The 288358-nt window shown below is 47.5% G+C and overlaps 1 protein-coding gene across 2 annotated transcripts; it reads right to left on the reverse strand.

Moving 5' to 3' along the window:
• Positions 1–73026: 73026 nt before the first annotated feature.
• EFS (embryonal Fyn-associated substrate) lies at positions 73027–216809 on the reverse strand. 2 transcript variants are annotated; one of them, XM_069633949.1, is made up of 7 exons: positions 215682–216809; positions 163672–163743; positions 158962–159489; positions 157712–157840; positions 99759–100901; positions 76031–76201; positions 73027–74909 (listed from the first exon to the last, which is right to left on the reverse strand). In XM_069633949.1, the coding sequence occupies exons 1-7, from the start codon at positions 215685–215687 to the stop codon at positions 74475–74477; spliced, it is 2484 nt and encodes an 827-aa protein (XP_069490050.1). In that variant the 5' UTR covers positions 215688–216809; the 3' UTR covers positions 73027–74474. The 2 variants fall into 2 exon arrangements, with proteins under 2 accessions (XP_069490050.1, XP_069490051.1); XM_069633950.1 differs by lacking the exon at positions 163672–163743 and having other exon boundaries at positions 215682–216805.
• Between the last annotated feature and the right edge of the window lie 71549 nt (positions 216810–288358).

Raw genomic sequence — 288358 nt, forward strand, 5'->3', positions numbered from 1 at the left:
GCATCAACGCACGCCAAGCATCATACGCGCTCCGTCACCGGTACATCCATCAGCTGAAACATCGTCGGACAATGTTCTCCAACATTCTAAGGGGCCGCGTATTGACACGTGCTTCAGCTGGGCCCTCGCAGTCTTTTCTCCAATGTTCTAGAACCATCACTAACATTCAAACAGGATAAAAGACTTCCAAAAAAAAAAAAACAACGTTATAGAACACCATCCCTAGAATAAAGGGAAAAGACAGTTGCATGCCTGAACTTTTCGTGTCGTCTGAAAAGACTGTAGCAGCCTTGGCAACCTGTCCTCACACACCGTGCAAGGTCCCAGGACAACCCGTGTCGACACTAGGAGCAGCAAGCACCGGTGAGTTTACCCCTATAACCACCCTCACTGAAGGTGCCATCCCATCAGAAATTTCCCAGCAACATGTCAAGCTCTGAAACTAGCCCTGTGAGGGCCAGCACGAGCTCATCCGTCAGAAAGAGCCTCACCACAGACCACCCTGACCCAGCACTAACCACGCTCATGCCGCCATTTGACCCATTCACCACGGGGGCAGCCAACAGATGGGAAATCTGGCTACAACAATTTGAAATGCACCTTGACGCCAGGGACATCACTATAGCAAAAAAAAAGCGTACTTTTCTTTTGCTCAACATCGGGGCTGCCGCCCTGCACCTATTCAACGCTACCCCAGACCGCGGAGACCACAACAACTACGACGCGGCCAAGGCTGTACTCACAAACATGTTCAAACCAGATCTTAACCCAGACTACGAACGCTTTCACTTCTGCATGGCCAGGCAGCGCGAGAAAGAAACTGTGGACAAATTTCATGCTCGCCTTTGTGAAATGGCAGTAGGCTGCGAGTTACTGGACGAAGAGTTTGCAATCCGCCTCCAAATAATCAACGGCATATCCTCAGAAAAGCTGAGAAGAGCTATACTCTCGGAGAGGAACATGCGCCTGTCCCGCATCCTAGAAATGGCGCGCCTTCGTGAGCAGACGGAAGACCAGGTAGCAGTGATTGAAGCAGCAATCCAAAGACTCCCGCTTGACAACCCTAAGCCAACAGAAGACGTCGCAGCCATATCCAAACACCAGAACACTCGCATGAAATATGGCCAGAAAACACACATGCCGCAAGAGCGAAGCAAAGCTTGCAAATGGTGTGGCGGCCCATGACACAAGGGGGAATCCTGCCCAGCATGGGGATCCACGTGCAGGAAATGCAACCGTCTCAATCATTATGCTGCAGTCTGCCTGAACCTGCCAAATCAAAACGACAAGGAAACTACATCACGACTGGCACAAGAGCGCCGGAAGAAGTTTGCACCGAGAGAGTCTTCATACCAACCTGACTGGAAAGGAAAAGCCAGGGCCGTTGACCATTCTCAAAGATCCCCAGACACGAGCGATAGCGACGACAGCGATGACAGTGTGTCCCCCGAGAGAAAAGAGAGACGGAAGAAAAGAAACAAACGGATACACCGAGTACACCTCATATCAGCCGTTGAACCGCACCGGTCACGACAAAGGAAGAGACCATCGTGCACAGTCATCTCCAATGGTGAACCACTGAAAGTAGTCATTGGCACTGGTGCAACGGTGAACGTAATGCCAGTGACGGCATTCAGCAAGCTCCGCCAGAAGCCCACGCTTCACAAGAAGAAGGTCCGACTATATGCATATGGATGTAAGAAACCCCTACCCGTGCAAGGGTCTTTCAAGTCAGATTTCGCCCACAAAAACACTAATTGCAGGGCGCGCATCTATGTTGTAGATGCCGGCTGTGAGACACTGCTCAGCTGCAGGACAGCGGAAAAACTAAAACTAATCCACTTTGCATTTGACCTCCAACACAACAAACTCGATGGTTTACTACAACAACACAAGAAACTATTCCAAGGCATAGGGTGTCTCAAAGACCGAACCATCAAGCTTCATATAGATCCTACTATAGAGCCGAAAGCCGTACGGCACCGACGGATACCATTTCATCTGAGAGGAGCAGTGGAGAAAGAACTGGCCAAGCTCGAAGAAGCAGGTATAATTGAAAGAACATCAGGACCAACCCCGTGGGTATCGCCCATGGTGGTAGCCCAAAAACCTAAGCAACCCAACGCTGTAAGAATTTGTATAGACATGAGACTTCCCAATGCAGCGATTGGAAGGGAACGCCACATAACCCCAACGATAGATGAGCTCATTGTAGATCTCACAGGAGCAACAATATTCAGCAAACTTGACCTAAGGTCCGGCTACCACCAGCTCAGATTAGCCAGAGACTCAAGATATATCACCACATTCTCCTCTCAACTTGGTCTAATGAGGTATAAACGGCTCAACTTCGGAATATCATCAGCTGCAGAGGTATTCCAACACGAAATCCGCAGGGTCATCACTGGCCTAGAAGGCACCACAAACATCAGCGACGATATTCTTGTGTACGCGTCGAATGAGAGAGCGCACCACAAACGCCTGGCAGCAGTCCTGGGCAGACTGGAAGCAGCAGGCCTAATGCTAAATGCAGAGAAATGTGAGTTTGCAAAGGAAGAACTATGTTTCTTTGGATACATTTTCAGTGCCAAAGGCGTGTCCCCTGACCCTTCCAAGGTAAATGACATAAAGAACACGAAGGCACCTCAATCTGCCACAGAGGTGAGAAGTTTTATGGGGCTGGCGACATACTGTGCGCGGTTTATTCCAGACCTCGCCAACATCTCAAGCCCACTCCGAGAATTGACCAAGAAGGACCAGAAGTGGGAATGGACATTGACCCACCAACAGGCATTCCAACAAATTAAGGACACATTGTCAGCATCCACAACCATGGCGTTCTTCAACGTAGAAAGACATACTGAACTCCTTGTGGATGCCAGCCCGGTTGGCCTGGGAGCGGTACTAACCCAAACAGACAATGAAGTAAACGTGTTCCCCATTGCATTCGCCAGTCGGGCACTCACCAGTCGGGCACTCACCAAACCAGAACAGAACTATGCCCATATAGAGAAAGAAGCCCTCGCCATCCTGTGGGGATGCCGCCATTTCAAAGTATACCTGCTAGGCAAGAAAGCAAAGGTCTTTTCGGATCACAAGCCCCTGATACCGATATTCCGAGGTTTCGCTCCTCACCCACCAGCACGCATTGAGAAATGGATGCTGCAGCTGCAGCCCTATAACATAGAAGTCGACTATCGTCCAGGGACAGATAACCCAGCGGACTACCTGTCCCGTCACCCGAGACCTGCCACTGAGGGAGAGCAACGCCACTCAAAGGAAACCGATGAACACGTATGCCACGTGGTCGCCTGCGCCCGACCACGAGCCCTGACCCTACAAGAGGTAGCATGTGAGACAGAGGTCGACACTATCCTACAACACACCACTGCTGCCGTCCAGTCAGGAAACTGGAAGACCTACCTCACGTCCATGGCTCAACGCACCACATCAGCTCAGACCAAGCTCCGAGCACTATTCGGGATACGACACGAACTCTCCGTCGCCCCCGAAGGAGTGCTCCTCAAAGGTCACCGCATCATGTTACCTGCGTCACTGGAGGACATCAGCGGACATTAGGGCATCATCAAGACAACGGCATACCTAAAGTCCAGAATGTGGATGCCCAACATACAACAAAGGGTAGTGGAGCTAGTGGAATCCTTTGCTGCTTGCCAAGCTTCCAGGAGACATGAGAACCCAGAGCCTATCAGCAGCGCTCCGAGAAGCAGCAAGCAGTGGGACGCAGTTAGCATGGATCACTGTACAATTGCCGGCGAAGGACTCGTGGTGATCGACGAGTTCAGCAGATATCCTGAAGTAGAACACGTAGCATCCACTAACGCAGAGACCACGATCCTCACACTGGAAAAGATTTTCGCGACACATGGAATCCCAAGAAAAGTGAAGAGCGACAACGGTCCATCGTTTACCAGCCAAGAATTGCGTGACTTCTTCAAAGAAATAAACGTTAAACACCAGCGAATCACCCCAAGGTGGCCCCAAGCGAATGGCGACGCAGAAAGATTCATGGGGTCGCTCAATAAAGTTATTTGCATCGCCAAAGAAAAAGGACATCCATGGCTGAAGGCCGTATATCGATTCCTAAGAACACACAGGCAAACCCCACACTCATCCACAGGCATCAGCCCTGCTGCCCTCATGCTCGGAGTACCCATACAGGCAGAGCTCCCCATACACCCTCAGTGGGTTGCTCCCGAACCTGATATCCCAGCCATAGACGCCATGCGACTGAGGCGGAATGAACAAGAAAGCATTGCCAGGCGAGCCTGCCACCGAGAGCTAACACCGGGTGATACTGTAATCGTCAAAAACCGAGCAACACCCAAGAAAATGTCCCTCAACTTTGAGCTTCAACCATGGACGGTCAGCGCGACAAACCACAGCATGGTCACTGCCACCCGAGGAAGTGAAACCGTGACAAGAAACGTGTCACACTTCAGGAGGGTACCAGCTGAACTATGGGAAGAGCACCCAGTGCCCAAGAAGCGAGGCGATAACACCTCACATGCCCCGGGACCAAACATCACCCAGGGCCCATGCCACACCAACAACCTCCGAGACACCACACCAGCAAGAAGACCCGACTGAACTCGTGACCCCAAGAGTGGCCACACCAGAGAGAAGTAGCACCGGGTACCTTTTGAGAGAAAAGCCCAGACCATCATCCCGTCCTCCAGGATACGTAGTGGACGGAATCTACCTACAGAAGACCCCGCCAAGATGAACTCAGAAACATCTGAATATGTAATACCCAGTTATGATCGTTTATGTTGAACAGTTGTGTAAACACCTCCAAGTTGGGGAGGAATGTGGTGTCACGTGCCCAGTTAGTTCGGGGTCACGTGACACAGGAGAAATAAAGGAATCACCGGAACTGACGTTAGAACGGCAGTCTGGGTTTATGCACCCAACAGAGTGGTCGCGTCTTCCTTGCCCGCGAGCCTAGCGCGCTGCACGCCATCGCTGGCCCATCAAGGTCTATACATGGATGTCGGCTCTGCATGCTGCACAGCAGACAGACATCACACAGACAGACATCACAGCAAGGTCCATTCCATTAAACAAGCCGCCAAAATGCAACAGCTCTTAGGCGGAGTGTTTCGCTTTATGAAAATGTGCAAGGTGCCATCGCTGCTGATGGCCCTCGAGGTTTACACGTCAAAATCTTAGGCTGTGGCAAAATATAGTTTTTCCACGCTCTGCATCAAATTTTGCTCCGCACTCCGAATTGAATGTACGTTTTCTCGAGAATGACTTTTCTCTGGAACATTTAAAACATTTTATCATTACTGTCCTGTTAACCAAACAACGCCATCTTGCTGTTCCATGGTTTCATTATGTAAGTACTTTTCTTTTAAAGGTAAACACAGAGTCACTTTGGTAACCCAGCCACCATTGAGAAACTCAATTTTACTATATTAAAAACGCACTTTAAACTGTTTGTTCGATCACAGCGGGAAGAAAAAGAGCTAACTAAAACATCTAATCGTGGATACATTATAAGGTCATCGAACTGCTTGCATGATTATTTAAATTGAAGCAACCGTTTGAACGATTGGTGCCTAATCACGAGGGCGAGGCTTCATTGTTTACATATAAGAATGGTAATGGGTGCTCGGTCGGGACAGGAAGGACAGAGTAGTTGCCATCTTTGACAGGCACCTAAAGGAGACCGCTTGCATTTTTTACTTTTCTGCCCTGCCTATGCACTTATTAGGTGGAAGACTCGGACAATCATTTTGTAAGAGTCTAGTCTCTGTCAAGGCCGCCTGGCCTATTATTTTTGTTAATGGTTGTCAGCAGGTATTGGATGGGCATTATTAACCTATCCATGTAATAGATAGTAGGCACAACCACATACAATTGCAGACACCTAAATTATATTTGACTCGTTATTCCGTGTGTAAGACGCTAGTAGAAACACCCGGAAGGATGTGATGGTTATTTTTTCAATTGCACATGAACTGTTCTTTTATGAGAATTGGATAGGTTACATTTGGTCTTGTGTGAATTGTTTGTATATAGAGTTGAATATGTGAACCGTCAATTTTTTGCAATGCTTTTTTATATATGTGCCCCACTTTTTATTTCACGTTTTGTGATCGTAATTTTGCAGTGAAAATAAACATATTTGATTGATTGTTATCCTCTGCTAAACATCATGTCCATATGACGATGTGTGAATGTTGTGAGAAACCGAACTGTGTGGTGTCTCCCTGGCTTGTCCCTGGGATCTGTCATCCAGGTGACCAGGAGACGGCCATCGCTATTGGATCCAGTTCCTGGGGATAGAGCAATGAGGGAGGGATCACCTGGATGGGGTTCCTTGGGGAGTGGGAGTGGGACACTGACGGGCGAGACACAGTATTCCCCTTCTTTCAACCCCTATTCCCCATTCTACCACGTAGGATATTCCAAAACACTGCCCCCCCTTTTTTGACAAGAACTCTTTCACACAACACGAAAGACAACAGACTAACACCAGAGCCGTTTACCTGACAAGTCCCAATACAAGTGTCAGGCAAAGTCAGGCAATTGATCAGAATTATACACACCCGACATCCTTTCCCTTCCCCACAGGAATGAAAGGTGGAGCACGACAGCACATTATGAGCAAGGCAGACCGCACAAAGTGAGAGCTAACTCAGCACAGCAGTTCAAGAGGAGGAGAAAAATGGTGCAGACCAAGAGGGTGACAAGGAAAGATTCGACCTTGCCTTTTCCGACCAAGGCCTGTGAAGCATCTGCAGAGGAAATAATAAGTCAGCGAACAATAGCCAATGTGTGTTGCAGCAGATGTCTATGGTGTACAAGACCCTCCTCTGCTGTTTACCAGGTTGGGGAGAGACGATTGTCTCGGTGGTACCAACCTGGACTCCAAGGAGAAAGAAAGTCAAGCAGTTCATCACAGCCAGTAAGACAAGGGGAGAACTGATGAGAAATGGAACTGTGTTGATCGAAAAGTAGCAAGTGGCTATTTGAGCTTTGAACAAACAAAGAACTGTGATAGTGAAAGAAAGGGAGATGAGTCCCGCATGGTGAAATGTAGCACATAAACTGTGTTTCGTAAAGATTGTCAAGAGTGAACCCGGTATAGGGAAGCTGACAACCAGGGACCAAGCCCGAAGAACTGTTAAAAAGGACCGAATATTGATGAAAGCAAGAAGTATTGCAAGGCAAGGGATGTTGAAGTGTCCACCTTGTCATTTGGGGTCCGAGCCCGACCGAGGGAGATCCAGGGGTGGAAGGTCACCACCCAAAGTTCACTGAGAAAATAACTGTTTTGTTAATTCAGTGAAAACTACTTGTGAGGGGTCCACACCCAGAAGAGGGGGACCCATGTGTGACGCCATGACCCAACATGTTCGTAGAACAAGAACTTTGTGTTTGTTGAAAGCATCAGGCCTCGAAGGCAAGAGCCTTTTATTGAAAGGAGATTTAACCTACAAAGAACCTGATACAAAACTACTAGCTCGTGCTGGAAAGTCTCAAGCTGTGCTGTGCTCCAAAGTCCCACCTTGTCCCTTGCTAAAAAACGAGGGAAAGGAGACATCAAGGCGATCACATCCTGGCTTATTATTTGTGAACACTTTTCCTTTATTTGAACACCCTATCCCACACTCTTTCTGTAATTAGTTGTAAGGAATTGGCAAGTTTTTTTTTTTAGTGTAGGCCTTTTCATTTTGACAAGACGCCACAAGGACTGCTTTATTTTTCCTTTGATGGGCAACGCTTGCTCCCATCTTAGATTTAGGTTTAGCTTAGGTGTTTTTCCACCCTGCATTTACAGCGCTATTAGCATGGCACTAATTGCGCTGGCGATAATAGCACCAAGAAACCCCCAATGGGAATGGGGATTTACCTCCCCACTGCAACTCCGGATCCAGTGCAAATTGCGCAGGACCGAGTTGCGGTAACACTAATAGCATTGGGCGGTATCCCGATGCAATTAGCCCATAATGAGGCCCCAAGTCTGCTCCTATTGCAAGTGCACCATAATGGCACATCACTCAGCGAAAAACTCTGCACCTGCCCTGAACTAGTGCTGCCAGAGGAAAACCCTTGCATGTGTGTACTACTTTATGTGAAGTATAGCAGATATGCAAAGATGTCTTTATCTGATGCTTGCCAAGGCGACCTTTTATTTTTGAAGAACCATATCCTTGTCTTGTTCTATTTCCATTTTATAGTAATCTTTTTAGGATCTTCTAGAATGTTCAAACATTAATTAGTTTAATGTGGGTACCCATGCCCTTAAATCCCTTCTCTTTCTTTACAGATTTGTGGTCCGTGTGACAGATATTCTCCAATCAGCTTCCCTTCCCTCCTCCGCCTCATGAGAAGAATTATTTTTTTATAAATTAGCTAGTTCATATCTCTAGGAGGTGGGAGAACTGCGCGATGGTTGTCTGGTCTAAATTGTAGCAACGTGTAGCATTGCCATAGAAACAGGAGTCTGCAACCTGTGGCTCACCAGATGAGTTGGACAACTACTATCTGCCCTAGCCAAAAAAAACAATGGAACAGGGATCAAATTGACATGCTCCAAAATATGATCGCCAGCAAAAAAGTATCCCTTGGTGTCAGAGCTTTCAATGCCTCTGCCAGGAAATCCCAAACCACTGCCCACAACTACCCTTCATTCTGCTTCAAAGTCAGGTCCGAAACGACAATAACTCAGATCATTAAAGGCCTTAAACCATCCCACTCCCAGGGTGACATTTGCCCTGCACCCTTCTTCGACACCTTCATCAATGCCTCATTCGCCTCCTGCCTAGTTCCTAAAAACCATAAGGACGCCTGGGTCTTACCTCTACTAAAAAAAACACCCTCGATCCCAACATCACTGTTTCCTTCCTACTAGAAATCCTGGACCGCGTAGCCTACTTACAGATTCAGCACCACCTGGAATCTAACAACCTACTAGGCTCACGCTAATCTGGCATCCTCCCGGGCTACAGGACTGAAACTGCACTGCTAGATCTAAAAAATAAGTTGGAAGAGCTCAAAGACTCCAGCACTACAGCCGTCCTCCTGCTGCTATATCTGTCAGCAGCCATTTACCTCATGGACCACCAAATTATTTGCAGACATCTAGCCTCAGCAGCCCCCTTTGCCCCTGACGCCATAGCCTGGATCTCGTTCTTCTTATCAAAGAGAACCACAAGTGTTCTCTGCTAATGTTATAGGAATGCCCACTTCCTTGAGTAAACTCAATCAAGAGTACAAATTCCTACATCATTGACGGCATCAGCATCCAAGTGTCCAGTAATGATAAAACCCTGGGTGTTTACTTAAACGCTACCCCGAGTCTCTCAAGGCAGGTCAATGCGATTGCCTCCTCTGCAGCCCATACAAAACTCCTGAATGCATGAAGACTCTTACTTTCTGCTGGAAGCTGCATCACCATTGCTAGAGCACTCATAGGATCAAGATTAGACTACTGCAATGCCCTATTTGCAGGGACATCCATGCGGAACATCAATAAATTGCATGTTATTCAAAAGAATGTGCTTAGAGCAGCATTTAACATCACTAAGCCTGATAGGATTACAGCTGCCAGAAGAAGCGCACACTGGCTACCCATCTACGAGTGGATTACTTTCAAATCGATTGCTATTACACACAAATGCCTCTCCATAAAGGCACCAAGGTACCTGTCGCAAAGAATTCTGCAAAGTTCAATCACTCAGAACTATCCTGTCCTCTCACTATCACCTACTCACTATCCCCATATTCAGGCGAGCCAGAGCCAAGTAGTGGAATGCCTTACCCCTGTCCCTGAGATCCGAACAATCTTATTGGGTGTTCTGAAAAAAGCTCAGTACTCTTCTCTTCAAACCTACCACTTTGAGCCAACACCGAACCTAGTACACCATGGCATTAAACTTTCGTCCACAATGACCCAAAAAAATCACCCAAACAACATTCTGAACTTCAGGCAATGTGCACCTCTGTGTAACAAGTACAGTTCTGGTCTATAAACCGTTTGATGTATGTAACATTTACAGTCCTTTTGCTATACATCTATTTAAGTATTCTTGTGCCCTATGTAATCAGCACCTTCCTGCCTCCAGGCTTAGCGTGATTTACGAATGCATAAATAAAAAAAAGAAATGGGAGTCTTTGTCCAAAACATCTCGAGAGCCAGAGGTTGCTGATCCCTGCCATAGAGGGTGCATTCATTTTCCCAGGTGAGCTGTTTATGGTCCTCTGACCCCTGCGGGCCTCTTAAAAACTTGGGATGTGTTCCTGGTCACCCCCAGGTTCCGCATGTTGCCTTGCTTCCCTGGCTCCCTTCTTCTCTCTTCCCCTCCCTCCACCCGCCTCTCAGCCCTCCCCCCACCCGTGATTGGTTAGTTCTCTGGTCTTAACAGACCCTCCCAGGGCAGCCCCTGCGGCGAAGGGCCCCAAGGCATAGGGTGACTCCAACAGAGGCGGCTCCGAATTGTATCTGCAGGTGTCAGCGCGGGAAGCCAGAGGCCAGCCAGTCAACCAGCATTGACAAACAAGGTAAGAGTGGCCAGGGTAGGGGAGTAGAGCAATCACTATACTCTGAAGCCCTGCCACATAACAAACCTACTTACACTATGATAGAACTGTGATTATTAGCTTGGGCCCTCTAGGACTGCACTGTGATTATTAGCTTGTGCCCTCTAGGACAGAACTGTGATTATTAGCTTGTGCCCTCTAGGACTGCACTGTAATTATTAGCTTGTGCCCTCTAGGACCGCACTGTGATTATTAGCTTTTTATTGTTTTTATTACTGAAACTTGACTCACTGGTGACTTTTCTAGAGTGCTGGGACCACTATCGACAATTGTTTGTACAGTTGACTTATCCATCGCACCCTAAACAGTCACTTTCAGCAGTATTTCGGCACAATGAAAGACAAAAAAGAGCATACAGCATGATAGCACCACACATTTTCGACTCTCAGTAACCCTTTCTCAGCTCCTGATGATGATCGCATTAACTTTACAGTTGCCGACAACCATTCCCACACCATCCCCATGCCCCAATCAACTTCAATTGCAAAAGAAACTATCAACATACTTAAGCAATATGCCCCGAGCTGTGTTTCGGGACAGAACAAAAACAATGTTAAAGAAAATGGGCGCCGGGAAAAGGAAAACGGAATCCTTTTTTCCCTTTCCATGGCGGCCTTCAGGAGCAGGCATGCTGAGAACAGAAGTGTTCCCAGTGCGTTTGCTCCTGAAAAAGGAGAAAACAGAAGGTAAGTGGGGCGGGGAGGGGAGTAAAGGGAGGGAAAAAAAGAAAAGAAATATATACCTGAGCCCCCAGCGGGATGCGATGGCGGCTTCTCAGCCGTGTGGAGGCTCGCAGCAGGGATAGCCCCGCTTCGAGCCTCCTCATTGGCTGAGGGGCTGCCACACCCCCCGCCGGGAACAATGGTCATGGAATCCCGGCCAAGGGATTCCACGTGGGGTATGGACCCGGCGAGGGCCAATCAGAAAGCTTCTTGCATTCTGATTCACCCTCACCGAGAACTAATTAAACATATGAACCTCTAAGATGCATTGACCGGTTGCACATCATTGACCGCTGTCTTGTGCCCTCCATCTCCATTGTGCTTCTCTAGGAAGCCAATCGGAACCCCAGGCCCTCAGGGGTTCCTGTAACAGAGCAGTGAGATTTTCCATCTAGTATATCTCTTTTGCTTTCCCTACCCACTCCCTATATGTGGGCAGCCGGGACCTTTGCCAATGTATGGTAAGGCACGCTCTTGCTGCAAGAAGTCCATTCATAGGCATGTGCGATATACCAATTAAACGGTCTCCATCTTCTGCCATCCTTGTTCCAATAACGGCTTCAGGGGACTCTCCAGCCCATCCATTTCCTTTATCCAGGCAAGCACCTCCTTCCAATATGGTTGCCCCATCAGGCAACTCCACCACATATGCCAATATGGTCCCACCCGTTTACAACTCCTCCACCAATTTCGAGTTCACCCCTGCATACATTTTGGCTAATTCTTTGGGGGCATATTGCCACCCATTACGTAGCTTATAATTGTGCACTGCATTGATAGTGAGGCTTTCCAGGCACCTCGAAATATTTGTTCCCATTCTCCATCCCCAATCTCCCTGTCAATGTCCCTCTCCCACTGCTTTTTCTGAATGCCTGTCTTCATGTTTCGAACTGCTATTTTTAAACCAATATTTGCATCTTGTCATTTGCCCGTCACCACCGACTCGATTGGGCTCAGCTTCTTGCCATAACATTAGGATTAAAGGCATCCTTGTCTTCAAATCCTTGAAATGTAATTGCTTCCCTATGTCAGAAAGGTCTTTACTTGCCAGTTTTTGTGGACAGTTTCTTCTTTTTCTCCTGGTGGCTTACATCTTCCAAACATGTGCAAATTCAGCTTTTGGTAGGATGCCACACCTTATTGCGTAAAATTTCCTGACCGTGTTGGCGTCCATGACATTATGTTGCTTACCAAATGTCCTTCAAATATTCAGGAAACAAGTGCTTGGCTTTGTCTGTTCACGCCCGTTGCCTTTTCTCTCTTCTGTATCACCCTGGACCCTTTCCCAACAGTCCAGTATTTCAACCTAAATTCATTAGAGGTAAAGGTAAGCTAACCTATCCAGCCTTATGCAAGACCCTCCCAGGCTTACATTTATAATCAGCCATTAGAAAGGAAATTAATAAATTTGCGCGTCTAGTCTGAAGCAAACCTAAGTGAAATGCCTCGCCTTGGTCCTGTCTAAATGTCATCTTCCTTAAGAGGATCTGCAGACGTCTTGAATCTCGCTAGAGAAAATCTCAAAATGATCGGGATCATATCTTAGTCGTTACAATGAAGATCCTTTCTGTACTAGTGAGGCATTCATGGCAACCCAGGAATATTGTAATGATTGATTATTTTGTGAAAGAAACAAAGTCAAAAGATATCCAATATGAGGGTCACTGCCTCCAATCTGTCCATCTTGCAACTCTTAGCCCAGATATCCCTACTTAAAAAAAAAAAAAATCTATACAACACTTCTCTGTATTTTTGGACCTGTGGCTGGGCTTCTCTGGTTGCCCTGGGTCCTGGAGAAGGTGATCGCTCCTCAACTTAAGGATATCTTGGAATCCAGAGGAGTACTAGATAACATGCCTATTGATTGGGGAAAAAAAAACAGTCGACTTATTTGCTCAAATATGTTACCACAGGATATGTGGGAGACTATCCACAAACCCACTTTCTGTCCCTCCCATACCCGTCACCAATATTGCCTGACCCCAACTCACCCATCTTGGGAGTAAATTTAGATGAAAAAAGATTTGAGCAAATAAAATTTGAACAGTTGCTATTCGAGCAAAAGACCCCTTACCTTTTCAATCTGGGTTCTGCCCAAAGCATGGCACTAAGAATGGCCTATCCATCTGGGATGAAAATCGTACCCATTTTTAAAGCCATCTTCTTCTGGGACACCTCCCTTTCGAGTCTCATAGATGAAGATATCTCCTTTGCAATATCGTTGTTCCCAAAGCTAGTGTAGATGTGCCCATCCTAACAAAAGCTGCTATGTTTGATAATAGCTAGACCTGTTGCTCTTTGGCACCCAGTATTGCTGCACAGTCAGTACCCATCTCAATTGCTTTGTTTAATTTATGTCAACACTGCATGAGCTGTTTTGGAAACATAGGTGTTGGCACATAACAAGAGGTGGGCGCCGGCATATGTCCCTGAAGGCTGGGTTGAACATCTAGTCCACTCGATCCCCAATGGCTACTTTTTCCACCACCATGGAGGATCGTCCCACCAGGCTGTAAATTATGAATTCTATCTGGACTGACTCCAACATGGCTGTCTCCCAATGGATATAGTTTGAACATAATGCAAGGCATAGCTTTATGCTCATCATTCTCTCGTGATTCTTTTCTTAATGTTAGAATGGAAGAGTAAACCAACCTTGGGGAAGCTTTCAGTTTCACTCTGGGGTCCCCAAAGGGACCAGGAGCATCATGAGTGGGAATCCCATGCCTTCCTACACATGTACCGGTACTCTAAATAGTGCAACTCTGTCATGTATTACCCTTACGGTTGCTATCTTCCTGGGAGCCGCTATAGTCACTTGACGTAGAAGAATCAGAAGAGGACGACAAATACAAGAAAAAATTAGATCTTTTCTCGCCTTTCTTTTTCTTCTTTTAGACATCTTGTGTTTAATTTTATAAGGGTAGAGGGGGAAGAGGAATCTGCATCACCCCTGGCATTAACCTCCACATTCCTTCTTTTAGCTGATGCCTTTCCCGCTACCTCTGCAACAAAGTGGCAGCTACACCACCCAGTTGTCTTTTGATCATGCTCATGTCGATCGTTCACCACATTATCGGGCTCTGCTGGCATGTCCCCAATCCAACATGGCCGGCACCATCTCACAAACTACTTCCTGCAGTGTTCCATACATACCATTCATTTCTTGCAGTAACAAATGTCTTGGGCTGCTACTTGGTGAGGTTAAGTACTTGCATTTTGTCTGCCTGAAATATGCTCTCTTAGTGCTCCCAAATCTCCAACACAGGAGAGGATCAGTTTTTCAGCCTGGTCAAGATGTTTATTTGCCTACAGATCATTTTTTTTAAATGGGAAAAAGGATTGTGGGATCAGAGGCATAGCCAGGATTAGCTAACAAGTCGGGCCTGAAGGTAAAGTATTTGGGCCCATCACATTGACATTAACATCTGTAAATGCTGTAAGGAACTAATGGTGGCAACAGTAAAGACAGACACAAGTGATCACAGTTCAAGGGTGTTTATTAAACTGTAAATGCAAGGTGGAAAAACACCTAACCTAACCCTAAATCTAAGATGGGAGCAAGCTTCAACCATCAAATGAAAAATAAGGCAGCCCTTGTGGCATCTTGTCAAAGTAAAAAGACATACAATAAAAAAACTATTGCCAAATCCTTACAACTAATTACAAAATCAGTGTGGGATAGGGTTTTCAATAAAGAAAGAAGTATTCACAAATAATATGTCAGGATGCGATTGCCTGGGGTCTCCCTTCCGCACGTTTTGAGCACGGGACAAAGTGGATATCCTGAGCATAGCACACACTCGAGCTTTCCTGAGCCGACAGTTCTGTTCCAGCTATTAGGATCTTCAATGGTTAAGTCTCTTTTCAATAGAAAGTCTCTTGCCTTCGAGGGCCTGGTATTTTCAACAAACACAAAGTTCTATTCCACGTGTACTTTGGGTGATGGCTTCACCTCTGGGTCTCCCTCTACCAGTCGCAGAACCCTCACCAGCCTTCTTCAACGGATCAACCGAACAGTTCCTTTCTCAATGAACTTTGGTTGATGGCTTTCATCCCTGTATCTACCTCTTTCAGGTTCGGGCCCCTTTTCAAACGCCAGCCTCCCTCCTTCGGGTTCACAATGGCTTTTCTTACATTTATGAGTCTTAATGTCTTTTTAAACAGTTGATCAGTGTTCACCCCTGTTTGTAGGCCTCCCTCTGTCAGGTTCACTCTTGCCACCTTTTGCAAAACAGTTCACAGTGGACATCCCTCGGTCGTGTTTACTCCTGTGAACATACTGTTCATGGGGACTTCAGGTCTCGCCCCTTTTTGTTAGCATCCCTCTGTCGGGTTCACTCTTGCAGACTTTTTAGTCTTGGCCCCTTCTCGTTAGCATGCCTCGGCCGGGTTTACTCTTGCCAACCTTTACGACACAGTTAACGCACTAGTTTCACCAAGCGAGATTCATTTACCTCTCCTTTACAATTATATGTAGGTCAAAGACTTTCGACGGTACAGAGGAATTTACAAGACCCCTGTATGACCACTTTGACCTCTTTTCACCTCTTCCCAAGGCCTTCTGGTTATGGTAGTTTCTACCATCGGGTAATCGTCCAGAGTTTCCTGTGTGAGCACCCACGTGGTGCCAGACGCCTCTGTTCCTGTGGTTTTCCCGCTCTTTCATCAATAGTTTCTTTAAACTTTTCAAAGTTCAAATTAGCCTTTTGCTACTTTTCATTCAACACAGTTCAGTTTCCTAGCGATTCTCCTCTCGACTCACCTGCTGTGGTGAACTGCTTGGCTTTCTTCCTCTTTGGAGTCAAACTTGGTACCTCTAAGACAAGCGTCTCTTCCTGGCTTGGTAATCAGCGGATGAAGGCTTTGTGTACCATTGACATCTGCTGCAACACACAATAGCTATTGTTTGCGGCCTTGTGTTTCCATCTGCAGAGGTTTCACGGGCCTTGGTGGGAAAGGGCAAGGTAGCCTCTCTCCTTGTCACCCCTTTGGTATGCAGCGTCTTTCGTCTCCTCTTGACGCTGTGCTGAGTTAGCTCTCACTTTGTGCGGTCTGCCTTGCTCGTCCTGTGCTCCACCTTTTATCCCTGTGGGGAAGAAAAAGGGCTGTCAGGTGTGTGTGTGATTTTGGTCAATTGCCTGACTTTGCCAGACCCTTAGGGTGGGACATGTCAGCTGAACAGCTCTGGAATAAGTCCATTGTTTTCCTTGGTGCAGAAAAGTGTTCGTGTCGGAAGGGGGGTTAGAGTATCCTATGGGATATAAAGATGAAGAGGTGTTCTATGGGATTATAGTTCTCATCCCAGGGGTTTGGATACATTCGTAAGAGTGAGATGGTGTAACGCTCACCTGATTCTCGCAGAGGCGCCGGTCTTGACTGGGCGACTACCGTATCTTCAATGGTGATGTGTAGCACCCGGTTGGCTCTTTGGGCTGGACCTATGTGCACTGTATGCCTGACGTGTAGAGTAAGATGTCTGCAGATAGAAAATATGGGGTTAATGAACTGGGGTTATTGGGGTGTCCCTATCTCTTTCCTCTTCTCCTCTCCTGTAGACCCCCAAAGGTTAACGCTCTCACCTTAGGTAAGTGAATGCCGAGCTCTCCATCTGCCTCGGGGCAGGGTGCTGTAACCAGTTTCTTCACTGGATAGGTAGCGCAGGCCTCTTGACTTCAGAGGACTGCTGTCCGTCGTTTACTGCACGAACGGTAAGTTTCGAGTCATTCAAATGTCTTTAAAGTCTTTAGTAATGATGTCTCTTGTTTTGCAGGGTTCCGGCGATGGCGGATGACGGGCTGAAGTGAGTTGAAGATGGAGCCCGTGTGATGAATAGAAGCGCCTGGAAGCACGTAAGTAAGCGCTTGTTGCCTGCTTCACTATGCGCTCTAACTGTCTTTTTATTTTGCAGGTACGAGTTCGGAGCGGCTGCAGGGTGCCGGAATACCCACTGGATTAGATGTGGAAAGGAGTCATGGCACGTGAGTATTAAAGTTCCCCAATGTCTTTAAACGCACCTTGTTTTGTCTTTCAGATGCGGGATGCAGCGCCGAAGAGTAGGTAAGCCTTTGCCTTTCAGATGCCGGAATGCTAACCTGTTCTTTCTTGTCTTTATAGGTGTTGCTGAAGACTGGATTCAGGATGGTAAGCCTTTGCCTTTCAGATGCCGGAATGCTAACCTGTTCTTTCTTGTCTTTATAGGTGTTGCTGAAGACTGGATTCAGGATGGTAAGCCTTTTTCCTTAGGCCCAGGACCGGATGCAGAAGACACGATGAGCGTTCTGCTGCAGAGGTTGCAGAATAACGCAAAGCAAGATTCATCCACCGGGTGTGGTTTAAATAGCCTCCTGTAGTGCTTAGGTGTCTCCTTCCACAGCCACGCCTAAGTAAGAAAAGAGTTCCTGGTAAGAAAAGAGTTCCTGCCTTCCAGAAGAGTTCCAGTGTTCTGAATCTAGGGAGTGGCTCCAGCCCCACCCAACAGGAAAAGTAGTTCCAAACAGAAGAGGATCAGAGGCTCAACTGGCAGGCAAGTAAGCAGCATGGTCTGCTGAAGGTAAGTCCACCCAAGCATTATGAGCCCGGCGCTTCCAGCGCTGGGACTGGGCATATTTATGAGCCTGGTGCCACTGGCGCCAGGACTGGGTCCAAAAGGTCCCAATTGGGACTGGTTGGCACTCGGAACCTGGGTTATGGATCTGCTTCCAAGGGAGTTGGGAAAACCCTGACCTTTTGGAAGCAGAGATCATGACAGTACCCCCCCTCAAGGCCCCTCCCAAACCGGGCTTCTCCGGGGGTTTTGGCTTGTCAGGAAATGTTCGGTGAAATCTTTTGATTAGGCGAGGAGCGTGGACATATTCAGCAGGTTCCCAGGATCTCTCTTGGGGGCCGTAGCCTTTCCAGTCAATTAGGTAGAATAGTTTAGATTTGGAGATCTTGGAGTCCAGAATGCTTTTGACTTCAAACTCGAGTTCTCCATCCACTAGGATAGGTTTTGGAGATTTGGTTAGTCGGGTTTGAGGTTGCACGGGTTTTAATAGAGAGACGTGGAAGACCGGATGTATCTTCATGTGCGGGGGCAAGTCCAACTTGACCGCTACTGGGTTTACTATGGTAGTGATGGAATAGGGACCAAGGTATCTTGGGTTGAATGTGCGTGGCCCTTTTAGAGATAGATATTTGGTGGATAACCAGACTTGATCCCCTACTTGATAGTGAGGGGCTTCCTTCCGATGTTGATCTGCTCCTTTCTTGTATTGTTCTTTAGCCCTTTGAAGGTGAGAAACAGCTTCCTTAAAGGCTTGGGTGATTGTAGAATGCAGGTAGTCTACTGCTGGTGTTTCAAGATCTTGGAGGGGATCCAACTCCGAGGTTCGAGGGTGACTGCCGTACAAAAGAAAAAACGGGGTTTTCCCAGTTCCCGAATGGACAGAGTTATTGTAGGCATACTCGGCTATCCAAAGGATATCTTTCCAAGTTTTTTCAGTTTGTTGCAGCATGCAGCGTAAATACTGTTCCAGAGTTTGATTGGTCCTCTCGGTTTGTCCGTCGGTCTGAGGGTGGTGACTGGTCGATAGTCTCACATCAATTTGAGCCGACCAACAGCAACTTCGCCAAAAATGAGAAATAAATTGACTACCTCGATCCGAAATTAGAACAGAAGGAAAACTGTGCAGTCGGACGATGTTTTCGAGAAATTCCCGGGCCAGAGTTGCTGCTGTTGGCAAGCCTTTGAGTGGAATGAAATGCGCCATCTTGGAGAATAAGTCCACGATTACTAGAATCGTATTGTATCCGGAGCATGGAGGTAGATCGGTGATGAAGTCCATAGAAAGCGTATGCCAAGGGCGAGGTGGGATGTCAATAGGGCGTAAGAGGCCTGCTGGTCTTTCCTTTTGACTCTTGTTTTGGGCGCATACTCCACAGGACATTATAAAGTCTCTGATATCTTTTTTCCAAGACGGCCACCAGAAGTAGCGCTTGATCTTTTCTGAGGTCTTGGCTATACCGGGATGACCTTCCATTAAAGAGTCGTGATAACAAGAGATTACTTTTTTCTGTAAATCTGTGCTGGGTAGGTATAATCGTTCTTGGAAATACAATAAGTTGTCCTTTACTGCAAAGTCCTTTCCCTGCAGATGCCAATTCTGTATGTCTGCTGGAGTTACAAGTTGCCTGGCTTTATCCTTAACTTCCTCTATGGATTCTGTGGCGATTACACCCAGAATTCTTTGTTCGGGAATGATTGGTACAGGTTTAGGGTTGACCAAGTGTTCTTCCACTCCCATCCGAGAAAGGGCATCGGCTTTACCGTTCTTTGTACCAGGTCGATAGGTAATTATGAAGTCAAACTCGGCAAAGAATAATGCCCAACGGAGTTGTCTAGAGGATTGGGCTTTTGCGGTCTTCAAATATTGCAGGTTTCGGTGATCCGTAATCACAGTAACGGTGTGTCGAGCCCCCAGCAGATAATGCCGTCAAGCCTTAAAGGCAGACTTGATAGCCAGAAGTTCCTTGTCAGTAATCGTGTAATTGATTTCAGGAGGCGAGAATTTGCGGGACCAAAATGCCACGGGATGCAACTGATTGGTTACCGGGTCCTTTTGTGATAGAACTGCCCCCATGGCAAGGCTTGAAGCATCAGTTTCCACGATGTAGGGGAGTTCGGGGCGAGGGTGTTTTAAGATTGGTGCAGAGATAAATTTAGTCTTCAAATCCTGGAAAGCTTGTTCCGCCTCGGTAGACCATTCAAAACGTTTGTTTTTCTTTAACAAGGCAGTGATGGGCTGGACTATTCGAGAGAATTCGGGGATAAACCTGCGGTAAAAGTTAGCGAAGCCTAACATGCTTTGCACACCTTTTACGGAGGATGGTGATGGCCATTTGAGAACTGCATCGACCTTCTTTGAATCCATACGCACTCCGCCAGGTGATAATATGAATCCCAAGAATTCAACTTCAGTCACGTTGAAAACACATTTTTCCATATTAGCGAAAAGTTTGTGTTGACGCAATCTTTTGAGGACCATTTTCACGTGTTTCCGATGTTCAGATTCCGATGAAGAATAAACGAGGATGTCGTCAATGTAAACAACAACACATACATCTATGAGCTCTCTGAGGACATCGTTCATAAAATATTGAAAGGCGGCCGGGGCATTGCAAAGTCCGAAGGGCATGACCTGATATTCAAATAGCCCATACTTGGTGCGGAAGGCCGTCTTCCATTCATCGCCCTCTTTTACTCGTACCAAGTGGTAAGCTCCTCTAAGATCCAGCTTTGTATATATGCATGCTTTTCTGACTTGGTCCAGGAGTTCAGGGATCAAAGGTAACGGATATCTATTCTTAACAGTGATCTGGTTCAGGGAGCGATAATCGATACAAGTTCTAAGGTCTCCTTCCTTTTTTGGAACGAAGAACAAAGCTGAAGAAGCAGGGGACTTGGAAGGACGAATAAACCCATTTGCCAGGTATTGATCCAGGTATTGTCGAAGGTGAAGGTTCTCAGGCTCGGTGAGGGCATAAATTCTACTACAAGGAGGAGTAGATCCAGGTATCAGGTCTATCTGGCAGTCATAAGACCTATGAGGAGGTAGAGAGTTAGCCTGATCCTTTCGGAAAACATCTTGGTATTCTAGGTATTCGGGAGGTAACTGGGGAGTCTCTGAAGAAATTGCGGCCAGTGCAACACCAGGTGGAGGGTGACAAGTAGAGACACATTCTGGAAACTGGACCGTTCTTGCTCGCCAATCGATCAGAGGATTGTGTTTCTCTAACCAAGGTATTCCTAGAATAATCTGAAACTGAGGGGCCTTGATCACATCGAACACGATCTTCTCATGGTGTCCATCTTCACTTACTAGCGTCACCTCTTGAGTGGTATGCGTTACTGGCCCGGAGGCTATCTCCGTACCATCCACCGTAGTAATGACGTCCTTTACAGCCTTGGGACAAAGAGTTAGATTCATCCTCAAAACCATTTCATGATCCACATAATTGCCGATGGCACCGCTGTCGACGTAAGCTTCAATTGCATGTAATCGATCCGGATTATCAGGGCTAATGAGGACCATAGGTATCACGAAATGCGAGGTCACGGAACTGGTTTTCACGCTCGGCAAGAGGACCTCTATTCTTGTCGGGCGAGGTCGTTTCCCTGCTCAGAGTTTGTAACTTTGGTAACTGCAGCTCCTACTGCCTTCTTGGCAGGTTTCACCGGACAGTCTCGAAGAAAGTGCCCTGAGTTTCCGCAATATAGGCATAATTGCAACTGTTTCCTCCTTTCCCGCTCCCTTTGTGTTAGAGGACCTTTCAGACCCCCTATTTGCATGGGTTCCCCGGAGTCTACTCCTTTGGAAGGAGTTGGCGGTTTGGAAAATACTCGAGCATCAAACTTGGAACGATCGGCCTTCCTGTTCTGCAGCCTGTGATCTATTTGAACGACCAAGTCTATATAATCCGAACAGTCTTGTGGGGGATTCACTACTTGGGCTAAAACGTCTTTGAGCTCTCCACGTAGACCTCTATAAAACAGCGTAATCCTTTTGTCCTCAGGCCATTGAGTTTCCACTATTAGCCTATTGAAAGATGCAATATAAGCCAAAAGGTCTTGATTACCCTGTCGCAATGAAAGAAGCTCATTGTCCAAGGCCTGCCCCTGTGAATGTCTTGCGAACAGTTTTTCCATACTAAGCTGAAAGGCTTGAAAATCATGGAGAACCGGATCATCTTGATTAACTAGAGGGATCGACCAGTCTGCCGCATTGCCACTAAGGTACGAAAGTACAAAAGCTACTTTTGCTTGATCAGTTGGAAAGGCTGCTGGCCGGCATAAGAAGTGCAACCGGCACTGATTGATAAATACTGCAAACCTCTTTGGGTCACCAGAAAATCGTTCGGGCGGAGCCAGAGGTACATTCCCAGGTAGGTTGATCTGCACTGGATTCATAGAGGATGTTGAAGGAAGATTTGCCCCTGATGCGGGTAACGGGGTCTGTCCGGCTTGTGACTGTAGCACTTGTCTAGCAAGATTGTCTGTTCTCTCCTTGGAAATAATTAGTTCCGTTCTTAGAGCATTCGTTTCCTGACGAGCTGCATGCACTTCTGCCCTTAGTTCCCCAAGTAACCGGGCTAGGGGGTCAGTATCCGAGGTTTCCATAGCGCCTGGGCGAGAGTTTTGCGGTAGGCTTTGCGTTCTGTAACGCTCACCTGATTCTCGCAGAGGCGCCGGTCTTGACTGGGCGACTACCGTATCTTCAAAGGTGATGTGTAGCACCCGGTTGGCTCTTTGGGCTGGACCTCTGTGCACTGTATGCCTGACGTGTAGAGTAAGATGTCTGCAGATAGAAAATATGGGGTTAATGAACTGGGGTTATTGGGGTGTCCCTATCTCGTTCCTCTTCTCCTCTCCTGTAGACCCCCAAAGGTTAACGCTCTCACCTTAGGTAAGTGAATGCCGAGCTCTCCATCTGCCTCGGGGCAGGGTGCTGTAACCAGTTTCTTCACTGGATAGGTAGCGCAGGCCTCTTGACTTCAGAGGACTGCTGTCCGTCGTTTACTGCACGAACGGTAAGTTTCGAGTCATTCAAATGTCTTTAAAGTCTTTAGTAATGATGTCTCTTGTTTTGCAGGGTTCCGGCGATGGCGGATGACGGGCTGAAGTGAGTTGAAGATGGAGCCTGTGTGATGAATAGAAGCGCCTGGAAGCACGTAAGTAAGCGCTTGTTGCCTGCTTCACTATGCGCTCTAACTGTCTTTTTATTTTGCAGGTACGAGTTCGGAGCGGCTGCAGGGTGCCGGAATACCCACTGGATTAGATGTGGAAAGGAGTCATGGCACGTGAGTATTAAAGTTCCCCAATGTCTTTAAACGCACCTTGTTTTGTCTTTCAGATGCGGGATGCAGCGCCGAAGAGTAGGTAAGCCTTTGCCTTTCAGATGCCGGAATGCTAACCTGTTCTTTCTTGTCTTTATAGGTGTTGCTGAAGACTGGATTCAGGATGGTAAGCCTTTGCCTTTCAGATGCCGGAATGCTAACCTGTTCTTTCTTGTCTTTATAGGTGTTGCTGAAGACTGGATTCAGGATGGTAAGCCTTTTTCCTTAGGCCCAGGACCGGATGCAGAAGACACGATAAGCGTTCTGCTGCAGAGGTTGCAGAATAACGCAAAGCAAGATTCATCCACCGGGTGTGGTTTAAATAGCCTCCTGTAGTGCTTAGGTGTCTCCTTCCACAGCCACGCCTAAGTAAGAAAAGAGTTCCTGGTAAGAAAAGAGTTCCTGCCTTCCAGAAGAGTTCCAGTGTTCTGAATCTAGGGAGTGGCTCCAGCCCCACCCAACAGGAAAAGTAGTTCCAAACAGAAGAGGATCAGAGGCTCAACTGGCAGGCAAGTAAGCAGCATGGTCTGCTGAAGGTAAGTCCACCCAAGCATTATGAGCCCGGCGCTTCCAGCGCTGGGACTGGGCATATTTATGAGCCTGGTGTCACTGGCGCCAGGACTGGGTCCAAAAGGTCCCAATTGGGACTGGTTGGCACTCGGAACCTGGGTTATGGATCTGCTTCCAAGGGGGTTGGGAAAACCCTGACCTTTTGGAAGCAGAGATCATGACAGATGGGTAGGGTTTGTGGAATGAGTAGGAGGGTTTGTGAGAACTGTAGTTGTTGGTGAAATTCGACTGGAAAGTCAGAAAATGACAACCAAAGCGAAGGGATTGGTAGGGTTTATGAAGCAAACAAGGATAGCTGGGATCGTGAACTGAACAGATGGGATTATGGGAATGGGAGTGTTGTCAGGGTAGATTGGGTGTTTGGAAATTACTTATCAGAAAAACGTGGAGAAGAAGGGTTGGGGTTGTTCTGGTGGGCAACATAAAAACAGTGATTCTGAGAGAGGTTGTTTCCTACTGAAATGGGTCTGGGTTTTTAATTTTTTTTACCAGAGTTGTATCAGTGGTGGGATTTTATTAAGGGTGTTTCAGTGGGAAGAAGGGAGATGGATGTAGTACAACCTACAAAGTTTTCAAGGATCTCATTCTCCTCTCCTTCTTCTTCGGTATAATACTGTGTCTCACCTGGAGCTTTTTTTCCAAGCACAACCCCGGGCTCCCCTACCCAGGTGATACTTCCTCACTCGTCCATCCCCAGGGTTGCGATCTGAGAGCCCCAGACCTCCCCTGGCCACCTGAATAAGGGATTCCTGAGGTCTACTTGGGCGAATACCCTCAGGTTTCTCACAATGCCCACACAGTCCTGCAGAGTGGGCATTTACCAGATTTTGGGTGGGCCTTGCTGCTCGCTCAGGCCCTACCCTGTCTACGCCTCTGTGTGGGATACTGGAGGTGTTATACCTCCAGAGGGAAAAGGGATGGACTTAAATTGAAAATGGTGTGCTGTCACATAGGTTGGTATCTCACAAGTACTGGACTGAGGAAGAGGAACCTGGTGGTAACACAAATGATTATTGTGGTTAACTTGAGTCTCATCAGAAAGGCCTTGTTCATGTGTGACGGGTAAATGCTCTTAGCACCAACAACATGGTTTTCAATTCTAGAACAAATATTTAGCAAGTGGTTTAAACTCAACTTATCTTGATTCTTTTTGTCCTGTTGTTCACACCCCCCAACCAGTTATGGATCCGTTGAGGGGGTTGATTCTGTGAAACTCCGCCACACCTTCAAAGTCTTTGGTTCCACTATTGCAGTGACAAACCCTAGATCTTCTTAATCTCCCATGCGCATTTGACCACTACCTGCTGCGCTACTCCTGCATTAGTCTCATTTCCATGCGGGTCTTCTGCACTACGTGCACGTATGATGAAACTCATGGGAACGAGGACATCATGGTCCTCGCTTGCAGACTGGGACGTTTGACGCAGTGAGAATTGTTTTGGCAACAGCATCACATTTACATTTGTCTCACTTCCATTTGAACCCCCGTTTTCTTTTATCTTAACCTTCATTCACCCACTGTTTCTGTCCTCCCCTTTTCCTTTGCACCAGAGCCTAAGGTTTGGATACCCTGTGCAAGGTCACAAAAGGACTACTTTCAGACAAACTAAAGCATTTTTATTTGTAAAATAACACAAACATCAGCCTCTTGCCACTTTTCAAGTAGTTTGTTCAAACATTCTCTTGCTTCACCCATCCTCGCCCCTTTTCCCTGGTCTGGTTACCCCTGCAGGGGCACAATCACCACTCTTTGGACACACCTTTGCACTGTAAGATCTCTATAGTAGTGAATGGCATAGCGTAAAAGCTGAGTAACATAATTTCTCAAGCTTATGAGTCTGCTTAGAATCACATGCTGTGCATATAGTCCTACATCTAATGGTAATCGTGGAGTATTGCATCTTTTTTTTCAAAGATCGAAAAGGGACAACGACCTGGGCGTGTCTGTAACACTAGCCCTACTGTGACGTGCAGTGTACCCATGATCCCTCATGCGTCGAGGTACCCCAGATAGCTTTTTTTCCATCATACTGGTCAGTAGCTTTAATGCAGAGCTCGGGTTAATGAGATGTATGGCTATATTTATTGCATCTTCGAAGCACCCTTTCAATGATTTGACTCGATGGCCGTTTCCTGTTTCCCATCTCAAGAATCTCCGGCTGATTTCTTGATGGCTGGCTGCAGCCTTCACCATCATGCTTTGGCCTTTCACACTAGTGAGAGAGGGGGCCGCCTTTGCTTTTCCCTCTTCTTTCCCTTGTCTGGGTGCTATTTTTCTACTTAATAATGGAGAGAACTCCATTTAAGTTTTACTCTTCCTCTAATTGGAAGTTTCCTTGGAGGGATACTCATAGGGAGAGTAATAACAGCTTACCTCATGACCACGACAAGCGGCACTGCAAGGCCTGTTGACTCTTTAAGCCTAAGACACTTAAAGAAAGGCGCACACAGTGGTGGGCGGCCTATGCCATGCAGGCCGAATGCCATTACCCCGCCGGCGCTGTTGCATCAGTTGAGGACCCCTTCAGAAGCCATGTCTACAGTTAGGATACATTATTGCAGAGTCTGCCGACTCCCGTGTGCCTATACCCAGCAGCACAAGGCATTCCGAACACACTGTACGGGAGACTTTCCATTTGTGACGGGGGACACATGCTCACACCACCAAGGCTCAACACACAACCCCTCAGCATTACTCAGCAGTACCCTCGATGAAGCCAATGGCACCCGCAAGCCCCTCTAAATACTAGGCGGAACATGTTGCACCTTCTGGTTCTCAACCCACTGCACCTCCCCGTTTGGCGCATGGTTCCAAGTCTTCCAGTACACAGGGTGCTTGTGCCTGTTTCGGACACTTCAAAAGATGTCCTTCAGTAAACAATAAATTAAGGGAAAAATTGCCCAAGGCTCCTTCACAGCCCGATTCACGTGGTTCAGACCTCCCAGACAACTCCTGTTTTACCTCAAGGCTATTTTCAGGCCTCTTCTCCACCGTAACAGTCTTTAAAGGGTCATAAAGCCCCTATTTGAGAAGAGTTGGCTCTATATTTGGGGACAATCTATTCCAGATTCCCTTGTGGTCACCAGGACAAGAAAGCATGCAGGCGTTCCCAACAAAGACTGTAAAAAACTCTATGCCTTAGGCAAAAGGATAACATCTTCTGTGGTTTATAGTACCACATTACCAAATACACCACCTTGCTTACCAGCTTCAGTGATGTCCAGTGGGGTCTAGTGCAGAATGCATTACAAAGTATTCCTGAACCAGCTAAATCACAGCTGCTCGCTATTGTGCAAGAGGGACGACAAACCACTCAGAATATTTTTTAAAACACACTAGACGCCACTGAGACCACAGAAAGAGTGTTAGCTGAAGGGACTCTTTTGACACACCACGCTTTATTAAAAAAGTCAGGGTTCAAACCCGCGACACAGGCCTCACTTATCAATAAGCCCATAGAAGAGTCTGCTCTTTTTGGTAAGGCGGTTGACGAGGCACTTGAAACGGCAAATAAGGAACATGAGACCCTAAAATCGCTCAACCAGATTTCCAGCAGACACACGTACAGCAAAGGGTTTTTAATACATGCCACTCCTTTCTGGGGCAATCCTCCTTTATACCCTGCACAGGGTAGTTATGCTACAGGAGGTTCGCCCTGGTACTTTGGCTACCAAAAGAGGGTATTTCGGTGGTGCAAAGGTAGGGGTAGGAATGCAGCTGCTAGAGGCTCCCCTGCCACCAAATGACTCTCTGGTCAGAGTCCCCTCCCATGCATCTCCAGTAGGAAGTCAGATAACATGCTTCACCCATGCATGGGAGGGGATCACGTCAGACAAGTGGATACTGAAGACAGTGGGCAAAGGTTATTGCATTGTTTCTTCAGACACCTCGGTACCACCCGCCAACGAACAGAAGAATGTCTCCAGACCATCTCCTTATCCATGAGGCAGAGGTACAGGCCCTGCTGCAAAAGGGAGCAATAGAACTCATCCCAGATCATCAGGTAAATGAGTATCTATTTAATATACTTCCTTATACCTAAAAAGGATGTAACCATGCACCCTGTTTTGGACCTGCACCCTGCAAACAAGTATGTCAAGCCTCAGAAATTCAGGATGACAACTGTGCAGGAGGTAATTCCTCTGTTGAAGCACAGGGATGTCATAGCCACCTTGGATATGAAAGATGCATCTTTCCATATTTCAATGTTGCCAGCGCACAGAAAACCTAAGGTTCAGGATAAAGAACATTCACTATCAATTCAAAGTACAGCCTTGAAGGTTTTTACCACAGTTCTTGCAGTAGCAGCTGCTCACTTGCGCAGACAGTCCGCTCCAGTTTACCCTTATCTAGATGACTGGCTCATAACAAGAGACACACGCATGTCTAGAGAACACCCAAGAGACTTTACTTTACTTTAATTTCTTTAATTTCTACCACACACCAGGTACCTGAAGGCTTACGGCGACTGTAGACCTACTCTTTCAAAATGGGTTCTCTATCAACAAAAAGAAATCAAGTCTTGCTCCGAGTCAAGTGAAACAATTTCTGGGAGCCCCAATTCGGACAGAAGACTAACTTGTCTTCCCCTTCAACGAGAGTGTCCAAAACATGTTGATCTGGATGCCTCAATATGTGGCCGGTCATCAGATAACCGTACAGAGAGCCATGCAGCTATTAGAAATGATGGCATCCTGCATTTTCCTGGTTGCACACGACCGCCTGCGTCCTATGCAAGGGTGGCTCTCGAGCCAAATGGTGTCAGGCAAGCAGTCAGTGGGACAATTCAGTGGTTGTCTTGAAAGTCCTCATTCGAGCACTGCAGTGCTGGATGAAGGACAACCTTCTGAAGGGGTAATCATTCACCACGCCCGCAGTAGAGGCCACTCTCACCACAGACACCTCCCTATCAGGGTGGGGAGCTCAACTTCTCCACCTGACAGCGCACCGCACGTGGTCACAATCTGTAGTGAACAAACACATCAACCTGTTAAAGCTACTAGCAGTGTTGAAAGCCTTGAAAGCTTCCCAACAACTATAGGGCAAGACCATTCTATTACTAACAGACATCACCACGGCCATGTTTTACATAGTCAAGCAGAGAGGTACTCACTCTCCAGGGCTATCCAAACTGTCACAAAGGATTTGAAAGTGACCACTCAAACACAACATGTTCTTCCTATCACAACACATTCCAGGGGAACACAACCTTCTTGCAGACGTGCTCAGCAGAGACGTTCAGCTACCCACAGAACACGAGTAGCGTTTAAATTAACACATTTTTCACGTCGTCTTTGCAGAATGGGGGCATCCAGACATCGATCTCTTTGCAACCCTGGAGAATGCCCAGATTACACCTCCAGGCATGCCTGAAAGATGTCCACAGGGAACAGTCTCTGGATCAAATGGTCAGGGAAATTTGCTTACGCTTCCTCTCCCGGCCCCCAACTCCTCTCCTCAACAGGTTAATTCACAAGATGCACCAGGAACAAGTTGCACTAATCCTGATAGCACCAATGTGGGCTTGTCAGCCGTGGTTCTTCCATCTCATGAGAATGTCACTTTGCCCTCCAGTGAAACTGCCTTGTCCCTACAACATGCTGTCCCAGGATCAGGGGGACACACATTACACCCATGCCCTCAAACTCTCAATTTAGCAGCTTGGCTCCTGAAGTTAGAGTTCAGGCACCTCCAACTGCCTCAAAGGTATATGGACATTCTTGAGGAGGCAGTAAACCCAACAGCAGACCCTCTTATTCCAGTAAATGGAGAAGTTTTGTAATTTGGTTTGGCACTCGTAACATCAACTCAATTGATTGTTCACCCACACAACTAGTCCTTTACCCAACACCTTGCTGCAGTTCCTGCTTACACCACCTCTTAAAACAAGGTTTCCTGGTGGAAAATCCCTGTAATCAAGGCTTTCGTGGAAGGGGTGAAAAGACTTCACTCACCTATTTCTAATCCAACTCCTGCATGGGACTTCAATGTTGTCCTTACTAAACCTATGGGGCCTCCTTTTGAGCCAATGCACAAAGCTAGTCTTAAGGCTCTCACCTAGAAGACTGCTTTTCTGGTGGCTATTACTTTCATTAGGACAGTAAGGGAACTGCAGGTGCTCTCAGTTCAAGATCCGTTTGTTACTGTTCATAAGGACAAAGTGGTTTTGTGCACACATCCACACCTTGCACATAAATTCAACTCCAAGTTCCATGTAAACCAGTCCATTGAACTTCCATCTTTCTTTCAGAATCCTACTAGCTCAGTTGACAAGCCTCCATACACTAGATGTTAGGACAGTGGTGGTGTATTACCTCAATAATACAAAACCACTTTGAAAGACAGATCAATTATTTTTCTCCGCTGCAACTGGTAGAGAAGGGGATCCTGTCTCTAAGTCGGCAATCTCTGAATGGATCGTTAACTGTAACTAAATGTGTTACTCTCTGTCAAGTGGAACCTTACCTTTTACGCCTAGAGCACATTCTACTCAAGAAGAATGGTTCACCACACATTGACTGCGCCACACACAAGATCCAATTTGGTTTTCCAAAAGAATTGTATTTGTGATTCAATCAAAGAAAAAGCGTGCAGTTCCATTTATAATTACAATGCCCTCTAGTTTACACGTGTTTCTGCTACCCAAGAGCCTTTTTCAAAACAAGAATGTTGGGCAGATTTTTCATATTCATGTTCCAATATGCATGTCAGAATAAATCCCAGGAAAATCCTTTCATCTCGTCAGAAAATGCTTCTCGCGTCGGCTGTGCATAATAGTGGCGCAGTCAATGTGTGGTGAACCATTCTCCTTTCTATAAACCAAGGAGGTAGGGGTACTGGTTCCTCCACCAATCACCTCACAGATGCGACACGGCCTAAAGGCATAATCAATAAGGTCACCAACAGAAGAAGTTGTACCCCGAACCTACCCCGAAAAAACGTCAATACTCACATTCTACTCAAGTCACAGGGGCTACTATAGCTTTCATTGCAAATATTCCTCTAGATTATATTTGTAAATCGGCTACCTGGAGCTCTGTTCTCACCTTTACACAACATTTCTGCTTAGATACACATTCTAAGACTGATTCTCAGGTGGGTCAGGCAGTGTTAAAACCTCTCTTTGCTGCTGTTCCTTCAAACATCCCACCACCATATCCTGGTACTAGACGCTAGTCTATGCACAGTATGTGATTCTAAGCAGATTCCCAAGCTTCAGAAGACCTACATTACTCATTGTAATCGTGTTTCTGATGCGTGTATCTGCTTAGATTCACATGAACCCACACTTCCTCCACTCTACGAGTTGAAGTAACAGAAATCTTACACCTTCTTTTCTTCTGTACTCTCTCACGCATTCTTTCAGGCTCCCTCATGGCAGAACAAAAACAACCAGGGTGATCTCAATGCGTGAGGGATCGTGGGTACACTACACGTCACAGTAGGGATAGTGTTACAGACACCTGCATCATCCAGCTGCGGGGCAGTCTATGACCAAGCCCCTCCTGTGGAGTCCTATTTGCTGATGCAGTAGGGTAATGACCCTGCTGGGCTGTGCTGGCTGGCAGAGCCGGCCTCACTCGAAGGCCGAAATCAAAGGCCTTCATCTTTCTGGGCCTATTCGGGCCAGAAGTGCCGTCCACCCGACCTCAACCAAGCATCAAGATATGTGCACATCTCGCAAACCTCATACATTATAACTCCCTTTCTGCCCAAATTTACCCCCCACCACTCTGCAATCCATCCTACCCCCTTTCTCCCTCCAGGTGCCTTTGCACTTGGGGACACGCATGTCTCAAAACTCATCTCGTCCCCAAACTGTTAGCAAGCCAGGCCCACTCGCCGAATACACTAACACAGTTTATCGAGGATAGATTTATGATTTCACCAGCATCAAGCATGGCAGTCTTCTATTGCAACTTTCAAAAGGTTGCAATAGAAGACTGCACCGCTTGAAGCTGGTGAGACCATAATTGTTTATCCTCGATAGAATGTGGATTGTCCGTAGATATAAGAGCTCCTTACCAACATATATGCAAATGTTCTGTCCACAGTAAAGTTTTCCGCCTCAAGACAGGAGAGTCATCCAATCTTGTGAGTAGAGTACCAGACCACAGAATTTAAACACCCCTAGAAGAAGTATATTCAGGCACTCAAATCAAGGTACGCCTATTACTTTGCGAAATTCTGCCTAAGGTTTTTTCGACATAGGGTCACAGCGTAAACACTAGAGAAGTGTTATTAGATACCAAGGGCCGGGATGAAGGAAAAAGATTTATACTCTGGGTAACCCTAGTTTCTTTGTTTTCATTACATAGGACAATTGGACTTTGATGGGAGTATTTTGCTCTTAATTAGAGGGATAGGCCCGAGATAGAGAGCTTCCCTGAATGCAGTAATAGACACTGTTCTCATTTATCACTCACACTATTGGATGCTCCTGAGCAATTTTGAGCATGTCTCTTAAATCTGCCACATCTCTTTGAATGTGATTCACTCATGTTGTCTAATGATAGACTGTGCTTTCTCTAAAATCTCTATGTGTTAACTGTTAGGCAAAATACTTATAGACTTTTCATTCACATTGTTGTTTTACAGTTCAATTTTGGCTCAAGAAGAAGAGATGGTCACCTCGAAATGCGTCAGCCTTTTAATTTGAACTACATATATGTATTGATGAAATTGTCTACATAATCCGTTTATTTTGGACTCTGTATCTGCATTGAAAAGAAAAGGAAAAATATTGTTGTACACATTAAATCACTGTTTTTTATCAAATGAATAACCAGTGTGCTGTTGACATTTTAAATTTATGAGAGTTAGAATTATCTTGAATATAAACATATGGTTAACTGTCGAATGACCGGATAGTAATAGTGTGCAGGGGACGGGAGGGTTCCCATTTTTTGGATCCTCTTCTCTTCTCTACCTATTATGCCCCAGACAGCACAGTCACTAGGTGTACCCTCACACCTCACCACTGCCCAGCGACCTGAACTGTGCACGCCCCACGACGCAGCAACTAGCTGCCGGACTATCAGCCCTGCATCTCCTCTGCACTGCACCATGGCGGGTGCTCCCAACCTCCTGCCCATTAACTTAGTCACCAACAGTTTGCCAAACCCACCTGCAGTCCTACCGAAAGGCACTGGAGACAGTAACTCCATCCTCCTGCATATCAGCACTGACAGCATCAGCATGCCCTCTCATTCTTCTACAGCATTGCACCATACACTGAAAGATTCCGCTAGCCACCTGTCTACTCGCATGACTATCCTCACCCCACCCAACCTCGAAAATTATCCTCTTGGGGGACCTTAACCTAGGTCTTAGTGACAAGGAAGACACCAGTGCTGCCTCCATAGCCACCTTCTTCAATGCCTTAGGATTCACCCAACGGATATTGATGCCCACTCACTCTAAAAGGTTGTATCCTAGACTGGCTAGCTGACCTCAATTGTCACGCCTATCTTCCCTCCAACCAGCCTTGCCCTTGGACAGACCACCATGTCATATCCTTTACTATCCCCATCAGCAGCATGCCTACATGCTCTGCCCCACCACTACCACCTACTATTGCCAGCAGCTCATGTAACATAGCCAAAGCCTGGATTTTGCCCTTGCTTGTTAAACTTCAACTAGCGCAACCCCCTCAGACCAACACAGACGCTTTATCTAATCTACACTCTACTACGAACTCGCACAGTGGACACTATCGCCCCCCCTTGGGCCACAAAAAACCAAACCTACAACTCATATGAACTCATGGTTCACACCAGACCTCTAAGCTCTGCTCCCAAAAAAGTGAGGACAAGGTCAAAAACGGAGGTGGTCACCATCTGTCACCCTCAAAGCCCATTTCTCCTCCTATGACAAAGAGTACAAACAGGCCATTGTACAAGATAACACCGCGACCTACAACACCAGAATCTTTCTTTACCATCCTCAGAGAGCTGAAATCTCCCTCCTCTCCCACTCTTAACCTCACCAAAGATGAGGTCTGGCGCACCAATATCCAAAACACCATCCTAGACAAAATTTCCTCTCTTCACAAAGAAATCCAACTAAAGCAAGCTACCAACAACAATGTGCAACCTCCCCTCAGCGACCTGCCGTCACTACGCTGCAAGACATACCTCCATTTCGCTTTAAGCCCGTCTCTGAAGCCGACTTCACCTCTATCCTCAAAGGCCTGAAACCGTTGAGATGCAAAGGAGACACTTGTCCAGCCGCAATCAGCATGGACTGTTCGGACACCTTAACACCATTCATCACAACGTTCATCATCTCTTCCTTCTCCACATGCCTGGTCCCCACCAGACTCAAGGAAGCATGTATTCTTCCGCTGCTCAAGAAACCCACCCTGGACCCTTCCATCCCTACCAGCTACCACTCTATCACCCTAGTTCCCTTCCTCATACAGATCTTGGATCGAGCAGGCTACCCCCAAATCCAGCAATACCTCGAGTCTAACTGCATCCCTGGTTCCCGTCAGTCAGGTTTCTGGACTCGCCATGACACAGAATGACACGCCGTGCTTTACCTAAAGAAACAGCTGGAAGACCTCAAACACGCAGAAAAGACTGCACTCCTTCAACTCACAGACCTCTCTGCAGCGTTCAACCTGCTAAACCATAAGATACTCTACCAGCACCTCACCTCCGTGGCAAACTTATCGCCAGAAGCAAGGAGCTGGATTGCTTCCTTTTTGGCCAATAGAACTATTCGAGTCTTTACAAAAAATGAAAGCTCTCCCCCTTTGCCCATTTCCTGCAGGGTTCCTAAAGGCTCCTGGAATTCCCCAACACTATATAACTTTTTCACAAAACCACACTGTTTACCAGACTATTCAGTGTGATACAGGCATGGTATCAAGAGAGATGACACAGACAACTGATGTATGTTCCTAAAGAAAACTTTATTAATGATCAGGATGGTGTAGTGCCCAACTAATCCTATGCTATGGTGGGATTGTCTCTGCCTAAATAAATCTAAGGAAAGTCTGTGTCTACAAGCATAAATCAAACGTCTGTGTCAAAACCTATGCTTGTCCCCACAACTACAGCAAAATCTAGTCGGGAAATATTCTCAACCAAATATTAGTGTTTAAGTTCAATACAGTTCCAACGTGACTTTGCTTCAAAGAGGTTTGGTCACGTTCTGAAGTTACTTTCAGTAGATTAACAGGTATCACAGTTTGCATCAAAAGAGGGTCTTGGGTTTCCCATCTCCAAGTTCAAATGTAACCAAGTTCATACAACACTGTGAGCTTGGGATTCCCTTCGCAAAGATAAACACTCTCCATCTCTTTGCTTTCACAGGGTTGCCTTCCCCAAGACTTATACTGAGCAGATGACTTGTATCCTCTGTTCATAAGTTTACGAAAGAATACACGGCCCACTTGACCTGTCCTCTGGTTAGCTTCACCAAGGACACACACTTATTTGCTGCTTTTCCGATATTTAGTGGTTTCTGGTCTAGGTGCTGTTGTCAGACCAACACGTTCCACCCAAAACAGATCACGCAACCAGCAACCACAAGCATGGTTGTAATTTGACTCTTGATATCAGTAATGCCAATGTTTAGGAAACTTCCTGATCTAGGCTCAGTTGTCAGACCACATGACCCACCCATCATAGGTCACGCAACCATAAGTCTCCCCAAGGCCGTTGTTCAATAATATTCAAGACAACTCTTCAATGTCCTTGTATGTCTGGCACATTATTCTTAAAGTGTTTTTCTGGAAGTGGATTACTCGATACACTTGATTGTCCAAAAATGCTTATGCAATCTTAACCATTTCACAGTTTGATCAAGTAACAACTTTATTTTCATTAAATTCTTCATAATTGAAGCATTCAAGGTCTCTCTGTGGCGGTTCACCAATCTTGCGATGTCCCCCAAGGGTCTGCTACCTCCCCAGTCTTTTTCAACATCTACCTTCAACCGCTGACCAAATGCATCTTCTCCCACGGCCTCTTCTGCTATTCATTTGCAGACGATATGCAGATCCTGGTCCACCTAGACCTGTCCATCCCGAGTCGGCAACCAGGTTCCAGGCATGCCTTCAGGCTGTGGGAGAATGAATGCAGAACTGACTAAAGTTGAATGGAGACAAGACTGAGGCGCTGGTGGTAGACCCTCCTATGCCCTCTTTGCTCTGGACCCCAGATTTCTGCCCCCTTTCTCTTGGTCCTTTTCCAAAACCTGTCACTATTGTTAAAGAGCTCTGAGTGAAATGCTCTTCCTCCCTGTCCATGGAATCCCAGGTCAGTGCTGTTTGTCAACAGGTTCACTTTCAACTCAAACTCCTACATTGGGTTCTGCCCTTTATTCCTATGCACCTTCACACACCTGTGGTGGCTGCTCTAGTCTCCTCCTCTACTGACTATTGCAACTCTCTCTTTTTGGTTCAACCTACTTATATTCTGCAGTGTCTTCAAGTTCTTCAAAACTCTGCTGCAGTTAGCCACAGCCACACCTCGCTGCTGCCTTAGCTCTCAGATTTTGATTCAACTCCACCTGCTCTCTGATCAAGCGCATCCATTTTAAGTCTTTATGTTTGGTTCACTACGCCTTCTATGGATGGGGCGCAGAATACCTAGAGGCCAAATTCCAGCCCTACGTCCCTACAGGGGCCTTACGATCTGCTGATGCCCGTCTGCTGCTCGCCCCTGTGGGGAAACACTGCTGCATTGGTGGCCACACCTTTTCCTTAACAGCGGCAGGCCTCTGGAATGCTCTACCCCGTTCCCTCAGAGCTACAACCAACCATCCTGCTTTTTGTGAAGCTCTGAAAACTCTACTTTTTTAGTTGGTGTTTCGTCACCCTCTTGCTAGGTTTGTGCCAAGAAGCCCTTGGGCGAACGCTGCGCTATACAAATGCCTGTCAAATCAAATCATTCACTTGGTTTCACTCAAACGACGACTTTCCTTTGGCCCAATATTTAGTAAATGTAATGTGTTTTATTTGTCAGGATAATACCTTTCCATTGATTCAGTTGTCAATAAATATAGTTTTAAGCTGTGCAGACTTGAATAGTACCTTTCATTTGGTTTGCTATTCAATAAGTGCTATTTTGCATTTCTTCATGGACTGTCACAGTTTACATGGTCCCTTGTAGTGCTTCGGAGTTCCTAGTGTCTCCCAACACTTACCGGGTCTCTGCAGCTCCACTCGAAAATTAACGTGCCAGTTCGCTGGTTGCTTCACTTCGCACATGCAGTCTTCGTGCTTGGCTCGGCCTCTGCTCCCCGGCAGCGCCTGCTGTACGCCTTCCCTCGCAAGGGTTCCCAGAGCTGCACAGTCACCTCGACAAGACTCAGGATCTCAGTCAGCGTTTTGGCTTCTCAGCACAGCAACTCCTCGGTTCCCTGTAACTTCTGTGACTGTATCTTTCATGTGCTTCGGATTTCCAACTTTTATACTGTTCTCGACTACTAACAGGCTGCTGGTGAAACAAGGTATACTCAATTGCCTTACCCTGCTTAAGCCTATTAGTGTTACATGCCTGGTCTTTATTACTACATGTCTCCAGACCACTCTTCATCGTCCCAGTACCACAGTGGCGTTTATAATAGGAACTCTGCCCTACTCCTAGTTGTTGTTTCTTCTTCTCAGTACTTACAGGAAGGATGGAATGAGATTGGCAACAGGCCATAAAAGGCTAAGGGTGGTGAGGATAGGTCACTATCAGGAAAGGAGGGATACCATGTCTCACCTTCCAGCACCCTCTCTCTAATCCCCAAGGTCCCTCCACTCGGGTGATCATCCCTCGCTTGTCCATCCCCAGGATTGGGATCCAAAAGTGATGGGCCTTCTCTGGCCACCTGAACAGAAGATCCCTGGGAAGTAGATGTGAGAGTGCCTTCAGGTTTCTCACATACCCTTCCCAAATGTGTGGTGGACCTTGAGGCTTCACAGGGTAATCTTGAGAGGTAGTCAACATTACCTTGTTCCCGACCGCCATGATGTTCCACTGAGCAGCAATATGGTTGGAGGTCCAAGAGCCACCACATGACTCTAGGGTTGGATTCATTTCTCTGGCTGATCCAGACTAGTAGAGAATAATCAGTAACTACCCTGAATTTTCATCCCAGTAGATGATATTTAAGATGGGAGTATGGCCCATTTTATAGCTACAGCTTCTAATTCAATAACTGAATAATTCCTCTCTCTAGGGACCGGTTTTCCACTAATGTACAATATTGGATGTTCCAGTCCATCATGATCTTAAGATAGAACTGCACCTAAACCTTTCAGAGAGGCATCTGTTTGAAGGAATTCTTTAGAGAAGTCTGCTACTTTCAAGAGGGGACTTTGACATAAGACTTGTTTCAGAGTGTTATAACAAATGACATCTTCTGTATCCCATTTAATCTTTTGAGGCTCAGCATTTTTCAGTTTATCTGTCAATTTTGCAGTTAGGGATGAACTGCCTATAATAGCTTATTAATCCCAAAAAGGCTTAGATCTGTCTTGGTCTTAGTATGGGAGTCAAGGACTTCTCTGACTTTTTCCTGCTGGAGCTGGACACTAGCATTACTTACAAAGGACCCCAGGTACTTAACAGCTGATTGTGCTAGCTTACATGTCTTAGGGTTGGCTGTTAATCCAGCCTTTCTAAAGGCTCTCATAAGGGTGTACAGAATAAATAAACGGTCTTCCCGTGTTTGGCTATGAGTCACAATATCATCGATATATGTCCCACAGAAGTCAAAATAAGGTCACCAGATTTTATCCATTAGCTTCTGAAATGTCGCTCGGGCACCATGGAGACCAAATAGGAAGACCTTAAAATGAAACAAACCTATGGGGGTGGCAAAAGCAGTTTTTTCCTAATCATGTCCAAACTGTGGAACCTGCCAATAACCCTTAGTGAGATCTAAAGTTTACAAATAGACAGCATTACCTCGTTTATCTATCAAATCATCAATGTGTGGCTTTGGTAGGCTTCAAAGGCAGAAATGGTATTTACTTTCCTAAAGTCTGTACAGAACCTCCAACTACCATGAGATGTCACTAACTGTATGGGAGAGGACCGGGGACAAGTCGAAGGTTCAATGGTATTTGCCTTCAACATCTGTTCTACCTCTTTAATAACAATCTCTTTACGTGATTCTGGCATTCTATTCGGTCTCAAATGTACCACATTGCCTGCTGGAGAGTGAATATGCTTATGTCCTTTACCTTGCCATGTTCCTCGGAACACATCTGGGAATTGATCAATTAAATCTAAAAGATATTGGTTTTCATTATTTGTGAGATCAGGGGCAATTAGAACATTGTTTTATATTTCACTAGATACTAAGCAAGATAATATAGTGGCATTAGACTCCGCAGGATTCTCTTTCCATTTTTTCAAAAGATATACACCCGGTCTTCTGTTAGCGATCTGGTTGTACTATCTTGTAATTACAGGGCCCCACTTGTTCTACTATCTCATAGGGTCCATGCCATTTAGAAAATAGTTTGTTGTCAGATGTAGTTAACAACACTAGTACTATCTGTCCAATGGAGAAGGACCTTAATGAGACTTTATGATTGCAAGAGGTCTTCTGTTGTTCTTGAGCTTTGGCCATATAGGATTGTACAAGTGATCGGACTGCTGCCATATGTTCTTTGAGCCTGGTCGCAGTTTGAGAAATTGGTATGGAGGCCTCCTCTCTCTCTTCCCATGTTTCCCAAAGCATATCCAATACATCTCAGGGCTCCATCCCATGAAGCAATTCAAAAGGAGAAAATCCATTAGAAGCCTGAGGCGTTTTCCGAATTGCGAACAATGCCCATCGAATCATCTGGTCTCAGTTTCTCCCATCCTGATGCACTACCTTTTGCAATATGGTTTTCAGAGTTTTATTAAACCTTTCGACAAGACCATCCGTCTGAGGATGATAAACGGATGTTTGCTGTGTGGTGATGTCTAACAACTCTTTAACCTCCCCCATAAGTTTACTCATGAAATTACAGCCCGATCTGTTAATATCTCTTTAGGAAAACTGGCTCAAGAAAAGAAGGGGAGTAGAGGTTTTAAAATGTATTGGGTGTTAGTTCTGAGAGGGAAAGTCTCTGGATAATGAGTGGCATAGTCTACAGACACTAAAATATACCTAACATTGAGGCTTCCTGGGGACCTACAATATCCATCCCAATCCTTGAAAAATAGATCTCTATTGGTAATGGATTCAATGGAGCCAGTGGTGGTATATAATGACTTGTTTTTTGGCAGAGGTCACAGGCTTCAACAACATTCTTAATATCTGCATGAATTCCTGGTCAATAGAATTTCATATTGATGTGTGCTTGGTTTTTGCATGTCCTAGCTGTCCTCCTGTTAAGTGGGAATGAGCTATTTCAAGAATTAGAACACCCAGGTGGTGTTTCTAGAAACCTGATTGGTCAATTTGCGGGCTATATGAACTGGTATAGCCCGCAGATTGAATATAGCTGCTTACCTTCACCGGTGCTGACCATTACAGCCTGGAAAATGTACTCACTGAGGAGGGTGTGCTGCTCGAGCCCCTTGTGAGGAGACAAACTGCACATTACATTGTTGAAAAATACCCTGGGCTCCTGGATTCCAACACTAATTAGTCAGGCTGCATTGTGTGATGGCTCGGTCAGATAAGAGTGGGGATTGAAGGAGGGAGCCGCATGCCAGCAGCTGAATTCAATCACAGAATGAAAGGCAAAGAGAAAGACTGACCCTACCTCTCCTCTACTGAGGGGCATCAACGGCACTTGTCAAATTGTCTGCTAATACAAAACGTTGGAGGGCTTTTCTACAGAGTTTTGTTTGTAGGAGTTGGTTGTAAGTACCAACATGCACGTTTAAATATTTCGGGAAAAGCCACAAGCGTTAAACACCCAAGCCCTCCATATCAACAAAGACATCCATGCATTTTGTCAACTAGGTTCTCAGGTTTACTTTTACCCAGAACACCAACCATGCATTCTCTCCTATCGTACTCCTTTGTGCTCAGCGAGCATGAGTCGGGATGCATCCCTAGATGAGGCCTTCCATTTCACTGCCTTCCATGTGCGAGCTAGAGTACCTGTGACAGTGAAGTGTGATTATTTTGCCTCCCTGTCTGGGCATTCCATATAGTGCTCTGTGACCCTTTACATTTCTCAGTGGATTATTTGACCAGTTTGGCTAGGTCTCCTATCTGTAAGTGACATTTTCTAACAGCAATGTTACAACCTATTGAGATATGCAGCTGCACATATATCTGTCTGCTTAGCAGGTTACTGTGAGATAGCTCATCTGGGTACGTGTTTGCTGCAAAAATGAGACATTTAATTGAAGTACAAAAAAATGTTTGCAACATTGACCATTTTGCAATTTTTGTACTTCAATTAAACATGTCTAATTTATTCAACTTTAATTAAATACTGAGGGTGTTCTAATAGCTTTATAGACCTGCAGCGAGGGCCGTACCAGGCACTATGGTCCCTCATACCTCGGGCCATTAACTCGGTCTTCGGGGCCTATAACGCCCGGTACGGCCCTTGCTGCAGGTCTATAAAGCCATAGTACTTGTGACTCCTGGGAATAACCAGCTGGGGTCTTATACCATCTATGGTATCATCTCCCCTATACAAAAGACCATGTCTAAAAAAAAAAAAAAGGTGCTACCTGGAGAAAGGTTTTGAATAATAAAGGGTCATTGCTCTGAGCAAAGGCTAAGTCGGGAATGGTGTCAAGTTCTTCTTCCTGACTCTTTGAAGAAGAGGGGATTCTAGGGGCTTCATCTGCCTCTCCAAAACATTGGCCACCTCTCTGTCTGCCCCTTCACACTTTCTTCTTTAAGTTTGGGAAGGGTTACCTTTTCAAGTATCCCTTGAGTGATTTTGTCCCTTGGTTCGATCTGAAAGATCTCTGTCGCATGATTCTGCAATATCAACTTCATGCCTCCTCTGAAATCTGGGTCGATTACCCCAGCCAGGACATGGATTCCAAATTTCCAGGGGAGTCCTGACTTTGGTGCCTTCCAGATATAAGGCCCAGTGGGCTGGTATTAAGACTAAATCCGTAGGTATCATTTTTATTTCCCCTGGAGGAATGGTCTCATGTGTACTGCTACAGATATCAAATCTTAGGGATCCTTTTGTGGTTACCCTAGGATCCAAAGCTCTGTCATTCAATTCCTCATATTTATGGGTTCCCCAATCTGTGTCAGTTTAGCTGCATCCCACGCCCGACACCATATGTGAGACGGGTGTAGAGGAGGAGCTAAATATCCCAACCAGAAGCTCTGCCCCCATGTTGACTATATGTTGGGAACCAGATGTTGCAGCACATGCAGTACCAGTGAGGCTGCCTATACCACAAAGAGTCCTTGAGACAAGGCATTGATTGAGAAAACCCTATATGCATTCACAAAGAAATAATGGTCTTCTGGACCGAGTCCCGGAAGAAGTATGAAAATGAACGAGGACTGGTGACGTCACAAAGCAGAACTGACACACCTAGAAAAGACACAAATGAACAAGGAACATAAACATTCTATAAGATCTGAAGAGGAGATGTTCAAGTTCAGCAACATTTCACGATTGAAATGAAGATGCTTGAGCAAAGAAACACTGAAGAAAATGCAAAATCATTTTACAATTGTACAGATGCTGTAACGCAAGTAGACAAAGTAATCCTGAGGCTGGCTACGTAGTGAATAGATTGCAGCGATGCACCAATGTATATACATAGGAATGTATAGGATCTGGATGTTCCACAATGCACTTTACATTGCATTTCCTGTTCTCTCCCCTTCCACCCGGCTCCCATCCCGCCCACAGGCAAGTGAATGGCTGCCGACCAGCAGTTCCTCGGCCTAGCGGTCGAGCGCTGCAACCAGCTTCATTTCTTTAGAAAGGAAGCAGTTGAGTGGAGCAGTAGTGCGCGACTCCATTTATTTAACAAAACAATGAAAAAAAAAGTGTTTGGATTCCCTGTGTGCATCTCGTGGCCCCGGCCACCATTTCCTGGTCTCTCCCCTTCCATCCGCCTCCCATCCCGCCTACAGGCAAGTGATTGGATCCTTCCCATCCCACAACCAATCCTCCCAGGGCAGCCCCTGCGGCTAAGGGCCCCAAGGCAAAGGGCGGCTCCAACAGAGGCGGCACCAGGAAGTGTCAGCAGGTGTCCGGTGGGGAGGCCAGTGGCCAGCCGTCAACCTTCAACTACATGGACCAGTAAGGTAAGAGTGGCCTGGTCATAGCAAACAAACGTGAAACAGTGTCATTATTCCCCATTCTCTCAAACTTAGCAGGGGTTCTGTGGCCAGATTGCATTGTGACCTTAGATTGCATTGATAGGTCTCTCTCCCACTATACAGGTCACTCAAATTTAGCAGGGGTTCTGTGTCCAAATTACATTGTGTGATATTCTGATTGCATTGATAGACCTCTAGACAGGTCTCTCAAATTTAATAAGGGCTCAATCTCCATATTGCACTGTGTGATATTCAGATTGCATTGATAGACCTCTCTACCACTATACAAGTCTCTCGAATTTAGCAGGGGTTACGTGTCCAGATTGCATTGTGTGATATTTAGATTGCATTAATAGGCCTCTCTCCCACTATACAGGTTATTGTTATTGTTATTTTGCATTTGTATAGCGCCTTATATACCATTGGTATGGTCTGAAGGCGCTGGTAGGTTGAACGCCCTTGGGAACCGAAGTTCAGGTCAGTGGAAAGATTAGAGAGAGTCCAAAGGTGCGTGTGCGCACCGGTATGTGTGCAGCTGGTGCGGAATTCATGTGGTAGCTGCTTCTTAGCGGTAGGTGTGGTGGTTGAAGAGATCAGGGATATGTGTTCGGTCTGGCTGGAATTATCCAGACCGAGTGTGGCGGCGTTAGGCCTGAGGAGATACGCCTGGCTGGGGGTGTGAGACCAGCCATGTTTACTTAGAGTGATGGGGGGTGAGCGGCAGATGTTGATATGAGAACAGTTATACCGAATGGTGTCATAGTATCTCTGTGTTCTAGTTGAATGGTGGTGTAAGGAGAGAGTAAGCGTGGGGTGTGATATGCAGTATGCTCTTTCAAAGATTCTTTGCATTCCAAAACAAAATAAGCACGTCGCGCAATTCTGAGCGATCAGGTCCGTTCTATCTTCACATCCGCTCTATGTACTATTCACCCATAACTCATTTGTTCTATGCCTACGTTCGTTCCATACATTCGTTCGTTCTCCACACAATCGTTCACTCTCCACACGTTTGTTTGCTCTCCACACGTTCGTTCGCTCTCCGTAGCCTCGTTCGCTCTCCACACCCTTGTTCGCACTCCACACCCTTGTTCGCTCTCCACACCCTCGTTCGCTCTCCACACCCTCGTTCGCTCTCCGTACACTCGGCCGCTCTCCGCACACCCGGCCGCTCACCGCACTAATCTGCTCTCCGCACATTCAGCCGCTCTCCGCACACTCAGCAGCTCTCCACTCTCAGCCGCTCTCCACTCTCAGCCGCTCTCCACTCTCAGCCGCTCTCCACTCTCAGCCGCACTCCACATTCAGCCGCTCCCACGCTCATTCGCTCTCCACGCTCATTCGCTCTCCACGCTCATTCGCTCTCCACGCTCATTCGCTCTCCACGCTCATTCGCTCTCCACGCGCCTCCGCTCTGCACGGTCCTCTGATCTGGACACTCTTCAGCTCTCCACGCTCCTCGCCTCTCTGCACTCAACCTCTCTCTACACTCAACCTCTCTCTACACTCACTCATGTGCTCTCCACATTCGTCTGTCTTCCACATTCATTTGCTCTTCATATTCGTCCGCTCATTACTCTCAGTTAACCTCCACACTCATCCGCGCTCCACACTCGTCCGCCGGCAGCGCTCCTCCTCCCCGCTCATCTACACTCATCTATATTCATTCGGTCTCCTATTCAGCTCTCTCATCCTCCGTACTCATCCGCCCTCCTCATTTATCTGTTCTCGACATTCATCCGCTCTCGACACTCACCCGCTCTCGACACTCACCCGCTCTCGACACTCACCCGCTCTCGACATTCACCCGCTCTCGACACTCACCCGCTCTCGACACTTATCTGCCCTCGACATTCATCCGCTCTCCATACGCATCAGCTCTCTACATTCTTCCGCTTTCTGCCCTCATCGGCTTTCTACACTCATCCGCTCTCCACACTCATCCGTTCCCCCCACTCAGTCGCTCCCCCACTTAGTCGCTCTCCCCACCGCTCTCCCCACTCAGTCGCTCTCCCCACTCAGTCGCTCCCCCCACTCAGTCGCTCCCCCCACTCAGTCGCTCCCCCCATTCAGTCGCTCTCATGCTTCTCTGCTCTCCACGCGCATCCGCTATCTACGCTCCTTCACTCTGCACGTTCCTCCGCTCTGCACGCTCTTCCGTTCTCCACGTGCCTCCGCTCTCTGCACATAGCCGCTCTCCACACTCGACTGTTCTCTACACTCGACGGCTCTCCACACTCTTCCGTCCTCCACATTGATTTGCTCTTCAAATTCATCCGCTCTCCACACTCATCCGCCAATAGTATTCATCCTCCTACACTCTTCTACAACTCATCTATGCTTATCCACAGTCATCCTTACTCATTTGCTCTCCCCACTCATCTGCTCACGTCCTCCACACTCATCCGCTCTCCACAGTCAGCCGCTCTCCACGCTTATCGGGTCTCCATGCTCATCCGGTCTCCACGCTCCTCCGCTCTCTACACTCAACCGCTCTGTACATTCATGAGCTCTCAACATTCATCCGTCTTCCACATTCATTTGCTCTTCATCTTCGTCCGCTCTTTACACTCAACCGACCTGCACACTCAGCTGCTCCCCACACTCACCCGCCGACAGCATTCATCCCCCACACTCATCTATACTCATCACAGTCATTCGTACTCCCCACTCGTCCAATCACGCCCTCCACACTCTTCTGCTCTCCACGCTCGTCCGGTCTCAACGTTCCTCCGCTCTCTGCACTTTCTACATTCCCAGTGATTTATTCCTATTGTCCACTTCGCTGTTTTCGATCTCCATTGCTCGTTTTAGTTCTGTTGTCATTGTAGGTTACAGTCTGGTTAGTTTAGCTGTATTTTATTTATTTATTTATTTATTTATTTATTTATTTTGTGGTTTGCTGGGTCGGTGTTATTGTGATGATTGGTGTTGCTGGTTTGGAACCGGTTGGTTTTAGGGAAAGAGCCAGGTTTTTAGTAGTTTGCGGAATGCCGTTAAGTCCTTAGTTGGTAGGGGTTCTATTTCTAGACTGCATAGTACGCTATTCAGATCTCATTGACAGACCTCTAGACAGGTCTCTCAAATCCTGCTGACCAACTCACCCCTAAAGTGAGACAGAACCCACCAGTGAATTACTGTGGAGTAACACCCCATAGCTGTGCCCCTCCAAATCACCCTTCAACTAGTAGATATCCTCCTTAAGCCCAAACTGCTTGTTCACTGCAGTGAACCGCGTATAGGGAGACGGACACTAAAGAGAGCCACCGATAACACCCAACTACATAACCCCTAACCACCTCCCCTACCCCTCTGAAGACAGCGACTGAACGAGTCGGCAACATTAGCCGGAAATACCACCCACAGACAGAGCCCTAACTGTTAGCGGACAGCCCTCCACACCCATTACTACACCACAAGACAACCAGACCAAAGCAGAACCAACTGGAAATCAGCAAACAAATAAAGACTAAACAACCTCTTATAATGCCGCGCAAATTACCCATTCTGAGGGAAAGAAAAAGAGAAGAAACAACAAACACTCCTGAACAGCAACAAAGAACCACAACTACAGAATGCACCCCAGCAGTCGGGAACAATAATCGAACCAACACTGAGAGAAGAGACAAATCCCTCCACTTAACTCCTTACCACGCTGACAACTGGTCACCAGAGCAAACCAACCCAATGCTAGAAGCAGCAACATCAAACTACCGAACACAAACACACAGAAGAAGGATGAACAACACAAAAAACAACAAACACACAACCGATGCGATAACTCCTTCCATCACTAAAGCAAGAAGAACTCCCAATCGACAACCACAACTCAATCACAAAAACCCCAAGACAGAACCTAAAAGAACTCTTCGAAGGCACTGACACCCCAAAACACACACCTCAGCAAGAGATCGACCAGGAAGGAAACCAACACCGATCAGAAGACAACCTCAACAAGAAAGTCCAAACCAAACAACACCTCCAAACTCCACTGCAATCTTATAAACGCAAGATCCATGTCAAAACACTCAGATCTTCGACCTACTCAATAACAACGGCATTGACATCCTGTTCATCACAGAAACATGGCTGGACGACCACTACAAAATCACACTCCAAAGCTGCAACCAACTTCAAATGCCTTCAAATAAACAGGAAAAACAAAAGGAGGCGGCATCACAATAGCATTCAAAGAACACCTGAAAATAAAAGCAGACGGACCGCTCAACATCCTCAACTACGAAACCATGGTAATGCACCTAACAGCAAGCCCAAAAACCAACGTCACATACATCCTGGTGTACAGACCACCGACATATGATACAACCTTCGTGGACAACTTCACAGAAGCCATCACCAACATAGCCATCAACCACGAACACCTAATCATCCTGGGGGACTTCAACATCTGGTTTGTTGACAGTCGCTCCAACTCCCAAAACTCATTGATTGAACAACTCACTAGCATGAAACTACGACAACTAGTCAAAGGGGCAACAAACTCCGCAGGACACACCCTCGACGCAATTTTCGCCAAGGAAAAACTAATCACCATGGTACCACCGATACAAATACTGTGGAGTGACCATCTGTTCTTCCCATTTGCGATCACTCTGCCTACTCAAGTCTGCATCAAACCCGCTAAACTCACAACCACCTCAAAAAGAAATTGGAAACACGTCAAAGAAAGCAACCTATTCGAACAACTGGAGTTAACCAAACCCTCAAGTACAGAACTAGAGCTAGCTGACCTAGATGGGAAAGCGGAGCTACTAAACAAATGGATTGCAGACGCAATTGACAAGATAGCCCCAGAAAAACCATTCACCCCATCAAAAAAAGGAGCAATGGCAAAATGATTCACCCCACTATTAAGCACCATGAAAAAGGAAAACAAAAAGATGGAACTGGAATGGAGGAAAGAATACAACGCAGACAAAAAAAACACTGTTCCAGAGACAAATCCGTGCATACAAGAAGGAAATTCAAAAAGGGAAGGCATTATGATGATTGAATCACCAATGCCACAACACACAAAAAGAAATGTTTAACATCATTAAAAGAGATGAGAAATGCACCAGGCTGCGACAACTCCCCCAACCTCCTCAGAGAAACTATGCAACGACCTGGCAGACCTCTTCAAGAAAATAAATCAATGACATCCGACAAACCATACAAAACATACCAACCGACAAAAACAACATACTACCAAGCGAACCCATCACAGAACCTCAGCACAAACTCAAAAACGTTCCTGAAATATCAGCAGAGGCATTCACAATACTGGTGAAACACAGCAAGAAAGCTGGATCACCCATGGATCCCTGTTCCCCGGACATCTACAAATCAATCCTCGCACAAGGAACGCCAGCAGAATACTACAGAAACCTTCTGAACCTTCGACTAGCAACAGGAACTGTACCAAAGACCTTGAAATCAGCATATATCAAACCACTTCTGAAAAACAAACAAGTGGCGACGTAGAAGACCTCTCCAACTACAGGCCAATTTCAAACATTCCCTACCTGGCAAAACTCCTGGAAAACTACGTATGTAAACTAACCCAAGAATACATAGAAAAACACCACCTGCTAGACCAAGCTCAAGTCGGTTTCAGACCCGCAAGAGGAACGGAAACAGCACTACTATCCATCTGGGATGACCTAAAAACGAATGCAGAACACAACCTCAGCCCTCATTCTACTCGACAGCCCTCATTCTACTCGACCTCTCTGCAGCCTTCGACACAGTTAAGTCACGACACGCTAACCAAAAGACTAGAAGACATAGGCATAACAGACACAGCACTACTCTGGACTAAATCGTTCCAAGCAGACAGAACAGAAACCGTATGGATTAAACCCTTCAAATCCATTCCAAGAGTTAACGACTGTGGAGTGCCACAAGGATCCTCACTATCACCACTGTACTTCAACATCTACCAGACTCTCGTTATCAGAATCTTCAAAAAGTACAACATTACATGCTACAACTACACAGATGATACTCAAATCATCTACAAAATCAAAGACACCCAAGCTGATCATTCAACCCCAATTGAGGGTCTAAAAGAAGTCTTCAACTGGATGACTGCCAACAACCTGAAAATCAACCCAGGAAAGAGAAATCATGATCATATCCAAAGACCAAGAGGGAACCGCACCATCACCATCTAAGGTAGTAACAGCTCTGGGAGGCATGATGGACAACACCCTCACCTTAGAACCACAAGTAAATGCAACAGTTAAGAAACGCTTTTTCCTCCTCCACACGGCAAGAAGAATCCTACCTTCCCTCTCCTTCACGCACAAAAAACTCACTATCGTCACCCTCATCATGTCAAGAATCGACTATGCAAACAGCCTCTACCTCAGAATACCAGAATACCTCCTGAAGAAACTACAACAGATCCAAAATGCAGCAGCCAGACTACTCCTCAAACTATCAAGAAGAGAACACATCACTCCTGCCCTAAAAACACTACACTGGCTCCCAGTAAAACATTGCATCACCTTCAAAACAATGTGCATAACGCACCGGGCAATCAGTGGACAAGGAGCAGAATTCCTACAAAAGAAAATGATCTACAAGCCAACAAGACTCCTCAGGTCAAGTAACGAAATCCACCTGGAACCAAAACCATACCTCATGAAAAAACTTGGAGGCACCTCCTTCTACCACTTAGCCACAAAAACCTGGAACAAAATCCCAAAAGAAATAAGAAACACCCAAAAATCATCTAAAATTTAGGAAATTACTAAAAACCTGGCTCTTCAACACCACAGACTCAAACTGAAAACCGAAACAGAAAGGAAAAGGGATGACTAAACTAGAGTGGACACGGACAACTCCCAGTACAGACTGTGGACAACACCCTATGTGGAGAAGCTCCCACGGCACCTGGACTAGGGACGCCAGTTAAAGTGGAACACAGGTGACACCCATGGAGATGGAGTCAACAACCCACCCTAATCCCACCCAACACCCGCACTCGCCCCTTAGTTGCCACCAGGCACCACAGTGTGGTGGAAATGTCAGGATATTGGCAATCACCACACTAACTGAGCTGTGGACATTGGCAGGTGCACTAGCTGTATGTGTGGGAAGGGAAGATCGGTAGCGCTGCGAGGGAGGCCGGGGGAGGAGGGGCCCAGATGTGAAAGCGACCTTGAAGGCCGGACGGACCCAGATCAGGACAGCGGCGCTGGGGTGCTCCCGAATCCAACCTAGAGAGATTACAGAAGCCCAGTGCCCTAATTCAGGATAAAGATGCCAACTAACCAATTGCATTAACAATTTCCCCTGCTGCATACACCTCTCAAACTCCAAACCAAACACAACCACAAACCTACAGCACAACAAACCGCACAAACTTCACTACATTGCAACAACAAAACAAAAACACACAGACTCGCACAACCGTACACGACTACCGGCCATAAACACCCAAGGCCGAGACAACGGACCCACCGGGCTGAGGCCGCCAACAGCACATCACTGCTCTCTTGCACTTTTCCAGCTTCCACCCACTAACCCCCCTCCCTTCCTTTTTCAGAGCCGCCAGACCGCCAGGGGACCACTCCGTTGGTGATAGTGCACAGTAATGCCCTTTAACATTAACATTAACATTTAGCAAACTTAAAACCCTGTGAAGAGAAAGGGCTCGAGTGTGGCGCATTTGGAAAATAGCCGATATCGAAGGAGACTTCAAGAAAGGCTGGCTGGCCCAGCACCAAGAGTCGAGGCCACAGTGAGCCTGTCAAAAAGCTACATGAACGTGAGAAAGAAACAAACTTCAGTTTAAAGTGGAATGGAAAAACACTGAAGGTGTCAAGAGTTCATCATTTAATAGTATTATATGCAACAAAGAGCTCGAAAACGTGGTCTCCAGTTGCATTGTCGGGTCAAAATAGACTTCAGTTCGAGCTACACCGAAACCAGAAGATATGACCATGCCACACTCCCTTTTATTCTCAGGCACAGTGAGCTTCTACAGGGCCAAGTTCAAAGCCTAATTGAATAACAGACCGCAGGATTGAGGATAGATGTTAGGCTAATTGGGTGGGGAGGCATGACAAGACCAACCCTCCCAGCATCTGCGGTAAACAGCTTGCATGCTGCTAGCAAGTGGAAAATTCCAGAAGGGTACAAGCGTGCCAACCAATTATAGAGGGCCACGTATCAAAGAGCCCTATAGTTTGTGTAACCAATAGAGTGTCAAATATTAGTATGACACGGAAGATGACTTGCATTTGGGATGGGCTTAGTTGTCCACCTGATGTTAGAGACCCAATTACAACCCCAGTCAGTATGGAACGTATACCTAGACGTTTCCGTTAAGCCTATCACATCCCCAAGTATGTTTTCTTAGTTTGCCACATACTATGCCGTCAGTAGTGACATTTTTTGTATAAGAATGTTTTTTATGCAATTAATTGAGATCATACTGTGCAACGTCCGTTGATGTCCGTTGTAATTCCTTGTTTTAGATAATTAAAACGGTACTAAGTTCTGCCAAGTTCCTGAGTCAGTTTGATTATTGATGTACGAGTAAGTTCTGCATGACCATCCATCTCGAAGTATTGCTACCTCATCTTAAAGGGCCCCAGGTCCCGCGGTTCACAGGCATGGTTATCAAGAGAAATGACACAGACAACCGATGTAGATTTCTAAACAAAACTTTATTAATGATCAGGATGGTGCAACACCTAACTAACTCCATGCTATGATGGGATTTTCCCTGTCTTAATAAATTTAAGGCAAGTCTGTGGGCATCATTACGGGTCAGGCGGTAACCGTGCCAGTAAAACCAGCAGGTTGCCACCAGATCCGTAATTAATTACTGGTGCTTGACTTCTGAGTAAAACTGGGGTTTTCCAACCCTGGCTGCCGGGAATTCAGGCACCAGTAATTTTGTAGGTCCCCATTCCCAAGGAGTTCCATGGGAATGGGGACCATGGAAGCACCGGCACCGTTAGCAACAGTGCTGATGCTTCCGTGAAACTCTGCGGCCGGGTGCCGTTCCAGATCTGACCCTGGCAGGTGGGACGGCATCCGCCCACAGAGTCGTACTGTGCCGGTCCAGAAACTCCAGTGCCGGTAGGCTTACCGGCACCACTGTTTCCAGACTAGCAGATGTAATAAGGCCCTCTGTCTACAAGTCCAAATCAAAAGTCTGTCTGTGTCAGACCCTATGTTTGTTCTCACAACTATAACAATATCTAGTGGGGAAATGTTCTCAACCAAATACAAGTATTCAAGTTCAATACAGTTCCAATGTAACTTCATTTCAAAGAGGTTTGATCATGTTCTGAGGTTACCTTCTGCAGATTCAGTTATCACAGTTTGCGTTAAATGAGGGTCTTGAGTTTCCCTATCCCAAGATCAAATGCAACCACCTTCATACAACACTGTGATCTTGGGACTTCCTTCCCCCTAAAGCACTCCAGTTCTTTGGTTTTCCGGGTTCCCTAACCCAAGACTTCTACTCAGCAGATGACGTGTATTGTCTGTTCACAAGTCCTCTAGTTAGCTCCACTGAGGACACATGTATTTGCTGCTTTTCCAATATTTAGTGGTTTCTGGTCTAAGCGCAGTTGTCCGACCACATAGTCCACCCACTACAGGTCCCACAATCAGCAACCAGAAGCATGGTTTGTAATTTGACTCTCGATATTGGCAAGGTCAATTTTTAGGAAATGTCCTTATCTAGGCACAGTTGTCAGACCACACGATCCACCCATCAGAGCTCATGCAACCATAAGTGTCCCCCCTAAGGCCGTTGCTCTGTAATATTCAAGACAACTCTTCAATGTCCTTGTATGTCTGACACATTGTATTTTTCTGACAGTGGGTCACTTGATTGTCCTAAAACGTTTATGCAGTCTTCAGAATTTCATAGTTTAATCAAGTAACAACTTTCTTTTCATTCAATTCTTCATAATTGTAGCATTCACTTGGTTTTACTCAAACCACAACTTTCCCGCCGCCCAATATTCATTAAATGTAATGTTGCATCTTATTTGTCAGGATAACACTTTTCATTTGATTCCGTTTTCAATAAATATAGTTTCAAGCTGTGTTGACTTGAATAGTACCTTTCATTTAGTTCGTTATTCAATAAGTGCTATTTTTCTTCTGTGGACTGCCACTATTTCTATGTTCCCTTGGAGCACTTCAGCGTTCCTAGTGTCTCCAGACACTTACCGGGTCTCTGCAGCTCCGTTCTTTGGACAACCAACTCCTCAGTTTGCTGGGTGCTTCACTCCGAACATGATGGTGTTCGTGCTTGGCTCCGCCTCTGCTCCCCAGCTGCACCTGCTGTAGGCCTTCCCTCGCAAGGGTTTCCCAGTCCTGCACAGTCACCTCGGCAAGACTTAGGATCTCAGTCGGTGTCTTAGCGTTTTGGCTTCTCGCTTCTCAACAGAGCAACTCCTCGGCTCTCTGTTCCTTCTGCAACTGCATCTATCATGTGCTTCCAATTTCCACCTTTCATACTGTTCTCTACTACGAACAGGCTGCAAGTGAAACGAGGTATACTCAATTGCCTGACCCTGCTTAATCCTATTACTGGGACATGCACAATGTTTATCACTACATACCTCCAGACCACTCTTTGTTCCAGTACCAGAGTGGTGTTTATAATAGGACTGTGTTGGTTGTTACATTTTTCAAAAGGTGGGGTATGGGGGGGGGAGGGGTGAGCTCCCCGATCGCAGCATGCTTATTCCCCGGATCCATTAGCCAGCGTTTTAGCTGTGCATAGCTAAATCTTTCCTCCTCCATTGCTGGAAGGTCTTAATCTCTTGGGTCTCCACCATGTCCATTATTTTCTGGCATCCCGTCTCCTCCCATCGCGCATAGGGTCCTTGCTCTCCCCCCGGTTTAAATTGGGGATTCCGGAATAGAGGTGTAATCGGGGAGGGGAACGTAGTCAGGCCAACTCGCTGAACCAAGGAGTCCCATGTGTCACCCACCAGGGACGTACATTTTGCTGCGGTACATATTGTTCGGTCTGTCCCCCCTTAGGGCACCCCAAACTTCCTTTAGGGGGCTACCCACCACTGCACTCTATCTCCTGCCACACCTCATCTCGATTACCTTAGAACCACTCGCTTACTACCATTGTTTTGGGTTGCTTGGTAATATTTATAAAAATTCGGGGCCCCCATCCCTCCGCTACACGTGGGTGTCGTTAATATTTTCCAGGCCACCCTCTTTTTTTCCCCTTTCCAAATGAAGGACCCAATATGCAATGCTTTGAAGAATTTCTGAGGAAGTGCTTTCGGTAGGGCTTGGAAGTAGTATAAAACCCTGGGGAGGATTACCATTTTGACGACATAAATCCTCCTCGTCCATATCATCGAAAGCAACGTGCATTCATCCAACCATTGCTTGACCGTCTCCAGCAACAGGGGGTAGTTGGCCTGATATAAGGAATCTAGCAAATTTGTAATCTACACTCGCAAGTAGCAGAGATGCCAGTCCGTCCTTTCATAGGGGCATAATTCAAGTGACCTAGATGGGGACGCCCTCCACCCAGCTATAATCATCAATTTGGATTCATGAGTATTGATTTTGAGGCCTGCCACTGCACCAAATTCCCGGAGACTTTTGGTTAAATGCTGGCAATGATCTGTCAGGATCTGCAATTGTGAGTAACATGTCGTTAGCGATGGCCACTACTTTATGTTCTCCGAACAGGATTCCCCTAATGTCTCCACTGTCCAGAGTGCGTGCCAATAGTGGCTCAAGATGTAACACGTACACAATCGTTGATAGTGGACATCCCTTCTTGGTGCCCCGAGAAACTTTAATTCCCTTTGATATGTGCCATTGATGGCTATCTGCAATGTGGGCGAGTGATCGTTGGCCTGGGTCAGCCTTATGAATCTCGGGCCAATCGCCATGGTTTTTATTGTAAGAAACGGAAAAGATCACTCAACCCTTTGGCATCCAGGGCAAGGGCAAGCGCAATCACAGGAATACCCAATCTTTTTCACCCATTCCATGAGGTAGCATATCTGCCGAGTATTATTGAAAGTTTACCTTCCTTTGACAAAGCCTGACTGATCAGGTTTTACCAGGTGGGGGGGGAAGTATCTTTTCCAGCCTGGTCGCTAAGATTTGGTGAAAATGTTCACTTCCAAATTAATGAGGGCTGTCGGTCGATAGGACCCACATTGCGTTTTGTCTTTATTAGATTTAGGGAACACCACCACCTTTGCTTCCTCCATTGTTTGGGTTATGCACCCCAAGGTCTCAAAGGAGTTTAAGAAGGAAGCCAACAATGGAATTAGCAATTCTTTAAATGTCTTGTTGAAGCATGCCGAAAAGAGGTCTCGTGCCAGGAATTTATTTACCGGTAGGGATAGAATTGCCATGTGTACTTCCTCCGGAGTTATTTCCCCTTCCAGTTCCCCCTTGCGCCCACTCCCTCCCGACATGAACATCGATGCTGAGAATAGCTTAAGACAGACCTCCTGATTCTCCACACTTGGGGAGTCGTAGGAGTATAGTGCGGAGTAGAATTCTGTAAAAGTTTGCACTATCTCCTGAGAGGAGGAGCTAATGGCCCCTTGTCCTGTTTTGATTTGGAGGATTGCCCTTGAGGCCTCCTTTTTACTGACTTGCCTGGCAAGCACGCAGTCTGCTTTATTTATGTTAATGTAGTATTGCAGTCACATGTACGGCTCATTTTGTCAGTCCAGAAAGAATAGACACCCCCTCGATCGTAAGGCACTATACTTTGGTGGCCGAAGACCAATCGCCTCATGTGTTTAGTAATGGAAAGGTGTAGCAAAAGCTAAACCATGGTGCGGCCATTTTAAGGTGACTGAAATCGCCATTTTGTTTTCTTTTTGTTTTCTCTAACATTGCCTTTTTGCCTCATGTAAAACTGCTCTGCTTAAATATTATTCTGCTTCACTGGTGCACAATGCAAGGTCGCGAGTGGCATGTTGAAACATAACACAGTAACCCAGACAGAAGTGCCCGGTCCCCTCCCTCGCATATCCTTGGAGAGTGAGCAGCAAGGCATTCTAATCAGTACAGCAGGTGCCAGCTAGTCTCGGTAAGCACAGTAGAAATGCTAGAGCGAACATTAATTGACTTGAATTATGCTCTTCTTTGTGGCCCCACTTTCCTGAGCCCGGCAGAGCCCTGGAGAGCAAGTTGACCCCCAATACACAAATAGAAACGAGGAGATAGCAAGGCCTGGAATGCGTCTCTCCCTACGCACAGCTTGCTTGTAGAAACAGAAGCATTGTGTTCTTTAAAACAAAGACTTCTGTCTGTGAGCTTACAAAATTGCAACCTGTTACTAAATGAAGGTTTGAAGGTGTCATACTCGTCACCATTGTCAATCATCGTGCCTAGTTCAAAAGAAATGCAGTAGGGGCGGTATAAGTTGTGACACTATTGATTACTAGATGCTTGTTTTGTATGTATGTAACTGTTGTACAAATTTCTCTCTTGCATCCCCCGAGGTCTGGTAGACACACGTCGTGGGACCAGTTGGCCAACTGAGACTATTTGCTTTGCAATAAACCCTAGATTTTGGGAATACAACCTTGTGTCTGGCGTATCAGTTTGTGTGTGGTGATTGTGTCTTGTTTCCATATGCAAGGGTCCCCGTCAATTTGGTCTGAAGTAGTTCCAACTGTCCCTTAAAACCTCTAAATTCCTTTCTAAGGGCCACCCCTGTGTCCGTTACCATTCTAGCCATCAACCCTTTTAATTGCGCTTCTAGTTGGGTCTGACGGTTCTTTAGCTGCTTATCCTGCCAGACCTTTTTCGCGATAAATTCTCCCCTCATTGTTGATTAAAGGCATCCCACATTATGTGTTCTTGCACTTCCAGGGTCCTATCTAGTTTAAAGTATTACCCAATCCTATCCCATATTTCCTCCCGTACCACTGGGTTCTTTAGCAGTTGATCCGGAAATTTCCATCGTCGGAGCCCTGACCCAATCCTCTACTGATGCATCGCGATCGTGAAGGGGGCATGATCAGATAAGGTTACTGCCCCCAACTCCATATTCTTGACCTAACCTAGTAGTGTACTCGAGACCCAGACATAACCAGTCCTTGAAAAGGAGGTGTAAGTAGGTGTAGAAAGGGAACCCGTTGATCCCACTGTGGGTTCCTTCCCGGAATCCACCAAGGTTTGGTGAGCCATTTGTGCTTTTAGTTTCACTGTAGGACCCTGTTGAACTGAGCATGTGTTCACACTCCTATCTGTGAGAGGATCCCAGGCTAAATTGAAATCATGCAACACGATTAATTGTTCCACAATTAATTGTCCCCCATTAATTATAAACTTTTCCAATTTTACCAGTACCCCTCACCCCCGTAGAAACTCATCCTGCCCAGTGTTTGTTGCATATATGGTGGCCACTGTATTGTACCCTCCCCCAAAGAAAATGGGCAAAGACTTGCCTACCTTCCCTGTCCTCTTCGGTTGCTCCAGTATGCAAACAAGCCAACTCCTTAAAGGCTATAAGGACTCCGCCTGTACTATATAGGGCTAGCCCCTGAGTCGCACTTTGTTTATCTCTCTTTCATACAAGGGTCTCCTGTAGCGTAACAATTTCAGGCTTTTTCCCTTCCCAGAAAGTAATGCACCTTTTTCCATTTGTCCAGGGATTTTAGCCCCCTAATGTGGAGCATGAGCAGCTTGAACAAGTGGTCATTCTCCATGACCACCCTGGTGCCCGACTTCGCCTGCGTCATGCTATCCCCCACCCCATGTTCCCCCCACCCCCAAGGACCGCCTCTCTCTAATGCCCCCTCCCTACTCTTCCAGTCACCCATCCCACTCCCCAACCATTATAAACCATGGGGAACTAAGTCTCGCTAGCCACCTGGAGAAAAATTGTGAGGTTCTACTAGGACCCATAACCTAGATCAGATCCCCCAAGCGCTGCTACACCACCACCACCCCACTCCCCCCAGTGCCCCCCCTGTTGCTTCCTTCCCCAGGCTAAGATTTCATAAGAACACCGTTTCCCTTCATCTTGTAGCGCAAACAAGGAACCTGGACTGGAGTGGGCTCACTCTCCCTCCAAGGAGAGGGGGGGGGGGTCTTCATCCAGGCTTTGTCAGGGCCACTCGGGGCCCACTTCTTGTAGCCGGACTCTGGGATTTGCTACTACTCAGTCCCCCTATGCCCCCCGCTGCTCCCTCTTGCCGCTCTGTCATCGGGGCAGCACTCACCACCTTGCCTTTGGGTCAACCGTGCTCTTGGGTGCACTTATGACCTTGTTTGTTCCCTCGTCTCTAAACTGGGACCCCCATTTATTGCGTCACATTGGGGCCTTGCTATGGCTCAGTAACCTACTTCGACTCCTGTGGGGGCCACTCTCCCATACCCGCCCTTTGTTTTGGACCTTGTTGTGGTCTGTTCTGGTTTTCTGGTGGGGCAGGGTTTTCCGCTGGAACCTTCAAGGGTAGCCCTACAAAATATCCCCACCAAAAATATCGCCGTACATATGGCCGTTTGTCTCGCCATAGGTGATATTTTTGGGGGGGATAATTTGTGGGGGTGTCCCCCGCACATTTTAAAATAATGCGGGGGTGTCCCCCGCAGAGCCCATGGGTCAATATCACCACAAACATAGCGATATGTTCGTATCGTGACATTTTTGCGGGGATATTAACACATGGAACACCCTTCAGGTGGGTTCTCAAATCTCGCTCCTCAGGAACCACTGTTTGAGCGCAGGCCACTCACTGACACAATATCTTTTCTTGGGGGCTGAGCCGGTCCCACCACGAGCCACCAGCCCCTGGTACCAACCGTCCTTATTGTTGCCGGTGGGGTCTTTCGAGTCCTGTGCACTTGCTTCTGCCTGGTGCCGCCTCTCTCCTCCTGGCCCCTGGGGGGGGGGGGGAGGGGTCAGTGGTTGCATACTCCGCTGCCTTGGTCCTCCCAGGAAATTTGTCCAGGTAGCCCTGCCCTCGCCGTCTCACACAACCTGTTGCTTGGAACACTCAGACCCCAGGGGCTTGGATCTCAGACCCCAGGGTTCAGCGGTTCCTCCGGGGAACGCTGGCAAGAGCACTAAAGCTGCAACTCTCTGTGTGCACTTTACCTGTGTACCACACCAACTCTCTCGGTGGGTAAAGAATGTCCTTCTCCTTGCTTCTCTTGTCTGCTTGCCGCATGGAGACGGTTGAGCATGGGTATAAGGGACCCACCATGTCGCCTCCCCTGTCGTCGCTTGGCGCCGGCTCAAGGGAGGTGCAGCTCTACTTCCGCCTGCCCCCATGGGCTCGGCCACATCTCGCCAGACAGCTCTGCTCCTGGTCACGGCCGCAGGCTCAGGGCGAGATCAATACTCTCCCCTCCAGGGACCTCCTCTGCTCCCTGAGCTTCCATGCACTGCGGCTCATTCAAGGTCCCTTGCAGGGAGCGGCCCGAGCCACTCGTTGCTGACGCCGCACCGGTTAAGGAGAGCTCATCGACTTTGCTGTGATGACCCTTTGTCCCCACTCGTTCTCGCCAACCACCATGCTTAGCTTCATGCTGCTGTTTGCCAAGTTTCCCTGCCGGGGGAAGGCAAATCTGTTATTTCTTCAATATATGGGGTGCTGAGAGCACACAGATTACGATGCACCCCTCTTGGCAGCCATTTTATAATCTACACATTACTTTTAATGATACCCTGGACTCCCTGAAGCTGGCCTTCTTTATTTAATTTTTTTTTTTTTATATAATGTGCCCAATACCATACCCGAGTTTGGTTTCCAAGAGCGGATCTGGGATTCAAACCTCTGTTGCTCTGTGTGGTCTTGCTCCCAGTCTAATACATGATCTTCTTTGGCTTGGTTGACAATGCATCTAGGATATCACTAACCACATCTTCCTCCCTTTAATCTGTCACACATCCATTTGTAACCCCTCCCGTTTGTTTCATCTTTACCTTCCTTTTCCTACAGCTCCCCCCCCCGCTTCCCTGTTCCTTTCCTCCAGAGACTACAGCATGGGAAACCAGGGTGGGGGCACAATATGCAAACGCCTAGACACGCTGAAGTGTTTTGAGACCACTATTGGGGGCACAATTGTATAAAAGCTTTCTAACCTAACATATGCCATTTATTTTTGGAGTTTAGCTTCTAATAATATCCAGAATAGGGCTTGGGCCAGATTTCTGAAGGCTGTCAGTGAAACAGTAACTAGACAGTACACTTTGTTTCTCTTGGCATTGCGGGAAATCATTTTCCATGACTGGCCAATCCTTGAGGCAGAGCTTTAAAAGCATCAGGTCACCCTCATTTCAAAGGCATTGCCAACATGATCTGCAGGATAACCTACTACAAAGCGATAATACTTTCCAATTACCCTGAATTTCACACATCTACAGTGCTTCTTGAACATGGGATATGAAAGTGTGTATCCTGGTCTATTATTACAATGTGGTGGTCTTCTTACAGTATTGCGAGTACATCTGCCATGGCGGCCATCTGTAATTGCATTATATCTTGAGGGCATAAAGGTCTAAAATGGGATTTAACATCTCATTTACAGGGCAGGGGTGGGTCTCGTTGAATGCCCTATGTTTTTCGTGATGTCAAACTATACGCAATTACTATATTGTGTTGTTTGTTGGAACCACCCCCTAAGAAAACCTTAAACAAGAACACACAACATAGTTTTATGGCTAACTACAGAGGAACCCCAATTATCCAAACAGGAAAGTGTCTGGGTTATGTTTCACCAATTTTGTGGTAATTCCTCAGTCTTTAATAACTGGGGTACTGAAGATGGGGGATGTAACAGAAGTCACTGTTCTTTTGTCCTGCTTCTTTGGGGGAGCCACTCCAGCCCCCAATTTTAGTCGGGGTGGTCCCTTATGGCTTTGAGGGGACATTTTGCCCCTTACACCTGAAAGGAAGGGCCCTGTGTATTTTCAAGATCAACCGCAATCGTCTGCAAAAAGGGCAATGTGGCCAAAAAAAAACGTTTTAGCTGTAGTCATTTATTCTTTTTGATCTTCCCAAGTGTGTGATCAGCCAGTTTCCAAATAGGTGCAGAAGCAAATTCTCACAACCTTCCACTTGAGACACGTATATGAGCGACACCTTAATCGTGGACCCGTCCTATGCCAATGTGCTGCGCATTAAGGAGACCTTTGGGCATGCATTACAGAGGACCTCTCCTTTCTGCACAATTCGTTTTCTTTCCTTCTCTTGGGAGAAATCTAAAGTCATTAGTCAATTTCCTCCCATTGGTACCCATCATTGTGGGAGATGACAGTGATGGGACGCATTCACCGTAACTTATATAGACACTTTTATAGACTTACCTTGAGGAAGGTGGTGGAAGAAGAGACCATGATGCCCATCGATTTACCAACCTTTTCATAGATTCAGCTACAATGGCAGATTCGGCTTCCGAAGGGTCACCAGTGTTTACTGGATTTATAGAACGTGGATTATAACTATTAACACATGAGCTAAACCATCTGAATCGTAATTGGTTATGTTAACAGCTATCGTGTGTTTTAGGGAGTCACGGAACATGTGTAGAATTTTGGTTTTAATATACATAAACAAAAATAAACCAAGAAATATTTCTCATCTAGTACTTTCTGCTTGCAGCTGTAAGGTGGTGCAGCTCTTTGTACAATGCAGAGGTCACCTGTGGGAGTGAAAGCCACAGAGTAGGGGCTTAGGTCCTCCTAACAATTTGTTGACATTCCGGAATGTGTGTATGCCGTTAACCACCTTATGCGTCCATCTGTTGTACAGTACCAATGCTACCTTGCTCAGCTTATCCACACCATTCGGCCTCACTGTATACTCTTATGTAGAGTATGCCAAGAAACTGACAAACCTTTCATGCGTCCACAATCGCCCACCACCTATCTGCTATGACCAACAACCTCCAATGCTGTATGAGCACCATTCACCATGGACTCGCAACATTTGTCTAAAATGACCCGAGAGGGTCTCATCACATACCACTGCCCAAACCTCTGGCCTCCTTCCATCCAGACTTCCCACCTTGGCCCTTGACCTCAACCCCGGGTGAGAAACGTGTGCTTCCATTTTGATATAGATCTTTCTCTGATCTTCCAAATCAATGCTACTTCAAACTTCTTCCACCACTATTCCTTCAAAACAGTTCTGCCACTTCTAAATGTTCCCACAAAGAGTCGTAGTGGGGAAGACCTTAATCTACCCCAAACTTTACGTAAACACATACCTTGGCTTCCCTTCTATGCTACTCTGCAGACTACGATGGGCGAGGAACACAGCTGCGTGCCTCCCTGCTGCACCTCAGGAAGGACTACTACATCACCCCTGCCTTAACATCCCTCCACAGACTTCCTGGACACAAACGCATCACATGGTATGCCTTCAAAACGATTGTTCCCCACTTCCTCTCACCGAAATGTAAACATTAGATTCATCTGCTCGCCACCTCCCACACATTCAATAAAACTCAGACGTGTGGAAGAGACTTCGCCGCTCTGGCTTCGAGAGTATGCAATTGCCTTCCCGGAAGGATTGAAGAAATCATTGAACATCTATCCTTCTGTCTAACTCTGAAAACCTGGCTCTCCTCTCTCCTTTTTGGATACTCTAGGGCCAAGAGACCGCTGTGGTGGTCAACGTTTTGTGTACCACCTGCAAAAGAGGTTATTGTATTTTTAAAGGGGTGTACCAATGGTGTCATCTTACCACAGAAAAGACACCAAAGAATTGTTTTGCTGCACTTTTTTTTTTAAACCAAATTTATGCTACAAAATGCAGGGGAGGGAGGTTGGGTGAGACAATGGGGTGTGGGGCAGAGGAGCCCACGCACATTTTGCAAGACCACTCCGTAAAAAGCATGTAGTAAAAGTGCATGGAATTGTATGAATGCCGGATTTACAGTTTTTTCTTTTTGTGTTTCAAGGAAAGAGAAAGTCATATCTTCTACCAGTCCATACTTGGAGGAAAGGTTCTCTATAGAAATGTATATTTCAAGGTTTTACGGTGTACTTTTGATGCCCACGTCAGAGCACGCTCACACCTTGTGTGTTAGTTCCACGTCATTGGACCCATTACCAAAACTCACCATCTTCAATGTGTGCTTAGAATTCGGATTTTTCTGTACCCTTGTGATGCCTCCCGGGTTTCTCAATCTTCGGTTTAGATTGCATTCCGTGTAACTTTTTCCATTATGTTTGAAACACCAGGGTGCCAGAAGCAGGGGTTATTCCAGAGGAAAATATGTGGCAAAGACAGGCCACAGCAGATATCTCAACACATCCAAGTGTGCATGGAGCCTGGAAGAGGCTGGTGTACATAAGGACAAGGAAGGAAAACTGCATAAAAGAGGAGCCATTTTATGATTGAACTAGTCATCCACCCATACCCAGGTAGGAATGAGAGTCATACATCCAAGGACAAAAAAAAAAACAACCAAGGTCAGGCAGTGCACATTTCAAGAGTGCATGAGGGTGCTAGAACCATCTAACTCAAGCCACGTTTGCAGAAAAAGGAAATGTTTTCATATTTGGAACTGATGTTTAACGAGGGTTTGGGGGCAATGGGGTTTATACATGAATTTGTGGCTTTATAAACTGTAGGAGTTACCTAATATTTTTGTAGTACTTTTTATTTCAAGCTTTCGGGGTCTACATTTCCCCTGCCATGCTCTATGGCCATGTGGCCGTAAAGGAACACTTACTATATTGCAGTTTGAAAGATGCTGTTGCCCAGTTCACAAGCAATGCAGTACTCAACTAATGTCCACGGTAGGTCAGACATAGATGGTAGCAACTATAGGCTCGTAAATGAATCAGAAGGCACATGTACTCACTGCACACATTCATACACGTAGGGAGTGTTCTCACAGTGGCAATATTGGCATAAAAGGACAGTCAGCAGGCAATATCTTTTTTACACTAGCAGAATACGAACATATACTGTGGGCACAGACATGATGAAGTGCATTTAACAGAGATAATATGGGCATACCTCATGGGTAAAGTTATGCAAAGTCAGAAAATGTTTGAGTACTGTTCATGACCTGGCTTCTAATTGAATTAATTTCATGTTACCCTACAGAACGGATTCTAAAAATTGAATAGGTTTTTATCCGATTGTTCATAAACAGTGGGCTGTAATATGCATAGTTCTAATCCAGGATTTAAATGAATAATGCTCAGACCCCATCTAGGTTGTATAAGCTCCCCTTGCTGCTCAGTTGTTAGAACTCATTAACGGGAGATATTTACAACCTCTAGTGACCATTCACCAGTCGCTGTAGCATAGAACGGTTAAAAAGTCACTTACATTGGCCAAGTCAATAGATGCAAAATGTCACAGTATGTCTGTAGGTCTTCAAACGAGGCCAGTAAGATGGCCTTGTCGGAGGGACGGTGGGATTCCCCTTATCTGGGGAAGGGAGGCCTAGCCGGTAAGAATCCAGAGCCAGTCCTACCCCTGAAGTGGACGGTGGCAGCAAGGAAGGACCCAATTTCCACCCCAGCCCCTTGTGCCAGACTGTGGATTTGTAGAGACTCATCTCCAGACATGCCTCTTGGTTCAGGTACTCATCAGTAACAGAGCAAGGTCAAAGAATAACCGAAAAGGTCACGCGAGAGAACCAACAACAGATAGCGTAGAGAAACTGAGAAGAGCGACCACAGTTCCGCAAAGACCCGGGCACAACAGCACACATACCAAGGAAACACTGTCGCTGCAGTCATGCACCAGAGCAGTGCAGAACCCCTGGCAAGCTCACACCATCAATTAAAAGGTCCCACAGATCACCAGGGACAGAGAGGAGACAAAGCGGGAGGACTTGCCTCAAACTTACCAAAATGGTTAACGGGAACTGATGCCAAAACACTAAAAGGGAAGATTGAATGTACTACACTGCCATTGTCAGAACGTAGTCCACAAGGAGCCAGTGGGTGGGGTTTAGCCCCCTTTTCATGACTTCTCTACACATACACGTCCAAAGGATGGAAGAAGGGCAAAGGGGGGGGGGGGGATATTTGAACTGTGGACAGGATACACAAAGTGTGTGTTTTTCAGGCGAGGACAACCAAGAAACCAGCAAGAGTGAGGAAGGAGTGGCAGCTTATGAATAGATTTTTGGAGCAGGTGAGGTGTTGGCTTAAGAGTGGAAGTGGTTCTGAGTGTGGGTGTGCGTGTTTGTGTGGCGAGCAAGAAAAATAAATTTGTGTAAGGAGTGAGTGTGAAGTGAATGTTTCTGGTTCAAAGGAGAGTGTTTGAGTAGTGGTAGGAGAAGAGTTGAGGGGTGGTAATATTAAGGGTAGAGGCAACGAATAGGAGGAGAGAAACATCTAAGGGACCAAGAACAGGTGGGAGGAGTAATAAGTAGAGGAGAGTGTAATGCACTATGAAAATAGAACACCAACCTTTTGGTATTTAGGGGTATGGAGAGTTAGAAAGTCCCTGATGAAGTCTAGATAGCTAGCATTTTAGGGAACCACCATTAGCAGAGACACAGTGTTAGACAGAGGGGATCAACAATCTGTAGCACTAATAAGGGGTTACGGATGCCTGGGTTAGGCAGGAGGGTTGTGGCAAGACTAGAGAGAAAGGGAGTCCCTAGGGCCCACAAAGAAAATAAAAACCCTGGGCGCAAGGCCATGAAGAGATTTTGTAGACAAGGAGTAGAAATTCAAAGATGGAGCGATATTGCAGAGAAAGCCATCTAGGATGACAATGAGGAGGGAGAGAATCTAGGAAGGTTTTAAATGGCGTGGGTAGCAAAGTTGAGGTATTTTTTGTGGGGAGTGGAAGAGCATAGCAGAAGGTCAAGCAGAAGGTCAAGAAGTAGGCTAGAGCAGTAGTCAAGTTTGCCGAACACAAAAGAGAAGAGATTAGATTTTTGCTGAGTGGTGGATGGGGTGTCTAGAAAGTAGATCCCTGCTTCAGTGGTTGCGATGAATCCAGTTTAAGGTCGCAGGCGAAGAGAAACGCCCCTCCCTCCCCCCCCCCCAGTTAGTGAGTCACGGATGATGGATTAGAGGAGGAAAAAGAGGAGGTGTGGGAAATTGGGGTTTGCATTGTAGGCTGGGATGACATGCATTTCTCACCGTAATAGCATTTCTGATGATTGTATCTGCTTAGATTCACATGCTGTGCATATGGTCCGACATCCAGTGGTAACTGCAGAGTATTGCATCTTGTCTTTCGGGGAACGAAAGGGGACGTCAGCATAGGCGTATCTGTAACACTATCCCTATCGTGACGTGTAGTGTAGTGTACCCAAAATCCCTCACGCGCCGAGGTCCCTCAGATTGTTTTTTTTCTGCCATGAGGGAGCCCCAGGCTATTGTGAGCGAGTACATGAAGAGAGAAAGTAGTAAGACATCTATGTTCCTTCCACCCCGAGCGGAATGCAGAAATGCTATTACGGTGAGTAATGCATGTCTTCTCATGCTTGTTAATCTGCTTAGAATCACATGCTGTGCATAGACTAGCGAGCAGTACCCGGAGTTGGAGGTGGGTTATGAGAAGGAACATTAGAGAAAAGAGGTCTTAATATTGCTTGTCCCACCTGAGAATCAGATAGTGTGTTGTAAAGGTGTGCACAGAACTCCAGGTTGCCACTTTGCAAATGGACTCTAGGGGAACATTTGCAATTAATGCTATGGAAGCCCCATTGCCCCGAGTAGAGTGTGCTGTAGGCTTGAAGGGCAGTTCTCTCTTAGCAAGAGTGTAACACAGTGCGACACATTTGACAATCCACCTTAGGATCCCCTTCTCTGCCAGCTGCCACCGAAACAAAAAACTGGTTTGTCTTTTTCAGTGGTTTCGTTCTTTCCAGGTAGAACATGACTGCCTGCGCACATCTAGTGTGTGTAGGCTTCTTTCGGCCATGCTAGTGGGATTCTGGAAGAAAGTGGGTAGTTCGATCGATTGGTTCACATGGAACTTCGAGGTGAATAGGCACAAATCTGGGATGAGCGCGCAGAACCACTTTATCCCTGTGGACTGTAACAAAAGGATCTAGAGAAAGGGCCAGTAGTTTGCTAACCCTTCTAATAGAAGTGATTGCCACTAGGAAGGTCGTGTTGTAAGTAAGGTCTTTTAGACTTGCTTTATGCATTGGCTCAAAGGGAGACCACATTTAGATCCCACCCAGGAGCTGGGTGAGAAATGGGGGGATGGATTCACTTAACCCCTTCCATAAAAGCCTTAATAACCAGTATTTTCCACCACAACACTTTCTGTTGTGACGTGGTGTAGGCTGAGAGGGCAGCTAGATGAACCTTTAGGGAATTGAAGACCAGTCCTGAGTCTAACAAATGGGTTAGGTACAGCACAAAGCGTGTGGGTGAGCAATCGATGGGATTGACGCCCTTGGTATTACACCAGATGACAAAGCGTTTCCATTTACTAGAATAGCAATAGCACATGTTGGGTTTCCTAGCTTCCCCGAGTATGTCCAGGCATCTCTGAGGAAGCTGAAGGGGTCCAAACTCTATGACCTCAGGAGCCAGTCTGCTAAGTTCAGAGTTTGTGGGCATGGGTGTAGGGGTCTCCCCCTGTCGTGAGACATGTACCGGCAGGATAGTTTTGCGGGGGGGGGGATGAGGGACATTTTCATTAGAGGAGCAAACCAGGGTTTGCGGGCCCACATGGGGGCCACCAGTATCATGGTAACTGGTTCCTGGTGCATTTTGTGCACTATCTTGTTGAGAAGGGGAGTCAGGGGGAAAAGCGTAGACAATTCCCTGACCATGCTATCCAGAGTCTGTTCCTCTTGGAGCGGTTCTGGGGTACCTGGAGGCGTAGTCTTGGCATTGGGCATTCTCCTGAGTAGCGAACAGATCTATCTCTGGGAAACCCCATTCTGCGAAGACATTGAAGACTATGTCTTCGTGTAGACGCCATTCGTATTCTAAGGGCAGTGGGAAATCTCCGCTGAGCATGTCTGCAAGAAGATTGAGTTCCCCTGGAACATGTTGGGACAACAGGAACATCTTGTGTTTGAGAGCCCACATCCAAATGTTTTGGCACAGCTTGGATAGCCCTGGAGAGTGTGTGCCCCCTTGTTTGTTTAGGTAGTACATGGCTGTGGTGCTGTCTGTCAGGACCAGGACTGTCTTACCGTGTAGTTGAGTCGGAAAGATTTTTAGTGCCTTGAATACGGCTAATAGCTCTAACAGATTTATATGGTCGGATGCTACTTGTGGGGACCACACTCCATGCGCTGTCTGCTGAAGTAGGTGAGCCCCCCCCCACCCAGTGAGAGATGCGTATGTCATGAGAGTAGCTTCCACTGCAGGGGTGGTGAAGGACCTCCCCTTCAAGAGGGTTTCCCTCGACCACCACTGCAGAGAGCGCACGAGGGCTGGCGAGACAACTACCAGATCTTCCCATTGTCCGCTGGCCTGACACTACTGGCTGTTTAGTCACTCTTGCATGGGACGCATGCGCAGCCGCACGTTGGGAACTAAATAAATGATGACGCCATCATATCTAGTAAGCGCATTGCCTTGTGTACCGTCATTTCCCCGACTGGCTACATATTGAGGGATCTGAGAAAGCATGTTCTGGACCCTCTCGTTGGAGGGGAAGACAGGACCCTCCTTTGTCTGAATCAGAGCCCCTAGGAGTTGTTTGGCTTGAGTGGAGTCCAAGCTGGATTTCTTCTTGTTGGAGAATCCTAGAATGAACAGGTGGTCTATTGTCTTCTGTGTATTTTTGAGGCATGCCTCCTAAGAGTCCCCCGTTATGAGCCAGTCGTCGAGGTAAGGGTAGATGGGGACGGATAGTCTGTGCAGGTGTGCTGCTGCCACTGCCAGGACTTTCGTACACCCTTGGCGCCGAGGCAATGCCGAAGGGGAGTACTTTGAACGGATAGTGCTTGTCCTCTATCATGAACCTTAAGTATTTTCTGTGCACCGGCAACATTGAAATATGAAAGTATGCATCTTTCATGTCCAATGTTGCCATGTAATCCCCCTGTTTCAACAGTGGAATTACTTCCTGCAGAGTTACCATACGAAACTTTTGAGGTTTGACAAATTTGTTCACTGGGCGCAAGTCTAGTACAGGGCACATGGTGAGGTCCTTTTTGGGTAAAAGAGTACACTGAATAAATACCCTCTTTTACCTGAAGAATAGGGACGTCTTCTATGTTGTGCTTTTCCAGAAGTGCTTCCACCTCTCGTTTCAGGATTCTCAGAGGATCTGGCGTCAGGCGTCTTGTCTTGGGCTGTCTGAACTGTGGAGGTCCGGCGAATTCCACGCAGTACCCGTGGGCGACCGTCTTTACAACCCACTGGTCTGAAGTAATCCCCTCCCATGCCAAAAGGAAAGATGTTAAGCGCCTCCCGACTGGGGTGACATGGGAGGGGACCTGGACCCGTAGGTCATTTCTGACCATAGGCTGCAGCACCCCTGGAGTTGGGGCCTCTGCCTTTCCCGCATCGCTGACCCCTAGGTGGATAGTTGGCAGGGGTGCTGGATGCTTGGTTTGAGTTCCAGTTTCCCGTGTTGCAGATGTTTAGGGCGGAACCGAATTGGCCCCGAAAGGACTGGCGGGAACCGTTTCCCCTCTGGGGATGGGTTTCTGTGTGATCTTTTTTGGCAGTCTGCAAAGCATCATCGACTGCTTTACCAAAGAGGTTTGATTCTTCAATAGGTTTGTTTATAAGAGCAGCTTAGGTTTCCGGCTTGAAGCCCGAGTTTCAGATCCAAGCGTGCTGTTTCAGCAGGGTGCCCTGCACCATGGATCTTCCCGCCGTCTCCGCAGTATACAGTTTTCTTTAAACATTCTGATTGACTTGCCTGCCCTCAGCCACGATGGCGAGCAATTTGGATCTTGCGGGTTCAGGCACCTCCTGGAGACCTTCTTGTAGAACGTTCCATTGCGCATCAGCATAACTGGCAAGCAAAGTGGTGTTTGCTATGCGCGTGGTAAAGGCAGCTGCCGTGGTAACACGTTTACCCGAGGCATATAACCTTTTAGACTCCTTATCGGGAGGTGCTTGTCCCGTAGCAAGGGGTACTCCCGCCCGTTTCCGGGTGGTGGTGACCACTGGGGAATCGGGAATGGCGAGGCCTTTAATATATTGAGGGTCCGTAGGCGATGGCCGAAATAATTTCTCCACCTTGGGATTGACTGCCCTGGTCTGGGCTGGTGTGAAAAGAGAAGGAGCCAGTCTCCTCTTAATGGAATTAAGGAGAGGGACGGCTTGACTGGAGGGGGGGGGGGGGGGGTTCCTTTAAGAATGTCCTCCACAAAATCTTGTTCAGGTATGGCTTCTTGGGTGGCGATCTGAAAGTAATCGGCTGCCTTCCTTAAGATTGCGTTAAAGTCCATCTGATCGTCTATTGGCGATACTTGGTGGGCCGGAGTGGAAGGAGGGGAGTCCACACATAGGACATCTGTTTCCTGATTGTGAGTAGAGAGTGCCCATGGCTCTGTATCAACTTGATGAGTGTCCTCCCAGTTGTTCATGGCATCCGCCTGGTCATCTGCAGCATAGTCTTGTTGGAAGGTATTCTCTTCTTCCTCATCAGAGATATCTTGGTATGTGTCCATTTGAATTTCGTCCTCAGGGTGGGTAGAAATGAAATGGACCCGAGAAGATTCTAAATTAGCAGGAAATCTTAAGGTTGGCATAGAAAGAGGATCCTCACATGGTCTCTTGGGTGTAGGATGCTCTGAGAACGACACAATCCTTTCCAGGCGGTCCCATGCACCCTTCACATTTTTTTTCCCCTGGTCCATTTAGATGAACCAGAAGGTGTAAAAAGGTGGAAAAACCTTCATTTTCTTGCCTTTGGCGCTGAAATTTATTAGCAATAGCGCTAGATAAAGGCTCCCGACTAGCCTCAGTCTTTGCGAGCATCAGGGTGCTATGGCGCGTCTTCAGACGTGCCCGCGGCACGCTCCTTGCATTTCGACGATTCCTTAGGCATCAACCCCACTGCCGAAGTGATCCTCGCAATACTCAGTGATGTCTGGCGAATCGGGGTTTGTCGTAGGCCTAGCTGTAGAAGGAGGCCTAGAGGCAGGAGGCCTAGCAGTAGTTTTTTCACCTACCGATTGACTAGAAGGCCTAACGGTAGATTTTTGTCCTACCGGGGCCTTAGGGGGCGTCAGAGTGTCGGATGAGTGTGCTTCGCCGGCCAAATGTGATTTTGAAGTAGCGCCCTTGATTTTTGAAGGCCCAGTCGCAATACGCTGCTTCGGATGCGGGGAAGACTTGATCTGCAAGATCAGAGGAACCCGTTGAAATTTTCGGCTGTCTTGTTGGCGCTTTCACCAGTTTCGACGAACCCGTCAAAATTGGGGCAGGGGTTGTGTTTTGTGAGGGTTTTATGTACGCCCCTGTCGCCGGGTGTTGTCTCTGTAGCGTGACTTTCGTCAGGCCAGGAAGGGTTGGGGGACGGGCATGGCGGACCAAGGAGGGTCTGTTGTAAGGGCAATGGCATCCGGTACGGATGCTTGATCATCACTGGTACCCCGTCACTTCCGGCGGGGGGATGGAGGGGTGAAGAAGATCCAGTCTGCGACATGCCGTAGGCGGCCCACCGCTTAACACGGCGCTCCTTAAGAGTTTTGGGTTGAAGGAGTCTACAAGCCGCGCACCGCGCTTCGTCGTGGTCAAGGGGTAGACAATTATTGCACTCATCATGCTTGGCCTTCCACAGGTATCTTATCCTGCAAGAGGGGTAAAATCTGAATGTGGCCTTTCCATAGCGAAAGGTAATAAAAAAAAGATGACCAGACCTAGAGGGTAAAGAGGGGGAAAGAGGAGAGACATAGCGAAAGATATGGTAACCCCAACCCCACTCTCCCTACTGTGTAGGCTGGCCAGAGGGCCCGGCCACGTGGATGGCTCTGCCGCCGGATCTTAGACATCGAGGTCCACTGCCGTCGAAAGTTTCCGCAGTCTTTGTCGTAATATTTTCAAGCACCGCCGAAGTGACTTTAGGGAAATAAACCTACAAAGTCGGTAAACAAGGATAAACAATGTCTCTTATGAAGTGCTCCGCAATAGGGCAACCAGTTATCTGGGAAAAAAACAATGTGAGGGACCTTGGGTACATTACACGTCACGATGGGGATAGTGTTACAGACAGGCCTATGCCGACGTCCCCTTTCAGACCCCGAAAGACAAGATGCAATACTCCGCGGTTACTACTGGATGTCGGTCAAGTGGCACAGCGAGTAGAGCGCTCGCTTTGACATACGTGCAGAGCCTGCTAACGCAGGTTCGAATCCCGGCGGGGCCAAACTCAGCCTTTCATCCTTCCGAGGTCGATAAATGAGCACCACACACCGTGGGTAATAATAAGCAGCGCTCAGATACCTGATGGTTCGTAGCGCTATATAAATGCGAAATTATTATTATATGCAACGCATGTGATTCTAAGCAGATTAACAAGCATCAGAAAAAGAGGACTTCTTTAGAGAGGTTTAGCATGAGGCATCGTAAGACTCAACATATATTGGTGCACCTTAATTGTGCTACAGAGCTACTTCAGTGTGAGGTCTTTCACATACCCAGACACATCCAGGCATTGCACTTCAACCTGGATCTGTAGCATCATTTACAGTGCAATCCGATACGACACTCAAAACGTACTATAATTTCAACTCTATCCCGAACATATTCTTAGATTGGCCCGCAAATTCAGGACTACCAATGCTCCTCTAACAGCACCCTCTGCTAAACCAGCAATGGTCCCTTATACAATGACGTACCAATGCGCCTCGATCTTTATTCGCAGCAAATCATTGTGTGCAGTTACCAACACAGGCAAACAGTAATGGCAACTTCACTTCTGCCCACTTGAATCAAGAACCCAACACACCCCTTGATATTCCATTATGAACTGCAACCTTGGTCTGCGGCACCTGCATTTCACCTCTGGCAACCGCAACTAGCTCAGACTATGCTCCTCATCACCACTTCATATTCCATACTTGGGAGCTGAGCACAGCTTGATGGATGAGCTTGATTAGAAACTGATCTCCAGAATGAAGGCCATTCATGCAGTCATAAGACGCAAACTCCCAGCACATCACGCAGTAAAAGGCACAAACTCCCAGGACATGCTTGCAGAAGGCCCATGAGGAAAAAAAAGCTGCTTTATTTTAAAAACTGTACAAATCCGTATCAACCATATAAACGCCCCACCCGCCCAGATTTGTCACATATCAAAAGTGATATTTCGTAGATTAGAATAAAAAAACTGCACACGTCATGTGCATGTTCGTTTAACCAGTCCGTCTTAGAGGCGCACAAACGCCTCCCTCACCCCCACATGTTTTGTCTGAGCATACTGTGAAAAAAAGCGGTGTTTGCATAGAACATTTGCCCCTCTTGAGGGCAGGTAGTTCACTCACATCACGGCAACAGTCCAAGATCAGCAGATTTTCAGCAATAGAGGATGACATCTCCAAAGGGCAACCGATTTACCTCCCAAATTCTGAAACACTTCAAGAGTTCACAGATCACCCTTCTTGTTGGTGTAGTTCAGGGACAGGTGGTGCACACCCACACCATGCAACAGTCTAACCTACGCCCATGGGACAGTCCAGCGGCGAATCAGTCACAACCATTCCTTAAATAGCCCAGGGTGCGCGGTTCACCCAATCTTTGGAACATGCAGCAGGCAAGTGGTTCACCCCCATCCAGACCGTGGAACATGGAGGGCGGGATGTCACCTGTTGGGGGGGTGGGGGGGGGGGGGGTGGGGTGATCTCACCCTTTGCTGATCGGCCCTGCCCATTGTGAAGATTATACTAAGGGAACGCATTCCCCCTCCCACTGTTGGAACAACTCAAGGACACATTACTTGCCACCATTTTTTTAAACAAGTTATGGACAGAGAGCCCTTGGAACAGCAGAGGGTGCACATGGATGGCTTCCATAACAAACAGTCAAGGGGCAGACCCTTCACAAACCTCAATGGACAGGTTTACCCCCACCAGTATAGGCAGTTCATTTCTGTGGTTACCCCAGCTGGAAGGCTGGGAATTCACTGCGGTGTATGGATCATTCCATGGGTTGGCGGTCTTTTCCAATAATTTGGCCAATCCGTGTCAGGCAGTTAACACCCCCTCAACCCCCCCACTCCTCCGTGGAATAGCCTCTGGGCACATAGTTCACTCCCATTATCATAATAGTCATCTCCACTACTGTACGAGCCAGAAGGAGGGAAGTTCTTGCCTGCTGTTCGCTAAGTCAAGAGCAAATGTTCACCTTTTTGGCGAGCCAGACAAAAGCAAGCAGTTTCCCTTCTATTGTCATGGAACTGGGCCCAAAGACATGATAGATGTTTTTTCTACCCTCTAGTGCCACTGGACCAGCCAAGGGCAAGCGGATAACCTCAGTCTGGAAAGAAAAACTGTTCACACCTGTCCAATGCAGCTTCACACAAGACAAGACCATCATTGTGCCAAACATGTGCGCTCCCAAAATCAATGGTCCAAATAAAACTTAAATAAAGAATAAATAAGTGATTGTGTCTCGTTTTGACTGCCCATGTGACAGGTTGTGCTGTACTGTGGAGGCGTTAGACAGTCAAACGGCTCAAGAGCGTGGCAAAGGCCAGGGCACATCCAGAGAGCTCGGTCACCCGGTCTACCATCTCTTGAACAGCTGGGATCGAGGGGTACTGCAGGGCAGCACCCTTGGTGGCCAGCACCACCACTTTAAGGGCCTGGCAGAGGGCATTGCCGCAGGTAGTCACCTGCACTCTCAACTCCTGTGATGCCAGCAGCCGGGCCAGGGTGTCGCCGATGAAAACCAGCTTGTGGGCCGTGACAATGACAAACTTGCCGTGGGAGATGAAGACTTTGGGTGGCTGGTTGCCACGTACACTGTCAAAGAAGGAGTCAATGGCGGTCAGCAAGGTGGCATAGTGGCCTTGGCACTGCCCGGCATAGAAGTGGAGCAGCTGCAGGTCTTCCAGCGATGGGTCCAGCGGTGGCAAGCCTCCAGCGGTGGTCTAAAGTATAGAAACAAGAAGGCAAGGACATTAAACTCAGCCAGTCGAGATGCCACATTTTCTATTCCCAATCCAAGTCTATCCAATACAAATACAAGGTATTCCGAATGCAGCATTCATAACAGCAGAGTGGCCCAGCTGCACCTCTAAACTGAGAGCCGAACTTGTAACTTTGCTTCGCCTGCCAGGTAAAAAGACAAACATTCCTGTTTTCCTACTCTGCCTGCCAGATAGGATCAAGCATCAAGCATTTGGTTATAGGTTTAAGATGCGAATGAAAAGTTTTGAAATACAATAGGTTCGAAACAAAAGGACCGAAAACAAAAAGGCCCCCCCACCCCTGTTTTTTATGGTAAAAAACACTTTTTTTAACCTATATGAACCCCCCCTAAACATATATAATTAAATAAATATTGAACCTTTTATTTTCGGTCCCATTGACCCGAACCTATTGCATTTGAACCTTTTGTAATCGCACCTTTAACTGGACACCCAAGCATTTTTGTTCTCAGGCTAACTGCAACTGTTTCTCAGGCAATTTATAATGTTGGCCAAGAGGCATGTACCCTCATTTCCCAAGCTAGCTCCAACAGCTAAGACCCTACATCCCTTTCTTTGTCCAAATCCACCTCTGTGCTAGCCCCATATCTAGTGGGGCGAGGGGGAGGTCTGACTCTGGGATATTATGCTTGTACTTCTTGCCTTGCTAAGTCTTTTTACAACAGCCAGCATCAAGTGTTACCCTACAACAATACAGTATACCTATTAAGTGGACACAAGTGTACATCTGTGTGGAGGGAGGAGGCAACATGCTGCCCCTCTGTGCACCGGACACCCCCTACTTTAACCTATTGTGTCTCCTTGTTTGATACATTGGAGTCCTGGGGGCAAAGGGCCTTCCTATGCACCTGCAACAATCCCTGGGATCAACACTTCCCTAAAGAGGATGCATTATTTTTGGTCACCTCTTTCAAGGTGAAGGACACTGCAACTCTTTATATCCTGTTTAACAGCAGAGATGGCTTGCATGGTGTCCTATTCTGACTACTTCACAACCGAGAGGCCATGCTGTTGGCAGGCCCTGTAAAGCCAACACAGACCTGGACACGCGGTGGTAGTACCTTAATGAGATGATCGTGGATCATCCCTTCAAGCTCTGGTGAGGTTCCTGGCGATAGTTCTTCTTGAGAGGTCGGTGGGCTCTCGGGGGCAGTCACAGGTGGACCATTCTGTTGAGGGCCATCTCCTCCTGGCAGGGTACCACTCGCCTGTGAGGCATTCCGCTCCGCGCCCTGCATAGACAGGAAACATTCCACCGTCAGTAGAGACCATGGTACAGATGAAAGACACAGGGGAGACATTGGATGGAAGGGGGTGGAGGGAAGAGACAGATAAATGAGGGAGGAGGCAGCTCAGTGTGGGGATAAGAGACAGAAAGAAGGGAGGACGGAGACAGAAAAATTAAGACAAAAGAATGACCAGCTCTGGATGATGGTGGAAGAGCACTTGGAGAATGCCTAACTGCAATAGTGCTCGAAGAACATTCTGACGTTCTAACACCCTGCACAAGAGCGCTGCTGCCAGCCGAAAGAGGGGAGCTGGCCCACAGAGCCCTCCGGGCAAGAGGGCAAATCAAACATGAAGAAACCAAAGGCCCCGAGAAAATGTACCAGTGCCAGGGAACGCATCACAACCCCTTGCATCTGTGAAAGCAACCTGTAGTAGCCTGCTTCTTCCATCTCCAGAATCCAAGCACCCTCCCAGTTATGCTGCACACAGCTGGCGGAGGGCACAGGCCCTGAAGAAATGCAGCAGGAAGGTTGGGTCCAAGTGGAGCTTTAGTCAGTGTGCTTACCCCCTCTCGATGAGGCCTACCAACCCGTGTTCGGTCTGTCCTTAGAAGAGGGTGTGAATTTTGTCAGCATACCAATCCCAGATATGAAGGCTCTTTGGAACCTGGTCATGCACCCTCCTGTAGTCCTCTCAGTGTCAACCGGACCGGTGATTATGGAAGCTGAGGATACAAATGCCCCTCTCCAGAGTCACATTTTGCCGTCACCTTGCCTCGCACTTCAAGAAGTTGATTATGGGCTATGTGTAAAAGCAACAGGGTATGTGCTGTCAGGATGCTTCTCTTCAAGGCCCATGCCCTCCCTGCTGGGTCCTGCATGACAATGGTGCAAAGCAGATGGTTTTTTGAGGGCATGAAGGACCGAATGGGACGGTTTGGGGCAACCTTGGATTATGCTAGTCTTGCCTTGTCTCCCCAAGTGCCCCCCCTACCCATTGGACTTCCAATAAACTTAACCATACCCTCCCTCACGTGTAGTTATCTCCAACCGTGCCAAGAAGTCATTTAAATTGTGAATGCTGCCTTTACAAATACTTCTCAAAATAATATAACCAAAGTCAGAGGAGTGCAAGAAAACCTAACCATTGTAGGCTGAAATCCAAGAGAGCTCAGGAACCCCTCATTGAATACACTATGTACGCCCATCTTTAATCCTACCGCAGGACTGATCTTCCCACCTTAATCATCCATCTCATTTCAAGGGCAGGTGTGGGAATAGGGAGGATTTAAAAAGGTGAGATTGGTATTTCTAGGTGCGATACCTCCACCACTGCTGGCATTGCAGATGCCCAGGAGATTAACATCCTCCAAGGCACTGGAAGATCAGCCCACAAGCTTCTATATTACGCTCTGCCTCAACAGTTTGCATCCATTTAATGCTCCAGAGTAGCAGTTGAGGTGCCCGAAATTTAGGCCATTTCTTTGTGCCAATGGGGAAACAGACTCAGATCAGAAATTGGCTGGGTGATGGTCAGTGGGCCCCACGCCACAACTAAACATTCCACAAATGGAAGTTTTTGTTTGAGGTGTTGCGCAAAAATATTTGTATATAATCTGATAACAGGATCTTGCCCTAGATTTACTAGTCCAATACACAAATTGGGGAAGGGCCAGCGGTTCTTTTTAATTCAAAGCTTTTCCAGATTCCTGCACGAGTGTTGCAAAGTCACCTGAAGTGGCCCAGCACAGGCATGCCCGCTTGTCGGCGTGAAGAGAAGAGCACACGGCTTGGTTTGACAAAAATAGGACTTTTTTCACGAAAAAAGGGCAAGAAAACATAGAATAGCTCACAGAGCAAAACTCGAGGACTCCCCCCCCCTCCCCCCCGACACTTGAACGTGCAGTAAAAATCTGAAGATGGCTGCCAGAGGAGGGGCTTAGGGAGAGGGGGGTCATTGGCTGGGGGCAGTATGACTCAGAGTACAGTGATTAGTTTAGAGGAGAAACAGTTTTTCAGTTCAATTGAAACTGGTTTTTCTTTTGCCAACGATTCCTAGCCTGACTACAGGAATATTCATGAGCATGTGAATCCATGCCGACCCCATGCTGGAGAACACACATTTTCTTTTCTTTTTTAATGAAAAAACTGCAAATCTCTTTGGGCCTCCTGCATCGGCTAGTCCTGCTAGTAACTTCCTTCACTACTGCTCCTGCCATGTCACTTCCTGACCAGGTCCTTTCCCCCTTCTTTTTCTGCTCTTTAGCCAGATAAGTACTCTTTCAGCTGCAGAGCTCGTTGTGGAAACGTTTTACCTGTTAACCCCATTTCAAAGTGGTATTATGCAAATGATAGTGACAATAGTGTATGTAGCCCAGTTTGTGCAAAATAGAAAACCGTTGCGACAATATTGCTATTAGAACGTAAGCAAGCATTTTGATTTTCGGTTTAGATATTTGTATGCCACGCATCACTGACACTATGCTCATGCCTGGCTATATAATTGAGCTTTGGAAGCTCTAGATTGGGAGAGTGTGATTGCGCTGATGTGCGCATAAGGTACTTGCGACGCGAGACAGTGACAGAAACCCTTGACAGTGGAGGCACTGATGCAGAGACGTGCAGAGTATAGGAGGCTCGCAGATTCTGCTCGCCTCACAATTAAGCGTCAAGATGCTCCTGAGCATTAGCAGCACAAGGCAGGGTGTTTCAGTAGCCGAGCTTGATACTTACCCTCATATCAGGCACATTACACCTGTATATCAACAGATGTGTACATCAGCCAGCTCGTTCAGCCACTGGCACAGCTAGCACATAATACCCCCGGCAACAGCTGCCATGGATGACTGCTAGAGCGAAGACAGCATAGAGGAGGTTAGTGCCCAGGAAAATACAGACCTGGCACTCCGTTTTAAACAAGTGCTAGGAGACTCTCTGGTACAGGTGGGTGTTATGGTAATACATGCACGAGTCTCTTTAGAACCTCGTGCATGTATATTCCATTTGAGAGTGCCTCGCCAGTTGGTGCCTCCACTGTGACTACCCCGGGGGCCTCGAATAAAGCTCTTACTCACCTCCATTTAAGTGTGCCTCTATTACAGTGGGGGCTCAGGGGATTAAACCCCTGCAAGCGAGGCAGGATGCCCTCATGGAGGGCAACAAGAAGAGTGACCAGATGCCACTTCACAACACGTCCGTGCAGCACTCAAAAAAAAGAGGAGTGCAAACAGGGGAGTGCAAAGACCTGGAAGACCAACGACTTCTGCTTCCCACATCGTGACCCGAGAAAGTTGATGTGCCCCAGAGGCTGCCGACTCTTTCAGGAACCTGCGAGATGCTTTCCAAAGGTCAGCCGTGAAACACTTGTGTATAGGCGCGTTACAAATGCCATATCATATCATATATCAAGCCTCCTACCTCCTTCCCCCGGGAGAAGACAATATGGGAGACACAGACACAGCTACGGACGGTGATGCACTTCTCAAAGAGGACATAGTGCAGGCCTCTACAATCGTACCCGAGCAAGAAATGAAAAAAGCAAGGAAATAAGACTATACAAGATCAAGCAGTTTTCGATTCTGATTGCACAATACACTACAGATCCATTTATTGGGAAGCTTCACCTAGAGTAGCTATATATCAACGATTAAGAAAGCCCCTAGAAAAGGAAACAAGACTGAGCATGAAGTCTGAATGTCCACGTCCATAGCTAGCTGGAAACATAGCAGACACTCCAGAACTGGACCCCCCCCCCTCCCCTAAAGAGGTTAACTTTTGTCACCAAGGTATCAAAGGATGTACGCAAGGGCATGAATCAAGCTTGGACGAACTGCCAAGAGAAACTACTAGACTTATCGAACCCTATTGCCAAGATCATGGACCTAGCAGAAGGTGCAAAAGATACAGGGGAGCCAGTGGCCGCAGCTACCTTGGGGTGCTGGGCTCAAAGAGCTGTATAGCTCTTGGAGAATGCCAATTGTGCCATGTCCTCGGACAGAAGGAGGAGCTTGTTGCTCAAGATTAATAAACTAGGAGACTTAGCTACTTACGAGGCAGGAGAAGCAGCAGGCGGCTTATTTGGTGAAGCCTTTGCCAAGGAGTGAAGAAGTTCATTGGGAAATACACCGGACAAGAGACAGCCCAGTCCTCAAACAAATATTTCCCAACCAGGTTTTTGCAGGGCAGTTTTAGAAGCCGATTGGCTGGTCGCTACATATCGCAACGGAGATCGCATTACCCCAGAGCCCAGTACTGGGAGAACTGTAAACAAGATACCTTTTTCCCAGCAAGAGGCAGATCTTCGAGACCTTGCAGAGGGAGAAGCTATGGTCGACATCAAGGAGCACAATCAGGTAATTTTTCTGCCTAGTATTACCTGCCAGTGGGGGGGCAGAACAAAGTTGTTTATGTGCAAGTGGCGAGAGTTGTCAAGCAATGCCTGGGTCTTAGGAACAGTATCAGGGTTCTGGTTAGAATTCTTAGTTCCTCCTCTACTGACCATACAGCAGGAGATGCGGAGGATGGAACTAGAACTCAAACTAAGAAGGAAAGGAGAACTAGAGCACAGCATAGACAAAAACCCAAACTGTCAGCAACATCATCTTAGTGCACAGAAATGAAAGTAAAACAAGCCATAAACCTAAGAGCTGAACGGGTGGATCGTGTACAGACATTTCAAAATGGATGGTATCCATCTGCTCAGAGATTATCAGAAGAGAAGATTGGCTAGCGCAGATAGACCTGAAAGATGCGTATCTCACTCTGCCTGTAGCTGCAGTCGACAGGCTATTCCAGAGTTTCAGACGGCAAGGTCAATTTTGGCAGTTCAAACCACCGCCATTCGGGCTCTCACCAGCGCCTTGGGCCTTCTCCAAGCCGATGAGGCCAGTCGCGTCGGCAATCAGAGAGGAAGAAGGGTGATAATCTACCTAGATGTCATCCCGATATTGGCGTCCCACAAGGAGTTGCTGCTAGAGCAAGTAGCGTCGGTGACAGACCTATTGATGGTTTTCAGCTTCCTCATTAATTAGAGAGAAGTCAGAATTGACACCCAAGAGAAGGATGGAATTTCTGTGTTTCGTTATCGACACCATGAAAGTGAACCTGGAACTTCTGATGCTGAAGATGAAGGCCATCAAAAAGGAGATAAGGGTATGTCTCAAGAAAACAGTAATTTCCTTACGGCCCTAGCTTGGATAGTAGGCCTGCTCACAGCCTCTATTCAAGCCATGTTTCCGGGTCCCCTGCACTACAGAGTTCTCCAGACACTGAAATGCAAACATCTGAGATATGGACTCAAATATCCCCTCGATCAACAAGGGAGGACAGGGAGTGGTGGCTCCAGATCATGGAGGCATGGATCGGGCAAGCCAAATTTTGGCAATTAGGTACATACATCATCAAGGGGCGACAAAGTCCAGAATGCTAGTGGAATTGGTGAAAGACTTCTGGCACTATTGCCTACAGAGGAGGATTTCAGTCACAGCACAGTATCTACTGGGAGAACAGAACCTAAATTGCGGACTGGAAATCCAGGTATCAGACCGATTCCAGAAACTGGATGATCGACGAGCGAATATTACAACGAGTAGAGATACTTTGGGTTCCCCTAGAGTCTGACCTGCTTGCCTCCAGATGGTACACAGATTCTCAAGATTTTCAGCTAGAGGTTAGATCTGGGTGCTCTAGGAGCAGATGCATATCTACACAGCTGGAAAAGTAGCAGTGCAATTCCCTGTTTCCCCTTTCGGAATGTTATGTTATGAATATTTCTTAAGCGCACAGTCACCCTAAGGTATCTTGGCGCTAGGGAGACAGGCGAGCATCCACGTTGAAAGAATAAACCAGAAACCTAACAAATCTAAAAGAGAAGTGTCTTGACCGCTTTTCTAAAGGCTAAATGATTAGAGAGTTTTTTTTTTATGGATAGCGGCAGCTCGTTCCACAGGATGGCAGCTGCTATGGAAAAAGCCTGACCGCCTATCCGAGTGCGCCGACTGGAAACCACGATAAGCAGGTCAGCAGTTGCAGAGCGCAACTGGCGGCTAGGGTAGTAGCGTGCAAACTTAACTCGGAGGAACTCTGCTCCCTGATTATGTAAAGCCCGGTGTACAATAAATGGAGCCTTGAACCTGATATGCTGAGTTATAGGCAGCCAATGATGGGATCGTAATACTGAGGGGATATGGACTCCATAAAGGGTGCCAGTTGCCATTCTAGCTGGCAGGTTTTGCATGCATTGTAATCTCTGAATGAGCCCCTTTGGTGGGGCCAAGGACAAAGAGTTGCAGTAGTCCAACCGGGATAGTATCAGAGTTCCTACCACCGGTGGACGAAGAATCTCAGGAATCAAAAGGGAGCACTTTTGTCAAAACTCTCAACTGAAAGTGTCCTGCTCAACACATAGCACTAACTTGGCTGTCCATAGATAATGAAGCAGATAGTGTTACACCCACTTTTTCACCTTCCCCGTAGGAACGGGGAGGAGAGCAAGAGAGGAGTAACAGAAGGAAGAAACCCAGAATGAGGGATCAGAGGGGCACCTCACCACCAAGACCTCAGTCTCGTCTCCGTTCAACTTGAGCCAGTTGTAGTTCATCCACGTACCAACAGCAGTCAGGCATCTTCGCAGGCATGACGACATCTCAGCCTGATCAAGATCTAAACGTATCAGTAATGTGGACCAGGGTAGTAGCAAAGATTTACAGGGAGAAAGCAGAGTCTGTAATCATTGCTCTGACTTGGAAAGTTGAGAGTATGGTTTCCAGTTCTGATGGAACTTTACTTGGATTTCCCGCTGACTACCTCAGAAAGCAGAGCTCCTGTCAGACCCAGCTGGGAAGCATCATCCTCGGAGGCTAGCTGGGTCGTTCTATCGAATAGCATGCAGGGCATCGGGTGCATGTTGGGCCTCCCAGGGATTTTGAGACAGGCTGCCCAGCTCATCAAGGAATCATGGGCCCCCTGCTATGCTCAGGAGCTACAATGCTGCGTGGAGTAGATGGGGGAGCTGGTGTAACCAACAAGGTCAACATCCCATTTCTGCCCCTGTAGTTCAAGTGCTCAATTTCTTGGCGTCCCTAGCCAGAGAAGGCAAAGCCTTCAGAATATTAGGAGTTTACAGATCGGCTCTCTCAGCAGGGCATGTCTTATAACCGACCGACCGGGGAACATCGAGCAGAGGTCAGACTACTTAAAGGGATTATGTTGCAGTCTCCACTTCTTCCCAAATATGCTTACCCATGGAATGTGAATGTAGTATTTGGACTACTTTCTAGTTATGCCCCCATTAGAGATTTATCGATGCCACACTTGTCTGGTAAATTGGCAATGCTGCCATGTCTGGTTTCCTGTAGGAGTTATGGACGTTAAGGCACTAGAGGTAGACAGGATAATGTTCTATCCAGAAGGAGTAGCATTGAACGTTGCGAGAAGGACAAATTCTAACTATACAGGTATGTCATACCCCTACTTATCGGATAGGCCTAAGCTATGTGTGGACTTATTAAAGAATAGCAGACAAGGACAGACAAATTAAGGCCAGCAGGTGTGACGCAGCTGTTCATAGCGTGCAGGAGGCCGTATAAAGCAGTGGCGACGGCCACGATTGCAGGCTGGGTGCGCAAGATAATGGCACAGTCAGGGATGGACATGAATACGTTTGGAGTGCATTCAGAGGAGCCATGATCTCAAAAGCTTTTGGAGCAGGAGTTAGCTTGCAAGATATACTCAAGGCACCAGATTGGTCGAATGATGAGGATGCATCATCGGTGGCAAATTTTGTACGTAGCTTTGAACAAGCAATATGCTTGCCTCCAGTCTTGATATAGAATGAAGATTACCCAAGATTACAGCACATGGAGTCTTGATTCTATTAAATACACAGAGAGGCAAGCATTATCCCGCCCCAAATATGCATAGTGTACCACAAAGAGAGATGATTGTTATGCTGTATTTATTGTGCACTGAGCGTAATCCCACCCTAATGTGGTTGTTTGGATATAGCAGGGGAAGATTAATCTTTAATTGTCGAGTCTTTATCGAAAGAGTAAGGAGTCGATACCTATCCGGAAAGTGACAAGAGTTTGTGCAGCCTCGACATTGAAGTTGTGTGCGTGTTTGGTTTCAGTTCCCCAAAGGCACAGCACAGTTGTTTCGGTTATTAAGGTTCAGAGCAGAAAAGAAGAGAAAAGGACCTTGCAAGGAAGTGACATGGCAGTAACAGGAGTGAAGAAGGTTACTAGGCGGACTACCTGATGCAGGAGGCCCATAGGGATTTGTAGTGTTTTCCCCCCCCAAAAATGTAAATGTATGTTTTTTTCACATTTAAGGAAAAGGTTTGAAACTGCTGAAGAGTGGAATTAAAAGTTGAAGCATAATGCTTGCCTCCCTGTCTTTAATATATCAAGACTGCCTGTGCTGCAAACTTGGGTAATCTTCATGCATGGGTACCTGGACCCCAGGCATCAGCATGCAAATAGACTCCCCTTTTCTGATCGAAAGGTTGGCATTTGCCAAAACGTGTTTTGAATATTTGCGCTAGTTGAAAATTGGTATTTCCATCACCCAGGTAACTTTATTCTCACGGATCAGGTTGTGCTAAAAGGAAAATGTTGATTTCCTGTTCTCAGAGCAACAATGTAAGGTAATCCTATGACTCGCAACTTCTGCGGTCTTGCGAGGAAAGACACTTAGCAGCATTTCAGGATGCAGCATGTTCATGGTATGTTCGGAGGATATCCGCTCTGTCGGCCACAGCAGACTTGAGGCCTTATCAGGTCCCACACATTTGATGGATCCACGTCCTTGGGGTTGTTAGTCCTTGCATGAAACCGTCCTATGCAATAAGGCAGGCAACATATTGCCATTCAGGAGTTCCAGTAAATCCACCCATTTCAGATAGATATGGTTGCACCATCATGCAAGGGATTGCACCACAGGTTGCTATAAAAGCTTTCGATTATCCGGATGTCTGTCACCAGGTCCATCGTTCATCCAAATATTCATGCCGTTTACCAAGCAGACCTCAAGAACAGGATTATAATGCCTCTAACCTTTCTCTAGAGAGGGGGAGAGGGGGGGGGCAATGGTTCCCTTGCAAGCCATCATGGTGGCCAAGAAGGGAATTGAAGTAGCTAATGTGTACATTTTGGGGGTTTCACTAAACCACAATCGTTGAATTGTGTGTCACCAGACATATCTGAACATAGTTTGCTTCAGATTAGGCTCCAAGTGGGCTTGTGCCCACCCACATGTAATTGGGCAATAGCCTTTCATGAAATGTTATGCTGAATGTTAACAACAAGGAGGATTTCTTTACTCATCTGTCGTAAATCTTCACACCTGTTTGTGTGTGGATTTCATAGGATGTGGAGGTGTTGAAAGGTCACCCACCTGTAACAGCAAATGTAAGGTTTCATATGAACATGCACAGCACTACCATTATTGGACGTCCAGGCGGACTGGGTCATCTCATTCCAAAATGTGCCCACGGGTGGACTGTTCCATCCGGAGCACAACTGGCATTTAAGATTTTTGGCACATTATGAAGCCACCTTCTCCTAAAAGAAAATGCCCAGTTAGTTTTCCTAATGGACAATCTGGCACAGAGGCAGAGTATAGTATAATTATGGTGCACTTTCTTTTAAAGATGCATCATTCAACAGTGTCTGGGCCTGTCTCAAAGAAGGTCCTTTCCTTAATAGCTGATCCTTTGTTGGGGCCCACGTGATTCCCAGTGTTCAACACTGGCACCACAGGTATTCTCCAAGAGCCTGGGAGAGGGTACAAGGCCACCGCAAAAGTGTGGTGCCTTCGACGGTATATAAAATGTAGGCAGTAAATGTAATCTGGGTAGTCGGAGGGGGTGTTGCGTGGGAGCTGGGGAAAGGAGTGTAATTTTCCAAAGGGATTAGATCAGCTTTGGTGAAACTCCCTTTTTATGCTGGCCTGCTGCATACTTAAGATGCAGCAGGGCCTTGCTGCTAGCCGTGTGGTTGGGACGTAGATCATTGGCTGCACACTTAAAATGACCATCTCTCCAGAATGGTCAGCCTGAAAGAAGGCATTACATTGCACTGCAGAATGGCATGTGATGCTCTAATGTGATGTTATGTGGCATTTGTATAGCACCTTATGTAATAGTTATGGTCTCAACTACGCCCTTGGAGGACCGAAGCATGAGAATTGAGAAGAGGATTTTAGATTGCATGTGTGCATTTTAGCCAATTTTTTTTTAGCTCTACGGAAGGTAGAGGCGGCCAAGTCCCTACTCGCGACACATGGAATTCTGGCTAGTGATTGGATGCTGTGATAGGGTGTCGGGAGAATATTGTGCAAAGGAGGACCGCATTTCTTCGTGGGACCCTGCTGCAGTCTAGTTGCAGAGGTGATGTGCATTATGAGGTCAAGTTGTGAGTTACTGTAGTTGTATGCGCAAGGGTGGCCGTGCCCCGGGACGGATACGGCTGTGTTCCATTGATGAGTGCTTTATTTACCAGAGCGTCATAGCTGATAACGAATTGCGATAAGGGTATGCAGATCATATACGGATCGACTGGAATCCTTTCTGTACATGCTAGGTACTGTCTTGTTGCCTCCTCAAGTGACTCATCAACACCCACAACCTACCTATCTGGTGGCGATAGTTCACCCAGGTGGTGGACTAGGTTAGTCAAGATGCAGATGGAAGAGCCAGGTCTCGAGTGCCTTGAGAAAGGCAAGGTAATCCTATATGTGTTCCGGATCTCTGGTTTCTGGTGGGTCTGTAGGGTGAGCGCTTGTGTTAGATAGTCTAGGCGTGTGCTGTTTAGAGCACAGTTGGTGATGCACATTGCCTTAAAAAGGTGGACCATCGCCCGATCAGCCGCCAGTGAAGGACGCAGAGTGCGAGTGTGAGGGTTTTCTCTGGGGCCCAGGGCAAGAAGGTGCTTTGCTTTGAACCTGTTGGAGGTTTCCTAATTGTGATGCGGGCGCCCAGTTATAGGGTGTTGGCATAGTCTAGGCGAGAGAGAACGATGGCTGTGATCGCAGCAACTGTGTGGGAAGGTCTGGTAGGGGATGATGTGTCAGAATGCGTAGGTGGAGATGGCACAATTTGACAGATATTTTACTGTGTTGGAGTAAAGGGGGGGCGGTTAGAGAGGGTGGGTTGGTGGAAGAGGGCAGTTTTCCCACATATTTCAGATTATCCAGGGTTCAGAAGGAGGTGGTTAGTAGTCATCCAATTGTCGATTTCCGTGAGGCATGATGCAAGGTCGGGAGTGGTGTTGGAAATGTTTTTTGGCATCTTAAAGATGATTTAGGTGTAATCTGCGTAGTTGTTGCAAGACAGGTCGTGTGAGCGGATGGTAGAGAGTAGGGGGCTCAGGTAGAGGTTAAAGAGGAGAGAGGGAGAGGCACGCTGTGATACTCGAGAAACAGGGCGGGAGTCGAGGAGAAGGGAGGTATTTGGAATCTGTTGGAGATGGAGGAGATCCATTTCAAGGCTGCTTCTCTGATGCCAAGAGAGTGGAGTCTGTCCATGGGAGTGAGGTGGTCAATGGTGTCGAATGCCGCCGAGAATTAGTCCAGCCCAACCCTCTGAGCCGGCGGTTCCTTTGAGATCATCCCAGATGGAGACGAGGCATAATTAGGTTCCTCGTAGGGGTCTGAATGCAGAATGGGGCAGGGGGGAGGCTGGTTTATCTGAAAAGGCATAGCTGGGTGTACGCTGTTCGGTCAATTGGTTTAGCTAATCAGTCTGTAGTTGGACGGTAGGAGGGAGTCAAGTGAGGTGTTTGAGAAGGGGTTTGATGTACGAGGTCATGAAAACTGCTAGGAAAATGGCCGAGAGAGATGAGTTAACGATCTTTGCAATGTTGAGCAGGTTGAGGATAGGATTTTTTTTTAGAAGAGAAGGCAGGCAGGGATCTCCAGGGGATACTGAGGTACGGCTGGCAGCTTTAGCGATTCTGGGTGGGAGATAGGAGAGAAGTCCTAGTTCCAGCACTACACACCCTCCAGGACACAAAGATCCAGTAACACTACAGAAAACCTAGTTCCCGCCTTCAACTGTAAACAAGGAGGATCATTACTCTCCTTCTGGCAATCAAACTCTAAAACACCCTACCCAAGCATCTGCACCCGGAAGAGAACCAACAGCCATTCAGTAACACCTCCAGACATGTTATGTTATTTGAACTTATTAAGCACATAGTCACCCGAAGGTATCATGGCGCTGGAGGAGAGGAAGATCAAATATCCACTGCGGAGCAGAATTTCACTCGAACAGATGTTTTAAGGCTCTACTAAAAGCCCAATGATTCGAAAGATTTTTCAAAGTCAGAGGAAGACTATTCCCCAGTTGAGTGGAGGCGACCGAGAAGGCCTGCCCTACAATGCGGGAGCATCGAAAAGAGGGGGGGCGAGGGGGGGGTAAGACCCATAGATCTTAATGGCTGCATGGGAGAAAAACAGGTAAACTTGTCTCGCAAATATTCCGCCCCTTGATCATGTAGGGCCTTAAAACCAATGCGCAAACCAATGCGCTGTTTGACAGACAGCCAATGTAAGGAGTGCAGAACCGGAGTGATGTGTGCCCCATAAGGAGAACCGGTAGCCACCAGCAAAGCCATATTCTGAAGGCAATGAATCCGCTGGACTAAACCCCTAGGTTGGGCAAGATATAATGAATTGCAATAGTCCAGACGACTTAATACTAGGGCTGCAACCACCAGGGTGTGGAGATGTGGAGGTATAAGCAGGAGAACCTTCTTTAGAATTTTTAGATGAAAATGAGTATAAAGTTGAATAACCCAGAAGGAGACTGCGCCCACTGTTGTTTATTTTATCAAAGTGCCTTTAAGTGATGACACGTGTTTCGGTCTCACTTGAGACCTTTTTCAAATCAGGGCTATTAGTCTTGGACTCCTCTAGTGCCCCTTATTACATTTGGCAAAAATCTTCCACAGTAATCGGGTTAGATCCCTTCCGTAACAGTTTCGCGTCTAATTGCGTGCTGCAAAGCTCTCTAGATGAAAATGGCCTGCCTGGCAAACTGCCGCAACCTGTGCCTCCATACAAAGTGACGCGGAGACTACTACTCCCAGGTTCTTCACCTTGACAGTCATACCAGAAGAAGGCCAAGAGCAGAAGGCCAGAAAGAAGACACAGAAAGAAGACACCCACAGTGAAGGATCAGGGGGAGAACCCACCACCAGCACCTCGGTCTTGTCTCCATTCAATTTCAGCCAATTTTGTTTCATCCATGCCCCCACGGTAGTCAGGAACTGAAACAAGCACAACAGCTCAGCCTGATCAAGATCTAAACGGATCAGGATCTGAGTGTTGTCAGCATAAGAATAGCACCTGATGCCGAAGGAGCAGAGAAACACAAGACGCCAGATTTAAACGTTGAAAAGAATAGGAGACTGTGGGACACCACAACAAAGAGAAAAGGAACCAGAAAGAAAAGGCGGACGTGAGAGAGTGAGTTCCGTCCGTCAGAAACGAGGTGAACCAGGTAAGAACCTGACCCAAGATGCCAGCTTTAGCCATGCGGGTAAGCAGAATAGGGTGGTCGACAGCGTCGAAAGCTGCTGAGAGATCTAATAGAATCAGGGTGCCAACCCCTACGGCTTCGACCAGCCTGGCCATGTCGTCTTGGACTGAGACCAAAACACTCAGTACCCCGACCTGGCCTAAAGCCAGGTTGGGCAGGGTCAAAGAGGTCTGTGAATGCCAGAAAGGTGGACAGCAAGGGGGAAGACAGTGACTCCAAAAGTTTCATAATAAAAGGGAAATCGGACGGTAATTAGAAGGTAACCGAGGATCAAGTGAGGGCCTCTTAAGAAGAGGAATAGCAATAGCAGCTTTGAGCTCTGGTGGAATAATGCCAGATTGGCAAGAGGGAATTGACCGCCCCTGTAATTTCACCAAACAACCCAGGGGAGATGTCCTTCATCACAGCAAGTGGAATGATATCAGAAGGAGACCCGACTTAATATGTTGAATGGCAGCAAGTACATCTACTTCCGTAAAAAAAGGAAAGGAGGCCCAGCTTTCCGGAACCGTCACGCTTATCTGGACTTGAAGTTCAGGCATGGGGACAGATGTAGTAGTCATAGCTAGCCCAATATTAGTGTGTATAGAATCGATTTATGTGGTAAAATATTGTGCCAGTGAGTCACAGAGAGCTTGTGTAGGACTGACACAGGGCGTCCGTCTGGCTGCAGAATTAAGAGATCTCACCACCGAGAAGAGGGTCTTAAGTTAACCTAGCGAGGACTCAATTTTCTGAGCATAAAAAGAACCTCTTAGCTGCCGAATAGGATTCAGCACAAGATTGACGAAGAGCGAGACAGAGCGCTTTAAGTTCCTCTGAGAACCAGGGTTCCGAAGGCAGCCTCCGGGGTTTGATACGCTGAAGAGGAGCAACCCCATCGGCTGCCTCAAGCAGTGACAGAGAGCCCCGATAGCGTAATTATTGATGCCTCGCTGCATTCATCTTTGACCAGTAAGGCAAAATCCAAAAGGTCAGCCGAACGCCAGCACCGTTGCCATCTTTTTGGAGAAACAGCCTTACTCTTTTGACCATTTTAAACAAGCAGGTCACCAAGTAGTGGTCTGACCAGAGTACTGGTTCAGCAGGAAGAGAGGTCAATAAAGCTTCATTGGCCAGGACTAGGTCAAGATTATTTCCCAACTTGTGAGTAGGTCTAGAAACTACTTGGGTGAACCCCAAATCAGCCATGCTTAAAACATTTTTTTTAAAACAAACTAAAAATAGTTTTTTAAAAACCAGGATTACGTGGGAGATAGAATTGCAAATTAAAAATCACCCTATATGACAAGACGGGAAAATTGGATCTATAAATCCGGCAGCATGAGCCAGAAGGGCGGTAGATAACCAGAAAATTACACATGAAGGACGGGGAGAGAACACAGCGAAGTAATGAGACTGCCATAGCAAGCGAATGGGAGAGCTCAAGCCTAGAGATGGTTAGGGTGGATTTAAAAATCACTCCAACCCTCCCAACCCCCCCCCCATTTGCAAGGCGGGGCGGTCAGCGTGAATGATTCCCAAGTCAGCTGGTATGGCTTGAACCAAGGCAGGTGCCGACGGCTCATGCAACCATGTCTCAGTTAACAATAAATCAGGTTGCCGATCAGATAAAAGCTGCTAGAGGTCAGTCACATGGGAAGGGAGCGAGCGGGTATTAAGAAGCAACATTGATAGGTCATGTGTCTTCAGGTGGTGGCACTAAAAGCAATTGAGGTTCAATTATCAGACGCGGTGCAGAGGAAACCTGCCACCCAGAAGGAAACTGCCTATTAGAAGGAGCAAGAGCCAGAATTTCGTTTTGTGTAAGACATATAGGCCCTGTAGCACGGACGAGCACAGACGGCCCTGCCTTAAGCACGCCTTTGGTGAGCCGACGACATGCCCGCTACGCGGGCGGGAAATCCGGCTCATATGAGGCCGTAAGTGGAGTGGGGGAGAGGCAAAGAAACGCCCCCTCCAAACAAAGAAAGAGGACAGGCGCACACAGGGCTTCCTTGAGTAAAAGTAAATCAGTCACTCAACAGCACATGGCAGTATTACATAAAATCAGCATGTACAATAAAAACAGCACAAGGTGCGCCATACAAAATGTAACCAATTTAAAAAGGAGTAAATATTAGCAACCGCAAGTGGCTTTCTAGTGGCAATCCCAGAAGGAAAGCCTTACCTCTCCTGCCGGCGCAGGCGAGAAATCCGGCACTTATGAGGCCAAAGTAGAGTGGATAAACGCCCCCTCCAAACAGACATGGCTCTTCAGCTGACCAGAGCACTGAAGCAGCAACAACCAAGTACTATACAAACCACTGTCAGCTTGGTGTTAGCTTCTGCTCGATTGGTGCTGGTGTTACGAGTATAAAGGCCTGTCCCCACTCAGCTGAATAAGTAGGTAGAATCCACAAAATTCATTGCTTAGCATTCATTTTTATTGGCTTTTGTCTTTTTCTTGATAAGTTGCTCAACTGTCCTCTGCCTCTGTACAGTTAAATGTCAAGGTGTGTTAACACTGTTGTTCATGTGGTGCCGACACGTGTTTCAACCATAAAGGTCTTTATCAAGACTGCTTAGTATAAGTCCTTCATTGGGTCGGAGTTTGGCGCAAAGAGTTCTCTTAGTGCCCAATGTTGTCCTTGGGTGTTTGGGGAGCGGAGGTTTTAGGTCAGCGCTCCTTGTAGTCATCGCAGGTTGGTGCCTGTAGTCTGGTGTACAGTTCCTGGTGGATTGGCTTTTCTGGTATAATTTTATATAATGTGTGGAACTTCTCGTTTGGTGTAATGTGTCTGTAGACTTGGTCATTTGACTATTCTTCCCAGCGACTCCTACACTTCTTTGTCTAAGAGATTGTGGGTGACAAAATGCATACCAACTACGCACTGTTTAATCTCAGACCTAAACATGCAAACTTTGATCAAACCAACAGTCAAGCTACTGTCACCATAAACCACATGCAAAGAGGTCCTAATGCAAGAGTTAGAAATAATAGTGCTTTTTCTATGTTCCTCCTCTGGCAAACTCTTCAATGTCAAAAGGGTATTTTGTACGACTTTCTGCTTCCATTGGTATTGCTTTACAGCAATGCATTCTTGTCCACAGGTGCATTAGCTGCATGCAACAGTTAATTCATTTATTTTATTTTTGCATTTATAGAAGCGCACAGCACAAAGGCGTCAGCATCTAGGCGCTAGTTACAGGGAAGCGCAGAAGGAGGCAAGGCAAAAAAGAGATTAGCAGTCAATTAAAGAGCCATGTTTTGAGGAGTTTCCTGAAGGCGTTGTAGGAAGGTTCCTATCGTAGGGAGAGAGCGAGAGAGTTCCAATGCATGGCTACTAACAGGGAAGCTAGAGTCGCCGGCTCTCTTGAGTTTTAACCTAGGAACGGCGAGTCAGTGGCGTAGGAGGATCGCAATGGTCTGGAGACGCAAGTCTCTGTGAGAGGTAGGATGGAGCTGCATTTGCAAGACAGCGGTGGGTGATGGAGAGGATTTTGAATTTGATCCTTGCTCGGACGGAGAGCCAATGGACTTTTCTTCTGGCATCTGCGACATGGCCGTGCCTGTCAAGGTTTAGGGCGGCAGAAGAGCATTGTTCTGGATGACTTGAAGCTCGTTTAAGTTTTTCAGTGGTGCCACATAGGACTGCACTGCAATAATCGCACACGCAATGGTGAGACGACTGTCAATGGAGAGGAATGGTTTGCTGGCATTGATAAGTTTGGTGGCGTGGCTGGAGTGGAAGCAATGTGGATGATCTGGCGAGAAATGCTGAGGGTAGCGTCATGCCCAACGTTTATACCACTGCGGAAGGTGTAGCCATAGATAGTGAAAGCTTTGTAGGCGGGTCAGGTTTGGCAAGGCAGGCCTGGACTCCAACGAGGAGTCCAGTGTTGTCATCATTTAGACCAAGCGATGGAACGTCATCCAGGTTTCAGTGGTTTCGTAGACAGAGTTTAGTTTGATAGTGTCTTGATGGTAGCCTCCAGAGAGAGGGGTGAGGATTTAGGTGTCGTCAACGTAATTGGTAGGAGATTCCAATTGCGTCCTGGTGGTCAAAGAGGGTTTTGTGTAGAAATTGTAGAGGGTAGGGGAAACGCAGGAATCTCATGGGGCACCACAGGAGATGGGTGCGGGAGGGGCAGAGGATTCACCGGAGAAGACTCTGGACATTCTGCCTGTTAAGAAGGATGCAATCCAACTGGTTGATTTGGTGGAGAAGTGGGTGGAAGTAGAGAGGTGGTAGCAGTGTCAGGTGGTCAACAAGGTTGAAAGCAGCTGAAAGGTCTAGGAGCAGGAATCGCAGTCGAGTTGGTTCTTACAGTCAAGTAGAGCAGATTCGGTGCCGTGTCCGGGGCGAAATCCAAATAAATCGGGGCCAGTGATGTTCCAGGAATTGTTGGATTTGGAGGCAAGCAGCTCTGTCATTTTTGAGGAGGAAGGGGGCGGTTGTGATGGGTCGGTAATTGGTAGAGTTGGTTGGGTCGAGCGCGTTTTTTTAGAAGTGGAGAAATCCAAGATTCTTAAGAGATGGGGACGGAGAAGGAGGCAAAGAATGCATAGATATAGTGGCGATTAGTGGTTCAGCGCATTATTTGATGATGGGCCAGGCAGATGTAGCCTTTGCATCATAAAGGTTTGAGGCCTCTTGCAACAGGGCAACTTCGGGTTCAGCGACAGGCTGGAAATTGAAAAGTGGGATGGAGTGGGGGTAGATGGAGTGGGGGTGGACTGATTGGGGAGTTGTGATTTGGCATGGATTGTGCCTAGTTTGGTCGTGATTTTGTTTTGCAGCGAGGTGATTTTGCCTAGGAGAGCGTCTTGTACTTTGCTGCACCGTAGGTCATTTTTGACAACTGTGGATGGCGGAATGACAGGGGGTTTCCAAATAACGTAGAATAGAAGAGAGTTCATGGGAGCGATTCTAATTGCTGTAGATGGATCTATTCGAGAAGCTGATGAATTGAGCTTTGGTGGAAATTGTTATTGTTATTTTGCACTTATATAGCGCCTTATATACCATTGGTATGGTCTGAAGGCGCTGGTAGGTTGAACGCCCTTGGGAACCGAAGTTCAGATCAGTAGAGAGAGTAGGGAGAGTCAAAAGGTGCGTGTGTGCACCGGATATGTGTGCAGCTCGTGCGGTACACATGTAATAGCTGATTCTTATTGATAGGTGTGGTGGTTGAGAGATCAGGAGAATGTGTTCGTTCTGGCAGGATTTATCCGGAACGGATGTGGCTGCGTTAGGCCTGAGGAAAACGCCTGGCTGGGGTGTGAGACCAGCAGTGTTTACATAGAATGATGTGGAGTAAGCGGTGGATGTTCGTATGGGAACAGTTATACCGAATGGTGTCATAGTATCTCTGTGTTCTAGTTGAGTGGTGATGTAAAGGAGAGAGTAAGCGTGGGGTGTGGTAAGAATGGTTATATGCTCTTTCAATGTGCAAACTTCTAAAATCACTTTCCCAGAGAGGCTACCGGGCGAACTTCTAAGTACAATTTTCCATACAGAGGCTATTGGGAACGTTTCTAAATTCAGTTTATCAGCGAGGCTACTAGGCACACTTCTAAGTGTAACACTCGCGGAGGCTATTGGGTACACTTCTAAATGCAAATTTTCACAGAGCGTCTACTGGGCTACATTTCTAAGTTCAATTTTCCAGAGAGGCTATTGGGCAAACTTCTACTTGAGACTTTCCAGGGTGTCTATTGGATACACTTCTATAGTCAACTTTCACAGATGCTATTGGTAGCACTTCTAAATGCAGCTTTCACAGCGTGGCTAATGGGCACACTTCTAGATGTAGCTTTCACAGAGGATATTGGGCCCATATCTAAATTCAATTTTCCACAGAGAGGCTACTGGGCGCACTATTAACTTCATTTTCCTGCGAGGCTATTGGGGATACTTCCAAATTCAGTTTTCCAGCGAGGCTATTAGGAACATTTCTAAATTCAATTTACCCGGGAGGCTATTGGGCACACCTCTAAATGTAACTCTCATTGCGGCTAATGGGTACACCTCTAAATTTCACAGCGAGGTTATTGGGCACACTTCTAATGGAATTTTCCAGAGTGTCTATTGGGTACATTTCTAAATGCGGCTTTCCAGAGTGTCTATTGGGCACACTACTGAATGCAATTTTCACAGAAAGGCTATTGGGCTCACTTCTAAATGCATCTTTCACAGAGGATCTTGGGCACACATCTAAATTCAATTTACCAGAGAGGCTATTGGGCACATTTCTAAGCTTGACGGAGAGGCTGTAAGGCACACTTTCTAAATGCAACTTTTACATGCTAACTTTCACAATTCCGTCTAGGAGTGGACATGCCAACTTTCATAGTTTTAGAGTGGACATGCTAACTTTCACAATTCCGTCTAGGAGTGGACATGCTAACTTTCACAGTTCTAGAGTGGACATGCTAACTTTCACAATTCCGTCTAGGAGTGGACATGCTAACTTTCACAATTCCATCAAGGAGTGGACATGCTAACTTTCACAATTCCATCAAGGAGTGGACATGCCAACTTTCACAATTCAGTCTAGGAGTGGACATGCTAACTTTCACAATTCAGTCTAGGAGTGGACATGCTAACTTTCACAATTCCGTCTAGGAGTGGACATGCTAACTTTCACAGTTCTAGAGTGGACATGCAAACTTTCACAATTCCGTTTAGGAGTGGACATGCTAACTTTCACAATTCCGTCTAGTGGGGGTTTTGGGCCAGATTGACTCAGTGGCACTTTTTTAGCGTAGCAGTTGGAGGTCAGGGGTGTACCATGAGTTTCTGCGTTTGGTGCGTTTGTGTTTATGCTGCTTAAGCAGGGAAAGAGTGTAGACTGCATTGGAGAGCAGGCCGTTGTAGTGGTCCACGAGATTGTCCGTGTTGGATGTGGAGAGCGGAGGCAGGTTGCTGAGTAGAGGCAGGAGACGGTCACTGGTGAGATTGCATGTAGAGCGAGAAATGGTGGGGGGTTAACGGGATGGGGTTTTGGTGGGCTGGTTGGTGGTGGGTATGGAGAAGGCAATAATATGGTGTCTGACCATGTGCATGGGGTGTTAAAGAAGATAATGGTATTAGTTGTGGTCTAGGAGCCAGTGTAGTGCGCACCCTAGAGTGAGTGAGGATGCTTTGGGTGCAGCCTAAGGCCGAGGTGGCATTACCAAGAGTTATGGTATCTTTGTCTCCTGGGTCGTTATAGCCAAGGCTGAAGTCGCCCACGAGAAGGAGCTTAGAGTTTGGTGGATAGGAGTTAAGTGAGGTCGATTTGGAAAGAGGCATGGGGTGGTAGATAAGGTGGCTGGGGAAGGTAGCCTGGGGTGGGGGGGAGCACAAGTTTAGCTGACAGGATTTCACTGTTGGCCAGGGGGCTAGAGGATATAGATCGGTTAGGGATTGAGTCTCTGTAGATGAGTGCAAAACCACCGCCCTGGTTGGTGAGCCTATCACAGCGGAATATGGCATAGCCAGGTGGGATGGAGAGGGCAGGGCCTGTGGCAGCATGGAGCCAGGTTTTGGTAATGGCAAGGAGATCAATGTCATCATTGGAGAGGAGGGCAAATATTTCTAGTGCATGCAACACAATTGAGAGACGGAGGGAGTGGGCTAGGTGTTGAGGGAGAGGACGCTGGGGGCATGAGTTGGTGGAAGTGGGGGCAGGAGGGTTCCAGGGAGGTGCTGGAGGTGAGCACAGGGAAGCTGCGGCAGTTAGAGGAGGGGGGAGTGGGTTGATGGTGGATAGGAGAGGGTGTAAAAGGTTGGATGGTGTGCAGGTAGGTTTAGGTGTGTGCCGTGGATCAGAAGGAACATTGAAATACACATGCTTACCTTTACCAAAGGTGATTAGGAAAGCAGAGAGGCAGGTCGGGAGCATGAAGGCAGAGAGGGTTGGTGGAAGAGCTGGGCGCTGGCTCCTCAGTCTCAGACAGGCAGAGAGAGGTCAGCCTTTGATGGGGGCCGGCGTCGCCTGCCAGCTCCCGGTTGCAGGTAGACGAAAGGTGCTCTGAACCCAATCAGGTTGCTCAGTAGGCGAATCTTCAGGGCAACGTGGGTTGGATCAAGTTGGTTGGCATGGCGGCGGCCATGCTGGAGTGGAGCGGGAGCTCCAGGGAAGGTGTTACAGGCCCAACAGGGCTTAACTTGCCTAGCGCTTCAGTGTTCGTGCAGGGAGGCAGCATGGAGGAGCAGGATCCCTGTACTGATGCTGGTGTGGCTGGCATGGTGGAGAGGCCAGAGACTGGATGTATGGTGCTCTTGCTGCATCTGGTGACTTGCCGGTGTATAAGGAGGTTTGAGTGGTGGTCAGAACCAGCAGTTCACATGTTAATGCAGCTAAATTCGGCAGAGGTAAGCTCTGGGGTGGGCGGGGGATGAGTAGTGCTTGTAGTGACCAAAGCAGTGCAGATGTAGGCTCTGGTATTTGGTCCCTCAAGTTCTCATCAGTGAAAGGTGATTTGTCGTAAGGGTTGGAATTACCTACATGTAGGTACATCTGTGGGTTGTATATGGGATAGGTAGTGCCAGAGAGGCGTTCCTCATGTAATGCTGCATACTAGTTATATTCCTTAAAGCCATGCGTGGTGGCCAGTGTAGCGCCTGCCGACAGTAAGAGTTGGTTAAGCTATGTAAGATGTGACAGTCAGGAGTATGACCCTGTCGGGGGATGCCTACCTGAGCAACCCACAGCACGACCTATCACAGCAGGTGGTGCGGGGGAGTTGAGGGAGGACTCCGGTCTCCAGCTTCTCAGTATGCCTGGAGTGGTGCATGCATATTGGGGAGGCTTTCTGCCCTGATGCTCATCAGCTTCTGTCATGGTTAGGTCTCTGTTTAATCTTTCAGATACTTCCCCAGAGGCATGGGGACCAAACAACCTGGTTTCTCACAGCAAGGCGGAGCACTACAACTACCTGCAGGTATGAGACTCCTCGGACCTATGGATCACAGGAAGCAGCACAGTTCAGGGAGCACCTGGATCCAACAGATAAAGCACGGAAGAGGAGACCAGGATCGGTTTCACCAACTGAAATGGTCTAGTATTTCCCCTTCAAGAGCCAGCTGGGCGATGAACACTAACACAACAAACCCCGGCTAGGATAAACGGGAACGACTGAGTGGTGGAGCAGGAACTGGACAGTAAAGAGTATAAGGAATAGGGGAGACCCAGGATCACTCCCCATGCATAGTTGAAACTCCTACTGGGGAGAGGAAAGAGATTAACAAACACTGTGAGAGAACAGGTAGCAAGCTTAAAGATCGAGGCTGAAAATACAGCAGGCCAAGGAAGTCCCGTCCATGAAGGGAAGGAGATGGGAGGAGTTGGGGATAGATTAGAAAGGGACTGGCCATGGGAAGCTGCAGTCTCAAGTACCCAATGGGAGTTCAGTGACTGGCCCAGGGAAATAGCTGTCCCAAGAACCTACTTGGAGTGGAGAGAAGTTTACAGACAGGAAGGGAAGAGCTATTAAAAAAGAAAAAAAATGTTTGCATGGATGTGTTCAGGTGACGGAGGAGCTGCCGGAGGACCAAGGAACCAGAGAGGAGGATGTAGCAGGAGGTGTGGGGCATGAGGAAGACTGTGATGGCAAGCTATTTGGCCCGAGAGAGACGAGAGGTGGGAGAAAGAGATTGAGGGAAAAAGATTGAGGAAAGACACACCAATGAGAACATAGTACCCTGCATGTTACTTAGAAGTCTGATATATTTGGCTATGTGCCTTTATGCCTACCCGAAGATCGGGACAGACTAGTCAGTAGGGGTACCCAGTCTCTGGGGAATCAATACTGCAACACAACATTTTGGAGAAGGAAAACTGAGCCAAGTAGGTTGGAGCCCCCTCAAGGGGGAGGGAAAGGCATGCAGGTTCCTCCAGACCAAGAGCCCCAATTGACTGTTTTTGTATAACGATTTCTCCTAATAAAAACTGAACATGCATTTGCCACATGACTCATTGAGAACATTTGCAAGCAATTTAGGCTTTGCAAAGGGGAAAGAGTGCAAAGTAAAAGGAAGGCCTACCCACCTTGAGATGAACGTAGTCGTATTCCTCTGTCAGTTTGATGCCTTCATACTCGTTAGAACCCAACTCCGCTTTGCTGGCAATGAACACAGGAGGCGGTGGTGGCAATGGACGGTCCTGAATGCTGCCCTTGCGTACAAAGGCTGGGGAGGCTGCCTCAGCCGCGAGGCGCTCTGCACTGAGCTGGGTGGGCAGGGCAGGCAGCGGTCGCCGTGACAAACTCTCACTGGACGGCAGTCGTGGCCGCTGGAAGAGCAGGTTGGCATTGGCTTGGACCAGTCCTGCCACACTAGCACTGCTCTCTGAAATCTGGCAGGTCAGAGTGGGGAGCAAAATGCTTGGCTCCCCACCCTTTACTGGCGTCTTGGGGCCCTTTACTCGTCGTCCTCCAGATGCCTCTAGCACACCACAACTACGCGGGAGGTTCCTCAAAGCATCCTCCAGCACCTCCAGATGTTTGGCTAATCGCTGGTGCAGAGTGGGGTCAGATGCCTGTGTGGACCCCATGACTGCCACCTGTGCAAAGCCAATGAAGTCCTTCAGGGCTTCCTGCAGCGGTTCTACGTCTGGCACTTCCTGTATGTTCCTGCCAACAAAACCCACTAAAAGGCCTTGCAGGGACTGGTGAAGTCGAGTAAGAGTCTCCAGGGCTGACACCACGTCCACCACCAGCTCCTTGACCAAGGGTGCTGCATCCCTGCCTGAGCCTGACTCCACAGACGACTTGGAGCGGCTGCTGCCAGCGCTGGAGATAGAGAGGCGGTGGAGAGCAACAGGGGGTGAGGCGGGCTCTTCCAAGGCCAGTGCTGGCACGTCATAGACGGAACAGTCTGCCTCAGCGCACAGGACCTCTTCAGGGACCTCGTAGAGGTTAAGCAGGGCAGAAGCTCTTTTCAGATTGGAAGGGGCTGCATACACTTCCTCGTCGTCTTCCTCTTCTAGCACCTCCTCGGTCAACTTCTGGAAAGCTGGCGGCACATCATAAATGTCCTCTGGGATCTGCTCTGGTTCAGCACAGCTTGAGGGGATGGGCTGCGGGGCCACCCGTGCCACTTTCTTTCCAAAAGATGTTGGAGTATCATAAACATCACTGGGGGACTGCAGAGCCCACAGGGGGTCTCGAAGAGGGGGAGGGTGGTCGTAAACCTATGGATAGATTAGAAAAAACAAAAACAGATTAGACCTCAACCATCCCAATCACTTTGATCCAGCCCAACCCACTGCCCTGGCCCCTTTGCTCAGGACATTCCTGGTCCCTTAGCCCTTGGGACCTCAGTGCAACTGTATTCTGCTCCAAGGTTTCCCAGCAACTCAACAAACAACCCCCTCCCAAAAAATGAAACGACCATCTGTCACCTTGCAAATCCCTCCCCATGTGCTTGCACCTCTCTTTGGAAGGCTGAATCATTAGCACACAGTGACTGATGGCAGACACTCTCGCCAACAGCAATTCCTGCAAAGGAGGGCTGCACCCAATAAGAACTGTCCAAGAGATAAGGGTCTGAAATAAAAGCATCATCTAGATTGAACGTACATGTGACCTCATGGAGTACCCATTCTTCAAGCACAAATTCCCGACAGACCACTTTGTGCGAACTGTGGCCTGTTTGGACTGCCACATTCGCTTATACCACCTAACAGCAACAACCCTCACCTGGCCCGTTGGCGTACAGATGGATTTTTTTTTAACATTTATTTGTATTCGTTTTTTGCATAATAATGATATAACAATTATAACAAACACACCCTCCCCACCATTCACCTGAGGGACCGATACATATCTTTGTCGCATTCCAGAAATAATCGCTTATTCTCAATCGGTGTGGGCACCATTGCAAAGTCGCTTTGGGAGGTATGATAGCTCTTTGTTGTCCCCAGTTCTGAACCAAGCCCCACATCCCTTGCTCCACCCTAACTTCGCATATATCTTTACTTAAGTCTCACAGAAACACCACAAATGTCTAGACCAAGTCAAAATAATACACACACACACACACACACACACACACACACACCCACCCCCCCCTCCCCCTCCTCTCCTCTCTCTCTCTCCTCGATCTGCATTTGGGCAAAGCTTCGTGAAAATAGCTTCAGAGGACCGCAATATTCCCGGGGCCCTCGCCACTGTGATGTTGATTCCACCCAAGCTCTAGAAAGTTCTGTACAGCGGGCTGTAGCCAGCCTGCGCTCACCTGGCTTCCGGGTTTGAGAAAGCGGTGCTGCTAAAAACGGGGAATCTTTATGTTAATGACTTAATGCTACTACTTCTACGCCAAGTTCCCCGGCATTAACAGGGAGAGTCAGGAATAGAATGGAGGGGCTAGGCAGAGTGGCAGAGGAGGTCAGGGAGGTGGGGTTTTAGATAGGGGGTACATATAAGGGGTACACTCGACAGAGGAGTGGAACCAGTAGTCTGGCGGCAATGAACAGGGTTTAGCGGAAAATTGAAGGCTGTGGGGGTGTCCACTGCACACAATGAAGGTCGGGGTGCTGAAGTGGGAGGGGGGTAGCGGTGGAGCGAGACTACCAAAGGTTCGCGCAGGAGCGACGCTTCCTTGTACATTCTATCAAGTAGACTTCAGGGGCCGCGCCTATAGACCATGCCTTTCAAAGTTATGGCGTTGTCAGAGATACCATTTCTTGGGGCAAGGGCAATGATTTGTCATTCACTTGCGGTTACCAGTCCATGAAAATTCCCAGCAGGCCACAGTGCCTTTGAAAGACAAGGTCAATCAGCGCAGACCCTGGACTCCACTTGACGAGAAAGTACAAAGCAGCATTGCTGCCGGGTGCCCTTGGAAAGCACGATTAAACAAAGATTAGACTAAGAATCCCCTGGTAAAACAAACACACTGCCCTAGCATCGTGGCAAAACAAAGCACTGCCCAATGAGATCGATTTGCATAGTCCACGGGTGATTTATATTCACAACAGTGCAGCCTTGACACCTAGGTGTGAGGTCCGGAAATTGCTTCGGCAATCACCACACGTCTGAGCAGACTTTGTTTGGAGGCAATCCCCTTTCCCTGTACTAGAATTCGCTAGACAGTTGCACATGTGGATTATTTGTATAGCGCCTATACACAATGTGTTTCAAAGCGCTTCAAGTCGGGAGGGAACATGGGAGAACAAAAAATACATTCTTACAAGTCCTTGAAACAATTCAGAATGTGAAATAACTATCTTAATAAGCCTGGCGACATTTCCCATAGTGCAAGTGCTGACACATTTATGGAGAAGAGGGGGAGGGAAAAGAAAATGAGAACAAACAAGCAGTAACATTACTATGCCTGAAGACAATGGATGTCTTTCATGAGTATAACAAGAGGAAGGGGAGGGGGTGGGGAGGGTGGAGTGAGGGGGAAGGGGAGGAACAAACAACTAATTACTATCCTGTTTGGTCTGGTGATGATTCAGAATAGAGCATGGTGGGGAAAGGGAGCAGAAGACAAAGGGGGGGGGGGCAGACAAGCTGCTATCAAAGGTCATGGGACAAGTGATAGGAGTAAGTGCCAATTTACATAAAGGACAAAGAGGGGGAGGGTGGCTGTGAAAGACAAGCAACTATGATTACTATGCCTGGCGACAAATGGGGTAGTGCCAAGGTGGCGGGAGGGGCAAGATGAGGGGAGGAGGGGAAGGAGAGGAGCAAGAGAGGGGGGACAAGACATGCAGCCATCAAACATGTCTATGCAAGGAATCATGAGGTAGCAGAGAGGGAGAAAGATACATGTGTATTTGTATAGCACCTCCTATATAACTCGTGGCACCGTCATGTTTTGCACCATTACCAAATGACTGGAGTCCAGACACATTCGGATCCATCCTGGTCCAACAGAAGCAGCTCAACCAAATCTGCTAGGCCACAAGCTCTCTGCCTCGAAAAGCATGCGTCCCCAGACACATTTCGGCCTCCTTGGCCTCATCATTGAGGTGCAGTTCACTTAGCCGAATTAATTAATTTAGCTGCATTACAGTAAGTCCCAGACATTTATTGATGTAGCCTAGGTTTTATCAAAACCACTTGGGAGTAAATCACTGACCCATTTTATGTAACAGACATCCGATTTGCCCATTGAGTGGGTAAAAACCATTTTCCAAATCCAGCCCCCACCCAAACTTTTACCAGTCTGCACTGATGGAGGTTCGGGGGATGGGGGGAAGGCGGGGTAGTTGGAGGTAAAGCTCTAATAAGGCAACCTAAAACAAGATTGTTGCTCTCAGCAAACCAAGCAGAGTCGAACGGTTATTCAGGTATATATAGAGGCACTTGTAGCTTGTCCGATTAATGGTTAAATGTTAAAGGTATTTGTACCGCGCACCGTCACCAACAGAATTGGTCCCCAGGCGCTCTGGCGGATCTGTAAATAAGGTGGGATGGGTTAGTAAGGTGAAGAGGGAGTAGGATAGTGAGAGGAGTGGTGTTCTGTTGGCAGCTTCAGCTCGGTATACACCAGATACTGAGCTTTGGTACAGGTATTGGATCAGTGTCAGTCCGCGTGTGCTGTTGCTCCGGCATATGTGTTATTGCAGTGTTGTGAAGTGCGTGCGGCTTGTGGTGCGAGAGATGGTTGTGTGAGTTTTGAGTGAGAAGTATGCAGAGTTTGAGGTTATATTGGTTAGTGGGTTACCGGACCTTTAGCATGCTAATATTCAGTTGTCTCTAAGTGATCACAGTCCTATCTAGAAGCGGCGCAGGCCAATGTTCACAGTTTTATCTAGGTGTGGGCATGCTAACATTCATAATGTTATCTAGGAGTGGCGCAGGCTGGTGTTCACAGTTCCAAGTGTGGCACATGCTAACATTAGAGTTTCATCTAGGCGCTGGCATGCTATCCTTCAATCAAAACCTATCTAGATGCGACGCAGGCTAATGTTCGCATTCTATCCAAGCGTGGACATGCTAGCATTCACAACTCTATCCAGACGCGACGCAGTCCAATGATCACAATACCATCCAGATGTGATGCAGGCTAATGTTCACAATTCTATCTAAGTGTGGACGTGCCAATATTCACAATTCTATCTAAGTGTGGACATGCTAATATTCACAATTCTGGCTAGGTGTGGACATGCTAATTTTCTCAATTCTAGCTAAGTGTGGACTTGCCAATATTCACAATTCTATCTAAGTGTGGACATGCTAATATTCACAATTCTAGCTAAGTGTGGAGATGCCAATATTCACAATTCTAGCTAGGTGTGGACATGCTAATATTCACAATTCTAGCTAAGTGTGGACATGCTAATATTCACAATTCTAGCTAAGTGGGGACATGCTAATATTCACAATTCTAGCTAAGTGGGGACATGTTAATATTTACAATGCTATCCAAGTGTGGACATGCAAATATTTACCAATCTGTCCAAGTGTGGACATGCTAGCATTCACAACTCTATCCAGACGCGACGCAGTCCAATGTTCACAATACCATTCAGATGCGACGCAGGCTAAGATTCACAATTCTATCTAAGTGTGGACATGCTAATATTCACAATTCTAGCTAGGTGTGGACATGCTAATATTATGGCACTCTATGTTATTGGGAGGTAATATCGAGTGGCAGTGGTTTTCTGGAGCAGAGTGATTGCTCTACTCCCCATCCATGCCAAACAGGTGTCTGTTGACTGCTGGATTCACTGGGTTCCCCTGCAAACACATCTTGGAGCCGCCGAGGTCGGAGCCAACCTTGGCCTTGGGGCCCTTAGCCGAAGGGGGCTGCCGGGCAGAGGGCTGCCCTGGAAGGGTCGCTTATGACAGCCAGATGGTCCAATCAGGGGAGGTGGGAGGGTTGGGGAGGCGGGAAGAAGCACACAAACGGGGACATGGAGGCAGGGGAGGGGGCTGGGAGATGGGCTGCACACGGACGCTGGGCCACATGGGGACATGCTATTATTCACAATTCTAGCTAAGTTTGGACATGCTAATATTCGAAATAATGGTGCAGGATTTGGTCCCTGTGATCTGTCAGATGAAACTTTAGTGCTACACGCATGGTTGGATCGGTTGTCCTAGGGTCACCGTTTTGAATTGCTACAAATCTTTTGGGGTGACTGTTGGTAGCAGAGGAGCGCATGAGTACAGTGGGGAGCCCTGAAGGATATTCTTCAACCATATTTGTAACCATGACCACAGAGCGCGTTGAAGTTTGAAAAAGGGTCTAGCAAGAAGGTCAGAGGCTTGAGGGGGAAGCTCTACACATTTTTTTTTTTTAAAACACCTGTAGATCACTGGTGAATAATCAAATTATCGTCGATGAAGAAAGGAGACTGAACAATAAAAATCTCATTCACATTGTGAGAGTGGTCAATGAAATTTAAAATATCTGCTTGATCTTTTATCATCTTGTGACAGATTACCATGCACAAGAGTGTGAAAGCCCTAGCTTTTAAAAAGGTTTATTTAAATTGAATGAGGATCCTTCAGTTTCTAAAAGAGGTCTGGTAATCAGGGCCCCTTGCACATATGTGCCTTGGTGTAATGGGTCTCCCGACAGACAGCAGCACAGAGCTGGTTTACAGGTCACAAGGGAATCACTGACAGCCGTTGGGACTCAAGCCCCTACAGGTAGAGGTGGCATTTTAATTGTTGGCACATCTGATCTAAATTTCCGATAATTGTATGCCTTAGTCAGCCTGGTAGCAACCAAATCAATATAACACAGGAAGAGTTGTGCTATGGTAAATGATATGAGCACAGAGTTATACAACCACAGCAATTTGATATCACAAAGTGCCAGCTCTGTGAACAGGGCCATGATGGCAGGAACAATTTGACTGTGTCCAGTCTCACTGTTACCACTACAACAATGTTAAACTAATAGTCTGGCTGCTTGCACTTTTATTCTTCTGAAGGATGGCAACACATTCCCGAGGGGTACAGACACTTCCAACAGGTCTCCTGTGAACGGTGCTTCAAAAGCAGGCACAGACATACCAAAAGCCTTCCTCACACCAGGGTGCTGACCACTGGAATCTCTGAAGTCGGCAGGCATGGGAAGGGGGCAGTGAAGAGTAGCCAGAGGTAGGTAGGCCTTAATAAGGGTCTCACCATCTCGATTCCTTTAGGGCCCTCTTCCTTTTTTACTGCCCCCTCCAATTCCTGCAGGGTAAGGTACTCTTGTCTTGTCTGGTCATGAGGCAAAGGGCACCAGTTAAACAGCTGGGATTGTACCACTTACAGCAGGCTTGCTTTGGTCCCATCCCCAATGCCATTGTGTCTTTAAAAGGCCCTGTGTCATTTAACATTCAAGAGAAGGAGGATACTCTTTTGGACCTCTGTTGGGAGTCTAGTCGAATCTACAGTCCTCTGCCATAGAGGTGAAGCAGAATACATCCAAGTCAGAGAAGAGCTCTGTCTGCAAACAATCCTTTAGGCTGCTCTGATGGCTGTACTGTAACCAAGCTTCTGCTCATTGGAGGTGAAAAATCTCCTGTAGGTGCCAGCCAAGCAAACTGGAGTGGGAGAGCAGTACAAAAGGACTCACCTTGCCCTGGAGTCATTGGATTGGGCCTCCCACAACCCAGAATTCAAGGAACAGCTGTGGGCACAGTACTGCGTGTGAGCTACACCAATCCAGACATTGCTTGCCTGTCCGAAGCTTCCCTCTGCCACTGCAACTTGGAACCCTCTGTCTGTTAAACCAAATCAAACAGTTCACAACCAGATGCTAAATCACCACCTCTGAATGACCCACAAAGCCTGGCTCAATGCCGTCAAGCCCCCAAAACAATAAGACACTGATAAGAGGCCTTTTCCTGCTGGTCCACTTTAGGACCATAGTGGCTTTTTAGCCCCCTTCTCTACCTTTTTCTTCCAAGAGCAGACATTGTTGCTCAATCCCATTGCCCGAACAGCTCCGCTCATCTAACCAGAGTGCCCTTCGGCAAAAGTCTGCATTGTCTGTATTTCATGCTTTTTCAGGGTGTGTTTTCCTAGCTCCGGTCTTCTAATGAGTTATTTTCATTTTATTTATTCAAATGAAGTCTATACTGTACCTTGATTGAACATGCTTTTATTTTAATACTATTGAACTAAGTGGTTTGGTTTGCTACGGTTATCAGCACACATCCTTCTTGAAGATATAGCCAGCCTTCAACCTGCGTTACCACATAAGGCGCAATAGGTATGCCTTTTGGGTAGTTCCTGTTTCACCTTTATGATGTGGGATCACTGCTGGTTTAGTAGTAATGTGGGACCGAGTAGGTGGTTTGGCCACTACTCATCCCTGTACTCCTGCAGAGCAGTAGTCATTTTGTCACACAACGACAGTGCCCTTTTCTTTTTGATAGAGTAGAACTATCAAATGGTGCTGAAAAAGAGCAATGGAATGATACAGTGGAAAAATAGGCTGCACAGTATAGAAAGAGAACCTGCACTGTATAGTCATCAGCTATCGTGAAGCAGAGACCACAAATAGAGGCAGAAGCAGCACAAGACCTTTCTCCTTCAACTAAGGAAGCACAATCATGTTGCCACAGAAAACCATTACCTGTCATTGAAGTCTTAAAGGGAATGCTTCCCCGACATTCAAAAGGCTATGCAGATTTGGCATATGATGGAAAACCGACCAACAAGGCCAAGATTCTCGGAAAGCCTCAGATGGGAACACTTTCCTGACAAGCCAAGAAGCTGGAAAGACATTAAGAAAACCAGCCTCTCACAGCCAAGAGATTGGTGGAGAGGTGCTGAAGAATATTTACCGGATGCAACCAAGAGGTTTCTAGAAGCCTCTATAGGTGTCTCAGGACAACATACTCACCCAGCCAAGAGGCCGGAATGAGAGTTTGATATGAGAAATGTGACCCTCAGAAGGTCACGAAAGAGACTAAAAAGCCAAAGCGACCACAGAACGGATTTGTTCTAGTTTAATTGCTACATTATAAATACATATATGTGAAGTTTCCCTATTTTAGTTGTCTTGACTTGGATTTGCCACACAAACCAGAAATCGCCATTTTGAAGCCCGAGAAAGGTTATGGCTTGAGGCAGAAATTGAGTCAAAACCGGTTGTGCCGCGTTGAAGCAAAACACGTCATCCTGCATATCCAACGAGTAGAGACAGTCATTCTGAATCACAGGCTGCAACCGACTTAATGTCAGCTTACTGAACTTATGCAGAGGCAGTGTCACATGGCAGAGGGAACACACAACTACTGACACCGGACTATTGTTAAAGGGTTTAATTTTGCAACAGTAAACACAATATTATTGCAAGGAAATTTGTTCAGGATGGTTAGAACATTAAATGTTCCTTGGCAAATGCAATTGCTGAACTCGGAATATATTTGAAGGACAGAAAACAGAGCCATACAGAAAGTTCCAGGCAGGGACGGTCTCCTGCTTACTTCATTCTAGTGCTCAATCCTTATCCCTTCTTCTAGGGACCATAAGGCTTCTACGCCTCTTGATATTTGGAGCTTCCGTACCCTTGGCAAGTGTCCCAAAAGTCCTCCCCTTCAACGGGGCACCCTTCATCCAGGACCAATGGCTTTAACCCTTCAGTTACACTCCCCCCCCCTCTTCTGGGATCACAGTCACTCTTCACTAGCACGCCCCTTTTCTGGGGTACAAATGAGTTCTCATTCTGTTACATATCGCCTCTTCTGGGGATCACCGTCACTTTCACCCCACAACCCACTTCTCAAGTCAAGGGCCTCTAGGGTATTTCTTTCTTCTAGTCTCGGAGGGTTCTCCTGCCCCTCACAGGAGCACAACCTTCTTCTGAGGTTCCAGGGGCTGTGATTCTTAGCTTCAGGATTAAAGACATCTCCATCCTCCCACTGGCTGAGGCAAACTTTCAAATTGATTGGATAATTGGTTTCCTAGTCAAACTAGGGGAAGGCATTCTTTAAAAGACTAGATGTAATTTTAGATTTCCTTCACTCTGGCTTCACTGCAGGTCTGATCCTCCTTGCCTCATGGCTGTTCCCTTGCAAGGAAAACCTCTAGTAAGTTTCCCACCTTTTGTCTTTTTTTTTTTAATGGGAGAATGAAAGACTTCCTTACATACATTTTGCAGCCGCAGGAAAGAGGGAAAGGCTTTATTATTTACAAACACTGCTGTAAGGAAGGAGATGGGGTGGTTGGAAGGAGTATGGCGTCTTACCCTTAAAGGATCTGCATCTTTTGTCGAAGGGGTCTCAGTGAATGTGCTAGAGTTTTCCCATAGAGGATCTTCATCTGAATCCCTGGTAGCTATTCTGGAATCTGCTCTGGGTTTGGAGCTTTAAATTGGATTCATCCTGGGACATGCAGTCCCGAGATCTTTAGGACCTCGTAGTTACCAACCAGTTGTTCTCTCAGGGATTTCAGGAATAGTTCAGCGATGGCCACCCAGTGCCCGACAAGAAAAGAAAAAGAAGGACTCATGGTTGGGTCTTTGGAGAATCCTGGAAGGTTAGTCTTCGCATTAATTATTCTTCCTGAAACACCAGTGTACAAGCGTGATACAAATAAAATATAAATATATCGTTCCTGCACCGGATAACACTTGTTTAACTGGTCGGGTTGGGGTTTATACCATGCTCCAGTTAGTCTTACTCTCAGGCAGACAGCGAGCAGATAAGAAGTTGGCCCTGTGACAGTCGGAGCAGGAATTGGTGGAGGTTGCAAAAGTTTAAAATTGGATATAGAATTTGCCAATTTCCCACTGAATCAAACAATGTTCTCCTTAGTCTTCTGCTTTAAACTGGAATATTTGAACCATACCTGCCCCTCCCACTGTCAGTATTCATCGTACACAAGTATGCTTTTAAGAGATCACTGAATATGAAGAGTTTGTGTTTTGGAGCCTCTTTGCCCAGGCAAGGCATGCACATGTATTTTTCTTGGCACTTGCGAGTAAGAAAAGATGAGCATTGCTCTAATGATGCCACACTCCGAGACCATTGCTTGCAACAATGGCATTGGCTTGCCTTAAGAAGAGACAGTCAAACTGAAATAGGTTTTCTGGCCATAGCTTTCTTTCGAAGATCTTAGATTCAATGGTGGTTTGACGACTTTGCTTTAATAAAGGCTCCTTCACCTGTACTGCTTTTTGTATGGAGGAATTCTGAAAATGCCTGGTTACTCAGAGTTTGGTACCAGCCAGATGCCAGTTTCTTTTCTTAGAACATCTTGAGCATGGTGAATTGACAGGATGGAGGACAACAAAGGGATACTAAACCTTTGATCCAGGGATGAGGAGCATCAGCCTATATTGAAAAGAGCCTGAAGAACTTTGACCCAAACTGAAGAGTTCTTTTTTGTGGGGGCGAGAGCTGTATCCCCAAATCATTTTCCCCAGTATTAGAGTCTGATTATTGATCTGGGTAATACCGGTAGAGGCTATGCTGGGGCAAGTTCAGACTGCAGATCGGAGCTCGTACTGGCTTCCCTTTCTCACCTTCAGCTTACTAAAGTATTAAGAGGAAGAAGGCTCACATCCAGAGGTGATTGACTATTGGCCCGGCCTGTGCTTTGACCTAGTGGGTCCACTACTAGGATCAGGTAAACAGTCTCTGGCCCAATCTTACCTGAAGTGGAGGCAAACAACTGAGGCAGTTTTACCAATGTGTGCAAACATGGAGGAAGACGTTCAGGAACAGACAACAGGGGGTTACAAGTGACATTGGAGCTAAATAGCAGGGAGGAAATGCCTTGTGGGAATAAATCACAGTGGAGTAAATGACCGTGGAAGACATTCAGCAGCAGACAACGGTAGGGATCCTCGGTACCAAATCAAAATGCACGAAAAAGGAGTGGAGAATATTCCTGAGTGGATTAACGGCGGGGGCATCCTGTAGGAGAGCCACAGTGGGCACATTACAGCGTGCACAATCCCAGAACAAAAAGCAGTGGGGCGTTAGGTATGGTGGGGCAACTACGAAACTAGCAGCGGTGGAGAACCTAGAGTGGCAGCCAAAATAGGAGCGTCTTGAAGCACATTTTAGGGGAAATACTGGGCCAATTACAGTGGGCAACAACTGGATCAACCTCTTGCAGAAAGTTTGAAAAGGTGCCACCCTTTCACAGTCGCTCCACAACCTAGGCAACCGGTGTCAGCAGGTCTGCTACAAGAATGGCAGCTTCATAATACGATTGGGGAAAACGCAGTGGTGCATATAGTGCAGTGATGAGTTGATCGGAAGAGCCTTAGATGAGCTGTCCGGATGCCTCAAAATGACATCCACTCGAGGGGCTGCCACGAGAGGTTGGAATCAGAAGGCAATTCTTTGGCAGATTCTCAGTGGTTGCCCTGCGCAGAGACAAGATTCCAGCCATCCCTGGGTTAACTTTGTTATGTGTGATCAGGGCTGAATAGCGCAGTGTTGCTTTAAATTTGGTGCAGCTCCACCTGGAAGGGGTCAGGGCTTTGGGTGGAGAGTTGGTTATTTTGGGTTTATTGAACAACCATTGGTTTACCGTTGAATGGGAGATCATGTTTTTCCCGAATTGTGCAAATTCACCTTAGAAGTGAGTTCCAAAATGTGTTTAATGTTGGAGAAGGCTATACCTCTTTCTGACAGAACAAGGAATTGTTCACGAGTACATCACTGCTGACTCTTAAACTGGCTCCTCAGTGGGAAGGGATGCGTTTCACTTGGGTGAAAATTGGCCCCCCTGCCCTGACAGATATGAGGGATGATTTAACATTTATATACTGCTACAAACCCTCAGGTATCTGAGCGCTGCTTATTATTACCCATATTATTACCCACGGTGTGTGGTGCTCATTTATCGACCTCGGAAGGATGCCTGCCGGGATTCGAACCTGCATCAACAGGCTCTGCACAGATACCAAAGCGAGCGCTCTACTCGCTGTGCTATTTGACCGGATGATACAAGGTGCTCTTAAGTGTGATCTTTTATTGGCCAGTAGCATGTTCTGAGTGCTGGTGTGATGTTAGCTCTGCAGTCGAGTCTCAGTAGCAGCCCTATTGTGCTGTTGATTTAGTGTAGAAACTTCTAATCATTGTTAATTTATTGCTCCAAGCTTAGTCCGTTGTCCAACAGACTTCCTATGTTCTTGAACGCTTTCAATGTCTCCGGCCCATCTCTGTAGGCCATGGGATTGTTGTTGGAGGTGTGGTGTTAGGGCAGATCTTAATTTCCATCTTCTGTGGGTTGTTTATAGTGTTTCTGGTCATCGGAGTTCACTTGTATGAGGGACCTTGTGAGTTGTGTCTCTCTTGGCTAAGAGTTTGAAGAGGACTTTTGGGTCGTCTGTGAAGAATTTTGCAGCCAAGTGAGGCCTCATATCTTGAGGAGTCTCACAAATGCGCCAATTTATATGTTGAAAAGCAGGAGAGATGCATTTGACCCTTGCAGTTCCACACGTGATGAAGTGCGTTTACTGTGCACAAGGGTAGCCAGGCAGTTGGTTTGATTGATAAGGAAGGAGGTCACCCATCGCAGTATGGGGTTGCACAGTCCTGCTTCTGGGAGCATTGAGGAGTACCAAGTGGGTTCTCTGTGTCTAACACTGCAGGGATGTTTAGAAGTACTGAAGCCATGTTGGCGCCCGTGTTGGTCTTTAGGTCATTCCATATGACTAAGCGCACCAATTTCGTTCAGATAAGGGGCCTTAAGCGTACGCAGGCGTGGTACACGGATGCTTTTTCTCTTGGCGTGTTCCAGGTTTGATTTATACATGGCGCTCACCACATTTTCTGCCACAAATGGTATATTGGAGGTACTGTAGCTTATAGGGTCTTGCTAATCTCATGCTCTGCAAGACTACCGCCATTTCATGAGTTCCCATAGAGGTGAATGGCTTTTCATTCCAAATAATGCATTTGTCTGGGGGAAAGGAAGCACTCTGCGAGTCGCTTTGTTGCTTTTCTCCCCGCAACCCCCACCCAACCCAAAACACATATGTCAATTGTGAAAAGGTCAATTGTGACCCTTTAAAATCGGTCAACTGTTCATTCGAACAATTGTAAACGAACAATTTGGTGTATACCTGTTCCGGTACCTATAAAAGTGGGCTAGGCCCTATTCCTGAAAGATAAACTAGGCTCCATAGATTTGGAGCAGAAAATGAGCTGTGGGGGGGGTAGGTTTGGAGCAGAAAATGAGTTGTGGGGGGGGGGGGGCATGTCCGTGGGTGGGGATTACAATAGTGAGCTGGGCCTTAAACCACTGCAATTATGGCAAAGAAGCATGCAGGGCACTACGACCAAAACTGCGTCCAGAGGGAGACCAGTATACCCATTAGTAAACGAACCCCAACAACTTACATTTTATCTTGACATAATCCCAACCCTATTCTGAGAAGAAATAAGTGTTAAATGCATGCTTGTGTGTCATTTTGTGTTGGTCTGCTGATTTCCCCCCCCCCATGAAAACCCAGAGGCAGGGTCGGACTGGGCCATACAATTGTCTCTCAGCACCAATGAAAAAGTGGCCCACCGTTGAAAATGGCAATTCATTCCTTTTTTGACAGACTGAATAGTGCCCAAGGGGGAGTTTTTTGGATAAAATGTGATGGAAATTGTGCATTTTAAATAATGTGTATTCAGCAACACTCGTCAAAATTACTAGCCACACAGTGAAGTAACTCATCAAACTGGGCAAAAAAGTGGCCCGCTTTGACCACAAACAAAAAAAATGGCCCACGCTGGCATTTTGCGCGTTTGGTTCCGGCACTGCTGCAGTGCCCTATAGGCCAGTGCGGCCCTGCACAGAGGCACCACAAAGCCCACCTGCATCAGATACAGAAGCAACACCCATATAGCGCAACAAACACTGAAGCACAAAACTCCCCCACAGAAACACCAACCTGCACCCCTACCCAACAATGGAACTGCTGCAGCAGCTTTTCAGTATGGTTCATGAGGGTTTCCAGTAAAGCTTTTGATACCAAAACTGCACCACTGCGCTTTATGGTGCACATGGGGATGGGCGGTATCCGGCGAGTTACCGTTAAAACAACCCGGTCCAGCTAGAATCCTCCATGTCTTCGGGGAGAAACACTGGGAAAGAGGGGGCCGTGTGCGCAGCTCGCCCAGATCCTCTTGTAAAAGTTGGGCACGAGCGTTCAGCGAGAATACGTCTGGAGTGGTTGGGGGTCAACTTTACAATCCCCCCTGCAAAAGGCAGCTGCTTTTATTAACAACCAAGCAGGCCTACAACGAACACGGCCCACATTTCCTCACCGGGAGAATGAAGGCGCAACACCTTCTGGCAGGATCCCATGAAATGCTTCTGGGAAAGGGCGGTGTGGCGGAGCTGTGGCGCACTGAGGCTGACTGACACCAACTAATGGACTGTTTGAACTCCAGCCAGGTGCTTGGGGGAGGGGGGGAGGGGGGGGAGGGGGGGGGGCATCGGCACGCGGTATATATAACTTGGTAAAGGAGTGAACGGTTAAGAGGGTGTGGTAGGGGTGCAGGTAGTACCCGCCTCACCTCTGCCCTGAGGCGGGCTAGTAGCCTATGGGGAAATTAGGGGTCTGACTCGACAGGCTGGTGACGGAGGAAGCTTGGGAAGGCTGAGACAGTCAGTAACACACAGGACCTGCTGCCAATGTCACCTTTAGTCCAGGAACACCCCTGTCCCCCCTTCTGTTACAATGGGAGGAGTGTCAGGGCTCCCCATTTTAGAAGTTAACAGACAAGAATGGCGTATACAACTTCCCCATCCCCCTCTCTGGCTACAGAGGGCAAGATTGAAGCTTTTGCAGACAGTTGGCCGTCAACCAAATGGGCGGCTCATACGAGCATGTCGTCAGCCCAGCTGGAACCGAAAAGGGATGAGCGAGGAGCTCCAGCCCAGTCATGTGGCCAAAAAACAGCATGTATTGCTATGGTTTCCGGCCCCAAAGGCAGGGGCCGGACCCTGCAAAGATCTGAGGAATGACAATGAGGTCATCAAGGCAGCCCCTGCATGAAGAGCGAAGGAACTTTTCCCCTTCATTTCGTAACCCTTTCCACACAAGTGTCGCCACCCCACCTTTTCCCTGCGCATTCTCCTGCCCATCTGCTGAGGCGTGGGGGAGGAACGTTCCTTCTTGCCCAGGAGAACACTGGGAGCCTGGGGCAAGCATGTATGACGTAAGGAGTGCGCCTTTTTATGACCCTTTAGGGTAACATTTGACTGAGCAAATGGATCCTTAAGAGACCAGGACCATAAAACATACTGACGCAAACCCAGATTTATAATGTGTAATTTCTCTGTTAGGCATGTATGCCGGTCAGTGTTCTGCATGTGGACTTCTTGCATACATGGGCAAGGTAGTTCGAATATGTAACCCCAGGAATCATGTGCACATACTCCAGTGTCAGGATTTAATGCTCAGATTACTTATTGGTAAACTTCATTACTCCTAGTCCTACTGTTCACACATCCCCCAAATGGTTCACCCCCCACCTGAAGACTTACAAAACCCATAATCGCTCCCACGAGCGCGAATGGCGAACGTCCCAAACCCATCTTAGCAAATCCAGGTGTGTCCACTAACTAAAAATCCAAAAGCCAAAAAAAAACATACAATAAAAGAATCCCGAAGTGCCACAGCAGTACAAGAGAGCTCCACAGGATCATCTCGGAATTCTTGAAGCCTCCCCTACGCCATTGCTGCCACCATGTCCACGCAAACGCTAATCGACTCCCTCTCCCAACACTTGCACAGCACCGTACTGAACAGGACGGCCTCCATTAATGCAAAACTTTCCAACCTCATCCCGCACCCATCACCAACTCTTCAAGATAGCTACTGCCCCGCCCCCGTAGCGCCATCCTTCAACCCCATCTCGAGTGAGGAGTTCTCAAACTACTGTCCAGCAGCAGACCCTCCAGGTCACCCTCTTGACCCTTGCCCCGCCACCCTCCTCAAAGAAATCTTCACCGCCACCTGTGTAGGAACACAGGCTAGCACGGCCCTCCTACTAGTGATTCCAGCCAACAAATTCAGCCATGTTTGGAGGATACAAACCTATCCGCGGACCCTACGCACCACCATATTCCCGGAACACAATAGCTCCACGCACAACAAAGTGCGACTAGACCCTCTCCTGCCAACCTTTACCCATTTGGGAACTAACATGCAAAGCAATCACAGGCACCCCTCCCACCCGCCAGCCAAATAAATCTGACCCAGTTACCGGTTAACCCAGGTCAAGCCCTACCCATTTGAGTATCAAATCAGAGAGTCAGCAATGCAGAGTCTCATAGAACTTATGGTTTAAACATTATGGTTGGGTCATATCATGGCACCAATCTGGCACACAAGGTGGTATATGATCAGATGAGGCAACCCTGGCCTACCAAGGTCTAAGGCCAAGAACTCCTACACCGGAGGCGCAATAACAACTAAGCCTGGCTGGGCTCTCCGGAGAATCATACGATAACCACAAATATGTCAGGAACCACCCAAGCCCCCCCCCCCCCCCATAAACTATGACTAGGGAGCCAAAACATAAATCGGCCCCCTCTCTACAACATAGCCTCTGGAAAATGGACAGTCTAACCGGGCTAACACAACATATGCCGTAGCAGCCAGAGTATCTCTTGGAAATCCACTACCGCAAACCACCAGGACAGACACGGCCTGCTCATCGAGCCCCAAAACTAACCAGGAATGGGGGGCCTCCTACAGGTAATCACATACACTTTTTCCTACCGATAGGCTCACCCTCCACTTTACACCAACAATAGAACACAGCTATACCCCAAGAAAAAAAAAGAATAAATAAAAACAGAAGAAAAAAGAAAATCGGCCTAGCTGCACACATTATCTCTTACACAGGCCCCAGTGCAGCCAGAATGCAGACTCGCAGACCACCCACCCTGCTGCACACATTACACTAATCTCTCACAACCAATGCACCGCACCTAGCATTAGAACGCAGCATATCTGTGCAAACCACTCTGGCTGCACACATACCAAGTGCACCCAAGCACTATATGCTACCCTACTTTCTCCACTGACCTAGACTACAGCGGTCCCCCAAGGGCGTTCAACCCACAGCGCTTTGAGCTCATACCAATGGTATATAAGGTGCTATACAAATGCACTATAACATAACATTCCTCTATGAAGGGGACCTGTTTTACCCATATAAAATCCTTATTTTGTCTGCAGCCCCACTCCCTGCACTCCTTCTGCCCTGAAAAGAGGCAGAACTGCACATACAATACTGAAGTACCAAGCACCAGAAGTGCCTTGGGCCGGGACAAGAAAGATCGGGGCTAGGAGTAATTAAGATTACCGTAAAGTAATCGGAGCATTAACTCCACATCCCTCGTCCCAGTACTTACATTACTCTATAAAGAATACCAACTGCTGGAAACAATGCTCATACATATAACATCCAGTAATTACCAGGTTACTCACTGTAGTGACCACCTTACTCCTAGTCCATAGTCTCCTTTCCTCCATACTTCTGGGACATCTCTCCGTCCTGTGGGACGGGACCGGAGGACTTTGTAAAAAGCATCCAACATTTTTTCCAAAAATGTGTCCCTCCTCTATTTCCTGCGCGGGGCCCGGTACGCGGCCGTAACCCCGCCCACCTTGGCTCCGCCCCGCGCATCGCCCATCAGTCCTTTTCTATCGCAGGGTCAAAGACCCGTTAGCAATAACAGAGCAACCTTATTAGAGGGGACAGCGTGCGGGCGTATGGAGGAAAGGGGACTATGGACTAGGAGTAAGGTGGTCACTACAGTGAGTAACCTGGTAATACTCCTACGTCCCATCCCCTTTCCTCCATACTTATGGGAGATTCCCAAGCACTCCTTACAGGATCTATGGGTGGATGGAAATACCCCTTACTGAAACAGGTTCTTCAGCACAGCCTAGCCGAACTGAGCGTCAGCTCTAGAGCTCATATCGAGGCAGTAATGCTTACAGAAAGCAGATGGGGAGGCCCAAGTAGCCGCTTTAGCGATGGACTCCCAGGGAACATACTTCTGAAAAGCAACCGCGGCTGCCTTGCCTCGCACCTGGTGTGCATGGATACCTTTAGGTGGTTTCAGCTTTTGAACAGTGAAAGATCCATCTGGAAATAGATGCCTTAGACGCCCGCCTGCCCCGAGGGTTACCGAAGGTCACAAAAAGTTGGGAAGAACTCCGAAACTCTGAAGTCCTGTCCAGGTAGAACTTAAGAGCTCTTCGGGCATCCAGGCAGAGTAGAACCCTTTCCGCCTATGAGGCAGGGTTCGGAAAAAAGACCGGAAGGGAAATCGACTGGTTCAGATGGAATTCGGTCACTACCTTTGGTAGGAAAGCTGGGTTTGTCCGAAGGACTACCTTGTCCTTGTGAAAGACCAAGAAAGGATGCTCCACCGACAATGCCTGGAGCTCACTCACTCTCCTCGCTGATAACGGCGACCAGAAAGGACACTTTCCAGGACACGTACTTAAGGTCAACTGTAGCCATTGGCTCAAAGTGTTTATGGCACAGTGCCGTCAGGACTACATTTAGGTCCCAAGGCGGGTGCGGGCTACGAACCGGAGGGAAGATGCGTGTCAAGCCAGCAAAATGTCTCTTCACCACCGGGTTAAAGAATAAGAACACCGGTCTGTAGAGTGGTAAGCGGAAACCACTGAGAGATAAGTCCTGCAAGACAGAACATGAACCCCTGACACTGCTAGGGAGGATACGAAGGACAGCACTGTGTCAATCGTTGCCACCCTCGGGTCCAATTCTTTCTCCAAACACCAATGACAGAACCTGAGCCATTTACTCTTGTATTGGGATCTGGTTGAGGGTTTCCTGGCTGCCTGGATAATGCGCATGTTATCCGCAGACAAACCCAAACGCTCTAGAGACGTGAACTCGGGCACCATGCCTGATCGACAGACACACTGACAGGTGTTGAAGTTCTGAAAACCAAAACCTGGCCGGCCACCACGGAGCTATCAGTAGAAGAGAACAGTTGACCGAGCTCTTCTACTACCAAATTGCTCGAACTAGGGGAAGAGGCGGGAAGGCGTAAGCTCTCATGTCGTGCCATGGAATCTCGAGCGCATCCCCCAGAGAGGTGGCTCCCAGCCCCCCTCTGGAGGCGTACTGAGGAAGCTTCTTGTTTACCGCTGCAGCGAAGAGGTCCACCTCCGGTATGCCCCAACGCGAGAAAATCCATGAGAGGATCTCCGCCTTCAATTCCCACTCGTAGCTGACTACTGTCCGCCGGCTGAAGGCATCCGCAGTGACATTCAGCTGGCCCGGGATGTGCACTGCAAGCAGCCAGACCCCATGAAGCACGGCCCACTCCCAAATCTGGATGGACAGGTCCACGAGAGGAGGAGACTTTGTTCCCCCTTGCTTGTTTATGTAATACATCGATACCACATTGTCCGTTCTTATGCGGACCACCTTGTTGACGATGAGCGGTCTGAGCGCCAGAAAAATCGCCAGAAGCTCCAAATGATGTATGTGCAGGAGCTTGTCCTGAGGCGACCAGAGGTCCGAGACCTGAAGAAGATCTAACGTCGCACCCCACCCCAAAAGGGAGGAGTCTGTCGTGATCGTCACCATGGGGGCTGGGTCCTGGAACCCAGCGCCCACTGAAAGGTTGCTGAGAGATGACCACTAGTCCAGGTCCACTCTCATGGAATCCGGAATCATTATCCGCTTGGAATCCGGGTCCACAGCCTGACGCCAGGAACTCCGAAGAGCCATCTGGGTCCGTCTCATTTTGAGACGGGCAAGAGGAAGAGCCCGTAGACACGAGGCCATGAGGCCCAGAAGTCTCTGGAACCACAAGGCCGACGTGCTCTCTGACTGCGCAAACATCTGACACGTGGCCAACAGATTCGCCATTCTGTCCCTGGTCAAATACACTCGGCAGTCGATCGTGTTCCAACGAAAACCCAGGAAAGTCAGGTCCTGTGAGACCGTCATGGAGGATTTCCGCCAGTTCACCGACAGCCCAAGATGGAACAGGAGCTGAAGGAGAGACTGGAGGTTGTCCGCTGCTGCCAACGGACAAGGGCTGCGTAGGAGCCAGTCGTCCAAATAGGGATACACATGGATACCCTGGACGCGAAGATAGGCCGCAATCACTGACATCTTCGTGAACACACGCAGCGCCGAACTGAGGCCAAAAGGAAGCACCCGAAACTGGAAGTGCTCCTCTCCCAAAGAGAAGCGGAGATACCTCCTGTGTGGATTCCAAATCAGGATATGCATGTACGCATCCTGAAGGTCCACCACGCTGAGCCAATCGCCCATCTGCAAAGAGGAGCGAATCTGGCCGGGCGTGATCATCTTGAATTTCTCTTGGGGTAGGAAAAGATTGAACTGGGAAAGGTCTAGGATGGTGCGCAGGCCAGCCTGGTTGGGTTTGGGCACTGTAAACCCTCCCCTCGCTCCCCAAGGGGAACGGGTTCCACAGCTCTGAGGTGCAGACGTTTATGAACCTCGGCCTTGAGGGAGGGTGAGCCTGACAGCTGAAAAGGAGGGTTGAGGGGTGGGGTAGGGGGTAAAGGTAAGCGGAAGCACGCTCGAGCGACTGACAAGACCCATCTGTCTTCTGTGATGGCCTGCCACGCCTCCCAATGAGACGCAATGCGTCCTCCCACGTGGTCTCGTGCAAGCGCGGAAAACCCTCATTTTGCAGGCTTATCGGTGGCGGTGCCACCTGAACCTGATGAGAAGGCTGAGGAGCGGGAGAAAAACCACGTACGCTGTTGTCTACGGCGGTTATTCCCCGCAGGAGTATCCACTCTGCGAGATTTGCGGTCGAGGAAGCCCCTAAAACCAGAGGAAGGTCGACTTTGCGACAACGGCCTTTGAGTCTTGAAGGGAGGTTTAACCAGAACAGACAATGATTTAGCCATCTGAGTGCTATCTTTGGTTTTGGTGAGCTCTACATCAGTAGAAGAGTGAAAAAGCTCCTTACCATCAAATGGAAGGTCCAGAACCTTGTCTTGCACCTCCTTCGAGAACTTAGTGGCATGGAGCCACAGCTTGCCGCGAGGTATCAACCCCGAGCATCAGACCCTGAGCCGAGGTGTCTACGTGATGAGCCGCAGCCTCCAGGAGATCCTGGGCCAAGACCCTGGCATCGGAAAGGCCCCCTCTGAAATCCTCCAACTTCTCGACCAGAATGTGCTCCTCAAACTCCGACAGACCTCTCCACACCCGCATGTTAGCTCCCGCCAAAATCAATTCTGCATTGGCCTGCCTGAGCTGTAAGGCCGAATTGGCAAAGATTTTCCTCCCTAGGGAGTCCAGGAGCTTGTCCTCCTTTCCCAAGACCTGAGTAGCTGTCGCGGAGGAGGATGCTGCAGGCCTGGATTGCAACGTAGCCGTAGCCACCACTGTGGAGGAGGGAGGCGGACAAGACAAGGCCACTTATTCCGAAGAATGCAGCCTGTACCTCGCGTCAATCTTTTTATTTACAAAAAGTCCCGAGTGTGGCTTTTCCCAAACTCTTCGGACCTCGGCCAGAACGTCCTTCTGCAAGAACAGGCCGGTACGCTCCAAAGGAGACAAGGTGAACGCCCTGCTGCAGAGCAGGTGCCTCGGGCACCGGAACATCTAAGAAACTCATGTCCAGCACCCGGTCATGGAAAGCTCTGATAGAGCGGGGAAGGTCCTTGCTGTCCTGATCGCCTTGAGGGTCATCTGACAGGTCAGGATCCTGCTGAGCCGTGTCAGGCACTGCCTTGTCCACTGGGGACAATGGTGGCAAAGGCGGAAGTGCAGGGGAAGGCACCACTGGCAAGGACGGCGCCGGCGGGACCACCAGCGGAACGGGTGGAGCCGGCGGTGCGGGTGGACATATCTCCTTGAAAAGCCCTTTGAAATATTCCCTCATGGGGTCGGTGCGCAAAAGCGCTTAAAATTTACCGAAAAAAGGCGTCCTCAGGAGATTGTTTCGGAACCTGAGGAGGCCTCTCATGAGGTGGACAAATCCAGGGACGTAACGGGGAAGGGTGCCACACCGGTCCCTCCGCCGACGTATTCAAATAAATCAAGGGAGCCGCCCCCGCAGGCAACGAAACATTGTGCGGAAGAGGCATCCGGGCGTTCCAATCATAAACCGGCCGGTAGGATGCGCACAAGGGACCTTCGGTTCACCCGAAGGACCGAACCCTACACCAGGGGCCGATGGCGTAGTTGTAGGCGGTAGAACCTAAAATGGCCGCCGTGGCAGGAACAGCCGCCATTTTGTCCTCATCTGAGGGGAACTGTGGCACGTGAGGAAGTGAGGCAGGGGTCCCCGTCGATGGGTCAGGGGTCTTAATTCAGAGCCGGTACTATGAGGCCTGGAATGTTTCTGCGACATACCAACCGCCAACTGAGCCTTCGAAGGAAGGGCCTCGGCGCTGTCGGTAAGAAGAAACTTTCTTCTTTACCCCCTCAACAGATCTGGTGTCACCATAAGAGCGGGAACAGTGAGCAACCGCTTTCACCGACAGGGCCTTGCCCGGCCCCTCAGAACTGTTGGTAGCCTTAGCCTCTGTACGAGGTACCTTCGACCTAGGCCCGGTAGAAGCCTTATCGGCACGGGCCTCGAACATCCGTTCGGTAACCTCAAGCCCAGCCAAGACCTCGGGGTGCACCCCGGTTTTGTCTTTGAGGGAAGCCGAAAGAGTGGCCTCAGAGCAAGCTCCGGTACCCCACGACTCAGTAGAACTGTGTCTACAAACAGCCCCCACAGGAGGGGCCTCGGAGAGTACTCCGGTGAACACAGGCCCCTTACTGAGACCCTCGGAGAAAACTCTGGTAGAATTATTAGGCCCGACAGGCACCTCAGGGCGAACCCCGGTAACAGAGCGATCAACGCCCCTCCCGGCCCGAGAGGAACCCGGGTATCCCCCAGACGGGCTGCTCTGAAAAGTAAAGAACTTACCGGGCCTTTTTTCTTCTCGTCGATGAACGCCTGAAAATGTGAAGGAGGAGTTCGTCCGAACACCTCCTCCCACCGCTCCAACAGACGTTGAAGTGCCCGGACCGAAAGGGCGTCACAGTAAAAACAGGAGTCCCAATGGTGTTCCAGACCCAAACACTCTAAACAAAGAGGACGGGGATCCGCCCTCGCGAAGCGATGGTGACACGATGAACCGTCTGGAAAATCTAGTTTAAAAGACAGACTAGTAAACGAACGCTAGCGAGAGCCAGAGAGGAAAACAGAGAAGAAAGTCTTCCGAGGATGCAAGTGCATCCGGCCCCGATCGTGCGGAGAAAAGGACTGATGGGCGGTGCGGAGCCAAGGTGGGCGGGGTTACGGCCGCGTGCCAGGCCCCGCGCAGGAAAGAGGAGGGACACATTTTTGGAAAACATTTTGGATGCTTTTTACAAAGTGCTCCGGTCCCGTCCCACAGGACGGAGAGATGTCCCATAAATATGGAGGAAAGGGGACGGGACGTAGGAGTAAGAATGCCTCTGCACGCAATACTGGATTCATTCAATGACCCATTTCAAAATGCAACTGCCGCCAGCACAGCATGAGCAAAAGAGAGATCCTCCTGCTCAGAAATTATCAGTTAAGGTGTGCGCAGAAGCCCACGTTGCTGCCCTACAAATGTCCAATGCAGATGCTCCCTTGGGCACATCCCTCAGGTGGACCGACTCAAAACCCCCGTAGCACAATGAGCCCCACTCAAAGTAGGCCAGGAACTAGGCAACACAACCTTTCCTAGAACCAGATGACGAAAAGGGTCCTTCAGAAAATACCCTTTAACCCAAGATCACCCCACAGACTATTGGCCTACGGTAGTCCCAGGCATTGGAAAGGGGGAACAAAATGGCTTCACAAAAAGTTGTGTGGGTCCAAAAGTGTCAACTGAGCACCAGGGCATGCACCAACCCCCAAAATGAGTCTGGGGCACCCAAGACCCTCACAAAAAGGAACGATGGTCACCGGAGAGAAGAAGTCCGCCGTACAAGGGGGTTTCGCTGAAGACGACCAACCCAAAGGCCACAGCCTCAAAAATAAACACCAATTAATCCTGCTCTCTAGCCTGCAACCCCTAGAACCACATCTCAGGGGGTCTGAAAAATGGGATAGCTCAAGGGGAAGAACCAGGTGCCAAAAGTACACCGGTTTGGACCCACATCCACTACATCCAACATGTCATATAAGTATATTCTACTTGCTACAGCAGACCCAAAAAGTTCTGATGTTTGGAGGAAAAGGACGATATGGGTTAATTTAGAGAACAGGCACCTTAAACACAAACTCCAGACACCTTTGAGAAACGCCCCATGTGTCTATACATTGCCCCCACGCACAATTGGTCCAGCTGTTCACATTGACACAGCACCCACCCTCGCACCTTTGCAATAAGGTCTGCTGTTAAAGACCAAGTCATTCTTTGCCCACGTTCGATCTGGCTAGAAATGCAAACAGGCATTCTACCACTCTTTTCATTACTTTTCAACACAGAGTACAGTCTTCTGAAGGGCCTTCATCCTCACAGCGCTTCGAGGCAATGGCAATGCCTGCAGGCGCTATACAAATACCACCCAACACAACAATCCTCTAGCATACTTTACATGAGATTAGGTGCCCATTAAATGCCCCAGAACAACCAAATAGTATTATAGTGCAAGGGAGGACCCTTTCAACCACCTTCCCAGGTTCTACCCATCACACAATTACAATAGGTCAAATTCCTTCAGCAGATAGATGGTAGGAACCAGCAAGGGTAATCAGCCCCCCCCCCTTTTTATCACCATGGATTGGCGAAGATGGCATGGGAGAATTCACAGCATTCTGCTCACCGATTACAGACCCAGAACCCAACATAAACCATAAAGTACTGAGGACACAAACCTCAGCCCATCCTTAACAGGCCTACTAAAAACTGCTGACCTGTACCCGCTCCATCAAACATCTGAGGCAAAGCAAGGACCTGGCTAAACCACCAAGGCCACCTCTACATATGCCACAGACACCAAGACCCCCTCCCACTACCTCCAGACAGCTTGGGTGCAACTATGAATGAAGTTTGTTAAAGAAAGCCACTATGACTCACAAGCAGAACCTTGTGATGCACGTAGGACCGATGCTGCGGTACAGGCAACAAGTCCTTACTCTTATAGATTTGACAGGAGGCAACTTCTATCATTCCACAGGTCATCCCCCAGACCAACAAGGAAGGGGAGCACCGTCCCCACCAACGACTGGACCGCAAGTGTAGAAAGGCAGGAAGTGGGAATCATGCAGAAACTCACAATGCCAGGGGACCCAACCTGCTAGGGCCACCAAAGAGCAGCTAATCTGCAGGTCAGCTGACAGAGAAGGCGCCAAAACCTGGCGACAGCCGAAATGATAGGAAAATGGTATTTCAGCACCTACAATGGCCTGCATAAGTCTTTTGCAGTGCACCTCAAACCACACCCCAAGGTCTAGGCGGATAAGCGCACTACTGAACTATCGAGTTCACCAAACCAAACTCCCCAAATCCGCCCTTGGGGTTTGGGGACCCAGAGCCACACTTCTGACCATCCAAAAATAGAACCAATCTGCAAGACCTGTCACCACAGAGGAGCAACCTACAGTAGCCAACACGAGAAGACTGTCCTACCAGACCTCCCTGGCACTGTGTCATCTCAGTGCCCTCAAGGAGATACTGCCATTTATAAGCTGGAGCTAAAGTACCTCCAGAAGCACTGTGGCCTTGAAGTAAAGTCATCCCTGCATTCCTCACATGACAGGTATGGATGAAACACTACGTAAAATGTTGTCATGTTTGTGCTTAAAGGGATTCAAAGAAGTAAGATGCACAGTTTCAAGATTCAGCCCTGTGTGGGGACTGAGCTCCCACATGTGGGGGATAAGTCCAATGCTCTAATCATTGTGCTATGCAGACTTCACCAAACAGCAGCCCACAAGTGACCTATATGCAAATTCTGCCATGTTATTTTCTACATGAATAAAACCTGTGTTCCAGATTCATCCTTGTACTAGGTTCATTTTTCCGCATATCAACAATCATAGCAGACAATCAAATCTGATTGAACTCAAACAGATTTCTGTAAGAAGGAAAAAGGAAACGCCAAAAAGGTTGGTCACCCCACACCTGGATTCCCTTTAAGCAGCTGAACTGCCTGCAAGGCAGCTTGATCATAAACCACTGGCTGTAAAGAATTCAGTAGGGGAGCATGGGTGAGATAGAGGGAAGGCTTTAGCTCAGACTGCTTGCCAGAGCACTAAAAGCCCCATTTGAATTTAGGGGGAATTAGGGGTGGGGGTTCACAGCAGCTGCTCCAGTTGCCATTGCCGCAATAGAGATCAGTGCCCAGACTCTTACTTACACCAGGAAGCCCAGACCCCATATGCAGATTATTGGCAACATACACGAGACACAGAATAACAGTGACTACAGCCCTATACTCCTCCATTCACGGTCTCCTCGAGGCTCCTTGCAGAACCATCTGCTATCCACACATCCACGTGCAGCACCACTTCCTTAAATCTGAGAGGCAGGAGTTGGCAGCACTGGCAGACTTTCCACCGTGTTGTGGGAGGATACACAGCCCAAAATGTAGTTCACTCCCTATGAGCTAAACAGTGCTCGTGTAACCACTGCCGCAACAAAGGGTAGCACCCAGAGCCGTACCCCCACCAAGAGACTGGCAAACCCAGAAGAACCTGCAAAAAGCCTGGTCAGTTGCAAAACCACACAAAAAACAGCAGCAACGTACATGAGACAGACTGACCTCAAAGCTCCTCTGAGGGGTGTCTTCCGTTCACACACCCTGCCTACAGTGCTCCTTTAAGTCATGGCCAAAGTCTGGGCCCCCTCGGCGCAGTTGTTGTCGGTTGCCCAATTTGCACTATGTAGGCCCAGGGCGAGCCATCCCAAACCACCCGCAAGCTTCAGCTCAGCAGAAACTCACAGAATGTCCCATACTCAAGGGTCAAGTCCCAATAACCAAATGTTTTAAGAACCGCTGTTCGCCCAGCTCGTTTTCCCAGTTTGAACATTTGTGAACTATCTGTGGCCGCCTCTCAGCCACTTGTGTTGTAGTCCCGAGAAATCAGGCGGCTGCTGGTGAGCTGCCGGTCATAGAGGATGTGAGACTTGCCTACAGTGTGGAAGTTTCGGCTCAGAGGTTACAAGTTGGAGATGCGCAGCATTCTGGAACTTCTGGGTCTAAAAGATAGAGAACATTTCCACTAGAGACGAGGCTGCGATAGACAGCCATACCAAGGTCACAGGCATGTCTGTCTGGCACAATTATGGGGTACATGGGTTGGGGCCCTCCTAGATGCCTCACTCTGCCTCTGGTGTAGGACTGGTTCTGGCACATGCCCTGGATGGCTGCCTACCCCGGTATAGGAGGGTTCCCATGACAGGGTCAAGTCCCTGACCCCGTCACACAGGGCTTCAGATTCACAGGAAAGACTGGGATGGGGTTGGCACCATCTTAGTTAGGTCTCTTGCTTCCTTGCCTGGAAATCACAAGGTCAGTAATGCAAGTTCTCTAACGGAAGTAGTGGGAGATTGCATAGACTTGCTCTCATCAACACACAACTCTTTCCCTTTTCCCAAAGGGTCAGTAAAGAATAAGGTAACAGGGAGGTTTTGTGAAAACGGTTGTTGCAATGAGGTGTACGTGAGACTCTAAGGAAAGTTTATAAAAGGACAATGTTAGTGGGCTTAGCATGGGCAGAGAAATATATGTCTCTTGTAGTGTTCGATAAACACTCCCCACAAGAGAGGGACCAAAGAGGATGTTCCGGGTCTAAGAAGTTAGACACTGTAAATGTGGAGCTTAATTATTGCAAGATTGTGGGAATTGTAGTGGTGTAATGCTCTTAACAAGGGATTTTTCATGGTCTGTAAAAGTTCCATTGACTTAATAAACGTCTTCTTTCTGAATACCACCAGTGTCAAGGCTCCAGAAGGGGCGGGAGTTCACAGCAGCTGCAGATTTGCACGACGGCTCCATTCTCAGAGTTGCCATGAGAAGGCGGTGTCAAGATAGCGTGCCAATATGGGGAGGCTGACCATGGAGCCAACCGGTACTCCCCCAAGAAAGCCCCGAGATAGGGTCCCTGAAAAGTTCATTACCTGGTTATATGGGAACAGCTGCCTACAGTTCAGGCTAAGTCGATGGGTTGACCAGAGGATCCTGTATGGTCCAATATCTTGCTTCTCTGATGGGGTCTATCTTGACTTGGGATTATGGGGGACCTATCATTTGCATTGTGTCCATTGAACTTTGCAGAGGAGGGGCTAACAGTTACCTGCGCCCCCATCTTAAAGAGAAATCTAGAGACCTATTTTTATCCAAATCTAGGTTTTTTGCTTGCAAGAAGAAAAAAAAAAGAGAAATCGTATAAGCATGTATGCAGAAACTGTCTGCAAGATTGTATATGAGAGCGTGCTTTGTGTCAGAAGAGCTGCTCACTGCAATGCCTCACAATAGGCCTTTGTCTGTCCAGGCATGAGATTGGTGCCCAAATTCCCATATACTCTTTTGCAGCTGAGAACAAAGACTCCTGCAATGTACTCACCCCCCCCCCCCCCCAGCCCAAGATGCCATCTACACATGCAATGCTCTTACATTCTTCTGCCATGCATTGCTCCCCAGGAGCGCTTATTTGCCCTCCGTTCCCTTCCATACGTGGCGCTGGATCATTCAATGTACACTGTACTCAACATGCAATGGCTTTCGCCAAACGCAGAATGAATTCTAGCAGAAAGAGGCACAACTGAGATAGGGGCAGAGCACAAGCAGGAAGGTGTGACGTAGTACCTTGCCTAGAACGTGGTCTGCCGGCCATGAGCCAGGTAACTCCGTGTACCTAGTCAAGTCAGTAAGAGAAAAAAACCAAGCCAGTTAGAGAAAAATACATTTCCCGTAATGCCCTTGTTATTATGGAACGTGGAGAGGGTAAACCTGGCAAATTCCTTGGGGCCCAGACATCGAAATTGTACAGGCAAACCACACTCCGATAAAATACAACCACAATGCCCTCTCTCCCAACCGGAAAACCTTGAATGGATCAATCCAGTATAATGACTGACAGTAGCAGGTGGCCCCGGTTTGAAGAAGGCTGGAGAGAGAAGACTGTTGTAGATGAGCAGTGCTGCAGACGCTCTGGAGAAGGCTGGATACAGAAGGGACCCAGAGAATTGGCAGCAGTTAGGAGATGGGGATCTCTAGAGAAGACAAGAAGGTGATGAGAGTAAAATGAGGAAGTATAACCAGAAATTAAGTGACAGATGACAAGAGCAGAAGCAGGGGCCGAGGAACTACAACGTGGAGTGGAGTTTAAGGAAGGATTAACGGTAGAAGACCGGAAAGGGAAGAATTACCGGAGTAGAGAGGAAAGTGGCGAGAATAGGCAAAGGTGGTAGTAAAGAGACAATGAAAGGTCAGGAGGAGGAGGTAGATCAGAGAGGAAGGAGATGAAGAATTATTTCGTCTTCAGATGAGAGTGAAGCAGACTGCCTATGGGTTGATGAGGAATAGACAAGAAAAAAAAGAAAAGCACTTGAAAAAATACTTTATTAAAAAAGGTATTGAAAAGAGGCAAAGAGATGGAAGCAGGTTTCTCAGCTAGAGGGCGGAGATTCTAGGAGGCCAGGTTCTAACAGGGGAGGGAGGTTCCAGTGAGGGTCAGGAAGTCTAGTGACAGTTTAGAGGAAGTAGGGAGAACAGAGTCATGAAGGAAGGCTAGCAGGGATCGGTCCTTCTGCCCCTCTGGCTGACCCAACCACCATCTGCTAGGTAACCCGGAGCGTACTGCTAAACATAAAAGACTGGCTTAGTCTTGGGGTGTGTGGCCCTGGAAAGCTGGAACCTATGCTCAAAGGAGCAGAGGAATGACTTGCTTCATCCTGGAGTCTGTATAATTCGGAGAAGAGTGGGGCAACTCGTCTGAGAATTTGAACAGTGATGTCTAGGACTCAAAAGCCTGACCACTCAGCCCACGATTGGGAAAGCCGTCTGAAGACATTTGTGGAGGCAGGCCATCTAGGTTTTGTTATTTTGGGGGGGGGGGAGGGGGTGTGGGGAGATTCTATTAATATTTAAGTTTCTCCATACCTGTGCACAGCCCTGAATAAATCTATGAGCAACTGGTCTTGGCGTACCTATTGGTCCCAAATGTCCAATCTGAGACCGAGGCCTGCCTGTTCAGAACCAAACACGCAGCAGCATTTTGGATCACCTGTCCCAGGTAAAGGGCATTTCCATAATCCAGCCTGTATGCCACTAATGAGCAAAGAGCAGGAAGATGTATAAAAAGGAGGGGGAGGGAGGGGGGGAAATCTTGCAAAGAATCTTGTAGTTATTGGCAACTTCACAATCAAAATAAATACTCCAGTTGTGCACACAGATGACAGGGCTGCATTGAATTCAGGGAACGAAAGGTCCACAAGGCTTGCCACCTTCTCTACCGATCTGAGTGGACTTGCAGGAAGCCCTCGACACCTGCTGGCTGAATCCAACTGGGGCGAGTGTGTTTATTAGTGCTTTGCACGGCCCGCTGCAATTTAAAACAAAATCCTAATAGTGGGCACTCGCTGCATCGCGGCTCTTGGACCTTACCTTTCCTTCTACCTTGTTCCCGCCCGCCTCCCAGCCCGTCTCAACCCAGGATTGGTTGCTCTTCCCCACTTATCTGCACACTGTACAGCAGTCCAACTGCCCATTGCAGCCCCCTGCGGCAAAGGACCCAGTGGCAAAGGAAAGCTCCCGAAGAAGCAGCTCCAGATCGTGTTGGCCTGTGTAGCCAGCAGCCGTTAACCAGCAGCAACTGACAAGGTAGGCAAGGCCTGGACGGGGGGACCAAAAATGACTGCTCCCCTTTAAACTGTCCAACCCATCTTATTAGCCCATTATCATCTAAAAGCCTGTAGTTTATTGCACATTCGTATGTTAGCCATATCCGGCATTTAGTCCAACTGTGCTAGTCAGCCATATCTGGCATCTAGGCCAATCGTGTTAGTTAGCCATATCAGGCACTTAATCCACTATTCAGGCAACTCAAAGCTCTGTGTTTGCATCTGCTGTTGTGCCTGAAACAGGTTTTCTCCCTCTATCCAGAAAATTCGAATCTGGGAGTCTTGCATTCGATGCAGTGTTGTGAAATGTAGGTGTTTTCCCCCTCTATCTGGCAAACTCTCGTCTGAGAGCTTTTCATTTGCTGCTGTGTTTTGAAAGCTTTTAGGCCCCTCCACCCTACTCTATCCAGGAAGCTGAACGAAACAGCTGAACTAATTTGCCCACACAGTAAGGGAGCCCAAACCTAGGTGCTCCACCATCCCCCACAACTCATAATCTAGGGATAGCTAGGGATATTTAACCGAAGGATAACGAACACCTAGGGCGAGCACCCAGGAAGCATAATCCACTCTGCCAATAACTCACCTCCGTACGCAATCTATACCAGACACCAAGACCTCCCCACTCCCGATCACGCCCCTCTTCCATAACCACAGGCCTCCAAAAAAACCCACAAAGAACCAGAAGGAACACTACAAGCAAAACAAAACTCAGAAAAGCGTTGCAGGCGGGCAAATGCCCCGGCAACAAACTCAATAACTCAAATTCACTAAACTAGTAGACTCCAAAATACCACGTCACAGAATGGGACAAGGCGAGAGAAAATTAGGAAAAACAACAAAATCAAATGGAACCACACCACGGCACCTCGCCAACAAACACAAACACGGCAACGGAGCACACCCATAAGCACAAAAGAAAAACAGAACAAACTCCAAAAGAAGGGAAACATCTCTATACCCAACACCATACCTCGCTACAGACCACCCACTAGAACAGTTCACAACCACCAACGCGCCTAGACGCTCCAGCAAGCAAACGGAACGGCACAGGAAAAGACCAGAAACATCCAGAATGAACAAGAGGGAAAATGACACCCTCACGACATACATCATCAAAACTCTAAGGCACCTACAGCAACGCGACACAGAAGAAGCCAGGAACCCAATACGAAATGTAGCAGATTTACAACATCGAAACAGACCCTACTGAACACACGTCGCATCCGGAGACAAACAAGAAAACCCACCACCATAAGACGTAACTGTTATATAGTGACTGTCTGTGTTGATCTGCCATATGTGAGTGTGTGATGTCATATGGAATGTTGTTGGGTGAATGATGGAATGCTGATCTGAGGGTTCCGTACTGAGGCAGGCAGTTAGAGCTCCCCTGCCGGGTGATGGGGCCAGTGCTGATAATACTCCATACTCCTGTATTTACTTCCATGTAACTGTAACTGAAGTGTCTTGAATAAACCTAATATATAACCTAAGTTAAGCCTGCAAGTCACTTCGCAACATTGGCAACGAGTTGGTCTACATAGAAGAACCTGTGCACGAAAAGAAGGAGCTGAAGTTGAAGGAGCCTGCTGCGGGGGGTGCAGTAGACAGGAGGACACATCGGAGTTCAGCACTGCCCCCCACATTACAAGTAAGAGACCCATCACCCAGGGTTCAGGCGGGGGAAGAGCAAGGAAGCCCCACTTCTTCAGGCATCAACAAAAGTAAGTTGATACTTTTAGAAGAGGACCAGTGATGGCAGTTGGCAGTCCAGTGATGTGATGGCGCCCTGTGGTGAAGCAGAAATTATGAAAAGTGCCCACAGATGTGAAGCTGGTGAGGGCAGCTGTGGAAATGATGCCCTGAACTCGACGTGGCATAAGTCCTGTTGGGGATAGGAAGACACATTCGCCCTTGCAGGCAGCCAAAGAAGTGGTGAGCTGAAAATGCATGCCTCCCCCTTACTTTCACAAGGAATATAAGGTACTGTAAGTGTTGTGAAAGAATGACTGAAAAGAGCAAATGTGAAGAGTAGAGGAAAGTCATAAGCAGAATTAAGGGGGCAGCTAGTGCAGTGCAGTACAGGAAGAAGCTGTTTAAAGTACTGTAAAATATGGTGTGCATTACTGCTATGATGAATGGCAGCCAAGAAAATGCAGCAAGTTTTTTTCCTGCTACCAGTTTACAGTGAAATGAAGTACGGCAGAGCACTGTAAAATGGGTACTTTAAAAAAAGAAATGAAATTATTCTGCATTAATGAGACTTTTAAATGGTGAAATCGCCTTGTGCTGTTTAGCCTAATGATCTTTGCCTAGTTATGGCGTTTTGGAAATGTGCGCGCTCGTTTTGCGAGTGTTGAACTGCTGAGGGTCTGAAGTGCAGTTCACTGGAGCTTCGTGTGACCGTTGGGAAAATGCCCCTGTGAGGAGTTCTGTGTGGATCAGGAGTGGAGAAGCTAATGATGACGTAATGGAATTCTGCACGGGTTTGATGAAGATACGAATGTTAAATGCAGAATGTTCTTACCTGCATTGGAACGCAGAGCAACGTTTTTTCTTCTCTCTTGCCGTGTTACAAGCGAATACATTAGAGGAGTGGCTCTATCGGCGTGCCCCAACGTGATGACGTTCCCGGAAGAGTTTATCCTCACATATTGGATGCAGTGATTGCAATGGTCTGCGGTTGCAATGAGGAGTTCATTGCGTGCAACAATGGAATGGAAGCGTTATCGCTTACACGCCGGTAATGAAAGAGAAAGCATCATATGCTGATGTGTGGATTGTGGGCGGCAATGAAAAAAAAAAGGGATGTTTTCAGTAAACAGGTACTGTTTTTTTTTATTCCGGTATGGCAGCAGTAGGAGCAGCTGCAACGTTTTTAAAGGGAATGCCATTAAAGCATCTACACAGAATCTTTGCCATTAAAGCTTCAACAAGGAATGGGTGATCCCAGTGATGTACTTTAATGACTATGGTAAAAGTAAAACAGAAAGCTACGTGTAATTTATGGACTTTGGCGATGACTTTGTTTAACATGTTCAATGGCAACAAATGGCATACGGTATTTGTTAAAAAAAAAAAATAATATGTATTGTGCTAGGGTTTACTGTGGCTATAATATTACTCTGGTTCAAATATGTTGATGTTTGACGGTAGTGAGAAATGATATTTCAGTATGTTGTGATGAGTGAGTGGGGAGTATGTCTCTGCCCGGCTGGGAAGGTGCAGAATGAGAGGTGGTGAATGAAAATAGTGTGCAGGACATCACGAAGCTGCATGATATGTATCCTTTTTATTAAGTGTGGAAGATTGAGCTAACATAACCTGTTGAGGATTTTCAGGTGTAGGTTGCTAACAAGCAACATGGACTTTTAGGAGCAGTGTATTTAGCTTAAGGTCAAGAGATGACCATGGACTTCTAGGACAAAAATGTTGGTTAACTTAATAACACTGCAGTTATAACATGGTGAATTGTAAAATGTTTTAGCCTGATTCAGTTAAAGTTGGAAGTAAAATAGATGCAAAATAATGGGCATGTAGATGGTATGGATCAGGCAGTAACTGATGAAGTAGTGCTTCTGATGTGAATGGCATTTTTGTAAGGAATGAGAGGTAGCGACTCTGATGTGTATGTGTCTCCATCAGTTTTAGTAAGGGGTAGCGCCTCTGAGATGAATGACACTGTGGTAGTATTTAGAGGTAGCGCCTCTGATATGTGGGTCACGTTTGATGGGGGTAGCGCCTCTGATGAGTGTGGCCCAATGGGTATTTTAGGGAGGTAGCGCCTCCAGTTAGAGTGACAATAGGTTTTATTTGAGAGGTAGCGCCTCTGAGGTGAGTGTCACTAGGGTATGTTAGGGAGGTAGCGCCTCCAGGTTTATGCGAAGTATAGTATTAGAGAGAGGTAGCGCCTCTGATGTGCATGGACGTAAGTGCATATAAGGGAGGTAGCGCCTCCGGTAGGTGTCTCTATTAGTGTTAGCAAGAAAAGCGCCTCTGATGTGAATGGACACAAGTGTATATGAGGGAGATAGCGCCTCTGGTTTGTGGAACATAGTGATGTGCGTGAGGTAGCGCCTCAGCCCGTGTAGAGTAGGACAGGTACCTCAGTGGATGAGTACCATGTCATATTGTTCCCGCAATTGTTTAAAGGAGGTAGCCCCTCTGTAGTGATATTTTCTTATGTGTAGTTGTGTCAGAGCCTGTGTTTCATCCAAATTAGTGGGGTGTGGCATGTCAGTTTCTATCAATTCTGCATTGGGTTGACTGCGGTCATTCACCGGGTACGCAGATGGGTTTGGGATGCCTGGCCAGTGTCTCAGCTTCTTCAGTATTTGAATGTATTGGCTAATTAGGTCACACCCAACAGGCTGAGTATATTTGATGTTTGAATGGGTAAGTGGTGTTGTGTCGCTGTGAATGTGTCTGTTTCGGTTTGGTATTAGATGCGTGTTTGAGACGGGTTTAGAGAAATTTCTTGTTGTGTCTGATTTGTACATGTGTGGTCTGGTAAAGGAAGGAGATGTGTTACGTTCTGACTTTCTGTGTGTGTGTGGCTTTGGAAAAGGAGGGAGATGTGTTATATAGTGACTGTCTGTGTTGATCTGCCATATGTGAGTGTGTGATGTCATATGGAATGTTGTTGGGTGAATGATGGAATGCTGATCTGAGGGTTCCGTACTGAGGCAGGCAGTTAGAGCTCCCCTGCCTGGGTGATGGGGCCAGTGCTGATAATACTCCATACTCCTGTATTTACTTCCATGTAACTGAAGTGTCTTGAATAAACCTAATATATAACCTAAGTTAAGCCTGCAAGTCACTTCGCAACAGAAACCATGAACAAAACAAAGCACTGTTAAAAAAAATAAAAAATAAAATAAAAAAATAAAACTAAACAGATCTGCTGATCATCAGGAACTGCGAACCCCTAGTCCTTCATAAGCAAACACAAAAACAAACCTAACATTTATACTCATCTATAGACCACGGACCTACGATGCAACCTTCGTAGATGCCTTCATAGAAGCCATTACAAATCTCGCCAAAAATGATCACATGATAATCCTCTGGGATTTATGGTTTGACGAAGAGAACGCAAACTCACAAAAATCACTAATCAAGCAACTTGAGGCAATGAAACTACGCCTGATGGTTAAATGTGCGACACAGCAGGACAATGCAATCTTCGCCAACAAAAAACCATCAACTGTGCCACCAATACAAATGCTAAGGAGTGACCACCTCATCATACCATTCATGATCCAACTACCAGCCAAGGCGCCCACTCAGCCCCAAAAGCTTAGTGCGATCTGGAAAATAAACTGGAATACCATCAAAAAGAAGTAACTTAAAAGATCAATTGGAATCCTCAAAACCATCGACCACAAATCTGGACGGAACTGACCTAGACGAAAAAGCAGACCCAACCCAGAAATGGATTGCTGAAACAATAAACAGCATCCCCGCGGAAAAACCCTTCACAAAAGAAAGCAGTCGCAAGATCGTTTAAACCCCCACCTCAATACAATGGAGAAAAAAACTGAACGAGAACGGAGGAAAAGCAATGACCATGCAAAATGAACTATCAAAAACGAATCCGAGCATCCATAATCAACAAAATGAGAAATCCACCTGGATGCAACACATCGGTAACCTCACAAAAACTATGCAACGACATGTCAGACCACTTAAAAAATAAAAAATCACTGACATACATTGGATCACATACAGAGCAGACCAATCAAGCAGACTGCACCATGCCCCGACTCCTATGGAACCAAGGAACAAGCTGCAAAGCTTCACCCAAATAGCTTCACCCAAATATCAAGAGAGATTCATCAAGCTTGTGAAACATACAAATAAATCTGGCTGCCCAATTAACCCCTGCCTTCCAGACATATATAAAAATCAATCCTTATGCAAGGATCGCCATTGGAATGCCACAGAAACCTCCTCAACCAAAGCTCTCAATGGGGAGAGCACCGCAATCTTTCAAAACAGCGTACACCAAACCACTCCTCAAACATACTATAAGCGGTGTGGAAGACCTCTCCAACTACAGACAGGTATCAAACATTCCCTACTCAGCAAAACTGCTACAGACAGATTTATACGAACACACACTGGAACATGTAGAAAAGCAACTACTATTGGACCAGGCATAAATCTGCTTCTAACCAATGATAGGGACAGTCGGCACTTCTATTTATCTGGGATGATCTGAAGACCAATGTAGATTCCAACACAAGCTCGGCACTGATCCTACTGGACCTCTCTGCAGCATTCGACACAGTCAACCACAACATCCTCATCAACAGACTGGAAGAAATGGGGCTTAGCGACACAGTGCTGCTCTCGATTAAATCCTTCCTATCTGAAAGAACAGAAACATTATGGATGAAACCATTCAAATCCACGCCGCTGGACAACACCTGTGGAATACCACAAGGATCCCCTCCTAATCCCAACTACTCTTCAACATCTACCCGACTCCACTAATCAACCGCATCAAAAGGCACTGCTTCACCTGCTACAACTACGCAGATGACACCCTAATATACAAAATTGGGTTATCAGGTAATATTATCCCCTTAAATAATGTCGCCATACATATAGTCGCCGGGTAACGGGAGTAGGAGACATTTAGTGGGGTAATATATGGGGTAAATGGGCACAGGGGGTGCCCCCCCGCTCCATTTAAAAAAAAATGTGGGGTTGCACAAAACACTAGCCATCATCTCCCTCATCAGGTCCAGGATAAACTACGCCAACAGCCTATACCTCGGAAGGCTGGAGTATCTTCTGAAAGAATTGCAACACATACAGAACGCAGCAGCCACCCTTCTCCTCAAACTCCCAAGCAGGGACCACACATTGGCCAGTCAAAAAACGAATCCCATTCAAAACAATGTGCATAACGCACAGAGCAATCCACGGCCAAGGAGCAGAATTCTTACAAAAGAAAATCACCATTTCCCTGCCGACCAGAACACTCAGATCCAGCAACGACATCCACCTGGAACCTAAACCAAACAAAAGGAAAAAACTTGGTGGATCAGCAGTCTCCTGCCTAGCCGCAAAAATGTGAAACTCCCTCTGGAGAGAAATACGTAACATGAAGGACCACCTAAAATTCAGAAAAATCCTGAAAACCTGGCTCTTCAAAAGAGAACTCTACGAACACGAATGAGCAACAACCCCCGCACCCGCTCGGACTGATCACAAATAAGGCAAGACGGGGGGACCAGACACTACCACGACAAAGTGTGGGGAGGTGGAGTGAAGTCGGGAGTGGGAGGGATTCACAGGAAGATCCACTCACTAGAAGGGAATGGACGTGAGACGAGGGAGAGAGAGAGATAGGAGCATCCTAGGTTGAACCGCAGACAGGGGTCATTAGAGCTGAAGGGCAAAGAGTAGCAACCGATAAAATAAATCACGGGGGCCAGGGAGCTCAAAGACTGTTAGGAAGAATTCTCTGTTTAGGCTGAATTTCCTAACCCAGTGAGTCCCCCAGCAGCTTTGCTGGATTTTTTGGGGTTTATTTTTTTTTCTCCTGCCAAGAGTGAGACTCTTTTACCCTCACTCTTGGACATGACTTGAGAGTGTTTCTGTGACTTGCTATGTGCTTATGGGCTAGGGGGTAATTTTCCCCATAGGCCATCATTGGTTTTTGAATGTGTGTTACACAGCACCCTCAGTGCAGTAGCACAGGGGTGTCCTAGAGACCCCCAAACATAGACTCCACACCCTGGGACTGACTACTGTCTCCCTGGGTCTGTAAAGTTACCATTGACTTTACTAGTCTTAACTTAGGAACTTAACGAGTACAAACCATCTTACTGTGGAAGTCCTGGTAGGGGCAATTAGATTGCCCCTGGGTCTGTTGTCGAGGGGGTACTGTCCCGTCCCCCCTCGCCGAGTTCTGGCTGGTGGCAGTGGATACCACGGAAATATTCCACCGGAATATTTCCCAATGGGATTTCCCATTGTTTTTGATGCACCACTTTTTGGTGCAATGTTAATAAATTCACCGGTTGGGATTTTTTGCCGGAACTCGCCGCCAAAATGGCGTCTAGGTTCACTTCAGTAACCCTGAACCCGAGTCGAGCCTTTGTTCCACTTTTGGCGGGCTTCTGCACAGAAGCCCTCCAAAGTGGTGCCATTCTGTCTGGGTACCACAGGAGGTGTGGGAGGGGGTTTAGGCACCCTGGACTGAGTTGCCTTGCCAACTCATGTCGCACTCTAGTGCGATTGGCCCAAGTGGTGAGCCACCCCGCTCACCACTTAGCATGTTTGAGTGACAGCTAGGCTGTATGAATGGGGGTTTGCTGCATAAAAGCAGGGTTTTTGGGACTGGTTCTTCAGAAGTCGCCACAGGACCCAAGAAGCCGAAGAGGGAGAAGCCGAGCCGACCTGCCAAGACGACACCACCGGTGAAGCCCTGCAGAACCGTCTCACCACTTTTCCCGACGACAGAGGAGATCTCCCGCCGGAGAGTCTTCTTCCCTTAACTGGTGGGGACAACCAGTTGCTGCCTTCTTTTCGCCGTCCCGAAGCATCTTGTGGCCGCCTTGCCTGTGCCAAGCACCCTGGCAACCGGGATACCACTTTTTACCTCAACCGCGAAAGAGGGGAAAAATCCTTTGTGACCGGAAAACTCCACGGCTGGCCTCATCCCTGGTAGTGCAACGACCTGCAGCTTTCCTCTACGTCGAGATCACCTCTTCCTCGGGACGACGCCGCGACTTGCACCCACTACCAGGAACGACTACCACAGCTGGAGGAATCTTTCCACTTTTAAAGGTACTGTGTTCCGCCCGGCCTCCCTTGCCACCGATTGTACGGGGTAGATTTAGCCCTCGGCTCTCGAACCTGGGTAGGTCTGGGACACCCTAACTAAACTTTTCAGAACGGTAGTAAAACCTTTTTTTTCTCACCTGCAAAGACTTGTGACATTGTGTGATTTTGGGCACATTTTTCGCCTGGCTCCCTCTAAAGCGGGCCCCGAACTAATTCTCCTTGTTCCACCATTGACTGTCGTTGCTAACCTTATGTGAAAAGTGTTTTACCTTACTGCTCTCTTTATTTCTGCCTTTTTTCCCTCCCTTTTTGGTAATACTTGTTGGAGTACCATCTAACGTTAAGCGCTCACCTCTGGTTGGAAATAAGTGGGGTTAACTTAGAATTGTCCAACAAATGATTAGGGATGTACATATGAGTAATAGTAACTGTGTTTGACTTTCTTACCTTTTCTAATGTGCTAGTGTAATTTATGAGTGTACCTTTAATAAATAAGTTTATACTTTTACACCTAGCTCTGGTCAGTGTTTGCTTGTGCTACTGTGCCTCTGTACCTATTGTGTATCCTCTGTATACTGCCCAACTCTTCTTGAGGGAAGTCTGACTGCTCAGCCACAGCTACCACAGTGAATCTGTGCGGTGCGGACTGCTACCAAGTGGGTTTACTGCCAACACCTGTAGTCTTAAATCTTTTGCAGTGGTCCCAGAGGGAACTGCACAGGTTTCTGCCTAACAAAGACACAGGGAAGAGGTCCACTGCACCCCCATCAAGGGGCCCAGAGAGGCCTCAGCTGCTACACACCAAGGTACACCAGGGCCAAAAGCAGTTCAGACATCCATGGGGAGTGGAGGAGGCTTCACCATTGTTGGTAAGGAAATGATCCTCTCCCACCCCCCAGGCGCTTTAGAGTGAGGCGAGTCCCATAGACGTGCAATGTGTCAGGAGGGGAAGAGGGCCGTGCTAAGAAACCAGACACAAGGGAATAGTTTCTTACCTGTAACTCCATTTCTCCAGCATTGGTATCTTAAATGGATTCACATGCTTAGAATATTCCCAGTCTGTCGACCGGGAATATTCTAAGCATGTGAATCCATGAAAGATCCAATGCTGGAGAAACACAATATCACAGGAAATATAGATGCATAGACTTAGTGCATGCATAAAAAGAGACGCCATTTTATAGTTATGGTAGACACATTACATCCTGCATGGCTGTGCAGAAAACATAGGCCCGGTGGAGAAACCTGAACAGGCCCAAAACGCTGAGGGCAGATGAACCCGCACTGCTAATTCCAATAGAAACTTCCCTGTGTTCCTTAACTGTTGTAATTACTTGTTATCCCAGAGAGGAATGTGTCCTGCAAGGCCAAGGGACAGCGCCAGGCTCCTTGCGGCACACATGCATCACAGCCAGGCCAACAGCAGACCTCCAACCCCCACCCAGCCCACCAGGGCTAATGGCACCCCCCCACTGATCTAAACAAGCACAACCATTTCACCTTATTCCATAAATGCACCCTTTGTTGTACAAGGAGGAATAAATTATAGTTCAAAACGAGGGTGGAAGCCTTGGGTGCAGATAGTGCGTTATGAACTGAGAAAAGAATGTGTGGGTCAGCATGATCGTGTTCCTCCCCCTGTGACAGTCCCCAAGTTCCCCAGGTGCATGCCATAATGATGTAGTATTATCTTGCATTAACAACTCTAATAGCAACATGTAAAGCACATGACCTTCAGTCCCTGGAGAGATGAACCCAGCTGAACCCAAGTCAAAGAAGACAGACGGGCGAGACTGGAACCAATCGCAGCCTGGCATCCCCTATGGAGGCGGCCCACATATAGTGTCTCACCAACCAGCCATGTAGATTTTCACTATATAGCAATGACGCAGTGATTATAAGCTTATGTTTGTATCACTTGAGGCCAGAACGTTCGAGCAGCAGAGTTTTTTGCTTGCACCTTTACCTTTTGTACGATTAAAACTGGTTATGCTTGCAAGAAATCTCTTGGCTTTTTTCCCCCTAGAGGGTTGTATTTTTTCTGCTGTGAGCATATGGGGACATGCCTTCATTGCTGAAGAGGCCTGCATATGATCCACAAATCTGCACAGAACACAGGAGACGCGTTCCTAGTGCACCACAATGGGCGACGCTGGCAGGGTCGCATACCATGGTGGCCAAAGTGGACGGGGTACAATGGAGCGACACCACCAACCCACTAAAAAAAAAAACATTTAAAAAAAAAAAAAAAAACACTTTCTGCTTAACCTCTCAATCTCTATACAAAACACAACCATACCTATACAGCACAACAAACTGCATGCACTTTACTACACAGCAACAATGAAACGAACCACACATAGCCTCACAACAGCACACGACGAAATCAAAGCAAATCCTTTTTTAAAAATCAAAAAAATTCCCCCAAAAATATATTTAAAAAAAACAAAAAAAAGCACACGTACGCTCAGCGAACGGTGTAAACCGAAGTGAAGCTGCTAACAGCACATCACAGCACTCTTGCGCTAGAACGTACCCTATCCTCTTAATTTTCAGATCCACCAGAGCGCCAGGGGACCTCTGGCGGGGACAGTATGCAATAAAAATGTCCTTTAACATAACCTGCCCATTAGCTCCCTCCCAGTGGCCACAGGGATTTTCGACTGTGGACCACCATCACCTTCTTGGCTATTTCCTCCTCCTTTCTCTAGATTATATTTCTCCATCTCCTACAAGTGAGTGGAACCTGGCAGCCTGTCAAACGTTGGGTAAAAGGGGGATTGGGGCAATAAGGCTCCGATTGGCTGGCCAGACCTTTCACACACAAAAAAATGAAGTTGGAAGCAACAAGACTGGCTGAATCAATTATGAAGCAGCGAGACCAGGGCACCATCACAACTGCCGGAGAAACCAAACCCGATCAACTAACACCAGGAGACAAAAAGACTGTCCAGATCGGAATCCAATAATTGAAAGAAGGAAAAAGATTAGAAAGCAAATATTCACCTGCCACAGCCACATTCTGGAACGGGATAGCCACAAAAATCACGCCGGCTCCATCATGTACTTGGAAAGTAGCTAAAACTCTGGTCTTTCCAAGTAACACTGCACACACCAATGAAGACCGCTCACTGGGTGGAGTCAAAGACACAGTTACCTCCAACTCCGCTTTTTCCTTCACTCTAAACTGTGCTCTCGTGTTTTCTAGCTAGCCTTGCACTATTTAAAAATCACCCATGTACAATTACTAACTCAAAAGGGACAGAAATCCGAAGGTTTCCAACAGTGTCTGTGCTGGGAACCATTCCACGTTAAATGGAAAGATTACACTATCAGGGACAACGGCTGGACTTGCCTCTTAAAGAGCGAGCAGGCTGTGATTACGCAATTTCCTATTAGTAGGCTTTGTAGCACGCTCAGAGGGCAGGCCACCGATGCCACCGCTTCAGTGTGGCAGTACGAGCAAGCAAGCAGCCAAAGAGCAATGTCTGTGGGAGGAGTCATTTGCAGATTGCAACAGGTATTTGTCTGAACTAAGCCAATAAACTTTCAGGTGGCTTAAGAGGGCACGGGTCCATCATCAGAAACTAGGTTTTAATAGCGGCAGGTTGGAATTCAGCAGGTTTAGGAAAGCCAGCCTTGAGGGTCCGATGTTGCAGGGAGGGCAGTGTATAGGGGAGGATGAGGAACGCTGGAGGCGGGCACTAAGTGACAGTAAGCTAGACCAGTCGTGTCAATTTAAGCGCCCGAGAGATTTAGACTCATTGAAAAAAGGCCTAGAATTTCAAACAGACTCGTCTAAACTGATGCTAAACTGTACAATTCTGCTCTTATCTCTAGGCCTCCTAATGTACTGCACAGTTTGTGTCCTGCTACAACTAGCTATTGCTGGCATTATTCAAATATACTAGATAAAGGCTGTTCCTGTACCCAATATTCTCTTGTACCTGCTCAAGCACCGCTACCGTCAGTATCCGAAACATAGCTTTCAGGTAGAATCCAAAGGTTTCCTAAAACACCCCTGGTCTTCCTCCTTCTCACTCTCTCAACAATCAGGATCTGTAAGTCAGCTCCCTCTCCTCACACTTACATGCTCTCGGGCTTTGAAGCATAGTACAGATCACCAATCAATAAGTGAAAGCAATGCATACCCAAAGATCAATAGGATAGCAACCCCAAAACCCAAAGAGATGATCCATTGCATAGCATTAAACGGGAAACTACCTCCATAATAACGCATGCTGATATAGTGGATCAAGAACATAAATCCACAACTACTCTAGAAGGGACCCATAATGAAGCATTATGGCAAAGCAAAGATCCAAAGCAAACCAGAGAAGGGACCCATAGTAAGGCGCAACCTCAGAAAAGAGCCCAAAATAAAAAGAGAACCAAACGCTAACCAAGAAAGAGGACCCAAACCACAGACAGCGCTACCCCACCACAATGCCAAAGAAAAGGCCCAAAACACAGCGCTACCCATGAACGTGGACCGACACTACAAGTAAACCCAGATCGAGAACCTAAACTAAAGCACTAACTCCATAATATTAAAGTACCACCACACAACGACTACCCATAGCAAACACTACCAGAGAACGAGACCCTGAAGACTTAGATACAAGATCCAACCACTATTACTTCAGAAACTAGACCAATAGCAAAGTAACATCACAAGGAGCCCCCAAAGAAAACACTAGCTAAGTGTGCCTGCCACAAACATGCCCTATAAGAAAGAACTGCCACAGAAAGTGCTCATAACAAAGGCACCACTTGAGAACGGACCAATAGCAAAGTGCTGCCACAGAGACCACCCAGAGCAGAGGAGATCTAGGCAAAACGGCCCCTAATCAGAGAGAGCACAACCAGAAAGGAGAGACCAATAAGGAACAAGTTACTTACCTGTAACTGTTGTTCTCCAGCATGGGTCTGGCATGGATTCACATGCTCATGAATATTCCCCGTCGTCAGGCTGGGAATCCTCGGTAAAGAAAAAATCAGTATCAGTTTTGTTTCTGATCTGTCTTTCCTAGTAGTAACCAATCACTGATCTCTGCGTCATACTGACCACAGCCAATGACTGCCCTCTACCTAAGCCCCGCCTCTGGCAGCCATCTTCAGATTTGGTAGCACGTGAAGTGGCAGTATGAGCAAGTGAAGAGCCGCAGAGGGGTAGGCGGGAGGGTTCGCATGTGAATCCATGCCAGACCTATGCTGGAGAACAACAGTTACAGGTAAGTAACTTGTTCCTTCTCCAGCATGGGGTCTGGCATGGATTCACATGCTCATGAATATAAGATTAAATAGCAGTACACACATGCACAACCACAGGGGGTGGTAAAAGGCTCAACATTAAGCAATACAAAAACTCAACATTAAGCATCTCTTACCTCCTCACCAGGCTCACCTTAAGCGAACAGGTTGCGCAGCACTGCTTGGCCGACCCTGGACTCCTCCCTGGAATCCCGATCGACGCAGTAGAATCTCGTGAAGATGTGCGTCGACCTCCACGTAGCAGCCCTGCAGATGTCCAGCAGGGGCACACCAGATAAGAACGCCGTAGTAGCAGCGATCGCTCTGGTCGAATGGGCTCTCGGACGGCCTGGCAGCGGTCGGTTAGCCAACCGGTGACAGTGCATGATACAGCCGGAGAGCCATCTGGAAATAGAAGACTTCGAGAGAGCCTTCCCTTGATTCACAGGTCCAAAGTTCAGGAACAGCTGTGATGTCCTCCGGAAACTCTTCGTGCGGTCCACGTAGAACTTCAGCGCTCTAGCCACATCCAGCGAGTGCAAAGTCCTCTCGGCCGGCGACGAAGGAGACGGGAAGAAAACAGGTAACACCAAGGGCTCGTTAAGATGGAAGTCCGACGGCACCTTGGGCATAAAGGAGGGGTGCGTCCCAAGCACCACCCTGGAGGCATGGAAAGTCAAGTACGGTGCTTTGCAGGATAGGGCCTGGATCTCTCCCACTCGTCGTGCGGCGGTAATGGCCACCAGGATTGCCGTCTTCCACGACACAAACTTCATAGGTGCGGAGTGCATCAGCTCGAATGGGGGCCCCCCATGAGCCTGGTCAGCACCACGGTAAGTTCCCACGCCGGGGCCTTCACCGGTGGGAACGACCAGAACAGTCCTTTCATAAACTCTTTTACCAGTTGATGGGACCACAGGGACGTCCGTCCTGTGGTTCTGGTATATCTGGAGATCGCCGCCAGATGAATCTTAATGGAGGCATGGGCTAGCACAGCCTTTGGCAGCGATAGCAGGTACGGCAGAACTTGAGGGGCCGTAATCCGTAGGGGGTTGATCTGTGCTTGGCACCAGATAGAGAACCTCTTCTATTTATGACCGTAGCATTTGAGAGTCGAGGACGCTCTGGCCTTTGCAAGAACCTCTCTGCAATCGGCCGGTATATCGTAGCCTCCAAACTCTAGCGCTGCAGGAGCCAAGCCTGCAGGTTCAGCGACGCCGGGTCGTGGTGGAAGATGGCGCCTCCTTCTCTGGAGAGAAGGTCCGCGTCTGCCGACAGCTTAATGGGAGGGGACGTTGACAAGTCCAGAAGGTCCAGGAACCAGATCTGCCTCGGCCATGGCGGTGCGACGAGGATCATCCTGCACCGGGACCTCTTGAGCTGGCTGATGAGTCGAAGCAGCAACGGCGGGAACGCATACAGGTATAGGCCGTCCCAGGGGAACGAGAACGCATCGCCCATGCTTCTCGGCTGGGGAAACCTGCTGGCGAACCTCTTGCACTTCGAGTTCGTCGCTGTTGGGAACAGGTCGATTTGGGGTTTGCCCCATCGTCGAAAGAGTTGATCCACCTGATCCTGGCGCAGTTCCCACTCGTTACATGCGCCCAGCTTCCTTGTGAGTGATTCAGCGATGGTGTTGCTTTCTCCTGCCAGGTGGAAGGGAACCAGGAACATCCCCTGGGCCACCGCCCAGTGCCGCAGATCCTGTGCCTCCTTGGATAGGGCTGGGGATCTGGTGCCTCCCTGCTTCCGTATGTAAAACATTGTCGTGGTGTTGTCCGTGAAGATCCGCACCACCTTGCCCTTGAGCGACGGGAGGAACGATTTGAGAGCCCAGAACACGGCTCGGAGTTCCAGGACGTTGATGTGCAGGAGCCTCTCCTCCGGGAGCCAGAGGCCTCTCGCGTGGAGATCTCCGGTGTGGGCGCCCCAACCTTCCAGTCACCGTCTCCTGGTACGCCGAGACGTCACCGTCTCCTGGTACGCCGGCGTCTGAAAGTCCTTGCCCGCCGTGAGGTGCGCTCGAACGCCCCATCACTGAATCGCCCGCCGGAACACCTCGTTGAGGGGGACCCTGTCTTCGAAGGTGCCCGTCGCCTGTATCCAACGGGCGTCGAGAAATTCTTGAAGGGGGCGCATCCATAGTCTGCAGAGGCGCACCAGGTAGATGCAAGAGGACATCATCCCCAGGAGGGACTTGATGGACCTCACCCTGGCCACGTCTGTGGCTAGCAGGCGCTGCACTTTGCCTAGAATGGTCTTCGTCCGTTCTTTTGACGGGGCCGCCAGGCGCCTCAATGTATCGAGCTTCGCTCCCAGAAACAGGGCCACCTACGACGGCACCAGGTGGGACTTCGGGTAGTTTATGGCGAATCCCAGGTGAGTAGCTGGACGGTCCTCGCAGTGTGTTCGACGGCGAGTTCCCTAGTCCTTGAGCGGATGAGCCAGTCGTCCAGGTAGGGGTAGACGTGAATCCCCTGTAGGCGCAGCTGCGCCGCCACTGGTGCTAGGCACTTGGTAAAGACCCTGGGGGCCGACTTTAATCCGAACGGCAGTGCTCTGAATTGGTAGTGGCGTCCCTGGACGACGAACCCGAGGAACTTTCGGTGACTTGAGGATGGGAAAGTGGAAGTAAGCATCCTCCAGGTCCAACGACGATAGAAAGTCGCCTTCCTCCAGCTGTCCCAGTACGTGCTGGAGGGTGACCATCCTGAACTTTTGTGATCTGATGTATTTGTTCAAACGACGAAGGTCCAGGATGGGGCGCCAGCCGCCCGTCTTCTTCCTGACGAGGAAGTATCTTGAAAACACCCCGGAGCCTCTTCGGGACAAGCTCGATGGCGCCTTTCCTGAGCATCGCCCGTACTTCTAACAGCAGTTGCGGGACGTGATTTTCCTTCCTGGCCACGGGTGGAACGTGAGGGCACTTCTTCAGGAATTCGATAGAGTGTCCTCTTGCCAGGGTATCCAGCACCCAACGGTCGGTGGAGATGGACTGCCACACGCCGACGAAATTCATCAGCCGGCCTCCCACCGGGGTGCTTCGGTGGGGGCCCGAGACCACGGCCGGTTCAGTCCTGCTTGGAGGTGGTGGCCTTGCCGCCCTGGCCACCTTGCCGACGGCGGCGAGGCGCTCCCTGCTTGCTGCGACCCCTTTAGGCCTCCTGAGACGAGGAGCGTGCCGCCTGGCGGTAGGACGACGAGCCACCGCCGGATCCCTTGGAGGCACCCTGTCTGCCTCCAGAGCTCCGAAAGGGCCGTCGTTGCTGAAGGGCTCCTAGGGTGCGGGCCGTCTCCGTGTCCGTTTTTATGGCTTGGAGGGACTCGCCGTTTTTACTGCCTTCCCGAACAAGTTGCTGCCGTCGAACGGCATGTCCAACACCCTGGTCTGGACGTCCGGACGGAAGTCGGTCGCCCGGAGCCAACCCCGTCGTCGTAGGCAAACACCGTTGCCCAGCTGGCGGAACCCGGTATCGGCAATATCGGTTGCCAACGTTATGGCGTGGTCCGACGCCACCTCGCCCTCTTGCAGTATTTCCAGGGCCTTGGACCTCTTGTCTGGCAGGAAGTCCAATATGGGGGCCAGCTTAAACCAGAACTCCCTGTCGTAACGGGCCACGATCACCAGGGCGTTGGCCGCTTTAATCGTCGTCGCCGCCGACGAAATGACCCGCCGCCCCATGGCGTCCAACTTCTTTCCCTCGCCGTCCACCGGGGAATTCGACGTCGAGGCTCCTGACCCCGCTGCTTTCTTCTTCTTTGCCGCCGAGACGACCGAGTCTGGCGTTGGCTGGGCCCTGAGGCACAGGGGAGCGGTTTCGGGGACCCGGTACTTCTTCTCGTACCGGTCCCGTTTGGCTGGTGCCGTGGAGGGGTTTTTGAGAACCGACAGGCCTTCCTCCCAGATGTCATCGATTAGGGGCACCGCGATGACCGTCTTCCTCTTGGCCTCCCGGCGCTGATAGAGGAAACCTTCCTTTTTCTGCTCCTCCGAGCAGAGCTGGAACAATTCGGATGCCCTGGCGATCATGGCGTGGAATGAGCCAATCTCGGCGGGCGGCGAGGCCCGTGCGACGGGAGACCCGTTCCGTCGTCGTCGCCCTCAGAACCCGTCGTCGAGCCCAACGCACCGTCATCACCCGACTCGTGGGAGGATGAGGAGGGAACTGTAGGCCTTACGGGGGCGAGCGGAGGAGAGGGTTGGGTCCTCCATCGTTTGTTCTGAGGACTTCCCGACGGACCAGGTTGCGGGTCCTCCGGCCTGGGCCGCGGGAATCTCGTCCTTATCTCAGAGCATAAGGACTGGATGGCAGACAAAATTGCCGCCGAGCCATCCTGAGGCCTAGGATCTGACTCCGCCGGAAGGGAAGGCCGCTCTTCCTCACCATCGTCGTCTTCCTCGGTTATCTCCCGAGGATCTTCCGGACGGGATCGAACCTTCTCGAAAGCCGCCCGTTGGACTTCGAGGTTCCTCACGGCCTCGGTCAGTTCCTCCTCCGAGGCTGACTGGGAGCTCGAGGAGGGCACCGTGCCCCCCCCCCTCGCTTCTTCCATCATGGCGGCCACGACGATGGGCTGAAAAGAGGATTCCCTCCTTGGCGGCAGGGAAACTCTAGTCCCGGAGGCAGTCTCCGCTGGCGGTGTCTCTGCCGGCTTGGCAAGAGTCGCCGCGATAGCCTCGATAGAGGCCTTCGCCTGCTGGGTAGGGGCCTTCACCACCTTAGGTGCGTCCCGGGCCTTCTCCTTCTGGGGAGGGGCGACGCCTCGCTCCCCCTCTTCCGAGATCGGACGGGACTTCTCCCGAAGCTTACCCGGGGTCTCGGACTTTCTCTTCCCCGAACCGGAGCGTTGGCTCGTGGTTGACGGTGCCGGGGAAGGTGCGCCCTGCCTGGCGACTGAAGAGCCCGACCTTTCGGCGCTCCCGGAGCCAGCGGACTCGCGGCGCTTGGCCTGGTGTTGGGCCCCCGTCGTGGGGGGCCCGCACAGGACTTAGAAGCCCGCTCGGACCCTTTCTTCTTCTCACCCGTCGAGCCCTTCTCCAACCAGCTTGCGAGACGGGATCGACGGTCCCTCATGGTCCGCTCCGACAAGTTCTTGCAGAACTGGCAGTCCTTCTCTACATGAGTCTTGTCCCCATGAAGACAGTAGAGGCATCGCAAATGTTCGTCTTCCTTAAACACATTCTGCAGCCCGCATCCAGGGCAGCTACGAAACAGCTTGGGTCCGGGCGACGAACTCGCATCCTGGGCCATCTCGAAGTAGGCCGCGAATCTTCTGGAATCCTCCAAGAAGTTGATTCGACGAAATCGTAACCCTTGAGGGGCGTAGGAAAATCCCGCAACGGGTAGCCGTTAACGGGAGTAGAAACGGTGGAGCTTGAGGCTCGATTAACCGAAAAAATGTGAAAATTCACCTGAAAAAGCGCGAAAAACGCAGTAAAAGCTCGAGAGCTAAGCACGAGGACTCCCAACACTTGAACGTGCGGTAAAAATCTGAAGATGGCTGCCAGAGGCGGGGCTTAGGTAGAGGGCAGTCATTGGCTGTGGTCAGTATGACGCAGAGATCAGTGATTGGTTACTACTAGGAAAGACAGATCAGAAACGAAACTGATACTGATTTTTTCTTTACCGAGGATTCCCAGCCTGACGACGGGGAATATTCATGACCATGTGAATCCATGCCAGACCCCATGCTGGAGAAGAAACCCCTACGACGATAAAGACTTGACCCAAAGCAACACCCTAGAGGGCACAAAAAAAAAAAAAAATACATCCAAGAGGGCCTATAAAAGTCTTACAACAGAGCAGACACAAACCACTACTCAGAGGGTTGAGTGCTTTTTAAAAAATTAAAAAAAAAAAAAAAAACACCACAGCAATACCCCAGAGAGGGGACACACACAAGAACACAGAGAAAATTAAGATTAAAGACGAACACAAAGCAGAGGCAAGTGAGGGGTGGTATTCATACCATAACAGTGCCTCAGAGACCCATGCAGTCTAGGTCACTGGAAAGTGTCTACATTTGTAGCTTCCCACGACTATGCATTATCGACAACCAACCTTCCATTCCCTTCCCTTCGGCGAACCACTCCTCGTTAAACAATCCCTCTACCCGTCTTTCTCACACAGCTTCCTGATAATCTACAGACCCCCTGGCTACGATAGACAATTCTCAAACAACCTCTGCGACTCTAATGCCACCCTTCAACTAAACCATCCCAACCTCACCCTTCTTGGAGACTTCAACATATGGCTCGATATCCCCACCAACCCTATGACACACTCTCTGGTTGACGGTCTAGACGCAATTAACCTCCAACCCCACATAAACGGCCCGACTCACTATAAAGGACACTCTTGATGCCATCTTTAGCTCCCACAACCGGATTCATTTAAATCCCCCCCACCCCTATCATCTGGTCCGATCACTTCATTGTTTCCTTCGCCATTCGCTCACCCGACCCCTTTCCCTTACTCTAATCTACCTCCGAATCTACGTAAATGCTGGAAAAAACTAATAGTCGTTACGGACCTAGCCGACGCACTCCTCTAGTCCCCACCACCTACCTGCCAACTCAATTAACTAACCCCCGACGCCTTTGACTCATGGCTCAACGCCTCACTAGTGCAGCTCACACCCTCTTGCAAACCATCAACCCGCCGTTGCCTGTTCCCCAAATGGTTCACTCCTGAGTTGAAGGCCACTAAACAGCTATATAAATATCTAGAACACAAATGGCACAAAGACAAAACCCAGGAGAGCAGGGACACCTTGGCCCGACACCTTCATCAGTATAAGGCCGAAATCCGGAAAGCAAAAAAAAGCCCACTACAACTCCGGAATCCTATACTGCAAAAATCCCAGCAAAGAACTTCACAAAATTATCTCCGAATTCACCAAACCGGCATGCACCACGACCGTCCCGACCCCCTCACAATCACTGTGCGACTCACTCTCCCTCCACTTTTACACCACGGCTCTCGAAAGAACAAGTGCTCTAGCCACCAAACTGGCTCTCTTACATCAACCAGGCAAGATTCCGCCCCCCCACCCATTCCCCCCCAAACCGGCCAACCCACCGCCTGTGACCACCACGCAACCGACGTTCAAATCTTTTAGTCCAATATCACCAGACCAATTTCTCAAACTTTTATCTGCCTGCAAACCATCCGGCTCTCCGCTGGACCCTTGACCGGCCACAACCCTCAAAGAAATTTTCACTTCCACCTGTGCAGGAGAACACGCAAGATCCATCTTAAATGACTCCCTTTCTTCTGGTATCTTTCCCGACGCATTCAAAACAGTTCATGTCAAACCTCTAATGAAAAAACCTTCCCTCGACCCTCTCGAGCCCAAAAACTAGCGCCCAATCTCAAACACGAGGTTCCTTGCCAAACTCATTGACCGAACCGCCTACTCCCAACTAAATGCCTTTGTCGAAGCCAACAATCTCCTAGACCCCGCACAATCGGGTTTCAGAGCCTGTCACGGAACTGAAACCACCCTAACCTCAATCTGGGATGACCTTAAAATGATAGTAGACTCCGCGGGATGCGCCGCATTAATCCTTCTTGCTCTATCCGCCGCCTTCGACACAATCAATCAATCCTCCTGGATCGCCTCCACTCCCTAGGAATTTGTGGAACCGCTCTTAAACGGAGAACTTGATTCCTCAAAGATAGGTACCAAATAACGAAACTCTCCACCTATTCCTCCCATGCCCGAACAGTCGACACGGGAGTCCCAAAAGGAGCATGCCCATCTGCCCTCCTGTTAAATCTCTACTTTATCACCCTTCCACCAATAATTCGTTCACACAACATCCTGTGTCACAACTACACTGACGACAACTAATTCTAAGACTCCTGAACGCAAAACCCAACACCCGACCTGACCTGGCCTCCTGCCTCCTTGACAGAGCTCTGGATGACCCAAAGCCACCTCTTGTTAAACCCCTCCAAAACGGAAATCATGGTATGTGGCCACTCCGAACTTCTTCCTCACCCACTACCCTGGCCATCCGCCATGGGCAACGCCCCGAACCCCTCCAACTCAGTGAAAAATCTTGGATGCACCCTTGACTCTGACCTAACACTCTCACGCCAAGTCAACAATGTCTCAAAGTCCTTCCACTACCACCTTAAACCCCTTAGGCGCATCTTTCCATATCTCTCCTTCCCCCAACAGACTCTCTGCGGTCCAATCAATCGTTATATCAAGGCTGGACTACGCAAACCTCCTATACCTCAGAGTCCACGCTTGCCAAACTCCAAAGGGCACAAAACGCTGCAGCCAAACTGCTACTTGCGCTCGGCCCAAGAGACCGCATCTCCCCAGCCCTCAAGACGCTGCACTGGCTTCCAGTGGCCCGAAGGGTGACTTTCAAAACCTTATGCATCTCCCATAGAGTATTGCATAAAACCGGACCCCAATATATTCAAGACAAGCTAAAACCTTATCACCCTCCACGCACCCTAAGATCAAGCTCAGTCGGCCTCCTAGTCATACCTAAAGCAAACTCAGTCAGGTTAGGCGGATCATCATTCTCAGCCTTGGCCCCCACGCTGTGGAACTCACTCCCAGCTCACATCCGCCTAACTGAAGATTTAACGTCTTTCCGCAAACTACTGAAAATCTGGCTCTTCCCCTAAAACCAACCCGTACGCAAACTAACCCAAACAGACTAACAGCATCTCTACGACACCAAACCAACATACTACCTGATGCGAAAATCGACAGCTAATAATACCCAATATAAACTAAAAGGACAAACAGAATTAAACAAGTAAAGTAGATCAAAGCAGTGAAGTGGATAATAAGAATAAATCACACGGAAACAGTAAGGAGATTAAAAACAAATGAAATGGATGTAATGTATGATGAATGAACGAAGTGAATGGCGTCGATGAAATAGTTAGAATGGATGAAGCGTGTGGAACGGATGAATGCGCCGAGTGGAAGAATGCGTTGAACAGATGAGTATGTAGATCGGATGAGTGTGTTGAGCGGTTTGGGTGCGTAGAGCGGACGAGCGTGTAGAGCGGATGGGTGCGTAAATACAGAGAACGGAGTAGAACGCAGGAGTCCGTAGAACAAATGAACGTGCAGAACGGACGAGCGTAAACCAGATGAGTATGAAGAGCGGAAGAGTGATGATAGCGGATGAGTACGGAAGTGCGGAGAGTGTGTAGATCGCTTGACCAGATGAATGTACAGACAAGACGAACGTATAGAACGGATAACTGCGTATGAACGAACAACTTTATAGGGCTGATGAGTGCATATAGCAGTTGAATGCGTGGAAAGAACGGATGAGTGCGGGGAGCGGATGGATGAGCAGACCGGGATAGATGTGCAGAGCGGAAGAATGTGTAGAGTGAATGATTGTATAGAGCAGACGAGTGCATATGAGCGAATGAGTGCATACGAAAAGAGGTGCGGGGAGCGGACGAGTGCGTAGAGCAGATGGAACGAGTGAAGTATGCAGACGGAACAGGTGTCATATATGGATAGAATGAGTGATATATGTGAATAGAATTGATCACATATATCAATGGAATGGTTGCCGTATGTGGATGGAACGGGTGCCGTATGTGGACGAAACGTGAAATATGTGGATGGAAATGATGAAGGATGAAGTGCATAAAACAACTTATAATTCACGGAATGGTACGGGCGAAATATGTGGATGGAGTGCATAAAACAACCTAGAATACACGGAACGGATCAGAGTAAATAGAGCGGATTTGAGTGCGCGGGGCAGACAGGGGTGCGTGGGGCAGACAGGGGTGCGCGGGACAGACAGGGGTGCAGGAGTGCGTCAAGCGGACCAGAGTGTGTGGAACAGACTGGGGTGCATGGAGTGGACTGGCGTGCATAGAATTGCGTGACGTATATAGTATGGTCTGGAGTGCAGGGAACGTTTGAAAGAGCATACAACCCATCATATCACACCACCATGCTTACTCTACTCTTATGATATGATATGATATGGTATTTGTAACGCGCCTATACACAAGTGTTTCAAGGCGCGACGAGGCAGGGAGGGAGGGAAACAAGGGGAAGACAGACAAACGATCCTACTAGGCCAGGTGTCATTCAGAACGTGCAAGTGCAGAGGTAAGGGGAAAAGGAGAAAGTGCAGGGGGAGGAGGTGGGGGGGGGGGAAGTGCAGTACAAGGTAAGTAGCGTAATAAAATAATAAATAATAAATAAAAGGGCCAGCTGGTGGCAAGTGCGAGGTAAGTGCAGAGCAAGTGCTGGGAAGGGGGCTGTAGGGATTCAGTGACAGTCCCACAGTGCAGGAGGAGCCAGGGAGGCAGTGCAAGTGGAGAGTGGCTGGGCCCTGGACCGAGGTCACAGAGTGGCCCAGATGCAGGTTTAGTGCAGACTTCAGTGGGGAGTTTAGCAGGTTTAGCAAGGGAGAGGGAGAGAGAAGGCAGAAGCGAAGAGGAAGGTTTTGAGGTGCTTCCGGAACCGGAGATGGTTCTCCTCAAGTTTCAGGGAGGCAGGAAGGCTGTTCCAGAGGGAGGCCCCTGCTGCGGAGAGAGATCTACCCCCAGCTCGTTGCTTCGAGAAGCGGCTGACCATGAGGGAGTTGGAGACGGATGAGCGAAGGGCTCGTGAAGGCAGATATTTAGGAAGAGAGAGATGAAGGTATTTAGGCCCCAGGCCCCAGAAGGCCTTGTGGACAATGCAGAGGGTTTTGAACTTAATCCTCGCAGCCACTGGGAGCCAGTGAAGAGATTTCAGTCCTGGAGAGATACGGTCCCTGGGCTTGAGGCCAAGGACAAGTCTCGCTGTTCTGTTCTGGATAAGTTGCAGAGGGCGGAGAGTGGAGGCAGGCAGATTAAGGTAGAGGCTGTTACAGTAGTCCAGCCTTGAGAGAACCAGGGCTCGGGAGACAGTGAGCTTCTGGGGGAAGGAGAGGAAGGGAAGAATACCTCTGAGGAGGTGCAGCTGGTAGTGTGACTTCTTAGAGACGTCAGATATATGAGGAGAGAAGGAGAGTGTGGAGTCGAAGATGACCCCGAGGTTTTTAGCTTTGCAGGTAGGGGCAGGAAGGGGGCCAAGGGAGGCCGGCCAGAGAGCTGCAGGAAAGGAGGGAGTGGGTGTGCCGATGAGTAGAATCTCAGTCTTACTGGCGTTAAGGCAGAGGTCGTTGGCGGCACACCATTCCTGGATAGCAGACAGACAGTCGGAGATGAGGGAAGGAGAGGAGGAGGCCGAGGGTAGCCTGAAAATGAGCTGGGTATCGTCCGCATAGCACTGAAAGTGGGGGCAGAGAGCGGCGATGTGGTGGGCAAGGAGTGCCAGATACTGGTTGAAAAGCCAGGGAGAGAGGTTGGATCCCTGGGGGACACCACAGGTGGAGTAAAAGATGTCAGAGAGGAAGGAGCCCATTTGGACCTGGGAGGGTCGACCGGAAAGGAAAGAGGTCAGCCATGCCAGAGCCTGACCAGTGATACCCAGGTTATCACGGAGACGGTTGAGCAGGATGGCATGGTTGACAGTGTCAAAGGCAGAGGAGAGATCGAGCAGAATGAGAACACAGGGAGTGTTGGATTCGAGGTTCAGGAGCAGGTCCTCACGGATGTTCAGGAGAGCAGTTTCCGTGCTTCTGGCCGCTCTGAAGCCGGATTGATGGTCATGAAGATTACCAACATATTCAGCATGGAGGTTAAGCTGGGAGATGGCCAGTTTCTCCAGGAGCTTGCCCAGGAAGGGAGTAATGGAGATTTACACCACCACTCAACTAGAACACAGAGATACTATGACACCATTCGCTATAACTGTTCTCATACTAACATCTGCCGCACACTCCCCATCTTTCTAAGTAAACACTGCTGGTTACACACCCCCCCAGCCAGGCGTTCTCCAAAGGCGTAACGCAGCCACAATCGGTCTGGATAAATCCTGCCAGAACGAAAAACATACTCCTGATCTCACAACCACCACACTTACCGCTAAGACGCAGCTATTACACGAATACCGCACCAGCTGCACACATATCGGTGCTCACACGCACATTTGCCTCACTCTACTGATCTGAACCTCGGTTCCTAAGGGCGTTCAACCTACCAGCGCCTTCAGACCACACCAATGGTATATAAGGCGCTATATAAATGCAAAATAACATAACATAAAATTTGCATAAGAACAGAGAGCAACCACAGTGAACTCATTTACTGGCAACAGAGCACTCACCTCCTGGTGGTCTGCATCGCAACAGGTGAGAGTCCGAGGCACTTTGTAGATCTCCTCCTGAAGAGGTGGGATAGCTGTAGGTGGAGGGGGTGAGAGACAGAGCCTGGCACCTGGGGGCACAACATACACCTGCAGGGTAAAGGAAATAGGAGTGAGACAACACTTGAGGGAGTTGTGTGGAAAGAGGGTTGTGTCACACACACACACAAGTGGGGGAGGAAGGAAAATTCCCATACAGGGACACATGAGACCAGCTCAAACAACCGACAGGGGGAAGTGGGGGGGGTGCTTGGGTACCCAGCTCAACACAGGCCCAGTGGCCACCATGCAAAACAAGGCAGAAAGAGGAGGGATTCTGGGAGTGGGTGTGATCCGGGGGTACATATTAAAAGACTAGCCTCGAACCAGGGAGTACAGTGTCCCCTCCAGTGAAAGATAGGCCGGGCTAGAACGAGGCAGTTAAAGGGCTCTTCCTGGAGAAACAAATAGTGACCAATCCAGAAGGAAGAGACTCCTCCAGAGATACAGGATGGGACTGGCCCAAAAAGGTACGAGAAAATGCCCCTTCCCTTCCCTGCCCTAGCGAGCGATCAACAATAGGAGACCATTCCAGCGGAAAGAAGTGTAGTGCCCCAAACGCAGTTAGTAGCACAGTGATCAAGGAGGCCCAGGAGCAGTGTGGGATCACCTCCTACTGCCTGCCCCAAAAGAAAGGCCCCGAATGAGTCGGTAGAAGCCTTTTTAGGTACAGGTCATGAGGCAGGGTGGTAGGGAAGGGATCCCCTCTAAGGGGTCACAACACAAAGAAAATCCAGGGGCTGGAGAGGAGACTGTATCAAGGAGAAGAGCAGGTGTCAAAGAGAGACCGACCCTAGAGCTACATAGAACATCAAAACGAACACATACACGCACGCCAGAAGTAGGGGTAAAGAGGGCAGAGTTGGTTTAAGGGGCACAGAATTGATCAGAACACGATAGGACTCCCCCCCCCCCCCCCCTGCCCTCACAACCCCAACAAGGGCAAAGCACAGGACTTGCATGTGGGCGGGGAACGAAAAGCCTCCCACATGGACACCAAACAATGGCAGGGAGACTGGGATTTACCCAGAAACTTTCTTGGACTTAAGAACTGGGAGTAGCAGCCCAATGCTGGGCTACGAACGACAAATTAACATCTTTCAGGTACAACTGCCAACACCCACACCGAACACCTGGGAACTGTGCACTTGTAGCACAGCACCCTCACTCACCTCATTCTCCTCCTCCGCTAGCGTTTTCGTCTTGCCCTTAGGTGTCCGTATCACATCAGGGACGAGGTAATCATTCTGGGTCCTAGCAGGTGATCCACCCTGCACCAGGGGCTTGGGGCAAGAGCGGGCCAGGGGGACCTGGTATACCTCCTGTGCCTCCACTGATGTCTGAGGGCCCCGGAGGGGCCCTTCACACCTAGGGGGCACTTGGTAGACCCCCCAGGAATCCTTCCCCTGTGTCTGGTAGCCATTTTCACCCCGGCTGGGGCGCAGAGGGGGAGGTGGTGAGCGTGGCTGGCTCAGGGTACTGGAGTCCCGTCTGGACGCCAGCTGATAGCTGATCCCTGCCTCAAGCAGTCGGACACGGTTTCCTGGCACAATACCCTGGCGGCCGTGCAGCGAGCAGAGCCACCATCCCTGCAGGCCTGCCGTGTCGGGCTCCAGGACCACCATGATGTCCCCCTTGCGGAAGGAAAGCTCGTCCACCGTCTCAGCCACATTATCGTAGAGGGCCTTCGCCAGCAGGGTCTGTGGGAGAGGAGAAGGCAAGAGTTACAATTTGCCATGCCTAGAGCCCCAAGCCCCACTTCACTGCATCGCCCAAAGAACCAAATCTGCCGCTCGTTGTGGTCTTTGTATTAATGCAACCCAACTCGATCTACACCTGGTTGACACCCCTTCGGTAACGTCACAGCAGGCTGAAATGAATGAAACAGGAGGCTTCGCCCCCCACCCCCCAGTCCCCTTTCCCTCTTCAGTGTGGTGGGCAGTGATAGAAGTGTATCAAAAAAGTAGTGGAACTGTGACTCCAGTAGGGGACAGAGTAGGAAGGAAGGGGGCAACGTGCAACACATTTTTCGAGGGTTGTAGTCATGCAGCCAGGTTGACAGCCAATTGAGTTGAAATAAATTTCAGTTTAGCTGTAACTGCTATCCCGTGGTAAAGTGGAGAAGTGTGCTTTAACTTCATAAAGAGAACAGTTCTGGAATGGTAAAAATGCTTACAAAAAGTAGGCGAACTGTTTACAGGAAAACATAAAAGTAGTGGAACAGCGCTCCCGACCGTTCCCGCTCACTTCGGTCACTGGCGGTTGGCCTTTAACACCATTGTTGGCTGTGAGCTACAGATCCACTTCAGTCGTGCCCTGGGCATAGCTGTACCAGTGCAACCAACACATGACCAAGGGTTCTGTTTCTCAGGGTTCGTCACACGATACAACAAACTTTATGTCCGTTCAACCAGCTTGCAGTGCAGCCACACATCTCTAGAGGAGAGCTGCACTAGCAGCAGCAAGCACTTTGAAGAGCAAGACATCACAAAGTAGTCAAAAGCCAACAGCAGCAAGCAGCCAGAGAGGCGAACGGGAGCTCTGCCTTTCTTAAGACATGGAGGGGTGCAAGACCACCTATAGCCTTCACTGCAGCCAAAGTCGGAGTAGCCTACAAAAACGTTTTTCCGCACACTATGAAGGTACCCGGTAAATAATATGAGGATTTCTGGTCTACACACGATAGATAATATTGAATAAAAGTGCACTGAAGAATAGCTTTTCTTTTGGAAGAATGTGTTCACTAATTGGTTAGTTGACTGAAACGGTATTTCCCTGCTACAAGAGGGCCCATGCCCAACGTAGGTAATACTTTATATAAATCAACCAATCGCGGTTCACAATGGGTTAAGCTGATGAGTTAATCGATGTAAATACATGGTGAATGGGAAGTGACAAGAGACGTGCCTAGTAATACAACATGGTATTCAGAGGTGTCGTCGAATTCTACAAACATTTACATTTTGGTGTCCAAGTCTGTATTTAACAGGCGACTCTCGGAGTATGACTTAAGCGATCACGCTTTCTTAGTTTTTCATGGAGATAACCGGGCCAGCCTTAATCCTGATGCAGTGGGGCTCTTGAACCCCTCTGGTAATACAAGAACTTGGGTTTGCTTGAACATTAATAAGCTTAACTGGGGAATCTATGCACATTGGAAAGTATGGTCGCACGGGCAGAGAAGGCACCTAGTTTTCCCCTCAGCAGTTTCATATCCCCCCCCCCCCCACCAGTAGCACTACATTAAAATTGCAAAACTTTGATCCCGCAACTTTGGGCCTCATTCCGAGTGCGGCGGTAAGGGGTTAACGGCACCGGTATTTGAGGGCCCGTTATTAGCTCCTTCCTCATTCCCATTGAGCCCTATGGGGGCTCGAATGGGAATGGGGAATAGTTTTCGGAGTGGGGACTTACGGTAAGTCCCCATTCCGACAACACGGACCCGGACACAGGTTTGGAGGCAGCCATGGTGCTATTAGCACCATGGCTGCCTCCAAACTCGTAATGACCCCCTTTATCTTTTGGTAAAAGTAGTACTTGTGACAGAAAAGACCATCAAAGGATCTTTTACCATCTCCTGGCGATTCTGTGTCTCAGAAAAGAACCTTAATGTAACAATCCAAGAATTGGCTAGTTTAATACAGACCCATTATGGTAGGTCATGATAGTCAACGCAGGTTACGGTTGAAGAGAAAATTTCTTGCACGTTTTGGTAATTGCCAAATCAGGCACATGAGCAAGTTCATTTACAATTGAATAGGATTCCGGCCCTCACTTACGAGTGGAAGCTTTATGCTCGCCTTAAGGATAGTACAAGGTCCCTCGGATGGGATGAGTGGGAGAATTGGAAATTCTGCTTCACAAATGACAATGATCTAGGGCCGCCGCCCGGATGGGGTTTCAAACTAAACAATAAAAAGGTAATCCCGAGACATAGGGACAGACCTTATTCATCTTGTATGAATAGATAATTCGAACATCTAACATTCCAAATTCTTGGGACTGCTCTAATGATGTGCCAGTTTACCTAAAAGGGCCCAGGTTAGATCTCCGAAATGATCACCCAATCGCTTTGCTTGAAGTGAACAGTAAAATTGTGTTCGTTAGTCCTACAGCACCTGGAACCTTTATCAGTTGAGACCAATCTACTGTAAAAATGTCCGATTGGTTTTCAACATAACCTGGGTACATCGTTGCACGATTTAGTCACCAGCATGTTAGAGTCAGGTCAGTTCAAGGGGTTCAATGCCAGTCTACTTTGCTAGTTTAGACCCCTTATGTGCATTTGACCCTGTGAATCGATCCAGCCTGTGGAATAAATTGGAGAATAACCCATGGTACATTGGCAATGTGAATTTTTTTGCATACGAACATGTTGATTAGAGTCAGACTAAACGGAAGAGATAAGCATACAGTTGCCATCCCAGCCCACCATGGCTTTAAACAAGTGTGCCATTAGCCCCCTAATTGTTCAACATCTACTGGTCTGACCAGGATGAGTTCTTCAAGTCAGTAAAGATAATTTCCTCAGAGGCTGGGCGAAGTGAAGATTAAATGGTTGGCTTATGCCGACCATATTAACATTTTTGATTCAACTCCCGCTGGATTGCAGCGCTGACTGGATACGTTTCAGCTTCAGGCTAATGTCGTTCTGGTCAAAAAATTTTTCCAATCCTGGGAAGGGCACCAATTCTAAATGGAGATTGAATAATTGTGCCTAAGAAGTGAGGCAACTGCTTGCCTCTTAAGGCTTCCTTGGAGCAAACAGTCCCGATTCATTTGTTTTATTCTCAAGGATAAGACTTAAAGCAACACCTTATATGGCACACAAACACAATTTGGAATCATTATTCTTTTGTACAGTTGATCACCTTCTATAAAACGCTAGTAGTGCCCCGACTTATGTATTAATTAGAATGTAAATGTAATAGAATTCAATGTACAAAACAGATTGGCAATGTTTAACTAGTTTCGAAGGAATCATGGCGACCTGCTTTGTCGCTAGCACCGTGCCCGACTACCGCAGCGATACGTCACAAGTTAGGATTATTGTCACTTCAAGCCAGTTTCCTAAAATTCATTTGCTTATTTACTATAAAATGCGGCAATCTGCAGGCAGCTCTCTGAGGACCAAAAATGTACTGTATGTGTCAGGACCTCAATGCTTGCAATCAATTTGTAGAATACTGTAAAGGTTACACAGGACTGCTTGCCTCCGTCTGTTAAACGGAAGGTTGAGTATTGCGATAAATCCTGTGGAGTCATCACTGATCCTCAGCCCAAAATCTCCTCCCATGTGGCCCGGGCACAGCAGCCGCAACCTGATCCCGAACCTGGGGGTTGTATTATGAGGTAGGATCACACGGTGGGAGATGGCCGTCGGGGAGAAAAGGCATTATTCCCCTTCCACATGAAGAAAAACCTATGATTCCGAGATTGCTTGTCACCTTAAAATTCCCTCTCGTTAGAAGTCCCAAAAACCCCTGCCTGCAAAAGCATCTGAGCAGAATACCATTCATACTTCATCTACACATAATGTTCACATAACATCTCATGTCTCTCTCTAATGGTTTCGATTTAAATAATAATTCAGACCAATAGACCAAAGTCTAAAACTCCTGTGGACTCCAAATCCCATAAAGCCTCAAGTATTGAGAGGAGGAAGGAGTCAATGTGGATTGAAGGGAAAACCAAGTGGAACGCATGGACTAGTATCACCTGCATGGGACATTTAAACATGCTGAACACCTTCAATTAAGGAGTGAAGGCAGAGAAGAGAGATGCAGAGCGGGTGAAGCAGGAAGCAGAACCCGAGGCAGCAGCAGACGCATGGAAGCTAAGAGAGAAAGGCAATTCCAAGCAACCACGTGCGAGTTTCTTACCGTAGAGACGCAAGAACGAAGCACAGCAGGTGCCCTGGAGGAACCATGGAAAGGACGGCAGCAGCTGCGAGGCTGTTGGAGACGGAAACACCCAAAAAGACAGAGGTCAAAAAGACTTTGTACCAAATATCCGACCCCAGTTATTTGCATAGGTATATGTGGAGGGGGTGGGGGGTAATGTTAATAGAAAATGTATAGGCATAAGGTGGGGGGGGGTCTCCCCATATATGTGCAAAACAATGGGAAAAACAAAAAAAAAAACTAAATTCGGGCTTTTGAGGCTTTTTTACCCTGTCATAAAACAGATCCGTTGGAGATGCGGTCTTGAGGAACAGTGGCAGTTCTACCGACAACAGAGCTGGCGATAGAACTGAATGGGTGTGGGGGGGGGAAGGAGGGGGAGGGGTCTGCGAAGCAGAGGGAGCCTTCCAAGAGTAAAAACGTTGCCGCATGAATCTGCCACGATTCGGAAACGCCATCAAACACCAGTGAGTCTGCCCATAGGTCTTGGGAGCCCCAGGGCATGCCGAAAGGCAAACAGTTAAAAACCTGTTTTGAATACCGACCAAGTGAATTGGAAAAGCAGAATTTGCACATGTCCCAACACAAAAGAAGTTAATATGGGTAAGGTTGACGTAAATACTATCTGCAGCAAATTAACAAGGGCAAAATCTGTACAAGACTCCCTAGTTGAGATGCCAATTTGGGGAAAGTTGGAACAAGCATGGTCTAAAGTAAATCAAGTATAAACAGTGAAGGAGTTATACTGAAAGATGACAATGCAAGAAGTCCGGGTGAGAGAAGCACATCAGACACTGACCCTTTGGGTAGAAGATTCCTGGCTGGGAAGTAACAAGGTTATCCATTTAAGATATAAGAAAGAGAACAATGTAAGAGGTCCTGGTGAGAGAAGCACACCGGGCAATGAACTGGAGAGAGGAAAGGCACTTGGCAAGAGAATATACCAGGGAGTCTGCAAAACCTAAAAGGTTTCCTGTCAGGGGAGTATACCACCCTCCTGAAAAGAGTATTGTGCAATGAGACTTTATACTATTCTTGAAGAATTATTTGGAAGAGACACTTTTTTATTATCCTCAGGAAAGAGTTGTGTGAGAGACATTTATACCGTTCTTGAGGAATCATTGTTTGAAAAGAATTTTGGCCATCCTATAAAGAGAAACTTTAGCTATTCCTCAAACACTTACCATCCTGAAGAAAGTGTTGTGTGGAAGAGACATTTCTGCTACGCTTAAGGAATCATTGTTTGAAAGACACTTGCGCTGTTCTACCTGAAACAATCCAGGGGAAGGGTACCATTGCCTGGATTCAGGGTTGTTTGTTGCATTTTTAGGTTTGTGTTTTGCACACTTGATTTGCCAAACAAGACACTTGCCTTACAACTTGAATTGTACAGTTTTAGTGTGAGGGTCTGATACATTTTGGACACAAGGACAGTTTGCATGATTTTGACGATAAGACAGATTGAACTTCAATTTTAGTTACCAGGGCTTCAGGATAGGGACAGAAAGGCCTTTTTCCAATCCCCTTTCTTGTAAGAAAAAAAACAAATAGTGTTGAAAACATTGGAACTTTGTGTTCGCCTCTCATTTCTAACCCGTCAGTTTCTTGACTGGTGTCTGACCAAACACACACAAGCTTAAGGAACAAGTTACTTACCTGTAACTGTTCTCCAGCATGGGTCTGGCATGGATTCACATGCTCATGAATATTCCCGGTCGTCAGGCTGGGAATCCTCGGTAAAGAAAAAATCAGTTTCGTTTCTGAACTGTCTTTCCACTAGTAACCAATCACTGGTCTCTGGGTCATACTACCCCCAGCAAATGACTGCCCCAGGCAGCCATCTTCAGATTTGGTAGCACGTAAAGTGGCAGTAGGACCAAGAGAAGAGCCGCAGAGGGGTAGGCAGGAAGGTGCGCATGTGAATCCATGCCAGACCCATGCTGGAGAACAGTTACAGGCAAGTAACTTGTTCCTTCTCCAGCATGGCATCTGGCATGGATTCACATGCTCATGAATACAAGAATACATAGCAGTAAACACATGCACAACCATGGGAGGTGGCAAGGCTCAACATTAAGCATCTCTTACCTCCTCACCAGGCTTACCTTCAGGCGAACAGGTTGTGCAGCACAGCCTGGCCGACTCTGGATTCCTCCCTGGAATCCCGGTCGATGCAGTAGAATCGTGTCACGTGTGCGTCAACCTCCACGTAGCAGCCCTGCAGATGTCCAGCAGGGGCACACCGGACAGGAACGCCGTGGTAGCAGCGATCGCTCTGGTTGAATGGGTTCTCGGACGGCTGGGCAACAGTCAGTTTGCCAACCGGTGATAGTGCATGATGCAGCCGGAGAGCCATCTGGAAATGGAAGCCTTCGAGAGGGCCTTCCCTTGGTTCACAGGTCCAAAGTTCACAAATAGCGGTGACGTATTCTGAAAACTCTTGTGCGGTCCACGTAAAACTTCAGCGCTCTAGCCACATCCAGCGAGTGGAAAAGTCCTCTCAGCCGGCGACAAAGGCAACGGGAAGAAAACAGGTAACACCAAGGGCTCGTTCAGATGGAAGTCTGACGGCACCTTGGGCATGAAGGAGGGGTGCATCCTCAGCACCACCCTCGTCTTGTGGAATGTCAGTTATGGAGGTTTGGAATGTCAGTTATGGAGGTTTACAGGAGAGGGCCTGGATCTCTCCCACTCGTCGTTCGGAGGTGATGGCCACAAGAAACATCGTCTTCCATGACAGGAACTTCAACGGTGCTGAATGCAGAGGCTCGAATGGCGGCCCCATGAGTCTGGTCAGCACCACGTTGAGCTCCCACGCCGGGGCCGGAGCTTTCACCGGCGGGAACGATCGGAACAGTCCTTTCATGAACTCCTTCACCAGGCGAAGAGACAATAGAGATGACCGCCCCAGAGTTCTGGTGTAGCCGGAGATAGCCGCCAATTGTATCTTGATGGAGGCATGCGCCAGCCCCGCCTTGGCCAGCGATAGCAAGTACAGCAGCACTTGAGGGGCCGTAATCCGCAGAGGGCTAATCTTCTGTGCACGGCACCAGACAGACAACCTCTTCCATTTGCGTCAATAGCACTTGAGAGTCGAGGACTCCCTGGCCTTTGCAGGCACCTCCTTGCAGTCTGCCGGGATATTGTACCCTCCGGCATCTAGTGCTGCAGGAGCCAGGCCTGCAGGTTCAGTGATCCTGGGTCGTGATGGAGGATGGCGCCTCCTTCCCTGGTGAGAAGTAGAGGTGTAACAGTATACCGTTATAGATACAGTGAACAGCTTAATTGAACTATAAAAACCGTCACATTGTTTATACCGGTATACCGTTTTAGGGACTGCAGCTATTAAGTAAGCCTCTCAATCTGATTTGGAAAGGCTGCAGTAAGCAAGTGCTGCGCGTTTTGGTTCTTGCACTGTGGGATGTGGCGTTTGGCAGACAAGGGCATAGGGAAAGTGAGGCCACATTAGTAAATGCAGCTTTGATGCTCTGACCGCTCTTTCTCTGTGATCAGTAGAGTGGAGTTAAAGATCAGCCGATTTGTAGTTTTCCCACCAATTTGAAAGATGGGGGAAATACACATCCCAGAATTCAAAGGGGGGGAATGAACTTCCCTTCCGATGCACATTTCCACCATTTTTTTTTTAGCTCTGTAGACTGTATGAACACTGGGCCTATCAATGCTTTGTGCTAGCATATAAACTGTCATCCCCCACCCTGTTGTCCATGTAGATTTACACATTGGCACTAGAGTTGTTGCTTTCGCTTGATCCTTCACCTGCCTTCTGCATATGGCACTGGACTCAAGCAGGCAGGACAGATTCTACATTCAATTTGAAGTATCCAGAGCAATGGGGGTGAGATATTGCTCAGGTCCATCCGCGATTTGTGACACCACCCATGAAAGCATTCCTCTGTCTCAACTCACATGACAAGGGTCCTAATGTGCTCAGACCTGGGGAAAATGGTAATGATGGGGCAGTGGTGATGTGGTGGTCTAGGCCATATTTGTGCCGATATGCATTTTAACTTTGTCATTTTCAAAACGTTTTTGTGCCACTATCTTTAAGAAGGTAAATTAACATGTATTGCACGAATCAAGAAAGTATTCAACAGCGCCCACTGTACGCTGTCCTGTTAGGATTACATGGTCAGTGGTGACTCCAACATCAGACCTTTATAATACGCCAGGCAGATGGTAAACAAGCTATAGTGATTTGATCAATATGCAACCTTTTGTTGAGTGTGTGTTGGCTATGATATTTTGACAAAAGAAACACAATGACATGGGCTTTCAGACCTCACATGAATGACTTTGCTCCTTTTAATGGGAAAAAGCGTCATCAAAACAAACTTTTATGACTGATCGCAGTGAGGGGTCATGATGCCCATCCCATGTGGTTCGAAAATAATGCAGGACGAGGCAGATTTTCAAAGCGATGACCTGTGACTGAGCAGCAAGCTCATTGCTCAAAATGTGCATTAACACTTCCACTAGTCACTCTTTCATTCAAGGCGATCAACGAGTGAGCGCCATGAAAGACAAATCTGCATCCTGGAGGATCAGCTAAAAATGTGCAGAGACAAGTTTCAAAATGCTGACAATTTATTACCTTTAAGAAAATATTTCTTAAGATTAGTTGACTCCACCTGCTATACCGCGATACCCATGATATACCGTAATTTGGCAAGAAGGTTTATCATGCTGCCTTAAAACCAATACCGTGACACCCCTAGTGAGAAGATCCGCATCTGTCGGTAGTTTGACCGGGTGGGGGGGGGGGGCGTTAGTTGACCGGATGAATCGCAGCAGCAACGGCAACAGGGGGGGGGGGGGGCGCATACAGAATAGGCCGTCCCAGGGGAATGAGAAGGCATCGCCTATGCTCCCCGGCTGGGGAAACCTGCTGGCGAATCTCCAGCACTTGGCGTTAGTCACCGTCGCAAATAGGTCGATCTGGGGATTGTCCCATCGTCAGAATAGGAGATCCACTTGATCCTGCCATAGTTCCCACTCGTGGCACGAGCGCAGCTCCCTGCTGAGTGAGTCGGCGATGGTGTTCTTTATTCCTGCCAGATGGAAGGGTACCAGGAACATCCCTTGGGCGACGCCCTAGTGCCACAGATCCTACGCTTCCCTGGATAGGGCTGGGGATCTGGTGCCCCCCCCTGCTTCCGGATGTAGAACATTGTGGTGGTGTTGTCGGTGAAGACCCTTACCATTTTTCCCTTGAGGGACAGAAGGAACGACCTGAGGGGCCCAGAACGCTGCTCGGAGCTCCAGGACATTGATGTGTAGTGACCTCTACTCCGGGAGCCAAAGGCCTCTTGCGTGGAGATCTCCGATGTGCGCCCCCCCATCCCTCCAGGGAGGCGTCCGTCGTCACAGTCTCCTGATGTGCCGGGGTCTGGAAGTCCATGCCCGCCACTAGATGCGCACGGGGGCCCCACCACCGGATCGCTTGGCAGAAAGTCTGGTTGAGTGAGATCCTGTCTTCGAAGCTGCCCGCCACCTGCATCCAACAGGCATCGAGGAACTCCTGCAGTGGTCACATCCGTAGCCTGCATAGGCGCACAAGGTAGATGCACAAGGACATCATTCCGAGTAGGGACTTGATGGATCTCACCCTGGCCACGTCCATGGTCAACAGCCGTTGTACCTTGCCCAGGATGGCCTTTGTCCTTTCCTCCGACGACGACGAAGCCAATCGCGCCACTGTGTCGAGTCTGACTCCCAGGAACAGGGTGTCTTGCGACGGTACCAAGTGGGATTCGTGAAGCTGATCGAGAATCCCAGATCCGTGAGCAGTTGGACGGTCTTCGCTGTGTGATCGACGACGAGTTCCCTCGGCTTTGCTCGGATGAGCCAATCGTCCAGGTAGGGGTAGACGTGGATCCCCTGCAGGCGCAGCCGCGCCACCACTGGTGCTAGGCACTTGGTGAACACCCTGGGCGCCAACTTCAATCCGAAGGGAAGGGCCTTGAACTGATAGCGTCACCCTTGGACCACAAATCGTAGGAATTTGCGAGGTCCTTTCAGAATGGGAATGTGGAAGAAGGCATCCTTCAAGTCCAGCGACTATAGGAAGCCGCCTTCCTCCAGCTGTCCAGCTGTCCCAGCACGTGCTGAAGGGTGACCATCCAGAATTTCTGGGACTTCACTTACTTGTTTAGACGACGAAGGTCCAGGATGGGTTGCCAACCGCCGGTATTCTTCCGGACGAGGAAGTACCGCGAGTACACCGGAGCCTCTTTGGGACGAGTTTGATGGCTCCGTTTCTTAGCATCGCTCGTACCTCCAGTAGCAGTTGAGGGACATAGTTTTCCTTCCTGGCCACAGGTGGAATACAGGGACACCTTTTTTTGCGATTCCAGAGTGTGCCCGCTGGCCAGGGCATCCAGCACCCAGCGTCGGTGGAGATGTACTCCCACACGCTGAATAATTCACCAGCCGGCCTCCTACCGGGGTGCTCGGGTGGGGGCCCGACGCCACGGCCGGTTCAATCCTGTTTCGTCGCGCCCTTGCCGCCTTGGCGACGATGACAGGATCCTCCTGTCTTGCAGCATCCTCTGTAGGCTTCCTGCGATGCAGAGCGGGCCGCTTGGCGGTACGACGAGGAACCGCCGCCGAATCCTTTGGAGGCACCTTGCTTGCCTCCGGAGTTTCGAAAGGACGGCCATCGTTGTTGAAGAACGCCCAAGGCCGAGCCGTCTCGGTGTCCGCCTTGAAGGCCCTGCAGTGACTCATCCAATGTCTTGCCGTACAGGTTGTTCCCATCGAAGGGCATGTCCAGAAACCCGGGTCTGCACGTCCTAGCGGAAATCGGTGGCCTTGAGCCGACTGCGCCGGCGAAGGCAAGCGCGGTTGCCCATCTGGCGAAAACCGGTGTCAGCGATGTCGTGGCCACCGTTATGGCGTGGTGCAAAGACACCTCGCCTTCCTGTAGGATTTCCAGGGCTTCAGCCCTCTTGTCGTCTGGGAGGAAGTTCAGGAGCGGAGCGATCTTGAACCACAGCTCCCTGTCGTAGCGTGCCACGATCGCGGGGGCCGCTTTAATCGTCGCCGCCGCTGCCGACGAGATGACCCGTCGTCCCATGGCGTCCAGCTTCTTCCCCTCGCCGTCGTTGGTAGAGGAAGCCCTCCTTCTGTTATTCAGGGCAGAGCTGGAAGAGCTCATGGTGTGAAGGAGCCAATTTCGTCGGGGGGATGAGGGGGGGGAGGCCCGGGGAGGTGGTGATGGGAGGTCCATCCCATCATCACCACCATCGTCCATCCCTGCCGTCTCCGTTCCCATCTCATCCCTCGGAAGAGGGGATGTGGGTGAAGGCTGGGGGGGAGGAGGATGGACTCGTCTTTGCTTGTTAGGTGGGCTCCCGACAGTCCAGGAGCTGCTGGGTCATTGCTGGGAGGGTAAGGGCATCCTTGTCCTCATCTCCGTACACAGGGCCTGTATAGCCATCAGGATAGCTCCTGAATTGTCCCCCGGTACGGGCTGCAACAGAGCCGACGGCTGGGGCATGGGGCCCTCCGCGGCCCCATCTTCCTCGTCGGCTCCTCCATTGCTCTCTTCGTCGGCATCCTTTCCGTGGGCCCTGGATTCGTCAGACTTCCTGTCCAGGATCCTTTGGACGCTAGCCAACTCATCCTCAGGAGGTGGTATCCGTGTCTATTATGGCTATCGTGCCCCCCCCTCTTTCTCCTGCTGGGGTTTCACGGAGGTCTTCTCGATAGGCAGAAAAGAAGATTCCCTCAGAGGTGGCAGGGAAACTCTAGCCCCTGGAGCCGTCGCCACTGGGGAAGCCTCCGTAGGTTTCGCCAGGGCTGCCACGACACCTTCAATTGAGGGCTTAGCCGGGTGAATCAGGGCCTTCACGACCTTGGGCGTGCCTGAAGCCCTCACCTTGGGGGTAGGGTCACCGCCTCGCTCCCCCTCGGCTGTCTCCGTCGGGATCGACCGGGGCTTCTCCCGAAGCTTACCCGGGTTCTCAGACTTCCTCTTCACCGAGCCAGGGCGTTGGCTCGTGGTTGATGGCGTCAGTGATAATGCGCCCTGCCTGGCACCCGAGGAGCCCGACTGATCGGCGCTCCCGGTGCCCGCGGACTCGTAGTGCTTTGCCTTTTGTTGGGCCCCCGTCGCTGGAGCACCCTCAAAGGTCTTAGAAGACCGCTCTGACTTCTTCCTCTTCTCACCTGCTGCTGGGCTCTTCCCCTCCAGCCAGTTGGTGTGCCGAGTACGACGATCCTTCATTGTCCGTTCGGATGGGTTCTTACAAAACGCACAGTCCTTCTCCACGTGCGATTTGTCGTCATGAAGGCAGTAGAGGCACCAAGAGTGCTCATCCTCAAAGACGTTCTGTAGTCCGCATCCAGGGCAGCTCCTGAACAGCTTGGATCCAACAGGCGTCATGCTTCATTTGTCCTGGGCCATGTCCACGCTGGTTAGGCCTCAAAGATCTTCTGGAATCCTCTGAGAAGTGGAAACTCGACAAAAAGATGCCATTGAGGGGCATTGAAAATTCCAAAAACGAGTCTCCGTTGATCGGAAGTAGAGTCGGTGGAGGCTCGATTGACCGAAAATATAAAAGAGTAAACTCTTCGAAAAAATGCAAAACGCAGTAAAAGCTCAAGAGCTACAGCACGAGGACTCCCAACTCTTCAACCTGCGGTAAAAATCTGAAGATGGCTGCCCGAGGAGGGGCTTAAGTAGAGGGCAGTCATTGGCTGGGGGCAGTATGACCCAGAGACCAGTGATTTACTAGTGGCAAGACAATTCAGAAATGAAAATGAAACTGATTTTTTCTTTACCAAGGATTGCCAGCCTGACGGGAATTATTCATGAGCATGTGAATCCATGCCAGACCCCATGCTGGAGAATCATTATTTAGCTCTAGGTGGAACAACAAAACAATTGGGTGGGGAGGGATTTACCAGATTCTTTAGTTAAATTACCTTCTATGGGAGTGCATGATCTTTTTTTATGAGATTTTACCTTAATTTGTTGCCAACCTTGGATGTTTTGGGTCCCAGGAAGAAGTTTTAATGTAACATTGTTCTAACTTCGCAAGACAATTGATCAGCTGGAAACTCTCAAACATTTAGCCTTGCATTGCAAAAGTCTGGCCTCTGAGAGATGTTAATTTCAGGTGATTTGTTTACGATACTTCAACAGAATCAACGGTTTAAGTTTTGGTACAGCCCCCATCTTGGGTACAAGTCTTTTTGGTATTGGCAACAAAAAAGTTTCCTTTGTGGAACATTTCTATTCTTGGTGTTTTAATAGAGCGATGTGTGCAGTAGTAAGCTGGGTAATGCTTTATTTTTGTATAAATCATATCACAATTAAAAAATACAGCAAACAAATTTTTTTTAAAAAAATACTGCAGTCTTCCCGTTACGTACTTATGTACATGGAAGGATGAATGGTTTAGCCTGCCTGCGGTCATTCAAAAACTCATCTGAAGGTTTACACAGCGAAACATTCACAGAACTGAAAATGTGCGCTAGGCTGGCACAGCCGAGCATTCCCTCAGCACAGCGGGGAAGAGAGATCTTTTATTTAAAGCAGACGACACAGTGCACCACAGATGCGTTACGATGAATAGAGCGTTCGTGTGGGATTTCTCAACTGGAATCAAATTAGAACATGACGGTACTATAATTTAAGGGCACAAATCCTAGATGTCGCAGGATTTATCAAATCTTGTGGCAAAAAAATAAAAATAAAAAAAAGAATGTGCACATAGTTCAGACATTTTATTGAGGCAAAAGGGTTGGTCAGGCGGCTCACTCTTCGCCTGGGTTTCCCATAATTTCCTTCAAGGTCTCTGGGAACTTGCTGATAAATGCGGAATGTGTCGCACATGGAAGTGAGGGTGTGTATACCTCTTCAGACCAGAGCTAAAGTCACTTACTTTTGACATAAAGATATCAACCTTCAGCAAAACAACCGTTTTATAACAATCAATTGCAATTTTTTGACAAACTAACACAACGATATTTGTATCTAGTGCGACTATCTAGGGTCTATATTTTAAACGGCTCATGTTAAATGACACCATCTGATATAGCGCTAGTCACTCGTATGGAGCATTTCACGTCACGTCATTTAATTGCTTAAAGAATTTCTCCAGTGGAAACATATCGTATCGATTATTCTTCTTCCTAAACAAATTCATTTGTTTAGCAAGGTAAGAAGCACACATTCATTTAGCTAGGAAGAAGCACACAAATTCAGATGAGAATACTAAAAAAGGAGAAGGAAGCACAGTAGGGTTGATATCAGATAAAGCGGATGAGTGACAAAGCTAGAAAAAGAGAATAAGTCTAAAGGAGGTAGAAGCGAGAACTAAGGATTGAGGAGAAAAAATAGAAAAAAAAAAACGAGGAATCCGTGGAGGAGTGACGAGGAGAGAAAAGGTCCACTGTTGGTAGAGGGGATGCTGAAGATACACACACGTAGACAGTGGAGTCCCTGGGAAGCACAGGGCCAGCTTCAGACAGGGTAACAGTCAACCCATTGGCTGGAGAGGTTGTGAGGTGAACGAGATTGTGGCATGAACAGCAAGGTGGCTATCCGGCAGAAAGCTTTAGACAGAGACAGAGACGAAGTCCCAGTTACAAGTGAACATTGGCTCAGGAGGAGGAATAATGTTCATGGATAAGTGCTTTGCTAATATTATCAGGCCCCCGACACAGGGAATAACTAGCCAAGCACCAGAAGCCTCCTAAAACTACCGTACATCCAGGGAGTACTCGGGATCTTGCTGCCACAAAGCTTGAAACGGCAACGGCAGGGTTTGAATTTAGTACACAACCATGGGTCAGAGGGAGGGATCCCCCTCCCCCTCTTCATATATCAAGAGGCATCCAGCCAAGAAGATCTGTGCTCAAGAGAAGGAGGGTCACTCGGAGAGACCATTTGTGAGAAGGTCTTTGGTGGTAGTCTTCTTTGTGGAACCATAGAAAAATAGTTTGATGAATCTCTTATTTTCAATCTCGGTCACATATGGGCGAGGAAGGAGAGAAGTGGCGTAGGGATCCTTTTGCCTGGAGGGTGGGCTGAGCATAAAGAGGTCAAGGAAACTGGCATGCCGTTTACTCTTGAATTTCCCTGCGAGAAACTGGTCTATTACCAAGAAAATAAACAAAGACTTGACTAAATCCAACTAGAGGGTTCCTAGGGAAAGTGACCCCCAAGATTTTTAGTGGATTACCCCTCACAAAACGTCACACAGTATTTTATCAAGACTCCCTTTGTTGTGAAACCATAAATGAAGACCCAAATTCTAAAACGTGACTCTTGTCTGGTCTCCCAGGTCCCCAAACCCATGGCTATGTGACGAGCAGTTCTCCGGTTGCCCACTTTCTAAATGTGCTCTTGGAACTCCTACTCAAGTCCCAGCATGAAGCAGTTCTTTTAAGGTTTACCTTTTCAATGGTTCGCCCTGTCAGTTTGACTTTGGACGGTTTTCCTCTGCCTTGTGGTCTTCATCACGGTCTCCACTTTTCAATACTGTGTCCAGTCAGAAACCCTTTCGTCAGTTGCCCTCGCTCCCATCTCTCCTCATCAGTGCTGCTTATTAAGACAATCTCCAGTCGCTCGGCTTGGCCCCAGCATATAAGATCTCTCCTGCACTGCTCGCTGTCGCCTCTTCCTTGCATCATCTCAGGCTCCTGGTGACTGACTGGGGTGTTTATCGTCACAGTTGCATTTGACCTGCATTTCAATCGCTGTGCTTCACTCTACATTCTTTTGCTCACCAAATACACAACACAGTGCATTTCAGATCTTGCAAATGGCAGTTTAAAGTGAGCAGCCATGGCAGACAAGAGGACAACTAGCAGAGGGGGCAGGGGTGTGTGTGTGTGTGTGTGTGTGTTTTTGGAGGATTGTAGCACAGCACGGACATGCAAGGAGCTGTGAACACTCCTAAAGCAGCCCCTCCACCCCCCCCCCCAATGCCACAAACTGACTCGAGACAGGAGTGAGAGGAGATGAACAGACAAGGTAGACGTGGCCAGAGAGCACATCATGCAAGCGGAGCTGCTGAGGATAAAAAGAGGAAGGCTGTGGCAGGCAGAGGACTGCAATCTAGGTAGCGGCGGTGACGTCTGAGGGGTTAACAGACACTAGAAGGCAGTATGGCGGAAGGGTGCCAATTTTACACACTAGAATATGAAGCATTAGTGTTAACTGATGTCACAGCGTGGGTTAGGCAGTAAAATGCAACAGCTAGTTAGGCCTCCACCCCACTCACAGTCATTCGTTTTTATTTTTTTTTAAAACAAATTTTAAACTTTTATTTTTGTTGGCAGAGGCATACACATACATCAGAACAGCCAGTGGATTTGATACATATATAAATGAGTACAGTAGTATACAAAGGCAATGATAAAACAGGTGGGGAATGATGCACCCTGGAGTATCACAATGCTTCAACACTCCAATGAGAGATCTGGGAGGAATTGTCCAGAGGGCTCGTCCAGGCCATGCAGGTAGCTAATGAAGGCAGTCCAAATGTTTAGGACGGGAGTGAGCTGGGGTCATATTAAGGAACTCTTCTTCACAATTACGGGACCAGGTGAGTAGGTTTAACCATTTCTGGAATGAGGGGGGAGGGGAAGAGCTCTTCCAGTTCTGTAAAACACATTTCTTAGCCACTATGCACCTCACACTCAGGAATTTGGCCATACTTTTAGACCCCTCAGCCTGCCACAACCCAAACAGGACTCCCATCGGGTCCGGGTCAATAACAGTGTCACCTATTTCGGATAGTGTTTCCAGGATCTTGCCCCAGAATTCGGCCAGCCTCGGGCACTCCCAGAACATGTGTAAATGGTCTGCGCCCTCTGCACCACAATGAGGGCAGGACGGTGGATTGGTGCGAGTGAGCCTGGAAATTCTGTGCAGGGTATAATACAGCCTGTTTAATAACTGGTACTGTATGGTTCGGTAGCAGAAGCTTAAGGAGACTCTGCTGGTGTGTGTGAGCACATCTTCTCCCACAGGTGGTCAGTGATCTCCAACTCCAGCTCGGTCGCCCAGTTGTCCCGGGCCCTGGAGGGCTGGGGTGGAGCACCAGCCAGCAGAAGTCTGTACAATGAAGGGAACACCCCACGGGCCCCGCCTGAATTAGCGATGTAGGCAATCCCAGGGGAGTCTGGGGGTTCGTTGGGGGAAGTCAGGCCAGGCAGTTCGGAAGGCTGCACGGAGTATAGTACTGCAGAAGTTCCAGTGCTGAACCTGAGTGGCCCGGCCTCCACGTCTGAAGTTATGAACTGCCAATCTGGGTAGAAATCAGTTAAAGCAAGGTACCCCAAGGTCTCCCAGTGTCATGCCAAGGCTGTGTCACGTGTGGGTTCCAGCCTGGGAAATCTCCAGGCGGTGAGCCACTTTTAGTATGGGTGCTGTTCCGCACACGTCTTGAATATCCGACCCCAAGCCTGCACAGTGGCCAGGACCGGGTTAATGGGCAAGTCCGGTTCATACTGCTGGTGTAGTATTAATGACATTACGTTGGTACCCGATGCCGCAAGAGTTTCCAGCAGTTTCCAACTTGACATGGGGGCGAGGAGGGGGCTCAGAATACCAGTAGGAAGCAAACTGCGCCTGTGCCGCGATCCAGTACCGCAGAAGGTCAGGGGGCGGTGAACCCCCCCTCCATCGGAGGAAGTGTCATGTCGGACCATTATTTGCGCACAGCACCAGAATGCCATAAGAACTGAGCGCACAGCTTGTGCAGTCTTGTAAAGTATTTCTTTCCAGGCCAAATGAGTACATTGGTGAATATGTACAGCAGCTTGGGGAGCAGTATCATCTTAATAAGTGAGAGTCTCCCGGCAAGTGATAGTGGGAGGAAGCGCCAGCCCGCCATTTTGGCTTCAGCCTGCTGTGCCGCGGCCTGGTAGTTGGCTGTTAACAGTGTATCTTTGGTAAGGGACACCTGGACTCCCAGGTACTTAATCCCGTCAGGGGACCAGCGGAGCGGGTACTCAGTGGCCCGTTGTAGAGTGGAGCTGGTGAAGGAGGAGGGGGGGGGGGGGGGGGGGGGAAGAGCTTGGATTTGGTGTAATTTATTGTGAATCCAGAGTGTGTGCCTATGCAGGTGATGTCACGTAAAATTGGATCAAGGTGGATAGCAGGGTCTCTGATGAACAATAGCACGTCATCCGCATAGAGTGAAATATTTTCAGGAGTGTCTTGCAGCCGTATCCCTTTGCGCGAGTGGCGAGCCCGGATGTTTTCCGCCATTGGGTCTATTGCCAGGGCGAAAAGGATTGGGGAGAACGGGCAGCCCTGCCGGGTGCCTCTGAAGAGTGGGATCAGGCCCGACATCCGGGAGTTAACTCGAACTCTGGCCACTGGGGAAGTATATAATAACTTGATGTACCCCAACATGTTAGGCCCAATGCCCATAGTTTCCAATACCAGCCACATGTACTTCCAGGACACCATATCGAACGCCTTCTGGGCATCAAGTTTGACCGCAACTGCATTTGCGGCCTGATCTATTCGCGACAAGACATTGAGCAGCCTTCTAATGTTATGGGATGTAGATGTCCCAGGTTCAAAGCCTGATTGGTCGTCATGGATCATATATGTCATGACTGGAAGAAAGCGGTTGGCAATTACTGTGGCGAAGATTTTAGTGCCTATATGATCCGCACTCATCACTGGGTTTACCAGGTTTGAGTAGGACCGTTATGACGGCCTCGCGTATTGTTGGGGGAAGGGTCCCTAGGCGGAGCGACTCGTGTCACACTTCAAGTAGTTTGGGGGCCAGTATAGCTACGTGCTCCTGGTAGAATTCTGCCGTAAGCCCGTCGGGGCCCGGCACCTTGCCCTTAGGGAGAATGGATATGGCTTCAACTATTTTGTCTAGTAGGATTGGGGAATCCAGTTAGTCTCTGGTTGCGGGAGAGATACAGGTCGTGGGTATCTGCTCGAGGAGGTCTTGCATATGGGATTCACTGTGTTCGGGGGGTTGGGAGTATAATTCAGTGTAGAAGTCCGTAAAGACCTCTAAGATCTGCTGGTCGGACCATTGTACTGTACACCGACAGTCCTTGACACAAGTGATCTGTGTTTGGCCCCACTCTCCTTGTCAAAGCGGCCAATGGTTTGCCGGGTCTGTCACCCTCTCCATACTTCCGCGCGGCTTGTGGACGGCTAACGTATTGGACTTCCCTAGTAGCATGTTCATTGAATAGTTAGAGTTCTTCGCTAATTTGGGAGAGGTCAGCAGGGTCAACTGATGTCGGGTGTGCCCACTCTAGTTCGCGTAGTCTGGCTTCGAAGTGGCCAAGGGCTGCTCTTATAGTTTTGAGGACTCCCGCCTTCCTAGATATGGACATTCCTCTGATAAAGGCTTTGAAAGCATTCCAACGGACTCCCAGGATGGTGGAATGGGGTGTATTATGCTCGAAGTAGGACTGGATGTCGGCCAGGATGTCAGCCTCGAATACGATATCCTGCAGAGCGGCAGGCTTGAATCGCCATGTGTTGATGGTAGGGATAGCGTCCCCAGCTCCATGGACATCAAAATCGGTGCATGGTCCGATAGAGTGTGGGCAAGTATTTGTGTTTCAACCACACTTCCCAGCATGCCGCTTGACAGTAGGAACATGTCAATTCTGGAGGAACTATTGTGTACTGAGGAGTAATGAGTGTACTCATGTGTTTGTGGATGCAGTGCCCTCCATACATCTCGAATATCAAGCGTTGTGCTGTGTGCTAGTAGTTTACGTGCCGCACTAGACAGTGGTCTGGGAGCTGTGCCTGTTGTGTCCTGCGCCGGATCCAATATGAAATTGTTATCCCCCGCCCCCAAATAATCTGCACCCCCACATAGCCCAGCAGTATGGATACCACCTGGTCTACCAAGTCGGGAGAGTCTATATTGGGGCCATAAGTGTTCACCAACAGATATTCTCTATTGGCTATAGAACAATGTAATATAATGCATCTTCCCTCTGGGTCAATGTAGCTCCTGTGGAGTACAAACTTGAGTGATTTTGTGAATCATTGTCAAAACCCCTCTGGCACGTGTGGAGTATGAGGTGGAATAACTGTTGGATCCCCAAGATGGTGCCATACACTTAGTCAAAGGGCCCGTGGAGTGTGTTTCCTGCAAAAAGTAATATCTTGCAGCCATGTCTATTAGCGTAGGCCATGATCTTACGAGCCTTAGTGTAGTTACTCAAGCCCCGAATGTTCCAGGACATCAATGTTGTAGGCATTCTAGGTGTCTAGTGAACATCCCACCACCGTTGTCGTAGAGCACGTTTGATGCAGGATCCACCCCTTTGCGCCCCCCCCCGATGTCTTGTGGTCTGCCAGTCTGCCTCTGCCTTTTCCAATAACATTTCCCAACCCAAACCCACCCTCCTCCCACACCGCCTCTTCCCATCAGGCAGTATGCCCAGCCTCTCCCCTCCCTACAAACCCAAAATCCCCCATGAAAGAGGGGTCTGCGGGCAAGACCCAACATGGTCTGGCTCGCTGAGGGCCCAACTGGGGCCAATATCAAACTTCAATTGAACCAAAGCAAACGCAGTGGGGTGCGCGGTTGCCGTGTGGTGGACCTTAGGCAAATGCAAATGACATGAAATATTAAACGGTACAATAAACAATGGGATGCATAGTTGTCACATATTTCCCAAACCACCAGGCTTAAACAGGGGGCAGAGCGTCCTCAACATGACTGGTAAGTACCCTGGGTTATGGGAGCAGTTGAATGAACACAAAAGCATATATAAGCAAGTGCCGACAGGTAGGCAGAGCCCAGTGAGGAACAGTTAATGACCTCTGGTGAGGCGCCTACAATTGTGATTGTTCTCAAGTGACAAATACATACGCATGGTTGAACCAGTAAGATGTCGTTACCATCAGCACATTGGAGAATAAACAATATTGACCAGACTATACCAATTCTAGGTAACTGAGGCTTAGTCATCGACCAGGGGGCCCCCCATTTGGGTTAGGGAGTGGTATCTGAGACTCTATAAATTTCACAGCTTCATCTGGGGCGGTGAAAACGTACAGTTTTTCCTTGAAGGTGATCTTGAGCCGGGCCGGGAAAAGAATTGCGTAAGGGAAGTTGCGCTCGCGTAACAACTTTTTGACTCCAAGGAACTGGCGCCTCTCTTGTACCCCAACAGAAAAAAAAAAAAAAGAAGGGAATATACAGGTGGTATGCGAGTCCAGGCGCAGGTCACCTTTCTCGCGGGACAGGCGAAGAATAAGGTCCCTACCTCTGTAGTTGAGAATTCTAGCGATGATGGGCCTGGGAAAGTCTCCTGGTTTAGGTTCGGTGATAGTGCCCGGTGAGCTCGCTCGACCGTGAAGTATGGGGAAAGGGCAGGGTCACCTAGTAGTTCTTTAAGTAATTTCTCCACAGCCATTTCCATGCGCCCCTTAAGGGCATTTTCAGGGACCCCAACAATGCGAAGGTTGTTCCTGCGCGAGCGGGATTCAAGGTCATCACACTTCGCCTTCACCATTTTCATATCTCAAGTTAGTCTGGCCACAGTGTCTTGCAAGATGTGCAGCCCATCCTCATTTGCCCCAATTTGAGTTTCTGCCTCAGTGATTCTAGTGCCTGCCTCATCAACCCGCGACTTGAGGGATGCAACATTGGTGTTGATATCGTCCACTTTTTCATGGAGAGGCTAAATTTGTGGCCATAGATTCCATCATCGCGGTGAGGACGGGGAGGGTTAGGATCAGTGCACTGGAGGGGGGGCTCAGGGTCCTCATGGGCAGATGTTGCGGATTCCGAGTTCGCTCGCGGGGTGGTCCTTGCAAATTTGTCCATGGCGCCCACCTTGCCGGTCCCTCTGGATCTGTTAGGCATTACAATAAGGTTGGGGGTGCCAAGCGAATCGGGCCCGGTGCAGCGTAGGGAGCAGGAGCGTAGCACCAGGTCCCGGAGCCCAGTGGAGAGGGCAGGGATAGCCGGTGGGTCAACAGTTATATTCGTGGTCAAGTGACGATGAGGCTGCAATGTGGAGTCGATGGGGTCAGTTGTTCATGCAGACCTCCAACATTAGGGATGTCTGGGCACTGGGAGGCCACGTCGTCAAGCTACCAAGGGGGAAAGAGACCAGCCTCCCCCCCTTCTCCTCACCTGCCCCGCGGGCGCAGCCTCCAGCCCGCGGGATGCGTTGTTGGGTCTCGCGGCCACCGGTGTCCAGAAGTGGGGCCCCAGGCAGTTCCAGACGCAGAGGGCCCCCCGCAGGAGTCGCCAATCGTCACACAGCCGGCGAGCGGCAGCATGAAGTGGAGGGGCGGCCGCAGGCACCAGCAGGCGCAGCCCCAGCCCCCGGTGCGGCGCAGTCAGTTGGCCAGGGAGCCGCAACACTCGGGGGCAGTCCCCAGCCGGGTCTCTGGTAGCGCCGGGGTCGGCCCGCACGGCCAGGCCTAAAACTTTAATGCTGCACAGCAGGGCCCCCAGAGGCCGAATCTCAGCTGGAATTTCACCGGCACAGACAGCGCGATATGGGCAGTGGTCTGGGCGAGTATCGGGCGATGGGAGCAGCTCAGACCGAAGATGTAGCCAGATTAGGGTCCAGTCTCCACGGAGCTCCGTGGCTAAGCAGCCATTTTCGGGCTGCTCAACAGCGCCCCCCGTCCCCCAGTCATTCGTGTTTTTAAGTGCCCCACACTTGTTTCTCGGCTAAATGGGAGTTCTTCCTTGCCAGGATGTTGCTAGTCTGCCACCTCGTGGACATCTGGCACCACCACCCCAAGTACCTGTCATTTGACCATGGACCAGGCAGCAGACACTTGTACTTCTGTTGGGCACTGGGGTCCTTGGGCTTAACCTCTCCTGCAGATTGTCAGGCCCTGCCATGGGTGCTGCTTCTGCCCCACTATAGGAACCTCTCCAAGAACTTAGGCCTCAACTATTCCTTAGCCTCTTCCGCCAACTCCTCTTTTCCCTTTCTTGTGCTCTCCACCCGACCACAACGTTACACCACACTACAAGCTCTTTGACATCTTCCTTCTTTTTAGCTTTTTCTCCTTTGTCTTGATCTTGTTCTTCACTACTCTTTTCTCCTTCCCTTCCTCCTCCTGACTACGTCTTTTCAGCTACCCTCTACTCCCAATGCCCCCCACTCCTCTTAACATCCTCTACTGATAAACTTCTGTTGCTGAACCTTTCCTACTCACCTCTCCTGCATACAGGTATCCCTCCAGCTCTGTACTCCCCACTCTCACATGGTCCCGCCCTCACAAAGGTTCAATTATTCGCATGTAGGAGTGTGTTGGTGAGCTTATACCAGGGAACCACAATTCTCCCAGGTGTCATAATTTGTGAGCGGGCCAGTGCGGCTGTTATCATAGAGTTCACTTGATGCCAGGGTGCTTTCTTGGATTGAGATGGTCCCCTGAAGTTTGTCAGCACTCAGAATGGTTATCACTCAGAATGGTCATGTCATCCAATTTCTCCCAGTTCAGTAAATGCCCAGTTTCTTGATGCACATTGGAATTCAGGATCTCTGCCAGTTAGAGCTTGCGAGCAGGAGTGTGAACGGCTGTTGCTGACTTGTACCCTATAGCAAAGCAATCCTCTGCACTCCGCGGATGTATGCATTCTTGGGTCTATGGTGTGCCATGGTTAGAACACCCAAATATCCCCGATATTTAAAACAGGCAATTCCTCCAAGTGGTCTTAAGGATGGCTGGCTCCCTTGCTGTTAAAATCTATTAGCATAACTACAGGGGCTCATAAATTACTGGTAACATTTTTCAGGCACAAAATGAGTGCCTCCTGCATATGGTCCAATGCACCTTGGTAGCCCTAATGCCCCTTTAGGCTTGGTCCTGTAACTGCTCTGGGAGCTAATGTCCCGATTTGTATTTTCTATAGCGGTCACAGCTTTGTTCTGGTCAGTCCCAGGATGTTTGAAGTCTATTGATGGGGAAACATGAGAGTGGAGATGAATTGGGGACCATGGTGTGGTTGGCAGCTCCTGCCCCCCAGGGTCACCTCAGTCCCATTTCCCAGCCGTCAGTATTGGATGTAGTCATACGCCATAGAGGTGCTAGAAGAGCTGGGGAGCAGTTAGTGGCAAGAAGATGTTGCTTAAAGCGTGGGGTGCCATAGGATGTATTGGGGGGGCAGGGGTGTAGGCCGGGACAGCCCATCAAAAAAAAGTCAAGGCAGCATGCACATATTAAAACAGCCATTGGCACACATCACATTCCTTGATCGAAAACAAATTAGATCGCCATCGTCTGCAAATGTGAATCTGCGAAAGCAAATTCGCCAAGGCAATGCCTACGTCACAAAAATCCTTCCACGCGGTGCCCTCTTCCAGTCCATAGGCATTTTCCTCCAGCCGTGGAGCCGTAGGCCGGGTCGCTTTACCAAGGTCGGGAAAGAAGAACTCTTTGCCCTGCTTGATGTTATAGAGGACACTAAATCACACTTGCAAAGTAGCATTCAGAATGCCCACTGAAACTACCTCCACAGAACAATCCAAACTGGACAGCATAGTAATTACAGAACTATTGTTTTAGTCACTTGGTAGATGTATGAATAGTTGAATGTAGCTGCCCTTAAATAGCAATTTACACCCTCTTACAGTCGTTTTAATGTTGGTTATCGGTGACTTCAGCAACCGCTGTTGTAGAGCATTCCATAGAAACAGCCACAAATACCTCCTTGAAAAGCTTTAAAGCTGCCTCACTTCCCACCCATTAGTTCAACCTTAACCGAATTCCCGGGATCTACACGGGTGCTAATGGTGAACTGGCCGGAGATGGAGGCCGACCCTATAGGTAACGGCCACCACTCTCGTTAAGGGACCCTCACTGTGCTCGGGCCCTTAACTTGGGCAGCAGACCGTTACCTACAGGATCGGCACGACGCCTCAGGGCATATCGCCTCAGTATGCCCTTCATTTAACGCTTCACTTGATTGAATCCATCAAATAATGCTACACTAGACCGGTTACTGCACAGAACGCTTCTCTAGACTTGGACTTTTAGGTTATACATGTTAACATTCTTTTCTACTGCGTAGTCGTTTCAAAGCACTGCATCCTTGTTTGAGGCAGAGATGGAAGTGTAATATAAATCATTGGTAGGCTGTAGAGACCCCTGGGCCCTGCCTGCACCCTTCTCTCGCCCCGTGCTCGGTGTTTCGCCTTCCCACCCTCCTCCAAGGCCATGATTGGCTTGTTCGCTCCTTTTAACTGACCTCCCCACGACAGCCCTCTGCCCGTGCAGCCAATACGGCTAAGGGCCCCAAGGCAAAGGGCGGCTCCTACAAGAGGCGGCTCCATATCATGTCTGCAGATGTCAGGAGGGGAAGCCAGTGGCCAGTCGTCAACCAGCAGCAACTAGTACGGTAGGAGTGGCCTGGAAGCCTGACCACTTACCAAACTTAACTACACCTGTACAACACTGCGATTACTTTCCACTGCCCCGCTCTCTCCCACTATCTAATCTAGCTGTGTTTGTCTTGTATTCAATTTGCATTGTTAGACATAGGCCTCTCTCCCACTGTACAGGACTCTCAGATCTAGCCGTGTTTTGACAGGAACCTCAAATATAGCTGCGCTTGTCTTGTATTCAATTTGCATCATGGGCCTCTCCCCCACTATACAGGACTCCCAAATCTAGCTGTGTTCGTCTTGTACACAAAAGGTAGTACGGTCCCACCTTGTACTCAAACTGTATTGTGAAACCTAGGCCTCAACCACGTAAAACCATGCAACACAGTCAACTAGGTGCCATGTCACTCACAGGCCACAAAAGTGCAGCTCCCCGACGCACCTCTAGCCCCAACGAGACCCACCGAGGTCTTTCACTACCCCCGCTATCACACAGCGCACCCCCCTTCCAAAGAGCACCTCTACCTCTCATTCCTCACCCCCACCTTTTCCCCCTGCCCTCACACCTACCCGCCTCAAACTGTCTCTCCCCCACCCGCAGATCCTGCTCAACCACGCGAGCAACCAACCCCTGACACTTCCCACTTGCATTCCCCCAATCAACTTCACACCACCCCCAACTCCCACTTCCCCACCCTTCGTGCAGCAGGCGAAGCGCTAGCCAATACCCCATTCGCCATAGAAACACCCATCCTTTCCCACACATCCATGACCGCTCATAATACAAGGAAAGGGAGAGACCACAGGCCCCTAATGCCCCCTGTAGCATCACCCATTCTCAGATAGTTCGCAACCGCTGCAATATAGGAGTGATACCTCACCTCACACATGCAACCCAGTCCTACCGGTCTTCCCGTGTCCCCCCAACCCACCTGCTCCCTCATCCCCACTCCACCTCCTCCCTTCTCACACCCCCCACATCAGGTCCCGATCACTCCCAACCCTACCCACCCTCTACCCACAAAGACATCCCACTGAATATCTTGCACTCTCATCAACGCCAGGTCAGTTTCCAAAAATAAACTCCACATCTATGACCTCATCGCAGAAGAAACCCCAGACAGCCTATTCATTACTGAGACCTGCTTCTCGGATGACTACGAACCCCTAGCGCATGAGACCTTTCCACCTGGTTACATTCTCAGCATCAGGAACAGATCACGAAGGGGAGGAGGGCTTGCAATATTACACAAAGACCAATTCAAGCTAATAGCCAATGACACCTCCACCAGCACCACAGACTACGAATCCCTCCAGGTAAAACTCCAACTCGCACCATCCGCCTACTCATCTACAGACCCCCCCTCCCCCCCGGCTATAACAAAAACGTTGCGAACACATCTAGTGAAGCACTGGCCGCCAACCTCTTCCTACAACAAACCCTCACCATCCTTAGGAGATTTCAACATATGGTTCGACTCCCCATCAAACCCTATGACCAGGTCACACAGAGTTTAGATCCACTAACACCACCCCTCCACTCCCACCCACACCCACAAGAGGCCACACCATCAATGCAATTTTCAGCACCGCAAACTTTTCTACCCAGCCCCCCACACCCCTTGTCATGGTTCAATCACTCAGCACTCTGTTTCACCATACCAAATCAACACTGGTCAGCGGCCAACGCCCCACACGCTCACCACCAACCATCCCCTCCACTTTCTCACTATGGAACAAAGCAGTAATCACCCCAGATCTTGAATTCTCACTAAACTCCCTCTTCCATGCGGAAGGACCCCCCAGCAATAGATTCCTTCAGCTGCTGGCCTACCAATGCCCTCAAAGCCCTCACCCTGTCAAAACATACCTGGCAGAGATCTGGACCAACGTCAAGGTGCTTCACCGCCAACCTCAAACCTCAAACCTCTCAAAACTCTCAAGCACCGTCTGCGAGCATGGAGATCCAACCCTTCATCCCAAAACAAAACCACGCTAGCAAGGACAAACAATCTTTACAGATCGGAAATCAGAAAAAGCAAGAAATCATTCTATGGGAACGCAATCCAAAATGCTCACAACCCAAGTAAGGAACTACATAAAATCATAGCAGAATTGAAATCCCCCCCCACAAGCGCCTGCCTGTCCACTCCTAGCTCCCAAGCCTTATGCGAAACCCTCTTGCTCCACTTCTACAATGCCGCCAACGAAAGACAACGCCATCATCGTAAAATTAAAAAAAACCTACCGCCACTGCCCACCGCCCCCCCACCCAACCCCCCCCCAAAATCACAACTTTCTTTTTGTTTCTTTCTCTCCCACCACACACCAAGAATTCCTCTCGCTGGTAGCAGTCAGCCGCTCGTCAGGCTCTCTGGAAGATCCTTGCCCACCCTCAATGCTAAAAAAAATACTAACCTCCATCTGTGCAGGTAACGTTGCATGCGCAATCCTTAATCACTCACATCAGGATCCTTCCCCAAAGCCCTAAAAACATCCTACAGCAAACCCACTCAAAAAACCAACTCTTGACCCCACTCCTCCCCAAAACTACTGACCCATCGCCAATACACGTTTGATCGCCAAACTGATTGACCGCGCGGTCCACAAACAGCTCGGCCAATTTGCCCAAGCCAACAACCTCCTAGACCCAGAGCAATCAGGTTGCAGACCACCAAGGGAACAGCATCCTGCCTAGTCTCCATCTTGGACCACCTAAAAAGATCAGCCAACGCAGACAGCTGTGCGGTACTCATCCTGCTAGATCTTTCTGCAGCCTTCAATACCATCAATCACTCGATTCTACTAGTCCGACTACAAAAACTAGGACTCAAAAGCACAGCCCTTTCGTGGGTCTCTTTATCTCCAACTGGTTGCAAATCATGCACCGCAGCCAGGTGACATCCATATCATGTTCAGTTTGTAAAGGTGTCTCCCAAGGAGCGTCCACGTCACCGCTAATCTTCAACTTCTACATACAACCCATTCACACAATCATCCGCTCGTACAACCTTACCTGCTACAACTATGCAGATGACACCAAGATCATCCTCAAAATCCAAAACTCCAAAGGTTCTGGCAGCCAGGACCTGTCATCGTGCCCGTCTGCCATTGATCACAGGATGACAACCAACCACCTCATCCTAAACCCTGGGAAAACCGAAATCCTAGTCCGCAGGAAAACATCACTCACCCCCTCCACCCCCCTCAAACCAATCCTGTGCCCTGAATCACTAGGACAAGCACCTTTGAATGTGGTTAAAAACCTTGGATGCAAATTTTACTCAGATTTATCCCTCACCCAACACACCACCAGCGTATCCAAAACCTGTTTCTTCCACCTACGTATCCTCAGGTGGATTTTCCCCTAATTCACCTATCCTCACTGTTTCTCAATCATCAGCTCCATCATCCGTTCCCGCCTAGGCTACGTAAACTACCTCTACACCTAGGAGACCCTGCATCCCAAGTAAGGAAACTCCAAAGAATCCAAAATGCGGCAGCACGCCTGGTCATTAACCTGCCCGCCAGAGAACACATCAGCCCTACCCTGAGAGTCCTCCACGGGCTCCCTATTGCACGACACACAACCATCAAAGCCATGTGTATCACCCATTGCGCAATCCACAACACTGGCCCTGAATTCCTCCGAGACAAAAATTGTCCCGTACCAACCTTCCAGGAACCTCAGATCTCACGCTGCATTTCACCTAGTGATCCCACCCCACACCTCCACAAGACTTGGCGATTCCTCCATCTCCGTCCAAGCGCAAATCATCTGGAATTCCCTTCCCTTACACATCCGCATCACTGAAAAGCACTTAAAATTCAGGAAGGCTCTTAAAACCTGGCTCCTCCCAATACTCTCCTAATCCACTGCACCCTGTGAATACACCACTAATAAACTCCCCCGCATCAATCACAACTCAGGGGCGGACAGCTCTCACAGAGGTTTCACCTGACACACCACCACATATTGGTCAACAACTCAGCCAGCCGACTAGTACTCCAGGTAAGCCAGCAGCTTCTCGCAACATTCTCACCGCACCCCCAGGCCGCCGGTCCACAGGAGAGATGATGAACAATGAGATAAGTAGCCCAGGGCAACACACGCTCATCACTAAGTAATCACTGCCACCGTTAACCTGCATTGCTCAGTCAGGGAAGCACTCAACACTAGCAATCTCCCACTACAAATGTATTCCCAAATCTTGGTACAACAAACCATAGATGACTGTTAAATCACGGAAAACTAATGTACTACAGACAAAAACCTACGGCCTGAGAAGCCAATCCCCCCCAACATACAGCATTCTCAAATCTAGGTGTAGCCTCCTTTTGTTTACGGCAGGATGAGGTCTACTGCACTTTGAAACCTGGGCCTCCCGCCCACTATACGGACTCTCAACTCTCTCCACAATAGCAATCTATCTCTAACTCCCAAAGGCACCCACCTGTGTGTCTAACCGCTCCTGCGTTGCTTATTCGACCCTTGACAGCCACACAAGTCTTAGAACGGCAACATGCACACATGCATCGCCTAAACTAAACTCCCTAGAATTTCAAACCACATAGACTACAGTCACTAAGGGCATTCCAACCAAGGAAAAAAAGTGCATGGAGCCACACAAGTGGGGAAAGAGCACTATATAAATAACAAAATACAATGCAATACTAGTTCTTTTAATTTTTACAGAGCGTACCTTTAGTTCAAAGGCTCAAGAAACGCGTCCTTGATGTTTTGTCCTACTCCTGAGCCAAATATAGAATAGGCTCAGGCTGGACATTCAAGCACCGTCACTCTCCCCAAGTCACAGCTAGGCAGACACACACCACACAGCATCTGTGGCTCTGCAAGTCGTTAAGGTGCTCAGGTTGCAAACACTATAAAGACTTACATACGGTCATGTGGCTTTAATACGCCATTTGTTTTTTGTATAAGACATTACTCAAGACCTTGAAATCCAACTAGTTGAGCCAAGGTTTGTGATCCTGGTCACCACCCCCTCCCACATCCCCCTCCACCCGCCATCCTGGCCATCTGTCCAACCATCCCACGCCCTCCTTTTTGGACGCAGCCACAGTACCACTAGTTCCTCCCCCCCCCCCCCCAACTTCCACCCCTGGTTCGAGATGTATTCTTATCCTCACCTGAACAAGTACGATATAAGAGGGAAAGGAGTCGCAAACAGGCAGAGTTAAGGCGGCCAAAATGATTGCATTAGCATGCATACATGTTTGTTCATTATACTAACTATCTTGTATCAGAAGTCTTGAGCCAACACAATCTCTAGGATTCCAGGGCAGCAATTCAGGAGTACTACAAGATCGAGATGCAGTAGTGTTGGGTACACAAGAGGCTTGAGAGCATGCGCCGTTATTCCTAGTCGAGATGTAGCCTTAAAATACCTTCCAATTCTACGCATCAGGTAAATATCGGAATAATACTGGGGCTGCCAAGCTACCTCGGTAGGCAGCCTAAGCCAAGAGTAGGACAACTGAGAAGTTAAAGTAAAGGATTAGAATTGATAGAATTATTAAAGTAAAATCGGTCATGACTGGACCTACATGTGAAACAAACGTTTTGGTTAGCGGTTTATGCCACATTAAGGCCCCCTTGTAGCACTGATGAATGGAGAGAGAAGGCTTTCAGGCTTCAAGCCAGCAATGGGAGCACCAGTGTGTCTCAAGAGCAGTTCTATAGTAGGGATAAGACGGTAAGCCTAAAGACACGTCCAGGTAAAGGGTGGCTTGTACCAAGCAGGTTCCCTGCTGAGGATACAGCCCTGCGGCTGCTACCCCAGCAGTCATGCCATGCCTGGAGCCTTTGAGGGTCGTTATGGAGACGGGGCATCTCTAAGGCGAATGCCAGGGTCCTCTGGCTAGAATCTGCATATAAACCACTCTTCTCCCAACTCTTCCCTGAGGTGCAGTGGCCTGGTTCATTCAACCGGTGGCTACAGGAAAAAAAAAACAAGATAGCTTCGAGACAAAGGCTCAGTTACTGTACAACCTACTCTTTTTACAGTACTGAACAGCCTTCGGGCATAGACTGGACAGCATGGGCCTGGAACAAAATTAATTGGCTACAAAAAAAAAAAAAAAAACTACTTTGAGGCAAGAGAATTGATCATCTAGGAGTTTATACACTTCAACACCGGGGTTTACATTATAACATGCAACAGTTTAATCTGCTGCAAAGTGTAACTATGAGACCTATGCACTTTGCCTGCAGTGGGATAAATATTTGTTTGAGAGGTAGATAAGCTGAGGAATCCTTCAAAAACCTCCTTCTAAACCAGGCAAGTTTACATTTAGAACCTGTGGAAACGCACATTAGTTTGCACCAATACCGACCACCCCCACACTAAAATTTTGCAGAAGCAAAGATAAGTGTGCACTTTAGTTCAGCCAAACATTTTGAAATATCGGTTTGCTTTAAATGGTTTTCGGAGGGAAGGGGGTAGTGGAGGGGAGTGTGCCGTCTTCCATGTCGTAGGATGTTAACCCCCGTTATGCATCGTTAGTAGAAGCTTTTTAAGCAACTCTTTGCGACCGGCCACTCCTGCTTCTAAACTGTAATAATAGTTATTACTCAAATAATGGTACCCAGTTTTATCAACGACGAAGGGTGACTTGGTTCTGCCTGTATTCCAACTTGCGAAGTCCAGCCTGCTCCGATTCTATTGTGCACTTCTGTGGGACGATTTACCATATGTAAGATTTTCTGGACACTTGATCTACACGAGATGGGTTCTCTACCAAGTTAGTAGGACTAGGAACGAGAAGAGCAGGGTGGCTCTTGCTGCACTGCTGATGCATACAAAGCGAAGAAATAAGGCTGTGCACGTGTTTTGCAGTGTGATAATACAGGGTTTGTGGCAAGGGAGGTTAACCACACGCCCTCAGGGTAGGGAGGAGAGCGGCGATGGAAAGGCCCTAGGACAAACTCGGCCGCAGAATCTAGAATAACTTCACAGCAGAAGCCACCTGCCAAAAGGACTCCTCCTCCTGGTAAGCCCCTTATAGCGCCTTGGAGGGGGTGGGGCAGCCATTATCTCGAAGGCCTACACGCCCTTGAAACATTGCTACACTTGATCAAGAGCAAATCCAGCACACAGCTACAAAGCCAATGTCGGACTTTATCCAGCCGAAATGTCCACCTACAACCATCAAATGCCCAAGGACAACCTGGCAAGCACAGGTCCTAGTATATTTATGCGAGACACAACTGTGGTACCCTCTACAACCGCCTACCCATATACAGTGATCTCACACAGAAATACAGGCTCCCAGGCCCATGTACTTGCATTAAAAATGCATGCTCCTTCACTCCCCCACAGGCCCCACATAACTACACCTCCCAGAAAGCAGTCTTCCCCACTCAGTAGCAAGGCCATTTAAAAAAAATCAAATAAAATAAAAATACATTTTAAAAAAACAGGTACAACAATACAGACTACCTAACCGAGAGCAGAGGCCACCGAATACTGCATGTGCCGGAATACCTCTGTACCACTATGAGAGGACGGCATATAAACTGCAGACTACCATAGTTAGTACATAGATCTCACTTACACACGGCCACATTAATGACGTTACAATATAAACTCATTGCAGATAACCACACCAGACTATTTGTGCTAGAATGGACAATTTCCCTCTATGCCTGGGAGGCCGCCCTCATTCCTCTCTCCCCACCCCCTTCACCCTCCCCACAAAAGGTGCACACCCCAAGATGCACGGTTCCATCTCTCCAAGGAGGAGAGATGGAAACTGTTTTAAAGCTGTGCACCAAGCTACAAAACCATTATATTAAAAAAAGACAGTCACAAGGGGGCACCCTTATGGTGTCAGAAAGGAATGAGTTAACAAAACAAAAATATAAAACATTCTCCACCACTTGAACTCCGGAAAGGGGCCTGCCTGACTCAACAGCTACAGAATTCCATGCTCCGGAATACAGTCTCGTTCAGCCTGGATGCAGACTACAGGGAGCACCACTCCACCTCGCTAAGCTGAGTTACCAGCCCCACAGTGATGCGTCCCTTGACTGAGGGCAGGCTGGTTGGCATAGTTAAGGGAGGGACAGAGGCGGCAGGGGGGAGACGGCCATTAATTGTGGAGACCCACATGACGGGCCAAACCTTCAAAGGATCCTATAGAAACGGCAAGCCAGGCAGAGGCACCCACCAATCAAATAACAAGTCGGAGGGGTGCGCCCTGGGATGTAGTGGCCCAGACTTCATTTGGTTCTCATTCTATATAAAGTCAAACACACAAATACAACCGTGGCCTTTCCAACTATAGACATAACACAACACAAATGTGTAACAATGACAAAGGCTACGTTTATCCAATGATGCCTTGAACCCAAAAATGCCTTGCCGGGGAAACGGATCCAGCTGACAGGAGACTAGACCTTCAACGAAGCCACCGAGCTTGCCTCCATTAATACAAGCTACTTTTTAATTGTTTGCTGGAGGCTACGTCCCTAAACTGCATCAAGACCTTGGCAAACCTTCGAGAAAGGAGAACCAGCTCAGCAATGACATATCAGAGTTGCAAGCCATGTAGGGCTCGGTCTCTCGCCACAGAGTGGATCATCATGGACCAAGCTCACACACTATTGCCCAAGCCCACTCCTACTCTGAACTGGCACCCACCCGGATCTCTTGGCCCTGCCCCACCCTCACTGAATGCTGCAGTATCATGTGCCTGAAACCTGTGCAGAGCACAGACTTCCGCTGCCAGCATCTCGCCGGGGTCCTCCAGCTATACAGCTTCTCATAAGGACCCTTTACGGGGACACAGCTTTCACACTACCGGACAGCACCTACTGCTCGGGTCATGTATAACATAATGAGGACTTAACAGCAAAACCCGAGCTATTCTGGTGGCCTTTTGGGGCATGGTTGAGGCAGGCGTGAATCGAGGTGTTGATGGATATAAGCCAACGTACCAGATTCCTGTGACCTGGTATATTCGGTAGTTTATGGGTCAAAGATGGACAGTGGAGATATCCGTAGAACCCCATTTCACAACCATCTTCTTTCTTGTCAATGCAGACAATAGTGCCGCTGTCCCTAGCCAGAACTCCATGCACCTTAACTCAGTCGCTCACCTTTACGCACTTTGAGACCACTAGGATGGCGAGCTGGCTCAGTATAAAAGCACCCAACAATATACAGAAGCCAGCTCAGTTGGATCTTCAACCAGTGCATCTGTACCAGGAAAGTCACTGGTCCGGAAGAGGAGGGGGCGATGCCCCTGTCTAGGGGGCGATGCCCCTGTCTAGGTGGCGAGGGGTACAGCTGCAAAACTACCATGAGCGGTATGCGAATTAGGCCTGGATTTGGGATCGAATTAGTACGAATTGCTCAAAAGTGGCTCTTGCTATGGTAATCTGGGTCCTGCAACCTCCTGGCCCTTAGGACAGACACAAGATTATGAGGAAATCAGAACATACTTCTGGGGAAGCCACAAAAACAAATCAAAAGCCAAGGGAAGCTCGGCTTACCAGTCACTCTGCTTGTAGGTATATGACGTGGGCCCACAGTTTCTGCAGACCTTAACACTCCTTGGATTAATGGACAGCCCCTACGCTATCAGACACGACTCCTTCAAGGAATTAGATGCACTTAACTGCCCACATACGCTGGCACACCCAACATGGCATCATGCAGCACACTAACTCCAAAGGCCTTTCTGACACCCTTTCAGATGGATTGGCTCTGGCTGAGAGCCAAGATTCACTTCCACCAGACAAGGGATCTTCCCGCAATTATGTGATCCCGAATTTGTCCAATTCTCAAAAGTGTGCGTTGATGGGCGATTTAGAGGTCATCATAATCAGGTCCATTCGGAAGGGGAGTTTTGGCGGGCGTTCTTGGACCATGTGTAGCAATTCTTTCCATTTTAGGGAGAATAAAAAGTTCCAAACCCAATGCTATAAAACGCTCAGATTTCTATTTAAAAGGTTTCAGTTCAGGAGTTTGTGTTCCAGAGATTTGATGCCTTTCAGAGACAGACACTGAGCCACCAACAGGGGGCATTATCTCAGCGACGAGACCATTACCTCATCCATTCTCCCCACAATGCATCGCTTCTCAGTCTTTACCTATATCTGAACAGTTAAGGGTTCTGAGGTCATTTTAACAGTGCAGCAAAGGACAAAATCTGTCACTCAAGCACGGGGACGGGGGGGGGGGGGGGTTGGCCTCACGCAATCTTCAGGGTCGGAGTTCGATATATTCCCCTGGGGTCTGCAATGTAAAAACACAGCGCTAAGAAACAAGTAGACTGCAACACGGAGCGCTACATTTGATGCACACTCCAAGCCTGCAAAATTGGTTGCAGGTAAAAGGGAGTCTAAATTCACACAATTTTCTCTATCCAGTAAGCCTCACTTGCTTTGCATTGGTTTTCGAGATCATTCGACCAATTTAGTTCGAATTTGAATGCATTTTAGCGAGCTGCAACATCACTCTAACCATTGCAGAGAAATAAAGGGCGGGTTATCATCTCCCCTTAGTTTGGGGGAGGGAGGGCGCGCGCTCCATGTATACCCTCGCGAGATAAAAACGCAGGCTGACAGGGCCGGACCCTTCCTTAAATGTAGCAGTTCTGCCCACAGACAAGTACCGGCACGATTGACTCATCGGAGTCCGGGGGGGCTTGGGTTTACGCACATACCGACCAGGGAGAGTCCCTGGTGTCCAGGCCTGGAGAAACAGGCTGGCCAAACCACGCAGAAAGGCAGCGCTGTTGCACTGTTCATACTGTATGGGGCCAACAGCAGGAAGGTCACGTTCCAAAAGCTATTTTAGGTACATTTTTGGGAAAACAAGCCTGGCGAGGTTCCAACGACAGGTGGAAATCCCCATCCCCCTACGAGCAGAAGAGCGGCTAAAAATATCGATTTTTAACTAACTATAAACATGTCTGTGCTGTTCGAGAGTGCGTCGGGCACTGAGGGCAAATGGGCCTTTTAAGTTGCTACTAGCTACTTTAGTCCGGATACTGGTGGGGAGAAGGGTATGCCTGCGACGCCTTTCACTCTGGGGAAAACTGCCTTTCCAACAGAAGCTTAACGAATGAAGAACGTAGTCCCTTTATTCTACAGAAAGGGTCAGAACTGTTTTTTGTAGCTCTTCGCCTCAGTGCATGATAACATTGCGTGATGGGATGTTGTACCCCGAGCGCATTCCCATCATCCTTCTGGTTCTGGCAGCCCCGACGACCACTTCCACCTACCCACCCAGTTGTAAAGTACTATGCCTGACCACACAGTCCATGGCCATTTGCTGCTTTTTTCGCCGATCAAGACCTAGCCAGCTCTCTGTAGGGGCGTCACACCACCAACAATAATACAGGGAATCGTCAATGCCCAGTCGGGGCTCTCTTAAGCAAAAAGTATAATCTTGTTTAGGCCTACAAAAAGGGGGGGGGGCGTTAAGGCTGAATCAGAAGGGGCGGGAGCTAGACGCACGCCTGGGACCTTCACAGTAGAAGGGTGGTGTGCAGAAACAAAGTAAAAACACAATAAGGTCTTACAATCTTCAGTGGCGTTCAGATGCACAAGCCTGCATTCATGGCCTGGGGGAACTATGGGAGAGTGACAAGTTACAAGCCCAAGCGGCTCCGCCAGGAAAAGCCCCCAGACCAACAGCTTACTGCAGCACTACGCCAGGCTACATGGATTCAGAATTGCCGCCGAAACCAGAGCGACTGCAGAACAGAGGAGCACCCAGAAAGTCCATTTGACTTCATGGGAGGAGCAGATGAAGGACAGTTGGAGCTTACCAGGTCTACCCAACACGGGTGAGCGGCGCGCCAGGCACTCAAAAAGGGAGTAGAATGACTGCTTTTAGTAGAAAATATAAGCAGATATGGCCTCAGGTGGGGCCCAGCAACAATAGATTTACTCAAGAGGAGAGGGCAGCTGGTAACAATGTTAATTAAGTGGGGGGCACTGAAAACCACTTGTCTAGCAATGGGGCAGGTCGGATGGGCTTCTGCCTCCGGGGGAAGAACAGGGGCATAATCCTGAACACTTCTGCGGCAGCTGGTGTGGTAGTGGCACATAGCAAGGTGCCAAGGGTTTATCACCCCCTACCTCCCCTGCCAACAGCAGACTAGACCCCGACTCACCTTTTCTGGGCGTTTGCTTTGCTACAAAAAAAAGCAGACCAAGCGGCCCCTTTTCAGCTACTGAACTTGGCTCTGACCCTCTGTTTTTTCTCTCTCTAGATTTTAGTTTACTCAAGTCTAATAGCCTGATCAAATCCTTGCTTAGGATTCCTGCTGTATAGATACCCAGTGCTGCTCCCTCGGAATAAGTCTGTGCATTCCACACCAATCTTATTTGCCTGGGCCACGACCTGCTTGGTCGGATGCATGATCTGTACTTCCGTCCGAAATCAAGCATTTTACACAGGGCGCTACACAGATTTCTGTAGTCCTGGAAGGTACCCGGCAGTCCACACTTCTGACAACCGTCCTGACTTGTTTTTCAGAAGTTAGAGCTGGCAGAGGAGTTCACATGTGTGGCAATACCCAGCAAGGTCCAAGGATGCCTACCCATGGGTGTTAATGTATGTAGGCTGCCAGTCAAGGATCACTTGGGCACTTTAAAAGAAGAGACTTCAGTTTTCCTGAAACACTACTGAGCTTTGCCTCACCAGCAGCCTCGATGGTGAGATCAGCTTGGCCTCGCTAGACCTACCAGAGATGGATTTGGTTGACTTACAGCTGCACAGAAGACAGCTACTTGGTTGACTGTTTGGATCAATGATAACCTGTTTACTAGTCTAGAACATTGGCAGGTGCATCCTTTAAAGCAAGGGCATGGCCAATACCATTTTCTCTAGGACAGCTTTAATCACTGTAACCAATTGCTCCATCCCATCTACCCTCAAAGAAACCTGGATTGCCCCACTGCCCAAAATATATATATAAATAAAACCACCCTTGACACAGAAATCCTAATTAACTACCAGCTCACAACTACTGTCCCCGTCCCCTTTAAAATCATTGACAGTGTCATACCTCCAAATTCAGAACTTCATTGAATCCCATCACATTCTGGGCACTCAGCAATCAAGTTTCCGCCCAAAACATGCGACTGAACAGCCCTTTTGCACCTTAAGAATCAATTAGATGACACCAACGACCCCAGCAACCTCTCCCTCTTCCTTCTTGATGGCCTTCGACCTCGTCAATCACCAGGCTCTTTGCCACCACCTCACCTCCTCAGCCCACTTCTCCGCAGATGCTGTCAAAATTGATTGCCTCATTCTTGGCCGATAGATCCTCAAGTCTTTGCCAGAGATGCGGTCGCAACTTATGCCGATATCTTGTAGAGTGACCCAAGGTTCTTGTGTCTCTCCTACATTGTACAATGTTTATAAAACCCTTGTTCGACCATAACGACTCGCTAGGCATCTCATATACTAACTAGGCTGATGACACGCAAATCCTTATCCTCCCCCTCTCTCCGACGAGCATACGCAAGATACTCTCACAGTGAACATCTTTGAAGCTATCCAGTCCTGTATGGCCACAGTCTGTCTCAACGATGAAAAAAGTGAGCTACTCTTGATCAGGCCGCGGCTCTTCCGATTAAACCAGCCCTACAAGGCCCTTATCATCAATGGCCATAAAATCCCTGTCACCATGTCCGTAAAGACTTGGGGGGGGGGGGGGGATTTACCTAGACTCATAAAAACATGGCACAACAGATCAACCACATTGCCTCCTCATCAGGCTAGGTCAAGAAGTTCCTCAATGCCAGCAAACCATTACTGACCACCAAGAATCGGCTTAAAGCTGCACGTGCCCTCATTGGCTCTAAATTAGACTACTGTAACTCTCCACTGTGCAGCACGTCTGAAAAAAAACCAACAGGCCACAAAAAGTGCAGAAAAATGCCCTCTTGGCCACACTGGACATCAGCAAGCAGGACTAACATCTCGGAGGCCAGAAAGTCCATCCTCTGGCTCCAAGCTAAAGACAAAATTAAATTCAAGATCTTATCCATCGCCCCACATAACCTGAAAACACACCCTGGCAAGGCCACCAAGATCGGCCCACAAGCATTGGTTCATCAAACCCAGATTTAACCAGAAAAGAGCAGGGGAAGAGAGGGTCCAGCTTCCCTGTCCGTGCTGCCATTCTCTGGAATGCCCCGCCCCCCCCACTCCACCATGTATAAATATTTAAATAAATAATCTACCAGTAATCACAGGCCAGTTCAAATGTGTACCGTGACTGAACAGAGCCTCACATTTAGATGGTCAGGTGGTGGCAGCTGAGGGCACCTCTTCATAATAGCATCGAGTACTTTCTAATCCATATAAAACCGAATGCCGGACTTATCCTTGTTCAGTGGCTAATGCTATGGCGGGAAATCAGGGACTTTGTGAGTGCAATTACTCAAGAATGTTATCAGCGCCACAAGGTCATCTAAACGGTAAAGGTGCACTCACGTAGCTAACTAAAAATATCCATGCTTAATGATGCCTAGCTGTTTTCTTGGGTTACCAGTCAAATGGTCAAAAACATTTGGTCGACAGACAATTTGGTCGACACCATTGGGTCGAATGCCAAATGGTCGAATTTTTTTTTTTTTACCCCATTTTTGGGTTTTTTTTGGGGGGGGGTCCCCCCCCCCAACCCCCTTTTTTTTCTTTATTTTTTTTCCCCACACGAAAACCCACAAAACACACATATATATATATATATATATATAAAAAAAAAAATTCGACCATTTGGCATTCGACCAAATGGTGTCGACCAAATTGCAGTCGACCAGTTTGTCGTCGACCAGTTGACTGGACACCGTTTTCTTGGTAATTACAGCCTTGGTGTGTTACTGGGCCTGATCTAGTGCCCTATGGGTTTTGCACAGACTGCCACGATCATATGAAGTTAACTCGGGTGACAGAATAAAGAGAAATCATCTAGCAAAGTAAAGCAGTCTTCATGATGTTTGGTAGTCAGCATGGAGAAGAACTCCTGCCACTAAATCATCAGTCTAAGCACCACGAAGCAGAGTTCTCTGCTGATCACCCGCCTCGGAAACCAAGGGAGCATTGCAATGATAAACCCATTAAATTACATTTTAATGGTTTTATATAGTGCTTTGTGACAGATTACTCCCATTTTTTTGTGCTGTGCTATAAGAATAGGTTTCATTATCCAATTCAATGGTACTCGATCTATCCATCTAAGAAAAAAAAAGGGATGAGTGTGCCCTGTTGGGATGAAAACCCATGACTGCAGGCTGCGTACAGATCTTTGACGAGAGCGCATAAATGGCTGAAGTGTATCGTCATCTAACGTGAACTATCTGCATAGCACCGACAGAGCCAAGCACTCTGGCATGGTTGAGGGCAGTTAAAGGAGAAGAGGTGGATTAATGAACTGATAGGGCAAGAACGGGACAGAAAGAGTAGGAGAGGCAGGGGTTCTTTTACATTAGGATAGTTGTTTATATAGAGAATCATAGATGGGTAGTAATCAACTAGAGGCATATATTACATCGAGGGATTCCAGGTGACAGCTGAGAGATCATGAGATAAGGGATCCAGTGGTCCACCTGTAGGTTACCCGTCTACAATTTTATATTGTGTATGGTGGTGCCTTCCCTCCGTCCTACCCGCACTTTTATGGACCAGCACTACAGTGGGTGTAATGCAGAGGCATAATCGGACAACAAAAAAAAAAATACCATGCTCATTCACCCAACAACCACCAACAAAGGAAAGAAAGGTTCACTCGTCCTTGCTTTATTGGCTCAACGTCAAAACGTTTGGGTCCACATGGAAACCTACGCAGGCCATCTTCTCCTAGAAACGCCACCCATAGAGAACCACATCATTAACAGGGGATCTGGTATTTCCTTCACAATTCCCCTTCATTAAGGCAGGTGTATTACTCACTGGGTGTCCAATTGGTGGTGGTGGGGGGTGGGGGGAGCTCTGTTAAACATCCTTGTTGAAAGAAGTCATCCCAGGGAGGAGGGTCTCACTCTTCCTGGGCTGCAAGGGAATACACATCCTCCTCTTCAAGGTCTCCTGAACATCAGCCCAGAAGTGGTGTATAGGTGAGAATACATATCCCAAAATAGATTTCTTACAAATAGTATTGCTATCTGCAGACAAGATTTTTGCCATGGTCTAAAACGGTATGACGTGTTTACAAACAACCCCCATTTGGTAGTTGTAACTTGGTGGACAGTTTTTGGCGTGGCAACCAAATATACATTAGGTTTTACAGCTAAGGGTTGGGGAACCCCAGGTAAAGAAAAAAAGAAAAATTGTGGACGACCATGGTCGAAAATTGCAACAACAAAAACCCCAGAGGTGGTTGTAAACACATAGTTCCGCATGGATGTTTCAGACAGTTTTTAAGTAAGGAACATTCAACAGGCAATGGGCGACCAATGGGGTGTGGGGCTCTGGAAGGGGACTGCCACTGGGTGATAGGTAGCACAGTACCAACAAGGATGTACTGGTTGCAAAAGTGGAGGGCCTAAAAGTTAAATTATATCCATTGCCAATTTGTTGATGAGGGCAAACCCGCCCATCTCCAGCAATGAAAGCAGTGAGCTTTTGTCGGACTTCCGGCATTCCCGCTCTTAATGGTAGGGTTTGGCCAACATGCATAATGTCTGATGTAAGAGTAGGGGAAGACAGTATTCTTGTTTACACCCATAGGTAGGCAGCAAGTGATGTAGCTTAGGTGCTACCCGTAAAAGGGATCCAAGACTGGGAAGGCCCAGCTTTCTGCCAGCATCATCTTAGGATTCACCAGCATCCATGGGCTCACTATGTAGCAGCTCACCTTTACAAAAGACATTGCCCCCCCACCCCCCTCAAAGTTCAAATAGTCTTCTAGAGCTGCACTTTGCTTATGGAGACCTTCCAGAATGCGACACCACGCATGCATTGCAAAGCTCTGCCTTGCCCGGACCTACAAAGTCAAGCAATCCATAAGTTACAACGGATTACCAACACTAAACGCTGAGGGATTCTCCACCAAGAGCAGCTACAGACCTGCACGAGTGGTAAGCTCAGAAAAACGTCTCCATTAAGGCTGTTGCTTCCCAAGTTTGACTTCTCTTAGTAGAAGATGTGTCAGGATGTGTCTTCTTCGACCACTCCCTGGCAGAAGATCCAGACGAGACCTCCAGCTAAAACTATTGGTTCAAGAAACTCCAGACCTTCGAGGTTTAGGACTTCCCTCAGGCCCTTAAGATCAGCCCAAACCCAAAGTTGCCAACAGAACCCATGCCATTTCTCTTTTTTTCCCCATTCCAGGTGTTGTACAGTATCCAGCTTCATAATTTGTCACAGTGAAGAGGGGTTGCATCAAACACCAGCATTTTATCCAAGAGCACTTCCAAGAAGTCACCCATAAACCCAATCAAGCAAACTGCAGTTGGCCAAATAGAGAAAGCTGGACAAAGACGATGAGGATGAGGATGACATGAGCCCAATTAGCAAGCCGGCAACCTTGACTTGTTGAGTTAAATCTAGAAATATGGCACCCTCATTCACAAATATGTGAACAGGCCTACTCTTTAGATCATTCTCCCTGTGCAGGGAGAGATTTTTCAGCCCGTGCAGAGGTAAGATTTTAAGATCCTCACGATTGTGAAGGTTGAATTTCTAGCATGTGGCATGGTGTTCAGGGTACTTTCTTCAGGCGCCATTGATTTACTCTGGCTATCACAAGAGGGGGCACCTGTGCCATTTTGTTTGGCGGTTCAGTGCATCTGCTTTCAGAAAGCAGATTTGGCCAGTAATTCAGCTCTTCCTTCCCAGCCTCTAAACTCAATGGAATTTTATGGACAAATACATTGCAATACGTAACCACATGGTATGTCTACAGAGCGAGCCAGATACATTTGGAGACCTGTAGTGCTCTGTAAGGCAAAATGCATTCTAGCAAATCCTGCATGGCTTCTACTACGTGGGAAGCAGTGTGCATTCTAGGACATTGGATCATGAAGTCCTCTGGCAGACACTATACCGAGCATGGAATATTGTGTGCTCAAGAGACATAGCTACTGAAAAACAAAGTGCTTTGTGGAACATGTAGTCTGCCTTCTGGCTGGGGACGGGAGCTCTGTACTGTTTAGGCAAAATGCCAGTTGGGTCACAGCCTTGCTATGCCATAAGCCATCTGTTTTTCTGTGTTGATGAAGAACATTTCAGGACATGTAACCCCAGGAATGCTGACAAGTACACTTTGGGACGTCTTGTTGGAGCAGCTATACGGTAGGAGGAAGAGTTTCTTCCAAGAGAGTCGCATTACTGCGGTGGCAACTGTACTGGTAAAAGCAAGTGCATGTTGGGCGTGGCACCCAGAATTGTAAGCAGGGGTGGCAACCCACCATACATTCTGGACGAGCCAAGCCAGTCCAGAGAAAAACACTGAACACTCCCTCAGAAGCAGCAAGAAGCTGAGGGGAGCGATCCCAGGCTGGCTTTGATGTCAAATGGAAATGTGGTTTCCCTGCGACAGCTTGGTTCCCCAGCGTGTATGCCCCAGAAGCAATGCAAGGCCGGGGGCGTTTTGCTTGCCCAGCCTTGCATGGCCCATTGCGAATGCAAGCTTGGTGGGTGGGGGGGGGGGCGTGGCAGGCCTGAAAGTGCATAGGAGCACTCCTGCACCTCTGTGCACAGACAGCCTGGGGCAGCCATTAAGCGCAGAGTGCTTTGGCGTCTCCACGCACGTGCAGGAACCTCTCACTGCTTACTGGTTCCCGTTTTGTGCTGTGCGGAGCTAGAATGCCTTTATGGCAGATTGCTTAAGAATAAGAAGTGTTCGGATTGGGGCTGAAAAAAAAAAATTGATTAAAAAAAAAAAAGTGCGTGTGTGAATGGAACAGTGCGTGGGAGGGTGTGCATGTGAATGAACGAGCGTATGCATGTGTGAATGAGGGGGATGTATGCTGTATGAATGGGCCCGCTTGTGTTTGTGCCAGTATGTGGCTAGACTTGCCTACATTGGGGCTGCCAGTCTGGATATATTTTCTTACTGGACATCAGTAGTAAAGCCAGCATGAGACGCGATGGTACACGACTAGACTCCTCTACATGGTACAGTTAGTCTGGACAGGTTTTCCTACTCGCGCCCCAGAAGCATGTTCTCACGTGCAGATAAAAATACTGTCATTTATTGACAGAGCCAGCATGGATAGGTTTTCTTAAAGTATCATTATGTGCAAAGCAAACGTGTATGTTCTCATATGGGAATACTAACATGTACTGGTGCAGGCCATAAGGAAAATATTGTTATACTGGCATCATGAAAACACTCCTGCGCACTGTTGCTGACTTGAGTTAGAAACCCAAACGGAAACTGGCTTTTTACCCAATATTTCACAGAAAGTGTGCTGGAAAAAAAAAGCTCTATTGTAATCTATTATTTTAAAAAAGTTCTCAGAGTGGGAACCACACTTTCCCCCAAACTTCTTTTGGTTGACTTGGGAACTAGTGCTATGAACTGCCAAGCCCACATATTTGAGGGGAAATGTCCGCCCATCCAATACATTTTTTTATAAAGTGACCAGCCTCCACTGATGTTAGGGAGTTCTTTGGACAGGTATAGGTAGGGTGCATCCTGGGGCATGAAGTCTTGTAGATAGGTCTTCATCCTTACTGACGCAGAGTGCATTCTGTCGTATGGAGGCATACGAGGCAACTGTACAGAATGTTGGGATGGAAATGAGTATATCTCCATGACCCTAAGCGCTTTCTGGTGAGGCGAATCCCCTATGAGGTAGTGTAGTGTAGTGTATAAGGAGGGCGAGCGGGGGGGGTGGGGGGGGGGGAGCAACCGCACTACGAAACTCAGGGCGAAAGCAATATAGCACGAACAGCAGATGCATGGCATTAGGACACACAAAAAGAAATGCCATTTTGTAGTTATGGCGAAAGCACCGGCTTGCAGGACCGCGCTGCACCAGCAGAGTTCCATGGAAAGATATATTTCACTAGACCCAACATCATTAGGGCAGAATGAATGCACACTGCCAGTTCCCACACAAGTCCACTCAAAGCCCTCCCTCCTCCTCCACCCCCCCTCCCATGTCCCTTCATGGTTGCAAACATTTAGTATCTTTCAGAGGAATGCGCCCTGCAAGAGTGTGAGACAACACCAGGCTCCACAGCACCCATTCATCACCACCAAGCTGCCAGCAGGGCTCTAACCCACATCCAGCCAACCCCACATCAGTGACCCGACCCCCACAGCCCTGCATTTCATGATAAGCGAGCTGCCCCACCCCCTGTCCTAGCACAAATCAAGTGTCCATAAAAGATCTAAGCATGCGCGACTGTTCACCCCCAGCATAAAATACATCCTTTGTAACACAAGGTAAAGGGAGGGACACATTTAAGATCAAACCCATGGTTGAGACCATGACTGCATTTCATCCTCCCTTCCCCCTGGCACCACTCCCCGCGCCACACAGGTGTATGCCAGAGTGATATAGTAAATAGGCTTAGCATGCTAGTTTAGAAGCAACACTATATTTTATGAGTGACCTGACCTTCACCAGACTACAAGATGAGCCCAGCAGACCCACATGGAACATGACCGACGGTGGAAGAACCAACCAATTGTAGCCTGGCATCTCATATGGAGCAGGATCATGTATACTGCCCGCCCAATGAAAAGTGCAAACTTGGACTCTATATGAGATTTCATCAGTTGGGCCCTTCCAATGCACCGTTATATCTTGTGGAACCACAACGTTCTCATGCAGCAGAGTCCTTTGCTGATATTTGTATTCTGTAATATTAAACCTTGCAAAGCTAACTCCTGGCTTATTTCCCTAGAGGGTTGGATTTACTTTGGAATGTGCATAAAAAGGGACTTGCATTGAGTGAAATAGAATGCTTTCTGGGACATTTGGTGTCATTGGGAGCTATACACTGGGCGAAGGGCATGTCTTACATTGCTGCAGTGCCATGTTTTGATTGGCATCTGTACTCCATTGGGGGGTGTTTTGCAACCTGTGGCTCACCAGTTGTTTTGTACTTCAACACCAGATCATTCACCATTGATATGCTGGCTAGGACTGATGGTAGTTGTAATCCAAAACAGCCAAACGGTTACCTTCCCCTTCCCACCTACACACACACACACCCCCACCATGCATTGGGCAACAAGATGTCTGTAATGATAAGTAAATTGCATAGTGTCGAATGTCCTCCCCATCTGCCCCCCCACCTTCGCCCTTTGGTAGTGTCTGCCCTCATGGCTGGCTCTCTTGATTATTGCAACGGTCTTACCTGGCTGAGCCAGCTTACCTTCTCCAATGCTTGCAGATCCTGAAGAATAGTACTGCCAAGGTAACCCTGGGCGCCCCATCTGCCTCCCGTCTCCTTACCTTGCTTCATTGGCTTCTGGTGGCCAAGCAGAGTGATTTTTTTTTAAGGCCCTGTGCATTGTTTGCCGGGCCCTTCACCAGTCTTGGCCAGAGTACCTGTTAAGACGGATTTCTGAACTCTGTCCTGGCGGCGCAGAAGTTCAGAAGGCCAACCTAATTACTTGGAACAGGGTAACCTCTGGACAAGCCAGACCAATCAGGGTAGCGATCGCGGCGGTCAAGACTAGGTCTCAAGAGGGGTGAGGGTGACTGAAAGCCCGCAATGAGCAGACAAAGCAAGGACACTTACAAACTACTCCAAACAGGTGTTATATTAAAAATATATACACATTTATTCCAAGGCCTTTAAAACAATGACCGTAGCGAGAAATCACAATACAACTCTAGTAAACCAACACATACCAAACCAATACAATATATATACAAATACAAACGAGTCTAAAGCGTTAGATGCACGAAATGTGTAGTCCACCTAGAAGGGAAGGAAAACAGGCAGTGCGAAATAATGCTTAGACCCAGTCCGCCTTCAAAGGCACCTAACTAAAAGGAAGTCCGAGCCCTACGAAGAGTGGAGCCTTGTGCTCAAAAGTACCTGCACACGCTGGTGCCAAGGGGCAAAAAGGGGAGTCTCTTCGAGGCAATCGGGCAGTTCAGTCTAGTGCACAAATGAAGAAGAACAGAGTTCCGCGACTCAAGCGCAGCCTCCACTGTGGGCAGAAGCAGATCGCGAGTATGGAAAGGTGTGCTGTTTTGACACAGCGGGGACAAGCTATGGGCTCCTGCAGGAGGGCGACCAGTTCCTAGCTATGCTACTCACCGGTCCCCGATGCAAGCAGACCCAGGCTTCTCTGCGTCAGTTTCAGTGCTAGCAGGTTCAGGAGAGCAGGGGACGTCTCGTCGTCGTGTAGATTCTGCAGCAGCAGAGTTGAGATAAAGATGTCCCAAACGAAGTGAACCCGCACAGTTTGTTACCACAGCAAGGCAACGGAGCGGCCGTGTGTATCTCAGCCAAATGTACACTACTCACTTCAGACCTGGGAACGCCAAGTGTACGAATCGTGTGAGAGTGACAAGGACTCGAAATACAACACAACCTGGCGGCGGTTACAGAGCAAGACTCCTGTGTCTGCTGGATGGCCCAGAGACACTTCCGAAGGCTTACGCGCAGGAGATGGTGAAGATGCCGAGAATAGCTGTCCCCGCTATTCCAAGGGTCGAAGTACCAGTACAGGCCTTCTGGTTCGATCAGAGGTAAAAGGGGTTTCACAAAGTGACAGCAGTGCAGAGGAGCAGTCCTTCAGCGGGTCACCAGCGATTCCTCGGTTCAGCCTCTTGGTTGCAGGATACTTGGCTCCTGTATTCATTCGTTCGTGAGAACTCAGGAGATCGACATGGTAGTGGCGTTTCCAGCCCCCTCTTATCCACGGTTCCCTTCGCGCCAAAACGGAGGGGACCCAATGGGAGATCCGCTCATCAACACTCACACCATACGTGGACCTATCACGGACCACGGTGGTCCCAGGCATTTACACCACCCTAGACTCTCTGGCACCCAGGATGTGTATTGGGACCAGACATCCCAGCCCACATCCTGGAGGCACACACAAGGCCCGTAGAAGCCTGCGAAAGCATCTGTGTTTTGCGGGAAAATACATGCCCAAATAAGGAAGGCCCCGGGTCGGCTCGACCTGGGGAAGGTGAAGGGAGCAAGACGGTCAGCGGACAGGACAAAGGAGCCTCGTGGTCTGGCCATTTTGGGAGCCAGGCCACCATTTTGGGCTAAGCGCGAGAAAGGCGCTTAAAACGCCAAAAGGAGCTCAAAAACACAAGAAACGATCGCTGCCACCATTCCCGTCCGTGAATCACTTGCACCGATCAGTTACAATCCAAAAAGAGTATCTAGGGCCTGTAGAAGGCTAGAGACCCAAGAGAGCAGTAACTTAGCTTACAGTGCCCTCTTGTGTCATGTTGCACGAAAGCCGCAACATGATAAAGAAACTACGGAAAACAGCGTTTCCCGGTACTGACTGTCTTAAGGGCATGTCAGTTTCCCCGTAAGAATGGAGCGAAAGCCCAGAGGAGTGCGGCAGAAGGCTGCACTTCTCTGGCAAAGTCTAGATCATGGTGAAAACAGCAAAAAGTTTAGGGGTTGCCACATGGAAGGAAAATTACCCACAATTACGAAATCTTTCCTAACAGTACCTACAGGTCACATTTTTCCCCTACGTCCCCTCACGCAGTCTCCACTTCTCTTTGGCCTTTCTGATCTCTGTTGCTCGATTTAAGCACTCCCGTGTTGGTCGGCACTCCTTTTCAGTGGCCGCTGCTTGACTCTGAAAGGCCCTTGCTCTATCCCTTCATGAGCTGCGTGATATTCTGCCATTTTGGCGTACCCTTAAAACACTCTTTTTCTAGCTTCCCTGTCTTCCTCGTGCAACTAGTCTGTACAGCACCAAGATGCCCTAGTTGGTGAACGTGTGCATCATAAGTGTTTTAACTCTGTGCAGATGGATCAAGACGTAATCTTGAGAAGCCATTTTTATTGAGTTGTGTATTCTGGTACACCTAGTCCTGCGGGTACGTGATTAATAAGATTCAATGCATTCTGGGCATATGTTTTAATCAAGACAGGCACCATTATGGGACATTTACTTCTGTTGCTGCATCAACACCGATATACATACTATTCTTAGACTACATTGGGTTATACAAAGCACATTGATGGTACACATGTAATTAGGGGGTAGGACTTTAAGGGATGGGTGCTGCTAGAGTGAGGTAAACTTCAGGTAAGTGTGGTATGTTTTGTGTACTAAGAAAAGTAAAGGAACAAGCAATCTGGCATGTTCAGGGCAATCGGCTCACGAGTTTACGTGCTCGCCCCAGAAATGTTAAGCTTCAGATACTGGTAGCAGCGACTCAGCCCTTTAACCTTCGGGGCGGGGGAGGGGGGGGGGGTCAATAAATGAAATATTAGAAGGAGGAGCACTATATTAACATATAGGTGATATGAGTACACATTGGATGGGCAGGTTCGAAAATGAGGGGAGCCGTTTTGCTCCTGCTTGCGGCCTACAAGAACCTAGTTAACTGATACCACCAACTACTAGGAGCTACTTTTGGCTCCCCGGGCCGACTGATGCCAAACAATCTATGTGAATTTAACCCTGTGTGTTTGGGACAATTTATAAATAGACATTGTTATGTCCTGTGTTTATGTTCATGGGCGGCAAGGAAACGTGCGCGACCTTTGTTATGTTGTAGGACCAAAATGATGCTGGGCCACGTATGTGGGTGGGGCGACCACCAAGATTTCAGTCTCAAGCTGAGATTAAAGAGATGAGGTTCATACCTCAAACCTGTCTCCGTATGTTAATGTGCAGCCGCGTTTTATTGGAATTGGACCACCGGCCCAAATAACAATGGCAACGAAGATTTAAGCACCCGTGCGTGCCGCAGTACGGGCTGTTTCTACTGCCTATGTTCCCTCACATTTCTGCCTCGACCGATGTCGTGTGACTGCCGGCTGTGACGTGTGATTGTCCCGCCCCCCAGCCCCAGTTATATCCTGCAACCCTGTTCGTCGAGCAGGCACCAGCCGCCACTTATCTGCGCTCCAGGGCGCTGTGTACTCCGAACCAGGCAAGATTTGCAAATATTGCGCTTGTGGCCTGAAATACGTGTCTGCAGAGGCCGGTCAGATCCAGTCCAGGGCACATGTATTGGAACCATAATTCACCAGACAACACATTCATACACAGCGTGAGGACTTGAGCATGCTACCACACAAAAGGTAAGAGCGTGCACACGCTACCAGTTTACATGCACAGCCTCAGAATTGTACCTGCAACGCCACAAGTGTTTTCTTTCCTTCCCCTCTATTGATTTTTAAAATGTCGGATCATGACAGTGTTAGCAGCACCTCGGCCCAGACGCCGCCCTCCCCTGCACCAGCACTACCCACTAGTGAGGAAGAGGACCACAGTTTGCTAGAACTAAAGAAAGTCCCGCCTTTCGATACTCTGATACCAACAGCCTGGTACCACGCTGGAACAGATGGCTCAAGGAGCTTAACATGTACATCGACGCCACTGGAGTGCGGGTGGAGCATCGCCTCAGGGGCATATTGATGCACTCCCTGGGCCCAGTTGTACGCAATATTGTGTTTGAAATGCCTGAAACCACCACCTACTCATTCCATGGCATTATTGATGCACTAAATGCCTATTTTGCTACACTAAGAAACGTGGATTATGAGCATCACATTTTCCACCCAGGAGAAAGGTAAAACCTTACATAATTTCGTCATGCAGCTACTCAAATGTGTAAAATACTGCGATCTGGACTACTTAAACAAGGAAGCATTGAAATCACAAACGATCGGTGGCTGCGAATCAGCTGAATTTCGCAAGAAATTATTACAAAAGACCAGATCAATGGATGAAATATTGCAACTTGCCAGGGCTGACATGGCGCTCTCCTTACAAACAGGATCTCTGACAACATCAAAATCACACAAGGTGTGCTTACTGCGCCCATTTGTCAAACACTGTTATCGCTGTGGTTGTAATTTCCCGCATCTGGGCCCCTGTCCAGCCACTGGACACACTTGTGACGGATGTGGTGGGGACCATCACTTTCAGTCAATCTGCAAAAATGTCAAATATCTTCAAAAAAAACCGCATATCAAAACACCCATAGTTGGAAGAGGAAAAAGTCTCTAAGACAGTCAAAGGAGATCGCCCACCAACAGACGAAACCGATCGTCTAACAGACAGCGAGAATCCCTGCACAGTCAGGCATCAGCGAGACAGAAGGGGTGAATCCCGCCAGAAGTTCCACACCGGAAGACACAAAAAGGAAGTCAACTCGTCAGAAGGTGAGATACATAGAAGTCTCACTGCAACACCTCTACAATTCTGATTCATCATCCTCCAGCGGAGACCGCAAGAGCAGATATGTGCACGCAAAAAGCAACAAACAGCCACTGAATATAGTCCAACACTACAAATAAATGGAAAGGTCCAGGAATTCCTAAAATCAACACTAGTGTCACTGTCAATGTGGTGAAAGATACATATCACGGACTAGAGAATAAGAGCACCGAAAACAGCAGACATCTATCCCTATGGAGCAAACACACCTCTGGAATGCAAAGGCATGTTCAAAGCCACATGCACCTACAAAGACAAGACAGCAAAATTAAACATGTATGTAGTGAAAGGTGAGGTACCAGGTGGCAGCATTCTCAGTTTCAAATTGGCCATACAAATGGGACTGGTACACATAATGTACCAAATTATGACCGCCTATAGAACAAGCCCGAATTACATGATATATGATAGTCAAGATGTTCCCTGCATTATTCAGTGGTTTGGGACGTCTCAAAGGAAAACAAATCAAACTGCATATCAACACAGATCAATCCGATGGCACAGCACTACCGAGGGATCCTTTTGAACATACAAAAGCAAGTACAAGATGAACTCCAAACACTCACACAAGATATCATCAAACATGCAACTGAACCCATGCCTTGGGTCTCACTCACTGTTCCAGTGCCCAAGAAAGAAAGTGATGGACGTATTTGCATATGTGTGGACATGTGGGCACCAAACGTGGCAATCGAAAGATAAAGACATGTATCCCAGAGATTTACTGACATGATGCACCTGCTGCAAAGGGCAAAAGTCTTCGTCAAACTAGACTGAACGGCTATCCCCAACTTGAACTACACCCAGATTCCCGCTAAATTACTAAATTTTCCATCCATCTTGGACTCTTTCGCTACAAACAGGTCAGTTTCAGGGTGTCCCCCGCAGCTGAGATTTTCCAAAACGAGATACATCAAATCATTAAGCACATTTCTGCAAGTTCTAAATTACAGCAACAACATTATCAGTCTTCAGAGCGGCTCAAGGAGCACATGACAATGCACTACGCCGAGTGTGCATGACACTAGAAGAGGCCAATCTTACCCCGAATGCACCAAAATGTGCACTTAGCAAATCCACACTAAAATTCGTCAGACGCATTCTTGCAAGACGGTCTAAAATCCAACCCTGACAAGGTGAGAGCACTGTTTGAGACACCAACACCCATGTCAACATCTGCTGTATGGTTGTTTCTGGGCATGGCCAGCTATTGCACAAGATATATACAGGATTGAGACACCAAGACCCACGTCAACATCTGCCGTATGGTTGTTTCTGGGCATGGCCAGCTATTGCACAAGATATATACAGGATTTCGCCTCTGTCAGCACACCCATACGGCTCCTCAGAGGAAAAGGACAGAAATTCGGGTGGTCAAAAGACTGAATAAGCATTCCAAGTGATCAAAACACGCATGTCCTCTGCCTCATGCATGGCATACTATGATCCGGACATGGAAACAAGAGTTGACAGTGGACACAAGCCTGGTGGGTCTAGGGGCCATCCGAGCACAATTCAGACCGGATTCATCCTCCCGACACATCTACAAGTCGCAGCCTATCTTCGGCGGAATGCGCATACTCCCAACCAGAAAAAGAAAGCCTGGCAGTCGTATGGGCCTGCAAGCATCATCATTTATTCCTATATGGCAAGAAATTCACCATCGTCGCGGACCAGGCGCTCACAACAATATATGGAAAATCAAATGCAAAGATGCCACCTTGCATTGCATGCTGGGGACTCCACTTATAAGAATACTCAGTAGATCGACCAAGAAAGGACAATAATCGAGCAGACTTCTTATTCCGATACCCCCTACCCACAAAGGAAAAGACTCAATCCACCAAAGTGGACCAATATATCAATGACATTGTAATCAATGCTCTCCCCAAGTCACTCACTATGCAAGAAATTCTCTACAGCATGTGTCAGGACCCAATACTCATGCAAGTAATGGACAGCTTAACCTCAGGAAGATGGCACAAATCTGACTCCGGGGGAGCGTGTACCCCCGAAACAGACCGAAAACTACTCAAAACATTTCACCTCCTAAGGCATGTTCTATCCATCTCGCCAAACAGACTACTGCTAAAAGAGAACCTGATCGTAATACCAGAAACACTGCATGACAGAGTAATCAGCATGGCTCACACAAGAAACAGGGGAATTGTATCTACCAAAAGGCAACACTGTACAAAAAGGTGTGGTTCCACACATGGATGCAAATAACGAAAAAGCGCTTGGAAACTGCATCACTTGCAAGGCGGTAGCACCGCGCACATTCCCAGAGCCATTAAAGATGACACTCATGCCCCTTGCAACGGAAAATATGCCCTCGTCGTCCTGAATGAAACGTCGAGACTCCCAGAAATACATCTAATACACTCTACAGCATTCCATGCTGCCATCTCAGCAGTAGTTAAGACATTTGCGGACTATGGCACCCCAAACATCGTGAAATCTGACAATGGCCCACAGTTTAGTGTTTTGCAATGTTTGCACAACACCTAGGATTTCATCCTCAGAAAAAAATACACCTCTATGCCCGCAACGAAAGGTACTGTCGAAAGATTCATGGCCAACCTGAAAAGAGCTCTACAAATATGATCCATTACAAAGGGTTGTTATTATGATATGATATGGTATTTGTAACGCGCCTATTGCAAGCCATATGCACCCTTCGCCACACAGATCCACTGTGTGTGACCATCCGAACTGACATTTAGCAGAACCACGCTACCACAAAGCTCCAAAGAGGTAGTGCCGGACACTGAGGTACAAGCTCGTAACAGAGATGAAGCAAGCAAGACAAAAATGAAGGCATATGCCGACACCAGGAGGAAAGCCAGAGAACTAATTATTACAGATAGGAGACCAGGTACTAGTACGACAAGAATCCAAGGAATCGCCTGCATTCAGTTCAGAAACCTTGACGTGACGCACATTAAAGGCTCCATGGTAACTGCGGTGAGCCCATCGCCAGAAACTCGTTACCAAAAAAAACTCAAAAAGGAAACGCAACGAGACGAACAGCACACCGCACCAGTGGAACAACCCGTCCTTACTGAAAGCTCGTCAGACAGTTGCATGTCATGGATGGAGACACAGACACCAATGACAGTGAACGAGAAGAATGCAACCCAATAGCCAGCAGCACTTCGAAAAGAACAATTTCTAGACCAATGAGATGGATTGAAGAAATGGGCTAGAAAGGGGAGATCATCCTCTAAGTGGGGGACGGGAGGGGGGGATGCAATGTTGTCCTGTGTCTTCGTTCATGGACGGCAAGTAAACTTGCTTGTCATTTGTTACTGTGGTAGGACCCAACAACGATGGCTCACGTGTGTGGGGAGAGTGACTGCCAAGATTTCAGTCTGAAGCTGAGATTAAAGAGATATGGTTCATACCTCAAACTGGTCTCTATATTTTATTACACTGCTGCACTTTATTGGAATTGGCCCAGCATAACAGACATTAGTACACATCTATACAACATTTAAAGCACAAGGGGACATAAATAATAGTAAAAACGTAATGTTTACATTGTATGTGGAAGTTCGATTTGCAGAACGCTATGCACTAGTTCCTCGTTCCCCATTGGCAGCTCGTGGTGACCATTTAATACTGGATACCCAAGAGCTGCTTGTAGCTTTCGCTATTGCAATCTTAAATTCGACCCCTGGATAGGAGTATCCAGGCAAACAAAGATGTGCCTAGCATGCCAGGCAACATTGGACATGGCCAGCAATACATACATATGTTTCCACATGGCACGTGATGGCAGTACCTGGATATGCGAGCCTGGAGGGGAAGTCAGGCCTACAGGCATTGTCAACGCTTGTTTAGCACCTCTGCACAGTGCATGATGGGATTACCCTGTCTGTGTACAAGCTTGCTTTTCAGCCATTTGAATCAGAGAACGACGACGCATCGTGATTGTTCACCCAATGCGTCATGGCATTACCCAGCCTTGGAGAAAACCAATTTCCAGTGTGCACTCTGAAGCAGGTTTACACATTTGGACATGTATTTTTTAAGAAACACGTTGGTGGTTCAAAGGGGGGGGGGGACATTCTCCAATAGAACTGTCGGGTTACTGCGTTATATAAAAAACCCTAACATAGCACTGCGCCCACTGTGGTCCCTCGTCGTCTTCTCACCCTGTTAAATGCAAAAAGCATACAACCCTCGCCACGCACCCAGTGGGGCATGATGGTAAACAATGGCTCCAATTGGTCGAAACACAAAAGAGAATAAAAGTAATACACACTATTTAAAATAAATGTTGACGCAGCACTTACCGTCATGGCCCTGAGCTCCCAGCTGGGGACGGGGGAGGAGGCTGGGCGCGGGGCCCTCAGCGTTCATCGTCAGAGAGGTGGGGTAGGCCGGCTGCCAGTCCCATCCTCTAGTCTAACCACTCCTGCGGTTGGTGTGTGGCGTCTCTCCTGCTTTGGGGGGGGGGTTGGTGGCACTTGAGATTTGGCGCCCCAATAACCTTGCAGTGGGACAGGGTGGTGGGTCGTGCACGCAATCCAAATGAACCACTGTACGGGAGACAGACCGTCCAGTGCCTTTCAGAACCGCTACAGGCAGCCCCAAAGTTTTTTTGGGGGGGTCCCTAATTGAAAGAAACAAAATCCTGTTCCGCCTTTCGCAGCTTAATTCAGAAGGACACTGCCATAGTCCTTAGAAGACGCCACAACTTAAAGTTGAAGGGGGGCTCAGATCGGCGCCAACAAAGCCGCTCTTCCAGAGGCCTTTTTGCGACAATTAAACAGCTACGAGGGGGGAAATGAACGAAAAATCCGTAGTAGAAGTTACTTTATAGAAAACAGGCGTGAACAAAGGACGTCTTGAAAGAAGGGGCTCTCGAAACGGGGTTACAGGCCAGGCTGGGAATCCGGAACCGGGACGAGCAGAGAAACGCGCGTCCACGCGTCAGCTTCCACGGCGGCGACAGAAAGCCCGGCTCTGGCAAAGGGTAACCGAGGGCTGCCGTTCCCCTCCAGGCCTCGGAGTAGGAGTGCTCTCCCGGCTCTGATTTCAGCTGAGCTGGGAGTAGGAGGGGGGCGTGTGGCGGCGGGGGAGAACCCGTGGATGGGGGAGGGGGCATCGGTAGTGGGGTGGACCGTGAACTGAGGGTAATTGAATTTGCTGAGGCCTGGTGTACAATTTCAGGAACAGGATTGTGTCCCTCTTCTCTGCCCCTCCTTTCCCTTCTCCGCTCCTCCTTTCCATTTCGTCCTCCTCTTCTACCTGGGATCAGGGTCCTAGTGTCCTGACCGCAGAACTACTGGCCGTGCTACAAGAGCACATGACCCAGTAACGAGTGAATTTTAAACAATAATATGTTTTTATAAACAACATATGAGCCTGTATCGACGATCGTGATTTTGTCCCGAATTGAAATATCCCTCTGTTATGTGTACCCTCTCCTCGTCCTATACAAATCCATCTCCCTGCTACCCAGTGCTCTCTTGCAATGGCAGATTTAAGGCATGCAAAGGGCCTCATGGGCAAAAAGGACGTAGGGCTCCAGGTGGGCGGGTCATGGAGGCGGAGCCCAGAGTGCAGCGTTGTACAAAGGTGAACTTTAGAGACAAATGCTACATTTTTTTGAAGTTGTGATTTTTTAGTGACTAACTCTAGCTGGAGGCTGCCTGGCCTCCTCGCCAGGTTTTGCCGTCATTGGTGGTAATATTAAATTATCAAGCCTGAACCCAATGTTGGAAATTATAGGGTCCAAGGCCATGGGCAATGGGAAAGGACATTACAGGAGGTGAAATCACAGGATAATTCATACAGCATGCAGTGCATGTCCCAGGTGTTCCTGCCCCACATGCTTGAAATGTCACTGAACATCACATACCGGGTTTGTGGGTGCTGCTTGTGGCACTTGAAATACCCCTTAACTCCAAGCCACCCCCTCTTTATCTCCCCCAGCTTCACATGGCCCTTTACAGGGCAGTGAATAGAAATGGAGAGGATATAAGGGCAGGATAGTGAAGCAAAAAAGTACAAAAGGAAGACATAACATGAATATTGATGGGACAGGAGTGTGGAGGATGAAGAACGGCAGAAGTGTCAGGGAGAGAGTGAGGGAAGGCATTAGATAAGGTGATTGAACAGAGCCATGTGAGGGTAAAAGGGTGAATGGGTACGGAGAATGAACGTGGGCAGGAGAATGGGGCAATAGTTATTGAGCGACAAGAGTGAATGGAAATGCAGGTTAAAGAGGATTAAAGGGTGGGGAAATAGGGAGCAGGGAGTTCTGGAGAATGGGGAATAATGGAGGTCTAAAGAGTCAGAGAGAAATGAAGAATGAGGGAGGGCAGGAGAAAGGGAGAGAAGCGATGCAAGTGAGTGAGAAATGGGGAGTGGAGGGGCTGCCATGTAAAGGCAGATAGTGTGATGTGGGTAAACGAGGGAGCTAATAATTGAGAGGCAGCTGAATATGCAAATAGCAGCAAAATGACGAAGAGAGCAGGATCTTTATAACAAAAGAACCGTTGCCACAAATGGAGAAAGAAAAGGGCACAGCACCTTTCCCACTGCTCCCCAGTACCCCTAGGTTCAGCTTTGTGTCGACTTCATTTCAATAAACCGATTAGAGGTTGATGACCCAGACACAGGGGAACCTCGGTAAGGACTGTTGTCCCTTAAAAGGTGCAATTGGTGGGTGATCATATATCGATGGGGAATATAAAGCTGCATGCTGTGTAAAATAATGGCTCAAGCAGATTGCCTTATATTGAATTCTCTTTCACTGTGAATACCTTTTTTTTTTAAACCAAATTATATTGTTTTTAGGTCCACATTCCTCGGCAGGCTGCGGCTGCAATCGTGCATTCAGGGGGGCGAAAACAAATCTATACATGTCTTTTTGCTTGACCTATTTCTAAAACAATTTATATAATGTCAGGGTGGTTTCTTATGTTATTTGTGTACGTTTCAAGGCATTGATAGAAAAACAAATTATTTTGTTTTTGGAAACCCAAACCTTGAAAAATATGAGTGACCTACCACTGGGAAGATATGTAGCAAAGTGTTTAAATCACAGCCTGGGTCCAAATACTGATTTCACCCTTTTAGTGAAAAGCGTGATCCTGGGCAAATCATATTATCTTACTATGACTGGTCTGCTGACATTGGGTGTTACTAGAAGTGATTTAGTTTGTAATTTTTGCTATGAAGAAAAACCTTCATGGTTTACTAAACTATTGAGTTGATGCATATTAATACATGTGAATATGTATATATTGCACAGCACATTATTCTCTTGGCTTACACGTGATAACTTATTTTAAGATCGTTACCAATGGTGTACTAGAGTACTGAAGACTGATGTCACTGCTTGTATTGTTATTTACTGTGATGTCGCTTCTGATCATGTCAATCCATATCTTGCAAATTAAGGTTCTGCATATCTTCTGCTACAGGTACAGAAGACAAATTAGGACATATCAGTGCCTTGTATGCCGAACAGTCCCACAGTGTTGGGATTCTGTTGTTCTGTGTATCTGTTCAAGAGGCTCGGGTGTGGGAGGGCAAGCAGCAGCCCCTGTTTTGGCAGTCTTACTACACAGCAACATGTTTGTTCTATCATGGCATTACATGTGCACTTTGCCCTGTGTGCATGTTACAGGCTGCCCTTTGCTGGCTGCTGTCGCCTTAACAGAACTGAAGACTTTAAATGTGGGCTTTGCAGTAGGTCTTAGACTGCCGTTAATAGCACACAGCATCCAGCAGTGTTATCACCTCATTGCTTTTTACTCTGGTTTCATCTGCATTAGCACCTTGCTGACATAGCTATTACTAACTTTTTAGTGGCATGTTAGTGTTTCAGGTACCCTCTGGCTGCCTGCCCCTAAAGAACAGTGCTTTGTATCCGTTCTTATTTAAACAATCGAAGGGTGCTGCAGACTAATTCCACCCCACCTAACTGTAGGCAATGGGAGGGACAATCAAATTTAAATGAGCCCCCATGACCCCTGACAAATGTTTAGCCCGGCCCTGTGAGGGAGCGCTAAGACGCTCTTTGTTATTTCTATGGGCCTGACTGCCAGCAAGGAGGGATGAGGGCGTATGTGTTGTGGATGATGTGAGGCGATTAGGAGGGTGGCAGACCAAAACATGGCAGTCCCCTCTCGCTGTTAGTCTGTTACCCGAGTGCTAAATCTGCCTCTGCTGTTTTAGTACCCATTTTTCATTTGGCGCTTGTACAAATAAAATAACTTAAAATAAATATTGTTATTGTTGTGTGGGGCGCATAAGGCACATGCGCCACGAAAGATGGGAGATGGACACGCAAGCTGCTGCTTGCATGGTCCCTGCTTGTGCATGTCCCGACGTGATGAGCGGGCCGTCTTTATTAACTTGGCACAGTGAAGCATGTACGCATTGCTGACTTAAAGGGGACCACACCACATTCCTCCTTTTTCATGACAACAAATATAAGAACACATCTGTAAAACATACAATACATAACCATTATGACGAATCTGAGGGCGTCCACACTTCTTTCCCCAGTATATCCTCCTCTCATGTACCCAGGGAAAGGCTATCACTTTTGGATCCTGACCCTGGAGGTGGATATGCGAGGGAGGACTATCTGGTTGGACGAGACTTGGGGAGTGGAGATGACACACCCTTGGGTGAGACATGGTATCCCCCATTTCCCTTTCACCATGAGTCCAATGTCCCCCAAGCCTTTATAGGCTATTACTAGTCCCTTCCTTATTTTTCAAATAGATCATCCCCCAATAAACACCAGTCATTTAATGGGACGAGGAAGAGACAAACCAGAGACCTACATCCTCTCTTTATTGACTTTCACACACACTCACACCATTTAAGTCCTGGGACGAGGAGGAGGCAACCAAGAGCAGTGCAGAACGTCCAAACCAGCAATGAGCTGTCTAGTCCTTTTTGGACCAATGAAGCTGGCGACAGGTTTAAAAGCAGGAAGAACAGTGAAAATGGAGCCATCTGTAGAAACAGGTACATGGACTGCGGGACAAGAGCATACCTCTGTGGGAAGGCGGCGTGGCAGATGGAGTGCTCCAGGGCCCCTGGAAGATGCAGAGTGTATGCAGCAGGACCCAATGCTAAAAGGCGCTTGAGGCCAGAGACGAACCACGGAACGGGAACCAGCGTGACCAGGCAAAGCCATAGCGTGAAGCCCAAGTTGCAGGAGACGCATCAGAGGCAGGAGCGAAGCCACAGAGAGTTGCTGGGGGATGGAGCGGGCGCGGCACGAGAGAGAGAGAGAACTTGTGGTGGCTGGAATCCTCACTGGAACGCTGTAAGCACCGACCAGTGAGTCAACCTAGACAGGGGGACACCGGGATGACAGGCGTACACGTAAAACCTGTGAAAGCCTTAATGAATGCTGAACTAAATGATAGCAAGTACTTTTTGAATACCAATCTGAATGAAAATTGAAAGAAAGTGCTTTTTGAATACCGATCTGATTGAAAGCAGTTTTGTGGAATTTCCTGATATAAGGAACTGTGTAATTTGAGAGAACAAGCAGTGGCAAACAAGCATTGGCAAGAGCCATGGGAATATAAGGAACTGTGTAAATTGAGAGAACAAGCATTGGCAAGAGCCATGAGAATATATGAAAATGCAATAAGTGAATGGTGACAAAATTAACAATTATAAAGCATGAGGATGTGCACTGTGGATGAAGCAAGCACCACTGTAGAATTGAAACAGTGGCAACATGCCTACAAAGAAGAAGAAAGTAAGGTGTGTCGGTTGCGTGACCTGTAATGGGTGGACCGTGAGGTCTGACAACTGCCCTCAGTCCCAGTACACCCATCTATGGAAAAGCCACTTAAAAAGAAGCTTGTGATTGAATTTAAGGAACTCTTGTGTGATCTGAAAGTAAGGTCCTGAACTATATGAAATTGGTGAAAGGTAAGCAAACCAGAAGAGCTGGGAAGTATCCCATGGAATTGTGTTTTTTTGAAAGACTTGAAAGCTTGGGGAAGGGAACCCCGGTTTTCATTGTGAACTATCTTGAACCTTGAGGAAGGGAACCATGTGAAAACCAAGAGCTGGAAGAAACTCTGAACTTTTACTTGAACACTTCTCATTTTGATGCTGACATCCCAACACATAGCACACAAATAGACGTTAGGGCAAGTATAGGTTTTGGACACAGACAGATATTTGCTTTGGACTTCCTGACACATACCACCTTTAGTTAGGCCTTTTTTCAAACCTCTTTTTGATTTAATAAAAGTTTATAACCCAAACCGTTTTTCAGTGGTCTGTGTTTATTTCATGATGCCTTCACAAATGGTGTCAGGGGTGGGATGCGGCTAAACCGATACAAGTTGGCGAACTCTAAAGTTTGAGAAGCTAAGTCCCAAAGCGTCAGATCCCTCAGTAGCCACAGAAGGCTCTATTGGGTTTGATATCTGCAGCAGTAGGGAAGAAATCATTCCCCCAGGTGAAAGAGGACTAATACCTACTGATACGGTCTTAATTCCACCCCCACATACGTACATCAGATTGGCTCCCAAGCCAGGGTTAGCTTGGAAATTGGGAATTGATGTGTTAGCAGGGATTATAGACCCAGACTTTAGGGGAGACATAAAGGTGTTACTACAGAACCATGGGAAACATCCTTTCCCGATCCGTCAGGGATATACAATTGTACAGGGGGTACTCAAAAGAGCAATGTTTCCTTTGGTAAAGGAAGAGGTTGGGAAAGAACTAACAGATCAAGGTACTAAAGGCTTCGGAAAGGCTGATAAAATACCTGATACCCCACAAAAACCCAAGCCCAGAAGGGTTATGGAAGAAGAACCAGAAACTCTTCCTGACCTAGCCTTTGCCCAAAGGATTAACTCACTGTTAGCTGAAGCCTTCCTGCAAATCATACCAGAACAAGAGGGCCATGAGACAGGAGAATCCTTTTTCTTTTTAAATCATCGGTTCATATACAGGGGAGGCACCACTTCAGAAAGCATGGTGGGAAAACAGTAGTAACGAAGAGTCATAAACAGGATGTCCTGGAAATAGCCCATTCCCAACTGACAGGAGGTCATTTCGGGCAGACAAAAACTCAGGCACAAATTCTCAGCAAATTCTACTGGCACGGAATTCACACAGAAATTAATATCTTTGTACAGTCTTGTGCAATATGCCAAAAGACTAGTGCCCATATGCCACCACCAGTACCCTTTCAACCACTCCCAATCATTGAATTTCTGTTTTCCAGAATTTGCACGGACATTGTAGGTCCCCTGGAAACATCTAAGTTGGGGAACAAATACATACATACTTGTGATAGTAGACTATGCCACACAGTACCCAGAAGCCTTTCCCCTTAGAGATAACACCACCCAGCAGATCCTAAAACACCTACTCCCCTTCTTTTCAAGAGTACAGTTTCCCAAAGAAATCATAAAGGATCAGGGCTCAACATATATGTGCAAACTCATGGGGGGAGTGAAACAACTATTACATATTACCAATTTAAGAACTTCAGTATACCACCCTCAGACAGATGGCCCTGTAGAAAAGTTTAATATGACCTAAAACAATGTTACAGAAGCTAGTGGAACAAGATGGAAAGAAATGGGTACAGATGGTACCTTGGGCTTTATTTGCTATTAGGAAGTCTCCCCAGGCTTCCACCCATTTGAATTACTCTATGCATGGGATCCCCAAGATATCCTGGATATGTTGAGAGAGATCTGGCAAGAAAGAGAGGAAGCCCCAATTCCACTTCCCCAAACTGCCCACCATCTTAAAGAACACATGACTGTAATAAGATCTCTACTGCAAACCCATATGGCCAAGGCACAAGAACAGCAGAAAGCCTCATATAATTGAAATGTCACCTTAAGATCTTTCTTGGTAGGATAAAAGGTGTGTCAGGTCCCTGGGTAACAGGAGGTGTCAGGTTAGGCATCTTTCATTGCCAAGAGGTTAGTAGTGGTTAAGGAGGGTCATTTACATTGAAAAGGTATTTCCTTAATCTGATCATCCATTCAGCCAGCAACTATTGTCCCAACTCATGATGGAGAACTTCCTGTTCAGCAGTGATTGGCCAGTGACAATTGTGATGTTGTTTGGAACCTCTGGAGAGTTTCTAAACTGCCTTTCATCAAGATCAGCTCAGGAATGGTCACAGCGCTCAAGAGCTCCAGAGTTAAATAAGGAATCAGAGAAAAGAAAACACATCTCATTGAAGACAATCTTCTACAAGAGTCAGGAACCTAACTTCAGATAAGTGACAGTGATAAAAGATCAAAGTTTGTTTTACAAGATGGAAATGTTTTTAAACTTAAAAGGAAACTGATTGAAATCTCCAAGTACTGTGTAGATTTAATTAACTCAAGAAAAGTTAAAAGACTTAATTCAAAAAAGTTATAATAAAGAGTTGTTTTGAACTTGAATTACTAAGTAATAGGTCAGTAAAATGTTGTGCGCGTGAATCCATATCAACTGCAGAAGTAGCGCGTGAATGTTTACATGAAGGCGTTTTCGATTTCATTTATGCGTCGTGAGTTCCCTTGCGTTAGAGGAAAGCACTTTGCTGCGTGTCTTGCGTGCCAGCTTGCATATGAGGAAGTAGCATCGTGAGGCTTCAGTAAAAGGTGTGGCGTAGTTTTTATTTCGGACGTGGCGACGAGCGGAAAGTCAGCTGTCTTTTTCATCCACGCGGGGCTTTTCGAATGCGCCGTGAGAGAAATGCAGCCTGAGGCATTTTTCCATGCGGCGAGTCATTGAAGACGTTCGGATGCGCGAGTCAGTTTAAAAGTCACTATTCCTTGCTGTGCGTCCACAGAAGGTACGTGAGAGTGTGTACAGTTTTAGAGACACTTTTCCTTGCGGCGAGTTTTGGATTAGATACGCGCACGTTAGTTATTTTGTCTTCAAAGAAAAAGTGAAAAGTAAAATGAACATTTCTGATTTAAATGGCAAAGGTTGTTAGAATTTCATGTCAATTCATTAAGCATAAAGAAACAACCAAGGCAGCAAGAGGAAGTACACAGTCAAGCAAGGAAATACAGAACTCTACTTGAACTTAAAAAAGAAGTGTTGTATTTAGTAATATAGTAGCAGGTTAACAAGTTTAAAGATTTAGTAGTATTAAGGAGAGAAATTATTTTTTGAACATTTCTTGAAAGAATCTTAAGACTGTTTTTAAAAACTCATTAAGAGAGCAGAGGAAGAATTCCAAGTTTTACAATTTTTACATTAAGACTTTTCATTGGTATTTGAACAATCTCTCTGAGGGTGAAAAGAGAAAGTTACTATGCTTAAGTACAGCAACACAGCAGTGTGAACAATTACAATTGGCAGTAAAAAAAAAAGAAACTCACAAATACCAATAAGCCTCTAAGCTGAAATGTATAAGTTTTGTATAGATTAATTATTGAATGTTAATCAGAGATGTGTTATTTGCAGGTTATCCGGTGTTCCCAGAAATAAGGAGACCAGAGGAATCCTGACCGTTTGTTTTGTTCTCCACTTCTCCCTTTCCCCCGATTTAGTCAATCGAGCAGTTGTTCAATTGACAGTTGGGTAGACTGGATTGGAGGATAGGGTGGGCTTACGTCTGCTCCTGCAGGATTTTCGGCGCAGGGACCTGATAAGGTGTTAGTGTTATTTCCAACCTCTGAGAATAAACTAAAATCATAATGGCACAGGCCTTATGAGGTACTACAACAGACAGGACCCTGTAACTACAGATTGCCCAACCCGATTGCTGAAAACCCTACAGAGTTCACTACCACTATTCTGTCATGTTTACTACCTTACTACCTGATGACTCTGATAGAAAAGTGCTTATTCCTCCCGAACTTAGTAATAACCAGAAGCAAGATCTGTACCATTTACGCCTCTAGTTTACTGATGTATTCAAAGAGAAGTCAGGGAGAGTGAAATGAATATACCACCACATCTGCACCCCTGAGGGAAAATTGGTACACCTAAAACCTTATAGATTACCAGAGGCAAGGAAAGCGACCATCATCCAGGAGATCAAGCAGATACTTGAAGCTAATATTATTGAACCATCTAATAGCCCCTGGTCTTCCCCCATTGTATTAGTGGCCAAACCCGATAGAAGCTGGTGATTCTGTATTGATATCAGACAAGTTAATGCCATATCTGCATTTGATGCCTACCCAATGCCCCGCATTGATGATCTCATTGATCAGGCTGGTGGTGCTATCTATCTTTCCACCATAGACCATACAAAAGTATATTGGCAGGTTCCCCTTTATGGCCCTGATAAAGAAAAAACTGCTTTCACCACACCCCTGGGTTTGTTCCAAAAAGTCTTCCCGTTTGGACTACATTGGGCCCCCGCAACATTCCAACGGTTGATAGATAAAATCTGGCAACCATACTGAGTTCTGTGGGTGCCTGAGAGTGAGTGCTGCGTCACAGAAATAGCACGACAGAGGTGAAATGAAGCTTGTGAAGAAATTGATTAATTTATGAACAATGCCACAAACTGGTCCATGCCCCCATGTCTCAATAGAGAAATCAATGTGAATCCTAATAAGTTTGGAAAAGGGCAAGACAGCCGTGTTTGAAAAGAAGAGTGAATATTGAAACACACTTTGCTAAATACGGGTCAGTTACCCAGTCTTGGACAAATATCATTTAATGAATAAGAGGAAAAGTGATTAAAGAACAGAAAAACTCTGGCAGGTTAGTGAATCAGGCAAGTCGTGTAACAGGTCCCAGAGCCGAAACTCCTGCGGGAGCAGACGAATTGCCCACCAGATCCCCTAACCAGTACATCCAACAGTTAATGGAAACAGCTATTGAGTTGACCAGATGGGGGGGGGGAAGGAGGAAGTGGAGAAAATAACAAACTGACAGGGTTCTTCTGGTTCCCTTCAAATTCCTGATGACTCAGATCACTGGAACCCCTATCTGCCTCTGCGAACTGCTTAGTGGCAATTTTAAAATAAGAAGGAGTTCCTTACACTTGTTTGACAAACTTGAAACTGAGGAACCCTCTGTGACTTCTGCCTTTTCTGCCAAACGTTGCTTATAAACTTCTAAAACCTTTATTCTTTTATTTATCTCTTTAATCAGAACTAGATCTGTAAACTGGACTTTCCTCTGAAAGAAGTGTATTTACTGTTCCCCAACATTTGCTTCTTAACTAAATTCAGTTTCACTTGACTGCTGCATTAACCTTAAACTAAACTATTTTCCTGCATGCTGCTTCGTTTTTAGAAATTCACTGACTTTAAAATGTTTCCTTGTTGCAAAGCTGCCTCCTGTCTCTCATTTCATTAGTTATTCACACTGTCTCTTAAATCTTCAGTTCGTTTTCACCTTTTATAATTGTACATTTTCAGAACTTCACTTTGTAACATTTGTATTGTTAAAAATGTTTTAAATATACAATGACTCACTCCTTGTACCAATGCGCAATAACGAACATGCGCACGCACAGTTGATATGCCGTGCCTACACAGATGAGGACAGTCTTCCAATCCGCAATATGGAACGCGCGCATGAGCAGCAGACTCTCGCCGCGCCTGATGGAAAGGACTCTCCTCTCACGTACTGTGCACTCCAGGAACTATAACCCGATCTCCTCAGCTGTGTATTTTTACTGCGCAACACAGCTGACTTCGGGAACGTGTACGCGGCTCACCTCCTGCCTTCTGAAACATGTAGACCTACGATGTTAGGTCATTTCCTCTAACACGGCCTTCAATACACCGCGCACTAAATAGCATTGCAATGCTTTTAACTCACGCGCAGCCCGAACACGGAAACTTCTTCAAACGAATGTGAGCGCACACTTTTGCAACCAATTCAATATATTACACATTATTTACAGTTCCAATGAATAACCTGAAGTTTCACGAGTAAACTGATGCTTTTCTTCTGACTTCTTGAAAACTGAAATCCACAACTATACTGTAAATGCAATTTCCCTTGGTTTAAATGTAAAAACAAGTTCCTTTAACAGTCCCTTATCTGAATGAGGTCTCAGGCTCTTTCTGATGTTTCTTTCTTCCTAAAGTGTGGTTTCTTTACTTTGGTTTCTGTACTCTTCTAAGGAGCTCTTGAGCGCTATGACCACTCCTAAACAGGTCTTGAATGAAAGGCAGTTTAGAACCTCTCCTGAGGTTCCAAACTGCATCACAATAGTCTTTACTGAATTATTGCTGAGCAGGCAGTTCACCATCTTGGACTGGGACAATGGCATATGGCTAACATGATAGTCAAGGATATAATAGTGAACACAACCCAAAACACTACCACAAGTGCCTCCTGTGATCCAGGAACCTGACATTGTGAGTCTGAGACTCGCACCCAGGAACAACAGATAAAGATACCCACTAACGTGATATCCTGGCAGCAGAGTAAACCAGGAGTGGGAAACAAAGTGAACCTGAAATTGGGGAAACATTGTTGTGACATTCTGGTCATGAGAGTAAACCAGAAGTGGGAAACAAAGTGAACTTGAATTGGGGAAAAACAGTGCCATGACAATCTGGCAGGAGAGTAAAGCAGGAATGGGGAGAAAAGAATACTTGAATTTAAGGAACAGTGTTGTGACATCCTGTTGGGAGAGTAGACCAGGAGTTGGAAGAGAAACAAACTGAACATTGTGAAATAGTGACAGGATATCCTGGCAGAAAAGTAAACCAGGAGTGGTGAGCAAAGTGAGTGTTAAATTGTGAACTTGTAAAGAAACTAATATAAAAGGGAAGAATCATACCCCTCGTTGAGGATTGTTAAGAAAGTGGCAAATACCCTGGCAGGAGAAGATACCAAGGGTACAAGGAAGGATGGCCATGAAAAAGGGATGTGTAATGCCCCTTTAAAATCAATGGAAATATAGGTCTGAACATTGGAGAAAAAACTGTGTGTTTAAAGGAGGTTCAAAGGAAGGGTTATCCCTCTTGAACAATTGTGAACTGTAATGAAGTGACTTTTTAAGTAACAGAAGAAATCTATGGAAGGGAGCCCCCTTTCCTGGTGCAACTTTATTTCTTTCTTTACTGCAACTTTAATCTATATGTTTTTGGAACTCTGAAGAGAAGCTAGAGGTGTTTAGCTTACCGTAATCTCCTTGTGCACATTGTATTAAGTTTATCGTGTAAAGGTCAGTGTAGGATTTGGACACAGGGCGGAGGATGCTGTTTTTTGCTTTATGTCCTGATACAGATGTTCCTTAGTTTTGTTGAGGCAGAGAAACCACTCTTAGAGCTTAGAGATGGACAGGAATGTCCCCAATCCTCTTATTTTATTGAATAAAAGTCTATAACCAATACCCAACATGCCACTGTGTCTGAGTCTTACTCTTGACCCATTAGATATGGTGGTAGAAGTGGGATCCGACTCAGCTGATACAAACAGGGGACTCCAGAAATTGCCAAATTAACTAAAACTAGTCCTAGTCCCACAAGTTATACATCACGGAAAAGATCAGCCCCAATCTTCCCTTCCAGCAGTGAGTCGGGACCTATGTGGAGAAATCAAGAAACCATTCAGCCAGGTCATACAACGGGAATCAGATGTTTCCCCTTGACGTACCAAGCCATCTTACCCATTAGAGTACAGTATTTCCAGTCGGGACAAAATCATCATTTCCCTAGAACTCACGATAGAGGTTCCCAACAATTCTGCTATATATCCGATGCCTCTGGGAGAGACTAGGCAGAAGAGGAAATTAAGCATACTATCCAGCGGAGAGGAGATAAAAGTTGCCCTCCGGAATGTTTTCTATAAATCAATAAAGATGAAAAGAGACAAGCCGGTGGCATCCTTGGTGTATGAAACCCTATGGGAACCTCCCTTCCAGCAAAGCTCCAAGAAAGGGAGTGGTGAGAACCAAAGCAAGGAAAAAGGATGTGACAATCCCGAAACTACAGCCTGATCTAACCAGTGACACCCCTCCTCTCAGTAATAGGTTGAAAATACCCAAAGAGAAATACCAACCTACTTCCCCTAAGAAGGACTTTGATACTTTGATTTCTACTGGAGAATATAATGGAGAAACACTTGTGTACATGAGCATTATAAATGACTTATCATATCGCACGATGACGATACCCAAATCCTTCTTCCCCTGACAGGCTCTTTTACGACACAGACTCATTAATGCTCAAAAGAGTATAATCAACAATACAGTCTTGGATGGTAACTTACTACTTGTGTCTAAATGACGACAAGACTGAGATACTACTGGTAGTAGTGCTAAAAAAACTCAGCCCGCAATTCAAATCCTTCCTGATAGATGGAATTCAGATCCCCATCTTAGATGCAATAAAAACCCTAGGTGTTTACCTGGATGTCTCCCTATCCCTCAACAAACAAGCCAGTGCTGTTGCCTCATCAGCAGCTTATATGGCAAAACTAATGAACGCAGCAAGACAATTCCTCACCACAGAAGGCTGCATGACCATTGCCAGAGGAATCACGGTGCGAGACTGGATTACTGCAACGTCCGATTTGCGGGCACATCCAAAAGGAACTTAAATAAACTACAAGTAATACAGAATAATGCCCTCAGAGCAGCAGCGAACATCCCTAAAAAGGACCACATTACACCCACCAGAAAAAGGTCTCACTGACTCCCGATTAAAGAAAGGATTATCTTCAAGATTCTCGCTATCACCCACAAATGTTTGAGCAAGACTGCCCCCTAGTACCTGTCCCAGAAAATTGAAAGAACAAAATCCAACAGACCACTAAGATCCCTCCTTGCCCACAAACTTGCCATACCAAGAGTGAAAAGAGCCTAACGAGAGGGGGTAAGCTTCCCAGCAGTCGCAGTTAACCACTGGAACTCCCTCCCAGCAGAACTAAGAGCAGAGAAATCATACTGTGCTTTCTGAAAAACTTTTAAAACCTGGAACTTTGCCTAAACTACTGTCCACCAGGATAATACCCTGCATGCAATATATGTCTTGAATGTTCTGAAAGTCCTTTTACCCAATTGAATGTATTTTCCCAATTGATTTACTGATATACCCCCTGTTATGAATCAAGCTTGTGTTTAAATATAACTGGTCTGCAACAGCGCTCTGGTGCCAGAGGGTTTAGACGCTCCACAAATGAAATAAATAAATAAATACATACATATTATATCATAATGGCCAACAAGACCCCACATCCTCATTTTTATCTTGCATTGAGGAGAGATCTCTGTGTAACACAGTGAAGATTTGGGTAGTGGAAAAACTAACCCAGTATACTAATCCCTTTGGAAAGTACCACTCAAAATCTTGAAAAGGTTAGTTAGATAGAAATACTTCAACCAACTCTCCAACAGATGAAAGAGTTGATTGAGACCTCCACCATTCGGTAGCATTCAGCTCCGTGGCCTGTTAGCGGAATGCCAAGTTCTTAATGAAAAGGGGCTGGACCCCCCTGTGCTCCATTCTTAATTCTTTGGTGGTAGTGTCTGATAATGTAGTAATGTAGTCTCAAATCTTCCTTTCTTTGGGAGACTGAAGCCTTCTGAGGCATGGTACTCCCCAAAACTTGGATTGCAGAAGCAATTATGCAGACGCTTGGAAAGGCAGTGGCGGCGAAATTACCAGACAGATTCTCATAACCAGTATAAACAGGCAGTCCTCCTTTATCACCAGATGATCTGTGCTGATAAAGCAAAATACTATGCCGCAAGAATCACGGAAGCAGCATGTGCTTCATGTGAGCTCTTCAGAGTGGCTAAAGAGATTTCTGCTTGCCCTGTTGAGAACCCTGTTCCGTCACCAGATGCCCAGGGTAGGTGCAATGAAATTAGCACCTTCTACTCTGAAAAAATTCTTGAAATTCGGAAGGGCATCAAGAATCGGCAACTGGAAGGGAGTGTTAGGCAGAATCACATGCAGTACCCTTGGGGAACACTACATGCAATTAGGACTACAAGTGTCAGTACAATTACACCTTTGGTACAAGCCTGTACTACACAGTTATGTGGTAGCAGTGGCTGAGCAGCCAGACTTATCTCAAGAGTTGAGTGAGCAGTAGAACAAGTTACACAAAGGACCAAAAAATAGTGATTCAAATATACACTTACTCAATGTTTCTTGGTAAAAGAATATACATTTATTTACACAGTCGGTTTGAAAACATTACACAAGCAAGAGCAGCTCAATATCATATACTAATATACCACAAATACAAAACCAATAAGTTACTGAACAGGTTCAGCTCCCCTGAAGTGGGAGCAAAATGGGACTTCAGATTCTTTCAAAAGGGGTAAAAAGACAAGGTTATAAGAATCAATAGCACACATACTTGCATAGGCAGGGCAAAAGGTTTCAGTGAACTACAACTAGTAATTCAGTTCATGGGCCTGGGCCAAAGTCAATGGTTAAGAGTCTTTGTATAGGATAGCACAGTTCTGGTAGTAAACGGTTAAGTCTTTGCCACAGAGTTTAGAAGAATTTGGCTAGGCGAAAAGTTAGACGAATGTTTAGGAAAGGACAAGCCGTCAAAGTTGGGAAAGTTCCACAAACTTTGGCAATGGCCGAAAAGATTTCCGGACTGCATTTGCGCAGTACTTTGAAAGTGAAGAAGAGCTGTAGCTGAGGCAGTTGTTTCTGGCAGTTCGAGCAGATCTTGCTGTTCCTGAGTTTCAGTCGTGGGGACAAGAAGGAGGACGTCAGGAGGTTCCTGCACTGCCCAGGGATGAGGCCACAAGCTTAGCAAAACGTTGGTTTAAGGTGTGAGTGCCTTCAAGACCACAAACTGGTATCCTTCCCACTGGCTATCCGGTTTTCCACAGCACTCTGCAGAAAATTCGACCAGGAGGGGACGGTGTCCAGGCAGTTTACGAGTTAGTTGTTCCCACCAAACTCAAGGGAAGAAGTAAACCTTGAAGGGCTTCTCTGTCGATGGAGTTTCAGGCAATTCGGACCTGCAGCAGGACTTCACCGGTCATCCAGGAGTTGCATCAGTCCTCTTCCTTCAGCTCGTCTTCGGCTCTTTCGTTCCAGTGGTCGACTCTGCTTTCCAAGTCCCAGAGACCTACTTTGAAACAGTTTTCCCCCATTCATTCCAGCCTGGATCTCACTCACACAGCAGGGTAGCTGTCCTTGCCGGACAGCAAGCCGGCCAATCACGCCAGAGTGCATTCAGGTCTCCTAGGAGACTAAGCACAGGGAGTTTCGGGTAGCTCCCTCACATCCTGTCCACTCCAGACACCCTTGCGCCAGAAGGGGGCTTCAGCACTGAAGCCACCCAAAGGCCAACGAACAAAGGCACCAAACCTGGTTTGGGGCGCAGAGACAAACACAAGAAGGACCTTTCTTAAAAGAAAAGGCGAAAAAAGTTGACCAGCATCTGTTTTTACAGATAGGTCCTGGGCGCCATATTGGAAAACATGGCTGACCCGATTTTTAGCTACCGTTGTTCGCGGTCGGGCAAAATCATGATAGTTTGATCTAAACCACTGCCACCAGCCATTTAAAGTAGGAAAGGGTAACAGTTGACTGTTACATGAGTGTTTTGACTCAGGGGAACCTAGGCAACCCCTCCAGCACTCTATAGGAAGATAGTGTGTGCTGGGTCTATAAATTTAAAGAGACTAGTAAAGTCAATTTAACTTTACATGCTCTGGGAGACAGTAGTCAGTCCCAGAGAAGGTGCTGTGTGACACACAGAAAAAGATGATGCCCATGGAATTGTTTTAAAACTTCATAACCAAAGAACACAAAAGTAAAACACATTGAAAATGAAAAGTTCAAAGCCCCAAAATATAGCAAAAGAGCGGGAGGGCTCTAAGGTAGAGGAAATTAAAGGAATAGTGCGCTCATAAATATTATTGTCCCGAGGGTTCGGACATGTGTTTTTAAGTATACGTTGATCGATCGCACAAACATTTCCAATGCACCTTACCTTAGTTTTCCTCTTTTGTACCCATGCAAAATCAGGCAGCAGGGCGCGGCCATCTTGTGATAGTCTTATCAGTTGCTGCATCGCCCAGGGTGGACTGCCCTGGCGGCACTAAATCGTATCTCCCGCCCCTTAGCTTGACATCACTAGAAGTGTACCGCCCATTTTACAACGCCAAAGCACGTCTCGTGTCAACATTCTCTGCACCTCAGCTAATGGTGTGTCGTCATGGAAATGGCAGGACGCATCTTTCCTCAATAAGTATAAACAGATCGCTTCACAACAGACATCAGATTTTCTTTTACATTCCTCTCAATGTATTTCTTTGAGTATTCTGTGCCTCGTTTCTGTGCTCTGGTCAGCTACCTTTGTTGCTTGTAGCCCGTGCAAACATATACCAGTACCATTACTATAAATTACTTTTGTTTTTCTCCCCAACAATGGCAACAATACAGCCCTACCAGTACGAGCCGGAGTATTCTGAGGCGGAATTACTCAAAAGAGAAAGATGCGGAAACGATGGGGCTTCGGACGACAGTTGGGAGGACGATTCAACAGATGAAGAGCCTGGTCCTAGTCGCATGGACGGCGTTTCCACCTGGTGTACCTGCAATCGGTGCACGCTAATGCCAACCGAGGAGGAGAACTGCTGCTGTCAAGAAAACTCTGATTGCTTGTCCTACATATCGCAAGGCGAGCCACAGCCGCAATGCGTTACCGAGCTGCCAGACTTCAGGGCAGCCTGCCTCACACGTTCCGTTTTGAGGATTTTGATGTTGCTTATGCACGAACTTCGCGCAACAGTTCGCACTCGGAATCCAAGTAATGAGTAAGTATACTCTGGTTGTGATGTCACTTAGGCCACTAATATTTCAAGGTTGTCTCCTATATTGTCGTAACTTCAATATATCATTGTCAAACCAATTTAGTCTTACAATTCTCTAGTAATATTCGTATAATAGTCATACAATATTGTACAGTGACTAGGTAGCATTTGCACTGGCAACAATGCCATTGGATACAAGAATTGTCATTGGCAACTAAGGTTTAATACACTTATCTTGGTCATTTAAAACAGTTTGTATCTTTCTCTTTCACAGGTGGTACAGGCTGGTGGCCTATTGTTCATACACATGGTGGCTTCATGGGAGGCTTGGACACCGCGTTCGACGAGTAACACCCGCCTGTGCCGTTGGTGCCATTAGAGACACATTCCCCAATGACAGCGGTCAATACAGGGGATTGTCCCTCACTGTGCTGCAACCTGAACTTTATAATGTGTAGTACATTTGTGCCATAAAATTAAGAAACAAAATAAAGCACTACAGAATTTTTATCAATGGTTGTTTCAGTTTTTCAGTGAATCAAGTGTGTCTCCATTCAGCAGTGTTCCGACCCTTGTCTGCACGCCTCAGGCCCATTCACCCCCCTCCATTATCAAAGGCAATTGGCACCAGTGGATGTGCGCTGCCAAAGGGGGCTGGCAGGGGCGGGAACGGCCAAGGTGCCAAACACCATGTACACTTCAAAGGTATCTTCTGCACAGGGGCCATTCTACAAATGGCCTATACAGACCCTGTGTCTCCAGGCAAGATCTCCTGAAGCAGGCCGCGCCCCTGCAATCCACATAAGTGTGTCTCCATTCAGCAGTGTTTCAGCCCTTGTCTGCACGCCTCAGGCCCATCCACCCCCCCTCCATTATCAAAGGCAGTTGGCACTAGTGGATGTGTGCTGCCGAAGGGGTCTGGCAGGGGCGTGAACGGCCAAGGTGTCAAACACCATGTACACTTCAAAGGTATTTTCCGCACAGGGGTCATTCTACACATGGCCTCTACAGACCCCATGTCTCCAGGCAGGATCCCCTGAAGCAGGCCGCGCCCCTGCAATCCACATAAGACCACAACATACACACGTCATTCATTCACATACACACCCCCTTTTCTAATTCTTTATAAACCACTTGATATTTATCATGAGAGCATCTTTCAGCACTGCAAGTCAACTTGTGAACGTGCTACCTGAGAACCTCGGTGACCACTGTGAATCTGCTCGTCGTTGTGCTACCTGAGAACTTCTGTGACCACTGCAAATCTGCTTGTCATCGTGCTACCTGAGAACGTCTGTGACCACTGCGACTCTACTCGTCGTCGTTCAACCTGTGAACATCTCCCTGTTCTCCTGCCACTAACTACTCTGCTTGCTGAATCTAACTGTTTGTTAGTCAAGGTAAGGGCATGTCTCCTAATCATATCTCCTTGATCTCTAAATTTCTATCTATTTCGAGCGAACGTACCCAGTAGTGTTATGTTCATTCGTCTCACTTGACTTGAGTTTAATTTGTTATGTTATCGATATATCAATTGTCATCAGTGTCAATTGGCATCGAATTGCATCCTTAGCGGACTGTGTCAATATTATAAGCATGTTTCCTTTTGATGCACGATAGTAAATCAAGGGATGAGTAACATGTTCTGATTTTCGTCACATCAAAGAATTGTTTATGAAAGTTATCCTATAATACAGCCACCCATGCTACACTGGTTTTGCTGTGGTCACCAAAACATACCTTGCATAGAAGAATGTATGGTATTATCCTTCTTTCTCACGTTTTTATGCAAAGTAATTTTCGAATAATGTTGACCTTTTTTTTGTGCAGAATTTACAATGCCTGCATGTGCGATTATCGGTTACCCTTCTAAGACCCATGTGAAATCTGAAGGCACTACAATGCATGTATTCCCAAAGACTGTAGATCGAATAAGAGAATGGGTCAGATATTGCGGATATGCGCTGGAAGAGCTTGAAAGTAGAGTCAAAGATGTCTTGGAGGACAAGAGGGGGGATCGATTTTGCATCTGCAGCCTGTACTTTACCCAGAATATGTACGACCCATCCATGTACACAAAGAAGAATCAACTCAGAACGACTCGAAAACTGCTCCCAAATGCAATACCGACTCTATTCGTTCACATGCCGCCTCAGGTGAGTCACGGTTCCGGATTTAGCTGTAGCCCTTGGGGTCATGAACAGGTAACTAAATGGACGGATTGGGGTTTTAGGTGTTTTTGTCCCTTATAATACTTTTCATATTAGTAAGATTGTATTGCTTTTTAAATAAAGACCATTTTGCTAAACATCTGTCCTTGGTTTTAGAAGCCTCATAGAAAATTGATTTATGGGCACAGATAACTATGCTATAGTGTCCTTTGAAATAGGCATAATGTTTTCGTAATCTGTCTACTTACATGCCAATTTTTAAGATTAGCATTTCTAAATCATATAATACTTTCCCTTTACAACTCCATGACTATGCACTGAATATGAAGGAGCAAAATTCAGCATCCATGTCTTGCATGGAGTCAACAACCACTTCGAGCGCGTATCAGGTAGTCTTACTTAGCTATTCAGTTCCGGAATTGTTTTATGCATGGAATTTGAGATCATCTGATCATATTTACGTACTGTGTCATTCGTTTACACAATGTTTCATTTGTGGATTGCTATTGATATGTACCAATGTCTGCATCACAACGTGTGTGTTCAATTTCAATTGTTTCATCCATACTAATACAAGTACTGTGTTTCAGGGAGATGGTGAAGCTTCGACTACAATTACATCATCCCTTGTAGTTGATCCAGAGCCAGAGGTATGCATACTGACAATACTCACGAATGAAAGAAAGTCGGTCCTAGATCTGATACTGTTAGACAATGACAATATTAGAAACAAGCAGTTTTTGCAAATTACTTGCTTGCAATATTTCGAACAATTTGAGATAATCTGATCATATTTACGTACTATGTCATTCGTTTACACGTTTCATTCGTGGATTGCTATTGATATGTACCAATGTCTGCCTCACAATGTGTGCGTTCAATTTCAATTGGTTCATCCATACTAATAAAAGTACTGTGTTTCAGGGAGATGCTGAAGCTTCGACTACAATTACATCATCCCTTGTAGTTGATCCAGAGCCAGATGTATGCGTACTGACAGTTCCATCGTATGAGATAATCTCATCATATTTACATATCGTGTTGTTCGTTTACACAATGTTTCATCTGTTTTTTTCTATAGATATGTACCCTTGTCTCTGTCACATTGTGTGTGTTAAAATGAAAAAAAATCAACCATACTAATACGAGTACTGTGTTACAGGTAGATGATGAAGCTTCGACTACAATTACATCATCCTTTGTAGTTGATCCAGAGCCAGAGGTATGCATACTGAAATTTCCCTCGAATGAAAGAAAGTAGGTCCTAGATCTGATACTATTAGACAGCGACAGTAGTAATATTATTTGGCAAATTGCTGGAGTGCAACATTTCGAAGAGTATGCTTTGGACAGTCAACTTTGATATAGTAAACTAGCCATCAAGCAGATGAAATCCCAAATGTATATTTTGACTAAATGACGTACACGATGTACGGGTATATCTGTGTAAGCCATGTGTGCGAAGGAATAATTTGATTTTGAATACATATAACTTAACAAATGACTTATTTTAAATGGATACTATTTTCTAGGGATGTATACAAGATCCACATATAGAAGAGGAGACACATGGATCCGAGACGGTGGACCAGCTTGCGGTTACTAACGTTAAAGTAAAGAAGGTTTCAAAGAAAAGCAAGAAAAATAAGGTATTTAATGAACAAATTAAATTTTTAACCAGTGTTTTGTACTGGGGCCTTCATAATATGCTTTTTTTTAAATGTAAACTGTCCAATACTGTATGTTGGATTTACATTGAACATCTTTTTCCAACCTGTCTTCTAGTTGCCCGATGGTGTACAGACTATGCAGACACAGACAGCGACACAAATGAGAGATGCTGCTTGCAAAACTGATCTTCACCATGGAGCAACTATTAATTAAGGTGCAGCATGTTCAGACTCGAGATGCATTTGCCCAATGGCCAGAAAATTAATTTAATGTGACCGGCGAAGCCAGCAAAGTGTTTTTGGACCATTGCTACAATGCGTCTGCTCCACCAGATGAAGATGAAACTGAATGTATTGAAGATGCTTTTGAATTAGTCGCAGACCACTTGACACAATCCACACCTGTCAGAAAAGGGCCACCCAAAAACCAGTCGACATTGATGTTTTCTCTGATTCAGGTTCAAGCAACAGAATCTGAAATGACAGAGACTGAAGCATCAATACAATTGACCGAGGAACTAGACAAAGATCTCGACTACAGTATGTCCAGTTTGGCTGATATGTCAACCACAGTTCAGTCAGAAACAACATTAATGCCAGATGACAGTCTAATAAAGGAGGCCAAATACATAGTATTCAACAGCAGCTTGATGGTAATTATAAAAGATGCTGACGTGTATATTCAGTGATAGGGGAAATATGTGGGAAGCCATTGGTGAATGTGAATCGTGTATCACAAGGCAGTAACCTTAAAATACATGCCACCTGTGAAATGTTCCATGAAAAATGTTCATGGTCCACTCAACCAATACTAGGGAAACTGCCAGCTGGCAATCTACTGTGTGCAGCAGCTTTACTTTTCAGTGGCTCTATTTTCAATAAATTGTCCAGTTTCTGTCAATTTGTGGGACTCCATTTCATTTCTAAAACGCAATACTACAAATATCAACATCAATATTTATTCCCTGCCATTAGTGAAGCTTGGAAAATTTAACAATTGTCTATTCAAAGTACATTTTCTGAAAAGCGGTTCAGGCTAGCTGGCGATGGACATTCTGACAGCCTTGGATTTTCAGCAAAGTACTGCACATACCACTTTCAGGACATGGAAAGTAAAAAAATTGTGAGTTTGGTGGTCGTGCAGGTGTCCGAATGTAAATCCTCAGTGCCATGGAGAAACTTGGCCTTCAGAAATCACTGGAAGATCTACAATCGAGGGGAATGCAAATCGACCTCATAGCCACGGATAGACACGTTTCAATAGCCAAGACAATGAGGAGCAGTTTCCAAATATTCGCCATCAATTTGATGTATGGCACGTTGCCAAATCCATTAATAAAAACATCTCAACTGCAGAGAAAAAAAAGGTTCTGAAAGTATTTCACAGTGGTCCCAGTCTTTCAGCAACCATCTTTGGTGGAGCTCCAAAACCTGTGATGGGTCTGTGGAAATTCTACTAGAAAAATGGCGGTCACTGATTCACCACTGTTCCAACGTTCACTCTTGGACAGAAAACCAACATTTCCACCAACGTGAACATGGCCCTTTGTCGCCAGAGCTGGAACGGAAGAAGAAGTAGTTAATTCTATCTTCGCCTCCAAACAAAGCCCTTAAGAAGATTGTGTTTGATAAAACTCTATCAAGAGATCTGAAGGGACTCACAGCATTCTGTCACACGGAAGATTTGGAGGTGTGCCACAATATGTGCCTAATATACAGGACAAAGAGATTGCATTTCCGCATTCAAGGGATGAAATATAGGACACTACTAGCGGTATTAGCGCATAACGAGAATGTAGGCCGTAAACAATCAAGGACTGCAGGATACCTTGGGATGCTTCATTACACTATGGCCTTTACAAAAAGAAGCAAAAAATGAGTGGTCAAGCCAGTATATGAGGAAATGGAATTTGATTTTGTGAAAGATCTTATTATTAATGTTTTGGAGATGCATAATCATGGAATAGTGTGCGATTTTGTTCCGAGTACACATACATTGCCACAAAACATTGCCAAAGTGCCCTGTCCACCTAAACCAGAGCTTGTGGAACAGTTTGAATCCAGGTACAAATGATTACCATCTGTTTTTTTGATCAACCATGTTTTTATGAAGTGTCCAAATAAAGCATCCGATGTGTCTGTTAAAATGTATCCTGTTTGTTAATTTTTTTTTTCAACTTGTGCAGTTTTTACAATTGCCTTACAATGTAACGCTGTGCTTTCACAGTTTCGTCGAGCTACTGTGGGACCTTCACTCATCGTGGGAGGGCCAGATGGATAACAGTGTGAAAGAAACTTTGCGGTTTGGAAGTTGCCCAAATAGCTGAATAAGTGCTCGTCCCACAAAAGGGATGAGACCTAGGCTACATAAGGGAAAGAGGCCATGACATAAGCAGAGGTGGGGCTATTGCTAGACGCACTTTGTCTCAATTTTGTGTACCCTCGACTCCAATTTTGGAGTAGGGCGCATTCTGTCATTGCCAAGTTTCCCCTACCCCTCAGCAGCGCCACGATCATCGAGCAAAGACAGCCCCCACATTTTTCCTCCTGTGCCCGTGCATCACAATTCCAGTTCTCATGGATGCAGTGAGCCAAGATGTTGCAAACTAAGAATGTATCTTCATTCTGAGTGAAGGTCACCAGCTTTGAATTTTTGCTCGCGAGCTGAGGTAGCCCACGCATCGCACACACAGTATAAGGTTCAATCGTTTTTTGACCTTGAGAGAAAGGGACCATTCCGAAAGGAATTGAATCAAAGGAGGGGTGTAATAATGTAAGATATGATAAGGTTCACCATTCCAAAACTGGACTAAGGAACATGTAAGTTCAGTTTATGAAAAATCGTTGATGCGAACAGAATCTGCGTTACGGTCTGAGTTCCGCCAAGAGAATGGAAATGCCGAATATAATGTAAATTTGACTTTCGGCGATTTTATACCTGAACGAGCATCAACTTATCATTAGCTGACCGTTATTGCTTGGTTACATTGTACTGGTTTGTTCTGTGCGGCATATTGCAATGAAACGCAAGTACAACCTTTGTGTGTATTGGTCTTTCTGCTGGGCACATGGACAGTCTAGCATCGAGATGCATGTAGACCACCACTCGGTTCCCCCAGGTTGAACCCTAATATTTCATTAAAATGCCATCTATGTGCACCTCAAATTGTAGAGTCACCTTCCATATCCCGTTTAGAGCTGAACATACTCCATAGCACTATCCTCAGAAGCAAATTGTGTAGTACTTTCCACGTTGCTTTCTCTCTGTTCACATTGTTTCACGTCTGTGCTAATCGTTAGTTTTAACTCGATGCCGAATTAATAAATAAAATGATAAATTGTAATAAAGATCGGCTACTGAGACACATTTCTATTATGTTTTCCAAACAGGTACATCCTGCCATTCTGCGATTGTCATCAATGGTTTCTTCAACCGGCAGTTGCAGTTACATGTCAATAACTGGATATATTTGACTCTTTTTTGGGATGATCGGCAAGGGCCAATATGCCCTTATGCGGTACCAGCCATTAGGAGCAACATAACATCCTGTACGGTGGTCTAGCCCCAAGTTGATGCACAAGACCTGCAATTCACCGTGCGACCAAAGTGCTTCTTATACCCAAAACGAATACCTTGTGTACCCAAAAGGAACACCGCATGACTCACGATAAACATTTTCGGATCAAGAGCAAAGAAAAAAAATTCCAATTTGATTGAATATGACAATAGCCGGATGTTCTCTGAGCGTTTATTGTGAAATAAAAGTACTTTACAAATTGTACAGTCTTGCTGTTTCCTTTTCAACTACAGTTTTATATTCTGAATTGTGACGCGCTGTCTTGTGAGACGATGTGTGTTGATTTCCGGGTTCTGCGTCACGTCACGTAGGTAATGACTGGGCGCGTTTGGCTACGCTGCCCCATAACGTCACGGAGAAAGGCGGAGAATATCACTAGGTTTGATGATGTCAGGCTCAGGGGTGGGGATATGATTTAGTGCCGCCAGGGCAGTTCACCTTAGGTCGATGCAGCAACGGATAAGATTAGCACAAGATGGCCACGCCCTGCTGCCAGATTTCGCATGTGTAAAGATGAGGAAAACTACAGTAAGGTGCATAGGAAATGTTTGTATGATCGATCAACGTATGCTTAAAAACACATGCCCGAACCCTCGGGACAATAATATTTCTGAGTGCACTATTCCTTTAAGCACTTGCGTGAGAAATCTCCCTAACAGGAAACACTGGATTAAAGGGCTTGAACATTGACACAGCCCCCCCCAGCTTGGGGTTAAGCTATTTAAACTAGATCCTATTGATGAAACATCTATTCAGATTGCGCTTCTTGGCCTCAAATCAGCGTCGCCCTGTGACGCGGTCCCCCTTCGCATCCTGAAAACTCTCCCGCAGAGTGCCCTTAGCATGCTGACTGCTGCCATAAAACATTATTTTTCTAGCGGCGTGGTCCCGGATGCCCTTAAACATGCAGTGGTTTTGCCACTTCTTAAAAAAAACAATTTGGATCCATGAGTCTCAGCCAACATTAGGCGTATCTCTCTGCTGTTAGGCAGAATTGCATGCAGTACCCTCTGGGAACACCACACACAATAAGGACTACAGGTGTAAGCAAAAACCAACCTTTGGTATAAGTCTGTACCACACACTTTTTGGTAGCGAGCTGAGCCGCCAGGCTTATCTCAAGAGGGAATGTGAGAAGTCGTTGAAGTTACACAGAAGTATCTCAATCGAAGTGGTTCAAGTTGACACTTACACTCAAGGTTTCCTGGTAAAAAATACTTCTACATTTATTTACACAATCATTTTGAAAACATTAACTTATATGAAACACCAATAAGCTACAGTAACAAATCCTAAGTTGTAGGGACAGTTTGCACTCCCCTGAAAAAGGAGCCAAATGGCACTTCAATTACTTTCAATGGGAATAGAAAGACATAAGTTTGTACAATGGATTAGATAACACTTCAGTTAGGTAATGCAAAGGTTCAGTGTACCAGGAGGGTCAGTTCAATTCAATAGGCCAGGTCAAAGTCAATAGTCTAGTGTTCTTGGTTAGAACAGATCACTTCTGGTAACACAGTAGTTTAGACGAAAAAGAATGATATGCTGGGTCACAAGCTGATTAGGCCTGCAAGTTGGGAAAGTTTCACAAACTTTCACCGCAAGGGTTAGGACCTCTCAACCAGATGGCACAGTACCTTAAAGTGAGCAAAAAGATGCATCTGAAGACGTTGGTTCCTGGCAGTTCCTGCAGATCTCGCTGTTCCTGAGCCTCAGTTGTGGGGGCAAGAGGGAGGATGTCGGGGGACTCCTGCACTGCACGGGATCGTCGTCGGAGCAAACAAAATGGAGTCACTTCAGTTCAAGTATCTGTTGCTTCAAGACACAAACTGGTTTCCCTCTCCCTGGCTAAACCTTAACCACCATTGAGAATGGTATCCAGGTGTCTTCTGAGCTGATTGGTCCCACCAACTCAAAGTAAGAAGCCGTCCTTGAAGGAGCATCTCCGTCAAATGGAGTTCTGGAAATTCGGATTTGCAGGAGGGCTTCACTGAGCAAACCAACGGTTCAGTGGTTGCAGCAGCTATCCTCTTCCAGTTCGTCTTTGGTTCTTTCGTTCCAGTGGTCGACTCTGCCTTCCAGTCCTGGAGACTCACCTTTTAAACAGTTTTCTCCCATTCATTCCAGCCTAGCTGCCACTCACCCAGCAGGGTGGCTGTCCTTGCCGGACAGTCAGCCAGCCAATCATGCCAGAGTGCATTTGGGTCTCCGAGGAGACTAAGCACAGGGAGTTTCGGGCACCTCCCTCACTTCCTGCCCACCACAGACACTCAGACGCCAAGGGCGGACTTCAGTCCTGAAGCTCGCCAAAGGCTCACATCACAAACAAAGGGACCAAACCTGGTTTGGCGTGCAGAGTTAAACACCAGAAGGACCTTTCCACAAAGAAACGGCGATAAAAGATGACCGGACATGGCTGGCCCGATTTTTAGCTACCGGTGTTCGCGGTCGGGAAAATCATGGTAGTTCGTTATAAAACCACTGCCACCAGCCATTTCAATAGGAAAGGGTAATATTGACTGCTACAAGAGTGTTTAGAGACAGGGGATACTATGTAACCCCTCCAGCACTCCATTGTAAGATGGTGTGCGCTGGGCAGGGCTTTAAGTGGGCCGGGGCCTGCCGGGGCTGGGCCCCGGCAGGTTCCGAAATTTCGTTTTGAGGCGGGGCCCTGCCGGGGCCCACTAATCTCCCCGGGCAGCCCCGGCCACTACACGAAAAGGCATTTTTTTCTACAGCCTGAAACTCTCGCTCGTGTGCGAGAGCTTCAGGCTTCAGAAAAAAATGCCTTTCAGCTATAATGGTGGCGCCGCACCGGCGAGGCATCCCTTTAATCAAGGGATGCACGTGGGCCGGCGCCACCATTAAGGCTGAAAGGGTGAGGCCGCTGGAAGCAGAGGCCTTGCTTCCTAAATACTGAAGCTCCCGCGGATTCGCGGGAGTTTCAGTCTTTAGGAAAAAGGCCTCTGCTTCCAGTGGCCTCACCCTTTCAGCCTTAATGGTGACGCTGCCCCTCCCCAGCTGGCGAGGGGCAGCACCACCATTAAGGCTGAATAGGCGAGGCGCTGTCCCCTGCCAGGCAAGCCTATACAAAATAAATGCAGAGATCAGCACCCTCTCCCCCATAGGGGAGAGGGTGCTAATCTCTACAAAAGGCTGCCTGGCAGGGGTGCCAGTAGCCCATTGAGCCGGGGCTCGTCAAGGGGGCGTGGCCTAACGGCCCATCAAGACCACGTTGTTGGGCCACGCTCCCTCGATGGGCCCCGGCTCGATTTGTAGTGCCACTTAAGGCACTGGCGCTGGGTCTATGAATTTAGAAAAGACTAGTAAAGTCAATTTCACTTTACATTCTCTGGGAAACAGTAGTTTATTCCAGAGAAGGTATTTAAACCTTTGGGAAGTCTAAAAAGACATCCCTGTGTCACTGCACTGAGGGTGCTGTGTAACACACATAAAAAGATGCCTATGGAGTTATCTTAAAACTCCAAAGGGTTCCTAGTGATTGCATCGAATGCAAAAGCATTGAATGCAAAACCATTGAAAACAAATGCATCGAAAAAATGCATTTTTAAAAAATAATAATTTAATGGGCGGGGTCCACCCAACCCCTGTTTTTTACCCCTTAAAATCCATTATAGTAAAAAAAACTTTACCTACAAAAAATACATTTTTTTTCGGTGCATTTTTTTCGATGCTTTTGCATTCAATACTATGTATTCGATGCAATGCTTGGATACCCTTACCCTCCAAAGTCAAAGAACACACATGTACAAACACACAGAATAAAAAGGTACAGAGTCCGAAAGTTCAGCAAAAGAGCTAGGGGTCTCTAACGTAGGGAGGAATTAGCACATTTTGGGAATCCTCCCTAACATATGCTTCCTGCTATTATGAAGGTGATGGAGGCGGTTATTACTCAGCAAATCTCGAGAGTTTCAGAAACTAATGACTGTCTCCATCCATATCAGTCACGTTTCCGTTCCAAAATGGGGATGAAATCAGTCATGATGTCGCTGCTGGATGACCTTCTGCTGCTGCAGGACCGCAGAGAGCCTGGAACTCTCATTCTTCTTGATCTCTCCATGGCCTTCGATACAGTAGACCACCATATTCTGCTGGCTGGAATGGAGCAGGTGGGTGTTACAGGATCAATCCTGGCTTGGTTTAAGTCTTTCCTGGAGGGTCGGTCTCAGACAGTCTCTTTCCAGGGATGCTTCTCCTCTCTGGTCCAGCTGCTCTGTGGAGTCCCGCAAGAGTCAGCCCTGTCCCCTCTTTTATTTAATTTGTATGTGCGTATGCTGGCCAATCTCATCTCTGACTGTGGTGTGCTCTTTTACTCTTATGCAGATGGCACACAGTTGATATTCCGACTGGATTCTCCCTTGACTGCGCCCCCCAGTCAGTTGCATGACTGTCTGGAGAGAGTGGGCTTGTGGATGGCAGCCAATTGGCTCCAGTTAAACTGTAATAAAACAGAGGTGCTTGTGGTTGGTCCTAAGGGTAGCGATCACCTGTGGAATGCACAATTCTGACCAGAATCTCTTGACCCTTGCCCGGTACCTTGTGCCTCTATTAAAGGTTTGGGTGTGAAACTCCTACCTGATGGCTCGCGTGAAGCCCAAATCTCTGCCATATGTGGGGCGGTCTTTGGAAAATTGAAAGCCCTGCAAAAAATTCTTCCTTTGCCCCCTCTGGAAAATCACACTACCCCGGTAACCTCCTCGATAATGGGATCTTTAGATTACTGCAACAGCACCTATTTAGGACAGCCCAAGTATCAAATTCAAGTTCTCCAAAATGCGGTGGCCGACTTGCTCTTCATGCTCCGCGATTAACCTCTTCTGTTGCTCTTCTTCGGCTTCACTGGCTTCCAGTGGGGTGAGAATTGAGTTAAAGATTTTATGCATCGTGCATCAAGCTCTCCATAATGTGGAGGCTCACTATTTAAGGAAAAAACTGGCAAGGTACTATCCCGCCAGAAGCTTACAATCAGAATCACAAATTCTGCTGAAAATTCTTAAATTTCATTGCAAGCGTCTTGGGGGCCGATCCTTTTCGGTACTGGCCCCTACTCTATGGAATGCCTTGCCATTGCATCTAAGAGTTCAGACTGTACACCTTCCTTTTAGGAAGTTACAAAGGACTCATCTTTTTGGCTCTCTCAATGCTCCTTAGGTTGTGGCATATTTTGTCCTGTAAAACTGCTATTTCTCAGTGCCTTGATGCTTTCATGCCATAGTTTGCGCTTTATAAATCCTAAATAAATAACAAGGAAGTTACTAGCCTTTCTGATTCCCTACCTTCTTTGGAATCTTTAGAGGACCCCAGCCCTAGGTCTTTTTTCTCTTGGTGAACAAGAGGTTTCAGAGAAGCCTCATTCAAAAAACTCACACCGAGATTACCTTCGGGAAGAGTCAGAAGATGGGGAACGATCCACTCCAGAGGTAACCCTCTGCTCTTTCCTGAAATCTGAAAATCAGGAAAATCAAAGTGCCCCTCTGACTGATAGGTGCATGCGAATACCAATACCCATGTTACTGGAAGGGATTTCTGGATCTATCTCGGGAAGATGATAGACAGGAAACCATCCCTATCACTGATGAAAAAGTCTCATCCTCACATGATGTAACAGGAAAAGCAAAAAATACCACTCTACCCTTATCCATCTACCATAAAATAAGAACTAGATTCCTTGTGAGAAGAATTTGGGTTCTCGTCAAAGTACTACCCAGTAGAACAGGAGTGACAATACATATCTACCCTAGGAACCCATGCTTGTGATTCACAGAGACCAGAGATACCCATAGGTGTCAGGTATAGTGAACAATTGACCAACACCTGCATAGTAGGAAACAAAGGTCAGGATATACCATCCCCTATACCCTCATCTCCTACCCGAAATAAGTTATGTTTCTCTTCTGGAGAATGTGGTCATCCAGCAAGGTGTTGTCCCTCAAATAGAATGTTTCCCAACCATACCATCATTAAAGGAATCCAGTCAGCATAGACAAACCAAGGAAACAGGGTCTGGATTATCCTGTATCAAAATCCTCTACACCGAACATAATGAGATGAGTGCAAATTGGGAAGAGAAACCAGAGAAGTATCTCACGAATGGGAGGGAAAATAAAGGCAGGGGAAAACCCAACACCTTTTTATATACTGTAGGCACAACCACCTACGGAATCCCTGTTATGCTAGTCGGAAAATACATTTGGGTCCAACTTGACAGCGGCAGTAAGGGGTGTGCCATCAGACCAGAACTACTTCCCCGGCGATGGAAAAGGTTAGAAAACTAATCAGTGGGCTGTGTCCACGGCCATGTTGAGAGATACCCACAGACACAAATCTGGTATCAGGTAATAATATTGCCATATATATGGTCGCCGTAAATAATATCGCCAGGAAAATGCCGTGGCAATATTATTTGGGTGACCATATATATGGGGACAGGGGCAAACAAAAAAAATGTTTTTTTTAAAAAAAAGAAAAAAATAAAGTTTGTGGGTTGCGGAGGTGTCCCCTGCATGTTCCATGCAATAATGTCGCCACAAAAAAATTGCCATTTTTCGGCGATATTTTTGCATGGCGAGATTTTTGTGGCGACATTATTACATGGAACCACAAATCTCTGTTAGCATCTTGGGAGAAAAGTTATAACTTATAATTACAGTAATCCCCAATTTAACAGTTAATTATAGGGAGTAACATATATCAGTTCAATCAATGGGTATCCCAGCTGGCCCGGATAGAGATAAATATAGAAACCAAAAAGGCGAGAATTCCTTCATTGATGAAGTCACCTACTATAAAGTCAAGGGAAATTCCATCCTCTTTTATGAAAGGAGAATCTAAAATTATAAGGTGTTGGTCAACAACCTTAGGGGAAGGGTTGGTGGCGAATCTAGCAACATCATCACTGATTACCTGTAGGGAAGCTTCTCTTGCATGGCCAAGGAAAGGCAGAAGCTACCCAACTCTGACCCTGGGGGTGGCTATCTGTGGGAGGACCATGTGAGGAAGACAAACTCCAGAGGGATGAAAAAATGCTTGTAACGCTTACCTGGACTCCACAGGAGCGTAATGATCCTCAAGCCTGTTGATCTGCTACAACTGAAGCTTTAAAGGTTTTTCCTGTCAGAAAAGAAAGATAACAAGAAGGGAGTTGCTGTAATTGATGAGAATGGTGAAACCTACTAGGAATCTATGTCTGGCTTCCACCCAGAAATAACTCCCCTCTATTTCTGAGACCCACACTCTCCTCACCTGTGTTTTTTTGTTTAGGGATCTCTCCATCCTGCTATCACACAGGGGCGCTTTGATGTTGAGGCTCTGAAGACTAGGATGCTGTAGAACTCCGGAAGACTCTGGAGGCAAGTGTCTTTAAAGGAATAGTGCACTCAAAAATGTTATGGCTATAAAAGATGGGCAATAATTCAAAATAAATAATAAACATCTTTTTAATTAAAGTTCCTATGTAAAATGTTTCACAAACATTGCTTAAACACCTTTAAAATCAAGCACTAGGAGCGGTCCATTTTGTGAAATGGACGAGCCTCCTGTACTTGAGTTAATCTCTGCCCTTGCGGCACTAATGAAACAAAAGCCACCTGGTGGTTACTTTTATTACAGCGGCGGCTTTTGCTTCATTAGTGAGACACAGAGAGCAGAGAATGCAGGCTGCTGCCTGGTAAGTGCTTTTATTTATACATGCACCGGCTTTCATTTTGAGTCTCCTGCCCCCCCTGGCATGGGGGGGGGGCCCTGGAGACTCAAAACAAAAGTAACCACATGTATACATACAACGCAATTGTATTTATACATGCAGCGGCTTTCATTTTATATTTAAAAATATAAGAAAATATTAAAAGTAATAGCACCTACCAGGCAGCAGCCTGCATTCTCTGCTCTCCGCGTCTCACTAATGAAGCAAATTCTGCCCCTGTAATTAAAGTGGCGGAGTCTGGCAGAGTCTGAGGAGGTGTACAAGGTGGAGTGTTTCTGTGCTCTCCTGCTGCAGTTTTTCTACAGTGTTTATTCCTCTGGGCGTGATTCTTCTACAAAACCTAACTCCCCCCACGGAGCGGGCGCAGAGTCTGGCAGAGTCTGAGGAGGTGTTCGAGGTGGAGTGTTGCTGTGCTCTCCTGCTGCAGTGTTTCTACAGTGTTTATTCCTCTGGCTGTGACTCTTCTACAAAACTTAACTCCACCCGCGTAGCGGGTGCAGAGTCTAGCAGAGTCTGAGGAGGTGTTCGAGGTGGAGTGTTGCTGTGCTCTCCTGCTGCAGTGTTTCTACTGTGTTTATGCCCCTGGCTGTGACTCTTCTACAAAACCTAACTCCCCCCGCAGAGCGGGCGCGGAGTCTGGCAGAGTCTGAGGAGTCTGAGGTAGTCCATGACAGTACGTGGCAGTCCGGTGGCCGCTTTCCCCCATGCCGGCAACGCGCTGAGTATGAGCGGCTCAACACATGAAAGACCAAAAGTCACGCCATGCTGCAAGACGCGAGGGCAACGCCGGCTACAATCCTCTGTGGAGCGGTCTTCAGATGTGGTTCTCGACGCAGCTAATCAAGTAAGTTCTGTTGACCCAAAAGTAATCACTGGCGGCGTGGCTGAGACGGCGGCCCTGCATGATCTAACTTCACCCTTGATGTCACCGCTGCTTCATAACAGTTGCGTCCATGTTGCCCTCTCTTCCCCCAATCGCTTAAGTCACCCCTCCAATGTTGGGGCCATTGTATGACTACACTGTACATTTGGACTCGGAATCTGAAGTCGCAGGCCGATCTGGCGTCGTTGGACGCCCAGCGGCTGCAGCTTCTTGTCTCCTTGGTCTATGCCCATCCCCGATTCCCCAATTGCGAAAACTGGCATGGCAGGCATGCAAATTACTTACATGTCGTGTACGCGACTTAAACAAAGACTATGAATTTGTATCGTATGGAGCCCTGTGCCCTCTGGCTCCGCCTTGCTCGGAGCCTCCTTTCTGTTCCCCGTCTCCCTCACACAAAACAGTTGTGGATGGCAAATACCAGAAAAGTTCCAAGTATTTTAGTGCCGTAGTGGCCCCGGATGACCCAACCACTGTGCTACCAGCCAACAACATGGCTCAATAAGGCTCGAGGCACGAAAATCAGAGCAAAAGATGCACAGACACCGGAATATCAAACTCTGGAAAAAGAAAAGAATGTTCAATCCTCGCCATATGAGTGCTCCATAACAATAGCAGCTCAACAGGATGCTTTAACAAAATGCAGAAGAACTGAGGCGAGTAGTTCCCCTAGCCTCAGATGTTCTCAGAGAAAAAAAGCTAAATAGGACAGTGACTCTAAAAAGAGTGTTTCCAGAAAAGAAAGGACACCTGTAAATATGGAACTGAGACGAAAGTGCATTACGACTCCAGTGAGACTATCCTCATCATCCTCTGATTGCTCCTCAGATGAGTCCTCCTTAATAGAGCGGCCATACCCTAACATTAGGAAAGTGCAAAATTTGCCGCAGCAGAGGCCTTTAGGTGCAGCCAAGGACAAAGCCTCCGCAGGCAATGATAACTGGTTAAGAGAGATACACTCGACCATTATATCATCTATGGCCATAACACTGCGCCGTTCACAAAGCTGTATGAGCACCTCAACGAGAACACTAAAGATCTTTCCACATTAGTGGCAGTTTTGAATACAAAATTTCTTTATCTTGACAGTAACTGTATTCACCTTAAAGATGCCCAGCATGCATTAAACAACAAATACGACTTAATGCTAAACACGATTACTGATCAACTGAAAAATAATAACATGGACAAAAAAACTACTGGTGGAGGTGGCTAAGGAGGCGCTAGGTCTCTTTAAGAAGAACAGTATGGGAGCTGTTCAAGTATTGCTTCCGATAAGCATAGAGCTTCCCCTCAAATCTCCTATGTGTGAGACTTTGAGAGAACCCACACCTGATCTAGCCAAGGTGAGCAAAGATGTCCTGGACAAAGAACTGTGCATATAGCTGACTTCCACTCCTGGAGGGTGTTTGGAAAATGGTATTATTCCCACCCACGGAGCTCTCGCAACTGGGCAACCAATCGAAAGGTGTGTTGAGGTCCAGAAAAACCTGACCGACACACACTGTACCCCTGAGATGGAATCCCAAGATGTACCACAAACACCCACCAGTCCTAAAGTTGGTAAGCTACCAAAGAACATGGAGCCTACTTCTTTTGCTGAAGCACTGAAGAACAGCCTCTTAAACGGGAACCCAGCTCTTCAAAATCCACAAACCGCATCAACTTCAGGAAGTGCAAAGGATGTGTTGATAATTGACACCGCATCCACGGGTCCCGTGAACAAGGTCGGAGAAAATCAATCCGACCTGTTTGACATCTTCAAAGGTGTCTCTGGCCCACCTGATGGTAAATCCATGATGCCCAGCCAAAGTGGTCTTCAGACAAAAAAAACTAAAAACCAACCTTAAAAAAAAAGAGACAAGGAAACAACTCAAGAACATTTTTAGGTAACATAAAAACAGTAAACGTAACAGTAAACACAAATAGTCTGAATGGGAAAGCTTGCAAACCAAAAAGAAAATCGGACTAGTGACGAGGCACTACAAAAGGAAGCAGATGAAGAGTCAATCGACTTGACAAACTTATCTACGTACGAAGACGTGGAATTAGTCCCAACCCAAGAGCTATCTGTCTCGGACTCTCCAACTAACGCAACACCTGATGAGGGTCCTTTAAGGATGGTCGCAGTCAAAATTCCAAGCTTGCCTGAAGCAAATAAATGCCAACGAATACGCATGCTGGTCCAATTCCCTGACCCCGCTGAACGAGAAAATGAACATGATACTCCTCCTTTTTTAACCATGGAGGAAAAAAACGGAAGCAGCTGGCCATGTCAAGTCTGGCACTAAACGTAGATAAATCCAGCAATTTAACTCCTCCGATTATGCCGTTGAACATTGCAAGCCTTCGTGTGCAGAACCAACAAGTAACTGGGCAGTGCGACCCCACTGATGTTTCGAAATATGAACTTCGGACTCAAGTTCCTCTCAATGGTCAAACGCTTGGTCACAATAAGAAGAGCCCCTACCTGTCTCAAAAGAATGATCCTAAAACAACAAACAACAAAGTGACACGTGAACGAATAGACAACTCTGACGATCTAATTCTGAATCGACAAAACATGATGCGATTATTTAATCTTGTTCCGAGTCTGAGGACTATAGTTTCCGAGGACCTGAAAATTGTGGAATTCCTTGATAAAAGGAGAGACGACAAAGTTAGTTTACATGTGCACTCAACAATTATATTTGACATTATGTTGGAAGCAGGCTCTTTCTTGCTATCCCTTGGCTTTGACATCTATAAAGGATCGGACAAGTGTTTAGGAGCACATATGAGCTCCAAACCAGACAATCTCAGGCCTGTGTCAAGACCATTCATATGCAAAACAACCAAGGAAGCGAACCACACAATTGGCGCAATGGAGACCTCCTTGAGACATGTACACTCTGACAACCGGAAAGAAGAAATAGCCGTAAAACTTGGCGATCAAATAAAAATAACCATTGAAGGTTTGGCTGGCTCCGTGGCCTCTACGTGTGATACCGAATCACAGTTGGAATGTACAAACCAGAAATCGGATCGCGTCAGCCCTAAACATTCGATCGACAAATACTGCCAGGTGACCTACGAGCGGCCCATACTTAATCTGGGATCCTGGAACACAAAAGGTTTTTGCCATCTGTTCCAAACACCTTGACTTGGCTTGTTTACAAGAAACATGGCTTTCTGAATGTCCCCCTTTTCTTTGTCCTTGTCCTTCCCACTGGAGTCCTTAGGGGACACCCGGTGGGAGACCCAATTGTCAGCCAGCCTAGCCAGCTTAAAGGGATCCAAAATGTTCTGGTCAGCAACATACTGACGCAGCTCCAGTGAACAGGCTTCAGAAAAATTCTCAAAAAACAACAGGTGGGACAATTCAACAAAAGATTTCACCTTGTAACCATCAATCCACCCCATCATGTTCATGTGTGCAGCACTCACCCAGTCAACCCAAGACACATTCTCTCTTTTCTTAAAATCCCTGAACCTTTTAAGGTATTGGGTAGGTGTCTTGCCAAACTTGGCAATTAAAGCAGATTTCATACACTCATACTGACCCCTGTCTTCCACACTCAGCTTCAGAATACAGTCATACCCAGTCTGAGGCACTCTGCTTAACAAACACTTAGCCCAATCTCTTTTGTCAACATCATGAATTGCACAAGCCATTTCAAACGCTTCAATCCATTGGAGGATATCACAGCCCTCCACAAACACACCAACCAAATCTTTCATAAATTTAGTTGCTGGGGACCTGACACTCTCACTGGGTTTCGCTGAAGTCTCCACTCTAGCTTTCTCTAGCTGGATTCTCTGACATTCAGTGTCCTGGTTCTTGAGTTCAAGGTTCTTATTTTTGAGTTCAAGATCCCTATTCTTGAGCTCCAATTGTTCAGCCAACTCCTCCTTCTTAAGCGCAGCATCTATTTCCAGCTTGCGATATTCAAAATAACTCAAGCTCCAAGGAATTGCTGGGGTTTGGAACAGAGGCAGCAGGAATGGTGGCATTCCCAGAAACAGATTCAGTAGAACCCTGGGGGCAGAGTCCTCATTGGTTGCATTCCCCCCCTCGTCAAGAGTTTCACTATCAATCTGGTAGTCCACCAGGGCAGCTATCAGCTCAGCCCTAGACTTATCCACAAAGTCTAACTCCCTGGCTTCACAAGCACTCTGGAGAGCCTCTAAACCCATCCTAGTCAATTTACCATTTGTAATAGACACCATTGCTTATAATGCAGTTATTTTGTACACAACCAAACCTTAATTTAATAAAGTGCAGATATATTGTAAGTGCACGGTTATACACTGATTCTTAAAACCATAAGCATCCCACCGCTGACACCAGTGTAAAGACTGGAGGGGGGTGTCTGTACTTCTGCTCTCTATATGGTAGAGGAGAGGCACAGAAGACCCCAGCTAAGATTCTCTATTATGGTAGCAATGGACGAGCAATCCAGGCCTAGCTTCTCGGGAGGTGATGCAGGCTGGTTCTTAAGTACAGTGTAGTCCCCAAGCCCCCATAAAGGAATGTCCACACACTGTATTACTGAAAACACAGTCTTTATATAATCAATATTCAAAGGTTATGTACACTATCACAATAACTCACTTTGTGCTCAGGAAAATCAACAATGGTAAATATCTACAATTCTAAGGTGGTACCACCAATATTAGATCTCATTAAAGTGCATCAACTATCATGTAAAAATGTCACACAGATCAACAAAGAGGAAACCATCCAATAGAGAGAGGCGGGAAAGCAAGATGGTTGACACAATTGGCAGAATACTTGCCTCGTTACCTAGACACAGTTCTGTGTGGAGATCCCCCCCACCTGGGCAACCTGTAAAATAAGATATATAGCACAAGCCCAGTCCATATATTGTTCAATAGTCTTATTCCCTCCTATAATGTTTCTACCCCCCCAATGTACCTGGTGGAGTAGAGTTCTTCGAAGAGGCGTCGACAGATCCTTCTTGAGTGACCCCCTTTAAAGCGGGAGTCACGGATCGTCGAGAGGCATCGAGGAAGGTGAACTTGGCGTTCGGTGTTGGGGAATCGACGCCCGTTTTTGAGTGCCCTCCCTTTAAAGCACGAGTCACGTATCGTCGAACGTCCGACAGTGAACAGGGTAGAACGGCGTCGATGAGGCGGCAGCTTCGATCCGAGCGGTGCTCTTCGACGACGGAGCGTTGGCGTCCTGCAAGGAAGAGGCGTGTGGGGCACCTCGGTGAAGATAGTTCTGGACCACAAAGAGTGTAAAGAACTGTGGCCCAGCAAGGGCATCGAGTCGTCGAAGTCTTTGTGGTCTTGAGGTGGCGGGAAACCCACCGGTGGATTCTCCTTGACCTGTTGGTCATCCTCGACTTTCTCCAGCGGGATAAAGTGGTCGACGGCGCAGACAAGGGAGTCCTTCGATTCGAATGTCCTTAGGCAAAGGAGCGGGCGGCTCCGGTTGTCGGCGGCACGGCGTCAAGCGGTCCCCGCGTCTGCGCAACACAACTTCGACGGGCCTCCAGCGGTTACACAAACCTGCGAACCCTGGTCGACGGCAATGGACTTCGACAGCAGCGAAGTCCGGGTGCTTTGCTTCGTTCTCCTCAGCGGTCCCGTCTCAGGTCGGCAGCCTTTCGAGGGTTTGACTTCCAGGGAGCTTCGGCAAAGTTTAGCGGTGCTCGATGGTCCCTCGGAGCACGGGAAGAGGGCTCCTTGCCAGGTCCTCTCTCGGATCAGTCTTCGACAGATTCGGCAGCCTTCAGATTGGTCGAAGAAAATGCAACAGCAAATGCAACAGCAAGTCTTCTTCTTCCAGCTGGGCGTCGAGTATCAGCAGTTCCAGTTACTCTTCAAGTGTAGACACAGCTTCCGAACGCTTCTGAACAATTTCCAGTGGTGAGAGGTCCCCAGATATACTATTCTGTCTCTCATCCACACTGCTGGGTCACACTCAGCAGCCAATCATACAGAAGGGCATTCATGCAGTCAGTCAGCCAATCAGGCACACAGTGCATTCAGGCCATCCTCCTCCCTCTCAGGCACTCACAACAAGGAATGTGGATTGGGACAAGTACCCAGCCATTTAACACTACACACTGCATTCAGGCCAGTTTCGGGCAGGGCTCTCTCAGTCTTTGTCTCTCATACCAGAAACCAGACAGCCACAACAAGAAGTGCATATTGGTTACACACTCCATTCACCCAGGTCCCACCCACAGGGCGTACCCACAACATACAGTCACTGGGAAGGCTCCAGTCAGTCTGGACTGGACTTCACAACAACACCATATATGGCACTTCCACCCAGTCAGGGGGAAGGGACAGAGTCAGGGCTTCCCAGGACTTTGGGAAAACAAGGTAACAGGCAATAGAAAGTAAGAGGCCACAGGGGCCATCTTGTTTCCTAGCAGGAATCAACTGATTCGAATGGCAGGGCCTGGGTATCCCAAAATGGAGGACACCCAGAGCACCTGTCAAATTCAGCATGGAGCTGCCACCAGCCCATACCCTGCTCTGCGCACCACCCACAGGTGCCCAAAAACATACACTAGGGGCACAGGGTTGTACCCCCACCCATGGGTGCCGTAGGGGTATCTCATGGGTCTGTTCACCAAACCAAAAGAGAGAGAGCTGCACCGCCAGGAGTCCCACATGAACTCCTGCGCGGAAAATACAACAGAACACAAAATAAAAAGGCAGTAAAGGACAAGGATAAAGAGGCCCTGTCCCTCTGATGCATTTCCAGCATCACACCCACTCTACAAGACTTTGAAATAGCAATAAACCCTGCAATAAAACAATCTAAAGAAAGACTGATGGCTGGGTTGCTGATCGCCGTAAGAAAATCTTCTGGCCTTAGAATAGAGAACTCTACCAACGTTTCACCATTCATCCAAATGGCAAGGGTGATTACATCAGGGAAAAGCAGGGGTGTCTCTGAGACTTTTAACATCATAAATGTATACTGGAACCACTCTGCTACAGGCACTGTATCCTTCATAGATCAAGTCACCACAATAGTTGATGCATTACTTAAAGACTGCGGCGTGAGAAATGTAATAATTTGTGGTGACCTTAATACAGACTGGGTGAATCATGTCAACCAGAAGATCGCCCAGAAAGGAGGAACTACCGTCTGTGAAGAGGCTGCCTTGAAATGGTGCCGCGAATGGTGCGCAGGCTTAAACGTTCTTTAGTGTCCAGTAAATTCAGTCTGAACTGCATATACAAGGATCTTTTGGTCAGGAAATTGCAGTAGATAGGTTTGTAGCCTGCCAGAGGCTCTTGATTCACTTGGAACTTCGGTCAAAAGTCTAGATTTCCACCTTAGTTCACATGTTTGGTGCCAGTCTGAACTCCATAATTTTCTTTTGGCTAAGTCTGGATTTTCTAATAGAGTTGCTAGAGTGATGTCATGCTCTTCCAGGACTTCCAAGCATTTCTTATTCCACATGGATAAAACAGTGTACTCTTTGTCCTTACTTGGATTATGTAGTATTTCAAACTGTAAGGCAGGTGTAGTTATTATGGTTTTTCTGAATAAGCATAGTAAGTTCCAGCTTGCGCATCGTGCATTGCGATTAGACCCAATTTGTAGCCTATACACACAGTATGTGTAGATGTAAATGAGTCTCTTGACAGAACCAAGGAGAAAAAACAGTTGTCTCTGAAGAATGAATGTTTTCTAAGTTGGAGAGATCTCTCTTGCTATTTAATTTATTCTTCTTTCTTTTTGCAGATTCTCGGTGGAAAAAGGCTTTAACAGAAGAGGTCAAAGTTTCAAGGAAAAGAATATAAAAACCTTTTCTTGTGGAAAGTTGGCAAAGGTGCTACAAATGAAGTGTGCAAAACATGAAGGGGTTTGCAGTATCCTGACAGGGAGTTTTGACTGAGGAAGGTTTGCGCGCATAATCAGGAAGAACAAATGCTGCACAGCTTAAGTTTGTCTTGTAACAAACACTACAACCTTCTACTGCGAAGCGCGGTTACTGTGAGGAAAAAACTCTGTGGCGCTTCAGGTACGTATGCACGTAGGAATTATCTTTACTCTTAACGCTGTAATGTTCGTTTTATAACTAAGGTACCTTTGTTTTGCAGGTCTTCGGATACAGAGAAAAACCTCGGAATGTGCTGCGGCTGCGAACGAAGACTGATGACTGAAGAGGAACTGTGACGAAAGAAAATTCTTCTACTGGAAGACTGCAGCGGCGGAAACTTCGGTCAGGTAATTCTTGTCTGTGGTCAATAGATATTCTGCAAGCTATTCCAAGTATTAATATTACTTTTCTTTGATTTCACAGGTTCTGTGAGCAGAAGCGCCGGTAGCATTACACAGCTGTCAGCGGACCAACCACGAAGCGCGCGTTACTGCGGAGGCGGAGCTTAAGTAGCCCTCAATGTCCAATGTCTAGATCGCTGGTGAAACTTGTCCTTGTCCCATTGGGAGGCCATCTTATGGGCATTGAAAAACTATTGAATCCCTATGGGAGTCTATGGTTATTTATTGCTGTGAATTGTGAGAATGCCATGTGTGCCAAGCTAATACCCACCTTAAACCTACTGATCTATACAAGGAATCCCGCCTGGCCTGAACTCTGACTATGAACCCTGGATGTGATCATGACAATGCTAGACAGAAATAATCTTGCAACCCTAATTTCTAATGACATCCATGTGCCCTTACAACATACCTATATGGCTCATTGTGATGTAGTTGAAGAAAGACCTGGTTTTTCCAGTCAATCACCCTATTTGTCTGCCCCCCCTTTTTGTACTAAGATGAGGAAGAGGAACAGAGCCATGAAGATGACTAAGACCGGTAAGCCAACACAGCGGTTTAGTTTATGGACGTTGTTTGACCATGCCGCGAAGTTTAAAACTGATACAGCTAACAGACATTTGAGAGAAGTGCAGAGGCTGAGTTGATTGGTGACTTTTTCTGATGTTGGGGAAAACGCTGAAGGAGAGCAAGCCGTGGGATGCAGTGCAGAGGATGTAACCAACAGCATGGAGGTAAGCCAGAATGAAGGTTGCTCGCTGCTTGAGAATGTGAGGCAGCGTGAGCTGTGTAAAGCAGAGGAAGGCAGGTCGAGGGAGAGCCAGCTAACGGGATGCACGCTGAGCCAACATATTGAAAGGAGCCGAGACAGGGAGTTGCAAGAGAGACTTAAGTCACCCAGCAAGCCCAGGGAAAACAGACGGGCTACTGCGGTGCCTCAAATGGAGTGCTGCGTAATAGAAATCGCGTGAGAGAGGCGAAGTGCAGCTTGTGAAGACATTGACACATTTATGAACAATACCACGAGCGGGTTTGCGACCCCATGTCTCAGTAGAGAAATCAATGTGGATTCGAATAAGCTTGGAAAAGGGGCAGAAACCCATTGTTTGAAAATAAGAGTGAATATTGAAACAAACTTTGCTAAACAAGGGTCAGTAAGACAGTATTTGACAAATATGCTTTTTTTGGTAAGAGGAAAAGTGATTAAACAACGGAAAAGCCCTGGCAGGTTAGTGGACCAGGCAAATCAGGAGTCAGGAGCGAGAGATAAAGAGACCCACTAACGTGACATCCTGTTAGGAGGGTAAACCAGGAGTGGGAAACCAAGTGAACTTGAATTTGGGAACAGTGTTGTGACATCCTGGCAGGAGAGTAAACCAGGAGTGGGAAAGAAATTGAACCTGAATTTGGGAAATGGTTTTGTGAAATCCTGGCATGAGAGTAAACTAGGAGTGGCAAATTAAGTGAACTTGAATTGTCGAAAAACAATGTTGCGACATCCTGGCAGGAGAGTAAATCAGGAGTGTGGAGAAAAGCATACTTGAATTTGAGGAACAGTGTTGTGACATCCTGGCTAAAAACTAGACCAGACGTAGGAAGAGAAACTAACTGAACATTGTGAAATAGTGACAGGGTATCCAGGCAGGAAAGTAAACCAGGAGTGGAGGGAAGAGTGAGTATGAAATTGTGAACCTGTAAATAAACTAACTTAGAAGGGAAGAATCATGCCCCTTTGTTGAGGATTGTTGAGAAAGTGGCAAATAGCCTGGAAGGAGAAGATCCCAAGGGTATAAGGAAGAATGACCATGACAAGGGGAAGTGTCATGCCCCTTCAACCCCTTAACTGCTGAGGGTTTAAGCTCTCAGTGCTGAGCCCTTTTTTGGACATTTCGGTATGCCGCATTCAATCCCATGTAATATTTTTCTTAAAGGTGGTATTCAAGCCAAATGTGCACCCTTTTCTTCCCACATGTAGGCAGTCATAACGCCACCAAGAATTAGTCGTTTGCTGAAGTGGGGGAGGTGCAGTGAGAAAATAACAAAAAAGTGAACAAATGTTGTGTTTTTTCAGAAAATGCCAATAAAATGATGTACAAAGAAGCCTGTGTTTTTTTTCTTGTTAGAGCTAGGAATAAATGGTTTGCAGTTTTGAATTTGCCATTTTCCATGCTTTGGAGAACAACAGGTTGAGTGGAAACAAAAAAACATATTTTTTATAAGATTACCATCAGTTTTGTGAGAGGTAGGCACATTTTCCCTTTTAATTTTATTGGACATTCTTGGACGGAATGGCAGAGGAAGGTAGGAAAGCTCAATGGGATAAACGAAAGGCATACATTTCTGAAAAGCAGACTAAATTCCAAGTTCAGGAAGGGGTCATTTATGCTGGTCAGGCAACAACTATGTACCTAAAACTCCCATAGTTTGGGAAATAATTGGAAAAGTGACAGAAAGAAAGTATGTGCTAGACATGTTTGCACTTGTAAGGTAATGGCTTCTGTAAATATTGAGAAAAGCAATGCACTGCTATATTCCCCCGACTCTTCTAGTTAGGAAATTACAAATGTTTCGTAATGTTCCACAAAACAAGCAATACCACAAGCCAAAAACAGAGCCATGGTACACAGGATTCTAATGCTGATAGCCTAAGCAGACATACTAAGCATATGCAAATAAGGAAAACGAATGTGGTGAAGAATGGCAAGCATACATTTCTTGAAAGAGCAGAGGCAGACCTTTTGAATGATATGTGACTTGCACAAGTTACTAATGCATACAGTGCCTAAAGCAGCAACTAAAAGTAGGTCACATATGGGAAATTAAAGGGTTGTGTAACAGAGTGCAGTAGGAAATGTATGAAAATGTGATAAAAACCAAGAGAAAACAACACATTTTCTACCTTCCCACATTCTCCCGATATAAATGGTGCCTCACATGTGTGGGTGCACTGACATGGCCGCAAAGGGAAAAGGCTAAACCACTGGTACATCAAACGCCCTGGGGAAGACTGGATTTGGCTTTGTGGTGGACAACCCACAAAGGTGGGCCTGGGGCGTCGCAGCCACCAAGGAAAACAGGGAACCCCATGCATTTCTGAAAAGAAGACACCAGTGGAAAGCCAAAGAGGTCGGACTTGTTCAAATCGCCCTAGAATTTATTACCAACAAGGGCCAGCAAATTCCAAAATGTATGGAAAAAAACAACATTTTTAGATATTTGCCACTCGGAAACAAACGAAACACGCCGGCAACAACACATGTCCTACCTTCCCACATTCCCACAGGTGCCCTGATGAAAACGGTACTTCACATGTGTGGGTGGACTGACCTGGGTGCAAAGAGAAAAGGCTAAACCACTGGTACACCAAAGGGCCTGAGAAAACCATATTTTTGCTGCATTTGGTCTTGTGGACCATCCCCAAGCTCAGCGGCTGTTCCAGGGAACCCCTGGCAGGGTCCCCATCCTTCCCTTGAGTGAAAATGTGTAATGCAGCAATGCCAGAGCTCCTGGACTGTCAGGATGATGTTGCCGGCCATGGGTGCCTGTCTCCCATGTGGGTTGACTGTTCCCAAGTCAAGCCGTGGTTCCAGGGATCCCGGGCAGCGTCCCCATCCCTGCGCGGAGGCAAAAGCTGTAACGCAGCCCAGCCAGAGCTGCAGGATGGTCAGGGGTGCCGCCCCTGGCCTTGTGTGCCTGCCGCAATGTGGGGCAACCGTTCTCAAGTCGAGTGGCAGTCATGGGGCGACCCGGTGGGGTCCCCATCATTCCCTGGAGGGAATAGCTGTAACATGGCACAGCCAGAGCTCCAGGACGGCCGGCGGTGCAGCCCCTAGCCTTGAGCACCTGTCTCCCATGTGGGTCAACCGTCCCCAAGCCCAGCAGCGTTCTCTGGAAGCCGCGACTGGGTCCAAAATCCTCACTGGAGGGAAAAGCTGTAACGCAATGCAGCCAGAGATCCAGAACGCCGGGGGTGCGGCCCCTGAACCTTGGGCACCTGTCTCTGATGGGGGTTGACCGACCACAAGTCCACCGATGGTCCCAGGGAGCCTCGGCAGGTTCCCCATCCCTCCACAGAAGGAAAAGCTGTAATGTAGCCCAGCCAGAGCTCTAGAATGGCTGGGGTGATGTCCCCGGCCATGGGCAGCTGTCTCCTATGTGGGTCGACTGTCCCTAAGTCCAGCGGCGGCCCCAGGGAGCCCCGGCAGGGTCCCTATCCCTCCCTGGAGGGAAAACATGTAACGCAGCTAGGCCAGAGCTTCAGGATGGCTGGGGGTGATGTCCCCGGCTTGGGGTGCCTTTCTCTCCCATGTGGGTCGACCGTCCCCAAGTCCAGCGGTGGACCCAGGGAGCCACGGCATGGTCCTCATCCCTCCTCAGAAGGAAAAGCTGTAACGCAACCCAGCAAGAGCTCTAGAATGGCTGGGGGTGATGTCCCTGGCCTTGGGCGCTCTGTCCTATGTTGGTCGACTGTCCCTAAGTCAAGCGGCAGTCTCAGGGAGCCCTGGCAGGATCACCCTCCCTCCCTGGAGGGAAAAGCTGTAATACAGAGCAGCCAGAGCTCCAGGACGGTTGGGGTGATGTCCCCAGCTTTGGGCGCCTGTCTCCAATGTGGGTCGACTGTCCCCAAGTCCAACGGATGTTCAAGGGAGCCCTGGCAGGGTCACCTCCCTCCGAGGAGGGAAAAGCTGTAATGTGGCACGGCTGGAGCTCTAGGACAGCTGGGGTGCTGCCCCCGGCCTTGGGCGCCTGTGTCCAATGAGGGTAGACCATCCACAAGTCCAGCCGCTGTCCCAGGGAACCCCGGCAGGGTCCATATCCCGCCCTGGTGGGAACAGCTGCAACGCATCCCAGCCAGAGCTCCAGGACAGCAGGGGTGCTGCCCACAGCCTTGGGCACCTGTCTCCCATGTGGGTTGACTGTCCACAAGTCCTGTGGCAGACCCAGGGAGCCCTGGCAGGGTCCCAATCTTTCCCCAGAGGGAAAAGCTGTAACACAGCCAGGCAAGAGCTACTGGATGGTTGGGGTGATGTCCCTGTCCTTGGGTACCAGTTTCCAATGTGGGTTGACAGTCCACAAGTCCAGCAGTGGTACCAGGGAGCCCCAGCAGGGTCCCCATCCCTCCCTGGTGGGGGAACCTGTAACACAGCCAGGCCCAAGCTCCCTTGTGGGTCGACCGACCCAAGTCCAGCAGCAGTCTCAGGGAGCCCTGGCAGGATCACCCTCCCTCCCTGGAGGGAAAAGCTGTAATACAGAGCAGCCAGAGCTCCAGGACGGTTGGGGTGATGTCCCCAGCTTTGGGCGCCTGTCTCCAATGTGGGTCGACCATCCACAAGTCCAGCCGCTGTCCCAGGGAGACCCGGCAGGGTCCCCATCCAGCTGCAGAGGGAACAGCTGTAACGCATCCCAGCCAGAGCTCGAGGACAGCCGGGGGTGCCTGTCTCTCAGTTGGATTGACCATCCACAAGTCCAGCGGCAGACCCAGGGAGCACCGGCAGGGTCCCTATCCCTCCCCGGAGGGAAAAGCTGCAATGCAGCCCAGCCAGAACTCTAGGAGGGCCAGGGGTGCTGCCCTGGACTTTGGCATCTGTTTCCAATGTGGGTCGGCCATCTACAAGTCCAGCGGCAGTACCAGGGAGCCCCAGCAGGGTCCCCATCCCTTCCTGGAGGGAAAACCTGTAACACAGCCAGAGCTACAGGAAGGTTGGGATGATGTCCCCGTCCTTGGGCACTTGTCTCCCATGTAGGTCGACCATTCCCAAGTCCAGTGGCAGTCTCAGGGAGCCCCGGCAGGATCACCCTCCCTCCCTGGAGGGAAATGCTGTAGCACAGTGTAACCAGAGCTCCACAACGTCGGGGGTGCTTCCCCCGGCCTTGGGCGCCTGTCTCCAGAGTGGGTCGACCATCCACAAGTCCAGCGATGGTCCCAGCGAGACTCAGCAAGGTCTACATCCCTCCCCTGGGGGGAAAGCTGTAACGCAGAGCAGCCAGCGCTCCAGGATGGCCGGGGGGGCTGCTCCCGGCCTTGGGGATCTGCCTCGCATGTGGGTCAACCACCACACAACCCAGCGGCAGTCCCAGGGAACCCCTGCGGGGTCCCTATCCCTCCCCGAAGGGAAACGCTCTAACGTGGCTCGGCCAGAGATCTCAGATGGCCAGGGGTGCTGCGACAGCAATGGGCGAAACAGCCCCCCAACCCAAAATCTTTTCCCTGGTGGTTTAGTGCTCCTTACTGCTTCCCAGGGTTGTCAAAATGGGACCAGACCCTCAATTCTGCCCATCCCAGGTAAGCAGAAAGGAACTCCCCTCTATGTGGGGATTCCTGAGGGGGCTGTCTGTACAGGCATAGGGCCAGTCCCTTATGACCCCAAGTGTGCCTCTGGCAATAGTGCCCTTTGTTGTTTTGTCTCCCTTGGGGGCAAATGGGTGCAAAACATCACTAATTTGCCCCCAAAGAAGGCAAAACAACATTATGTTATCTTGTTGGCATCTTGTGGGGGTTGGCGTGTGGGGTGGGGGTGGTTGCCCACCACCAAGATTATATCGCTGGTGGGCTAGTGGTCCTTGCTGCTTCCCGAGCTGGCAAATGGGGTCAGAACACCAATTCCCCCCCCCCCAGGGAAGCAGCAATGGTCTGTCCATCCTTGGGGGTAATACTAAGTGGGCTGGCCCAGAGGCACGTGGCCAGCTCCCTGAAACCCCAAAGTGTTCCACTATATGTGGAGTGTAATGTTGTTTTGCCTTCCTTGGGGGCAAATTGGTGCTATACTGCACCAATTTGCCCCCAAAGAAGGGAAAACAACATTATGCCATCTGGTTGGCATTTTCTGGGGGTGGGGCTGGGGTCTGATTGGCCTGGGCCCCCTCACCCCAAGATCATATCCCTGGTGGCCTAGTGGTCCTTACTGCTTCCCTGGGGTGGCAATATGGGGCCCGACCCTCAATTTTGACCCCCCACCAGAGGAAAGCAGCAAGAATCTTCCCCTCCATGGGGGGATTTTTGGAGGGGCTGACCCACAGGCACAGGACCAATCCCCTAAAGCCCCCAAGTGTGCTTTTAAGAGCAATATTATTTGTTGCCTTCCTTGGGGGCAAATGGGTGCAAAACACCACCCAACTGCCCCCAAAGAAGGCAAAACATTGTGCCATTTATTTTTGTGGGTGGGTCTGGGGGGCTGTTTGGCCTGTGGGGTGGGGGCATGCTCAAACTCAATGTCCTGGTGGTCATTGCTGGTCGAGGATCGAATGATCCTCGACCAGTGATCTCCTTGAGTGAGGGCGTGTTGGAAAGGGGAGAGTCTCTCCTTTCCAGCGAAGGAGATCGGGCAAAAAATGCCCTTGCAGCACGCAAAAAAGCATGTCTGCGAAATTTACATGCTGAAGCCTTTTGGCTTCAGCATGTACATTTCATTTCCTGATGGCATTGGCGCACATAGCGTGCGCCAATGTCATCACGGCTGCACCCCGTCCCCCAGGCACGGAGGTCTTCCCCGTCACAGCCTGGGGGTCGGGCGGGGCGGAGCAGCGCAGCGCAGCAGCAGAGGGAGCGATCTGCCCCCATAGGTGAGTAGTGCAGAGGACGAGCTATCTCGTCCTCCGCACTGTGAATGTAGTGCATAGGACTAGATAGCTCGTCGTCTGCTCTTAAGGGGTTAAAGTCAATGGAAATATAGGTCTGAACATTGGAGAAAAAAATTCGTTTTTAAAGGAGGCTAAAGGGAAGGTTTATGCCTCTAGAACAATTGTAAACTGTAATGAAGGGACTTTTAAAGTACTAGAAGAAATCTATGGGAAGGGAGACCCCTTTCCTAGTGGACCTTTCTTTCTTTTCTGCACCTTTAACTTCTGTGTTTTTGAAACTCTAAAGAAGCTAGAGTTGTTTATCTTAACGTAATCTCCTTGTGCACATTGTATTAAGATTAGAGTGTAAGGGTCAGTGTAGGGTTTGGACACAGGACAGGGGACACTCTTTTTGCTTTATATCCCGACACAGACGTTCCTTCGTTTTGTTGAAGCAGGAAACCCCCTCTTAGAGCTTAAGTATAAATAGGAATTTCCCCAACCCTCTTATTATTTTATTGAATAAAAGTCTACAACCAATACCCAAGATGCCACTGTATCTGAGTCTTACTCTTGAACCCTTAAATAGTCCATGTTCTTCCTTGTCTCAGTAGAAGTCAAGCCTCTAGACCTACATAAATACATAGGTTGGTTAGGGGTATTACTGGGATATACCAGGTGGGGAGGTGTATAGGATGACGATTAAGGGTTATTATACTGCGTCTCCCTTGGATATTTGTCCTTGTCCCTAGCGGGGGAGTCTCTTCCCATGAGATCCTCCCACTGAGTACCACCCGCAGTGGGACTATCGGGTAGAGGCCTCACCTCCCTGGCCTCATGGGAAGGGGCTCCCTCTCAGGGAGAAGTGACAGCATCCAAGAATTTGTCACAGAGCATTATATGATCGAGCACCATCTAGTTATCTGGGTCCAAAAAAGCTGTAGAATGTTCTTCAACGCACTTTTTTATGGCAACAAAAACTCCCTTTTACTAAACGCCCACTTTTGAAATCTATGTGATAAGGATGTGAAGTCACAGTTTCCAATCCCAGAAGGGCCCGCCTCTGCCAGTCATCCTTCCAAGGGTAACAAAATGAGTCTGTTAAATTTGGTAACTAAACCCATTATACTGCTTAGAAGAGGGAGGAATCTCCCATTTTTTGTCTGAGGACTTCCCACTGTTGCTCGCCTATGTATTGCTGAAAGGCATGCACTGCTGATATCATTATTCTAAGCAGTCTGAGTCTGCAGCTGTGTAATCGTTTGCGCGAATGCTCTCATTGTTTCCATTTTACACTGATATATACATATCGCTGATATGTTTAACTAGGGTTTCTTAATATCAGATTTACCAAGCGTCGCAAATATTTATGGTAACTCTGTTTTTAACTTCCTGATTGTTACATGCACACAGTTGTCTCCCTTGTTCAAGTTTGACCTTGGATTGAAGCATGGAGCACAGCACTGACTTTTTTTTAATCCACCCACTCTACTGAATTGGCTTTTAATAATTGTATGTATATGTTTTTTCTTTTGCCCTCTATCCTTCTTTGAGTGTGCATTGTGCATGGTTTGCACCGCACATTTCTATAAATGTTTATTATATGTTATGTGATTGACACTGGACCTCATTATCAGTTTGCCGGTCCGGAATGAATGTTTCCTGACCGGTAAATTACAAGTTTGCTGGTGGGGTGGCTTGTTTACCTCCGGCCAAGAGCTGGAGGTAACTCAGGCACCCCACTGGCAAAAAAACAGCTAATACCGATGCTAGTTATACCGACAATCCCCCCAAGGAGTCTTATGGGAGTCCATGGAATGGGGATTTACTTACCCTTACTGGCACCTGTAATCTGCTGGTAATTCCATCAGACCAGGTGCCCGTAATGGTAATTCCGATTGGTGGTATCCCAATGGATTAACCGGGGGGTACCCCCAAACATATAATGAGGCCCACTGTGTTTTGTAAATTAGTTTTATTTACCACCAATTTCTAAACAAGGCCTGAAAAGACAAACATGCAAAAAACATAACAATTTGCTTTAAATGATGTTGCTTTAAATGAGGAGATACATAGGAGGAGTTGTAATCTATTGTGAAATTGCAAAGGGTGAAACCTTGAAAGCTGGGCTCAAATCCCAGATCTGCAACTTCACCAAATGATTTGATCCTGGTCAAATTAGTTCACCTCACTGTGAGCACTGTGCTTTATTTTCACAAGCTGCTAAAATTGTGAGCATCGTGAGGTGGTTTTGGATAGATGTCCACTATATAAATAACATCACTCATTCAGTTTAATACATTGCAGTTTAGCTTAATAAAATTACTAGTTATACATAGCACAACACAGAATTAATTGTTTTAAAGCCCACTCATGACAACTTCTCTTAGAGGACAAAAATTAAAATAAATAGTGGACTATTATTGTTATTTGATTAATTATTATTAATATTATTTAAATAATATCTGGTGAGTTGTGGAGTGGAGCATCCCTGTGGTTTGAGTCTACAAGATGCAACATAAATAACTGAGACAGACCTTGCTTCCTTTGGGAGAGGGGTTGCTGTAATTGAATTTACCTGCTCTGGCAATTAATTTTTGTGTCAAAATGTTGTAGGTGGAGGTACAGAATTTGGGACCAGGGAACCTGGCTTACAATCCTGGCTCCGGCTCCCCAGCATGAGTAAAGTTGTGTCATCCCGGGCAAATCATAATATGATTCAGTGTTTGGGTCCACTCATTTGTCAAAATTGAGAGTGCCTAAAACAGTAACGACTGTATGCTTTTTTTAAATACTTAAAAATAGGACTATTAAGTTTTAGCTTGTGTGTTTGGGGTAGTTGAAATCTCTGTGCTATGCACAAGTCTCCTTACTTAATTGTATGACTGCTGATACAGAGCAAGATTTCCAAGCGTAACACTGGCCAGACTGAATGTGCCTGGAGAAGGGCTCCAAATGCACAAAGAGCCTGCAAGGGTGGGGCTGCAGATAGCAAGACAGGGGAACACTCAGGATGCTTCTGATCTGGGATGCCATTTGGTCTAAGACCAGCCCTGATAATAGTCATGGCATATGTGCATTTTGGCAGTTCACATTTCAAGGGACTCTGATCCTCTCTGGAGCACATGATATTCTCAACTACTGTATAATTCACTCATAACGTGGAACTTTTATTTGGTCTCAGATACACATGGTTGCAGGAAAGAAATGCTCAGAGATGTACAACCAAAAGTGTTAGAGTGTGTACTGCTCGTGGAATATCCTAAAACATGAATATGTGACACATAGCTTTTCCCCAAGCAATGCATGATGGATTGTAGTACAGAAGGAGAGGCATTACACCCATTCTACAGGTGAGCAACTTGCATGCTATCTCTGATCACTGAGCATCACACGTTGTGCAGTCTGCAGTCAGACCCTTGGTGGCTCTGCTCATCAGACAGATATGATGATCAGCGTACATGCATTTGCTCTGTGTTGGTGTTGGAGCTAGACCTTCTATAGGTAGCTATCAGTAGTGCAAAGAACTCGACCAAACACAATAATGTGCTTCATGTATGTTTCTGTGGCAGAGGTTACCTGCTATGCCACACTTGGCTGTTCTGCTGCAGGTTGCAGCAGCATAATAAAGTAAAAACCTCAACCCCATCACAATCAACACAAAAGTGTGCAGTGCCGCCCCTCCTCCATCTTCCCAAACAGTGTATTGGAAAATGTCACAAATCACTGGACTTTGCGGCTGTGGGTAACTATTTGCATGGACCATTTTGTTGTTGTTGTGAGGCACTTTTTCTTTAGCTGCCTAGGCTCATTTCTTTTGCCAGTGCGACACTGAGTGAATGAGTTGGGGTCACTTTCCCCAAGAGTGTGCATTGTAAATGACTGCTGGTACCATGGTCCCTTTAACAATGCCTGTCAGCCTCTCATCTGACCAGAGTTCTCATTTGTCTTTTTCTGAACCACAACTCCCAGCATGCACTTGGGCACAATCAAGAAACCCCCAACTGGGGCCGGCGAAATGCAATCAAGGCTAGGCATGGAATGAACTGGGAATTTTCCTGCCAAAAAGGGATGAGACACCCAAAAACTGGCCCACCAAATCTATATGGACCCCAGGGGAATGGTGAGGCAACAGAACATAAACTGAGTTAGAAGGGAATGCAGAAGAGACACACAAATCCTCCACATACCCAATTGGAAACGAAACACACCAGAGCATGGAGAAAGCCACAAGGAAAACTAACTGCCTAAGAAAATGGGTGCCATCCTGCAAACAGAGTTTTAAAAGGGAGATGTGCTAAAAGTCTTCCAGAGGAAGTTCCAACCCCCAGAGGCACAGCTTAGCCAAGATTGGCGATGGGAAGCATGTGGCCAGGGAGATCAATGGGAGCAGGAGGGGTGTTGGAAAGGGGTAGGCTGGGCTATAAAAGCACAGCCATCATAGAGGAGTTTGAAAGGTGTTTGGGTGATATTGGGTGAAGGAGTGGTGGATCAAGAGACCATGTAGAAGGTGGACAGTGGTGTGGAGTGCTGAACCGACTGTGAATGTGTTCAGAGAGTCTGCAGGTAAGGTATTGTATGTGTATGTATGTGTGTCTGTGCGAAAGAGTGGTACCGGTTCAGTGTAGTGTGGTGAGACGGGTGTGAAAGGTAAGAGAGAGAAATTGAAAGAGAGGGGGAGGGAAGTATAGGGAGATTTAGAGAGGGAGTGAGAGTGAATTTAAGTGATAGAGTAAATGGTAGGAGAGCAGTGAGAGAGTACACTGCGGTATTGGAGGTAGTGGCGAGGGTGGAGTGTAGCAGGAAGAAGATAGCTGGGAGGGATAGGCAGAGAGAGTTTGCTAAGATCGGCACACAGAGTTGTAGATAAGGTATTGAGAGTAGCAGGGGGGTGATGAAAAGGAGAGTGGTGGCGTAAAGAGAGATAAGAGAAGAGATTGGGGAAAGGAGAAAAGGCAACTAGGAATAGAACTAGAGACAAAGGAGGGGGAGTGGGAAGATCCCAGAGGGAAGAGAGCAGCGTTAGATACAGAGTGAGAAATAGAACGGGAAGGAGAAAGAGTGTGAAGAGGGGGAAAGGCTGGAAGAGGAACCCTTGTGACATTGGGCAGTAAAAGCAGACCAGAGGTAGCCCTTATAATATCCCTGAGGGAGATAGACAGAAAAGGCCACAGCCTTTAGGTTTCCCTTCCAGAACAGAGTATGAAAGTAGGGATGCTCTTCCACTAGAATATGTAGGGGACATTTTGGTGGTTAGAGACGTCTGGGCTAGAATGGAGGGAACACACAGCTAGGCAGAGAGAGCTATATGGGCCCACTTAGTTTGAACCATTCCAGCCTTCTCAAACCATTTGTTTAAGATATTTATAAAGTCCCTACATTCTATTATCTTTGCCTGTCGATTTCTGAGGCTATCTGTGACAAAAGCAAGATGCACCCCCCTCTTTCTTTAATTAATCTTTGAACTCTCACAAGGACAAGAAAACATCACTGACCTGCTGTTGGGAGTATAATATTCTCCAAAATCCTTCGCCATAGAGGTGAATACAGAAGGTATCTAAGGCTTCTAACCATGCCAGGAAACAGTGTGGGTGAAATGTTGTGGACCAAGGACACTCTGGCTTTACTGGAACTATGACCTTGTTCACTGAAGGTGAAGTATCCCGTGTAGGTGCCAGCCAAGCTCCGTGGAGTAGGAGTGCTCAACAGAAGGACCTGTCTTGTCCCTGGAGACCCTATATTGGGCCTCCCAGCAGCACAGAAGCCAAGGAACAGCTCTAGGTCCTGATCCCCGTATTGAACTGCTTCTGAGCTATACCGATCCAGGCATCTCCTGCCTGTCCCAAGCTTCATCATTCCTAGTGCTCTACTGGTTAGACCTTACTGTGTGTTGGCCCAGTCAACCAGGTCTCCAACCTAATGCCGAATCACCACCTCAGGAAGCTCCTCAATGCTGTTGAGCCCCCAAGGGAAGGAGCCAAAAGTACTGTGAAGAGGCCCGGTCCCCCTGGCACACTTTTTGGGACCATAGTGACTTTGAAGTCCACCCTCTAACCTATTTTACAAAGACATTTACTTGATCTATTGACATTGTTATCAAGTCTTTTGTCTGAACACTCCTGCTGACCAACCCAGAGTGCCCTTTCAGCCCAAGTTCTGCATTCTCTGTATTTCTTTTTGAAGGGGCGATTTGTAATGTTTTTAGTTAGTTTGTTGCATTGATTATTTTATTAAAGTTCCTTTATTTTTGTCACAAATTGATAGGCCATTCTTCTGTTTTTGGAGCTATTGTAGTAAAGCTGTTTGGGCTGTTACAGTTTTCACACCTCATGAAGATACAGCCTGTCCTTGGCCTGTGCTACCAAAAGAAGTGAATGTTGTATACCTGGCGGGCTGGGACTGTTTCCCTTTATGATTGGGATCACTGTTGGTTTATTAGTAGTGTGAGCTGTGTAAAGAAGGTATGGCATCAACAGCAAGACAGACACAAGTGACCACAGTTCAATGGTGTTTATTGAACTTCAAATAAGGCTATGATAAACGCCTATCTAATCCTAAATCTATAGATGGAAGCAAGCTCCGACCATCAAAAAATAATAATGCAGTCCTAGTCGGTACTAGTCGTCTCTTGTCAAAATAAAAGGGCCTGTACTAAAAAAAAATATTGCCAATCCTTACCTCAGAAAAGGTTATGGAAAAGAAAGAAGTGTTCAAAAATGATATGTCAGGATGTTTAGGCCATTGGCCTCCCTTCCCCACATTTTCAGCATGGGATAAGGCGGTTCACTCGAGCGTAGCACAATCTCTGGCTTCTTTAGCACAATGATACAGTTCAAGCAATAGCATCAGGGTCTTCGACGCACATGTCTCCTTGTTCTCAAAGTCTTTTCACCTTGAGGCCCTGGTGTGACCAAATAAACAACAAGTTAATTTCCTCTTTAGATTCTCACAAGTATTCACTTTATGTGATTCACTATTCAACCCGGACCCCCCTCAGCCGGGCTCAGATCCCTTTAGCACAATGTTCATAACTTTGGATCCCCCTCATTCGGGCTTAGATGCATTCTATGCAATGTTCGCAGGGTATTCCTTTGTCGGGTGACTAACGGTTCACCACAGATCCCCCTCAGCCGGGCTCAAATCGGTTTTACACAATTAGTCTCCCGCAGCGGGGCTCAGACCAATGTCAATTTTACATCAAGTAACAAACACTTTCGAATGTGCATGGGGTTTAGCTTGACCTGTTGCAGGGCTACTTCAATTTCACAATTCCTTTTCTTTTAACATTTGTAACCTTTCAGTTGGATACCTAACAGAGACTTTCGAATGAGCACCCACGTGATACAGGACCACTCTCTCTACGGTATTGTCTCTTAGCTTCAAAGTTCATTCACTCTTTTGCTGTTTTAATTATATTTTCAATGCTTGCCACATATGCTTCATATGCTGTTCTCTTCAATATTCTTTATACAATGTTGCCGCCTGCAACCTTGGTTTCCACACAGACCGGTCTGGTATCAGTCTACCCAACTCACCGGCTGTGTTGACTTCACTGGTTCTGCTTTGTTGTAGGAGCCAAGGACAGTACCACAGCGGCAATCGCTGCTACCCACCTCCCCACCTCAACACACAATGCACGATTCTTCAGCTTTAATTCCAGATCTTAGGTTTCCTGTTCTCCAAGGCTCATGAAAGATATGGTCTTTTGGTGGAAAGGTCGAGGGCACTTTGCGCCTTGCGTTCCTCTTTGGTCTCGCCGTCTTCCACCTCGTATTAAACGCCCATCTTGGAACTGCTGCTTCCTCATATGCTTGCCTTGCTCAGAGAGTGCTTTCGTGCGCCGCCTTTTATCCATGTGGGGAAATGTGATGGAAGTCAAGTGTGTCTAATTATCAGTAATTGCCTGACCCTGCCTGACCATTGTAGTGGGACATGTCAGGTATACAGCTCGCTGTTAGTCCATTTTCCCTCACAGTGATTTGTCCGTGAGAACGTGTTTGTGTCAGAAAAGGGGGTGGGGTTGAGTCCCTATGTATTCTACCTGGTGTTACAGGGAAGGGAAAACCAAATCTCGCCATCCGATGTCCCACTTCTACCCCCCGAAATCACCCATCCAGGTGATCCTCCCGCACTGGTCCATCCCCTGGTTCTGGATCCAAAAGTGATGGCTGTGTCCTGGCCACCTGGATGACATATCTCCGGGGACTAGTGGGTGAGACACCTTCAGGCTTCTCACAGCTGATCAGCCGGTTTAGCCACTATTTATCCCTGTACTTGAGCAGAGCAGTTGTCATTTTATCAGAGAGTTTGAATTGGAAATGCTTTTTTTGGCACAACCCCTATACCTTGTTGCTTCATGGAAAGAATGTCATGGCATTTTTCAGAACTATTTGGAGTTGGCAGCACTTTCTTCCTGTAAAGTTGAATGCAGATTGGTCCATGGGTACCAAAGATATGTTTAATGGTTCTCCAACCTCCTTCTCCGTTTTGCACCTTACGAGTTAGCCCTACAAGCAGGTTACGGGCACCTGTGGTTCACATGCCCATGAATGGTTTCGACTTTGGCCCTTACAATAGGGTACCTTTGCTCTTCAGGTCTGGCCTTACACAGTGCCACATCTGTTCCTTCTCCTTCACATGCCCCTGATTCTGCCTGCTTGTAGTCACTGGCTGGCTTTACAATTGTCTTGCCAAGCCCTCTTTCTCGGTCCCACTCTGGGCTCCGACTCGTTCCCCTGTATTGCAGAGACACGTATGGCTTTCACTCCCCTGTGTGTTTCCCTCACAGCTCTGCCACTTAGCCGGTGCTGCCTGCATGTGTCTATGTTCCCTGCACTTTCATACCTCTTCTAGGAAGGCAAGCAACTACTCCTTCTCCTAGTAGCTGGGTTTGAACACACACACTTAGCTGCCTGGTTTCATTCTCGCTCCCTACTCCTGCTTACCTATTCAGCTCTGCTCAGCTGTTACCATCAGCTTGTGTTCCATTGTCCTCAACTCCTGGGACTGCTGGTTAGACAGTCGCTGGGCTGTCACCTTCCCAATAATACACTTAATCATGCTGGAAAACAGTCATGGATGAGTTCAAGGACAAGCCCTAATTTGTGTCTATATATTCTCACAGATTTTTGTGTTCAGATTAAATTATATTTTGATTCAACACACCTCATCCCACATCTGCAGCTAACACCCCCACCTGTGTCGCGGTCCATTTGGCGATCATGGCCTCTGGTCTTGCCTTGTGTAAGCTGTGTGTCCGGCGTGAGGGAGTATGAGTGAAATACCTTTGTATCGATAGGTATCATACAAAGTACCAGGTAGGAATGATATGAAGCGACCTGTATTTACCCACTCCGGTACACACTCCTTCCCGCAACCATTTGCGTGTCCTGGAAGTGCGGGGATAGCACGAACATGACACCAAGCCTGGCCTGAAAAAGGTAAGATACTGCCTCCACCCGGGCGAAATGCAGGGTTAGACCCAGACGCCCTTTACCTGTGAAAAGGAAATAAGGTAATGACCTTCATATGGCATGGGGACAGATCTTCTGTGAGCAGAATAAAACAACATACCACATTGAAGTTGTCGGCCGTAAGCCCCGGGCAGTTTATATGAATAAATATGAAACAAAGAAATAATCAGCAACAATCAATCCATAATAATACAGTGAAACCTAGAATAAAAACCTGGCATTACATAAAATACGGTTCAGTTTGTCTGAGCATTCTCCTGTGTGGAGAAACATTGAGTGCATTACATTACTGTTAAAACCGAGTCAGGGATAGCCTTATGAATAAATATCCCTTAAGATAACCTTCATTTGTTTTACACTTCATCAGGGCTTTAAGTGCGGTAAGAAATCGAGGGGGGGGGCCTCGTTTGGGAGCGTGGCTTATGGGAGGGGCGTGGCCTAAAAAGTACGCAAATCGTAGGGTATACACACAAATATATATAAATGTTATATATTTGTGTGCGTACCTTACTATGGTTTGTGCACTTTGCAAGCCATCTTTTATAAACGTAGAAATATGTTGCATATTTCTACGTTTATAAAAGATGGTTTGCAAAGTACACAAACCATAGTAAGGTACGCACACAAATATATAACATTTATATATATTTGTGTGTATACCCTACGGTTTGACTAGTTTTCAGGCCATCTTTTTTAAACATTTCAGGTTTATAAAAGATGGCGTTGAAAGACAATTGAAGCCATCTTTTATAAAGCTTTGACTACGGACAAAATTATCCGTCGGCAAAGCTTTATGAAAGATGGCTTGAAATGTGTACTTTGAAAGCCATCTTTTATAAACCTCGAAATATGTCGAGGAATCCCCAAGTTCGCCGAGGGTTAAAGACGCCTCGGCGACCTGGAGAAACAAAGGCACAGTAACTGCCTCTGGTGACCTCTCGCGCGAGGGGTCACCAGATGCAGTTACTGTGACTGACGGAAATGGCAGCCAGTCACAGCGTCGCTGTGGCTGGCTGCCACTTCGGTCAGCTTGCCTGACTTCATTGCAGGCGCATTATCCCGCCAATGTTGCGCTGGGACGGGCCCCGGCAGGGCCCCGGCTCAGTCCCACGGGCCCGGCAGGCCCCGCCCACTTTAAGCACTGCACTTCATCCAGAAACAAGGAGGAATACATAACATACACCAAGCTCATTAATATACCGGCATTAAAGAAACTTAGCACACAAAGTGGAGCTCTTCTGTATATCAGCAAGGTTAATAAATATATACGTATATCAAGTGAGTAGCAAAGTTATCAGTTCAAGTCCCCCCACGTTTGTTGTAATCTTTCCCCATTAGCACAGTGCTACTGCGGATGCCCAGCCTGTGTTGCCTAGGGGCATCTAGGCTCGTAAAATTCTCTGGAGGAATTATACAGTTTCCTCACTTAAAACGGGTTGACTGTGGACCTATAACCTGTTTCTTGGCAGCTGCAGCCTACCACAAAAGTAAAAAAAAACAATGAAACACGTGACATACACACACGAGGAGGGGTAAAAGGTTTGATGCTTGGTTTCTTTATAACCTAGGCCAGCCCCATAGTGTGCAAGCCGTAGTAGCAGCAACAAACCAGAATTAACCTGCTGCAAAATGGGCCTATATCAGGGCCTGACAACTCCAACCATAAACGCCAATTGCGAGGATGGTGAGACCCTGAGTCTCACTCTCCTGCACACCCCTACTTACAGGCTTTCTTTCCCGCTCCAAGACGCAGAAGAAAAAAAACATCCTGTCACACGTGGACCTCAGGAATAAACGAACGGAATAGAAATGGACGTTAACGTGAGCGGAACGGGCACGCTGGACTAAGCGTCGTATCGTTGGATGGCTATGAGCTACCCCGTTTATTTTTTCTCTACACGCACTCAAGTGCAACCACCGCATATACTGGGCTGGAATTACGGTGGCAAGTGCAGAAACCTCGATCGAGCAAGGATGCATGTCCAGCATCCTCACTTCCGCTCAACATAGGCGTTCTGCTTTTTTCTTTCTCCAGCCGGAAAAACCGCAGGCTTTTCTTACCGGACTCGACCAAAGGGGGCGCTCCCCACAGGGAATCGATTCTTCCCGATCTGTGAGGTGAAAATACCACAGGGACACGCACGCCCTGTCAGGCTGGCGACACCAAATCCATCCAGTGTGTCATCCTCACATGACAAACCCAAAATTCACACGGAATGGCTGTGCGTCAATGAAAAAGAAAGGGTCCCACGAAAGCAAAATAAAACCAAACTCGGGTGGGAAAGAGGGAGAACGTGCTTTATTAGGAACAACAGTGAAATGGACAAACTCCCCCTACTCAGCAGAAGAGGCACATACATGGAAACAGACATCCAGTTTGCCCTAGCCACAACGAATAAAACAAACACAGCATGCAATCTACACAGCCTCATTATAAAAACTTGTCAGCACAGATTTCATTTTTTTTCTTTTTTCATATTACAGATTCAATACCCCGGACTTTGCCAGACCCAGAATTATACACAGGCTTACACTTGCCTAGTAGGTACTTTGGGACTTTGCCTTTGGCCATGACTCTGGCTCTTTCAATAGCCCTAATGCGCCTTATGGGCCAAACCTGAAACCAGGCCCAGTGGCCACTTTGCCCCGGATATAGCCTGTGGCCATGGCAAAGCACCTCCAAGACAACCCTTTAGGCTTTGTCTTTAGATCAGATCCACCTCTAGGCTTGCAAACATGATTCTGGGCCCCCTTATCCAGCTTAGACCCAGATTCGAGTCTGCAGACCTGGCTTACACTCAGCTCCTTGTCTGCAGATCTGTCACAGACATGGCTTCAGGTCTGCAGGCCAAACTCCGGGTGTCCGGACTCAGACTTCCCTCTGGGACCACAGAGATCGTTCCATATTCCCTGACCTGGCATCAGCTCTGCAGACCCACTCTGGCTCACCACACCTTCTCAGACACAACTCATGGTCCACAGACACAGCTGAGACCTGGCTCTGCCCCCACAGCCTTGTTCTGTGGTCCTCAAAAGACCTGCATTAGACCAAGTGTGGAGAACACGCCCTCAATTCCAGGTCTGTGGGTCTCAACACAGACATGACTTTGACCTAGATCAGGGTCCATTGGTCTGTGGGCCGCAAGCCTGGTCTACAGACCCTACACAAGCCCAGGCCTGCATACACAGAGGCAGGACCGCCAACCTGACTCTGACACAATGCTGGATCTGAGTAAATGGCTCTGAATCTACTACTGTTCTGTTCCAAGTCTGCACACCTAGACCTGGGTGTCTCTTTTTATTTTAGCTAAAAGTGCTGTTATTAAAGCCTGTGACCATGTTAGGGGTTTGGACATGCCCCAAAGGTCTCCAATATGCCCCTTTCAATTTTCCTATCACCTTAGAGTCTGCTGACCCACCACGAAATCCACTTACCACAATCTCAGCCATTTGAAATGTTTTTAGGGAGGCCCTTATCAATCAGAATTGCCTATTTCAAAATAGCCATGCACATTGATGTTAGTGACGTGTACCTATCTGACCCATTTCGTGGACAGAAAAAGGGCCAATCAGGGTGCACATAAAAAAGATGGGCCCACAAATTGGTCCACAACCTAATATCAGTAATTCAACTTTGCCCTTTTTTGGACACTTTCCATTTTCTTTTGTAAAACTACTGCAAGATTTGTTAACAGACCAAGTGGAGTTCTATCAAGCATATGCTTGGGTGCGAGATTCTAATGCAGATCTGGTGTAAATCTGCCAGATGTTTACGCTGTAGGCGAGAGCATACATTCCCTATTGCAGTTTGCATTCGGAAATGCAACTTTCTGTCCAACTTATGTGTCAATGAAACCTACATTTCGTGGATTAACCCTTCAAATGTTGGGAGAGGCGCTAACTTCAGAGACGGTTGTGGAGGGGCAAACTTATTTGTGTGGGGGTATCTAACTTATTTACACATTTTGTATTGGATCTATTCTAGTGCAGCTTCAATGTTACAAATAGTTAACTCTCCCCTTTAAGTCTGCAAGCACCCACTTAAGGACTGCCGTGAGAATGAGCGGTCCCCTGTCCCCTCTCTACCCTTCCAACCATTCCACTGCCATGCAAGTACTAACCCTACATAACGGTTTCAATTGCCTAAAGATGTATGCCTACGAATGCAGGTTCTAACATTGAATATTTTACGTTAGTAATTGCAGGGCCTTTGTTAACAGCAAAGCCCATGCACCGTTTATTGATGCTCATTATAAGTCGCCCGGTGCGGTAATAACGTGCCTGTATTACCCCCGTAATACAGGCAATTCCCACGATGGGACTCCATGGAAGGGGGATTTGCCTTACTTACAGCCACTTGTAAGCCGGCAGTATTTCTCCTGGACCAAGTGGCGGTAACAGTAAATCTGTTTGTCGGTATCCTGGTGGAATTTTCACCAGGATACCGGCAAACTTAGAATGAGCCCCATTGTCTGTGTCCTGTTCTGTCAAGCCAGGCTCTGTCAGTCAGCCAGGTCGTGTCAACATAGCCCGACATTTTGGGGGGTAAAGGGAGTGAAGCCCGGTCAGCTCAGTGGTGTTTTGCAACTGACAACCGCTATAACTTTTCTTCCCTAATCAAATCTTCCTCCCATTGGCGACAGTGTCCCTGTAGTCACGGTTAACTTGAACAGCACATACTTAGAGCATTTTTATCAAGCTTTCAACTTGGGTGCTATTTGACAGCACAAAGCTTTCCCCAAAAAATTTACATCAAACGATGTTTTAGGAAAGGTTTAAGAAGATCCATCCGGGGGAATTTATAGGGAGTCACTAGTGGGTTTCACAACCTGTTAAACATGCATTTTTGAATAGGGCAAAATGTGTTCCCAGGTACGTACAGCAAACAACGTTGGACAGGGTTCATAAAACTTGTGTGAAGTTGGCAGCTGATCCCGAAAGCATATCTTTGCTTGTTTGGTGAAAATCCATCCAGCATGTTTTGATTCAAATTACCCCAAGACCGTGCTCTGTATATTTGGAGCCCAAGGACATATTCATGGCCCAATAAGTCAGTAAATCTGATGGGTTTGGAGCCTGTGAAAAATGTACTGCCATTGCCATTGTGGCCCGCATATGTCTTGTGGTATCCCGTGGACTTCATACTACAAAAACATTGAAAATAAGCATATTGTAGCCCTCTGGGGTTGGGGGCTGTAAGGGTGCAGAAGGAGGAGACTGACACAAAAGTGGCATCGTTGTTGGTATAAACCTTTATTAGTCATGAAAATAAAGAGAAAACCTAACTTTCCCTAACTCTAAAAGGGGTGTCCCTACCTCAACTAAAATACTAAGATTTCGGTCAGGATGTCCAAATCAATAGCCCACCGTCTTGTGTCAAAAGAGGTAGTGGATCTTCTTGGTCCGGAAGAATGGCTCCCTTCTTCTGGACAGTGGATCACAGTACCAGTTGTTTATTTGGTGGGATCTTTACCTGAAGGAATGACTCTCTTCCCCAGGTCTCAATCTCCTTCCAAGGCCTAAAACAAAGTTCCAGGTTGTAATGCCAAAAAGCAGTACAGATTTTAATTCAAACTCAAAAGGTAAAGCTCCAGTAATAACATCAACATTCCTTATTGTCCATGGTTGCTTCTTCACTATTGAGTTCCTGGGGAATGCCTCCCTCCTACAGGTGTTTGGCTCTCAGTGTTTTCCCCACACAAAGCCAAGGAGAGTGACTCCCTTCCGCTAGACTCTCTCTCCACTTGGTTTTACAATTTCACAATGCCACAGGAATGACCCACTGGTACTGGCCTTCCTAGACTTTGTTCTCAACCTCCTTTGGCTTTCACTTACACAGTTCACAACACCAGGTGGAATGACCCACCCCTACCCCCTTGCCTTTCTCAGGCTTCTTATCACAGTTCACATTGCCAGGGGGAATGGCCCCCTTCCCCTGGCCTTTCTCAGCCTTTTTATCACAGTTCACAATGTCAAGGGGAATGTCTCCCTTTCCCTGGCCTTTTGCAAATACTCTGGTTGATGTGGGTCCCAAACCTGTATCATAGTTCCTTTAGTGATTTGTTTTCGCAGACCTGGTTCAATAACCTGCCAGGACATGCCACAAAGAAGATGACTGGTGATGCTCTCTTTCTCATGTTGTGGCTCTCAGATCCTACTCTCTTCTCTGTATTTTACTCTTGATAGACCTGGTTCACTCTCCTATAGGTACTATTGTTTAGAGGATTCCTCTGTGTTACATATGGGTCCCAGCCCCTTGGTTTGAGGTTTCTCCTTTAATGACCCCGACAGCCCATGTACCTTCTGCGTCTCTGTCGGTCCTCCTTCGGCGGTCTCTGGCACTTCCGACGTCCTTGTTAGCTTCTCTCGCTCTCCAGCTGCTTCTGCAGTACCTGCATCTGGGCAGGCTACACTTCTCTCCACAAGCCATTTGTACTTGCCTAGTTTGCCTGCCTACCTAGGTCCTAGCCCATTTGTACTTGCCTAGTTTGTTTGCCCACCTAGGTCCTAGCCTATTTGTACTTGCCTAGTTTGCCTGCCTACCTAGGTCCTAGCCTATTTGTACTTGCCTAGTTTGCCTGCCTATCTAGGTCCTAGCCCATTTGTACTTGCCTAGTTTACCTAATTACCAGTATACGGTCTCTAACTACATTGCTTAGACTTCCCTGCTACCGAATTGCCATAACTAATATAGCTACATGTCTTTGCACATGGCACCAGTCCACACCTATAGCCCGAACTTGGATTCACCTATCATTAGCACCTCCCTGCCCAAGACCATAATGAAAATCACCCAATACCAGGCATTATACCTTGTACTGAGCCTCCACACCACCATGGCACTTGCATCTGCTGCCTCACACCCCCCTAAGGATAGAAACATGAGACTGAGGGCAAGATTGTCCCGTCTCCAGGAACCATCATCCTACCACAACCATAGAGGCTATATCGATCTAGCAAACAAACGATCACAATACCTCAAGTCTACCCCTCTCCACCCTGTCCTCACAGCAACTAACCAGTCACCATCACAAAGAGTCACCCTAACTAAAAATAAACAACTTCCCACTACTGTACCAACTAGCACCCTATCACTAACTGGGTCACTCGTCAATGCTAGATCCATGGTAGCCCACGCTACAGAGATCTCTGACACCTTAACCAATGAAAACGTAGACCTATTGGTCATAACCGAAACTTGGCTTCATGAGGCGGCTGGCCCTGCCATCATGGTAACAATACCCGATGGCTACCAACTACTAAGAGTCCACAGACCTAATACCAGAGGAGGTGGCCTAGCCATCATTCACAAATCCACCTTACCCATCAGATTAGCTACTACCTTGCTATTCCAATCATGTGAACTCCTTACTGCTAAACTTCACCTTTCTTGCAACCGTACCCTTACCATGTATGTCATCTACAGACCACCTGGACCACTAGGATCCTTTGAAGACGACCTAACTAGTATCCTAACTAATAACACTAAAGACCACGCTCAAATTCTACTACTGGGAGACTTTAACCTGGGCTTTAATGACTGTAATGACAAACACGCCCTATCTGTTGCCTCACTACTGAATGATTATGGCCTGACACAAAAAGTCTCCTCCCCTACTCACGCCAAAGGTAGAACCCTAGACTGGGTTGCCGACCGGAATTGCAACATTAGCATTACCAACATAATGCCGCAATCTTGGACTGACCACTACTTAATTGTATTCACTGCCTCACTTGACCTTATCCGACCCAAACCAATACTTATGGCCCTGCCACTCCCCACCAGAAGTAAAAAAGATATCACAGCAGAACAACTCCTACCCCACCTCCTCCCCACTCTCGACAACCTAGACAATATAACAGACCCTACATCTCTTGTGGAAGCCTATAACAGTACGATGATTAAGGCACATGACTTGATTGCCCCTACCAAAATTCGTAAAAGCAAACAACTTTGTCACCTGAACAACTGGTTCACACCACAGTTGAAAGACCTCAGAACTCAAAAAAGAAAGTTGCAGTCTATTTGGCGACACTCACCTAACTGAGGAGAACAAAATTAAATTAGCCACTCTCGCCAAACAGTACAAAAAGGAAATAATAAGCACTAAAAGGAATACCTTTAATGATAGAATATCTAAGGCTAAATCAGATACCAAGGAACTATTTTCCATCCTTTGTGAAATGGAATCACCCATACCCCGACGGATAACATTCCTAAAAATAAACTCTGGTGCACTAATATACAAAATGCCCTGGCGGGTAAAATTAGCTTGCTCCAAATCAAAATTGCCAATAAAAAAGCTTCCCTGCTCCTGCCAACGGAGCCTACACCTCAGTCACAGCTTTCTCTAAACCAGCCTAACACCCCTCACCCCTTTAGTTTCAAACAAATAACTATATCAGAGACAGAAAAAATCATACTATCTCTAAAGCCATCTAACTGTAAAGGAGATAATTGCCCTGCCCAAATTATAAAAGATGCAGCTAGAGACCTAGCCCCCTTCACCTCTAAACTCATCAATGCATCCTTTAAGTCCAACCTAGTGCCTAATAACCTAAAATAATCTTGGGTGCTTCCCTTGCTAAAAAAACAAACACTTGACCCCGCAATACCGACAAACTACAGACTCATCACCATCGTCCCATTTCTGCTTAAAATCATTGACAGAGTAGCTTACCTGCAAATTCAGGACTACTTAGAAACCAACAACTTATTAGGCTCACGTCAATCCGGCTTCCGGCCCCTTCATGGTACTGAAACGGCCCTGATTGACCTTAAGACCCAAATTGACGAGTTGAAGGACAATGGCAAATCAGCTATGCTACTCCTCCTTGACCTATCTGCGGCCTTCGACTTGGTAGATCATGCAGTCTTATGCAATCACCTCAGCTCCGCCACTCATTTTTCAAGTGATGCCATAACCTGGGTCCAATCCTTCCCTGCAAACCGGACAATGAGAGTCTTCGCCCCCTTAGCAGCCGCTGATCCCACACAAGTTTCATGCGGTGTCCCTCAAGGATCATGTGTATCTCCTACGATGTACAACATCTTTACTAAACCTTTGTTTGACAAGTTGGACAGACTGGGTGTCATCTACACTAACTACGCAGATGACACTCAGATCCTCATCCCCCTTTCGGGCAACTTCTTGGAAGACACGGCCTTAGTAAACAAGATATATCTCCTCATTCAGGCATGGATGGCATCTCATGGCCTCTGCCTGAATGACGACAAAACGGAGTTACTGATCCTCGGCTCAGAGTTGGCTATCAAAAAACTTGACCCGAACTATGCCTAATTCAACATTGACAATAATGTCATCAAAGTGATGCCTGCAGTCAAAACCCTCGGGGGGCTATCTCGACTCAGCCCTCACCTTCAAGAAACAAACTAATTCCTTAGCATCTTCCACTGCATATACTTGCAAATTGATCCGAGCATGTAGACCATTCCTAACTGAGACTAGCTGCATTACACTAGCCTAACGCACTCATCATATCCAAGCTGGATTACTGTAATGCTCTATATGCAGGATCTAACATTCTTGATAAACCCCAAACTCTCCAAAACAGCGCCATTTGTGCAGCTCTAAATATTCCTAATGGAGCTCATATCTCCACCTCTAGAAAAAATATCCATTGGCTAAAAATCAAAGACAGGATTGCCCTCAAAACCCTCTCTCTCACCTTTAAATGTCTTAACAACATAGCTCCCCCCTACTTGGTAAACAGAGTCAACAAGAGAATCTCTAACCGTTCCACAAGAAAGACCAATGCCTATACCTTAGTGGTGCCCAGATATAAAAATCGTACAGCTGGCGTCTCCAGTTTTCCGGTCATAGCTGCTCAAACCTGGAACAGACTCCCTCTAGATCTCAGAATGGACCAACCTTACCCTAGCTTCAGGCGGAAAGTCCTCACTTGGATACGATCCAATGACACTTAGCTTGACTTCCCCACCGCCCACCTGCTCCAGAGACCCCTGATGATTGTAACTAGATTAACTGGTTTCTGGTCAACTAGCTTCAACTGTATTTTCGTACTTAGCTTGTGCATGCACCTTGCTTCTAATTTGAACTGCATAACTGTATTTTCTTGTAACCAAGTTCTCAAGCATCCTTGTATTGTCTGCTGCGCCCAGCTACCCTTTGGGTTTGGTTCTGCGCTATACCAAATAAACAAACAAACAAACTAACAACCACACCGTCCGGCTGCTTCCTGCAACAGGACTCCTGTTACCCCAGCTCTCCAGTCTGCCTGTGCACGGCGGACTGGGTAGCGATGCCTTGATTTCCCTTCTCTCGTCCTGGACAGCAACCTCTCCTTCTTTCAGTGCTGGACGTTCTCCCAGCTCACAGTTCCTCCTGGGAGGGTCTGATGACAAGGTAAGTCCTACCTCAGTCTTTATTTGGAATGGGTAATGGCGTCTGGACGGCTCATTCAGGTTCCAATGGGAATTCATTATGGCTCTGCACCTCCTCCTCGTCTCAGTACCTGTCCCTGAAGTCATAGTCAAGTCATCCCTACTCTTCCTCATCTCTGTGACTGCTGCCTCATCAACCTCTCAGACATGCATGGAGTGTAACAAGGAGGTGTGTGGCATGGGACAAGAGGGTGTGAAGGAGTTGGGTGGAGGGTTATGGGTGTTGTACCGCGTTCTCCCGAGATGTCCTCCCTGATCCACAGAGGGGGAGTTTATCCCCATGAGATCCTCCCACTGAGTACCACCACCAGGGGGTCTACCGGGTGGCAGCCTCACCACCCTGGCCTTATGGGATGGGGCTCCCACCTGAGGAGAAGTGACAACATTTCAGGATTTGTCACAGGGCCCAGAGGAATGGAATATGACCACAAAAAGGGCCTGTATTCTCACTTGGCCCCCATCCTGCTCTACACAGGACACCAAACATGCCATCACAAGTGGCATGCAGAGACCAACAGTTCCTGCAGAACATGAGGTAGGAATTAATAGAGCCAATAAAAAATGCGAGTTCCATACCAGTTATTCTCACTTTTTAATTTGAGTAGGCAACATAAAACAATGCCCAAATGGACATGAATGTGGTGAAGGGCACTCACGTTACCTGCACCATAGCAATCTGAGCAGTATACCTACTCTGCTCACTTGTGCTTTGATCTATTACACCACTAAAGTGACATCCCCACTACACTGCCTCTCCCATGTTAGACTGTTCTGTGCTCCCTGAGTTTTAAAAGGGGTTATAACAACCCCTCTAAAAATGTCCTCCCCCCAGAGGATGCTTCATGCCTGCTGGATAGATTCATCCCACCACGAATATGGCTTGGGGGCCACAGGTTGCCACCTACTAACTCAGTATACTGAACAAATTTATCCAGAGGTTGTTTCTTAGTTTTAAAGGTATCAAAAATGTATTTATTAAGATACATCATTTACAAAAAAGAATAAATCATTAATTAATGCACACATATGAAATTACATTACCATTGCAGGAGAGCATAAGACACCAGATAATAAAATCCTAACATCACCATCATTCATCAACAGTCACACCATCATTTGCAACACAAATCAATCAGCCTCATTCACTCACAGGGCCTCATTCCGAGTACGGCGCTAACCAATGGCGCTATTAACGCCTTGGTTGACGCCGTACCCGGACCGGCAGCGCCTTGGTGGTTGGCGGAATTACCGCCCCATTCCAAGGTTGGCGGGGCGGTAATTCCCCAATCCCCATTTACCCTTCCCCATTCCCATTCTTGCCCCATAGGGCATAATGGGAGTGGGGAAGGCGTCAATTACGCCACCGTAAATTACGGTGGCGTAATTAACATCAAGGTCCCTTAGCGCCATGGTATTTAACGCCTGCTAAAAGCAGGTGTTAAAAGCACCATGGCGCTAAGGGAACTCGGAGTATGGCGGTAAGGGATTACCGCCACCGCTCTCGTTAGCGGTGGCCGCTATCCCTTAACGCCATACTCGGAATGAGGCCCACAGTAAAAACTTTTGAACTAAAACATTTAGTACAATTCATAAGTGGTAGCATTTCATAAATTATCCCCACAGAGTCTTTAATATTTCATTTTATCCACATGTAATGTGTAGAAGCACAACCATTAACCAGAGAATGTGCTCTATTCCACGGAGTGGGTATGTTCAACAATAAATGATAAATTCCATCCCCGGATGTTCTTCTCTACCGGTTTCGACGTTTTATGAAGTGATTGAAATAACGTCTTTATCAGGAGAAATAATTGATAATATTACCACTGTAAAAAACCAAGACAAACCAATTATATAAAGGAATCTACTACCTATACTGGATGGCTTAAGCTACCAACATGTAATTGTTTATATCATCAGTTAAAGTTTAAAATACACAAGAAACACCATGTAGTGGCAACTCCCAAAGTGTCCCTGTTGTTCCAAAGTGTCTGAAACGAAGGTATGTGAAGCCTTAAACCAATTCAGACGACTGTGTCTCAGATGGAATTACACCACCACCATGTGAGGAATCAAAAACACCAAAGACCCAATACAGAGATCTAGGGACCAGACTGACCTGGCTCCCAATATCATATGCTCCAAAGGATCAAGGACCACAAAATGTGGCTCAGGGACAATCCACCAAATTCCAAGAATCTGAAATGACATGTTAATATCTTGAATTGAGGAGTCATGGCTTAAGTGATATCTAAGAGCAATAAAGGAACCCAATATGCTCGGGCGTAAGTGACCCGCCACTCACCTTGAAGATGAGCTTAAATTATTCCAGTATTCGGACAACTGTGGCCGGTATCAATGTTAACTCGGCACGGGTGGTTAAGGTTTCAATCAAGTCTGTCCAGAAAAGGGAACAGGAAACCAGGACGGGAGGTTGGTGAACTCAATGTGATGGAATCAAATCATTTTTAGTTTCACTCGAAAAATTCCAGAAATTATAAATAGCTCTTGAGTCGTTATGTTCGCTTTAGAATAGGCTAAATT

The sequence above is a fragment of the Ambystoma mexicanum genome, chromosome 13 (assembly GCF_040938575.1).
Source record: "Ambystoma mexicanum isolate Mex_15411 chromosome 13, UKY_AmexF1_1, whole genome shotgun sequence".
Taxonomy (NCBI): Eukaryota; Metazoa; Chordata; class Amphibia; order Caudata; family Ambystomatidae; genus Ambystoma; species Ambystoma mexicanum.

Coding starts and splice junctions, on each gene's coding strand:
- EFS (XM_069633949.1), bottom strand. Junction 157,841..158,961: donor TAGCGGAGGAGGAGAATGAG/GTGAGTGAGGGT, acceptor TTTACCCTGCAG/GTGTATGTTGTGCCCCCAGG. Junction 74,910..76,030: donor TCCACGATCATCTCATTAAG/GTACTACCACCG, acceptor TCTATACTTTAG/ACCACCGCTGGAGGCTTGCC.